At 33.7% G+C, this 218,294-nt stretch overlaps 2 protein-coding genes and 1 long non-coding RNA gene across 27 annotated transcripts; 2 read left to right on the top strand and 1 right to left on the bottom strand.

Moving 5' to 3' along the window:
* Positions 1 to 904: 904 nt before the first annotated feature.
* LOC123541437 (potassium voltage-gated channel protein Shaw-like) lies at positions 905 to 160,554 on the bottom strand. 25 transcript variants are annotated; one of them, XR_008367955.1, is made up of 14 exons: positions 160,389 to 160,554; positions 59,810 to 59,864; positions 51,290 to 53,122; positions 35,350 to 36,271; positions 31,154 to 31,180; positions 24,603 to 24,635; positions 21,108 to 21,284; positions 18,969 to 19,016; positions 17,588 to 17,638; positions 16,227 to 16,262; positions 13,105 to 13,227; positions 12,089 to 12,118; positions 2,077 to 8,657; positions 905 to 2,025 (listed from the first exon to the last, which is right to left on the bottom strand). XR_008367955.1 is itself a non-coding variant. In XM_045326907.2 (13 exons), the coding sequence occupies exons 3-13, from the start codon at positions 51,806 to 51,808 to the stop codon at positions 8,512 to 8,514; spliced, it is 2,112 nt and encodes a 703-aa protein (XP_045182842.1). In that variant the 5' UTR covers positions 51,809 to 53,122; positions 59,810 to 59,864; positions 160,389 to 160,554; the 3' UTR covers positions 905 to 8,511. The 25 variants fall into 25 exon arrangements, 24 of the variants coding, with proteins under 24 accessions (XP_045182842.1, XP_045182840.1, XP_045182843.1 ...); XM_045326907.2 differs by having other exon boundaries at positions 905 to 8,657; XM_045326905.2 differs by lacking the exon at positions 160,389 to 160,554 and adding an exon at positions 91,258 to 91,818 and having other exon boundaries at positions 905 to 8,657.
* LOC128549794 (uncharacterized) lies at positions 92,670 to 99,254 on the top strand. Its single transcript, XR_008367956.1, has 2 exons — positions 92,670 to 93,699; positions 98,868 to 99,254. It is a non-coding gene; the product is annotated as an uncharacterized LOC128549794 (long non-coding RNA).
* A 2,782-nt stretch (positions 160,555 to 163,336) lies between the features above and the next one.
* On the top strand, positions 163,337 to 166,104 carry LOC128549396 (uncharacterized). The gene is made up of 3 exons (XM_053526031.1): positions 163,337 to 163,721; positions 165,060 to 165,165; positions 165,900 to 166,104. The coding sequence occupies exons 1-3, from the start codon at positions 163,337 to 163,339 to the stop codon at positions 166,102 to 166,104; spliced, it is 696 nt and encodes a 231-aa protein (XP_053382006.1).
* Positions 166,105 to 218,294: the final 52,190 nt, after the last annotated feature.

The following is a 218,294-nucleotide window of genomic DNA, read 5'->3' as shown; positions in this document are numbered from 1 at the left end:
CAAGGGACCTACAAATTGAAAACCATTTCCATATAGATGACGTAGATGATCGCTATTGCATTTCAATCGCTTAGCTTACCATCAGGGTCACTTTCACTTTGACTCCTTCCCTCTATTGACTTCTTGCTTATGACTATGCTGTCGAGGGAGACATGTGTTTTTCTACAAAAGCATCTTCTAGTTTTATTTATGTTTTATAATAAACCTTATCGGTAATTGACAACACTAACTAAAGTCTGTCTCACCTAATTTTGAACCTCCGATAATTGATTTATATTGTATGTGAAATTGTCAAAAATAGCATCGTTGATACAATAAGGTTAATATCTCTAGGCATGTTTTTCTTCATTTTTTAAAACTTAAGATTTTGTGATATTCCCATAGACTTACATTGTAAAATGACGTGACGTCCATTCAAAGATGGCGACATCCATACAAACGTGGTTTGGGAGTTTACCCACAGTTGGTGACGTCTGAACTACTTATTTTTGAATAACAGACATGAAAAAATAAAACACCTTCGTGTAAAAATTACAGGATTACTTGAACGGTAGGCCCCGAAGTTACAATATCCTCTGTAGTACTGACAATATTCATATATGTTTGGCATATTTTCAGCTGTGAACAGTGGGGAAAGCCTTTAAGTTTTAATCGGTCATTATTTCAGGCAAAGTAGAAACCATCATCTAAGCAAAAGGCGACTTATCATCATCTAAGCAAAAGACAATTTTGCGGCTTTTCACATGAACAAGTTCGACTTCTTGTGAGTTTCAAGGTGCGTTGTTGCAGGACAATTTGGTTCAAATTCAGCAGTCGGAACCATCTCCTGTCAAGGAAGTATTGTTGGCAGCCTTTAGGTAAGGATTAAATGCATATTTTGAGTGAAGGCACAACAACAAAGTACTTGAAAATGAACTATTTTATTATCCAGACATATCGTGTGATCAGCTGTGAATGTATTACTACGCGAGTGAAAAAATGACAAAATAGTTCCAGAAGTCAAATATAAAGCATATTATAACATATCAACAATCAAAAGTACAAACTGAATAATTTAAAACATGATCGAACAGTCTCTCATGGTTACATATACTCTGTCAGATGTCAAAAGTCTAATACAAAAACATGATAAAAAACATGTTTTCTTGGTTAATACAAATGATTCATAAACAATATACTCGTAACTGGCCATTTCTCGTGGAATAACGTATCCTTGTGATCAATGTATCAAACGGCTAGACGCTTGTTAAGTAAAGAGCAAAGAAAGCGTCTTTCTAGAAAACGAGATTTCATTTAGTTGTTACGATTTAAGGATATTTCGCTGTATGGTTTTAGACCTTTGGTTTATACAAATTTACTACGTTCTGACATTAATTGATTTCGGTGAACGGTTTCGTCAAGCGACTAGAGATATTGCAATCGTATGATATACTTTTGTCCAAAAACGTTAGAAATTATACAATCGGCTCGACGTATTTACAAAAACCTGTGAATTTGCGGGGTGTGTGTGTTCGTGGGGGGGGGGGGGGGTGTTTGTTATTTATTCCATTGGCATTGGTGCATAAAGCTTCCTGAAATGTATTCCCTGTTTACGTAAGTGTCAGTTATAGGAATATTGTGATAAACATAACAAGTTTAATCCAATAGCAGTTTCTCATTTATAGCTAATATGTGACTTTAAACTATAATGGATGTCTTAACATTATCTAATAAATTTCATACGAAAAATGTATGAACTGTTTAAGCGGCCTATGAGATACTTTATTTGTTTCAAATTGTTCAGATGTTTAACGAAAATAGATATATTTCCATGACAAGTACTTTGAGTAATTAATTTATTTTCGTTGTTTTTCACCATCTTGACTAAATTCTATCTTTGTAATTATGCAGACAAATCTGTGTTAAAGTCGCTTAAGAACACTTAACTATAAATATCAGTTAGATATATCCTGGACTTTACTGATAAAGAACACCTAACTATAAATATCAGTTAGATATATCCTGGACTTAACTGATAAACAACACCTAACTATAATTATAGTTAGATATATCCTGGACTTTACTGATAAAGAACACCTAACTATAAATATCAGTTAGATATATCCTGGACTTTACTGATAAAGAACACCTAACTATAAATATCAGTTAAATATATCCTGGACTGTTCTCATAACGAGTTCAACTATTCTCATTGCCTCATACACATGTATCATTCAGTTAAAGAGGCATATCTCAAGATAATGTAAATTTGTTTAATTTAAAAAACAATTTTTCATTTGTAAGTACAATTTAAATAATAGGTAAAGATAAAGTTAGTGTTCTAGGCAGTATATATGTACAAACTACTCATCTAGTCTGTAAAATGTATATAGTTATCTCTATAGCGTTGTCCACAGAGCAGAAATGTCATGTAAAGAGAAACAATTGATATCACATTCATAAAATATCAGCATATAAAATAACAGTTCAATAATTCATTGATTGCTTTCATTTGGTATTGTGATGTGCACCTTGAGGTATATCCAGCTAAATACTTTAAAGTATACAGTGTACATAAATAGCCTTAAGAGTCGGCTATGATATAACATACCGAATGTCTGCATTACAATATCAGCTTACCTGGCGCTGTATTAGTGTTTGGTCAGTGTTAACTGAGTTTCTAATAGTGTAACATGACAAGAAGTTGAAAATTGTCATACAAGTGTATCTTTTTGTTCATTATATTTAATCACTACATAAAATGTTTTGTCATTTCGTGAAATCGTAACATATTTAGACGCGAAGGGAAAAAGCCAAATCTTAACAAAGTTGATAACATAATTTTGACGTGAGTGCCATGTTCACCTTTGCAAAGTAATATTATAATTGGAATGGTATCTACATGTGGTTTTGGCCATTGGCGAAAATTGGCACCTGAAGGACTCGTTTTTATTTATCTTGCAATAATTTACCACTGTTAGAAGTGTTATCGGAATATTCATTGCCGAAATTCATGGATATCTTACGTCACTACTCCAGTGTAATGACATGTAGAGTAGTGACGTAATATGTCAGTAGGTTTCCAAAACTTAATCCGAATTTGTTACTATCATTAAAAATTTTAGACTGAGATCAAAGAAACGCATAATGTGTTAATTCTGAAAAATTATTTCTGAAACAGAACTTATCGTATAAGCAAACAAGTCAACGCATGCCACTCGTTTGAACAAGTTCAAGGACGAGACAGGTCTGAAGTTAAACGTGATAATATCAGTATGTCCGTCCTGAAATACACATCATAAATATTAACGTTATATGAATATGCCGTGAAACTTTAACAGCTCAGACAAAACAGCTGGTACGAATTGTACTTTGACATGCGTTATGAAACGTAAAATATATTTGATTGAGTATTGGCCGTGAAAAACGTCCATCATAAGCACGACAATGAAATGCAGAAATTTATTTTCAATTTTAATGGAATTCAAAAAAATAACTGACTTGACCAACATCTGAGTTTGCATTACTTTAGGCAACATTAACCTTACAGAATGAACACCAACCCTTCCGCTGTTTCTTTAAAAAAGTAATCGCTAATGACATTGCCATTCAATTAACAGACCCGTAATCAGACTCGGCAATTTCCGTACGAGTACGTACTTTCGCTGTGCAATTCGGCTTTGTCCGGATGCAATCGTAGCCGAATGTGCACGTGACTTTCCGTAATACCGAAAAGTGTCGAAATCACATAAGAAGAATATGTAAATGACCAATTTAAACCATGGATTACCTACCTCCCTTTAAGTCTATCTCTTCATTTTTGTATGTAATATTACTTAATTAAATATAATATAATTAAAGATTGATAAATTAAATAATATCAAGATTGATATGGTAGCATGTTAGGAGACTATAAGCATGTAAAATTAGAAATTCTACACTCTTATTTTTAGAATTAAACGAATCCCTTTATAACAGAACATTTTACAAATGACATGTTGAGAAAATGATTTCATGCAACTTGGACCATCGCAAAAACAGTATACCTATATAAGGATTATTAAATTGTCATGAGTTATTATGAAAGACATAACATATTGAATATCTCCATGCAGTTGAAACATATAATGCAAATTATCCTCGTGTTTAAAAGGACTGGGCTTTCCCTGGTACAAATTATAATCTCAACTACGTGAAACAGAATAACGAAATATGGGTCAATGTAGTTCATTGTCATTGAAATCGTCAGTGTTTAAATCAACATTTATCTAAAGTTTACAGTTACACGTGCGTCCAATACGGTAATATATTGTACGGCCACGTGATGCAAATAAACGTTCGCGATTGGATAAACAAAATAGATATAGAATAAGATACTGAATTGGACACAGCGCTGAATAATTAGACACTATACGTCTTTCATGTCAATTTTATTATTGTACAAAACAATATTACCATTTAATAAACATTGAACACTTAATGGGCTGTACAATGTATATTTTGTATGTTTTGAGATTGTTGACAACTAACATTTTCTTACACATTGTATACTAACAAGACAGTTTAAATAAGAATCATTATATAACTAGCAAATGATGAGAGGATAAATGCTATTGGAGTCAGTAGATATTGGTCGATACAATACAGGGCTTGCAGATTTCAAATTTTCCACGTTGTCATCGGAACTATTTTTACTATTTCCGCGTGACCAGCGAATGAATATTTGCTCTTGGTAAAATAGCGCGAGGACATTGTCGTATTTAGTGACAATTTAAATTATTAGATTTTTTCCTCAATCTTATTTACAAAATTAATATTGAATTTTGTTTTGATTTTTAATGTTTTTAGCATTGCACAGACAGTAAATTATTACGAACTAGAAATGCCATTTGTTAAATTTGGGCATTCTAATAAATTTTACTTTTATTACAGACAAATTTGAAAATAACACCCTCGTGGAAAATGATAACGCTAGTTTACTGACTAGGACTGTTTGTCCTGTGCTAGTACCTGAAGGAATCTCTGCTCTGTGTTTGGATGTTATGCATGGTATACCCATATAAATTGAAAATGCTTTGTTTTCGTGTAATTGAGAATTAAGTATGAGGACAAAACATATATTGTAATACCTTTTTACATTATATAATTATGCTATAATGAGAAAATCACACAGATTCTTCTGTAATTTCTACAAACATTTTGTATTATATAATATGCTAGTAAGTAAGGAATTATAAAAGATCCTACGTACTTCTACCATCCTTATGCATTTTGTGTAAAATCACTTAGATAGCATTGGACTGTCTGTCTGTATTAGCAGATGCAAACAAATAAAAAAGTTTTACAGCAATGTTTACAAATGCAGTATAATCACATTGTCGGCGTTCCATATATCACGTTTAAACAAGATGCAATATAATGGCAATTATCAAAAAAAAGAAAACATTTCGTAAAATTTGAAATAAAATTCAAATACTGCTAATATAGAAACAATGCATTTTAATAATTACATCCAATTTATGAATTAACTTTAAAATCTATAGATAGATTAAATGACTTGACAGTTTAATTAACTGGCAATGTGCGTTACATCACATATAGTACTGATACCCATAGTTTCAAAACACCCTCCTCAATTATTATGAGACATGCTTCCAGATTTACGTCGCATTTCTCGGTATTTGACGTTAGTTATTGTACATGAAATGTAAAACATAGAGCGAGTATGCTCAGTATATTCTTAAATAAAGAAAAGTTGTCTAAAGCGTTCGCCACACAGTAAAAAGAAAAGCCGTCTACAGCGCTCGCCGCACAGTAGAAATATGACGTCTACTTTACATGACACTCCTAATATATCGACTTTAACATTGATAATTTATGACTTAATTATACACATCATATTCGTAATTATCTATCAAAAATGAAAATTTAATATCTGGACGAATGCTCTTTGAAATTAGAACAGGAAAATTAAATATTCCATTTAGTAATGATTTTTGTATGTAGATCTAACAGTAATATTTTAACATCACTGTCTTGAACAAAAGGTGGGACTACAGAAAAGGAGCAGCTACTTGACAGTTGTACGTAATATAAGTTGTTGTAAAGGTAGTAAACATTTACAAGACTTACACAGCAAAACCTAATAAGTATGTGTGTGTTCAGGTTTAACGTCTTTTCCCATAATTTTTCTGTCATATAAACGACGATGTCTACTTGTAGCAGTGAGCACAATGTCCAACTTTATAGTACTGCCTCACTGGAATGTCACGCTGTAGACACGTGGCGTGATACCCAACCCAGTCACATTATACTGACACCTAGTAAGTAAAATTTCAAACATGTATGCTTTTAGATATGGATTTCATTATAAAATGAAAGTACTGAAAGAACAGAAAGGCTGGCTACTACAGAACACAATGAAAATTGCGCGAGAAATCAGTGCTATCGAAGTTTATGGGTATGATATCACTTACAGTTACATTTATCTGTTAACATCGATTTCTTATTGACTGTGTGCTTAGCACAGTAAATGCTTAATTCTACAAAAACATACATGTTTTCATAAATTGGTATTGTGTAGAACTCGATGAATCTGCTTGCAGTTACTGGCAAATGAAAATACGACCTAAATTTCGAACGGTGACATAAATCTGGACGCTTGCCTCTTTTAAATCAGTACCTTATCGATAACTTGCAAACGATTATACCTTTTTATGAACCCTTCTGTAGTTGTACAAAGTCTCAGGTAACAGAATCCAACTATTTCATACATTTTATCACAGTTGACACACCTTCACACTTGTAACGGTTATCACACATCACCAAGACGTGATATTTATCCATGATGGTAAATTTCGTTAACTATTACTGCTTTGACCTAACTCAGGTCCGACTCTTTCATTGTATCCAACTTTCCTCATACGCATATTGTATCCATATCTTACTGATATCCTCCATATTGTATCCTTATATTGACCTAGAAGCGTCCTCATATTATCAAAATTACACCAGTACACTGCTGTTACTGTTTTATATTATCCATGTTGTATCCCTATATTGTCCAATAGTGTCCTTACACTATCAAAATTTTATCCTTATATTGTCCAAACAGTGTCCTTACATTATCAAAATTTTATCCTCATATTGTCCTAACAGTGTCCTTATATTACCAAAATTTTATCCTTATATTGTCCATATAGTATCCTTACATTATCAAAATTTTATCCTTATGTCCATATAGTATCCTTACATTATCAAAATTTTATCCTTACATTATGTTGTGATATAATTATATTACCTTATATATCAAACTGACAACTGTATCACGCCTTGCTGGTGCCATAATACCCTTTGTGCAAAGCACATGTCGAATGTGATTTATGGAATCATTACGAGTCGGCTGAGTGTTCTTTAAAACAAATAATAAAATTTAAACAATTAACAAATAACATGTTTAAAATGTACATTCAAAACGGTTATGAAAAACATCGTTTAAGCTGAATTGCATTCGGAAATATCATAGGTTAAATAAGTTATTTGGTCAACTCCTTCAACAAACTATACACCTATTTCACAAGAGTTATTGGCTCCTTATTTTGCAGTTCGTTCCTGTCTTTTTTTAACATTTACTGCAGTCCTATAAGCAGTTTTTTGATTTGCGTCTTGTTCTCACTCTAGATAGCTTACTATGTGTTACTTTTCTCTACAACAATGCCAGCGAAACGTTGATCTTCGGCATATTATCATTTTTCTCTTGCCTCCAATATACTAACAAACAACGTGTTTATAAAATGTAAATATTTTTCAGAGAATCCATTTGATTTATATACATATTTAAACTCTGTTGGACCGGTGGTAAAACGCTGTCGAATAAGAGAGTTTTCACTTTGTAGATATCATGAAATGCAGCTGAAACTGCACCCTTAATTACTTCAAATAAAGAGCCTATTCTCTTCGTACACATAACACTACTTAAACAATCTTGAAACATTTTGACCGACCATTCTTTCATACAAACATTTTTAACATCCCTCTTCAGGTTTTTTTTCTCAGTTTCTATTCCGTTTTGCTAACGTTGCTTTTGTGTCTACCCCTTAACATTATATATCAATCTTCATATTACACATATAAGCAGTTGGAAAGGATGATGAAAGTACGACTAAAGTATTGACACACTCTCCCCTAACGCTGGACACAGTTTATAAAATATTTCAACAATGAAAGGGAAGAATTCGATGACTGATTATTTACCGTCAACATCTATCTTCTATCATAATTACTCCCAATAAATAATTATGGCATAATTATTCTGCAAGTCATATCTCATTCTCTCTCTTGACAAAATGTTACATCCGGACCTACTTCTGCGCATGCCCAGACGGATTTTCAACATTGAACAGCCTCGTTTCTACTCCTTTAGCTGGTGTATTTCATAAAGCCTCGTTTTCAAACAGAATTCTTACAATCTACTGACACTTCACTATAAACACACTTCAGTCCATCATAATGGTTAATAAATTAATTTCAGTGCTACGTGTTTACAGCAACTAAATTATTCGAAGCATGGGGACTATTGTTAGGCGACTGATTTGCTGATCGTTGTTCAGTACTGACCGAATTAGCAGATTTTACTGAGCTGGCGTCCCGAACTATAACATCTGTCGTTTTCACAATATCTGAAATGGAATAAAACGTATGTTGTATTCAGGACACCAAATGGAAATACAAGCGAAAAAGTAACTATACATGTCATGCGTGTATTTAGGAAACAAAATGTCCTAATTGGAAAATAAATCATTAAATAAACATCTTTATCTAAATATTACTTTTTATTTTTTTTTCCGTTTTTGTTCTCTTGTTGCTGCCTGATTTAGAATATAGAGAACCGTTTAATTCGTTAGCTTAGAGGGAAAGTTACTTATTTCATATTTCTATGTTTAATTAATTGATTAAATACACATGTCATTTGCTTTCCAGATGTGTTTGTCTTGTTTACTGGAACACACACATGCAACGTAAAACAGCTGTATTATTGTTCTCAACTATTTTCTTTGCAACAATTTACGGCAGTTATGGATTAGCACAAGGAATGTGTCGTAATCGAAGGTTATTTTCTGAACTTGCGTTTTACATTGATCACATTAAGACGACTTGTATATTTCACTTGTAAATGGGTAACATGGCGTTCTTATGGTAACATGGCGTTCTTATGGCCTATGCTGATTACTTGTGTCAAAAAATGTCAATAGAATGCATCGCAATGTCAAACAAACGACCTAAGTGCATACCGTTTCTTTGTGCGCATTATACAAATAATGTCAGATTTTATTTTTTATTAAAAGAAGTACACGTGATATTATTAGTATTTTAACTTTCAATCAATGAACTCTTACTGACCAGAATTATTACAAAGCGATATTGCAGTTTTCGATTCGCCTTTGCAAAACTGTGTAAACTGTTGTCAAACTGGTTCCATATAGTTCATAAATTTATATTTCATAATTGTTATTAAAGACATGCTATAGCCATCTTATATATTTTATCAGTACACATTTAATTGAAATATAGACTATCCTAATCAGGCTCCGCGTTCACAAAACATTTTTACGTCTCAGCTGAGTTTGAGTTTGAAATTTTAATATCAGTTTTACTAAAACTTCAAGGTTAAATTCCAACTGAGACTGACCATCATTACTGAATAGTCACTTGAAAATTATTATTAACTTAAACTTTTGTTTTAATCATGCCTTTTAGATATAAATGACAAAGTTTCATTATCAAACTCAGCTGAGACTGAAAATGTTTTGTGAACACGGGGCAAGATGTCCTTTTCTTGGGTAAATATATAAGCTAAGTCATTTTGTAAAAGTCTGTCAGTTGTTTTAGTGGAAACACAAATTTCATACTGTGTTTAGTTACAATAATTAAGCTTGTACAAATTAAGCCTAGCGTACTGTTTACATAAATCCAATGTAGTAATTGTCCGGGTTTTCTTTAACCCTTATCATGCTGGACACGAATGATTCTGCCTTTGCGACCAGTAAAGTGTTCTGTCCAAATTGAAAGATGGTCAAGTTCATTATAGAAATTTAGCATGGTAACGGTTAATATGAAAGTTGGGCATAGTATAGCTATGGAATTTGCAGTTGTGCAATATTATGAGATCTGTACCAGAGAACAACGCCTCGGTCAATAATTGGTGCATATCATAATGCACTGCATGCAAATCTGAAAAGTCAATAGCTGTCAGAGTTGCAGTATGAGCAATAACTAGACTGGATCTATTTAACCTTTACCCTGCTAAATTTCTAAAATGGACAAGTCCATTATTCAATTTCGACAATATCATTTATTATTCGAAGGGGTGTTCTCTGAAAACTCACTGACTGAATAGCGAACAGTGCAAACAATCATCGGCCTGCTGGCAGAGTCACTTGCAGCCAGCAGGCAGAGTCACTTGCAGCCAGCAGGCTAAGGGTTAAACAGGTGCGTGTATCTTTCACCAGGTATAGTGTTAATAAGTTGTAGTCTTGATAAGATCATGTAAAATAAGGCATATGACATGTGAATATACATTTCGGTTGTAGTGATAGTATTAGATACATTGTAAGCATTTATGTATTGTGAAATATGTTTTATATATATATTAAAAACCCGGTTTCCTTCATTCTATAAACGTTTCTTTACAAAATGAAATATTACAGTTAGGAAACTGGTACTTCTAAGCTTTCTTGAAATATATCAGGTTACATCTGATAACAGAACTGACGTAACGCTGTAACATTACCGTAAAAACCTAAAATGTAGTAATCATGTTTGAAATATGTCGTTTTGAGAAAACCGCAATACTGAAACGTAAATAACACCAGAGTGAAATGAAGAGGATTTTTTCCCAATTACTATCCCTTTTGATAACAACAATCAATAATATATACATGTAGCTGATAATTCATTCTTAAGCAGAATTGTAACGTCTCAGTCAAGCTCAAATTTCAATGGAGAGCAATGAAATTAGAAGTGCTTGCTTATATGAATACATGTGAAATGATGTCCTACCATCAAAGCATTTTGTTGATCCGTGCTGTAATTGAACAATATACTAAAGATGTAAATGTATCCACCATTCGGTTTCACATTCCTTTTGTGTACAATTAGACAACGACCATCAGGCGAAACTTTTTTTTAATCTATACCAATGCCTTTAACCTTAATTGCGAAGAAATCTGATCTTCACGGAGAAATCTGATCTTCAATCATTTTAAGTCAAGAACGAAAACTACTTTCGTAAAACGAGATTGAACGGTTGTATTTCAAGACTTTTTCTGATATATATGGATATATTTATACCAACATTTCTCGCAAAAGTTGTTTAAAAACGAGTATATGATCATGATCATAGACTCTTTTCGAAGTAGCTCCAACAGGCAGCAAAGGCAATTAAACAGACTGATGCGTACACATGCGCTCTCATTCTAGTCTGCCAACGGTGTTATGGTGTGCGCTGTACAGTGCGACTGCTAGTTAAAAGGGACAGCGGTTGGGAATTATCCAATCTGACTAAAGTACTTGATCTTCTAAACGAAGATCTGAGAACGACCCATTCACATTCGTCTTCTGTATATTTTGGATTTCCAAGATTGCTATTTTTATTTTCGCAAATCTATTTTTGTTTGAACCAATCAGACAACTTGTTCGAAAGTCAAAGAGTAAGAAAAATTTGCAGTTAAACCAGGGCTCGAACCCGGGACCTCTCGCTTACAGAGCAAGAGCGCTACCGACAGAGCTAACCGGCTATCTGACAATTTTCTACATAAAAATAGTTAATATCAAATACCAAGGCTTTTTAAAGCTTGCAGAATGTTGTAAGTTGACTTTTAATTGGCTAGCGGAAGGGTTGTCAGAACGAGGCCATCAATAGCTCGTTATCAGATCCTATGCGTAGCGTAATAGGAGATGTACTTTAGTCAGATTGGGAATTATCAACAGCAAAGGCGTATATTAAAAGCGACACAGAACACTACCATTAGTATTATTTATTCATATAACGGCTAAATTAGAAAGTTTTTGTCATTGTTAATTAAGGTACGATCTAAATTCCATACGTTACCTGAATTAGTATTTGCATTTGTGTGAATTGCTGAAATACATCGTTTTACTATACTTAAATAAAGTTTTCTTCCAATTGGGAGAAATTTGCAGACTCTGTTATACTTTTATTAAGGTAAATTTCAATTTATTTAAATGAAACAGAATTATGTTTGACTTTACTGAAGGACTCAATAATTGCACTGGTGTGGACAATCTAGTTCTGATACTTTATGAATACGTGAGGATGAGTGTAGGTTGGATTAATGATATACACGGTAAGCAGGTATCCTTTTGCTCGGCAACTGGAATGTCCCATCACCACCATACTTTAACATTAAACGTAGAGCTCATTCGTTTAGAAATCTGCCTCGCGTATACATTTTGTAAAAGTCAAAATAAAATGATCATCAAGTTTAAGAAAATATATTTCCCTTGTACCCTAAAATTTTAGTGAGAACTTTTGATGAATCCAACATAACGTCAAAAACTAATGGAAGGACTATCCAAGACTAATGCCAATTATCCTTTACCATTACTTAACCCACAAACCACCAGCTCTCTTTATTTATGTACCTAATTGCTGATATATCCATACGTTACGTAAATGTCACTTTGTGATTGTTCCAGTTTCAGGAACTAATTTTAAGACCTTAGTCTGGCCTGCATCTGACGATCATGAGAGTGGAAAGCTATGCAGTGTTTCCTTTATATTTCGGCAGACTTTCCCGGCATGTGAATAATGAAGTTTCAGCCAATGCCTCAATTATTGGAACAGAGATATGAATTGCACTTTTGATACATATTTTATCATTGTTTTTAAAAATGAACGGTAGGCCTCATAAATGTTTATAATTGTCATACATTAAAATGCTTATATAAATAGTGATGCTTTCCTCAACACATTAAGTATATATAAATGGTTACTAAAAAGGATTGAAAAGAGAAAAATACATTTAAGTCTTGGAATTCTGAGTTGAGATGTCGGAACAATAGATTAATAAATATAATAAAAAATGCCTTGTTAAAATACCTTACCTGAATGAGAGTTTGCGTTGGTTTGCGTTGCGGGAACGGTAGAGTTAGGCTTGGAATTCAGCCCTGTGTTTGAGTTGCCCGCTGGCTGCTTCATTATACTGGCTAGTGCATTGGAAGAGGCATCTAGAAACAATATAAAAATAATATGAAAATGTTATTTCAGTAATTCTAAAGCGCTTCTAAACAATAAATTGTTAGCTAACTAATTTCAAATTTCATACATAATTTTTGTTGATCTTTACATATCTTTTTATAACATTAAACACGTAAATTGAACACTTTCCTTATCCAAAATACTAAAAAACGACAGTTAAAGAACGTTATGCATATCAAATTACTGCTAAGTGTCTTCTATATTAAGATATGGAATAAAGAATTCTATATTATTAAAATGATAAATATATTATCTGCAAAGGTTTGTGTTTTATCTAATATTTTAGAACAAAATGAAGTCGAACCTGAAAAAAATAGTTGCGATTCTGCAATGAAAACATTTTGTTGTTGTAATATATAACATAAACATGAGGAGGCCAACGCATAGCACAGCACCAGTTGCAAGCATACATATACTTGTAAGTAACATCGAATCATTATAAAACTGTTAAGTATTACTCATTTTTAACAATAAAACAAATACGAAAGATGTAATCGTATAATGATATACTGTGAAATCATTTAATATCGTGTCCATGAAAGTTCGTGATTTGGTCCAAATAACTATTTCGTGGGGATATGAAGTCGTCAATATTTGAAGACAGAATGAATAAAAGTTTAATAGTTCGTTGGGAATTAGTTTCGCGAAATCCACGAAAAAATATTGCCGCGCTTATTTTAATGATTTCACAGTATCTAAAGATCTGAAAATAGATTTAGATATTTAGAAAGTAAGGAATAAAAAGCAAAGTGTCTAAGAAGTTACAATAAAATATGATGAAACACACTTGAAGATATAGCGTGTAAATACTGATAAAAGTTACATATTTTCTATCGAACGCAAAGAAGGGAGAAAATCTACAACCAATTGCTTCGATGGTGAAAAAACATTTTCTCCCACCACCAGACACGGGGAAAGAAATATGAGAAAGGTGTTTTGCTATTTGTGAAGGGTACTGAAAAATAACACAAGAGAGTAAAAATGGTCTTAGGTGGCGCTCCGTCAACAGACTGTCAGATGGATAGAGACATAATTGATGTTATCATTATTTACTGATTTTATTAGGACAAAAGTTTAGGTCATATGAAGACTGAGGAGGAATAGCACAGGTAGCCCTCCGCGCATTCTACAGCTACAGACAGGTAACTGGGTAAAACCACCGACTTTCGTAAGCCAGCATCCGCACATGAAAATATTCTACACACCTAAGCGAGGTTTTAAAACCACAGAGGTGTGTGGAAAGCGAGTCGAAGTTGGCGACCTCTAAAATCTAGAAGAAGATGCTTAGGATGCTTACAACGCAAGCAGGCAAATAAATAGAATACTCGGTCTGAGTTTGTTCAGGAGAGGTAATGGAATGTGCGACAGCCCTCAAGCACTTTAGCACCAGCTTAAGTTGAATTTGAGTTTACAAATACATTGAACTCCATGATCCAAAAGCTTGTAGAATGACTAAATGAGTGTTTGTTTTACCAATAAATCAAAGAAATGGTGTGAACAGTCACGTGTTCATTTATCACAGCCTTTGTTAAATTGTTGCTATTTTATTTCGCAAAACATTGTACACCTTAGACCATTCTCATATTAAATCATGAATATTTATTGGTAAAGTGTACATCATTACTGGTCAATAAAGTTTAGCTCTTGGTGTGGTGTGAACATTTGTAAGTTATAAACAAAATGCGAATATCTGTATTTTTTTCAGGTAAGGAAAGCAAAAAGATTTGCTACCTCAAATGGTATATTGAGTGTACCATTATAAGAAAGATAATAAATATCTTTGTATAGTATCACTGTTGTATAAAGAAATCATTCGTTATATTGCCTCGGAAATGGGCAGGATACGCATTTTTCGAAATATGACGGAGTATACTATTGAGTTAATGCAGCCGTATTTGATGATATCATACTTTATTATGAACTTTAAGCTTTAAATGTCTCAGATAGTTTTGCACTGTTGAACAAAACCATGAAAGATGTCAACGGGAACGCCATTCACTCAGAGCTAGAACTTTAAAAGATAAAGAAGAAAACAGTGACTTGGGCATATCGATGATTGAACACAATACTGTCTCAGTTCACATCAAACAGATAACGAGTTACGTCAGTATTGCCTTCAACTCTCGTGTTGTAAAAATATTAAGTGAAAGTGTTACAACATAGAACTAAACATACAAATACAATTTATCCAAAGAAAAGTTTAACTTCTAGGAAAATGTTTTTAATTTAATCATACTTGTTGCTATTGTTTTATTTTTCTGCACCAACAAAAGTGAGTTTAGGTTTCATCTAAGCTTTCAATAATGTAAAATCAATTATCGCAAAACATATCATTCCCCATATTTTATCATAGCATGTGCTACCTGGATAACCCGAATCGAAGGTAGCAAGTAAAATTCCCTTTCGTCTGTCTGGACAAAGCCTCTATTTCGTTTATTTGTGCACACACTGCCAAACATTATATCAAATAAAAAATTTATCTGTAACTATATATTATTCGTAAATTTTAGTTGACAAGCAAAAATGGTTCGTCTATGCGCTTGATGCAATCATGACGTAGAGAAGTATAACAACATTTATTTCATTACCATAGTTACTGAACGGCAACGAAATGGTAATGTTATTTTTTCCTGCTGATGGTCTTCTTAAATTATCAAAGGCAGTCAAAGAATTTCTAGAATTTTACAATGCAGTATCTTTTTCAAAAGTTATCAAATCAAAGGTCATCTATCAATGCTATGAATGTATGGCAATAACTTTCGTATAAAATCATTTTAGTTAGACATTCCTTCCCTTTATTACATCAAAACTATGATTTTTATTTTCTGATTCATAACATATTTTTTTCTTTGGTTTTTACAGCTTAAACACTCATATATGTCTTTTGTTTAGAATAGAAAAAAAGCACTAGAAGGATAAATACACAAAGATAATTGTGAAATAACTGACAAACACTGTGAAAAGTTACCTTGGCATAATAGAGGTCTATTTGATGGGATGAAATCTAAATGGGAAACACATACAACAGTTCAGCCATGTGTATAAATTGTACTGAATATAATTTGTTTCTGTTTGAATAACTATTTTGTATACATATAAAGCAGTTAAATACATATGTGAAAATCAATTATACGTTATACTACTTTAGACATCTAGTATTCAGATAACACATTCGTACACTTTCGATAAAGCTAGATTTCTCTGTAGAAATAGCACGTATCACATAGCACAGTTGGTACTAGAAGCCAAATTAAAAGCAACCTGCTTCTTTATTTATAATATCCTGTTATTTAATATTTTGTCTTGTAAAATCTCGTTTAACCTGTTATAAATTATTTTAATACTAGTATTTCTAAAAAAGCTACTTTCTACTGCATATCTCTGTCACCTAACCTGTTGTCTTGCATAATCTTGTATAACCCGCACTTCAGAAAGTGGGCCAGCAATGACATATATAACCTATTGTCTTGCATAATCTTGTATAACCCGCACTTTAGGTAGTGGGCCAGTATAACCCGCACTTAAGATAGTGGGCCAGTATAACGCGCACTTTAGGTAGTGGGCCAGTATAACCCGCACTTAAGATAGTGGGCCAGTATAACGCGCACTAAAGGTAGTGGGGCCAATATAACACGCACTTAAGTTGTGGGTCAGTATAACCCGCACTTCAGGTAGTGGACCCGCAATAACAATCAGCAATTACCGCACGATTGTAAAGTTTGGCTGTCCCCGGCTGTTGCGAAAATAACTTGTATACGTTTACCGAAAAATGCAGAAATAACGTATGAGATTATGCAGTAATAACGTATGAAATTATGTAATCGCACGAACATCGCCATCTGTCATTACGGGTCTACAGTTTAAAGACCCACCACAACCTAGTTACCCACATGAACTTCGTACAAGTCATACAAGACGACAGCTGGAAAACTTGGGCCCTGCCTGAATAAATGTGTTTTCATAACTTCATCTGCAAACTTATTCAGTTATTTCTTTTCAGTACAGTTTTAAAAACAAATAACTACATTACACTAAAGTATAATCTAAACTCACTCTAATCTTTCAGAAATGTTCATATTACTACATTAATTTAATAATAAATTTTGACATTAAACACATTGTCTTGGCTTTATATATGTCGCTGTCAATTTGTATTTCTCAATGTTTTCATGCATACCGTGTACAAGTACTATCATGGAAATACGAAAGAATACAGTTATTTTGTGGCGCGTCTTTAAATTAGATGTGTTCGTTTAGCTAGATCACATACGAAGGTACAAAGCAAGGAGAAGTGAGCTACTGCACAACAGCTATACGCCAGTTAGATACCTTGATTTGGGAACGACTTCCGTCCCGACTGAGTGAACGGTTTTCCGTCGGCTAATATAAGCAAAAAGAACACACAGATACAATGTAATACATGGAATATGTGCTTTTATTGTAACAATTGTATTATATTTTAAGACAAACAACATTCCGTTATAGTATGTTTTTCGCCCTTCTATATTTAATTATGTACAACTATATGTCTTTTTCTTGTTAACGCACTATGCAAAATAAAATTTAGAACGAAATTTTAAACGAAATGAAACTAAAAACATCTTGCAATCTACTAAAACAGTTCATCTAAAATTGTGAAAGAAACAAAAAACAAACATAAAACAAATGAAATGAATAAACAAATTTCGTTTCACAATATCATTTCGGAATAAGGTTTAGTAATAATGTGTTACTTTTATTTTGTCCTATATCTGTTCGTTATGCTAGCTAGTTGGTGTTTTTTTTTTCTTCAGAATATTTCATTCTTGTTATTGACATGATACTATGTCACATGGCGGAATGCTTATATGGAAAATGGAGCTCATAGCGACAAATTCACCTCGGTATTGAAGAAAAAAAAATCATATGAACTTTAACAAATAACATAGAATTCCTAATAAAGTAGAAATTGAAAATAACTGAACTAATGCCTGAAAAGTTTAATTCTGCATATATGTCATTCGGGTATTAAGGCATTGCCCTTCTGATAAGCTCTAATGACATAGCAGCCAAATATCTTATTAAACACTAATTTGATTCCATTTAATTGGATTTAATTTCCGAAAATATGGTATTACTGAAGAAAATATTTAAAAGAAAAGAACCTATACAGTGTGATAATGGTTGAAATCGGAGGGAACTTCATACTCTAATAGATATTATACAGTTTACTCGCGTAGTACGTTTTGTCTAACCTCTTTTTTTCAGTTTTATTTTTCATAAACAGTTACAGAAAACACATTGTCCGCTGATGGTTATTTTTAAATATATAAACCGCATTGACATCTAACTCAAAGATGACCGTAGTTATTGAAAATTGATAGGTAATGCAATGTGTAAAGAAGCTGTTTTTCAACGAATAGTGTTCTCGTGTGATTATGCTTATACCATTGCCTGTTCGTGTTAACTGTTAAAGATGTAACTGATTTTGTTGTAGGGGTATATCAATACAAGAAAAATGGAAAGCTGAAAATCAAAAACTAAAATATTCAAAAGTAACAGTTGTTAAGACAGTGTTTGGAATGTTGAAAAGTACATAAATTGAAATTAGAGTGAAGTAAACACCGAGAGAACAGCCTGTTAAAATGTGCAAGAATATGTGTCAAAACTAAATGTGCACGAATTGTACGTGAAGGATTTGTGTACGGGGGTATAACGATTTAATATATACCTGGGATGTTTGGATTACTTTTAGACAGCACTGGTTTTTCTTCCTTGTCTGAAGTTGATTGCAACGTTATTGAAGATTAAGTACAGTTTGCTTCGTAAAGCTTTTAATTCATAAATACCTTTATATTTCTCATTTTATATAATATCATTTTATAAGACATCTAACATAACATCATAACAAATCGTGGTTTATGAAACTATTTCAGAATACTTTGTTGTTGTAGCGATCATTTGATATATTTGTTTGTCAAACATGTATTTGCCGTTTTTTGACAAATTCTGAAAGAACGGTATGTAAACAACTGTAATGTAATATTTTGATATGAGGTACTGAGAACCAAATAAAAAGTACAGTTAAGTAAACTGGTTGTTGAGTAGAAGGTATTCTGAAAAGGCCTCCATTTATAAGGTGTGCTTGCGTATAATTTGTACTTGGCATACAGACGCATATTAGCTAAATAATTATGCAAAAATAAATAATACGTGTTATATACACACGTATACATACGACAAATAGACAGCTTTATTTCATTAAAAACAAAATTCTGTGTTACAATATATAAGATGATATATTACCGGGTTTCACGTTTGAACAAGAGCTACGATTACGTGTTGTAATGCGTTAAATGGGTCCGCGAAAGAATACTTGAACAAAGGAAAAAGAAACATCATTGAACTCTATTGAGCACGTTTGACTTGAATACACAAATGTTATCATAAAAACAACTGAGAGACATACCTTTCTTTAAGCTTAGCAATACTTCGATACATTTCATTAAAAATGTTTCAAAAATTTGTTGTAGTGCTATGGACACCTTTCTTTTAGCTTAGCAATACTTCGATACATTTCATTAAAAGTGTTTCAAAAATTTGTTGTAATACTTTGGACTTCCATTTTGAATTGGTTAATAATCTTCCACCGAATGAGTCGCGAGAAAAAAAACACATCAAATATCTTTATTAAGATGTGTACGTAAGCAAATGGATGATAAACAAAACAAAGGAATGGACGTATTACAGCAGAGGATTTTAAGCAAAACAAAAAAAAAAAAAAGCTGTCAGCAAGAAGTAACCTAACATTTGATAAAGATGCCCAAAGCGAATACGATTTCTACAAGCAATGATCCTATATCAAACGTTATTTAGTCAAGTTAATTGATGACTTAGATTGACGAAAATGAAACTGATTGAAAGTAAACGGGTAAGCTGTATGTAAATAACAAAATATCAATTATGTTGAATAAAATATTTATGCATATACAATTGTGATTGAATTTTGTAGTTGAAGGTTCTAATAAGTCAGCAGAATGTTTCTGCACTGAGTGCGACATAAAAATAACTGTTTTCTGGCTTCATATAAACCATACCGCTTCAATTATTAACTATTTAAAATTTTAAATTTTACCTTATACCAAATATGCCACTTTCGAATATATATTTATCCCGTATTAAATTTGATTGCACAATTGTTTGGTGTAAAGGAGTGGTAAAGCTATGACAAGAGTCTTTCCTACCTCCCAGTGCAGTAATAGACGTGTAAGTGAATAAACTCACACTGTGTAAGTTTATTCCTAACTAAGTTTAAGTTGAATGTATGTACAGATTACAGGAAAATAAACATGTTTAGGATAGATAGTATGAACGAGAACACAGGAAATAGTAGATTGACAGGATACCAGATATTTGAGCCGCGCCATGAGAAAATCCGCGCAGTCTGGTCAGGATCTATGCTGTTTGCTTTCAAAGCCTATTGTAATTAGAGAAACCGTTAGCGAACAGCATGGATCCTGACCAGACTGCGCGGATGCGCAGGCTGGTCTGGATCCATGCTGGTTGCAAAGCCACTATGTTGGTTTTCTCATGGCACGGCTCATTTTATTTCACTAATTATATATTTGTTCAATATAGTTCAAACTGAGGTAGTCAAACGAAAAGGTGAGAACCTTCAACCAGGTGTAAAACACCCACAACATCTAGCACAATATACATACCAACGCTTACCACAGAGTTGTTGAACTTCCGGTAAATACAAGGAACAACAACTCTGCTGCAGACATTATATACACACACTCCAACATTAAAGGATTTAAAGTCTCACTACACCATGACCGTGAAAGGGATTGTGTGCATAAATACTAACCAGATATCTCAGTGACTTTAAGGGGAGTGCCGGGATTAGATGTAATTTCTACAAGTCTTGGTGTGTTCTTCACTTCGGATGCATTGGGTCGGGATCGGGGTGGCATGCCAGGAGTCGAATCTTCCTTATCTGTATGGTTCATCATTAACATAGGTATGCTCTCCTCACCATTTCGGCCTAACATGAAACATGAATATTATTTGCACGTTCTGTAATGCCATTTCCATAAGATAGCGTTTGCTTACATCATCAATGTAAAAAAGTTTTTGTTTTTTGCATTATTTGTAAGAGTGGCATTGATGACGTTTCATTTCTCAATATTTCATTACTTTCTTCTGAGTTTTTATGCAAAGAACAATGTTTACCTGTTCTTGGTACGTGTAAGGGACTAAGGATCAAATTAAAAAATCTTCATCTATTCTTTTACTCATTATACATAACGATGTTGAAATATATTTTTCTTCCATAACTATAAATATGGAATAACACTTTCCATGACGATTTATTTACTATTAATAACGCTATTTTATTTGAACTTCATAGTCTGTAAATTATTTAATTAAAAATAAAGTGCCTATGTTTGGAGAATAGAAGCATTTTACAGATGTGTATGTGTCATATCGCCGTACTATGCCGTCCAAAAAATGGGTTTGAGAAATATGTACAACAACAAAATAGTGTGCTTTATGCGCTTGATAAAACAAATTGAAATACCCGTATCTTGTTATACCCGAATCATATATCGTCCAACGTGTGAGTGAATTATATTATGAATACTCGTTAAATTTCTACAAAGAATATCAGTTTTTATTTTAGCATCAAATTATTTTTTCTGGTATTCATTTATGTGTAAAACCTGCCGAATGACGCACACATTAAAAAAAGCCCCAAATGAGCTGTATGTTAAATGTCGGGTTTAAATGCAGAGTTTACACATGTATGAACACAAGAAAAAAGATTTTTTAATCTTTATAATTCCAAGTTCATGTGATTCCGCACCGATTTTTCAATTTTTAGTGATTTTTCTCTCCCATGGTAACTTTCAAAGAACACTTTTTATCGAATTTTGAATTGAAATCGTGATCATCCGACAGGATATGATCTATTTAAGGAAATAAGTACCCGCATTTAAACGTTTCGTTCAGAAAAAAGATAGATTGCCCTTTTCTAATATTACCGATGCCAATTTCGGATCTGACGTAACGCTGAAATATCTGATTGAATACAAAAATATTACGCTTGAATTAATAGATACTGGAATTATAAACATTCATTGAGGGATAAAATTGAGAAAGTTTAGAATAATATTTATTTTGTAGCAACAAATAAAAGCGTTTAAATATATTATAGTTCCCATAAAAGTCCATGATGCTGTAAAACAAGATGAAAAAAGGAGGAATGTACAAAAAAAGCATTTACATTAAGTAGAGCTTCCGAAATTATTGCTGCTCAATTTTTACATGTAACTGATAAGTTAAGCATACATAAACTGAAACTTATTGAAATCAAAGAATCAAAGAAATATAAAACTGAATGAAAAATGCAAAATAAAGAAATCTCTTTTAAAACGTTTGGGCCATTTTCTTAATACAATTCATCCGCACCTTACATTTTTCTGCACGCATAATAAACCTATACCGCAACTTATATCACAACTTGACAAATTACATTAAATACATATGTAGTCCAGGGCTTGTCCAAAAGTGTAATGGAATCTAGTCCAACTGACCTATCCTGCTTAAGTTGAAACTGTCAAAACATGCCTCATGAAACAGACCAGATGCTCCTTACGGCTAAGCTTACGAAACTACACAATAAACTAGAAAAAGTCCTCCAATTCAACTTGGTAACACAGGCAACTCTTCAATTCATTATCAGTTTTCCACCTAAAATGTCTTAATAATGTCCATGCTTAAAAGTGAAGATTTATTGATAAAAAGTGGCAAAAGAAGTAATCTGCTGTATAGGACCATCAGAAGTGATTTGTACAAATATTTAATAATACGAGAAAAACACGAAGAATATAATATTATTTCTCGAATTTTATTTTATTACGCTTAAACCCATGCTGTGAGTATTGTACCTGTAGCGATAACACTTTATTGTATCGAAACAATACCCATTACAACTTTGTAAGAACAAAGAAGTAACAACTTTGTAAGAACAAAGAAGTAACTGATTGTCCTATACGTATTATAGTGACCGTAAAAATACAACAGTAATAGCATAGTTAAAGACCCATATATGATATATTAAATAGTGTGTGATCGAAACGTATAATACTGTAATATTTGTCTTATACGTTACATTCAGTGATTGTATTTCTGCAAACTTTTAAGACATACAAAATAAGTTTCATTGTTCGAAAACGATTATCCACTATTTTCGCAAAATTGAGAATTTGCTTGTAAATCTTAAAAGGTTCTGGAAGATGAATTAAACAAGTGTATGTCTCTATATTCGATGCTTCTGTGCCAAGACACTAAGTAGACAAGCAACTAAGCTACTCCTTTCATTGAAAACCAGAATGCAGTACTTTTTGTCAAACGGACACGCTATTATTTTCCTGTTTCTTCACGGATGTAACTATTTAAAATTTGTAGTTTAAATACAATATTATATAGTATTCACATTGCGGTTTTACTAACGAAACATCAATGTATAGAACAAAATATTACTGGTAGTATTACTAATAATTCACAAGCATCATTCCAGAAATACTTTTGTCAGAATTCTTTAGTCTTCTGTCTGCAGAAACACAACTGTACTGCACGAACTTTGGACTTAATAAAACAGTTTGCCATTAACAGAAATATACAACTGTCCAGTTTTACTCACGGAATTTAAATGAGGTAAAATGTTAAAGGATATTTCATTATACCTTCATATATCCACAACTGATTCAATTTACAAACTCACTGCTTATGCATTTTTGCGAAAGTACACGTGTCTGAGTATTAACATTATGGTACTTCATTCTTCTTATAGACTTTATAAAATATCACGATAGCAGTATTCAAGTGCCGTCAGCCGGTTATTAAATGTTTCCTGTATTTGGACTTAGTGATGTTATATTTTCTGCTCCTTTCGGGTCATAATTTCTTTTCAGTGATTTAGTAAAGCAGTTGTTGCTAATGGTCGTGAGTGGTCTTGTGCACTTTTTTACCTCTCATTATCAGCGTCGTTTTTAATTTGCTTGGTTGCATTCAACTTGATAGCATTCAAATAGGTTGCATTCTATGTTTCCATAGGACCGCCTTACGGATTTTATTCGTTAAAAATCAAAGAAGTTTAAGCGAAATGGATTTTGCAGCAGCCAGTTTTATATGTAATACTTAAGTGTCGATGAATTGTTTTGTTAAATGTTCTTTCACTGATGATATACACAGTTTTAACTAAAATATGGCTGGTGTTCAAAGGCCAAAGTTCGTGCAGTTTGTTTTTAAATTTTGAAAATTCCGCATGCCCCTCCTTTCTTGCATTGCAAAGGCCTACCTACTGGATCGCTATAGTAATAATATCTTGGACCTGTTTGAAATAAACATATAATTAGTATCATAAAGAAGCAAATCAACTTTCGATGTGTATAATCTGCAGTGATTAAAAGGACTAAATTAATAAGATAGTTGGATTAAACTTAAAAATAGCTGTGGCTGGGGTTAGATGTGTAAAGGAAAGAACAATTAAGGTTATGTATGATGATTTACCACGAGGAAATAACATGACGTGAAATTAAAATCTTTTTAAAAGTAAGTAGATATTTACAGACTATTTTTTTTGTTATCAAATTACTTTTTTTACCTGTCCTTTACATAGTCATTACATTCCTAAACAGTTGCTAACATATTAAAATAGAATTACTAGTAAATATTGAATAGAATTACAGTGTACGATATTAAACATTCAGATCCAAATCGCGGAAAGCAAATAACAAGGGGTAGTCATTATGTTCCCGGACCGTGTAAAGAAATCTTTATGCTTTGAAATATAATATCATGTTTAAATTCGGGGTATCTCTGTATAAATTGCATAGCTGTAATGGCGATTAAGGTAAATAAGAACAGTGAGACATGAACGGAGCACTTCAAGGTTCAAAGTAATGACGTGACGTTTTCAAAGTATTCTCGAGCTATCTAAATACACTTATATGGTATTCGACAACATTTATCATGACGTATCTGTACCATATCGAGTATTGTTCGTTCGTTTTACTATCTAATCTTGATTCTGAGCAGATCACCGTTAAGTCCTAAAAGTATATCAAAATCCATAGGACCAACGCCTGGACTATAAGAATAATGATTAAGTCCCTCAAGTCCTAAGATATCGAGTTTCATCCAAATAACTTCATGCATTATCAATTCTATAAGTTTGGAGAAACCCGGACATTCCTACCTGAAAACAGAACATAAGAACGGTACACCGTTGCGTGGCAACGTCGGCGTATTCTGAATAAGTTGCTGTTTCAATGCATCGCGTGAAATTTCTGTTAGACGTCATGCGTATACGCACTTTTACGTAGTTAGAAACATTTTGACGTTTTTACCTCAAATGAAGAAAATAACGGCTCTCGAAATTAAAAGGTAAAAACGAATTACATGTATTTTCTAAAGTGCTCCGTGACGGTCCAGCGGCGTTGACAAAGTAACAAATTTCAATACAAGAGATAAGGTACGGTAGTTTCTCAAACGATGCTAGGTTTACATGTCAAGAGTCTTATTGTGTGCTTAACGATTTTGTTTTGTAAGTCAACAGTCTGGGAACATTATGATTGCCTCTCGTACGCTATTCTTTGTAACTTCCCAACTGTGATAAAACAAATAGTACTTATAACTTTTAAATAAAACAACATGGAAAACAGTTTGGCAAAATGATGCTTCAGTAAGATTTCATTTAAAATAACGTAGTAATGCATTCAAAGTTGAAAGTGTGTTGTGTCCAGTTCCGAAATAACTTAGAGCTATGGAATGAACTTATAAAAGAGTTCTTTAAGGAATACTATCACGGTAATACGATACCGTGTTTTGACAAGTTTATATACTTTATCTACCACAATGATACTCTTTTCACCAAAGAGAATGTACGTAAAATACCAAGAATCAGAACCAGATATTTCCTACAGTAACTATGTTAATATCAATGTAATTAACAATGTTTTAAGTGTTTGTTTTTTAATTTCCTTGTAACCTGTCAAATCGCATGACCTAAGAGTTGTCAAACAGGAGGATAATGATGATGTTGGACGTTCGACTTCGATTATATGTCATGACAGTCTCTTCCGTGAAAGGTAACATCAAGCGGTTCATAAAAATAAAGCATCTGAAGCTTTACTCCATTCTTAGCTGCGATGATCCCTAAGCGGGGTCAAGTGAGAATCATTTTGGAAACTTTAAGCCAGTCAATACATGAATACCAACTTTATGCAAGATACATTGAGCGGCTCTTCGAAGGATTTTCTATTCTTAGCTCCGATAACCTTTAAATGCATTCCAGAGAGGTCCATACAAAAATGCAGCAGGTCAGGTTTGGTGAAGAAAAATTAAGCGATTTATGTGAAGGGAACAGGTTATCTAAAGCTTTCTTTCCCTTCTGTTCTAATATCTGAGGTCTATACAAGGATGCCACGAACCAGGCGTAAAGATCCACCCATTGGTTCAGGAGAAGAAGCCATTTAAAGGTTGTTTTTATGTTTAGACCTGGAAGTCCTGGAAGGCCTCAGACTGAGAGGGAAATATTTAAACAGGTATGAAAGAGGTCTATAGATCACTTTAGGCTAAATAACGTCAGGTAAAAAGATTGGCAAGAAGGTACGAGAGATGTTCGAAATGAATTGCTTACTTCTATCTGGAGACTTCAAATTTCAAGTTAGCCCAAAAGGGCTCATTTCATGCCCTCGAAGTACTCCCCGTGGCTAGAAATGCAAAGTTTCAGCCGATGTATCCACTTCTTGAAGGCGTCACGGTACGCTGATTTGGGCAAAGTAATAAGGTACTGATGAATGACAGATCCAAGTGCCTGTCGGGACTGGTATTTCCGCCCAGCAAGGAATGATTTCAATTTCGGAAACAAAAAGAAATCACATGGGACAAGGTCTGGGGAATACGGGGGGTGAGGCAAAACAGTTACTTTTTCTTTCTTCAAAAACGCCGTAACTATTGCGGAGGTATGAGCGGGGGCATTGTCATGTAGAGGACGGACATGTTTAAAACCAGTGGCAGGGCGTCGTTTCTGATAATACTTTTTTCAGTTTCTTCAGTACTACGTCTTTGTAGTACTTTCCGGTGATGCTTTTGCCCTTTTTCACCGGCACTTTTATTGCGACTCCTTCACCAGAGAAGAAGATTGCATACAAAACCTTCTTTGCACTCAAAGAACGTTTGGCATTTATTGGGCGTTTGCTGTGTTTAGTGGCCCAGATCTTATTGCTAACCTTTCTGACGGGCTCAAAATAATGGACCCAGGTTTCATCACCTGTGACGACATTGGCAAACTGCTTTTTGTCATATTTTGGAAACATTTGAAGCAGCTTTTTGGCCACTTTAACCCGTTGCCTCTTTTGCTCATCAGTCAACAGATGTGGCACCCATCTAGCAGAAATCTTTCTGACTTTCAAATGCTTCTTCAAAATAAGGTGAACCGTTGATAGTGATATGCCTATCTTTCGTGCAATATCACGAACTGTAAATCTGGCATCTTCTTCAATGATTTCCTTTATTTTGGAAACGATTTCTTTACGAGATGCAGATTTTGGCCTACCTGATTTCGGTGCATTTTTGATGGACTCTACACCAGACTCAAATTTCTTTTTTCCAACGCCGAACTGTGTCATAAGACACACAAGAAGGTCCATAAGCAGTAGAAAGTTCAGTCATCAGCTGCTTCAATGAACAACCAAGTTTTGAGCGAGCTTTGATGTAAGCCCGTATTTCATCTTTCTTATCGACGCTTCTACCAACCATTTTTACTACAGTGGTCAATGATTGCGTGTATTCAAATGGCAAATTTTATGTCTTACACTTAGTCTAACATGTACATTTATACACCGTTGTGTAGGTATTGAATATCCCTATACAGGTAGGTATTGGTTTTTATCGTGCCCCAGCTAGAGGACAATAAGCAATTCATATCGAACACTCCTCGTATATGAAACAAATATAAAATCCTAGAAACCGTGATGAAAGGGCAATAGCGGTGCCATTTTCCGACACTTTAAAAATCGAACCGAATAATCATTTATGGCAATTAATCAGCTCTGATGTTAACTATAAAGATTAAAAAAAAACATTCAACAGTGTCACATAGAGAAATGTTGTTGAAAGTAAAGAAATCTGTGCATATTCATAAGTCATCATTTTCTGTACATCTTGTTGAAATTTTTGTTTGTATCAAACTGACGAGGTTCAGATCTCGATATATAAGTTTAATATATATATATATATATATATATATATATATATATATATATATATATATATATATATATATATATATATATATATATATATATATATATATATATATATATATTTAAAAGATATTATTAAATTATTATCAAAAGACGATACTGGTTATTGGGTCCTCTTTCTATGATATCTTTACCCTAAGAAAATACTGCAAATATCCCCATTAATGACAGTATACACAGTAAAGAAAAGAAGAAAAAAAATAAAAAATAAAAAATTATAATTAAGATGTGAAAGAAACATTTTTTGCTGTATTGTCTGATATTGATCTAACTAAATCGGCAAATTGGAAAACTAATAAGAAAGATTTTGAAAAAAAAAACAAAAAAAAAACAATGATGTCATCAAATCAGGCTTAGGAAGTTGTAGAACCCCGGTATACCGAAAACGGACAAAGTAATGATTTTGAGATCCCCACATCTGAATGAAGTGATGACAATTTTGAAAATATGGTTCCAAACATCACAAACTGGAAATGTGGTACAAATTATAACTTTTTCACCTGAGTTAAAAAAAAAACAATAACATTTTAAAATTACTGTTATCTCGTAGTACTTTGTTTTTTTTCCAAAAGCTCATATACCACAGAGAAGTAATCTACTTATCTAAATACTTTTGACAAAGTAGTTCGTCCTTTTTTGCAGAACTGAAGCAGTGTGGGGACACCACTTACATGACAGGTGATACATGACGGACATAAAAGGCGATTCATAGTATGTGATGAATTCACAGTATGTGATGAATGTTTTTGTGACTAAAGCTTCACAGCACATTTGCGATGCTTGAATGATGACATGAAGATAATTGAGCCGCACCATGAGAAAACCAACTTAGTGAATTTGCGACCAGCATGGATCCAGACCAGTCTACGCATCCGCGCAGTCTGGTCAGGACCCATGTTGTTCGCTAACGGTCTCTCTAATTGCAATAGGCTTTGAAAGCGAACAGCATGGATCCTTATCAGACTGCGCGGATGAGCAAGCTGGTCTGGATCCATGCTGGTCGCAAATGCACTGCACTATGTTGGTATTCTCATGGTGCGGCTCATTAACGTCAGTTGTATACTTCACTTCCTAGGAAAACGAAGAATGACGTCCAAAAATAATATTCCAGTAGCAAAGTCGCGAAAACAGTGAACAGAAGCTATTTGTATATACGAGGGGTGTTCAATAAATACGTAGACTGCCACTACATCTTTTATCCCGCTATGTACAATTTAGTATTCATTTATTTATTTGGGTTTTATGGCGCCAAACAGGACTACAAATTTTGGTTCCACATTTCATTTACATCGAAAATATAACTGGTAACATAGTAACATAGTAACCAATAATATTTCCCGCCAGCAACTGCACTTACGTGAGCAGAGTTTGATATCTTGTTGAAAATCAATATTCGTGCTCTTCAAATGGTAAAATGATTTTAATGGAAGAGCCGTTCAGTATATTTTTAAAAATTAAGTGATTACGAAAAATATCGTGAACAAAGACGTCACTGATGTGGGCCGTGAAGCGCACCCCTGAATTTAACAAGTGACCAATAAATTTCACGCAAGGTAAAAATTTCAGATTTGGATCATTTGTAGCGGATGCATTATTTTTCAAAATAATATCAATTTAAATAAATCGTCTTTGCCGGCTAGGTTTGAAGTTCTGGCATCAGCCTACGTATTTTTGAACGAACCTCGAGTGTCCTATTTTTTTTAAATATATTCACAGATAAGAAACAGAACGACGTCCAAATTTAAACAACCCAATTGTAAATTCGCCCGAACAGTGAAAAGAAGTTTCAATTTTGTAAATAATTTTCACTTAAGAAATAAAATGACGTTCACAAATTAACATTTCAATAGCAAATTTTCTTGAACAGTGAAAAGGAAATAACGGGTATACATATTCTACTGCGAACATCAGTTTCAAGTAAGAAATACAGTGACGTCCAAAAATTACCATCCCAATAATAAATTTACTCTTACATCGTAAAAGAAGATAAATGGATCTAATTTTCTAATTCATTTCCAAGTAAAAAAAAAACAATGGCATCCAAAATAATTAACCCAGAGGAATAGTAAGTGATTGGTTTATAACGGTGTTACTCCAAAGTTGTTGAATGTTTTAGCCAAGTGACATAATTGTTTATCACTTATTTAAGGAATGATGTAAAATACAACTTCTGTATTACAAGAGAGTTTAACAACTCGTTAAAGATTTCTATGAACGTCTGACTTGAAAAATCTCATACATGTAGGCCTACTGAAAAGTGAGGGGAAAAACGTACTGAAAATTGTGTACTTTTCAACAGTTGTTTTGAACTGTCTAAAATACTGTATGTATTGCAATGGCAAATGTACAATGTATAGTCCCGTTCAAGTGTTTAGTACTATTGCCCCAAAATGCTCAAACAACTCTATACTATGACTCTATAGCATATAACTTTTGGACGTCAAAATATATTTATAGTGAAAAGTGCCGAAGAAATCTCAAAATCGTCTCAAATGTGCATGAAACAACATCTACTAATCCCGTAACCAGTGAAAGCAAAAAGCGATTTAAAACTCAACTCCGCGTGTGAAAAAGAACATACCGACGCCTGTCCCATAATGGTACGGACCTGGTGGAAGAGAAGTAACTTTATATTAGAAGTCTATGAGTTTTTCCATAGTAGTGCCCCTTTGCTAGCGAAAACAAAAAAAATGCGCAGCGCGACGCTTGCAATAAGGGTAATTTGACATCGATTTTTGCAAAGGATAAGGCTTTTGTTGACATTTCTCTTCTTGTTTATAGTTATGTTTACTTTTATTTACTCTAAAGGTATTTAAGTCTTTGCATCTGGACCAAGTTTTTTCACTATTGATTTCTAACCTGATATCCAAGTTGTTCTACCAATATGTCTTTAGCGCTCATTTAATATTTCTGGTCGGTACAAATACCGTATAGATGAAACGTGATATTTTTATTGGGACCATAAGTGACTGGCAGTTTGTACTACTTTCAAAATGAAATATAAACAATTTTTTTAACAACTTTATATACTTTATGGTTCAATGAACAGAACTTTAGTATTATTTTGTGAGTTATCGACTCCTACATGTTGCAAAAAACTCTAGTCTACTGTGTACGTGCTATAACGAGACAAATAACAAGATATATGTATTGATTATTGTAGTATACACCAGTTCTAAATTAGGTATATAGAATATATATATATATATATAGCCATCTTTACATGTATACATAATGTATAATACCATCATGATGCTTAATTTGACCTTATAACTTGGGGGTTCTCCGCATAAATATTTTGAGATGGTCCCCAAAACAATAACGCATGCGCTGGAGCTGAACATTTTGGTCAGTGCAGACCGGAAACTACATATATATATTCATGAATAAATGACTTTAGCATGGAAATCACACCACCACTACTGCTACGAACATGCATATACAGTTACAATTAGATTAATGTTCATAAAACGACTTTTTTTCGCAAAGACTTACATATATTTCCTACATTTTCGTAAGAACACAACAGCAATTAATATATTTCACCAGGATTCACAGCTATACGCATTAACTATATATATTTTTTTATGAGACAAATACAAAAACAAATTTTGAAATTAATTTCTGCCGTTCATTCGGCCTCAAGGTTAAACTGATGCTAATTTTGTAAGCATACATTGCTTTTAATGTTTCTTAGCATTATTGGTCTGATCATGTAAGAGTTATCATTTCGGTAAATTAATATAAAACTTGATATATATTTGATATGAGAGAACCAATAAGCTGGCATAATAAAACTTACATTTTGATTAAAAGTAACAAATAAATTGTAGAAGTTACAATGCCAGCTCATTAATTCTGCCGTATCAAATACATGTATATACCTTTGTCTGTTCAACTGAATGTATATAATTTCCAGAAATAGATATCACAATACTGTAAAATGTGATTGTCTTATAAATAACAACAGGAAATGCATGTAAGTTTATGGGGAAACTGTTTTAAGAACTTTATTTTGACCGTAACTGTATTGTATCCATAGAGTATAATTAACACGTGGTATCATACAACGCAATACAAATCACACGTACACTGAAATATACAAAGCGCACTTTGAACTTGTCAGTTTAACGTATTTTTTTCAAGGAAAACCATGCCTTATGTGTTTAGAAAATATATGCCATCTTTTTTGTTTCGCGCTGAAATATGTATAATATATATAATGTAACATTTGTAATACAATTGCTTTTAGTTAGTAGCAGTAGTAGTAGTATTTATGTAAATGTTATCATGATTGTAGCTAAAATAAAGAAAACATGAATAAAACTTCAAAAAAAGTTTTTAGATTGCACCTTGGAAATATGCGAAAAGAAAACTACTTTCATCTGGTATCAAGATATATCTTTCAAACGTTATATATGATAAATTGAGATATCTAGATAAACTTGCTGATAATATATTAAACTGATGTAATCTTACATTCAAAGACTACCTGTAGTGCAATCATTAATAATGTAAAATATATTTTTCTACCTGCTATGTTCGAAAACTTTGCATAAAAACACACTCTTGGTTATGTATCCATGGCAAACACAGCTCGCTTGCTACAGGTGAATATGTTTCTCTTCGTTAGAAATTCATACATTTTGAAACATTTCTTACTGACCATCTCATCAATGAGCAGAAACAAATGTGTCAGTCTGAACAGACACTGTCATGTTTGATATTCAAAGCTTTTTAACCCTTATCATGCTGAACACGACTGCTTCTGCCTTTGCCACCAGTGCAGATCACGATCAGACTGCACGGCTCTAAAGTTTAGAGATAAACTTAAAAAATTGAATTTTCTTTTTCCTCTGTCATTATTAGATCAACGCCGATTGCAAAAGGAAACTTTGCATAATTGTGCATTGTTAAGAGTGACAAATATTCAAATTACCATAATTTTGGTTTTTTTTGTTTTCTTTTGGAAAACTGATACTGATGAAATTGTAGCGCAGAATGCACAGTTATGCGAAGTCTCCTTGCAATCTGCGCCAATCTAACAATGAAAGAGGAAAAATAAAACTGACTGTTTTTGAAGTGTTAGTCTAAATAATTAAAACCCAACCTTAACCCTATTCCCATTGAAGCAATCTTAACTTTTTTTTTATTTTAGCGGCACATTCACTTGAAGCAAGCACACGTCGAGCCGTTTACAAATGTCAACAAATTGATTAAATGTCTCGGCAAACCCATGCGTTTCAAACAGCATGAAAACACCACTAACAGTATTAAATATGTCTCAAAAATAGTAAGGAAAATACTACAGATAGCTTTTCTTCGGGCAGGTATACTTATATGCAGTCATACATATAATACCCCTGACCCTGCCTAAGATATGCAGATTAGATGCTATTTTGCAGTTTTTACGCTCATAAACATCAAAAATATAATCGAGTCCTCATAATTCGGGTAAAATATTGACACATCAGCGCAAAAGTCGGTAACGGCTCTCACATATCAAAGAACCACTGCCTGCGTTGAGGTGACGAACTTTAATATACGAAACATGGCTGGACCATTCTGATACTGTTTACAGGCACAAGCAGCAAAAAATAAATTCAAGTTAGCAGAAAAAAAATATGTTTCGTAACTGAATGTAACAGTTCCTTGAATGGTATTTAAATTATTTGACTTTCTTTACAACCTGCAGTAACTTCTTACAATGATATGCATAAAAATGACAAAGTGAGTTTAACCTAAATAACCTGAAGGTTAAAACGGTTACAGTCCGTAAATTAAGCAATTGTTCTGTTAATCTATTAAAATTTTTGCTTTGAATAATACAAATACGATCTTTGAAATAAATCAACTTTTTAGTTGTTGTTGTTAATCTATGAAACAACGAATTCCATTGTTTTGCTTGAAATGAAAATATCACGGTCCTTGAAAAAAGGGTTTATTTATTCATTTATTTGTTATGGCGTATTATTACAAACTTTGATCGAACCGGAAGTGATACAGACGCAACAGACCGGAAGTGATGTTTTCATGCTAACACTCTGCGTTCTGAACGAACTTACTACAAAATGGTAACATATTCTCCAGAGCTCCTCCCATAGCTAATATTTATAAAAACATAAAAAGCATTAACTAAGAAACCATCTGAATTTCTTTCCTAGAGTTTAAAAGACAGTTAATGAATCTACATTTTTGATGCAATTTTTTAAAAACTGAAACATATTATTTACTATTAATACAATGAAACTATGCAATTTCTGAGCGAAACTCCAGGATGGTAATATTCCTGTTGATAAGAAAAGGAAATATACTAGACTTTAGATTCTAATTACATATAAAATAAGCTATATGAATTTTGAGTAATTAAATGTGTTTTACGGCATACTGAGGTGAAATGAAGACTTGTGAGAAGAATATAATAATAATAAAAGCGGTGCTACACGATAGAAGCAATATTACGGATATTAATAGTAATGTTGTTATAATATAATTTTAAGAGCAAAGTGTACTATCATTTTATGTAATAACTGTCTGATGAATCGATATCAGTAATAAAGTATAATTATATACAATTCATTCTACTATACAAAACACATTTGCTTTGTTCTTTATAAGTACTCCGTTTTTAATCTTCCGGAATCGAAAAGCATTTTCTACTACAAAGCCGTTATTTACTTACATGTATGTCGAAAATATAAAATAGATAATGAAAGAAATCATTAATTCTGTATCTATGAATGTTAGTTTCGCTATATAAGAAAAATATATTCTTACCCATTCTCCCCATCTTGACGTCCAAAGCGCCCGGATGGGAATGTTTTATTGCGTTCATCCGTCTGTTCTGTGGTCCCCCGCCCCCGGGCCCGCCTCCGCCCACGCCTTTGGGGCCCTTAGGCCCTCTTGGAGCCTCTACTGGTAAAACTCTTCTTCGCTTTTTCGGTAATTTCGATCTTGCTTGAGTATGAGAGTAGAATAGTGCGAAGTTACTGACTATAACCGGAACCGGAAGTGCAATGGTTAATACACCAGTGAGCGCGCACAACGAACCAACAAACATGCCCACATAAGTTTTTGGGACCATATCACCGTAGCCAACTGTTGTCATGGTGACAATAGCCCACCAGAGTCCAACTGGAATACTTTCGAAGTCATTGGTTGGGTTATATTGTATTCTCTCAGCATAGAATATCAGAGCGGCGAAAACCACAATACCTAACACTAGGAAAAATATCAGTAGAACTAACTCCTTTGCGCTAGCTTTAAAAGTGTGTATCAAAATTTTGAGACCGGCAAAATGACGGGTTAGCTTGTATAAACGCATTATACGTATTATACTGAAAAACTCCAAGATGTCGCTCTCTTGCTTTAATTTGGTTAAAAGGAAGTCTAGATAGAAGGAGAGTGTTGCTACGATATCGATAATGTTTACAGGTGCCTTTAAAAAGTCTAACTTAATAGGTGCTACCACAAAACGTATAATAATTTCGAACGTAAACCAAGCATTGCTCACACACTCTATATAAAAGAACGCTTCGTGCGGTTCCGTTCTTTGTTTTTCTAATCTCCATGAAATGTTCTTGTCAGAAATGTTGGTTGTAGCATTACTAAGAACAGGTACTCGCATCTCAGGGTGAGTCTTTAAACAGAATGAAAGGATTGAGACGATGATGAAAAACACGGACACAACGGCGATGATCTGAAATATAGAAACAGAATTGTTAGAAGGGGTGTTCTCAACATTGCAAAATAAACACAATGGTACTGATCTTAAACATGAGAGGTGTGTCACCAATACTGCAAATTGCAGCCACATCGTTTGAGAGAATGTCTCGAACACTCGGACAGAACGGCGGTGCTTAAATATAACATTTTCGACACTGCATGATGATATGAAATACAGAAACAAGACATTACATATTTCAAGTCACACTGAACATAATTTCTAAGTATCCCGATTATCAACGACAATTTAAAGCACTTCCAATCAAGAAAATAAAATACAACATACCTCAACCAAGGAAATATTGTTTTAAGAAATAACTAGAATGTGTCTGTGGGACACAGGGTGTGCCCCCACCCCCTCCGGTACTTTAAAAATAGGAGGTGAAGCCCAGCTAAAAAATAAGAGGTTTGCAAGTTTATATCATGATGAAGACCTATGCAAGTTTTCAACCATTTATATTAAATACTTTAATGAGCTAGGTGCGTTACAGGGTGAAAATGTGCATTTTTGACTATTTCAGGGGCCATAACTCTAGAAATAGGGGGCGGACCCAAATGAAAAATAAGAGGTGCGCAAGTTCATATCAGGATTAAGACTCATGCACGTTTAATCATAATGAAATACTTTTGAGTAGCGGTCACAGGTGAAAATGTGCATTTTGACTATTTCAGGGCCATAACTCTATAAATAGGGGGCGGACCAATGAAAATAGAGGTGCGCAGTTCATTTGATAAGACTCATGCACGGTTATGAATTATATAATCTTTTGAGTAGGCGTGTCACAAGGTGAAAATGTGCATTTTTGACTATTTCAGGGGCCATAACTCTGAAAATAGGGGGCGGAGCCAGACGAAAAATAGGAGGTGCGCAAGTTCATATCATGATAAAGACTCATGCAAGGTTTAATCAATTTATATGAAATACTTTTTGAGTTAGGCGCGTCACAAGGTGAAAATGTGCATTTTTGACTATTTCAGGGGCCATAACTCTAGAAATAGGGGGCGGACCCAAATGAAAAATAAGAGGTGCGCAAGTTCATATCATGATTAAGACTCATGCACGGTTTCATGAATCTATATCAAATACTTTTTTTGAGCTAGGCGTGTCACAAGGTGAAAATGTGCATTTTTGACTATTTCAGGGGCCATAACTCTGAAAATAGGGGGCGGAGCCAGACGAAAAATAGCAGGTGCGCACGTTCATATCATGATAAAGACTCATGCAAGGTTTAATCAATTTATATGAAATACTTTTTGAGTTAGGCGCGTCACAAGGTGAAAATGTGCATTTTTGACTATTTCAGGGGCCATAACTCTGAAAATAGGGGACGGACCCAAATGAAATATAAGATGTGCGCAAGTTCATATCATGATTAAGACTCATGCAAGGTTTCATGAATCTATATCAAATACTTTTTGAGCTAGGCGTGTCACAAGGTGAAAATGTGCATTTTTGACTATTTCAGGGACCATAACTCTGAAAATAGGGGGCAGAGCCAGACGAAAAATAGGAGGTGTGCAAGTTCATATCATGATTAAGACTTATGCAAGGTTTAATCAATTTCTATTAAATACTTTTTGAGCTAGGCGCGTCACGAACTTTGGACGAACGCACGGACAAGACCAAATCTATATGCCCCCACCACTCATTGGCGAGGGGGGCGGGGGGGGGGCACAAAAAGTAAGTAAAAGAAGAAATTTGTTTGAAATATTACTTCTTACAAAATGTAAAAAAAATGTAGTCTTTAGTCCGTTAAAGGTTTATATCTCACATGAAGGCTTGGCGTATGTTAACAAACTTGGCCAATCCAGCTTTGTGGCCATTTTTTTCCCCTGACAACTGAAATAAAATTGCTGTATATCTAATAAAACATGTTCATTTTTATTGATTCACATACTTCTAATTTGGATGTCGGGTTTTGTCACGAATTAATTAGATTAGATACGTCAGTCTCAAATATTACGCGAAAAAGTGCTAAAAGAACACTGTAAGAAGAATATAAAGCCTTTTTTTTCGGTGTACTTTGGGGTTTATCGTATCCAATGTATATACGAAGAATGCAGTTGCTGAATTCATAAATGGTTTTGTTTCATTTGCAGACAACTGTTATGAGCAGTGAATACTTAATCAAGGAAAATAAATTCGCATGCGTTTAAACAATCTTTACATGAGTCGAAAATAGAATATGAATAATTATTTTTACCACTGGGTAACTAATTTAAATGCACATATTACATCGTATAGTTCATATAGTCAGATAAGGTTTAAAAGTTCTTATTCGGCACTTTCCGTGTTTTTTTTCCATACATGCACAATCTTTGCATAAAACTGCAGCAGACCTTTATTTCAAGAAAAAAAATCTGAGAATCTCAGTCTCTCCCTCAAAACCCAGCAAGATTAGGTCATCTCTCTACATTGTGAGGCAAACTATTCATTATTCTGTCAGGAACAAACACACGTGCGTATCTATAAACGTCACTTTTCTATACTTCTCCTCTATCGTGTCTATTTAAAGCCGTTTTGATTGAACTCAGAAAATGTATATTTGTAACCATTCACTAGAATGAAGAACTCGTGTCTTATACGGGAAAATCGACGTTTCCATGGTAACCAGGCATAAAATGGTTAACAACAGTTCGTCAGTCTAAATGTCGCTTGCCACGGCAAGGAGACATTGGCAGTTATGTAGAAATTTCTGATAAAAGAGCAAACTTCGCCATGCCTTTGAGCGACAGCACACAGTACAAAGTAATAGCTAGCCAGACATATCTCAATAGACTGTAAATATTGGCTGACTTTTTAGGAACTATATTGTTGTTGTATATTGACCGTTGATGAGAAACAAGTCCAACTGTTCAAGTGTTGATTTCAAACGGAGTCGGCTTTAAATAAGCATGATATCTTTATAATTTCATTCTTTATTCTAAATTTCATGCATGAAATACATGTATATAGAAACATGTAAATACATTTTGGTTTAACAATACACACTATAATATCTTTTCATGTTTATTTTCGTTTTTACACTAAGCAAGCAGTTGATTTACACAAACTATATATGCAATATTTAGATCCTTTTCAGAAAGGAAAAATGCCAAAAATGTAAATATGTCCTTAAAATACGCAAAATGTCCTTTAAATATTTTGAAATGCTTTTAAATTCAACATGTCTTAATGGCAACTATTAGCACAATGGAATTTTAGTACTAAAGAAACTTGATCAGATTTGGAAATGTTCTGTGGTAAAAATTACACCGTACCATCATTTTGTTCTGTTACTACGGACGCTTAACAATAACTGATCCGGTGTATTGTCGTGGTGGTGATTTTTAGAATACTTCTTAGATCCACTAATAGCTAGGCACCTATCTTTAATGTAATAAAAATATCTATAGATTACCGACGTCATCTTGAATAAAGCTTAGTCTTTTGTGACGTCATCTTGAAGTAAGCTTAGTCTTTTGTGACGTCATCTTGAAGAAAGCTTAGTCTTTTGTTTAGTTTCAGCTATCTAGCCGAAGACGCCAAAAATGTGCGGGTTCAAACTTCAACATTTGACAAAACTTCGTTTTTACATTGCATTTTAGGTATTATTCACAACGTTTGATCTATTCAAAATCATTCTATTTGAATTCTAATGACATTTTCCAAAAAAAATCATGAAGCGTTAAAGAAACTGATAATTACTTCTATCATAACTCGACACAACCTTGACATCCACGAGAATAAGTTCCAAACGAATATTTCTGTTTGATCGGTATACTCAACATCACTAATCTCGCGTTATCACTAATTCCGCGGTATTTGAGTTGCGCCACCTACGTGGTGTTTACCGGGGAAGTTCGTGACCTATTTTACTCATGTTGGCGAAAAATATTCCTACCTGCAGTTACATTGCTAAATATCTGTCAATATTTATTAAAATCGTATTTTTCACATATCTATTGCAAAAATCCATGAATTAAGCAAATATTTGCAATGTTTATAAGTTCGTCTACCAGCTGATCGGCATTTGTCCTCATTAATTATGCAAATTAATCCCGCCTATAGGTTAGAGGACACAAAATTTTACGTAACATCCCCAGCTACACAAAAATGAATAAAATATCGGTATCAGGCGAAACATCAAAACGTCTTAACTCGACGGATTTTAAGTGGGAGGAAGGGATGGGGACCCCTGACCATCTCCTCAAAATACAACCATGATACTGAGCAGTGAATTTTAACATGTTAGATAACTATCAAATAGAAAATATTAAGTAATAGTACGATTCTTAGGCTCCGCTACATTATGACCACGCCCGCGGCCTTGTGATTTACTTGCAAAATATCTGGTGTGTCCGCTGCCCAGAGGAGAATATTTTCGATAGTGCCAATGTAAACAGATAATATAAAACGTTTAAATTGGCGTTTAATGACTTTTGAGTGTTCCTGTTAGTTTGACTTAGATAGCTTTTCAATGTTTGAATTATATTTAGTATTTTTTAACCTATGATAGTTTGATTGACACAGCTGTTGACCTATACCGCGACATTAGTGATGTGACGTCACATAATAACAATGGCTGACTATTGTTGTTCGAAGTACACATGGATGTTTCTTGAATGATATCTTATTCATTTTCACACGGTTATTGATGCATATGACATGAAATATTGTGGTAAAGACAAGAAATACACTGTTGTGTTGTTTCGTGTTTAATGTCGTTACGTCGAATGTCAAGTACCGCGACATTACAGATGAACGGTATATCACATTTTTTTTTGTATGCAGACGGTAAATAAACGCAATTGTCATCAAATGTTGACTCGGTGTGCCCCGGACATTGTCCTCAGACACGAAAGGTCACAACAAGTTATATCTTAATTAAAGAAGAAAATACCTTTAATTATGAAATATTGATAACGTGATACTTGTTTATTAGTATCTATTGTAAATTTTGTTATGATCTGTGTTAAGAGGGCACGTATTCGTATGTTGTTTGTACGGATCTTAAGAAATGATTTCATTTGTCAGTACCTGTATTATTATCATCTGTTTTAACATGCTAACGTCTTTGCAATCAGAACTAAAATTGAGCATTATCTTGTTTACAAAGATGCAACGAATAGATCTTTCTTCATATGAATACGAAATGTTTTGTTGTTGTTGTTTGGGGGTTTTTTTGCCAAAAAATTCGCAATATGTCTATTTTGTCATTTTATACCGCAAACTTAACTACTAGTATGAGCATTGAAAGACACAGGTTAATTCATGTATCACAGGATATATCTGACTCCAGGTTTACAGGCCTGGATTCGAGGAGTATGTCCGGGACCCGTGCCCTCGCCTCAAATCATCGGAGCATTTACTGATCTATACTGTCCCATGCACGCCCCACCGATGAGACTTTCACTCTCATTTTGTGTCACCAATAACATATTTCTGGGTCTCGATGCACGTAAAAACTGATAAATTGCTACGCAAATATATTGACATGGAATACCTGGGATTTTACCATACCGGTATATCACGGCTTTATAAGGGAAGTAACCGTAAAACTTGTACAATGAAAATGCATTACATAACCGGATTTTATTTTTGTCTATTACTTTCTGCATTACATGATTATTTACGTCAAACTCTGAGTTTAACTTTATTCAATTTTCCTTCCATCTGTCATACGCCGACTGTACAGGTCCATAGTGGCCAATACACATTCCAGATGTAGGAAAATTTTGAATTTATTTCCTGATACGGAGCGATAATTAAATACTTCCACGCTAAAAGACTCTCAAATCAGGCTATAGACAACAATGATTTGATTAAAGTGACACTTCTTCCGTGATAATATTTGTATTTTCACTGGAAAGAAAATACAAAAGTAACATAACAAAATAAAGATACTTTCGGAAAACATCTAGAGAAAGAACTAAGATGATAATCCATGTTTAATTGAGCCGCGCCATGAGAAAACCAACATAGTGGGTATGCGACCAGCATGGATCCAGACCAGCCTGCGCATCCGCGCAGTCTGGTCAGGCTCCATGCTGTTCGCTTTTAAAGCTATTGGAATTGGAGAAACTGTTAGCGAACAGCATGGATCCTGACCAGACTGCGCGGATGCGCAGGCTGGTCTGGATCCATGCTGGTCGCATACCCACTATGTTGGTTTTCCCATGGCATGGCTCAATTAATATCGAATCTTGATTTCTTTAATAATTTATAATTATTTCATATTCAGCAGTTTCTAACAGTACATTTTATTTTTCTGAATTTTGAGTTTTGCAGATTATATTCAGATTTTGAATATATGTATATAGCATGTGAATAAAACAAGGAAGATACTAATATATGAAGGAAGATGTGAACATCGAAGACAAGAATATAACAAATAAGACATGAATATGAAAATAAGTATAAAACAGTGAAATAATACTCTATTTTTATTGCCCATAAAATAGCACGTTGTTTTAAACAACCAGCGGGATGGAAACCCCCTTATTCTGTTCCACTGATCTGTCTAGCAATACAGTTAATATCATAAATATGTAGTATAAACGCGTGGAAGTCTAGAAGCCCTTTCGTTTTGATCCGGTTTAACGATTTAAAGGTACATGCATCCAAATATACTGTACATCAAAAACATAGACATTTTCATATGTTAGTCTACATCTGTATATATGCCACTTTATCTCACCGACAGCACGACCCATCTTTTTCTTTTTTAATGTGCATCAATAAATATTCCACTGACGTTTTAAGTTTTAAGACTCTTAAATCCAAACAAACACCCACGTGTCTGTTCTCTCTCAGTCTCATACATTTTAACCTTTTCTGACATTATCGGTACAAAATTTGAATTATCAAAATGCCCCTATTCTTATGATGATGATTTCCAGAGTTTTGTTAAACACTGTTTTTCTACGATCAAAAGTAAGTACAAAATTTACTAAGCACCAATTGTTTCGCTGATACGATAGGAATTATTGTACCATGCAATTATTTTACCAATAAATATCATTTGTTACAGTCACAGTTATGCACCTTCAATATTTGCCGCCCGGGGAGCGCGGCATACACGGACTTTAGACGAAGACATCCCACAGCGGAAATTTGACGACTTGATGTACACAGGTTCTAGTGGGCTTTAGACAAAAGGTTGTCTCGGGGGGATTTAGACAACAAATTTTGAAAGTCAATTCCTGGTCAGCCCGCGCCCGACGGCAAATATGACAGGTGCATTATCTTAAAGGACCGGTTGTTTAGAGAATAAAGAGAAGTAAGAATATCTCAAATCAAAGACTTTGGGAGTCTGATTGGGGCGGGATTTTTGATTGTTTGTTTCGTTTTATGGTGACTATTGTGTACCTTAATGTTATTCGTTAACAGCTAGGATAAAGTAACGAATTGTCTATAAAATAGCATGTTACCTTACAAAATAATAACTCTTTTAAAAACAATAACAACAAACAGTTTGCATGCAAATAAAAAACAGTGAAATAATTTACATTCACCATAATCTTTACGTTAAAAATATCTCACTTCTGCATTGCGCTATTAATAATGTAGTAAAGTAAGTAAAATATTTTATAATAATATACTTACTTCTGATCTATTTGTAATGTGTGAATGCAGACAGGCGTGATTCGTAATGCTTGATCATTGATAATTCATCCGTGATGTTCATGAAAAGTTTACTTTGTGTAGCGCATGAACATCTTTTTTATGTGATTAGGAATGAAACAATTCTATTATTGTAAGAAGTACACTTATAACTTTGGAAGCGGGTAAATCCATCCCCATAATCGGCTGTTAGATCTTTGACAGAGAGATAAACTCTGTGTTCGATACAATAAAAGCTTTATAGTTCAAATGGAAGTCAAAATGTATGACTTCATAGCTCTTCCTGAGATCTGAGTTTTTCAAACATTTCTTAAAGGAATGGAAGCACAAAAAACGTTTCAACTTCGAATGGAGTGTCCATATACCCATATCTGTAAGAAGTGTTTATAAATTGTTATGAATAATCTAGTATATACATTACGAAGAACTGAAGTATACCTTTTTTCAGGTATAAAATTTAGCATGAAAATTTACACAAGGGACAACAAATTTACCTTAAAATGATATTTGATAGCCATGTCTGATGCTTTACTTAACCGTCTCTGGATTAAGTACTGAGTTACCATTAGCTAAGCCCACGGATTTATAACGATTTGTAAAATAGATTATTTCCATTTGTTCAACTTTTTAATGCACAATGTGACGTTGCGTTGACTTGAATCCGAGGTCCTCAATCATTTCTGACACTGTCGAATTATTCCATATAGTTAGTCTGCCCGTGTACTTATTTTCCTACGAGAATTAAACAAAATACCGTACTTAACCGAAGATTTGTCCAATTTTCAAAACTAACATTTATTTCAATTTTAGTTGTTTCGGTAAGAGGTGTGGATGATATTGCCTAGAGTCCATACATACAACATACATACAACATTATATGTATATATGTATTATGTTTAATGGTTTATAGATGACTGATTATAGATGATGATGTGGAGGATAATAAATAAATAAATAATAATAATAATGATTAATGGTACACATATATTAATGATATAATATATTTTCTGGTTTGAAAATAATTTTTCCGACCCAAACCTCAAGTGTGAAAATGACTTATAACTGGCCTTGGTATAGGAGAGATCGCCATGACGTCACGCATTTAAAACACCTGTTTATCTGGTGGTTGGCAAAACAAATGTTTTTACATCGTTTGTGTATGGGATCGGAATTTTTAATTTTTAATAACTTTTTCGCTCATTTATGGATTTTAAAAATTCAAAAAGTTTTGAAATGCTTACGATTTTCATATTTTCTCGTTTAAATATCTTTTTAAAATGAATGACCGTTTTAAATGACATATGATTTTAATAGCGGCGTAGCGATGCTCCAAACTTTTAGAAAAAACAGTTAAGCGTTCATAATAAATCCATTTTGTTTCGAAATGATAATTAAAAGTAATCAATAAATTGCTTGTTTTATATCCTTTCCATTGATCAAAAAATTATTGATATCATTTGTGTTTTAAGAAAGTTTAAGCCGTTAGAAAAACATCACTGTTTACAAAAAAACATGGACGCTCGGTATCTGCCCACCCGATCTTTGTCTTATCAGTTCTAAAAGTAGAAAATACAAGGGATTTGTATACAAACACGATGTCTCCTATATCCTCAATCTATATGTCATTATTATTATTATTATTGTTGTTGTTGTAATCATCATCATACCACATTTATAAAGCACTCTTTTCATGCACATGTACCCGTTCAAAACAAAACAAGACACATATACTAGTAAACATATTTAAAAAAATCAGGTGACCCTTGCTTTGTTGTTTACTGCCTTAGTCTTAGCCGTTTCTCCTTGTAGATATGGTACATGAAAATACTATTGAACAACAGGAAGCGACATGTCGGCCTGTTTTTATTTAGCTAATATTGATTTGCAAGGCTCTGTCACGTGACCTTACTTTATTTCACTACTAGCAGAAAAGCCGGTTTGGTGTATGAAAACAACAATCGGAATAAAACTGTCTTTTTCAGACAAAGTATTCTATTTTTAATCTGCAATCACTGTCTGTTCCAATATATATGGCAGTAAACAACCACGCCAGGAAACATCTCCCAATCGCGGTTTGACATGAAGCAATTTACACCAGCAATTTGACAGATAACTGTGAGCTATGTGTTGATTTAACTTTTTTATCTATTGAAATTCATTTGCAATGCTATAAGCGTAAATGTCAAGTGACGTCTAGTCTACAAAATAGAGCAAATGGTATTGGTAAAAACTTAGTATATTCTTTGCCTTTCTAAGTATAATAATTATACAACGCTGTACAATATGGGCGGCAAATACTTCTGCAATAAGTGCACGAGTGCACAAGTATAAGTGCACGAGTGCACAAGTACTAAAACAGCATCTGTAGACACAAATGAACTATTATTAGTCTAGAGTTAGACAGACAATTGCGGATTGCATACAATGAACTTGTGAAAAGGCAGGCCTATAGGTTCGGTAAAATTTAATCATTTGAATCCTTACATTGGACACTGACTGAATGATCTGCCGGTAAATAGTCAAAACTATTGCATCACATCAGAACAAAAATCATATCTGTCTCACCGTGTTTTTGAAAAAAAAAATCATATCTGTCTCACCGTGTTTTTAAAATAAATCATTCTGTCTCACCGTGTTTTTGAAAAAAATCATATCTGTCTCACCGTGTTTTAATTTTAGCCAAGGAAAATTTATTGTTCAGCCGCAGATCGGTTTATAGCATTAATATAATAATTAGTTTAGTTTATACTAATTTGTTTTAGCTCGATTGTGATGAAAGCTTCAAGCTTACTGGAACCACTCTCGAGTCCGCTTCCTGGAAAAACCAGTACAGGTGTCATATGAGAAGTCATGGTCGTGACCCCAGTGGGGCTGGATTGAGCGACCGACACCTTATCCACTAGACCACCGCTCCCCTCAATATAATAATTAATACAATTATAACGACATTGTCAGTTTTTACAAAGTTTATTGTTGTTTTACCTCCAACAAGATTCTAACATTTTCATTGGATTTAAGGTGGTCACGTGGCGAAACACTACATCTGTGGAAGGTCATTAGATTTTCAGAAAGAAGTAATCAACAAAACAAATTATTCAGTTGGTTTGTTAGTGACTCTCTAACCCCTCGCCCAAGTTATCGTACTGACCCGGCATATGTCCGTGCAGGGTCACTTACAAACTGACTAATTTACAAACATTTCCAAACAAAATACATATTTTCATTTCATGTTTTTCAGCGGTTCATTGCAATATAACAGCGGATTTCAATGTTTCAAACAGTGGGATTTTCATTTTATAATCAAAGTTTCACTGTTTCGGATCTATTCTTGAACACGACAGAATATATAGTACAAATACAACAATAATATTCATTAGAGATAAAGAAATGTAGAAATATCTAAAAATCATAAAGATGTACGTTCGTCCATGTTACATTTAAGTGCAGAGAAACACGCTGTAAGTCTATTTTATCAAATCGTCGCTTTTCTAGGGTTTTGAAAATAATAAGATATATACATCGCGGAATTCGTCCCAGACAGACCTATCTATTGATGTCCTTGAAATGGAGATGGCAAGCCCCGTTAAAGATTTTTTTGTCACATCTTGAGCTATCGCAAATTTCACAGACTGCGGTATATCCGGGAGTTATCACAGTATAATGATAAATTAATATATTCTACATATATATTCTAACTCTTTGCTCCATCATATACAGAACTAACTCCTTTTTTATTTCATTACACAGTGGTTTAACTCCTTTTTAATTAAAACATTAGAATAATCTATGCCAAAACACATTGTATTGAACAAGTGGTACTTACAGCTCACTGTACATGAGAAAAAACACCCAGATTTTTCCCATCTTTTACCTGTCTCCAAAATAAAAATGTAATTGCGTACAAACTTTCAATACAACTGCCCAGTATTCAAAATATCTAGAAATAATTATCAGCATCTTCAACCTGATTTTTATTTTTTCAAAAAGGCTATGACCGAAATAATTGATGTTGAGACATTGAGACTGGAAAAGGGAAAATTATAAGTCACTTACATTGTGACGTCATGATTTGACATTGCTTAGGTGAAACTGGTATAATTTGGTAAAAGCTTTTGAAACAATTTTACATGTAAAATCGAAACACCTTTCACTCGTGGCATCAGATTTTAAATTTTCACCCCTGGCTGCGCCATCCGCCAAAATATGGTTCTGGTGTTCACTCCGTGAAAGATAGTTCGATCGTACACGAAAACAAATAATCACTGTATTACATGTGGACTGCACTTACATTTTTTGGCTTGGAGCTACCTATATATTGTTTTCGGTTATTTTGTCTCCCCAAATGTAGTCGTGTCTACTATAAGAAGCCGGATGTAAGGAGTCTACCGATTGGTCATAAATTCGACGGAGTTTTACGAACAATAATATGATAACAAAATGTAAATCAATTACATATATTAAGATTTTACTGAAAATACTGATCGTTTCATTTCTGACTTTATAATTTCAGTTATTTTAGTTACTATTGTAAAGAATTTACGGACATTTATACCTGTCAAAGTAAGCACACCCCTGAAATAATGTAATCTGCCAAACTGGTATCTAAGAGGAAAATCTGCCGCCAGTTTCTGCGCTTAAGTTATGGCCGAATCCATTAGTGTTTAAAGGGGTATCTGGTTTTAGACTGCTTCTGTGCACGTCGACAGAGAAGTCGATTTCTTCCGGTTTCGTCGTATTTAAATAGTAACAAAGAAAAACCCTCATTTGGACTATAAATAGAACAAGCGGACGATATAAGGGTGTTTACACAATGTTTTCGGTTCTATGCGAACTGTTTTTGTTTTGGCCATAAGCTGCTTTACTTGCAGTTTTTGATATAGTTCCTAGATTGCAAAACCAGGCAAGTCTTTCCTTTTAAAAGGAAACTTTATTTTCGCACTATTTTCAAAAAAAAAAATCTCTTCACCGAATTTGCTTACAACTTTTTTCGAAAATGTCAATTGAATCATACCATAACAACAAATACTATAAAACAAAACAACATTCAATGTTAACACCAGTGATCAAATCATTTTTTGTTGTGTTCATTTTCATTCAGATATATTGTATAAGGGGAAAGCCAATTAATGGTTGTGTTAGTTTTTATCAATATTATATGAGATAAGGGAAAGTCTCTTACCCAGCCAGCATGACTGTATCGGCCCGATATAGGTATAATGTCGGAATGTCGGCAAAATGTGCCGATGTAGGGCCGACGTCGGGTCGTTGTAGTGCCACAAAATATTGAAATCGGTGGATCGACATCAATCAGTGTAACTATTTCGCACGTCGGATTGACATCTAATATAACTACATTTTTCAAAATATTATTGATAAACGTGAAAAAGTAATCTAATTGTTTATATGCGCTAATTTATTAAGCAAATATGATGTATGCAAGAATTAATCAAACTAGGTTCCAAACAAAATTTGTAGACGGTATTTATCAAAATTTTATATGTAATAAAGGGAGGTAATAATTAAGATGCATTTTAATTTTTATGTAAAATGCCGCCATAGAAATATTTATATTTTCAAAAAATTGAAAATGTAAATATGTTTAAAATTCTAATTGAACAATTTTAATAATGGTTAAATTTTAAAAAGCAATGGAGTATATTATGAATAAATCTGCTGAAACAACGTCTTTTCTCAGTAACTTCTACTGAGTAAGCATAGAAAGATCATAAAGTGATCTATGCACTGCTCCCACCATTTATCGTAGTCTCCATTTAAACTCTACAATGAATGTTCATGTAGCATTTTTTTCGGAAATGTCATGTTGAAATGCTAGATTAAATCTTTCACAGACGTCATTCTATTGTAGTGACCGTTGGTTCCTTTTCACGAATTGATTTACAAATGTTTTTGTTATCACATTGTACAATACGCCGCACCCTGTGTTCGAACTCGGAAACCACCAATTCACAGTCTTTAGTTTAACTTACCGCGTTAATAGGGCGGTTACTGAAATCATGACCAAAATATTTTATATTGAATTTAATCCTTATCATGCCGGACACGACTGATTCTGCCTTTGCGACCAGTGTAGACCATGATCAGCCTGCACATTCGTGCAGCCAAGATCTGCACTGATCGCCATTCAGTCAATTCCTTTTTGGTAAACACCCCTTTTAACAGTTAATGGTACTGTCCAAATTGAAAGATGGACAAGTTCATTATTGAAAATTAAGCAGGGTAAGGGTTAATATATTTATGGTATAAATGCAATGCGGTAACTTAGTATATACACCTCTTACAGCGAATGAACAATTAAGCTTCTTTTAAAAACAAATGAAATTTTGAAGAGACTCTTTAAGTAATGTAATAAAGTGACGGGCTCATTCACTTTTATACAATCATTTTGTAATCTATACATTATATAATGCTCTAATATGGCTTCTGTAAAGTCTCTTCATCTTTCTTCTTTTATAGAGATATTTGTTATATTCCAGTTTATGCAATTATAATTAATTCCCATTTTTTAATATTAAGGGAGCATGTATAACTTCTAGTATGAGATTAAACTTCTAGGATGATCAGTAAAACTCTAGAATACGAGATGAGTAAACTCTAGGATGAGATATAATACTCTGGGGATAGAGATAACTCTAGTATGAGATAACTTAGAGATAAACTCGAGGACTGATGATAAACTCTAGGATGAGATAACTCTAGTATGAGATAACTCGAGGATGAGATAACTCTAGTATGAGATAACTCTAGTATGAGATAACTCTAGGATGAGATAACTCTAGTATGAGATAACTCTAGGATGAGTAAACTCTAGGATCAGATAACTCTAGATAATGAGATAACTCTAGTATGAGATAACTCTAGTAACTCTAGTATGAGGTAACTGAGAAAACCTCCCTACCGTACTTACGACTGCATTACTAGATTTTATATTATATAGACGTAACATCACATTTTCACGCGAAAGCAAATTATTTCGCCGAGTTTTATGTTATGAATCAGTTGACACAGAGTGGATTTCCAATGATCAAATTCAATAGATCATGTTTAAGAAATGAATGATTTTGTATGAGTCAGTGTTTAAAACAAGGACCTATTTTTCTTTTATTAAAGTTATTTTTTGTTTACGAAACCAAACAAAATTAAGTAAATGGTTTAAGTCAGAGAAATGACGAGTAAGTGTGGATTCGGAGAAATATAATGCACGCTAACATTCTGTTCTTGTCTCGGGCATTTCTTTTGGAGAATCCACGGTTACTCATTGTTCCTCCTTTACAGAACTGTTTACCATGTTTTTAATAAATGCTGTTCATACAGCTTCATTGATGTTGTAAGATTTACTTTATGGCAACATTAAAAAAATATACTTACTTTTGCGGAAGTTGAGGAATATGGTTCATCAAAGAGCGCCCAGATTTTTGGTTGTATGCGTTGCCAGAAATTCAGTTCTCCGGCCCTATGTTGTTCTTCCCAGCCGAACTTTTTCATAATATCATCTTCGGTGGGTTTATCAGTGTCTAAATCTAACCTGTCTAATATCCCAAGCACATCTTGAGTGTCTCTATGCGTTGTGTAGGTCATCCAACAACACGGCTCCACTTGGTTTGAATCTAAGCCCCAGAACTCTAGTTCTTCCTCGAACAGTGGGCCACAGACGTCTGTTGGATAATGGAGCTTCCCTGATCGATAGTAGTTTAATATCTGGGCAAAAACGCCCGGGTGGCGATCAAAGAAGTACTCATTGAGTACAGGATCATAGTTTGCCAAAGCTTCCGTCAAGCGAGAAAGCCTAGTGGCGGGAATTTTCTTTAATGTGGCTTTATACGTCTCGTGCCGTATACCACCTACATTCATAATAACGCGGTTGTCCGCGTCCTGCTGGTTCGTCATAATCTACCTTTAACATCAATATATTTTTTTCTAGCGGAAATGGTATTTTTTACATATTTGCAAACTTTTATTCAAATAATTTGTTCAAATAACACCCAGTCTGCTGTATCCAGTCTGCTGTATCTACATTAATTGCTAAACGGAGTTCTTTAAGCTAAAAGACTACATTATTTTGCTTTCAACAGCATATTAAAAACTGAAATCAATATATGACCTTTGAACCCGAGTAAACTAGCTGCAAGCAGAAACAGCTGCTGTAATTTTCTCTCCCAAGATGTAAACTTTCTTTCATACACGTTTTCGAACAGAAGTTATAATTCCAAGTATCTAAGGATGGAACACCTAAGTTTTGTATAAGAATCAGTCCAACAGATAAATTTTCACAGGTAGTGTCGATAACACGGTACTCCGAGCCTTTTCTTCTATATTTTCTGACTAATTCAGCCTATATTACCAATCACCAATTTAACCAGCCTTATTAAATAATACCCTTTCCGATATGCACATCATTACCTTATAACCACACATTATCTTCGAAACAGGCTTGTAAAATCACACTTTTAGTGATGAGATACCGTTTCCATATAATACCTTCATTTAAAATTATCACAGATTATTAGCATGATTTACAAGATAAATCAATATGGCAGCCGTCTCTTTTGTCACAGAATTTTAAAGCAACTTTAGTATTTTCCATTTGCACAGTATTTTCCTTGGTAATTATATTTTTAACCAATGAACAATAGCGTCCGTTGAAAATCCAATCCACTCCTTGCCGGTGTAAATAATATTCTCTTGTGGTAATAATCACTAAAAAGTATTGTATTCCAAATTAATCTATATATAGCATTATGCAAATTTACTTTATGTCATTTTCAGGATCACAGTTTTATTTACACTCCGATACAACGATCCGAATCTCGCAATTATACAGAGCTTCTGTGCTTTGGATATTTACATTTGATATTGTAATCATAACACTTTCATATCACGAATTAATTCAATATCCCAGCATGCTTTTGTATTCAACTTGCCGGCTGTATAATGCCAGCAGCGACATCAATTCAATTAATTAACACCGTGGCCATTATATTCCATGACCTGACCAAAACATCCTCTGTAACCATACATTTATTGAACATCGAAGATTGAAGAGTACACAACCGGAAACTGATAGTGCATCCGTTCTGGAGAATGAGAAACAGGAAACGGAAGTTATATTCACTCTGTCATATGCCCTTACATGGATAAGAGGTTCCTAAATCTAACTAGGTTAAGATTTACTTTCGTCCTTCGTCATGGTCTTACAAAAATCTGAAAAAGGATACAGAAAATGTAAATTTCACATTACTCGTATGATGATTGTAAACAATAAAATGTCTACATCGCAGACATTTATAAGCGTCTTCAAACGGTTACTTGTACTATACTGAGACTTGCATAGACACTGCTGTGTATATTGACAGAAAACAATATCTGTGTAGCTTTACAGAGATAAAAAGGTACTTTCTGCAATTAATTCCAGCAGTGTAGAGACTTTCTAAAAGTATCCCCATAGGTTTTTACTTTGGATAAGTACCTTTACAGCATCATGTTCCACAATTGTTAAAATAAGTATAGCACACTCTATATAATATCAAAGCCCATAAACCAGCATTATTTTAGCTAATATTTTATGTGTATGATTATATCACTGCTGATTATATTCTATGTTGCATAAACTTTGCACTGCGTGACTAACGAGGTAGATAGCTTTTATGTATATTTTACAGATAACACAAGTAAAACTATAGATTAAAAAACTGAATTATTTCCGGTTAACTTATTCGTTTATAATCACTTAAATTAGCACTTAGCATTGTTTTTAAATTTCATATAAATCACAGATATAAGTTTTTAATTTCAATCAATCATTCAGCCGTCAGAATAAAAAGAAAAGAGAGACGTCCCGAGAAAACGCTTAACACATCTGCATTCTTAATTCACAGGTGGGCTTTGCACAGCTTGGAATGTAAAATATGTTTTATACGTATATTTCATTTTCATTCTTCACATAACAGTTGTGATGAAGCTGTTTTCAGCTTTTCATCAGAAAAAAATAAACACAAAAACCCATAACTGTATGTACAAATGTACTAAGATTGTACAAATTCAGCCAAAATGCACTTCCTGCAATTAAAGCAAACTGTATCAACAGCGCTGGAATACGATCTGATATTCTACATGTTGTTTGTAAGGCCATATGCCGGAGTGACATGTTAGATAAAATATCAATAGTGAAAAATATAGAAACTCCTCAAGGTACATCCATATGGTTAACAAGTCAATGTTTGGCCTCCTTTTTACTCCAATTTATCTAACTGCTCCTATTAAGCGAAAGTTGCCTGTCGTATATAGTTTCAATGAAAAGTCCCTTATATCCTAAGTTTGTAAACGTAATACCCCTTATTTTGTAACTTTGATTTAAAGACAAGTATCCACCTCACTTCAATAATCATGCTTTGCATGCCAGTTCACGTAATAATATTATGTACTGTGAATTCAGGACAAAGGTGACACATTAGGTACTCTTTTTTTTTCTTCTTTTTTTTGAGGCCTGCATAGAGATGTTTCTCACCATGAATATTTGTAAGTTAGAAGACGTCACGTGGAGACAGGATATATTCCATATCCTGCTAGTATATTTCAGATATGAATTTTGAAAACAAAATGGCTGCCACACTGCTGGCGTAATTGAATCAAGTCAAATTATTTATTAGCTCCAACGAGAGTATCGTTTCCGAGAGTAAATTTAGTGTTTTCTTGCCGATTTCATTCTATATCTAAGTTGAGGCTCATGAAGTTTGACAAAATTAGCCGTAAAAGCGGAATAACTCTGTATGGGATAACGGACGTTGAAATCTTGTTTTGGAAGTTAAATAGTCAAATCATCGTGAAATTAAGGAATTGACATATTTGTTACTCAGCAGTTTGTTGTAGCATCATTTAATCTACGTGCAAGATAAATGATTTAACAGGAAACGGGATGAAAGCCGAAGTATCAAGACATTTATGACATCGTGATATCCGGTAACTTTTTTAGTGTTTCTAATCTAAACCAGTTCATAACCTGTGTAAATGAGCTTTTGTGTTTTGTGATTTAACCAAAACACAGGTCATTTTGCATTTATGGCTGGTGTAAATCAACTAGTGATGACCCAACAAATGATTTATAGGATTCCAGTCTGCACTGTAAGTAGCTTTGTTAATTTACAAAATGTGTTGATTATAGCATGGAAGTAAAGGGTAGTCGGCAAGATAAAATCGTTACACTGCTTGTTGGTGACAGGATACGGGATATACGCTGTCTCGAGCGAAGCTCGAGCCTGATATGGATTTTCGAGACAGCGTATATCCCGTATCCTGTCACCAACAAGCAGTGTAACTAACAATACAGTTTTATTAACAAAAAATAGATATCCAGTACCATATTGTTTTCATGCAAAAATTGCATAACCAATGAATGAAGAATAAAAATATGCTGCATGTATGAAGTGTCATTTTATCCCATGCCAACCAATAAAATCACTACACTAATGAAAAGCATCTAAGTTACTAGGGGTATAATTTGAATAGGCTTGATAAATATTTTTAACATTTCTGTATCCAATACAAGGTATATTTATATCCGAAACGTATTACACTTTGTGTACGCGAGTTATCCTAAATTTACTTCGTTATGTGTGTATTGTACATAACTGATTTTCACTTTTGTTGATACCTGCTTTCTAACCTTTCAGTTTAATTACGAAGGATGCCAAGTGTTATTTATTATAAGATTTTTTCACTGGTTGTAGGTGCAGATGGGAATATCCGGCCTCGAGGGTAACTGTTTAGGCGGTAACGAGGCTCCCTGCCTCGTTACTGCCTAAACAGTTACCCGAGAGCCGGATATTTCTATCTGCACCTATAACCAGTGACATAATTCTTTTTCTTGACCACGAGAACTAATGCTTGCTGTTATTGGTTAGATCTATTTAATTTTCATATTTCAAAAAATATTTATATCTTAAATTCACATTGCGAGTAATGATAGCTCCCATTATTTCGTGTATCTGCATTCAATTACAAAGCATAATTATATCTACGAGATAAGAATTATCATCTTGTCATTTTGCACGTGCCTTTTGTTGTTGTTTTTTTATTTTATGTTAAAGTAACATCATTTATTTCAAGCATATGTTTTAGAGTGAACTCTATAAAATTCCGTTTGATGTGTTTTACAATATTTACATTCAAAAACAATTCTTTGATGAACATTTTTTACGATGATTGTAGTTCAGTTAACGACAGATCATGTCGACCTTTTATACACAATGGCCTACTTCGATTGGACGCGAACTGTCATGCTGATTGACCGTTGTAGCAATAAAAGTGCACGTATTGACCTGCTGACTAAAGTGTTTGTTTTTTTTTTTCGTCTTTACATAAACTGGTATTTGCATCGATGAATGTTATTATCTGATTAATTACACGAAAGAATCGCCAAATTCAACTACAGCATCCACGGACGATCACGACGGTCAGAATTAATTCCTATGTTTAATCGAGATGGTTTGAATGCATCGTTACGCGTATTGTAAAAAAAGTACGAACTTACGATTCAATTAAACCTCCGCTCCAATTCTTTCCTGTTTGTCACTATTCACCAGATACAAAATTACTTGGCAAAAATTGTTACATTAATGTGTTTCTCACCACAGACTTAGACAAAACAAAAGAATCATTGGTGGCCTTGGGGAAAATAAGTAATGGCCTACTATTCCATGCTTAATGGGGAGACTTTGAATTTAGTTTCCCTCTCGCATGATTTTTTTTTTGAAATGTTAGCCGTATCTGAAAAACCACAGTTCAAAAAAAATTAAAATAAATAAATATTCAAACAATTGACCAACATGGAGGTAATCTGGACTCTTATTCTTTTAATTGATATTTAATGTTGTTACTTATGTGATTTTATTTGGACTGTGGTACCATTGCTTGGAAACTGTCAAAATTGTCTTCATAATGTCTTAAATGGCGATTCCAAATCTAAATGACAGAGCCGTTTAAAATGCCACTTGTAACGTTTGTAATCTTGCATTTTTTTTCTTCAAAAATGGAAAGTCTTCTGTTAATTATGGTGATATTGGAGTTATTTTACCAGATCAAGCAATGTGCGTGCAAAATTTAGAGCTCAGCCTTCTGAATAATACATTGTACGTATAATCGATGTTCTTATACTTGCTGTAACGCGGATTCGATCGATGAAAGCACAATTTTTCCATTCTGTCCAACCGTTGCACAGTGTCCGAGAATTTTTGTAACTGTTGCTTTATGAGATTTATGCATGTACGGATTGTCTACAAATTCTTTTAATCCATGTTATTCTAATAATTTTGCCTAACAACACCTACAACAGACTTTATACATACTCACAGAAATCCCTCTACATAGAATACCTTTTGGTGTAGACTTGATCGGACTAATGGAAGTCAATTTTGTTGGTAAACGAGAAATTAGTTCGCTTTTATTTAAACGCGTTGTATTTTGTTAACATAAACGTGTTCCTTAGATGTACCTTTTCATTTCAATTTGATTGTGGTTATTAAAATACTGCTGGGTCTGCTTCTTGGTAGGAAATCAATACTGGTGCCACTTAAGGAGGTAAGTGGGCTTCCAGCTCACGACCAGCCAGCTGGGCGATCGACACAGTTTCCATTAGACAATTGATGTCACTCTTACTTAAGATATTAAGCATGTTCTAATTTTTAAGGTATCTGGTAAATATACCGGTAAGTAATTCACTTTTGTATTTCTTACGCGTATGTGTGTCTTAGAATAGTTATACATTAATCAAGTTAAAGTACACTTTGAAAATTTTCTAAAACACAATTCGTTTTGCAGTTCAACGCCATGCTCATTTCTTTTTTTAATAAGCCAATTAAATTCTTAAAACAAAATTAGCAGATACACGATTTCCGTACTCGTACTGTAATCTCAATGTTTCTATTATTTCACCCGGACACTGTGGAAATATCGGACATTGTGTAATTTCTCAATTTCCCATTGATGTGTCTCTGTGTTTTGTCGCGTATTGATTCCTTTTTTCTCTCTCCCTCTCTGACACAATGTAAAGTTGCATCGCCTGATCAATGGCTTAAATATGCGTTATATGATTTTGTGCAAAACGAACCAAAAATGACAAGTTGAATTAATCAGGGATGAAGAAGGTTGGTCTATCAGTCAGGGTATTGTGAGTTCGTTCTCGAAGTATCGGAGATATAAGCCATGACAGTTGGCCATCTACATCACATATGATAGCATTCTGCTTTAAGTGGAGAAGTTGTTCAGTTACCTGAGGAGAAAGCCTATTACCCAAAACCTGTTTACAGTGGAGAAATTGTCCGGTTACCCGAGGAGAAAGCCTATTACCAAAATCCTGTTTACAGTGGAGAAATTGTCCGGTTACCCGAGGAGAAAGCATATTACCCAAACCCTGTTTACAGTGGAGAAATTGTCCGGTAACTTGCAGAGAATCACTCAATCCCTGTTTAGAGCGCAAAATTACAAAATTACCCAGTTTTTTTTTTTTGGAGACACGCTCTTAGCCTGTTTAAAAGGGAAAAGTTTTCCAGTTACTTGCGGAGAAACATTATTAATCAACCCAAGTTTAGAGAGAGGAGAGGTTATCCAGTTACTTTACTTATCACTCAACCTCTGCCGTGGGTGGGTTGGAGAGGGGGCGGGGGCGGGGGCGGGAGCGGGAGGGGGTCTGAATTTGCCCTAATGGGAGTAGTTATATACGAAATGCACAATGTATGTAAGTGAACTCTCGGCCGTTTAACAGGGATGTAACGAGTGCGTTCCGTCTCATATAACCCCAGTACCTTTTTTGGGGGGTGGGGGGGGGGGCGTGCGGAGACTGGGCAGAATTGGTATGGTAGGGTAAGCTTTCTTTACAATCTAAATTAGATAAATTAGCATTAGCTTGACATATTTTAAAGACCTTTCTTCACATTCGTGCTTTCATTTAATAAAATCTTCGTTCAATCGATGTAAAATAGCTACTTTTAAGATTAAACCGAGTCTGTTAAAGCGATCGATAGCACTCCTGCCTGAAAATCTTGCGTGATAGAATTATCGTATGGTCTTAAATTGTTTATTGCCTAAACGAGATGATTAAAATTAATTATTGACCATGAGAGATCAATGTATGAAAGCACATAATTTTCCTGATTACATCGATAGAAAATTGTCCTGTTTAATATTGGATTAGGTATATATACGGACCATCTACCGCAGCTGTTCTACTACAGATTCTAAGATACGTTTCCTCGTCAAGAAAAAATCTATTTGTAAACTCATACTCCCTTACCTACGCCATAGCTGTCGGAGTCAAATGAAATTAGCAAAATGTGATCTGACCATGACGTGAAAATGGATGTTGTGGTTTTATTTTTGTTTAAGTTTAACGCCACTTACATCGACACAACTTTAGGTAATGTGGAGAATTTCCAGCTTTTTGATGGTGGAGGAAGACACCAGGTGCCCCCTACGACCGTTATGTCAGGCAGTAGCGGGCACCTTGATAGAAACCACGACCTTCTGTTAGACTGATGAAGGGCGGCCTAAAATGAAAAAATACTACACCGAAAGTTAGGTTTCGAGTTCGGAGTGGCAAGGGGCAAGTGATTCGAAGACAGCGTTCATGGAGGTCTCTTAAATGAATTCCGAAAGAACTGTTAATATGGTTGAAAAATTATAGTACTAGAAGTCGAGTAGTTGACTCATGCTGGTTCGAAACTGTCTCAATTCACAAGCGTGGTCAGACCTGTGTTTGTTTGTTTCCAGTCAAATGTGAGAACATGGAAACCACTGGAACTGAAATTGTCCACAACATTTTTTTATTGTTTTTAAGCCATTACTGAATAACACAACGTCTTGGTGATGGAAAAAAACAACATAATTATGTATACTCACGAGTTGCAACTTTTGAGGTGCTGTCTAAAATGTGAAAACCAGCCCATTGTTTGACCTGAAAGTGTAAAAATATTTTTCTCTAAGGCTATATATAGATATATCAACCACTAGCCATCTAAAAATACTGTCTAAATTTTATACATACAGAGGATTATTGTTTGTTTCAGTTTAAGTTCGAAGTATCTTTCACTGAGTAAACACAGGATGCAATATTTCCACGAGTGGTGAAAATGTATGATATTTTGGTCATGACTAATTTTGATCTTCCAGTAAAACAAACAAATTTCTATTTTATTCCTTGTTTTGATAGCTAAATTTTACAAAAGTTTGTTGTTCATAGCACTGAAAAATATACGTGATATTTTTCATTGCGAAAATACCAGATGTATTTCACTATAATAATCCTAGATAATCCACTATTATTACTATTATTATTATTATTATTATTATATCATTATACCAGATTTATATAGCGCCCTTTTCATGATAAACACGTTCAAAGGCGCTTTACATATAGCAAACGCAGTCACACTATAAACATGTGATAAATGATTCTGCGAATGCCTGTGCATACGACACACTTCGTATAAAATATCTGGTTTTTTAAGTCATTCAAAACTTCAACATACGTTTTCTTGCAAGAATATGGACATGGCTTAACCTTTAGCCTGCTAAATTAAAATGGACTGGTCCGTCATTCAGTTTGGTCAGTACCATTTATTATTCAAAGAGGTGTTCAATAAAAATTAAATGAGAGAATAGCGAACAGTGCAGACCATGATCTTTGTCTGCATTGGTCGCAAAGGCGGAATCCCTCGCCAGAAGGCTGAAGGTCAACCACTAAAATATTTTTCGGAAATACGTGGGTCGGTAAGGTATACTGTATCTACCTATATTCACACTGGACAATCGACTGTCTCGTTGCCCGGTAGGGAAAAATATCGATGGAAACGAAACATCGTCGGCATCAGTAGATTTTACCCATTTATTTTTAGTGTTAAAAAATGTTTTGCAAATAAACTTCACAAATATTTTAGACATGGTCACGGCTTCCAAGTACAATTTCCTGTCCGAAGGCTTCGCCAGGAAATTCCTGGACAATTGCTACAGTATTTAAAATCAAACAAAAAAGCCGAAGTTTCATATTAATTCCTTCGTTTATGAAATAGTTTACTCATCTGGTTTATCAATTTTAAAAGGATTTCATGTACATCACTTCTCTTTACACTGGGTGTGGGGATAGCCGGTTATCCAGTGTGTTATGTTTTCTGTATTGAAAGATGCGAAGCAGATGTGACTGTTATCTTGTAACTAAATTACGTAATAGTCATGCACTTCAGCAACCACTTAATATCATTGAAAGTAATAACATAGACTGCAATAAAAATCTTACTTTACTACCGAAATTCCATTAGTACTAATTACAAATGTCATTACAAACAAATGTCATTATAAACAGATGTCATTATAAAAATAATATCATGATAAAAATATATAGGGAATTATGTCATTCTGGGATTTGCCAAATGGACTGTGAAAGTGTGTATAACCAATTATTATTTCTTACGATAAATCCTATGCTCAAGTTGTACCGTCAGGGGAATATTATCTTTAAGAGTAATTACAAATAAAATGTACATGAAATACTTAATACAACGATAAATACTGTTGTGTTGTAAGTGTATAAAAAGCTATGTACTAAATTTTCAGACAAAACGCTTGCAGAACTAGAGACTAGTTGTAAGAAGTTCACTATAATTGACAGTTTCGTATGTCATGATCAGGTAAGAACAAACTTCTATCGTTCGTACCACCCTGTATTTATTATGTTACACGTTGTATATGTGTTCAAACCCAGTCCGTGTTGTATACTGTTACACGTTGTATATGTGTTCAAACCCAGTCCGTGTTGTATACTGTTACACGTTGTACGTTGTATATGTGTTAAACCCCAGTCCGTGACGTATATAGACACAGTTTGCAGTTTGCGCGATGTTTAGTATCGAACAGAAATGAAAAAATGCAGACATTTTTTTCATGGATCTCATGTATGTTTCATTTTTCAGTTTATGAAAAAGGCTATGTAAGGTTAAAAATAAAAATATACGTTCTGAACTATTGTAAAATATGCATAAGCATACGTCAAAGGACATAGAAACTCTTAACCATTTGTAAAACATTGGCAGGATTACTGGAATCTTAATATACCGACTATACGTCCATCACAACTAACTACCGATCCTAAACTCCCGACCGTGTGTCCTTCACAACCAACTACCGATCATGAACAATCGACTATCTGTCCTTCACAACCAACTACCGATTATGAACAATCTACTATCTGTCCTTCACAACCAACTACCGATCATGAACAATCGACTATCTGTCCTTCACAACTAACTACCGACCACGAACAATCGACTGTTTGTTCTTCACAACCAACTACCGATCATGAACAATCTTCACAACCAACTACCGATCATGAACAATCGACTATTTGTTCTTCACAACCAACTACCGATCATGAACAATCGACTATTTATCCTTCACAACCAACTGCCGATCATGAACAACCGACTGTCTGTCCTTCACAACCAGCTACCCATCCTAAACTACCGACTACGTGTCCTTCACAATCAATTTTCCCTTATAAGCTCAAGACCATCTGTCCTTCACAACCAACTAGCAATGCTGAACAATCATGACATATCAACTATATGTCCTTCACAGAGAACTACCAACCGTGGACTACCGAATATATGCCCTTAACTACCAGTTAATTATCCTAAATTGCAAACTACCGATCTTAAACTACTGGACAAACGTTTCAAAAGAGAATCACGTTCAGAAAAAAATGCAGCTTGAAAATTGATTGAAAATTCTGCACATCTGTTAAAATGATTAATTCGTATTCTGGGTGAAAACTGAAATCTAAATACGATATAAATAAATTTAGTTTATGTGACTTCTGGTATTAATCAACACCTTTCAAAGAGTTGATGAAAAATATTCATCAATGTTATTAATGTTCCAATATGTAAACACTTAAATAGTGAACACAGTCAAGCATTTTTCATGATTCCCAACATATCTTTATATTCAGTTTTCACGTGTTGTTTCTCTTTGTTCAAATATATATGAGAAATCAACATTATACTAATTATGCTTACTTTAGCAATTAACCTTTAGCCTGCTGGCGCCAAGTTATTCTGCCATTGCGAAAAGTACAGACCAAGATAAGCCTGCACATCCATGGTCTGCACAGTTCGCTAATACATTTTCAGTGAACACCCCTTCGAATAATAAATGGTATTGCCCAAATTGAATGATGGACCAGTCCGTTATAGAAATGTTAAATATGTACTGGTAACAGTAATTATAACATGCCAGATAAAGTCTGAGATAGCCTCATTCAAGTGGCTTCGGAAATTCTTAGCAAATAAACTCTTAAAACATAATTCTAATTTCCTGTTTGGTGCTGGATGTAAGTTTATGATAAAGAAATCTCCAAACGACAAGCGTCCAAAAAGTTGAATGTATACATGGACTATCTTATGTAAATTTTGGGTAAAGGACTCTAGGTTATCATTGCCATTAAATACATATACTAAGTATTTAAATATAGTATACCCTCTGTTGCTGCGCATGCGCTTTCCCTACAAATACAGAAACATTGTATTTTCTTTCCCAATTGTACAACATAAGAATTTTTTTTTCTCTTCAGATTAATTGACTCTTACAGCAAACAATTTTTGGCTTTTGAATAGTTCTTGCTCTAGAGATTACACTGTATTTACAATAATTCTTTCCTCACCAACAACTGTATGCACACTGAACTTGAGAACAAATAAGCAAATTTACAAAACTATGTGTAGTTTGGTTTAGGTAATGAATAGATTCTGCTCTTCTAATTACTTCTTTGAAAGAACAATCATCCTTTTGGCAGATAGCATCCAAGGATGAGCCCGATTCAAGTAGCTTCGGTAATTTTAAACACATAAACTCTCAGAAAATAACACGTTTCCTAGACAGAATATACATTCACAAGTTGAATATAATGGTTTAATTACAACCAGGTCTATAAAATAAATAAGCTTTCGGGTTTTCTTCTATTAATTCTTATACAAATTCTACTCTTCCCTACAACAAGAACGTTACAGGGAAACAGTTGCAGGTGATGAAATGCCAGGGACTTCCATATTGAACATTTATGAAATGGTTTGCCGGTGAATATTCAATAGTTTTGACTATTGTCAGGCAAGCCATTCAAAAAGAGTTTTATTACATGACATCAGAAATAAATTTTCAAATTTTTGTAATGAAGTTTTGACTTTAGCGCGCAAACTACCGACCGGTAAATAGTACAATCTATTGACCTGTGATTTATATAAGGAATCGTGAAATGAGTACCGTTAGTGTTTGTAATAATAAGGAAGGTGATGAGGGTTATCAAGAAAACAACTTAATACAATCCAATTAACTTAATCTAGAAGCATTTTAAGAGACTGACCAAAATTGATGAAGACTATCCTATTCTTTTAAATTTTATAATATATCCTTATCAAACCTAATGGTAAACAAACCACATCAAAATGATATAGAAAATTGAGAACAAACACTTTGTACAAGTCTTAGACTAATGTTACGCCAACTAGGAAAAATACTGAATTGAATTACATGCGTTACTTTTCGTCATGCAGTGTAATTAAGATATAAGAACCACTTGTTCATTGGTATTCAACTTCCTGCATATCGATGACTCAGCATAATCTTGAACAGAGGTTTAAATACCAATCTTCATTCAATACAAATTTTGATGTGTGGTCGACTTAAGTACAAATTTTGATGTGTGGTCGACTTAAGTTTCAACAGTGTATAATGCCAGAAATAGTATTCCTTGTGAAATGAAACAAAAACAAGTTGTATGATTAAACCATGTTTGGTAAGGAAATCATTTCGGATAGAAAACAATTACACATAATTAAGAAACAAAATCACAAGAATGTTTATTGCAGACTGAGTAACCACTGTGATGCTAGGACATTTATTTATTTTATTTTGTAGGGTTTATAATAAATTTACATGCCAAACTAATCATATAACAATTATATGATAGTCTATCAAAATCCCATTAAAATTATCTATTACATATTAAAAAAGCATTCATATAAACCATACTCTACAAGTGATACGTATTTATTGTCACAGTTGGTACTAAGAACCATACTAATAGACACAAGATAAATTTGTGAAGCTGGCATTAATCCAGACTGGTTCATGTCTAAAAAAGATGTACTAAGAAAGTTTACATAGGCTATGAAAACTAAAAATAAAAGAATGGCACACAAGTGCATTAAAACTATTTAAGAGAACAGGTAATACTTCAGATCAGATCCGAAGCCAACTTCCGAAAGAAATTTACCATCATGGCATTTCAGAAAGTGATTAAAACTAATCAAATGTTGTAAAAAGTCTAAAATTCTATGTAAGATTATTTACACAAATACAATTTGCGACGGTCTTAAGTTTTGCAACAGGTTTTTGCAACAGATCTTATTAACATTGGGTTTGTAAATAGGTATTTCAGTTATTCATGTTCTGACAAATTCTTGAAATTTTAACTACTTAACTGAAAAGAGACTCCCTTAAATCATTATACATGGAACATTTCTAAATAACATGTTTCTCATCTTCCACAATATTTGGGCAGAATGGGCAAATTCTATTTTCAACTTGTAAATTTTAATATCTACCACTTTCTATACGTATTGGTGCAACGCCGCACCGAAATTTACATAAGGCAGACATATGTTTTCTTGGCAAAATAATTTTACAATATTCCTCAACAATAAATTCATATTTAAATGTACAGTATGTCATTAATTTATTGTTGCCTTTACCACTATTACTAGTTAATCTATTGATACCGCTAAACCAATCTTGAACATATTTTTCCATAATACATTTTTCAATGTTACCAACAACGTTTGACTTGGACATATAACTCTGTATATTTACGTCGCAACTACACAATTATAGGTCATATGGCGACTTTCCCGCTTTGCTGGTGGAGGAAGACCCCAGGTGCCCCTCCGTGCATTATTCCATCGCGAACGGGCACCTAGGTAGAACCACCGACCTTCCGTAAGCCAGCTGGATGGCTTCCTCACATGAAGAATTCAACACCCAGATTGTGGCTCGAACCCACATCGGTGGTGAGGGGCAAGTGATTTGAAGTAAGCGACCTTAACCACTCGGCCACGGAGGCCCCGATGGTAGGACAAGATGGACTCAATTCAATATTATTTGATTATACTATATGCTGTAGGAGAAACACGCCTAGAATGGCAATAAGGCCAGACTTATTATCCCCCAGTTTTCGTTTGGAGTGAAGGTAAAGGTTTGCCTCTGTCCGTCCGTCTGTCCGAGAAAATTTGCGCTGTATATATTTCCAAAAGTATTTGGGCTACTCACGTGACACTGTGATTGGAGAGATAGGATCGTGAAAACTTACGTGGAATAAGCTACAATATAGAAGAGCCTCTAGAAGGCAGAAATAGCAGCAGGCTTTTGATTAAGCCACGAGTCATTAATGATAAAGGAACTGATTGTTAACTTACTGTCATTTTCTCTATCCAAGTTCTGGAAGAATTCCTATCGTTAACAGCGTTGAAATAACACAAAAAGATCCCTTATTTTCACGTATGTGGATTCATCTAACGAGCACATATGTATAATTAATAAACTTTAAATATCTATAATGCTAAAATATCTCAACCGTGACGTGCTCTTAACTTGACTATTTGAAAACAATAAAATGGTTGAATTCAAAATCATATATCTGTTATAATATGGTTTCATGCATTACTCTTACGCGTAATGCTCAGTTTAACAACGAATGTATTTGTGTGACGAAACAGTCGTATTTTAAGGAATATAAAATCTTATTCCGGAAATTTATAGAGGATTCAAATCAAGTTTTACTTTCCCTCGCTGTGGGGAGCACAGATATCGTCCCGGCAAGTACGCAGAATTTCATCTCAAATCTCGTTTTATGTGTGGAAATTTTCGGCTATTTTAGATTTGAAGTGAGAGAGCTTACATAATACATTTTCATTTTTTTTGTAATCTTTATATAAACAACTTTGCATACGGACATAATCTAAAAGTAAAACAATTGTAAAATATTAAGCCATGCTATAAAATTTACTTTTTATTATAAGGACCGACTAGATACTTAATTTGTTTCATTTATAATGAACCATCAAGAGCTAAATATTCATCCCAACAGAAAAATTGAAATACAGCAAAACATATGTTTCTATTTCAAGATGAATGTGTGAAAAAGCAATTAGCTTACTATAATTTCTTCAACGAACTGCATCTACAAGAATATCTTTGACTTGTGAGAACCGAGAAATAAACAAAGGTAATTGTTTTGTCTTGTTTATTTCAAATTTATGAGCAGAGCGTTGTAAATGTACAATCCAATTTTCGTTTTCAATTCCATACAAAACAACATAAAGAGGATAAAAGTATTTATGAACAATCGACACGAACAATGTAGCATGTCATTTACATAACGTAGCACGAACATCACGTGTTGTAACAACTCGTGAAAAAAAGCCTTTTATTGTATGCAAAATAAAATCTAAAGGGAGAAAAGATGTCAATATCGTACAGAACCAGTAAGCAGATAAAAATATATTTCCATGTTCGTGTTTGCATTCGGTTTTGATTATTGACTTGTATATATTTCCTTGTCTACTCAATACTTATGTTACATTAACAATAACACGGTTAAATTCACTACGTACACATTTTCTGGTCTTTTCAAAAATACATAAATTAAAATAGAAATATTATTTTGAAAGGGTGAACACTGATACAAATTACACAAGAAATCCCCTCTTTATTATATGTCTTTTTAATGGTATGACTTTAATTTTATCCATTTTACTCAACATCGTGACATCAAAAACTTCATACCGGCAAGGTAATAGATTTTGATAAACATTTTTGATATGATCTTACACATCTTTCCATTGTGGTGTAAGAAATTATGTATATCTAAGTCTTTCTTTAAATTTATTTGACAGAAGTGTTGATCTTCTCATTGACAAACGTGAGTTTATCGTGTTATAATCTCTCGTAATGGTTAGATTTCAATAAACCACGGTAAAGCAGAGATAAGATCAGAGATAATATTTATATCTCTCCGAGATAATATCTCTTTCGATCTTCGCCAAGTATCGTCTTTTCTTTCCGATTTATTGCTTGGAACTGTAGGGAGATTTGCAGATAACTGAATTACGAAACCCACAAGATCTTATCCTTATGTAATTTTTTTTATAATTACGGATTAATCATATATCCGCAATATTATCAGATATAGTTCTAACTGCATTAAACATCATCTCTTACACACAAGTTAAAATGAGCTCCCCGATTTTCACTACAGATCCAGTTATCATTTTGTGCATGCTCCATTTAAAACAATGGCGGCTGTAATGCTGTGGTTTATTCGAAATTCCATGGAATTCTTAATTTCTTTATACACGGTCAGACAGACGGGCATCTATGTCAAAAAAGGGACGTATTAAAATTCCGTTCAAAAAACAGAAACATCGAGTGTTTAATGAAACTATGAATAATGCCGCCGTTTCCTGGTAATGCATGACCCCAATCTACTGCAAATAAACTTTGAACCTGAGTCAATCACGGACAATCAAATTAACGCCGATTGAAATAGAATTATAGAAAGCAGACAATATACTAAATACAAGAAGAAGAACGTTTTAATTTTGTATTTAACTCCTCAAAGGGTCCATGGCAAAGCATCAGTATAATAGTAATATAAAAGCACTGCAACGCATGACAAAATGTTATCATAGCATGGTGGAACGATCTACCTAGCTATCTGAAAGACATTCAGTCTGTAGTCAGCTTTAGATCAAAACTGAAAACACATTTGTTTAGTCAGTTTCCTGAACAAAAATGAATGTACTCTTGTAAAAGTACAAAATATCAGTAGCGGTATAAAATAGTATTTATATATGTCTAAATCTAAGTTCTAGAATCCTGTTCATATTTTGAATGTGTATGTTTTAAATGTGTGTTATGTAATTGTAAAGCGCAATAGAATATTTTATAATTTTTGCGCTATATAAATACCATGTATTTGTATTTGTTTGCGCAAGTCATGCTTCTTGCGTTTGCGTTTCTTTCCGCTTTCCCCTCACTGCCCCTTTTACTCCTTTCGCCCAATCCCATCCCTTTCCCTTGCATTTACGCTTCTTTGCATTTGCTTCCTCTCTCCTTTTACTATGAGTAGGTTATCGTGCCCTCCATAATTTTGTCCAACGGTCGTCCTTAGGCGCTACCCGACTGCTGTTTTTTCCTGCTTCTGTGTGTGCGTATATGTATCTGTGCGTGTTTGTCATGGGCGGTGTCCCACAGTAATTTTACCATGAGTATGTTATCGTGTCTACCACATTTTTGTCTGCCGGCCGTCCTTAGGCGGTGCCCCACTGTTGTTGTTTTTTTGCTTATGTGTGTGTATGTGTATCTATGCGTGTATGTCATGGGCGGTGCCCCGCAGTGATGTTTTTTCTTACTTTGCGGTGCAAGGCTCTATGGCTGTGTTTTGGGTGTTCTGTGCTTCCGGGAAATCTACCCTTACCTTTTATCTTTTTTCAGTAGGATTTATGATTTTATTCTAGCTGGTGGTTGATATTACTTATAGATTATTCACCGAACTCAGGCAACATACATACACAGATATATTGATTATACAATGTTATAATTATCGACAGTTTTGTTGCGTTTACTTGAATTAGAAGGCTGTTCTAAAACTTAATATTTGCCTTTTTTTTCTAAAAAAAAACCGAAATGTCCTTCTACTGTGGAAAACGCACGGTTTTCACGGAGTAATCAAGCAATCAATATTTACAGACGTACTTTTGCTGTAAACAAAAATAGACTAAAACCAAATTTTTTGTAAACATGGACGGATCCAAATGGAAGGGAAAGAAGAATTTTATAGAAATATTTCGATGGCAAAATACAATATATCCGTAGCCCTGACCAACCTATAAACCGGGCCAGTCCATTTTATAAGTACAACAACACGGTTGACCCATTTAAACGAGTTGTACATCTTAATTTTATTGATCATTTCACATAAACAACTTTTCAGTTTCACTGTCAGTGCGTTAAAATGCTGAGTAATGTTAACTATGTGTTAATGTGAATCTTGCTAGAATTTCATGATGAAGAAAGCCATAAACTGCGCCTTAAAATGTAATAAGTAGTTCATTCAACTCGAGTTCCCAAAACTGGCGTCGCGGGAGTTTAACACAATTTATTTCATTATTCTCATTACGAGGCCATGCTCTTTAAGAAATAATGTATAGAAAACCGTGTTTTAATTAAAGTTAAAACATGAACGTAATAGTGCTACTAAATTTAGCTGTTCAAAAAGTGTGATTTACTGTTTTCAAGAAAAAATTGTCAGCTGAGAATTGTTATTAACTTATACTCTGACTGCGGAAAACATTAAAGAAAAGACTTAAGATACTTTAATTACAATTCTATTCACGGGAAATGAAAGAGGGACATGTTGTTTTTCGTTCGTCCGTCCGTCCGTCCGTTCGTTCATAGGCATATATGAACGTGCCATTGAACGTGAGTTGAACTCTTCACTATTTATGATGCATGATGTCCAGCAATATGTCTGTTTCATTAAATTCTCTTACTATTGTCCATTACTCACAATAAAATATGAAAAAAGTTTACAAGGTTGATAAATCATTAACTATTCAAGCTATTGCTGTGGAAATTGTTTTCTCTGGTATGTCAAGTTAGAAATGTTACAGTTTGAAGGCGAAACAAAAATCCGTCTATTAAGAATCTGGGCTTGATCAGGAGGACACAAATATAATTGAAGAACAGACAGACGGATGTATTGACGGACTAACAAATATTCATCAATCACCATATCTGCGCAGACAGGGAGAGTAGTAATATCCCACACAAACAATCAAACGTCTCCTGGTGTCACGTGACCCCGATACATTACAAAATCATTGAACGTGAGTACATTTCGGACAATCAAATTAACGCTGATTGAAACAGAATTACAGAAATGCTACAAACAGAAATCTATGCGATGGGTCATGGGTGAGACATATTGATTTCCTTTCATTAAGTTATACAACTTATATATAAAAGAAGGACGAGTTTTCAGTATTCACTAGAGTTTGAAGGTCGTATGAAAACCAGTAAAGCAATTATCTTTCGGAAATCAAAGCGTTTCTTGTAATGGCACATTTCTGAACTGATAAAAGGGGTCATCGTTTTGGGAACAGTACAAAGATGATGGCCAAGACTTTTATGATAATTCAAATGAGAATTTAAACGGACCATAAGTCCCGTTCTTAAGTCAAAAGAAACCGAGTGCCATTGGAAAATTCAGAAATCTTTAGGCTTTCGGTTTGTACCTTATATTACTAAACTTTATCTAAATGACCATCGTTTTACGAAGTTTATGAACTTAGTAAAATAATTATGTAAAACCATTGATAATATAATCAGGGCTATTATTATTATTATTATTATTATTATTATTATTATTATTATACCACATTTATATAGCACTCTTTTCATACAAAATATGTTCGTTCGAAAGTGCTTTACAAAAACATAAAGAACACATACAGTCAAACTCGCTTTATACGAACTCTTCGGGAACTGGGAAATGTGTTCGTATCAAACGAAATTCGTATTAACGAATGTATGACTCCCGGATAATTTGCCCGAGCAGGTTGGGCAGTATCGCCGGTGAATAACTTCCGATAAATTAAAATACAGCAGTGAGTAGATGTTCATTGGTAGTTTTAAACTGACTAAGTGAGTGTATTCAGGTTACAATAAAATTACTCAACAAAATTCATACTTAAACACGTAAAAATGTATGAAAATAAAATTTAATGTACAAATCTATTGAATCATCAAGTGTTTATAGCACATATAGACCTAGCACATATAGATACATAGGAATACGTTAATGCATTTTTGCAACAGGTACTTTACACATTGTATTTCAATATTTTACTTGAAAAAAAAAGGTAATTTTTGGTTGATTTTTACTATTATTTAGTTCCTGATTCCCAAATTCCTCTACTTCTTAACAATGTTTGAAAGAATTGCTTTTCTTTTTATGCCAGACTTTTTTGATACTAAAAGTACACAACATGGCCCTAAAACATACAATGAAATTATATTTTCATGGACAAGTGTATAAATGAAAGTGATTATCGCTCAATTGCTAAAGACATTATTAATATTTGGACTCGATTGTAATTAATCAAATAACTGCATACATAGTGTTAATCTCTTTATTATGTATTTATAGATTACAGGTGATAATCACTTCGATTAAATAATTATATCAGCATTGTACAGATTCAAACTGTTAAAAAAATCAAGCGTAGCAAAAATAATGGCCGCCGACTTCTAACATAAGTTCGTATCAAATAATGGAATTTTATAACATTTTAGCTCATTGGGTCTTCCAAAATGTGTTCGTTTCTCCCGAAAATTCGTATGAAGCGAGTTCGCTATTACCGAAATAATTTTACAAAGAAACAGAAGCACTCAGCCGGGAAATCCGGATTTTGTTCGTTATAGCCAAAAATTCGTATAAAGCGAGTTCGTATTAAGTGGACTCGACTGTACATACATTCATAAATATACATGTAAATACATTGGTAAACGATTAAAAGGAACAGTAATTAAAACAAGATCATCCATTAATTATGTTCAACGTTAAATTACATTACATACACTATTAAAGGAGAGCAATCCCTTTCTCAACACGGAACAAACCTGTCATGATTTTGTTATTTTTGTTTGTTTGTTTTGGGTTTAACGCCATTTACAACTGTACTTCAGATTTTGTTATTTTATATAACATGTGTGAAAGAGACGTGTTTTCAAAGATATTTTTAAATGCGGACAGTGAGCTGGAATCTCTGATGCTTGCTGGGAGGGCATTCCAAACTTTGGAGATGCGTGCTTGAAACTTCTATCACCATACTTTACTGTTCGACTCCTCGGTACAACCAAAGACACCGGGCCATTTGCCGACCTTAAATCTCTACGAGGTCTGTACATGTCCAGCATATCGACAATGTACTTGGGAGATTCATAGTGCATGGCTTTGTATGTAAGTGTCGAGATTTTGAACTCAATTCGGTGCTGAACCGGAAGCCAATGCAACTCCTTCAAGACCGGCGTGATGTAATCATATCATGGAGTCTTGGTTATGATGCGGGCCGCTGTGTTTTATACACATTGGAGTTTTGCAGTGTATCTTTGGACATTCCATACAGCAGCGAGTTACAGTAGTCTACTTTCAATGTAACCAGAGTGTTCACAAGAGACTTGGTAGCATCAGCTGTGATGTACTGCCTAATGTGGCCTATTTGCCGAAGTTGTGCATAACTAGCCATGTTTGAATCCATTCTAGCACCGAGATTCTTCAACAAATTGATGGTTTAATCCGAGAGGGTCCTACTTTCACGCAGATATCTTCGGGTATTTTTGTCTAATTTGTGTGGAACAAAATGACCTCAGTTTTGTCAGTATTGAGCATCGGCATGTTCTGATGCATCCAAGAGACTGATCTCAATTCGAGGTAGGGCTTTATGTTAGTAGGAAATATTTTTTGGCTTAAACGACAAGTATAGTTGTGAGTCATCAGCATAAAATTGATGATTTAGTCCATGGCTTCTGCAAATTGAACCAACTGGTTTTGTGTATATGATGTAGTTTTTCGGTCCTAGGACAGATCCTTGTGGTACACTGTATTTCATGTGGACTGGAGTAGACAGTTCGCCATTTACTGAGACTCTTTGGTAGCGGTCATTCAGATAAGAAGTCATCCATTACCAAAACTGTGATTTCGTTTTGATCCAGGGATTGAAGGATGTCATTTTGAACTTTGAGAAGTGCAGTTTCTGTCGAGTGATACTTTATGTATGCAGACTAGTGCTGTTCATGTAGGTTCTTCGAAGTCAGGTGGCACTCAATGCGTTTATTTACTACATGTAATTTTTCCAGCACGAGCCAAGTTGGTATTGTGTCTAATTCACACGACTTACATGGAGACGCCTGAATAATATTCTTCACTTCTTCTGGTGTAGCTGGAGTAAAACTGTTTAGGCAGTCCTCCATTGGTGGTTGTGTTTCAGTGTCGTCAGAAATGTCAGATACAAAACATTATGGGGCTATGAACACAATCTGAACACTATCTTTTATTTATGTCGATGTCGGGGAAACGGAAGAAAACAAGAGTCAAAGGTCAGTTAATATTTATGTTGCTTTAGATGAATATTTTACAAGAAATTTTGTTGAAATAAATTTACCATTTAAATGCTTGACATGTCTTCTAGCTGATACATGTTAGTTTTACAGATATCGCTGTCTAAAAGTGTTCTTATTATTGGACTAGCACAGCGGCCATGTATTGTCAATTAAATCAAGCCGTAGCAATTTCCGGGACGACAACACTTGCTTTTTCGCTGGGTTACAAACGTCACGTCATCACTTGAGATAAGAGCATTTTAACGGACGTTTTGACGCAACTTGAGAACGTTTGCCGTTCCAGCCGTAACAGGTTTTGTAACTCGCTGTATAAATTAAAACAGAAAGAGAAAAAAAAATATTTAAAAAATATTAATGAAATATCTAGATTTCCGCGAGGCGCACATTCATGAAATTAGTGCGAAATGAAAACTATCGCGATTTGTCCTCTGAATAAATATTTAAAATCTTCAAGCAATGCAAATTAATTAAAGGCATAAACCGTTTGAATAAACAGTATGAAATACGCTCTTTCTTTTCCCAGGTTGGGTAGCCTGATTATGTCAATAGCAGGCGTAATTGAATGAATACGAAGCAAGACCACACTGTAAGTTATGACGTCAAACCCCGGTTTTCTTTGGAACCAGAGCTCTCTTAAAACACCTAGTCGTAAAATTTGCACCGATGAATTTCAAGTAACCCCTATAATAACTAAACACATTTGAGTTAAAAAATTAGTCATAACGTCTTTGTAAATGTTTACTTTTCATTATTCTTACGGCTATGAACGTCAGCGGAATGAAATGATTTAGAAATGATTAAACACTTAGAACAAAATGCACGTGTCTCTGTGTTGCTTTAAATGGCAGGTGTCAGTTAGGTCATAATTCCGTGACGTAAACAGAGATTTTAAGCATCAAAGATATGTCTTCCACAAAAGTTCGTTTACACAGTGGACTCAAAAAAATGCAAAACTTTGTTTGTTAATCAGTCTCGGCATGATTATCACCTATATCAGTACTGATAGTCTGTGATACGAAACGAAGCAAGTTCTCAGATAATCGACCTCATAGACTACTCAACAATTACTACTTTGGACCAAGATGATAATGGAATAAATGTTATGAATCAGTGAAAATTATGGACTTGGGTTATAGTCAATGAAAGTCATGGACTGAATGTTACGCACCAATGAAAATCATGGACTGGGTGGGAACACTGGGGTACACTGAAATGATTCGTATCGAGCTACAGACTAAACAGTAGGATCAGTGGTATCTAATTAAGTTTATGGCAAGCCAACCTCGCAGTTACCCTAAATTCAATCATTTAAACTAAAGTTAAAGTACGTTTATACAAGAACTGCATTACGATTGTACGGAAGGAAAGCGATCTCATCTAAAATTTGTTTGTAGATGGTTTTTATTGAAACATCAACTAGAACCCAGGCAAAATAAATCATCGACGCTATCTTGTTTCGACCACTATCAAATACAAAAAATATTTTATAAACATTCTGTCTTCCCTATGACTACTATATTGATACAGATAGTCTTTAAGTCCGAGAGAAAAAGCATCAGAAACATCATCGGATACTGGCCAATCTATTTTATTGCGTTTTTCTGTCTAATATTGACAGTAAGAAAATAAGAAAGACATACTAAAGTGAAAAGGAACACAGCTTATTTAGATAGGATGCCTTGTTAAATAACTTGGCTACCGATATTCGCGAAAAGCAATAAACAACCGTCCTATAACTATGTGCAAGGAAATGAGTAATGATAGGCACATAATATACTTTACAAAGAAAGAAAATTACTTTTAACAATAACGCGGATGGTAACAGACAATGCTTTCTCGGTGCCTTCGCTTCCAGTGCGCATTTACGTGACGAAAGGCCTGAAGTAGGAGTTTTAAACACGTTTTGCAAGTTTAATTGTTTTTATCATTATTTCTGTATTCAGGAATTCTGAAAACAACGTAAAACCAAATAGTATCCAAAACTGTCCTCTTGCCGTGGAAGTTTCATGTCGAATTCTGGGAATACCCGTATTACAAACATAATCAGATCATACAATGATGCAACCATAAAATATCATTGCCGTAACGGACTTATTTCAAGATGAATCGTGAATGTTCTGGATCTTATATATACATAATGAATACAATGTAGATTGAAATATTCTTCAGCTTGCATAAACATCATTTGTTATGAAACAAGTTATGCTGTTATTATAATTATTATAATTGTTATTATTATTATTATTATTATTTCTTTTCTATTATCATATGCAGTTTCGAATTACATATCATTCCTGCACAACACGAATGGTAAACTGGAACTTATTTTCTGTTAAAGTCTACGGGTTAATGACATTGGTGCAGATTTCTAGATATATTTCTGTAATAGTTATATAATATTATGCATTACAAAAAGAAAACTACAGTTATTTGCACGAGAATTTCATGGTTAAACACCTGCAAACCATCTTATACACACACTAGTTATAAGACATCTTAAAAGACATTTTAATTGGTTTGTGTACAGCAAATACAGGCATCAAGTTATTTACCTGGAAGGATAAAATCACCAGATATAAAAGTTGGCATTTTGCATGCTTTTCCATTGAAGTCTGTTAGAAAAATGTAGGTGTAACAAATATCATGAATTAAATACAATTGAACATTGTTCATATGTTTATTGATGAGCATTTTACAATTAGAATTTTATAAATTATGATCTTATGTCTAAACACGTTTGAATTAAACTAGAAAAAATAGATTATTTCTCTTTGAACTCAGTTATTATACAAACGTGTCTTGTTTTCTCTCTCTCCATTCAAAGTTTATGTAAACCAAATTTACAAGAAATATATTTAATTCTGATCTGATGGCTGTACAATGTTTACATTTCTTTATGATATAATGATTAGCTGATTGTTTGTTGTACACAATAAAACAATGGGGTTTAATGTCGGAATGAAACGCAGCTAAGTGCATTTACATGACAGCAAATTGCAGACTGGATTAATATCACAGCATGGCAGATAAAAAAATGTTTTTCTTTATAATGATTGACAGATGCTTAGGCTTTAATACCTGTACTAAATAACCGGAATGATACTCCCTTTACATAAGTTGTATTTTCATTTTCATTTTATTTTTTCTACCTTGGTATCTCAGTTAAGGTGTATATTTTGTCTGATATCAGACGGCTCCTTGTAATTGAACATGTGGCATATTTTCAACTTGTTCGAAGAAGATGTAACACAATAATAACCTGAAGAAATTCTAAGCTTATATAGGCTGTCCTGGGTAGGACTTACCGTTTTAAGTTACGTTTGATACGCTCTATTTGATGACGATAAAAATGTTGATTTTTGTTTTAGCAGTTGTACATTTTTAATGATTTGATCGCATCGTTACAACAGGAACACACATTTTTATTTTCTGACAGCGATGCCAACAGCATATCATCTGTCATGTTTATTAGTTGAGATCCGAATTTCTTTGAACATGTAACACAGTGTATTAAGCTGTACCTTGATAACATGTGGATGGCAGGTAGCACTTGTAAAAGGGGGTAAGAAAGAGTGCCAGTTTCGAAATAGAGTAGTTTGTTTCTTGTGTGCGTGCGCGCGTGCGTTTTCTTGGTTTTAGCTTTAAACTTAATTTTATTTTTTACTGTTTTACTTTTAAGATACAGTTAACGTTAAATTACTGAACCGACTTAGGTTTCGCAGGTTTTTATTTCTGGACTGATTGTTTTTTCTGGGATTATGTGTAGAATCACATGCAAATTGAATAAGCTCTTTTCGTGGAATTTACATGTTAATTTGCAAATTTTACATCATGCGTTATGGCCAGAAAAGCCAACCCACGGCAATTAAACCCCGCCACAAAATATGATACGTCAACACAGTCACCATATTGTCAACGTCCCTTGGCGTCCAGTTTGAAATCCAATAGCGCCCAACTACCTTGGTAGTTTATGTCTTTTGTAAATAAAAATATCAGAGAATTTATGAAACTTGGTGAAAAAACTCTGGCATTAAAAAATTGTTAAAATAATGAATTTTTTTAAATGTTGCATGTTTAGGAGAAATTAGTAGAAAAAGCGCACAAAACGAATAGTCTATTTTAAGATCGGTAACCAGCTGGTTTGTCTCAAATTGTAACAGGACATTTGCATGTGTTTAATGTGTACATGATGCAAAGACGGCAGCAATGTTCTTTTTCTAATTACACGAAAGACAAAATGTAATATTTTAGGCGTTGTTTTCTTATAACTTACTGAAAGAGAACCAACGCGAAGCTTTCATTAATCACACCAAAGTGTTTGGTTCAATTTGGAGGGTAAACCCTGTCAAGATAAATCATTAAACAAACAAGCAGACCTGCTTCTAGTTCACAGGGATGCACTTGATTAGCGCTGCAAGATATATCCCGTTCATATCGACGATAAAGGTACCGGGATAATTGATTCGGAAGATAAATACAGACAAATTTATCGTAAAAGAAAATAATTCGTTTGATAAATACTTCAGACAATGTTTAACAAGAATTGCTGAAATTGGCCAGATCCTTTATCAACCTTATTTATGGATCATGAAAGATGCGTTGCGATCAACGGAAATGAAAATAATGCTGGATTTAGAAGTTGGTTACTCTGGTGCAGAGAGGTACGTACCCGCTCATTTCTGAAGGTCTAATGTTGCTAAATTCGAACCAGTGCAGTCAAATGCTTTTATCAGAATTTTTGTGAAGAGTAGTTGAAAAAGTGAACGAATGTAACTCATGACTTGAGACCTGAAAAGATGTAGACCTATTGTGCATTGCGTTTTTCAAGAGCATGGACTTTGTAAAAAAGAACATTTGACAACATTGTCAAATACTAAAATGTAACCGTATAGATAATCATACAGAAATAATCTTATAAAGATCTAATCAAGAAAAAAAGTGTTCTCACTTATATATTTTGTTCCGAAATAAGGAACTTATCGTTGTTGTTGTTGTTTTTTTTTTTTTTTCGAATATTAAAGTTGTGACGCAACACTGAAATGCTAAAACGTTCATCGATGTGTGAACGTCTGAACTAAATACAATAAAACTGCTTGAATTAAGATTTAGGAGTATATCACCAAAACACAGAAATATTTTATAAACGAATAACATCGTTACCAATATTTTACTTAACCATTACATGTTCTGCCGTACTGTCCCGTACTGAAAATATTCTGAAAAAGTTGTCCCCCTTTGAAAATGAATGCCATTTGTAAAGAATTAAAAATGAACAATTGCTGAAAACTGTGTTCCACTTAATTATGTAAAATTTCAACACTCGCATGTGTATGTGTTTGCAAATGAATCAAAACTAACATGTGTAACAGTTCTTTGAAAATGGTGAGTTTTTGAACGCGTTTGACTGCCCGGAAGTGGGTCTCATTTAGGAAGTCTTTTTTTTCGGAATTCAATGTTTATTTTAGTATATTGACACTTGTTTTGTTGTTTTTGTAATGATAGCGTGTATATTACTTATATTACTCTACAAAACAAGTTTCAGTATACTGATATAAGCATTGAATTCCGAAAAAAAGAACTATTTAAACAGGCCCCACTTCCAGACAGTCAAGCGCTTTTAAAAACTCACCATTTTCAAGGAACTGTTACACATGTTTGTTTTGATGCATTTGTAATTGAGTGCGAGTGTTGAAATTTCACATAACTAAGTGGAACACAGTTTTCAGCGATTGTTTATTTTTATTTCTTTACAAATGGCATTCATTTTCAAAGTGGGACAACTTTTTCAGAATATTTTTAGTACGGGACAGTACGGCAGAACATGTAATGGTCAGGTAAAATATTGGTAACGGTGTTGTTCGTTCATAAAATATTTCTGTGTTTTGGTGATATACTCCTAAACCTTAATAGACATTTTAATTATATGCAAGCAATCATTTTCTAACCAATCAGTATATCAAGCAAATTCTAGCAATTCCATAGACAAGTTTGTTTTTGCTGTGGACCTTTCTGTTTATAGGTCCGACACTTGGGACCGTTTTCGGTCTAGCTATGCTTAGCCTCGTGAGTGAAAATATTTCTATCTGCTACCTGTCAAGGTGTGACGGATTGTTCTTAGAGAAAAACAGGTGAAATATCGGACAAAAATCGAATTCTGATAATTACAAAAACAGTTTTTATCTTTGAATGATAGGCACATAATTATCAGTTTTACTTGGCTGGTGTGTGTACGTGGTTCTCCTGAATTTACTAACTTTACTTGTTACTTGAAGACATCATGGGAAAGTCGACAAAACAAAAATAAAAAAGTTGATTTTACATTTGTACCGAATTTACCATCAACTAAGCAAATTAGTCTATATTCCATTGTGTGGGAATTTCGATTTGTCACATGTTTTCGCGACAGCGCTTCCTGTTACATACCGGCTCTCGAAGAAATACACTTAGATAAAACTCCTTTTTTGTTAATTTTAATCTGCTATATAAAATGATTTATATATAGCATAACTCTATTTTATTATCTTTTTAGCGTGTGTGAGTTTTAACCTAAAATATATGTAATATAAGTAATTACGGCCTGTTCAAATAAACACCAATCCTTAACATAGAGCGTGATCGTTAAATATGTACATTTGATGAATAAGAAACTAAAATCGATCTTGACTGCAAGCATGTTTTTATCTTGTATAGACTTATTTCCGAAAACATTTGTTCCTGATTCATGCCAGAATCATTCATCATGAAATAAGAAAATGAATGAAATAAATGCGATTCGTGAATAAATTGATCCTCGCAATTACACAGGAATATAAAAGTGATTTATCAAAGAGGAGCTATTAGCACTAATATCTGGAGAAATGTAGAATAATTCCGTCAGTATTTGTTATTGATAGACGTAAAAAATTGTTGCAATGACTGTATCGTAAGTCAACACAGCCAAAAAGTGGTACGGTATTACCGTTCGAAGCTCCACCTGACGGACAGAATTTTTACCATAAAATTACTTTGACAAAGGGACAGACTACTAAATATTTTACATATATTGTCATTTTCAAAAGAAAGTGATCATAATCTAATTTCAATACTCTCACAAATAGGTTCAAACTGATATGACAAATCGACTAGACAAAACAGTTTTGAAACGAGAAAGAGCTTCCAGAAGCGAGGATGTTCACCAGGGAAAACTCTCAAAAGTACGACCTTTCACAAGTCAAGAAACTTTTTTTTACTGTAATAGAACCCTTGAAAATGCATAACTCTTTACATAATAGGTATATCATTTTTTTTTTTTTTTTGCTCTTGCTAAAACTGTTTTGTAGAAGAAGTGCTAGAAAGTCGTAAAAATCGAGAAAATTGATAATTATATGAGCATTGTGTAAGGACATTCCACCGTAAAAATAAATTACAAGCCAAGTCGTTTAGCTAGAAGTGGCTTATACTTTCCAAAGAGAAAGTTTCTGTAAACTATGAATAACAGTTTATGTAACTTATGTAACATTTTCAAAAAAAAAAAAACCTTCGAATATTTACCCGATTTTAACATAAGGTGGTGCCGCGCTAAAATAAAGAGTCAAATATCTCCTATAATGATAGTGGACCTGTAAATGACAATCGGCAGTGTGTTTTCCACGTGTTCGTATGAGCGACTCTAATGACCGAAGATAGCTGAAATAAAACACGAACGGAAATTGCCGACTATCTTAGCTCCACAACCTCAAATTACGACCCACCCCCGCCGAAAAAAAAACCCACAAGAAACAGTTGTCTTTCTTCACCACAATTTTTTTTCTTGCATATAAACATTATCTAAATCTGACATTGGACATGGATCTAGTGAACGTGATCGCTACAGACTATTTTTCATTTTCAATGGTGATCAAACAGATCCCCTGTTAATCAGATTTTGTTAGCGAGGCAAGTACACGAGAATAACGAGCATTTTATCAGCACACAAAATAGTAATATATGTCTAACTCTATTTAAGTCTGTATAAAAGAAACATGAATACTCTCGTAAAGATCGAAATCTCGCGCTATGGCACGAGAACTTGGTATTCTTACATTGGCTTCTCTGCCTCTTTCCATATTGCAAGCATTCATTCATTCAGAAGAACAAGATGTTTCGCAGATAGTTATACATGTGTGTAGGTCTACGGGAGAATTATCACAATATGTAAAATTTTACAACACCAACATTTTTAAAACAAACAAAACAAAACAAAAACATTACTCATGAAGCTTAACTTATACATTTAATCATATTTTAAGAACATATGTTCAGACTGCAAGACTGTCACAAAATACTACATAAATGTTTGGAGTACAGGTCAAGTATTATGACTATGAATTCCACGTCAATAACGTATATTTATATTCCGAGTCGGATAATTAGTTTTGTCCAATTTGCATTCCATAAATGAGTTTTTAAGGTCAGAACTTTGACGGTCATTTAAGTTATTTTGTACTCCTTCATTTTAGTTCTATGATAATGAAAAGGTTCAAACTCATCTGAATCTCTCTCTAGTCCACTTTTTTTGGAAACCAGTCTCTGGTGTTATATGAGGCGTGGTCGTAACCCAATTACAGTCAACAAGGTCTTAGATGTATTCAATGTATTCTAATCAGGAAGTATTGTCAAATTTAGATAACTTACAAAATTTACATTTGCCATTTATAGCTTTAACTACCTTTAACTTTCCATTATTCTTTATAGAGGGTGGGTGCAATGTTTCACTAAATTTTCGGAGGTTTACATTTTTGTCGTTATATGAAGACAATATATAAACATAAACATTTGTAGGTATATATACTGTCTTCATATAACGACAAAAACGTTAACCTCCGAAAATTTAGTTAAAGCTATAAATGGCAAGTGCCTCTCCAAAGGACGATGCACAATATCTTTTTTGTGTCCACCGATATTAAAGCATTTACACGTAAAAAAAGACCAATGACTGTGTTATGGTCGTTGGATATTGCATAAAGCCAAATGTCAGTCATAAAATCGACGGACAATGAAAAGTATCAGTCGGGGGACTTTAAAATGAGAGGAAAAATGGCGGCAAATTGGAAGCTGAATGAATCCATAGATTAAATTCCACTCTCAAAACGTCTGTCAACGACGCACAGCAGGAATTCAAATATAAATACCATTTCAAGTGGATAAACATCTGATCTGCAATATGCATCACTTTTATCGACCAGTGCAGGGAAAATATGAATTCTGATCTAGACCATCTGTTGCTTATGAAATGATAGAAGTATTTGACATTTATAGTTCATGCATCATATAATATTGCCAAGTTAATCGATTTACTATTCTAGCATGTAGGTTTTAATTAACTTTAACTGTATATCATTTCGTAGAATGTGTTATAACTGTTTTCAGTCTGTTTTAAGAAATTTCATCAAGGGAACACCAGACGCCACAATTTTATGTCTGGCTTAGCTACATGTCTGGTGTGCAGAAAAGACATTTTCTTACATGTAAAAACAATCATTTTCTTTTTTGTTCATTTCTTGTCCTTCTAGTGTCTTCTCAAAATTGAACAAAGTTTTGCCCGCGCTACGTGATAACACCACAATTTGTGTGTCGAATAAGATAACTCTATTAAATCAAGGGATTTTAGGCATTGTAGTAGAATGGGGCGTAAATGTGCATGTTCTTGTAAAACAAAAAGTATGTATGTAGGTCTTTATTGAAAATTATTTTGTATCAAAGCAAACATGTTATAAATATATTAATGGCAAAAAAGAGAAGAACGTAAGTTTTGAAAACGCTTTTTGTATTGTCAGACTGATCAATGGCCTATGCTTGTATATTTCACTTACACACACCTGCCAGTCAGTATGGCCCATGCTTGTATAATTCACTTACACACACGTGCCACTCAGTATGGCCTATGCTTGTATATTTCACTTCCACACACCTGCCAAGCAGTATGGCCTATGCTTGTATATTTCACTTCCACACACCTGCCAGTCGGTATGGCCTATGCTTGTATATTTCACTTCCACACCTGCCAGTCGGTATGGCCTATGCTTGTATACTTCACTTACACACACCTGCCAGTCGGTATGGCCTATGCTTGTATATTTCACTTCCACACACCTGCCAGTCAGTATGGCCTATGCTTGTATATTTCACTTCCACACACCTGCCAGTCAGTATGGCCTATGCTTGTATATTTTACTTACACACCTGCCAGTCAGTATGGCCTATGCTTGTATATTTCACTTACACACACCTGCCAGTCAGTATGGCCTATGCTTGTATATTTCACTTACACACCTGCCAGTCAGTAAGGCCTATGCTTGTATATTTCACTTAGACACACCTGCCAGTCAGTATGGCCTATGCTTGTATATTTCACTTACACACCTGCCAGTCAGTATGGCCCATGCTTGTATATTTCACTTACACACCTGCCAGTCAGTATGGCCATGCTTGTATATTTCACTTACACACTGCCAGTCAGTTAGCCATGCTTGTATTTCACTTACACACCTGCCAGTCAGTATGGCCTATGCTTGTATATTTCACTTACACACCTGCCAGTCAGTAAGGCCTATGCTTGTATATTTCACTTAGACACACCTGCCAGTCAGTATGGCCTATGCTTGTATATTTCACTTACACACCTGCCAGTCAGTATGGCCCATGCTTGTATATTTCACTTACACACCTGCCAGTCAGTATGGCCCATGCTTGTATATTTCACTTACACACCTGCCAGTCAGTATGGCCCATGCTTGTATATTTCACTTACACACCTGCCAGTCAGTATGGCCTATGCTTGTATATTTCACTTACACACCTGCCAGTCAGTAAGGCCTATGCTTGTATATTTCACTTAGACACACCTGCCAGTCAGTATGGCCTATGCTTGTATATTTCACTTACACACCTGCCAGTCAGTATGGCCCATGCTTGTATATTTCACTTACACACCTGCCAGTCAGTATGGCCTATGCTTGTATATTTCACTTACACACACCTGCCACTCAGTATGGCCCATGCTTGTATAATTCACTTACACACACGTGCCACTCAGTATGGCCTATGCTTGTATATTTCACTTCCACACACCTGCCAGGCGGTATGGCCTATGCTTGTATATTTCACTTCCACACCTGCCAGTCGGTATGGCCTATGCTTGTATATTTCACTTCCACACCTGCCAGTCGGTATGGCCTATGCTTGTATACTTCACTTACACACACCTGCCAGTCGGTATGGCCTATGCTTGTATACTTCACTTACACACACCTGCCAGTCAGTATGGCCTATGCTTGTATATTTCACTTCCACACACCTGCCAGTCAGTATGGCCTATGCTTGTATATTTCACTTAGACACCTGCCAGTCAGTATGGCCTATGCTTGTATATTTCACTTACACACACCTGCCAGTCAGTATGGCCTATGCTTGTATATTTCACTTACACACCTGCCAGTCAGTATGGCCTGTGCTTGTATATTTCACTTACACACACCTGCCAGTCAGTAAGGCCTGTGCTTGTATATTTCACTTAGACACACCTGCCAGTCAGTATGGCCTGTGCTTGTATATTTCACTTAGACACACCTGCCAGTCAGTAAGGCCTGTGCTTGTATATTTCACTTAGACACACCTGCCAGTCAGTATGGCCCATGCTTGTATATTTCACTTACACACCTGCCAGTCAGTATGGCCCATGCTTGTATATTTCACTTACACACCTGCCAGTCAGTATGGCCCATGCTTGTATATTTCACTTACACACCTGCCAGTCAGTATGGCCCATGCTTGTATATTTCACTTACACACCTGCCAGTCAGTATGGCCCATGCTTGTATATTTCACTTACACACACCTGCCAGTCAGTATGGCCCATGCTTGTATATTTCACTTACACACACCTGCCAGTCAGTATGGCCCATGCTTGTATATTTCACTTACACACCTGCCAGTCAGTATGGCCCATGCTTGTATATTTCACTTACACACACCTGCCAGTCAGTATGGCCCATGCTTGTATATTTCACTTACACACACCTGCCAGTCAGTATGGCCCATGCTTGTATATTTCACTTACACACCTGCCAGTCAGTACAGTGGTTAATATTTCATAAGGACACACATACATTTAGAAGTGTCGTTATATATTTCAATAATCCTGTGTTGTCAGAACTAACAGAATGAACAAAACACATTTTAGACGAAAAACTTAAAGAAACACTTGTAAAACATAATTTTGTCATTCACGTGTACTGACACAATCGATTAAATTTAAGAACAAGTTTAGGAGATTCTTGTATACGTCTATATTTGAAGACTTATTACGCTGACGTTAAAACATACACGTGTTGAAATCTAAACTTTATTAGAATGTTATTAACAATTAGCAAGAGGGAGAAACGTTATCACATTTTGTTTGAATTCAACATATTCAGTAGCAGAGAAAACATCAGATGTCCCCCACCCAAGTCTGATGTGCATACGAAAAGTTTCATATATTGTATTGTCTCAAAAGGATTGATGCAAAAACGTTGACTTGTTTATGCATATTTTGTATTGGCGCTTTCGAATGGAAATGACGGCACATTTTAACCTGTCTGGTTTTATGCACATAGGTAAGAAAGCACAAACAAATTGCCCATGCTGGACATAAACTTCTTTCATAACGTAGGTCTTAGTAAGTAACTAATACAGGCTTACCTACAGAATTTCTTTAGCCATGACCATTTATCACGTGACAGTTCTGTCTGCATTGTGTTCAATGTGAAACAACTGCAAGTATCAAATAAACAGTTTTCCCTTTTCCTACAAATATACCTTGGTGATTTCGAATATTCAATGGAACATATGGTTACATTTCACATATAAATGTCGTACGCCTGAAGACAATTATACATAGAAGCTCTACTTTTATCTTTTGCTTTGATGGTTTTCGTCTTCCATCATATGTATTTGAGAGTGCATAGAATTTACTTCACGAAATTTATAAAATTATGCTTTGCAAAAAATGTAGAATTTGTATGAAAACGCATTTGGCAGGGAAGCTGTTTGTGTACGTTAATATACTGCATCTGTCTGACACGATAACATGTTTATTTATTTCAACAAGAATATAAAATGACTGGTAACATATTGCGTTTGAATTGCCCGATCTTGTTATTTATATTATGATCGATTGAAGTTAAGCACCGTTCTGGTTTATCATATGGATCGATATTTGATATATACTTGATCTTTTATGTTCCACATTTAAGTATATCTTATTATAGAGGTAAAGTCATTCTGTCAGATATTGTGAAAAGCAAGCCCTCTTACACATTGTAAGGTACACCGTTAGCATGGATCTATCGTGAACCAATTAACTCATAAAGAAATGCAATTAGCTGATCATGATACATGTGTTTACCTTTATGAAATTATGAGGTAAATAAGAATTAGAAATCAACAGGTAATTTCAAGATATGGTCCATTTTTTTTTATTGAAATGTTGATTCCCAGCAAATTTAGTGTTGACGTCTTCAACTGGAAATTACGGTATGAAAGTATTGCTTTATTTCCTGAAAAAAAACTATATCTTTTATATTTTAGTAAGTTTTGATGACCTAAAGAAAACGAGTTGTCAAGCTAACATTCTATAACGTATGTCTAAGTAAACTCAATTGATATTTGAACTCGCATTGTAGAACTTTTCCATATGCTATCCGGAGTGCACCTTTCAAAAACGAAGCAAAAATATATCAAATCTGAAGTCGACTGGCTAAATTTCTTTGTTAAAAACTGTAGGCATAAAACTTAATTGATACCAGATATTCTAAGAAGAATGTGAAGCCAGTATGTTCTAAATACAGCACCTGTGATCTAGTTTTTAATTTAAATATTGAGTTTTACTGCACAAGGAAAATTGTTCTTTATGTATTCGTTTTTTTTATTTGCTATACACTTCTTTTAAAGACAGGTCATCTAATAAAAGTCTGTTCAACAAAGTATTATTATTGTTGCTTAAAAATAAAGTGAAATTCATAGAGAATCTCATAGCAATTTTCAGGGTAATATTCTAACCTTGAATACATAGGTCAGGTTACAGGCTGGTCATATTAGATCGTAACGTTTGTAAACGCGTGTAATATGGTTAGAAATAGTCGGTTTGTCTTTTCCTGCCAAATAATTGTGAAAAAATGTCGTTTTATAAAGATTTCAAGTTTCCTGTATTGACTATTCGACCCTTCGTTAAAATTTAGAACAAAACGGGTTGTCTGTCTTTATGCGTGTTATTTCATACCTTTTCATCGACTTGTCTAGGTATGAACAGAAAATAAAATGTTTTAATTCGGAGAGAAAGAGAAAGTGTATTATGTCTACACTATTAATTTTCCATAAAATGCTTTACAAGAGACAATAATGTATTGCCAACCGTGAGACACTAAGCCCTTGCCAGTCAGTACAAGTACAAACAATTCCAGGTAAATAGATAGTTATTCAGATAAAAGGCATTCCGCATTCATTCTTTACTCAATATCTTTCCGTAACATTTGTCTAAGCACGCTGTTGATGAAATTAAGAAACTGCCGTAAGATTGCAAGTGTATTTGCATAAGATATAAGCTACAATGCATAACATGCTAATTGAATCAAAACGAATCAACGAATGTGTCATTTATTAATGCAATCGAGGGATTTGATTGCAGTTGTTTACAGTTTGTCTACTGTCAAGTACGTTTGAGGAAGATACAGGCATTTTATGATTTCATAATATCAGGCTTATAAGATTTGCCAACAAAGGTTGAATGAAGCAGTCGGCCGTCTTGTAAACACCTTTCAAATAAGTCAGTATCTGCATCAACCACGTAGAAACTAACGTCATATGTAGAAACACATGCTCAAATTGTCTGTTCGAGAAAAAAGTCAGATACATAAAAATATGAAAGGTGGTAACATCTGAGCTATGATAATTTGTAGATTTGATAGACTTCAAAAAGCAAATATTTTGAAGACATGCTGTAATAGGGATTTTGTCTCAATATTTGATTTTCAGAAATTTGTCGTAATATTTGGTTTTACAGAACATTTTCAGGATAACTGGTTTTGCAGAAAAACAAGCGAGTTTTTATGTAATAAAAGGTGTCATGTGGCTATGGATAGATCAAAAGGTAATATAGACAAGTCTGTGCCAATTTGTGATAAGCATAACGATCTGTACCAAATCGTGGTAAGCTTAATGAAAATATTGACATTTCCGTACCAGTTCTTGATAACACTGACATATTCGTACCGGTTCATGATAACGCAAGTGAATCCTGACCAGTTAGAACATCATTGACAATTTTATGCTAGTTCATGATAACATTGTCACTTTCGTATCATTGACATTGCTATACAAGTTCATGATAACATTGTCACTTTCGTATCACTGACATTGCTATACAAGTGCATGATACCATTGACACTTTCGTATCATTGACATTGCTATACAAGTTCATGATAACATTGTCACTTTCGTATCATTGACATTGCTATACAAGTTCATGATAACATTGAGACTTTCGTATCATTGACATTGCTATACAAGTTCATGATTCCATTGAGACTTTCGTATCATTGACATTGCTATACAAGTTCATGATAACATTGACACTTTCGTATCAATTCATGTCTTCATTGACATTGCTATACAAGTTCATGGTAACATTGACACTTTCGTATCATTGACATTGCTATACAAGTTCATGATTCCATTGACACTTTCGTATCAATTCATGGCTTCACTGACATTGCTATACCAGTTCATGATAACATTGACATTACCGTACCAAGTCAGGCTAAAACGCTGACGCAATATTTGTTATAATTAAATAATACATATATATATACATTGTGACTACTACGTAAATTAATTATCTAGATAAAAGTAATAGAAAACAAAAATTGTTGACATATGTAAATTTCCACCGTCTTGTAACCCGATTGAACGACTTTTGCTTAGATAAAGGTGTCATTTGAAAATGACGTCGATTTTCAGTAAAAATGCAAACGGTCAATGTTATATGTATATTAGTATCAGTTGAATATTTCACACATACATGAATTACGTCATCACTTTTTGTGGTCATTAATTTTGTCGGCCTTCAATTAAAACTGAACTAGTATCGACCTTAACTCTTCTAATATGTTCCTGTGAAGTTTATGTCGGTGTTTTATAACTCTCGTTAAAGCACATGCTTCCATTCATTAGCAGTGGATGAATAATGATACAATTGCGTGTTACAGTTTATACTTTATTTATGAGGTGCGTTACTCCCCCAAGGTAAAGCTAATATTTTCTCTTAAAGGAACGTAGTAACATACTAAAATTATTGACATAAAAAGGGCATTAAGTTCTAGAACGTTATGAATATTTAAAACATAATAATTAGCTTTCCTAATTAATAAATCAAAGGTTGATAAGTATAAGGTCCAGACAGAAACTGTTGATGTATATAATATAAGAATGAATGGTAACAAAGTGTATAAGTACAAAGTTTTCAAAGAAATCTTTTTTAATATTTGTATTACAATAAAAGTGCATTATTTAAGATATACCACAGTACATATAACTATTTGCATTGTTCTAAAATAAATTTAATTTTCTTATCAAATTGTAAAATTATTGAAAATTAATCTCTGAAAGACGATAATAATACAGTGTTGGAGGGAACCAGACTATATTTACGGAAATCGACCCGAAATGCCATTCGGCAATTTTCGTGTGTTTACGTATTCTCGTTATGCCGTCTGATCGGAAGTAAATATATATCTCAACGTGCATATGACTTTCCGTAAAATCCGGAAATTGCCGAAACCGTACACGGAGAATATGTAATTTGAAATTGTCACCACGGAACCACTACTTTTAACTACATTGTTTATTTGCGACCAAGCAAAACTGTGTCCAGAGTCAAGATTTCAAAAAAAATCAATTTTAACAAAATTTACATACAAACGTTTAACAATTGTAAATCAAATACCGCGTATATTACAATGTACGTGTAATTCATTCTCATATCTAATAATTTAAGAAAACCCTACCTGAACACTATTTAATATCATCCCTTATCCAATATATTACATATATAACAATTTATTTCCGTGACCTACAATTAGGTTTTATATCCAAAATAATATACATGATTTTTTTTTACTTGTATTCCAAATTTGTTCATCTCATATACAACATATTATTACATCTGATATCCGGAAACCAACTAAGTTTCATTGTAATTTTGTAATCCAAATTTGTCCATCTAATAAACAGTTCATTATTACCTATAAATAATTCATACTTTTGTTGAACAAGAGTAACATATTCAGTCACATTCACATATTGTTTCTCATTCCATACAAAATTCTTACAACCAATTGTCCGTATAATTTACTACTATATGATTAGACTGGTTGTCTGTGTTAACAGAATAGACGTCCAGGTGCCAGTCTGTTAACGTATGAAATAAGCAGTTGTAATTCGTATAGCAGATCAGTAGCGCGATAATCGTCTAACGTCGAACAAAATATAAACACATCGGTGAAATATAAACATTACTAGATTGATCCGTTGGTTACAAATTGATTCTACAAAACAGCAAGTCACAGGTATGTAATGGCAATATGATTGTAATTTGCAACAGGCTATAGCATTATCGTAATTCTATGCACAGCTTTGAGAAACGTTTACCTGCTAATTGATCATTTTGACCGACTGTTCTTTTTTGCGAATGAACAATATGATGTGGTATTTTATACAATGAATGGGGTTTTAGCCGACAAAATTCATTCAATTATAGTTATTATATACAAATACTGTTGAACTAGGAAATATTGAAGTTACTTCAATTTCAACCACTGTTCAACATTATCTGATTACCGCCTTACATGTAGCGAAGAGTAGTACAAGAATCAGTAATTTGCATCGATGGATTTCAGTGGCTAATATACATACAGCAACAATTGATTAAGCATTTTTAAATACTTTTCCCTAAGTTTGACTACTATTCTCCATTACATTCATGGGTTGACGAAAAAATCATCATTACATGTGTGTATCACGTGATGCACATTTTTTCAACTGTATGCTCTTATAAGAGAAATTTTTTGTTTGATTTTTCCATGAATTTGCATTCATTCTCAAGGTACACCTATTTCACGATGATTCTGCTTTGTTTTGGTGCAAAATATTGAGAAAATGTAGAGAAATGACAATTCATTACAGGTCACCCCCATCCCCAAAATATGCAAAATTTAGCCCTGTGCAAGCAATATTTCAATAAATTTTACCTTATTCGTGGAATTTACACTTAACATCCATTTAATCGTTACGATGTTTGTCATTTTCATTCAGAAACATGCTAATTTCAATATTATTTAGACAACTGAAATGCTAAAATGCGAGAAAAGACATTTACTAGGTCCTAAAACGAACCAAAATAGTGCCACCTGGTCGAAAATTCGATCAAAATTCCAAAAACACAAGAAATTTAAGCGTTTTCAGCCATTTGTTACCGTTTTACATCATAAAGAATAGATTAATGGCATTTCCATTCATTTTCGAGGGGTTTCAGAAAATAACATGTATTGCCCCTTATAGGCTGAACACCACTAAATCCAGCTGTTCTTTATTTCATATAAAATCCACTCACTTCATAACGGTGTTTCGATATTTTCTAGCATATCAGATTTTCAGAGACTTATATTCCCATAAAGAACTAGATCGCTACTTTAGAAAAACAAAAAGAATACTGAGTTTAATCGCTAAAGATTAAACTGTTTATCTAGCACAAAAGAATTATTAGCTAATTGGTTTTTAATATGATGACGTAATATAAGGAGAAGATTAGCACGCGCTTACAGCGCCCTCTATAATGAGCAGATCAGCACGCGCTGGGAGCGTCCTCTTTCTCGCTGACTTCCAACGAAGGTAGACGTGCTTTTAGTGCTCTGTCAAACTATTTCAATTTAAGTCTCTAAAGAAATATTTATAAGTTTATATTTTGTGATGTATTGATGTAAACACTATCTAAATGTGTTAAGAATATATTTTTTAAGTAATTTGGTTGCACGTTTGAAATAAATTAAATTAGTTTTTACAATTATATTTCGTGGCACCACGACTTCATTGATACGGGATAAAAATTGCATCATAATTTGTGATTTATGATAAATAATAAGAGTAAAATAACTGTGCAGTTATTTAACAATTTGAATAATAATAATAATAAAACAGCAACAAAATAAAAACAGTAAACATACAAATAGATTCTATATATTTTTTTTCTCTTTTACATATATCTACACCATGCCGAAATCCAAACGTAATAGATCCTGACCTTGGCGGACCAGGTACAAAAAGAAGGCACGCACAAACCAGTGCCGGCTGATAACGACGACGTCGGGCTGATAAAAACTCAGCCACCGGCTTCAGCTAGTATTTTGTTACAGACGTTAAATGCCGCATGAGCAGTACCGGATACATACCAGGTGATATGATCATAATTCATAATTTGTTTAAATAGTATGATTGGTGCTCATGTCAGTCTTTAAAATGAAAAAGAAACTGATTTGTTTATTGATTTACAGAACTTGTTACATATTAAAACCGAAGAACTTTCCAAGAAAAAATTCAATTGTCAATGATATGAGTGTGAGAAGTGGACCAACGCTTTTATCATTTTCATTTTCATTTCCATTTATGTGACCAAGTGTCCTGAAGAATATCTTAATCTATCGCAAATAAAATAATAATGCTTGCTGCATCTAAGCATCCTGGCTGGCAATAGATCTCTGTGATTCTAGTTACCTCCCCTAACTGTCCGTCCACAAAGTCACAAGCAGCTATTATTTAAAATCGGCGTAATTTAGGTACTTCAGTCTTTCAGACATGAATGCAAGCATAATGATGATAAATGGATCTATCAAATTTGTACTTGTGCTTGTCTTGTGAAATACACGATATGAGCTGTCCTGAGCACTTCGTAGTACCTGTAGAAAGTCAGTCATTGACCTAAATTATCGATTTGTTTTGCCATTTGTGTCGTCACGTATTTATTACGTCACTTGGTGCATTTCATTTATAGTCATGTACCGTACAGGATGAGCACAACGTCTCAGGCTGATTCTAAATGTATAAGCGCAATATTATTTGTACATTTACTACAATTAAAAGTTGAATTATAGAACTTTTTGACAAAACAAATATTAAAAAAAAAAAAAAAAAAAAAAAAAAAAAAATTATTCACATATTATATTCTCATGTGCGTGTTCCTTCACGAACACCTGGAATAAACATTGGTGAACAAATAGAGTACAACTTCACACTGTGCTAAATGCTGTACGTTCATGCATATATTTGATAGCAGTTTTTCTATAGTTTTTTTATGAAGAGCATGTCAAATAGCGTTTCTGTTCACGAGATAAATGTATTACTAACGGCAAATTAAATATTTCTTTCGTTTTTCATAATTTATTTAATAATTAATATATTTATTTACGACCCTCATAATTTATGTCCATATTTGAATACCTAATGATAACGCCTGTGTTTGGACGTGTCTGAGTTGGACGTAAAATCAGACTGTAATGAAATGAAAGTGATAATTAGTCACGAGTTGGACTAGCAATTATATGACAATTCCGGTTACAATGTTCAACATTGACACTGAGTTGTGGATGCTATCTATGTTTCCATTACAACAGTCGTGTAGAAAAATCCGCAACCAACATATTGGATCTATATAGATCTCTCTCTCTCTATATATAACAAGAAATATTTTTAAAGATGGTCGGCGAATTGTAGTAATGCAAGAAGTTATGAGGTTTTCAAATCATTTGTGTTATTCTATCATCTGTCTAACATTTTGCAATTTTTATAGCAAATCTAAACACTATACTTTAACACTTTTAAATGCTTTCCACAAAGGTTTTGTAGGTGTGCTATTTTGGTTCGTTTATTCTACGACGAATAATAACAGCAGTCGGCTAATCACACCCTTATTCATGTGATACGCAGACCGTATTCAGTTACTCTTTTTTTTTGTATTTGACAAGGTATTATTATATTTATTAAATTTACTTACCATTTTTAGATATATCAATATTCTTGCTAAATATACGGAGCGGAATATAGCTTTAAAACTGTAAACAGCATCAATAAGGATTTACGCTTTGTCTGAAATTTCACTCAGTGTAACTGCTTGCATTATGTAGTCTGATTTGCAAACGTAAGTCACATGGCATGGGTCGGTCCAGTCACGAAATAGTTCTTTGCACGGCATTTGCCAAAAAAAAAAAAAATGCTGAAAGAGTTTGATAATATTTTAAACAGCTCATTGTCCATATGCCAATGCATGCCTAAAAGCGGTTGTAATCACACAACTTGTCTTTAGTGTAACAATTATAGACCCTCAGTATATAGTCATGTTAAGCATTCTTAAATTGGTAATGCGGTAAAGATGGTACAAGAAATGGGAAATCTGAACTTCTTGCAAAAGCTGACATATCATCCGCATTTAATTATCAATGTCTCATTTGGCCGGGAGACTTCGATCTGTTAGGTATTAAATCATGTGAAGGCTAATGGGACCCAGAAAATGGTACCACAAGGGGTGTTTTGCTCTTGCTTCATATCCGAAAAAGTATTAATATTGGTTTGTAAATTTTGATATTTTTATGGTTAATTCATATGACCTAAGGCAAAAAGCAGCATCATTTCATTCGGGTAAAAATGGACTAAGATCTGACAATCTTGCGCAGGTAGATCTTTGAATAAAAGATCCGCTAAAAATAAGTTATGATACTCACGACATTAAATGGTACTCATGATTCTTGAGAAAAATATTCAGTTTTAAGCAATACTTGTAAGCGGAAAAAGAATGTGATTTGTGTCACTGTTAGTCTCGACTCATTCAGGCAAAGCCTTCAAAAATACTTGGAAAAGTATAATACAGCGATAAATTATTATGAACATTTTTGTAAACAAGTAGGAGAGAGCGCTGGCCACCAAGTCTCGAATCTCAGCTATAATGAACAAAATAAACAACTTCCTTGACAACACAAAGGAGGGAGCCGATATTTTTGCAGTAACGCGATCCTAAAGATCTGGGTCTGCAGATCATAATTTTATATCATTCACGGCTTCCTTTTGCTTGGCTTCGAATCGGAGTTTCCTATTTCACACAAACGTTCAGACAGCTAATACGACTTTATTTCAAAACCTCTAAAACCGACAAAAGGAGGACCGGTTCTGTTGGTGATATTGCGATTAATTTACAAAACAGGATTTGTATAGATAATGTACAAACGTATTTGAAATACCGATCTAAAGCAAATGGTCCTCTTTTTGTCACTCTAGGCTAACCACTTACCAATTTATTGCTGTCAAAAAGGCCTTGAATTTTTCTGGATTAGAAGAGCGTAATTTGAAATCGCATATATTTAAGACTGGGGAAGTCACCACTATGTTTAAAGATCGCTATGGGATGAATGATGTCAGTCGGAAGATAGAGGTCTAATGCCTAAAGGTCCTACATCCGTTAAGGTGCGAGTCCGTTAATGGTTCGTACATCTTAAAATAATTTAAGTGATGAGCGGCAGCCAGACCCTATTCCAATGTTAATCCTATATTTTCTATGTAATACTGAGTCCTATATATCAACACATATAACATAGTAGCCTATGAAATACGGATACGGGTGTATATATTTTTATGTATATAAGGATAAGGATATAAATATAAGGATAAGGATGTATATATAGGAATAAACATATATATAAGGATATATGTATAAGGATAAGAATGTATATAAGGATAAGGATATATTATGTAAGGATAAAGATATATTATATGGATTCATATAAGGATATATACATAAGAATATATATATATATATATAAGGATAAGGATGTATATATAAGGATAAGGACATATATATAAGGATAAGGATGTATATATAAGGATAAGGATAAAAAAGAAGAAAATTATAAATATATATAGCCCAAAATTTTCAAAATTATAAGGATAAGGTGATAAAAGGATCTGCCATATTGCCATTAATATACTTTGATGTATAGGCCCGGCGATCCGCATTTGGCAAAGTAATATGTCCATGTTACCCCACGCTCTGTTACCGGTGCCGGAACAGAGCGTAAATTCCAATAAATCCAATACCCCCCCCCCCCCTCAACCCTCACCTAAATATGTTTATTCATATAATTGACAATCTATATATATGGTACATGACATACATGACACCTGCTCTGATACAGTTGCCGGATCATAGCAACACGTATTTTGATTACATCCACTTTAAATATTAAAGCGATATTTTGCAGATTTTATGTTTTAATTGTTTACTAAGTAGCTACATAAACCCCACTTCAAGCCTTTAATACAAATCGTTTAATTTCGAATTTGCTTCACAGAACTATCTAAGTTTTTAATCAAAACGTTATTTTTCTAATACTTGTTAGCGATATTTCAGGCTATATAGTTGGATAGAAGGGTCTACACTAATACAGTATGTGCCATACAGGGCTTTCCAATCGACTAAAATTGAGAATCTTGGCCTTATGTCCATATGTGGGACAGTTTGTTTGCGGAAGGCTTAATGGTATGAAATGGGAGAATGTGCAGAAACAGCCCAGCACATTTTGAATTTTAAAGATCCTCCAGAAATTTCGATTTTGCATTACACAAAACCTACAATAGAAATAATTTAGGAACTGAAAAAGTTGTTCTAGACACCGGAACTTGAAGCTACAGCTTACGCAAGCTTTTACCTACCCCGTCCATTGCACGAAGAACATGGCGCTACATTCAGTTTAATTCCGTTGCAATAATAAGACAGCGGGTCAATAATTGTAGTTCCTATGTAAAGATAAAATGATAATAATAAAATGATAATAATAAATGTAGGTGCATACATTAGATATATCAGAAGACAGCCCAGCGATTATTATGATATGATATTATGCTGAATACAATTTCAAATGCAATTTCTTTACTAGTTACAACGGAAACATGAATACCCCTCGAAGTCATAGTGTTATTTGGTTACAGGCCATGGCTGTTGGCTTCATTTTTATGCTTTCCCGCTTTGGCGGAAGGTCCACTTACAATGCTCGTTTTTTGTAAGTGTACCTTATGGCGTTTTTAACGCATAAAAATCCGCTCTGCTACCGTTTCCGGAGCAGAATTTTAGGTACAAAGACTTCTAGATTATCATCATTGCATTTATTCATAAAGTTATTCAAAATTATATATTCACAGCCATGGCCAATATATGCCACTATCTAAGAATAAATTTCATCAAACTTTATTTGTATTCTGTTTCTTTTGTTGCTGGATAATACTGAGTTTAATCGCTAAAGATTAAACTGTTTATCTAGCACAAAAGAATTATTAGCTAATTGGTTTTTAATATGATGACGTAATATAAGGAGAAGATTAGCACGCGCTTACAGCGCCCTCTATAATGAGCAGATCAGCACGCGCTGGGAGCGTCCTCTTTCTCGCTGACTTCCAACGAAGGTAGACGTGCTTTTAGTGCTCTGTCAAACTATTTCAATTTAAGTCTCTAAAGAAATACCACCCACCCTCCCCCTACTTTGTTTCAATAGTTTGTTGTCCTTTTTTCTTTTGTATATTTCAGCTCCAACTCCACTTTGTCATGGCTGGATGCGTCATAGAAATGCATACTTTCTAAAAAGATATATTGATCTACTTATGGAAGAACAGAAAACAATATATACAGACTATACACTATATAGTTTAAAAGTTTTGCTTCCGTTGCCGGAGCAAAAAAGTGTGGAATAATCTAGTGAATTAACAAAAAAAAATTAGCTGCAAGATTTATGACATTTGTTGGCGTTTTTAACGCATAAAAATCCGCTCTGCTACCGTTTCCGGAGCAGAATTTTAGGTACAAAGACTTCTAGATTATCATCATTGCATTTATTCATAAAGTTATTCAAAATTATATATTCACAGCCATGGCCAATATATGCCACTATCTAAGAATAAATTTCATCAAACTTTATTTGTATTCTGTTTCTTTTGTTGCTGGATAAAGGGGGGTGTTAACTTTTATATAAGAAAACTACAGTTCGTTAAATACAACCCGCTGAATTTACTACTTTTCGCTTCTTTCAGTTTCTCTTTTCGTGACATTAAATTCTTACGCCGCCATTTTTATCTAGCATGCGGTAGGAACATGCCGATTTCATTAGAATGCAAAGTGATACATACTGAAACGCGGTAGGGTAAAAGTAAGCACGTTGCTGCCGAGAAAATGCACTAGGAAAGGAAAAAAGATTAGTACTATTTATATTTGGACTACTTGTGACTAGACCTGCGGAGGCTTACATTCTATTTGGTAGTGATCAGCCTCAATGATTACTATAACCCTAAACTTTAAATCTTTGAAATGTCCTCTTAACATATTGATGCAACGGGTGTATGCCATTTATGAAACAACAGATTGCCGAATATTAAGGATACTAATGATAACATATACGAGGTATAAGTACATATGCCATAAGCTATCGCCATTTTAAAAGTAAAATAAAAGTCTAGTGCATGAAGCCCTTTTCAACAGATCCTGATCAAAGGCTTTATGGCGTTAATTTATTACCACCGCTGTTTTATATCAGTTACTTTCACAAAGAGCAATGCAATATAACTAATTTGAAATCGCATATATTTAAGACTGGGGAAGTCACCACTATGTTTAAAGATCGCTATGGGATGAATGATGTCAGTCGGAAGATAGAGGTCTAATGCCTAAAGGTCCTACATCCGTTAAGGTGCGAGTCCGTTAATGGTTCGTACATCTTAAAATAATTTAAGTGATGAGCGGCAGCCAGACCCTATTCCAATGTTAATCCTATATTTTCTATGTAATACTGAGTCCTATATATCAACACATATAACATAGTAGCCTATGAAATACGGATACGGGTGTATATATTTTTATGTATATAAGGATAAGGATATAAATATAAGGATAAGGATGTATATATAGGAATAAACATATATATAAGGATATATGTATAAGGATAAGAATGTATATAAGGATAAGGATATATTATGTAAGGATAAAGATATATTATATGGATTCATATATGATTCAATATAACTACTTAGTCAGCTACCACAAATTTATTAACGCCATTATACTTAAAAAAACCGTAATACTCTGTATCAACATTTTACAGAATTCCTGATGACTCCGTGGCTCTAATGACCTTTTGGTAGAAATATAAATGATACTGGTATTACGTCATCTTATATAATATGAATGATAACTTTAAAAAAGTGTTACTGACTCAGCTTACAACAGTTTGAAATGTCATTGTGATACTTCTCTTATTAATTTGTAGACAAAATATAATAACCTAGGGTATTATCAAATGATACAGAATCCCCATACACCCGAATATCGCCCGAGAAAATGGGAATATTATCTATGATATATTACATAAATTAATATCAATATGGGTATTGTTAATTGAACCTGACTCCACTACAATCAGACAATGACGGTCGGGAAATAAAATTAATTTTGCTGTAATGCTATATCATGAGTTGTCGCGTTGTAACAGCAACTCAATCATCAATAAATAGAAGACTTTTGTATTATTTTATTCAACCCGTAAAATAAATTCAGTATAAAATGCACAAGTGTAATATTCTTCTAATTGCGTGATAGTCCTTCCTATTGCAACATCAAAAAATCTTTTTTTCGTTAACTATTACACGAAAGGTGTTCAAAAATACCCGGAAAATGCTCTAATATCTTTATTTCTGGTGCTATTTTGCTAAAACTGAAAATATGATAGATAAGGACATATTAAATGTGAATATCTTAATAACAGATTTCAAAACAGGCACATTATTTATTTATCGTCTCTATGGCAACGTCACTACCTCTGAAGTGGCCCAACGTCATTATGACGCTGTCATGTTACACAAATTATTTCAGTACCACTCATGGTTACAAGCGGTTAATTATTTCTTGCCATAAAATGCATTTCCTACACCTTCTTACGAACACATAAGTACTGATTATATAATATTACCATAGTACTGGTGAAATGGGACATTGAACCGTGATGCAGCGATCTGTATCAAGGACTTCTTAAATTTTCAAAACGTAATCTCGAACGTTATTGTCTTTTGACGTCTGAATCGTAAGCCGTCAGCTGTATTTTAAACCCCACGTGTCACTAATAAATGTTGTATTATTCATGGCGTTTACTTTTAGATCATATAGCTTTTGTATTTGTCTCCATATTGTTTTATCCAAAATACAAGATGTTACCCCATGTCTTCGTTCAACACTGATTTTAAAGCCATGCCCAATGAAATATGCCTGCCAAAAATTTCAATGATATCACATTTAAAATTTAATGTTTATAGCGTAATGCTTACATTTCACGTTAATGTTCGCCCGATTTATGAAAAGGTAGCTTGAAAAATAAGTAAATGGCAAGTAATGTTTTAGCGAATGCAAAATAGATTAAGACATAAAATTTAGCCGGATGACGTTACATGACGTTGCCATGGGGACTGGCATTTTCTTATTAATTGTCCACATAAAATATGACTTTGACATTTCAACTTAGTATTCCCTAATCCATATTTTGTAACTTTTGTAACAGTTTCATTGATTTTTAATGACACATGAAGAAATTACAGCACTTTTTCAGGTATTTATTGAACACCCCTCGTAGATGACGTCATTTCGATCAATGGAAAGACGTAATGTCAACCTGATAAAATACTAGCGTTACATCAAAATTATAACAAGACCATTTAACAGTTGTCCAGCTTGTTCTATTAATCTAACACCAGCTTACAATAAGACGTGTAGCAATGTTAAATTTGAAAAGGGGGCATTATTTTGCCACTATGTAAGCCACAGTTATGAAACTTGCAATGTAAAGCCATCTCACGTTGCCAAGGATGTGTGGAGAACCTGAAAAGATTTCGTCAATAATGACCAGAGAAACATGCTTAAATGCAAAACTGTCACAAAATGTCTATGTGAAACAGGGCATCTAGAATTATGTGACTTGCCCTGTGAGGTCATCGCATGATGCCTTATAGATATGTGAGGTTTGAAAGAATTTAGTTTTATAGCTTTTGAGAAACATTCTTACTTGCAAAATTTTACCAAAAATTTTAAAGTTACAAAGGGGCATAATAAAAGATTAGAAGTTAAAATGGACACCATGTATGACAAAATGTTATAATTACGTAATCGGTCCTGTGAGGTAATCCCATGATGCCAACTGCGCATGTGTAGACTTTACATTAAATGTTAACTTCAAAAGATAACGTTTCTATATTTTCTAACAATTGCAGAAGAAAGACTTCTAGAACCATCCGGATCATTATATTTTCACCCTTTTCTGACATTTACTAAAAATGGTGATACTTTCGACATTATTGTGGTTAAATGCCCCAACACAAAACACTTAACATTTATCTAAACTTTTGTGGTTGTAGATTATTACCTAAGACACACGATGTAAATTATAAACACCACTCAAGAATTGAATCAGAACACTAAAGAATGTTCTGTTTTTTATTCTAGCCTAAATCAAATTTTCATAAAACCTAAGATAGCGACCTATGGGAAAGGCCGTTTAGGTTTATTTTTACGACATGCAAAACTAGCATGTAATAAATCCATTTAAATTTTGGTTTTGCCGCGCACGAACACAGTACATAATATATATGGCGCTAAAACGGGACTAAAAATGTTCCATATCTCCTTTTCATCGAAATAAAAATCTGGGGTATGAATCAAAGCCTTTGTACCTGCTTGAATCACAAAGATACACAAACCCGAGTGTTCAGACCCCGATTGTCGCCTCTAGCGAGCATACAAGGGTAAACTACTTTCATATATAAATTGTAAAACAATATGATCAATATTGTGAAATAAATATCTTCTGTGTATTTACATTAAGATAACGCTGCATAAGTGTGAATCATTTTACATTCATCCATTTAAGTACATTGTTCTTAACATAAAGATTTCCGTATTGTGGTAGAGAAGATGTTCTTTATAATGTATACAATATACAGAGATAGTGTTTGCCATACTAGTATTTGCTTCCGAGATTATGGTCCACAGAGAAAGTTTTTGCTATGTATACTTCCACGGCTTAGTAGTCATTGTCTTCAAAGATAGTACTCTGCCATATATTCTCCCGTAGCCGAGTGGTAATGGTCAACAATTTTCTTTTACAATCATTTTGGATCATGAAGTCCATTAAATTTTATTATAATAAAATTTCGTTTTAAGCCGAACCCAAGGGGCGTAAGAGTTGTTGCACATGTCGGAACCTTTCAGGACCAGACTAAGTCAAACCGAGGGGTCTGCTTTTATGCTTAGTTGAGTTCTATGCTTCCGCAGGATCATTTACAGATTTCATTGTCCTAAAATAGAAAAAGTGGAAACTCCACAGGTCGCTCAACACGACAAAAAATAAAAATGTTGCAGGCTCGGTTTGACTCAGCCTGTTCATGGTCGAGGAAACCATCAAAATGAATTGCGAAAGACCGATGGGTCTGTCCATTTGTCCGCCCGTGCGCTACCGCAATGACAAGAGGGATAACAACAAAAATGTTAACTCATTTCTGAATAATTATTTATGTTGAATTAACAATGCAACGTCTGAAGGAGAGATGAGTGGGAAGTAATAATTTGTTTTCACAGATGCTAACATCTTTCTTTTTGTTCCTTAGTATCCGCGTATCCGCTTTATAAATACAAACATCTGTTGATCACCGCTTTAATTACCGGCTGTCTAAATAAATATATGGAATAAAAAAGGCCACATCGATCTTGTCCACAGCCATTATAAAAATCGTTTGAGTTAGCAATAGCCAAATAAAACCTTTAACCGCCAACAAAGTAGTGCATCGATTATCCCTTTCTCAGAGATACCCCGTGCTATATCCGCCAACATGAAGCACTCATCTGTTAGGAAAACATTTGTTAACAAATTGTATTGCTGAATCAGATCTAATACCAGAGAAATGATACCTCGTATTCATGCGTCTAACTTCTTCAGAGTTTAGAGCTTTTAGTATTTGGTTTAAATCCACCCGTCATCATATGTCATATACTGGAGAAGATGACCTTTGGTAACCTTTCAGGAAAGGAACAGTTTCAGAAATAACTTTGCCTTGGTCAATTTTAAAGCAGAGCTCAGAATTCATGAACAGTTTTGACACTGATCTTCGAACCTCTCATCCTGGGAGGAACCAATGATCTCCGAACCTCCCATCCTGGGTAGAACTTTTGATCTTCTGCGCGTCAGCAAGATGCGTCCTTGCTTATTATGAAAAGATTCGACAACATCACAGGGAAAGTGAAAATTTGATTCCTTGTACAGACATTTTTGTTGGAGCGGTCAATTAACCAAATAAAAGGTATAAGAAATATTGCCTTAGTAGGGAGTTTTTCTTTACTCTGCAGAGGCGACCTCTTTAACAAAGGGCTAACTGCAAAAGTAAGCAACTGAGGCTAGAAAAATGGAAAGGAAGCCTAACCATCACAAAACTTAACCTAACACAGCTTTTACCAATTTTTCTGTCAGATGGAACTAACATGTTTGCGTGAAATGGTAATTTTCAGGTATTTTCAATTAACTCTGAATTTACCTTCATTATCATTGTAATTCATTACCAGCAGAGGTATCTTTGAGCTCAGAAAATAACTAAAATAATGATGATAATAATAAGTATTTCTTTAGCTGTTTAAAAATGCATAAAATATTATATTCTGAACGTGGATATAACCCAACCGTGTAAATGGATTAGGAAATTTTCCGTGCCAATGCCGCGAGTGAATTGTACGGAATAACTTGAAATAAATTAAGATGCAGTTATATTTGTTCTCTCCTTCATTTAAGTAATTTGGAATATTTATTCACTATCAATTTACATAAGCTTTTGAAAAGAGTGAACGTTTTATTGAATAATTTAATATGTACTCAAAGGACCCCTGTACTGATGTTGCGATGTTTAAATGCGTAAAGCAGCTTCCGCCCGACGCACCAATCTGACAAAGGCTTGTACTGACGATGGTACGGTTTAACAAATACAAAATGCATGCATTTATTTGAATATATCTGTAATATATAATAAGCAACAAACATAATTCTTACCTTCTCAACATTTAATATCGTTTTAATTTCCCATTAATCATATATAATATGTACATTCGCCACGACTAATATAACTTACTGCTGCAACGTTATTATCTAATACCAATACATCATTACATTTAATATCTGATCTAATAAAGCAACAACATAATTCACTTCAAATTTTCGAGGTTTCAATATATAACATCTAATTTTCTTAATCCAAATGTGTAATTTCAAACACAAGACACGTGATTTTTAAACTTTAAATGTGTCCATCATTTCATGTACAATTCATTATTACATAAATCCTATAAAACTCGTACAAAAATATATATTCAACAACAATGCACCTCTAGCGCCTTATTCCATACAGAATTCTTAGAACCAATTATCCGAATAATTTTCAGTTTCATTAATAGACTGGTTGTCTGTGCTAACTGAAATAGACGTCCAGGTGCCAGTCTGGTAACGTATGAAATAAGAAATAAGCAGATCTGTAACGCAATAATTGTATAACGTCGAACAAAATATAAACACATCGGTGAAATATAAACATGGCTAGATTGATTCGTTGGTATCAAATTAACAAGCATGCTGTTAGAAGTAATAGTCTGCAAAACCAACCTGTCATAGCGTACAATGGCAATATGATGAGATAATGACTGTTGCAATACGGAACTTTTATGAAAAGTTTTCAGTGACGTTCAACGTCATATATGAGCCAGCCTGGCTGGCTATTTTTAGTAACTGTGCTATAGTTAGCGGCACTTTGTGCAATGATTGTGTTTCTTGCCCGTCAGAATTAATTTATTGTTTGTCCTCATAATTGAATAAATGCTATAATCCAGCGCGTGGTACCATACATGTTATTCTTCGTTTATTCAATCTTTCCAGTTCATCATATCTGTGGTGAAGTCATCATCATCTGTTAGTGTATCATTTATTACCATCTTTTATATACGGTACTCTATCTCTGAATAGTCTTTTAAAAAAAAAAAATAATAATGATGCATTTGTGCAGGGTCTTTCAAAAAAAAAAGTCATTTTGAGTGACCCTGATTTGTGTATGCAAGATACTTTGACACGCATGCATGCAAATGACAGAAACAATAGATTGCTGAAAATGTATAAACTAATAAAATATACTCGAGGATTACACATACCAACAGCAATTGCCATTATTTTAAGAATTTAATCTTTAACAGAAAACAAAATCCCTTTCAACACCTCATGATCAAAGACTGCATGGGATTAATTTATCACCACTACTGCTTATATCAATTATACTGCAAAAAACCCTGCTATACTCCCATACTGCATATTAACGTTTTATAGAATTACTGATAAATACACGACTCATAACCTTTCAGCATCAATATGTATAACAAGGATATTATTTCACCAAATTTATAGCATGGCTGTTCACTGTCATCGTGATACATGTACATGTACTTCCTTTATTATTCCCTTTGTAGACAAAATAATCGTATATAACCTAGGATAATATCAAACGATATAGAATACCAGTACATCCAAAATCCGCTCGGGAAAATTGGAATAATATCTGTGATGTACTATATAAAATCAATATCAACGAGTATTGTTATATCTAGCGGACTTCAGTACAGTCATACAATTATCGGTAAGTAAATGGCAGAATATTGTTGGCTGTAATGCTCTATCTTCATAAGAATTTTATTGTTCGGAGGAGTTGTCGTGTTGTAACAGCAACATATTCATTAATAATAGACAATACAAATATTGTTATCATTCTCTTTGGTGGAATGACCTATAAATAGTACATGTACCTCAGTATAATTCCTCCAGGTCTACATTTTCATATTATAAAACTTGTAGAAAGGAAATACTTACATTGTTAACAACAAGTTATAAAATTCTTAAATCAATATGAGCCACCCCATGAGAAAACCAACATAGTGGGTTTGCGACCAGCATGGATCCAGACCAGCTTGCGCATCCGCGCAGTCTGGTCAGGATCCATGCTGTTCGCTAACAGTTTCTCTAATTCCAATAGGCTTTGAAAGCGAACAGCATGGATCCTGACAAGACTGCGCGGATGCGCAGGCTGGTCTGGATCCATACTGGTCGCCAACCCACTATGTTGGTTTTTGCACGGCTCATATTATTTCGGGTATGTTTTGTCATATTTTCGCGAAATTACATATTGTCAAATGATGGAGTACTTTAGTAAGTAAGTAAGTAAGTAAGCAAATTCTTTATTTATCGAATGTTGCCAGCAATGGCTATAAAATAAGACTATGAATCATTAGTATATATTCATAAACCTTATCAATTTCATAGAATTGCTTAGGGCATGACACACAACGTATATAATAATTTCCCCGCGAGATTTAAATCAAATTGAAAATCCAAGAATTTCGCATGATTTCTTTCTTTATATTCTATATTAGTTCAATGATTATTAAAATCATATCATAAAATCTAAGCTAACGATCTTTGGGAAAAGTTTTACCACCGTAGTTTACTCGAACTACATGCAAAAATGGCGTGTAATCAATCCATTAAAGATTTAACAAAATATATGTATGCAATCTATAAAATCTTCTTTAAACACAAGAGGAATGTTTTCAACATGGTCGATATTTTGTTTTAAAAATGGAAAAATATTTCATATAATTGAAGTTCGCCGAAAAATATGATTCTAACAGAATTTTTGTTAGTGCTTAATTCTCCCATTTAAATGCATTAAACCTTCTAAAACGATTTGCGCACTGTTGCACAAACATGCACTTCTGAATTTAAAAATCTTATAGAAATAAAAAATAAAAAACAAATAGGATAGTTATTTTTTGGCAGTTACAGTTACGTGAGTAAGTGGTTGCGATTGGTGACTTCAAACCATTTACTTTAAACTGCAGTAACCTGACTGTGGTGGTCGAATTGAGGAACAAATCCGGCTATGTTGAAGACTGGTGGCTCTTCCCATCTGCGAAAAATCTGTAGAGTTGTTAATGCAGGAATGCCACAGTTAAGCTACAACTGTGTCTGTGGTACTTAAAAAGTCAAGCAACACAAATGATTCAGTCGTCGTTCAGTTATTTTACAGACGTTGAATAAATAAGACAACGTCAAACATAAGGTCGGTATGGGAGTAATAAACTTTATTTTATAGTTGTTTACATCTTTGTTTTTGTTCCTGACAAAATACAGACATCTGTCGATCAGCGCTATAACTACGGGCTATCCAAATAAATATATGAAATAAATGAGGCCACATCGATCAGCCTTGTCGACCACCTCTATAAAAATCGTTTGAATTAGCAATAACCAAATAAGACCTTTAACCACCGACAAAGTAGTGCATCGATTATCTCTTTCTCTGATACATCCCATGATATATCCACAAACAGTCATTTGCTTGGAAAACATTTGTGAGCAAATTTTATTGACGAAACTTATCTGAATCACGAGCTATAATGTTTATTAATCCTATTTCTCCACGGTTCATGTTTTTTTTGCATTGGATTTAAATCCAAGCCGTCAAACCAGATGTGGACAAGACAGTCTGGGTGTGAAACCATGTCATAAGTGTGGACAAGATGGCCTGGTCCGAAACCAAGTCATAAGTGTAGACAAGATGGTCTGGGTCCGAAACCAAGTCATAAGTGTAGACATGATGGACTGGATGCGAAACCAGGTCATAAGTGTGGACAAGATGGCCTGGGTCCGAAACCAGGTCATAAGTGTGGACAAGATGGACTGGGTCCGAAACCAGGTCATAAGTGTGGACAAGATGACCTGGGTCCGAAACCAAGTCATATGTGTAGACAAGATGGCCTGGGTCCGAAACCAAGTTATAAGTGTAGACAAGATGGCCCGGGTCCGAAACCAAGTCATAAGTGTAGACAAGATGGCGGGTCCGAAACCAAGTCATAAGTGTGGACAAGATGGCCTGGGTCCGAAACCAGGTCATAAGTCCGGACAAGATGGCCTGGGTCCGAAACTAAGTCATAAATGTAGACAAGATGGCCTGGGTCCGAAACCAGGTAATAAGTGTAGACAAGATGACCTGGGTCCGAAACCAATGTGTAGAAAAAATGACCTGGGTCCGAAACTAAGATTAAAAACCAATCTTAGAATGCAACTCTGCCATTCATTTTTTTCAATAATGAGCTCAGAATCAACAAAGCAGAGGTTTAATTTTGAGTTTGGTCACCAAACCATTGGCCCTGGGTTCAACCATTGTTCTACCTATAAGAAGCATAGCTTACCGATTTTACCGTTGCAGATTTTTCGTTGGTGATAGAAGTAACATTATTCGCATGAACTTGTGATGTTGAGGTATTTTCAATTAACTGTGAATTTACCTTCATTATCAATGTACTGGTAAGTTATCACATGCAGAGATCTCATTGAATCCAGAAAACAAATAGAAAATAAACAGCAATAATTTCTCTCTTGCTATTAGAATATATGAAAATATAATTTTCTGAACTTGGATTAAACCCAACCGCAAAAATGGATAAGGAAACCTTCCGTGCCAATACCGCGAGTGAATTGCACGAAATAACTTGAAATAAATTAAGATGCAGATACATTCGTATTCTTTCTCTTCCAAATACCTTCTTCATTTAAATGATTTCGCAACATTATTCAGTATCAATTTACATAAGGTACAGAAAAGAGTGAATGTTAATTTGCATATTTGAATATTTGAATATGAACTCGAGGGATCCTTTTGTCAATATCTTATAATGCTGTAAAGATGACTACACCGTAAAGTATGTTCGCATCGGCGCATCACTAAAGTGTACAATCTGAGGAGGTGCGACATTGATGTTTAATCATATATCTATATATCTGACACAAGATTTTATTTAAATATATCTCTAATTTGTAATAACGGACAATTTACAAAACGAATTCTTACTTTCTCATCGTTAGTATCATTTGTCAGATATAAATTATAAATTATAATGTAATATAAGACAGACATATTTTTATAAACGCTACATTACATTCTATGTCCGTATCATAACCAAGTTCTGTAATACATATTTGTCCGTCCCACGTACAATGTATTACTACAATAAAAATATTTCGTTCCAAAAATAATTTAAATTTTGCATGTATTTTTTTGTAATCCAAATTTGTCCATTTTACACCTAGTAACTCAATGGTAGTCGAACTAATCCGACGCATACAGTTTGTTTTTATATTGTGACAGGTCAAAAGGTGGCTGCAAATATCAGAAGTTAAATAGCAGCCACTCAGCGACAGTGACCTTATCTAATTCAATGGTGGTTAACAGGCAGCAAAAAGAAGATTCATAAAAGAAGATTCATAGGGGATGAAAATCCCCGAGACGGTAACGTCCGTATATAGTTATTCGTCTTTGTTGTCTGCATATACTGAGGCAATTTTTTCGATGTTTTCCGGTTCCGGTTTATGTACACACCGCAGACTGGTTGTCTGCATGAACATCCGAGCACCCCGAATCAGTCACAGAAATTCGTAAACCGCGCCAACATGAGTATTTTACTTCTTTTTTTGTAATGAAAAAAAAACTGTACATGCAACTGAAACACTTTTAAAACAGTAAGGAAATGTAAAGGCCGTCAAGTTTCTGCGTGGAGTGCAAACAAACAAAAAAAAAATCCTAAAGTCAGTGCGAGAACGCGGTGAATGACGTCACCGTCACGGCTTCTCGTAAATTTTGCGAAGTAGGCCTATGATATTTGCTGTAAGAGGTATGATGACACTAAATGTAAACTTGACTGTTTAGAGCGAAGTTTAACTTTCTTTTGAGTGTTAATATTTTTCTTTGTAAGTGAATATATATATAAAAATATATAAAAGATAAATCCCCGTGCTAGGCGGTGCCTTAGTGCATATTATTCAATTACAGTCACGTCTAGTTTCACATTCCATACAAAATTCTTAGAACCAATTATCTGTATAATTTACTACTATATGATTAGACTGGTTGTCTGTGTTAAAAGAATAGACGTGCAGGTGCCAGTCTGGTAACGTATGAAATAAGAAGTTGTAATTCGTATAGCAGAACAGTACCGCGATAATCGTCTAAGATCGAATAAAATATAAACCCATCGGTGAAATATAAACATAACTAGATGGATCCGTTGGAAACAGATTAACTAGCATACACTGTTATAATAATGGTCTACACAACACCTCATCGCTTGCATACAATGACAAAACAATGTAATATGCACTAGGTCATGTATGCAATACCGTAATTTTGAGTATTGGTAAATGACTTATATTTGTATATGAATTTGACTGGCTATTTTCAGTAACTGTGCAATATCATGGATGGGGTGTGTTGCTAATGCATCATCAATAGTTCATGTAATAATTGATTATATTAATAACAGTTATCGTATAATAGGTCACAGTCTATTGTTCTTGTCAATTCATAACTGACGGTGACATCATCGTTATCTGTGTGTAAATGACATGTATTTGTATTTGTATATTTGAACCATGTAAAACACACTTTTCTAAATGTCAGGATTCACAATTCCATGGTTAAACGCAGTAAGGCAGTGGTAATGTGGGAACTTATTCCTCTGTTTGATGGTGAGTGTTGATGTTTTGAATGAAAGACATGCATAGAATGTCGGTTATGCATAACCTGCCTTTTGGTAATGCCACCTTTGCTTGTGTGCGGTGTGCGGCAATTGTTAGATTTTAGAGACTTTTCTTCACACGCGTGAGATTTGGCCCAAGATGATGAAGAAAAGACCGGTCCACCCAATATCTATTGTGACTGGAGATTTTCTTCTTAAATATTTCTGTTAAGTGCAGATGGTTTTTTAGAATGCAGGCAAACTTGCAATATTGTACAGTGTCTATACAGAACATATTTTAAAATAACTGTGTTCTACAGTCAGGACCATTGTAAGCGGCATTGGGTTGCCTTCTGAAATACTGAGATATCGATGTATGTGATATAATTCGACAGATAAAATTTACACGAGGTCTGAATACATATGCCAACAGGTATTACCATTTGTATCAAAATTCAGTTCTTCTGTATCAGAATATGAAGCCCATTTCACTGCATCATGACCAAAAACTGTGCGTACGTATTATAATACTATCGATTTATTTCGACGAATCAGCGAAATGCAACCGTTTTATCAGTTTCCATGATTTTCATTAATGAAATTACACTGCAAAATACTATCGTACTCAATATCAGCATTTCATAGAATTCTGAAGTTCATGGCTCTAATAGCCTTTTAGTATCGATATAAATTATATGAGTATTATGTCATAACTGATACGCAATATATTAGCTGCTTCATACAAGGTTTTGAAATGTCATCGTAATACTGAATTTGTAGACAAATATATAACCTAGGATATGATCAAATAATAATAATACTGAGTCCAAATACACCCAAATATCGCCCGTGAAAATGAGAATAATATCTGTAATGTATTACATTAAGTTACTATCAACATGGGTATTGTTAAATGAAGTGGACAACAATACATTCGGAAAATGACGGTCGGGAAACATAATTAATTTTTCTGTAATGCTATATCATAATTTGTTGACTTGTCGCATTTTAACAGCAACGCAATCATTAATAAAAGACAATACAAATGTTGTTATATTCACTGGCGGAATCTGGCGGAATGATCTATGGATACGTGGCTCGTTCCTGCGTGGCAATGCTTATCTAAGTCAGTAGGGACAGTGTGGGGCGTGGCAATGCCTATCTAAGTCAGTAGGGACAGTGTGGGGACGTGGCAATGCGCTTTAGCACGTTAATACCAATGCCGTCCAGAATGCTTGGAAAACAACTGTCATTCAAAGGTAAACCTGTACAAATATTTGTCCATGCCTAACACTCTATCATAGACCGAGATATCAAATCAAGTTGGGTATTTCTCGGCATTGTGTTTAAAGTTCATGATGAAATTATGTATAGTCAGTCCTATAGTGACGTCACTCCAGTGCAAGCTACTTTCCAGGAGGTTAACTATATAGGTGAAGATTATAACTCTTTCAATAAATTACACGTACGGAAGCTATAAAATCTTTTTTCTAAGCATAAGGGGAATATTTTCAACATGATCGATATTGTGTTTAAATATAGTAAACAATTGTTTTCTGCACAATTATGTACATTCAAAGTACTTGAAGTTTTTGTTATAGCCTTTAGCGTGCCGGCGGCTAGTGTTTTTGCTTTTGCGACCAGTGCAGACCACGATCAGCCGTGCAGGCTGATCATGGTCTACACTGTTCGCTATTCAGTCAGTAAATTTCAGTGAAAACCCATTTGAATAATAAGTAAACTGCCCAAAATGAATAAAACTGCATCTGCTTCTTTCTGTTTCTCAATGTCCCCTTCAGAAAAACAAACATCTGTTGGACACTGTTATGATTTTGGGCTATCCAAATAAATATGTAGGATAATGAAGCACTATTGGTCCGCTTTGTCGACCGCCTCTATAAAAATCGTTTGAATTAGCACCTTTAACCGCCAACAAAATAGTACATCGATTTTCCCTTTCTCAGAGATACCCCCTTGCTATATCCGCCTACATGAAGTAGTCATCTGTTATGAAAACATTTGTTAGCAAATTTTATTGACGAATCTGATCTGACAAAAAATAATATTTATACATACGATTTCTCCAGGGTTAACTAGTGGATGTTGTTTTTTGTATTTTGTATTTAAATCTACCTCAACAACTCATCAAGTAAAGAAATCGTTCAGGTTGAAGCACCTGGGTCTGAAGTTTGGCCGGGAAACCGTTCATAGACTGAAACTTTTTTTTTTTCACTGCATTTCAAACCTAAGCTTAGAATCAACCATTCGACCCAAGAGCGGAAACATTGATATTCCACACGTGAGCAAGAATTCGACTCGTGTATCAGGTACAAACGAAACACGGTGCGGGGTGTTTCCGAGAAACGATGAACAGGGCACCAATCACTGTACACAACAAAGAAGATTAAAACCTGGTACATGTTCTGGATATGTAAAGCTACTAAGAATGTGATTTACTTGTAAAGAAACTATTTTACTTCATAGGGAGGTCTTCCTCGCTTGGCGCTAAGCATTAAGAGGATACTGCTAGGACTGGTCAGCCCGGTGTCAGTAAAATGTGACTGGATGGGATATCATGTCACGTGTCTACGGCGTGATATTCCAGAGAGGCAGCAGAATAAAGTTGGGCATTGTGCTGACTGCTACAAGTAGATACCGTCGTTTGATTATTGAAAAAGACGTTAAACCCGAACACACACACTCTCATAGGGAGGTATTTGTTTTGCAGTGATGTCGTTAACAGACGTAAGACTGTACCGTATATGGATAAGGAAGGTAACATAGTTCATGTAATCTCAGCACTCTATAACCAAACATATTTTACTGATTTTTCTCTCACAGATTTCTCTCAGAACTCAGAACTATCATTGTTACTTTCAGGTATTTTCAATTATCCTGTTATCATTGTAAATAATGAACTACAATGGTCTCATTAAATCAGCAAAAGAAATGAACAACAATAACTTCTCCCTATTTCAAAAATATCGTTTTCTGTACTTGGACTAGAACCAACCGTAAAAATGGACAAGGGAAATGTTCGTGCCAATAATATGCATGCGTGAATAGTACGGAAAAACTTTAAATAATTGAAGATGTCTTCCCTTCCATTTCTATCACATACCTTCTTCATTTAAACGAATTGGGAGCATCATTCAGTATCAATTAAAACAAACTATCGACACGAGCATGACGAGTGAAAGCTAATTGAATATTTGGAAATTAATTTTACTGACTATATTGTAAATGATTTCAATGCTACTGCAATGTCGAAATATGTAAAATAAAACAAATTCGCCTAAATAGTACTGGAGGGAAATCAACTATATGTCTTTTTAACAAAATTCGCGCATTTTATACAAGCATATTTGTTTTGTATATTCTGTGTATTAGTCTAGACAAATTACCTTTAAATAGCAAATAAATTTGATAATGCGCATGATCCTGTGCATGCTCGAGATTGCACTTCTATTACAAAAATGTGATCAAAGATTTACTTTCTTCAAGGCCAGTTTATGTTTGGGTGTGTATTTCTACGGCTTGTCATGCGTTCTGTATTAGTTGGCAAGCGTAAGAACATGAATGAAGAAAACGTGGTAATGACGCACAAAAGGTACGTTTCACCATACAAATCAGACAAAAGGCTTTGAAAATATTTTTACATCTCCCCAGAAATACACTTAGGTATGTGTAAACATGTAGTCTAAAGGTTAAGGAAACATCAAAGATGTTGAAAGGTAATGTAAAGACATGTTAAAGAAAAGAGAAAGCAATGCAGCCGTTAATTTCGATGCATCTGTTTTTATATAAAGACATTTTCATATCTTTTGTTTCAGCGTACTTTTATTATTTGTGCTGGTGTAAAAAGTTTGGTCAAGCTTTTATGTGATACAGCTCTTTTAATATAAGATAAAGTCACAGATATTATTCATCATTCTAAAAATGATGAACAATATATTTTTTAAATACCTTGATTAGTTTTTAATCTGTCTTCAAAAATAACTTCGATGGGATTATTTTCCATCGTAATTTCCAGCCACTTTCAAAACAATTCTTTTTGTAAAGTCAGTTTTAACAGACAGACAGACAGACAGATAATTTTATTCACGTAAACTATACAGTTTTTTTGTGATACATGTATACATATAAATATTTGTCAACAAAAAGTCATGTAATGCGGACAGTTTTAACAATAAATAAATAGATGGAGGGTGAACAAATGACATAATGTTTATAAGACATATATTCTACAAAATGTTTCTGAGTAAACAATAATACATTAAGAATGTATGGTGTCAAGTATTACAATAAACTTGATCTTAAGGATGATGCATAGTAAATAAACTTTGCTAAGTTAGCATTATTCTATTCTTATCACATTTAAGGAGATCAACGTATTTTTGAACACTTGGTCTACGGTAATAATAAGGTTTGATATAAATATGCCTAAGGTTATTGTACACTGGACATACTAATACAAAATGATACTCATCCTCAATATCTCTACTATGGCATAATGTACAAAGGCGCTCTTCTCTAACAATTCCAGTACGACGTCCAGTTTCTATAGCTAATGCATGTGATGATAACCTTAATTTTGATACAACATATCTATATTTACGGGGCAAAACATCAAGATATCTTTCTAATCCAAAATTGTCTTTTGCATGTCTATAAATAGATAATGTTCTACACCAATACATATTTTGGTACCACGTTTGCTTAAACACATCCAATAAGCGTTCTTTAAATTCTAAATGAAACTTATCTAAATTTCATCCAAATTGATTATCCCAAATAAAAGAAAAACCTAGTTATCTAAGAGTGATTTAACATTATTGTAAAAAGACACTTATAAAACTTCCAGGAGAACTTTGTTAGCATAAACGCAACATTTCCATACAAAAAGTGAGATTTTACAATAGGAAACACACATTCTTCGCCATTAAATTGATATTATCAAAGATGTTTTGAAATTTCCAAAAACATAAGAACCTACTGGTACGTACCACAACCTTTGGATGCACAGTTTGCGAAAAGCCTTATTACGGATTACGTAAATTAGCCGTTAGTTTTCGGATTAGAAGGCAGGCAAAAACAAGTGTCAAACATTGGATTCTGATGCAGAAAAAAGCGAACTACGATTTATGTTTATGAAAAAGAATAAAAAACAACAATTTCAAAACATCTATTTATTGTAAGTGAACACCCTTTCCTGAATGCAAAGAAATGTTAGCATTTCTATCAGTTTGAATATGTAAATAATGCAGTACGACATTAAGTACAAATGTTATAAAAAGAATCATAAATTATTCAACATTACATCCTTCAATTTTATCGATCATTTCTTGATGGATTCACACAAAATGGAAGTTCAATAAAATATTTATGCATTATTCAAAACTTATTTAAAATCAAATTACATGTAACTCGAAATTTTTTTACTGAAATATCTTAAACCACCAAGCCACAGATCGACAGGGAAACGTCGGATGGCCCAGAAAGGATTTCGAGATTTTTAACTGTATTTCTGCATATATCAACAGTAAATTCAGTTGATGCAAGTTTTTTATCTTAATTAACAACACTTTTATCAGCTTTAGACAAAATACATTAACACCCAATTTAGAAGGGAAAAGCTTGTATTGGTATTGTGTTGTGTATCTAGAGACATGCTTCGCAAAGGACAAGGGGATAATATTATAAACAGCAAAACGTTGAAAATGTTTGTCCGTGTGTTCTCAAATGTAGCCAAAAACAATAAGCTTTCTTTCAGCCGTTTCAAAATCATCTTGAATTAATAAATATACTAGTAGTAGAACAGAAGATACAATACTATTCTTTTCGTTTTACTGTAAAAGCACATATTTTTGTTGGGTCAAAATTTCGCGAATTTTAAATTTTGAGTATGTTCGCGAGGTTTAATATTGTTAAAATGCTATCCTACTTTAATTTGAATTATACTTATGGTAAATATTTACGCGAGGATTAATTTTCGTCAGCTATGGGCCTCGCGAATATAGCAAAAACTAAACCCTCGCAAAAATTACTGCTTTTACAGTATTCATTTTGTTATATGCCGTTCAACCTTAGTAAAGCAACACCAAACAATGAATAAGATTTTTAGGAAAAATAGTTATATATACACGGGCTGGCCAAATAAATCGCACTCTTTTAATGAATGATTTTCATTGGGGTCCGATGGCATTTATTTACATACAGGTATACCCTGTATTTTGTCTATTTCAAAACACTATAAATCATTTTTATCTAACAATACATTTTTAATTTGAAAAACTACCGTCTTGAGTAATTTTTTCATATATTCTTGAGGAAATGAGGAAGATGCAACATGTTGAGAGGCATCAGAACGTTTAGATGACATTATATTTTGGCAGTGATATCGCAGAATTTCTATGAGACATACAGAAATTGTCACCCAAGCGACTGAAAAGCGGCTTTGATAACAATATGCGACAGTGCAAGACGTCGTAAATGCTGACCATGGGAAAATGTGAGAAAAGGCTAAAATTTCAGGATGCTGAAGCTGTACAACTGTACAGCCACTTCAGTTATACCAATGATATATAAATGTCACGTGTTTTATGATGAGGTCCTCGGCCATTAAAAGTATATTGAACATGCGGAAGATTATTTTCAGAAGGGGTGCACATTACGCTACATGTGGTTGACGGTAATGACGTTAGTGATGACGTAATGACGTTATAATATGTAGGCCTACCGCTCGCCGTTCTGTATTTACTTTAACTTCACGTAGAATTATAATTTTGAAACACATTTTATTGTTATTTTCTGAGTGTATTTCTAAATGTCGTTTTAAATTACTGTGACTGATGTGAATTATTTTCCATTTGTTCTCAATATCTTTGATTTAATGGGAACAGCCGTAGTATATATCCGAATATTGAACCGTCCGAAAAGTAGTTCATTGATTCTGATAATAACACTTAGCCGGTCCCTATGTTTACAGCAGACACATTTACAGCCTCCGTGCCATATAGGGTGTAACTTTCAATAGATTCTAAGGCATGTGAAATGTATGGTGTATCCGATTTAATTATTACACTTCGACCATATAAGCCGTAATATTACTTGACTTTGTTAAATCTACAATTTACATTAAACAGCATGAAATAGTCGGACATTGTTTCTAACGATAGGGTTATTGCATATTTATAAACCTTATTTAATATGCTAACTTTGAAGTGGTTTAGTTTATTATCTAGGAATTTCCCTCAACTCCAGAAACGTGCACTGTTTCCCGTTTCAGAATACCGTAATAGATTGACTACGCTGGTTGATTGTATTGTCTTTTGATCAAGGTCATAATATGTTTGCGTAAAATAGGCGTTAATAAAAAAATAAAACAGTTTCAGTTTCAAGGTCAGTTTCAAGGCCGAGGGTTATAAAAGGCCAGTCTTGTGTCTGGTTATTTCTGAACAAAATAATTGACCAATGGCAATGATTCCTTCAGAGACTAGTCTCAAGATACAGAGCTCTGCATAACCTCAATGGAGCAGTAAACAAAATGAGACTCATTGCATAGTGATGCTCTACAAATGCTGCACTGTATAAAACGAAATTCAACGTAAAAATAATGTTGCATGTTGGGTTAGTGGAATAATTATTGTTGTTTTGTATCGCTAGTTTCTTTTTCGTAATTGATCTAGTGTACTGAGGTGGCGATTCTCTATATGTATATACTTAAGATAATTTGGCAACTGCTGCAACACAGATTTCGTATGAGATTTCGGCATCCTCCAATTATTACGAGAAATGGCCGAAGGATTCCGAAATCCCATACGTATTAAATAATAAATAAATACTAAATGTTGAAGTGTTTTTCTTTTTTTTTTAATATTTGTTGAATAAAACATTGTTTAAACCAAGAAATAAAAACAGGAAAATAGCAGTACTTTATAACATGGAAACATGTCTATCTGTTTACAAAAAAATCTAAATATCTATGCGTAGAGTCAAGCTGCTATAAAGCTTGAAAACAGAACCGGAGAGAAAAATGAGTAATTGCATAATTATTTCCATTGATTTCCACTTAATCTGAAAATAATTTCCAGATTGGAACAAAAATTCATTTTCTAACTCGAAAATGATGGAAAAGCAGAAATGCACCGTAAAATATTCATAGCCTTTGCCAAATTGCTGCAAAACATACGTACCTATTATCAAATGGAGTTCTGCCTAAGAGCGCAGCTACTTAGTGTAACGTATTTCCATAGCTTTAGAGAGAATACAAGAAATAGAGCGTCTAGAAATTTGACACATATCATCAAAGTTCTTATTATAATATTAATTACACTTAGTTCTGTTTAAGAAAGCATTGATTTAGTGTATGGTATTTTCGTAGCCAGACGGTCTTTTAGAGAAGCTTCAAGACAAAGGGCGTCTAGGAATTTGACCCATATCATCATCCAAGTTCTTATTATTACGTTTAGGCTTCGACTCAAATATGAAAATAAGCAGAACCAAATCCTGAAAAGAAAACGGTGTTTTATATACAAATTGAACGGCAGATAAAACATGTATATCATGCTACTAAAGAAATCTGGAAAAGGACTTCCGGGAGGAAACACGCTTCTTTAGTTCCATAACTGTAAAAGTGTACAGTTTTATGTATTTGAAAGTCTGAGTCTAAAAACAAAATAAATAAATAAGTTGATTTAATCATTTTTCTGTAAGTCCACAATATGCAATATTTGATAGGTTGCAATTTGCAATTAATCTAAGGGAAACGATTCTTGAAATTAAATCAATATGATTTTCATGAATTCGACATATCATCTAAATCATAAAATGAACTTTTCTTAGCTGTCTATCATAGCATTCCGTACTGTTCCGAAATAATGAACACAAAAACTATTCATAAAAGGGTGTCCCCCTTTTTAAAATTGCTTTTTGTAAAGAAATGAAAATAAACAATTTCAAAAATGTTAAAACTAGTCAGGTGAACTTTCAGCACCGGAACATTATTACAAATGCACCAAAACGAAAACGCGTAATGGTGTTTTAAAAGGCGTTGCACTAACCGGAAGTGTGGTCCCTTCTTGTAGTCTTCGTTCGGAAATTCAAGACATATAGAAGTTAATTGGCAATTAATATACATATTTTTATATGCTGTTCAATATTCGTCTACAACAATTTTTCTTTTATACGATTTAGTTCGAAATTCACTACCTAACGTACGTGCAACTGGAAGGTCTGCAGATAGAGAATACATGGAATAGGGGGTCCGGAAATTTGACCAACATCATTTAATTTTTTATTGTAAAATTAATTGAAATTGTGTATTGTTCGGTTTCCATCTAAGAACGATTTTTAAAGCGAATGCAAAACATAAAGAGCGTCTAGGAATTTAATTGACAGATATTTTTTGCTTCTGATGCTCTATCGTTTAAGATCCACCACTGGCCATTAGACGTTAAAATTGATTTGATTTTAAAACTGTTTTAGTTTGAGGTTTTTAAAACAAACTGCAAAAAAGGCATAAAAAATACGCTTTGAAATCATTGATATATTACGAGTGGACATATTTTATGTATGCTAAAACATGGGACTTTTCATATTCTTCTTAAGCAGTCTCAATCAATGCGAAGCTTTAAATAATACTGGAAGTTTATTATTATTATTATTATTATTATACCAGATTTATATAGCGCCCTTTTCATGATCAATTTCACGTTCAAAGGGGCTTTGCATAGTTCAAATGCAGCCACACAGGGCGCATAATTCATCCTCTACTAGTATTAAAATGTTTTATAAATTATTCAGTATTATATTCTTCAGTTCCGTCGATCATTTCTTGGTGAATTTACACCAAAAGGAATCTTAATGAAATATTCATGTATAATTCAAAAATCGTTTAATTCAAATGACATGTAACTTGAAAGAAATTTATAAATCATCCACCACCGATCAATACGGAAACCCCCGGTTGGCCAATAAGGTTTTGACTTGGCCACTGACTTTATAAGGTGACACAATATTGGAACCTTTTCTTTTCTTTTCTTTTTAACACCTGTGACACCGGCTATAGTTATGCATGTACGTATGTTTAATGTTAAACCAAATTATGCATTTTCCACCATAGTTCTACCTGGCCATTTTGAAATTATTGAAAAGGACCCCTTTCCGCGGAAAGTACCGAAACGGTCACTTTCAACGAAAATGATTTTAAAATGATAAAGAAAGCCTAATGTTATATCATCAACAGTCTACATTTAAATCATAATAAAATAACATTTAATGATATTCGAACATAATCAACATAATATTACTGATTTACGAATCTGATAGAGGGTAATACACTTGGGAATGTGACGTGCATAGAAAAAAAAACAAAATTTGTCAATGTGATCTCAAATGTAAAAGAAAGAATAATTTGGGCAAAAACTGCACCTGCAAAATAATGAATGAAGTTTTTTAAAGAGAAATAGTTATATTTATCTGAGTACTGAACCATCCAACCTCTAGTTCATTGACTCTGTTAATCGCCCCTAGCCAGTCCCTATCTTTTACTGCAGACAAATTTACAGCATTCACGCTATATAAGGTGTGACTTACGCTCAGGCATGTGAAGTTTATCGTGTGTGTCCCATTTGATTAGTTCACCGGGCGTGTTTTTTGCCGTTATATTACTTACATTAGCTAGATCCGCAGTGCATTAAATAGACAGACATTGTTTTAGCGATTAAGATATTGCATATTTATACCACATTTAATTTGCTTTATTTTATTATCAAGGATTTCCTAAATTTCAGTCTCGTGCGTTATATTCCTGTTGTAGAATACTGGATTATCTTCGCTTGGCGATTGTTATGTTTTGTAACCATGAACTTGATTAGAAAGTCCAACATATGACTATAAGTTTTAAATTGACCAAGTGTCTTAATTATGATCGTCGTCGAGGGTTATTAACCCTTATAACCCTTATCATGCTGGATACGATTGATTCTGCCTTTCATACGACAACAGAAAAAGAGAAAATTTTAAGACATTAGATAATTATTACTGTATTTCTTAAGAAGACATTGAAACTTACTTACTGACATGTTATAAATTATGGAAACACATGATTACTTTTCCATTCAAAATTGAAAAGCGCTTGTAACGGGGTACCGACAGGAAAATGTCTTTATTATAAAGATTCCTATAAACGGTCGTTAAGTACGAATTTGTGTTAAAACAAAAGTGTGTAATATATACAAATGGATATAACTTATATTTTATGACATGGAGACATGTCTATGATGACCGGTCGGAAAATATCCGGACTTTTTGCTTTTCAATATTTTTCAAAAATCACTCTTCCTACCTACGTCTATACACTTTTGCAATCTTCGTGGGAGATTTTGTATTCCCTCTGCACACCATGAAGTAGACCTACTGCTAAGGTACCGATTTTCAGCTGGAATCAAAGCCTCACTGATCCCATATTTGCTTCCAGCGAGACTTTTTACAGTTCTGGAAACAAAAGTCACAGGGGGCAAGGTCTGGGTTGTACGGAAGGTGGAAAAACAATTTCCACTTGAAGGAGTCGATAAGTTCTACTGTAGATGAGGCAGTATGAAAGGGGACATTGTAATGCAAAAGAAGGACATTTTTTTCTGGGCTAGCGTGGGACGCACCTGTTCCGTTTTGCTTCGAGATTTTTTTTCAAAATTATTTCTGAATAGTATCTAGCATTCACATTTTGACCTTTTGGCATAAAATGAGCCAGTATTATTCCACGTGAATCCCAAAAAGCAACCAGCATAACCTTGCCAGCAGATGGAGACAGCTTAAACTTCTTGGGAGGTAGGTAACCAGTTCGTTTCCACTGCTTTTACAGAGCTTTGTTTCAGGTTCAGCATAATGGAAAACAAGGACAAATATCCTACAGGGAAAGCCACGTTCCAAAAACGCAGCCTCCCCCAACTTTAACCCAGCACGCATACAAGCACACGACAAACGCACACACACTCTCACACAAAGCAAACACATCAACACGCTCTCAAGAACAAATAAAGGAACAGTGGGGCACCGCCTTAGAACGGTCAATGGCAAAACCACCAAGGATAAATATCAAACAGGAAATGCCACGTTCCAAAAACGCAGCCTCCCCAAAACCGATTTATGGTGCACCTAACCTCACTCTTACCCCCACCATGTTCCGAAGTCGCGGTTAAAATGCCCATAATAATTAGTTGCTATGGTCTTCCTGGATGTCTTTTGGTATTCTGTCAGCTTTTCCAGTAACACCTTGCACATACATAATTTTGTGTGTAAAATATGATATGCCAACGCACCGATCCTGCTGATTAGCTACCTCCTCCAATGTCACTCTGCGATCTTTGTTGACAAAAACCTAAACATTCGCCAGCATTGTAGCCAATTTGCAGGGGTCACTGCCTCAGCGGGTATCCCTGGTCTACGCTTGTCTCTCACACTTGTCCTGCCCTACATAAACCGTAAATCCCAACTATAAAAGGTTGAACGGGATATGCAGGCTTTCGAAAAACCTCTGCAGCCTTTGAAAAATGTGACAAGGCTTTTCACTCTCTAAAAGCAGGAATTTTATTACAGATCTCCGTTCCTCCAGCTTTGAGTCCATGGTACCTTGTTTAAATGCTCAAAACTTCGTGTACACACACTTCCCACTGAATGTAAACTAAATGAATCATAGGCGATACAATGTAGCATTCACTTATGTATAATATGTGTAAGTAGCTGCATGCGGAAAGATAGGAGCATGAAAAGTCCGGATATTTTCCGACCACCCTTCGTATCTGTTTATAAAGAACAAGATATTTATAGGCTGCTTTAAAGTTTGAAAACAGAACCGGAGAAAAATGAGAAATTGCTTAATTATTTCCATTTATTTCTATTTAATCTGAAAATAATTTCCAGATTGGAACAAAAATTCATTTTCTCACTCTTGAATGATGGAAAAGCAGAAATATAGCGTAAAATATTCATAGCGTTTGCCAAATTGCTGCAAAACATACCTCCCTATTATCAAATAGAGTTCCGCCTAAAAACGCTGTTATTTAGTGTAACGTGTTTCCCCAGTTAGACGATATTTTTAGAGAAAATACAAGAAATAGGGCGTCTAGGTATCTGACCAATATAATCATCAAAATTCTAATTATCTTAGTTAGACTTAGTTCTGTATAAGAAAGCATCTATTGGGTGTATTGTGTTTACGTAGGTAAGCTGTCTGTTTAGGCAGAATGCATAAGAATTTGACCTATATCATCAACGTTCTTGTTATAACGTTAATTAGATGTAGTTCCGTCAACAAACGCAACGTGTTGTCGCACAGGTATTTTAAGAATCAATAGCGAAGGATAGGGTGTACAACAGAAACTCGATATTTCGAATTCTAAGGGACAGAAAGCTTTACTTCGAGATCAACAAAATTCTACTTAAAATGATATTATGTGCACAGTGTTTTCGGGACAGAGCTGTGTTCTTGATATCAGCGAGTTTGAGATATCAAGTTATTTTTTTTGTACTGGGCCATTTCCTACACGTTCATGCATTCTGTCTAAAAGACCATACAGCCTGAATACTATATATATATATATGTGTGTGTGTGTGTGCGTGTGCGTGTGCGTGTGCGTGTGCGTGTGCGTTGGTGTCTGCGTGCGTATGCGTGTGTGTGTGTGTGTGTGTGTGTGTGGTAAATGGCCCAATATCATCAAAAAATTTATTTTACAATGAAATAATATTAGAAATAGTTGAAATTTGTATTAAGGTCATACCAGCAATTTCGTTTCTGAAAGGTAAAGCTCTTGCAATGCATTCCAGCTCAGATGGTTTCATTTCCTAAACTATTTGTTAGTTTTGAATCTGCTTGCACTCAACATATTGGTAGCTTTGTACCAGCAAGTATTAACGAATACTGATTAAACGACTATAGACGACTACAGACTATAATACTATGACTGTATCGTTATGGTAATTATTAAGGAGAGCTTTTATTGTTTTCATTGTTTTCTAAAATTGAAATCATATTCATTTTCTTTAAGATAGCTCGACTATAGTAAAGGCGAGACTAATTTAAGGGTCAGCAAGTTTAGATAAAGCATGACAAGTTCCACCGTGGTATCTATTCGGCGTGCAGATATCTATCCTTATTATAAGATGTTATTGGATTGCTTTCCTTAAATATACCTTGTTAGAATATATTGTATACTAATTCCACTAAGGTGGCATGAGAAATGGTCAGCAGTTGACACATCATCTTTTACGGTTTTGCTATATAACTCTGGTCTCCTCGACAGACTGCAGAGCGCCTCAGCTTTCGAACAGAGCTGTAAGATGATGGGTGTCTCTCAGTTTTGGCATTTAAGATTCTAAATTATAATTATTTTATTAAACTTATTTAATTTCAAAGGACTATTTTGGAACTATGGATAAATTAATTTAAGAAAGATAGAATCATTTATTTTAAATGTGCATCTAGTGAGAGAGTTTTTTATGTATTAATTAATTCAGGATAATTTCGGGATTTGGAATGAATAAATCATATTTAAAGAACTTTGTACCTCATGTTTTTATGTACTAAATAAAATCCACTACACGATCGACTAACGAACTATATATAAAACGGCTGATAGGGGTACAAGACCGAATCTTATTAAGTTGGAAAAATTTAGCAATTCTCGCAAGAAAATAAAGTTTTGATTTCAAGCCAGACTTCCTTTATGTTACAGGAAGTTTTACGTAACAATTCAACACATTCTAGTAATTTGTTAAGCATTTGGCTCTGGTACGAAGTAATTTAGGTACTACTGTCTACGGGTTCTATTTTCCAAATCGTTACCCCCTTCTGACAGAAACATTTTTGTAGCTGCTTTCCATCTCGAAATAACCTTTCTCTGTGGAAAGTTAAATTTAGTTTCGTATGTATATCAGAAATTACGTGCTTTGCCTTGAATTTCGACCCTAGTACTTATTAATTCAGCTACATTGTCCGCAAACGCTTTTTCTCCAATAAATTATAAGGAAACGAAAACCCGGTTCCAATTTATTTTCATCACGACACAACTCGAAGAAAATTTTGTTTCTCAATCGCTTTGTACAAAAAATGTTTTTTTTTCCACCTCCTATAACTACTTGAAGGTAGAATTTTCACCTTTGTGTGCGTCTATATTCCAGCCAACATTCAAAGGTACAAGATTTATGGGAGTAAGATGATTGTAAATTCCAGTAGGTTGCTCCATTATTCATTAACATCGCAAAGAATAGCACCGCATGTCAGTCAAAAGTGTTACATACTCACAGGGAATGATAACAGATGCTAACAAAACTGTGTTCTGGGTTCAAAAAAAGTCCCGAGGGCGGAGTAATTTATCATTTTCTGGAAAAAATACTCATCATGAACTCGTGCTAACCGGGTATAAGAAGGGATGGTTTTTGTTTAAACAAATGTGATGTGTTTCATGCGTGAGAGTGAGAAAATAATGAAGATTGACCAATATTCCACGTGTTCCCAAACCGCTTTTCAGTGAAAGGATGAGCATGAGTTTCTCGCAATTTGGAATGAATACGAATTCCTTTTGTCAGAGCAGACTGAGTAAATGACAAGCATACATATATATATACTTGTGGCGGAAATGTAAATACATGAAGAATTTCATTTATAAAATCCATATCGTTTTTCAGGTTTTATTCAGAATCTGTAAAACTGATACTCAAAAGTACACTGAAGTCGTTCATTTAAGTTCTAGTACTTTTCCATCTATTTACTGAGTTATATCGACGATTACATTTAAATATCACACATTGAAATTGACGTGTGCTCGGCGTTGCTTTATCCGTTACATTTGTTTTTCAATTGTGTAACGGCGATAAGCTAACATAATCTGTATTCCCAATGTCCCCATTTGCGCTAACTCTATTGTTCTACACTGACAACTCTTCCACATAAATTAGCTGTCAATGAGAACATTACACCTCTTAACTAGAGTAGATTGTACGCTCATCCGAGTGGGCATTTATGTTTTTAATCAAATATCGTAAAATTATTTTGTTTGATTGACCATACATTTTTGAGAAGAAAAATTGTATATTGTTGAAAGTTTGTTGTGCTGACCTTCTAAAAAGGTTTTGATATAATACTAATTTGTTCTTGGTCAATGTGAAACATGTGCAATATTTTATATTTTATCACTCTCCGTGGTATGTCACAAGAAAGTCAGTTTCCTTTGTAACACTGAGGTCCAAGCAAGGGAGCTACTGGTCCCAATTTTTCACGTCTTTGGTGACAGAAATTAATCTTCGTATTCTGCGGGCGCTCCGCCTCTAGGCTAGTGTGAATATAATAGTAAGCAGATAGAATTTTAGCATGAATGACTAGAACACACTTAAATGAAATATGCAGTGTCATTGCAAGGGTTACTAAAACTTTAAAAAGTACCTACCTATATTCCGTATGTTTGACAAATTACTTGTACATGAACCGCGCTATGTTTTGCATCATGTATTTCAAGATTGACTGGGTAAGGTCTGTAACATGTGCTCAATGTCGAATGCACTCTTTAAAAACGTTCATGACTGTTTCATTAGCAACTGTTCAATATTCTGATTCAGAAGTTTGAAAGCATTGCAAAGGCCAAACCTTCAACAAATGAGTAAGAACGCACACCGCCAAAGAAACACACCCCAGTGAAACAAACATATATTATAAGCTTTATTTATTATTATTTAAATAAGATGCGATGCTTTTAAAGTTTAATTGGTTCGAACGATTGAAAGTGTTGAAAATGCAAACTTAAAATCAGTAAGTGTGCTCAGCCACATAAAAGCTCCAACCACTGAACTATACCTCTTAAGCTTAGCTGATGCACATGTTCAATTAACGCCAAGCTTTAATTGGCTTTTTTATTAATTGAAATGAATACAGACTTAGATCAAACGACTGTTGTATCTTTCACAAACAATATAAAAGTGTTTATTGTCTACAGATGCTATTTATTTCGTAGACTCCTCTGTGAAATGTGCCAGCACAATGTAATACAATTACTGACTCTGAAAATTGCTTCTTCTGTGTAACAGAAATTTTGAATAACTATCCCAGGTCTCACTCATTAGTGTGGTGAATCAGAAGTAAAAACTACAGGGCAAAACCGGATATATCAAATTTATTGCGCACTTTTATAATCTCTACGTCTCGATTTCGGGTAACACCCGCTGATGATATATGCTCATGCAGTCAAAAGCTTTGGAAACGAAATATTAGAAAGTACGAAAGTTTATCGAAGTACCGAGTGATTTTGCCAAAAAATACGCCAACGTTTACAAACCGACAAACTCTCTTATCCGACATAATATATCTGGTAGAGGTCAGTGTCAAATAAGAGAAATTTTACTTTACGAAGGTTTGCGGCGAACCGCCAAAAAGCGACCAAATCCGCTTAGTTGTCACATGCAATTTGAAATGTAGGAAACTGTGTAGGTAGGAAGATTGGTAATTTTCCGAATTAAATCTGAGGTGTAGGATTCAGAGTTTAGGTGATCATAGCATAGTTTATGGTATTTTTTATGATTTGTTTAAGAATATAAAATTATTCATATTCTGTACACATTTATATATCTCTAAACTCTATTAATTAGTTTTAGAAGCAAAGTATAATCTTCTGTTCCAAATCGAAGCAGATACAAACATTCAAAAAAGTCTAGAATTTTGTACAATTATGTGTTCAATTTTTCAAATGGAAATGGTACCCGGTTTGCAATTTTGTAAACTATAGCAAGCCTTTGAAACTAGCGTAAGTATGACAAATTTAGAAAAACGTATACATGTATATCGAAGATTATAAATATCTTGAAAATGCAGATTTGCTAAAATAGAAAAGTTTCCGATTGAACTTTATTGTATGAACGAATGACAATCTGCTACTTTAAATAGTGATCTGCAATATACAGAAGCTTCGCCCCAGAACTATTTTTGCTATATACAGTTCCCTTTTAAATCCCTTTATTTTCTTAAACACTACAATTAATTTAACTTTCGCATCCAATATGGGTTAGTTATACTGTTTTTAAGCATTTTATGCTTAAATTTCAACTCATTTCTGAGAGATATATACCTTAACAGGTGGTTTCATAGATTGCGTCTAAGAATTTCAGGATAGACTGCGCTTAGAAATTCGCTCAAAGATGCAGGCATGCGAAAATCGCTGAATGAGAAATTTCTGCAAAATAAAAACGCCATTAAAGTTGAGAATTCACTAGAAATCGTAGCGCTTACACCTACCGCGATATAATTGCTTTTATAACAACATTCTTACATCCTGTGGTGAAACTGAGAAACGTTTAAAGAGGAAATTGTGTTTGTGAATAACAACAAAGATGTTGTTTGTGGTTCTGAAAAATGTTATGGCCGTATGTTTATGGGCTTTAATGAGGAAACCTAAAATATTGGAAAAAAAGGTTAAATGTTCTTCGCTTGCTTTCTTAACAAAACATTTACTTCCGTGTTTTATAAGTTTAGTGTAAAGTCACATATTGTAGCTATAGCAAGCACCTGGGCAGAACCAATGACTTCCCGCTAAATCGAACCCCTTGATGTTGAGTTCAGTTGTATTAAAACGTATCACTATTTTCCTGTGAAATTTATTACATACTCTTAAAGGAAGTAAAAACGCAACAAAGATAAGAAACTCATGAACCACCATTTCTTCAAAATCGCAAAACTTAAAAACATAACGTACTCTATTCAAATCGTTACCGACTTTTAACATATTGGGACTTTTACGCTATCCAAAATAGGCGGTGTTAAGAAATATCTTGTTGAAGCGTTGTTACGCCACAAGACCAAATAACTTTCAGTCATTTTGGAACGGTGGAGTTTGGCCTGGTTTGACATCTAAACGTCAACGTTTTAGTAACATCAACGTCACATTTGAAAGCGTTTTGTAACGTAAAAACAACTCTTACATTTTATAATTGAACACTTTGGTAAGGTTATTCATTGAACGGTGTCGGGACATTTACCCTTTATCTGTATTCTGTACCGACGATCAAGTTTTTTCATATCAAAATAGAAATAATAGGAATATAAGTTTCACGGGCGTTAAGTGTATGAACTGCAACACGAGCTCCACTCGCACATGTGACAATGGTCATGCATCCAGTATTACAAAAGCTTACGTTGCGTGTTATTTTATTGTTCTTTAGTGCACGACCTGTACATAGCCATTTTTTCAACCCGATATAGAATAAACAAATACATTGTATGTTATATTAGGAAAAAAAACAGGGCAATGTGCTTTTGCAACATGTTATTGAAAACTAAAGTTTAGCTACTTAGATTCTGGTTTAAGTTTACGTGCACTTTTAAAACACATACACTATTTGAAGAAGCATTTAACAGGGAAAATATTTTACTAATAGGCTTTTACTTTTGAATCATATTTTGTGTTCCCGGCTTTTTTCAGATTATTTCCATGAGCTTCTATATTTTACACGTACGATGTTTTTGTTTTTCTTTGATATTTATAATTAAACAAATCCGTGGTAAAACTGATATACATGACGGAACTATTTCATTATAATATACTTAACGTTAAAAACGTATTCAATTAAATTTGATACTGTGACTATGTTACAATACATGTACATAAGAAAATAATTTTCAAATACAAATTTTCCTTGAACATGCTTCATTTCATATATAACCCTCGCTGAAAGAACAACTATCGAGTTAGCAGAACAAGCATGAAGTAAAGCCTCATTAGTGAATACCTGTAATGATCATAGACCTCTAGAAAAAGTTTGAATAATACAAGATTAACCTGTCAGAAAAAAAAAGAAAAGAAAGAAAAGCGAAAAAAATAACCTCACTACAAAATCAGTAAAACCTCCTTTTCGTAAGCATGTCAGAACAAAGCATCTCTACAAAACTGGAATTGAAATTTTCACTTTTAACAGGTGACAGGAAACAAACACTTTTTCGGCCTCGTTTATGAATCACCCAGAAAATGATGTAATGAAACAGATACTTGTTTGTCGGAAACAATTAAGTATAAGCCTTTCAACAATCCGCACGATAAGTAGGTAAAAGAATAATTCGGTAGACGAGATGCTTTTCTCTCACAGAACAACCTGTTGAAAGTTCGAACCGATCATTACTATCTATTTTGGGGATTAAGAAAGCATGTGGGTGTTCTGATACAACACGGCGTGCATCTGTTCACTGGAAGAATTAATTTGGTACATATATAAGCTTATCAGTACATTAAGCAATACGTTGCATTGTTACAGGAGTGTACAATAGTTTTGCTTAAAAGTTATTCTCTTCACTGGAATGATAAAGAAAATTAATTTTTGATTAAAAGTGTTTTATACCAGTATCTGGAGATTTTCTCAAAGACATGATACTAAATTGAGCCGCGCCATGAGAAAACCAACATAGTGCATTTGCGACCAGCATGGATCCTGACCAGCCTGCGCTAACGGTTTCTCTAATTGCAGTAGGCTTTGAAAGCGAACAGCATGGATCCTGACCAGGCTGGTCTGAATCCATGCTGGTCGCAAATGCAATTATATATTGGTTTTCTCATGGCGCGGCTCAATTATCAAATGATGTAAATGGATGGTTGCTTCTGATTGGTTGAAAAAGGTGTGTGGGAAACCTGTAACATTCATACATGCATTAGCTGATTAGTTTAAAAAAAAGGTTTGCCTAATGGATCACACATCATTTGCAAAATCATACAAATAAAATGTTCTTCGTGGAAATTGGAACATTTATGTAAATGTTTTAGAACTAATTATGTCTCACTGAATAAAAAATGCAAACAAACATTGGCTTTGTTCATTTTGGCGTATGGAAAACTATTGATCTAAATACAAATTTGATTTCATTTACCAGCTTACCCTAATAAATTTCTATAATGAACGTTTCCATCTTTCAAATCAGACAGTACCATTAACTGTTAAAACGGGCGATTACCAAAAAGATACTGACTGAATGGCGAACAGTGCAGATCGTGATCAGACTGCAGGCTGATCATGATCTACACTGGTCGCAAAGGAAGAATCAGTCGTGTCCAGCATGATAAGGGTTAAAGCGATAATTATAAATTATGTTAAATGACTAAATGTCAAAGTTTATAAAAATTGTAAAATTCATTGCAGTAGTTTATTACAAACAACGTATCGGTTATGTTTACAAGTTTCGTTAAAAATCAATTAAGAAATGCCAGTACTGATCGATCCCAGGTGTTCCAAATGATAAATATTAGTTTCTCTGTATGAAATTTGTAGAAGGTATTAGCACGAATTTGGGAAACGAATATTTACATCACGTAGGCGTAAAGTTTATTTTTACAGAATTTTTGAATGACCCGGAAGACATTCTTTTACTATTATATTGTGTGTACTTTCAGCATTTTCAGACTCTCCGCGACGGTTACATACCACTAAATATACTACAACGCATAGTTTCTTAGAAACATTCTGATAAACAACTTAAAGGCTGAAACTTCTTAAAAAAATACATGGCGATCACGCTGAAATTACAAAGATAAAATAGTACTTCCCATACGATTTGTGGCTGTTTGTACTTATTCTCTGTAAGAACGTTTTTCCAAGACAAAACAGACTCCAGCAGTATAAAATCTCCTCCCCTCCATATAATACAATTATATACGATCTTAATAACAGGAAAATGTGAAAATTAGTTCAGATTCCTTTCACTGTCAATAATTATTTTAGCCTAAGAGTATGCATCGATAAAAAAATCTGCACTGTAGAGTAGATTGGAGCATTATTTTCAGGTAAGTTTCATTGCAAACAGATGTGAATGAGAATTATACTCGTTTATAGTGCCGAAAATAGTATCTCAACTGTGTAGGAATTTAGTATTCTCTATTAGATATGTTTAGACTCGCGACCGCCCTTTGTCGCAAAGCACTATAATTATGTCTCTTAACTGTAAATCTTTTTTTACATGCCGGCAACGTTTTAGTAATATTAACTAGGAATTTACTTATGTAGTTTTTCTCAAATGTTGTAACTTTCGTAAAAGGTTTTCACAAAGGTCAAAAAAGATTGAATATGCAGGTGGTCCGGCTCCCAATTATTGCAGACACAAAGGGAAAAAAACGAACAATACAAGCTCTCATGGAGGTCTGCGGCTTTTGCTGTTATATTCCATGGAACAAGTGTGTATAGGTTAAAACAAGGATGAATATTCAACAAGGAAAGCCACGTTCTAAAACCACAGCTTCCCTAAACGTAAACCCAGCACGCGGATGCGGGCACGACCAACACACACACTCACACAGTAACCGCACCAGGAAAAACGAACAAAGAAAGGAACACAGTGGGGCACCGCCTTGGAACGGTCAGTGGCAAAACCACAACTGGGGATCTTAAACCAACCATATTCCTTTTTCGAATACAGATATTGACTTTTTGCACAACAGTAAAATTTTCCGTATCGACTATCGATTATCTCGAGGTACCATGAGGTATCAAACGAAGATCAAAATTACATGCCTTATGCAAAGAAATTTCATTTTTGATTTTTTTCTAGTTATAAATGCTCAAAGCAATGTCAATGACCTACCTAAAGCTTATCTAAAACATTGAATAGTTCTGCGAAAATGTTTGTGGTTAACATAAGGGGAGACCATTGCGTGGTGGATTTCTCTGTACCTTTCCTGCCAAGACTCGAACATCGAAACTATCTCAGAAGATTGTACACAGACTAACTCATTAGTTTGAGGCTTAGCATAGACCACAACGCCAAATGATTATTAGTCAACTGCCTTTTAGAAAAATATCTGATTTAAATTGAAACCACCGGCATTGAGTTACAAACCGTTTAAATCAGCCAAGAGAAAATACGTGCTATTTCTAGGACGAGTTTTACCTGTATTATTATTAACATATTGATGATTGACTGTACTTAACACGGCAAACTTGTTTACCATAGGGTTCACAATGTGAAGATACGCATGAACAATGAAATCTAAGATGAAAGAATACAGAGGTAACAGAACAAGTTTACCATGAAACCTTACCTTGCGGTATCTTGTTCAACTGAGAAATTAGGAATTGTTACATTCATTTTTTTTTGGAAAAGAAAATTTTACAGAACTTCTGTGTTTTTTAGGGTATTTTGTCCGCATATGGTTCCATGCAGGAGCTTCCTTGCAGATTATTATATATTAGCAAATATCTTAGAGAGGGTTATGGGACCCTAAATGCATGGAAACTTACGGTCAATTGCCTCCAAAAGGTTTGGCAAATCGAGAGCCACTGTATAGTAGAAGCATGTGAGATTCGATAGCATTTCAATATTTCAATAGCGTCACGAATTTTATGTTTGCAGTTGAAGCTAGGATAGTCACAGATGATCAAGCACAAACAGATTTTGAGGTATATACGCAAGGGAACGGCAACATTAACAATTGATATTAACAATTGATATTTTTCTGCACGAGAATGTCGCTTAAACTGAAAAAAATATCCGGAGCCTGGGAAAAGTACCCGGTCAACCTATTATTTACTAAAGCTGTAAGATTTCTTACTACACAATTTCTAAGTGCAGATAATTGATTTTTGAAAATGTCAATATTGCAAGTCTATATAGAGCATTCAAAAAACATAACTGTGGTCTGTGACCATTTCAACTGACACTAGTTATTTATTTTCAATGATCTGTTAAGATCAATAATTCTGCCTTCAGGTACGCTTTAATATATTTTTCTATTCAATGACCATTGACCATAAACGAAATGGTCCCACATGAGTAAAATACGAGAATAGCAATTTAACGATCTGAAAATTCATTCATGGGCTTGTCCAAATTGACTTGAAGTACAATTCCTTATACTGATGGAATAAATTATATGACATTGTTATAGAAATGTTAGTTTGATATTTGCTCATAAAAAGGCGAAAAATAGATTCAAACATACAACGGTTATCAAAACAAGTATTAAAATATCTCATATTGACGGAAACATAACAAAAACGTAGTTTTAAGCACGACCTAGATTGTTAAGTTTTACTGCAAAGTTTTGTTTAAATAATCACCCAGTGTTTGATCATCACCCTGTGTTTCATTTGCCGGGACAAACAACGGTGTACTACCCATGTGGTCTGATTTTCTTACGAAATGGGCTATATGCTTTGCAATGAATACAAGACCCGAGAAGCTGACTCTTTGCACTCTTTCCCAGTCCGTTTGGTCTGTTCAGGTATGTGTATTTGTTCAAGTCTATAGAATTCAATAGAGAAAAACAAATTTTGGAGATCAGTGTAAACAGGTTAAGATAGGTATCGGCTTGACAGAGTATATAGATAATATGGTGCAGACTTTCTGTATATAATTTAGACTGCTAATAAGTAGATATCTGATGAAGAGGACCGCGGGCAATGAGCGTTTTCCTACAATGATTTTCAGATAAAATATAAACAAACATTTCAGGGAAACTGATTAAAAAGCACGAAAGTGCATGTTTCTCGTCTGCGTATCAACAAGGCGCGTGCTCAGCACGTGCTCTGCGAAATAACTTAGAAAGAAATAATTAGATCCAGACGAAACCTGCAAATTAGGTTTATGCTACAATATCATGGTTCTCTTACTCTACAGAGAAACGCTGATTACCTTTGACCCAAAGTAAAACGATAAAGATAAATGCTATAATCACTTCCGCTTATCAGGTAAGGAGCTATTCGTGTGTTGTAGATAGTCCGCCTGAAATACAAGCCTTTACGGCACAGTAATTTGGCTCTTGTATTGCTGTGGCACCTTATTTTGACTTGTATTGCTGTGGCACCGTATTTTGGATTGTTTTGCTTTGGCACCGTATTTTGATTGTATTCCTGTGGCGCCTTATTTTGACTTGTATTGCTGTGGCACCGTATTTTAACTTGTTTTGCTTCGGCACCGTATTTTGACTTGTTTCGCTTTGGCACCGTAATTTGGCTCTTGTATTGCTGTGGCACCTTATTTTGACTTGTATTGCTGTGGCACCGTATTTTTGCTTGTTTTGCTGTGGCACCGTATTTTGACTTGTATTGCTGTGGCACCGTATTTTGGCTTGTTTTGCTGTGGCACCATATTTTGGCTTGTTTTGCTTTGGTACCGTATTTTTGCTTGTTTTGCTGTGGCACCGTATTTTGACTTGTATTGTTGTGGCACCTTATTTCGGCTTGAATTGCTATTGCACCATATTTTGGCTTGTTTTGCTTTACGGCACCGTAATTTGGCTCTTGTATTACTGTGGCACCTTATTTTGACTTGTATTGCTGTGGCACCTTATTTTGACTTGTATTGCTGTGGCACCGTATTTTGGCTTGTATTGCTATTGCACCATATTTTGGCTTGTTTTGCTTTACGGCACCGTAATTTGGCTCTTGTATTACTGTGGCACCTTATTTTGACTTGTATTGCTGTGGCACCGTATTTTAACTTGTTTTGCTTCGGCACCGTATTTTGACTTGTTTCGCTTTGGCACCGTAATTTGGCTCTTGTATTGCTGTGGCACCTTATTTTGACTTGTATTGCTGTGGCACCGTATTTTTGCTTGTTTTGCTGTGGCACCGTATTTTGACTTGTATTGCTGTGGCACCGTATTTTGGCTTGTTTTGCTGTGGCACCATATTTTGGCTTGTTTTGCTTTGGTACCGTATTTTTGCTTGTTTTGCTGTGGCACCGTATTTTGACTTGTATTGTTGTGGCACCTTATTTCGGCTTGAATTGCTATTGCACCATATTTTGGCTTGTTTTGCTTTACGGCACCGTAATTTGGCTCTTGTATTACTGTGGCACCTTATTTTGACTTGTATTGCTGTGGCACCTTATTTTGACTTGTATTGCTGTGGCACCGTATTTTGGCTTGTATTGCTATTGCACCATATTTTGGCTTGTTTTGCTTTACGGCACCGTAATTTGGCTCTTGTATTACTGTGGCACCTTATTTTGACTTGTATTGCTGTGGCACCATATTTTGGCTTGTTTTGCTGTGGCACCGTATTTTGACTTGTATTGCCGTGGCACCGTAATTTGGCTTGTTTTGCTTTACGGCACCGTAATTTGGCTCTTGTATTACTGTGGCACCTCATTTTGACTTGTATTGCTGTGGCACCATATTTTGGCTTGTTTTGCTGTGGCACCGTATTTTGACTTGTATTGCTGTGGCACCGTATTTTGGCTTGTTTTGCTGTGGCACCGTATTTTGACTTGTTTTGTTGCGGCACCTTATTTTGACTTGTATTGCCGTGGCACCGTAATTTGGCTTGTTTACTTTGGCACCGTATTTTGGCTTGTTTTGCTTTGGCACCGTATTTTGGCTTTTTTTACTTTGGCACCGTATTTTGGCTTGTTTTGCTGTGGCACCGTATTTTGGCTTGTTTTGCTGTATATTCTTTACGTTTGCGTTTTAAGGCAAATGCCTTCAAATGGCTTCATGTTTCAGCTGCAAGTACACATAAAGACACTTTTAATGTGTCTTTAGTTTACTTATATCTGAAAATTTTATAAGCACATTGTAAAAATCGTAAGAAGAAAGGAGTACTCCTTTGCACAAGACAAATATTGATAATCAAGCAAACTTACAATAAAGGGAAATTCATCCTCGAACTACACAGTATCTTGTATTTGTATATGTTAATCCAGGACTCCTAATATCAATCACTAGTCCTTAGTTTGTGCTCTAAGACCGGTCTAGTTTCAACACACCGTAAAATGGGCCATCAAGTCAAAAATGAAAACACAAAACTGTGAAAATATATTTCTGATGTCATTCTGTACCAGTGCTGACTTGTCCTCCGTCAGCAACTGACAATTTTCAGGCCCCCACATGAAGCATATGCAAAGTACGACATCATCAAAATCAAACCAGTCTCCGTGAACAGGCTCAATCAAACCAAGCCTGCAACATTTTCGTTTTTGTCGTGTTGAGCGACCTGTGGAGTTTTCCACTTTTTTTTCTATTTGATTCATAGTCCTGAGCAAATCGGGCAGACGATTGGACACAGGTAGCTTATATATTACTAGTTATTTCGTCTAACTTTAGGTAATGGCGCCCTTTCTTTTAATCCTACTTCAAAGAAACTACCAACCTGTCAGTTTTTTTCTTTTGATTTATATGTTTTTTAAATTATACAAAATAGGTCGGCTTTTTTCCATAGACAAAATGTTCGTTGGCTTCTTTTCCGGGAAATTTAACGCTAATTTACGGGAAAACATCCAGAAAAAAACGTGTTGTTGAATGTTTATAAAACTAAGGAAAAACATCAATAGAACGTGTCTAGCATACTGAAATTTGTAAATATATAACATTGTTTCCTGAAGAGACTTTTAAACAGCAGCATGCATGTTTATATTTAGTTCAGTGTACTTAAATGTCCTTTCATTCTTATTGATCAGAGGTTCATTATTTGTAAATATGTCGTTCATACAAGAATCAAGCATAGCAACGTATAGACTATTAAAACACTTGAAAAAAAAATGTTTTCGCAAGACATGGTATTTCATTTTCTATTTTAGTATTAATTGGTGTTAATTGCTCTCAGCTGAGGTGGGTATAAAGACGGAAGAATCTTCTTTATTACAATAATTAACTAAAAAATATGTTTTAATCTGCTAGCGATATAGAAACTCGGCGATAGAAAAAGCGAAATCAGATTTTCAGGTGTTTTTTTGTCTAGATGCAAGTTCATAGAAAAAGCGAAATCAGATTTTCAGGTGTTTTTTTTTGTCTAGATGCAAGTTCATTGCGTCTTTTCCCTCAAAGCATTCAACATATTTTACAGGACAGGTGGCATCATAAAAAATATTTACAGGAGAAAAAACGTGTAATAAGCGAAATAATCTTGTATTGCAGTCTTGCTAACTAATCAAAATGTCGGATAGAGTAAAGATAAACAATGAAATAACAATGGTGCAAGGTAATGTACGGTTTACATGGGGTCTGTTTGTATTTGTTGAATATATGATAAGAATGCTTAATTTGAAAAAAGTACATTAGTAGGCTATTGTTTTTACACTTTTGGTGTCAAATATACCAAAATCATTAGATCTACCGAAACTGCAACGTTGCTCCCAGCAACAATGAAATGAAGTGTTACAGGTTAAGGGGAGGGAGCAAGAAATATGCCCTATCATTAGGGCACTTTCGGTCTGGTCAATACATACGTAGATCTAATCGAAAATGGACTTAAATCTTAGTAAATTGTTCTATAAAACGGCGTCTTGTAAGTTGAAAATATCGTCACAAAACAAATATTACAATTATATTTACCGCACTCGTTTATACAAAAGTAGATCTAGCTCTAACCTTATTTCCAATTTTAACTTGATTTAATTTGTCGTTCGGTTTAAAATAAAAAGGAGGAAAACCAAAGTCATAAAATTTGCATTCTAACATGACTGGATTTGTTTGTCAGTAAAACAAAGAAAGAGTTCAAGCGTTGTGTATCGTGCGATAAAAAAAACGGTCGACGCGCGGACCACTGAGAAACATTATCACGTCAATTATGAGGTCAATCATGGCGTCAATTGCTGCGTGGCGTCCGGTTCCTTACTACTCGGATAATGAAATCCAGCATAGATCTAGATTCTAATTTCTATAGATAAATTTCAACGAGCATGTTAGATCGTTCAAATCTATAGATATTCGTTTCCTGCAAACCGTGATAAATCAGACATTCTAATATGCTTGTCACTGTTAAAACACGCTTACGCTAGATTGTCGTCACGTTAACGAGCGGTGACGTCAAAGTTTTTGTTGCGACCAAGAAAGAGCGCTAGATCTACTATATTTTATCTACTATTTTAGATTAATAGGCATATTAGAATTGAAATAATATATAGCAAAAGTGTGTTTTAACACTATTTATACACTCGGACGGTAATACGTCGTACAAATAATATCACTCGGGCTGTGCTCTTGTGAAATTAATACGCCCGACGTATAACCGCCCATCGTACATAAATAGTGTTAAAACACTCTTTTGCTATAAATCATTTCTTAAATGCTTAAATGAACCACGCAAAAGGCTTGACCATTTGATAAATAAATAGTTTATTATTAAATTCTCAGTATGTACATAATGTAACATAAACATGAGATTCACATTTCAATAATAATAATAATAAAAACACGTGATCAGTAGAGGACAACTTTTATTTAAAAAGGTGAAGGAATCGGCATTTAAGTTTCAACTTGTTCAGAATCTATTCATGATTTTAGTGCATCGTAACCTAGTCTATAATTAGAAAATTTTATTACCTCACTCAGTATCTAAGATTTTGATTGGTTAGGATATTTGCACGTGCTTCTGTGTAGAATTATAATGACCGTAAATATGTTACTAGGTCAGACATATAAGTTAATGTGTCATAATCATTGACCGTGTGATTTTTGAGAAAAAGCATGCTTAACTTTTAATGTCCCTCGCACGTGGTCTACCAGTAAAACAGTGTTCCGTGATTAAGAGGGGCCAAATTCAGTGTCACAAAATGGTGTTAATGTGGATAGAGATATTAATAAATAGAATTCTCAGCAATTGTGTCATTTTGTGGAGTTTAAATTTAAAATCTTTGAAAAGGACAACAATCTCAATTTCGCAGTTGGAATTTTGCCGTCAGCTTGCGATTTAGGCTAACTATCAAGAAAGGGTAAGTGACGTATTTTATCTAAGTCAAGTTGGCAGTTGCATGCTAGTAAAAAAATATAGAAAATCTATCTATTCTGATGTCAAGTACAGATGATCTACCATTGACCGAAAACGAAACCACAAGGGCAAATCTGACTTGATTTTCGTAGATACCAGATGTTTCTAATTGAAGAATTCAAATATTTATAGTTGTAAACTAACAATCAGTAGCAATAGTCAATAGATTTATAAGTAGGGAAAGAGGTCTTTTTGGGAAATAACTTTTAGCTAAATAGTAAAATTCAGAGTTGGAATCTACTGTACTTCCTTCAGATTTTCTAAATAACTGTTGTCCTGTTTAAAACAAGTACAGTATACATATATGACATAGGAGTAGACACTGTTGTGTTAACAAACTATTCATGTTAACTTAAAAATAAATGTGTAACGTTAAATTAACATGTTATTATTGTAACAAGTATTTTTAAATAGACAAATAAATATTTCATTTTGGTAAGGTACCTTTTTGAAATAAATTCTATGGAGTACATATATACCATATTCACAAATTGTTCATGAATATGAGAAAAGAAAAAAAGCACAATCAGTCGTTAAATTATTAAGGGTGTATGGTTACTAAAGCTGTGACTAATGCATACCAAAAAGCATATCAAAATTATAGACATTTATATTGTATAAAACATGTACCTATTATTGTGTAAACATTCATATAATTGTTCAAACATATACATAGATCTACATGTTTTAAATAACCATTTTATAATTGTACACAGTTTAAAAACCAAGTATTAATTTCTCTGTCATATCTTTAAGTCAAAATAGCAATATGATCCAGTAGCATTACTGTAGGTAATACTTACCAAATTTAGATAAGTGACTGTCAGGTAATAGGCTTTTCATACAAACTGGAGTCTTTAGATGACTGACTTTTAGGTTTTAGAAATTTCTTATTTCAGATAATAGATGCCCGCTAATAGATGTTACACAAAAAGCATAAAATAAAGTTTCTTTCTCCATAAGAATGACTATCTATTAATTTGACTAATTATTAATATTGTACATACTAACTTAATTGTATTTTTTAAAACATCTAAATTATTCAAAATCTGTTCATTCTGTTTTGTAAACATATATATAATTGTATAAACATAAACATACACATTTAGAGTTTCCTTTCTCCATCTGTACATTTGTATGACTATCTTTTTAACTATGACTAATTAAAATGTACATGCTAAATTGTAGACATTTATATATTTTCCAAAACTATACATCTACTGATTTCTAAACATACATATTTTTGTTTCAACATATATGTACATACTGGTACACATTTTAATCAAACATTTTGTAATTGTACATTAAATATTATTTTTAACCAAGTATTTCTTTCTCTGTCATAACTTTTAGTCAAAACATTATATAGTGTTATACATAATTCTTGCAAAATTTAGATGACTGACTTTCATGTTATTAAGATATTTAAGTAGGAAAAAACTAAATAAATAGAACAGATACACAAACACATTACAGGTATCTTTGTCCCTTAATATTACTGATGCAAAGATAACTCCCGTTATTAAATTTGGCTAGCCTGCCTGACAGTTTTTATGATCAAGTCTATAAAATTACACAATTTTAACAATTCATTTTTATTTTCAGTGTTAAATAGTGCCTTGAACTTAAGTACATTTGGATGACTAAAGTAATACTTTTTAAGCTTTTTCTGTCTTTCTGCATGAAAATTACAAAATTTTTAAGCGCAGCAGCATTATAAGATCAGTTATAACAATTATGACAGTTAGATCTGTAAGATTCTGCTATGATAAATGAACTTTGGTTATTTGATAAACATGACGTACAGATGCAACATAAAAAGTATTTGCAAATCACTCTACTGGGTAATACATCAAATGGATAAATAGTATTTTATGAAGCCGGCTGTACAGCCTACGTCAAAACCCCGACTAGACGGAATCACCGGTAATAGGAATGCATGCAATTGCAATGATTTGGCGAGCAGCCATTAATCCAAGAATTTCTTCCAATATTTTGAATATAAGATTGACTGAAAAAAAACAACAATGTTAGATTATTGTGTGAGAAATTAAGTCTTAGCCTGAAAATTTTGCCAACCACTTAGTTAAGTATTTTTGCGTAAAAATGTGCTAGATGTAGCAGTAAATATATGGTAGCAGCGGTTTCAGGATTCAAATAAACATGTGTAATATTTCCGGTGTTTTTTATGCAATCATTAGTCTCAGTTTATGTCTGGAATAGTGCGTTCTTAGTTGTAAGATGTTCTATATGGCGACTAAAACTCTGAGTGCGGGGTAAGTTGCCACCAGTTATCCATAGGGACCACTCCTTTAGAAGACTGTTAGTAATTACATTTGGAGAATAATGGAAGATACAGGAGACGACCAGTTTCTGAAGGTTTCCGCCTGGTGTAAAACACCAGTACGCTAGACTCTAATTTTGGATGTTAGTAATTTTAGTTGTCGGCACTGGGACTCGAACTCATGACACCCGAGATAACGTAGTCATCACAACTGCGTCCTTTAATTTGGGGTCCATTTTAATTGATCGTCTGACTGGAATAAAAATGCATATCGCAACATACCGGAAATACGTCAGTCTTTATGCCTCGGAGTATTTTTTTTTCCAGACTGATTTACTTGCAATGTTAAAGTATTTGTAAAATTTAGGTGCAGTTAGGTGCAGTTTTCTATCATACTGGCTTATGTGCATTTTTAAAAAGAAATACTTGACAGGTTCTCCACAACTATACATACATTTAACAGAACGGACAAATGGTTTGTAGTATAACTATCATTTTGAATTCCTCTCTAGCTCAGTGGCTTGTACACTGTGCCTGCAAGCGGAAAACCGGATGTTCAAATCCAACCGTAGCAACAAATTGTATTTGTGACTTAATGCTTTGCACCTTGTACGTTAACGAGTAAACCGTCTCCATTTTCAGCAATTTCTGTATCTTTCACAATCCTATAAACCTCATTGACTAACATTATCAGAACAGAACAGAACAGAACAGAACAGAAGTTTATTTACAGAAAGACTTGAACATTAAACGTTCATCGTCATATATATACATTACAAACATGCATGATTATAGCGGAAGGTTAAAATATATATTTTATGGAAATAATATGAACACAAATATACACATACAATAAATCTGAATACTAATATGTTTTATGTAATTTATTCATTTACTGATATTTTGTTAATTAATTCTATTAATTAAGATGTTTTTTGTATAATTTCGTGTAACAGTTCATTCTTAAAAAATTACTTATAATTTAACTCAACATATAATAGGATCTGTTAATAAAAACATGAGAGGTGAAAAATCATTCTTAAATCCTATATGATGAGATTAGTCATACATAGTGACTTCAATTTTATTTTATCTTTGTCAAGCAATCACCGGTGCATAACACATATCAGCAATGAGATTTTCCATAATACATTATTATAGGTCGATATCTTTCAACTTGCTCACCCCCTTGACCCTGAATTTTCATTTGATTAGTTCAGACCTATCGATAGGTAATTTTTTAACGGTAATTTTAATGCACGTGCTTTTCCTGAAATTAAGCAGCATAAAATATGAGATTTTCAGCATAATTATACTTTAATACGTTAAGTATGAAGAAATTTTGATCAACGCGTCTTTTCAAAATAACTGTAATCATAGTTTGAAAATGTTCAACATATCAAAAATTCCCTTTTATCAAAATAGGACGGTCCGTATAACACAGGTCAACGGGGTCAAGTGCACAAGTTGAAAGTAACCTGCCCATACATTACTAGGTTAAACAATAAATGCATACTTAAGCGCTGAAAGGACGCAAAAATCGACAAGATGGTGCGTTGTTCTCTTTTTGATTTCATATTTATTTTATATATGGACAATATGTTGGTTGCTCTGATTTCATTTTTCATATTCGCCTTACCAGAGTTGAAATGCAATTATAAATGACTTAATGCAGTTAAATAGTAACTGTAATCGTAATTTCAGTAATGAGAGGCTTGAGTAATTCTTACCGAAATGAAAGGGCAAGAATTACTACCGACCATCAACATGGAGACACGTAAAATAAACTCCCACATATGACAAACCTTACCGAAACGAAATTCAAGGTTTGTCATAGGCTTAAGTATTAACATATTTAGCTTCTGATTATCCTGGTAGGCAACTGGTTGCGATTATATATAAAATCAGATACAAACAAAAGGTGTCACCGTTGTAAAATAGCTAGCGGTGGGCAGGTTAAACACCTTCACACAATGATATCGCAACATGTCTTTCAATGATATTTGGACTTCAAACTGGGGATATATTACCCTTGTTTGTATTAAACAATTGAGGACATACCCATTCGTCAGTTCTACCGGATTTCGAACATGATTTCTACCTCTAAGAGTAAAACTGTGCAGGAAGACCGTGTTTTGGCCCCATTGTGACTCTATGTCACCATCTGTGTCACAATCATCTTGTTTATTTCTTTCGTTTATTGTGACGAGCCTGTACATCAGTAACTGCAAACTCCATGTTTTCTTCTTTGGCGTCCAAATAATCTTTGTTATAGAATGCTAGTTATATAGATTTTATAGATTACCGAAAGCCAGAAATTGGTTATTGTCCCTGACTGACATTATAATTATGTTCCATTATGCGTATTTTATGAACAGTCTGGTAAGACAGGCCAAAAAGTAAAATGCTGGCTTTATAATGAGTTTACAAAGTTGGCGCATAACAATTCTAAGGGGAATTCGGGGACTTCTTCATGAAATTGATACATGCTTCAGTTGTAATTTTACTGAGTTAATTAAACGAAGCAAAATGACATAAACCTTGCCATTAATTAAAATACACGAGATTGCGAAAACACGCCGCAAATTGGCAAATAATAATCATTGATGATACCATAATGTTTGAGGTATAAGTTACAGAATTTATCGTGGTTTTCCTTATAGACTGAGCTTTCTTTGTAGCAAAAGTTATTGAAATTATACAAACTATGTTCTCAGAATGAGGCTGAAGTACGTTTTATTTTTTTTTTAATTTTTGAAACTGTAACCGTAAATTAGAAAACGAAGGAAATGTATATGTTTGTGCTGTCAATGCAATACTGTCATTAAAACAGGATGCACAAACTTAACATACTGCAAACGAAATTATATACCCCTTGAGAAAGAGTCAGACAAAACATTTTCCAATGATACATTTTCTCAGAATTATATACAAAGCCTTTTGACCTTTAAGTTCTCCAAGCATTTTGCATCATCTGTTTACGTTCTGGCCTCTAAATACAGTAAAACGCATTCGCGTGATCAACAAAGTTTCGAACTCATTACTTGTCCATAAAACTGTTTCATCCCATGGCGGCAATTTAACATTTATTCGCAACATGTTTCACGGAGGACATAAAAACGAATATTCAAGTTTTATATGCCACTGAGGGGGAAATCGATCGCTAGTTTATTGCCGTTGTTGCAGAGCCGATCGATACAAAACTCTTAGAAATCTGTAGTATGTTGTAGGAGCTTGAAGATTTCTATCCAAAGCAAGTAATTACGGGCGGCTATATCAAACAATGCGGTTCGCTTTGATCCGTAATAGCCATACAATACATACAAACCGATAGTCTTACGTGGAAAATTGTTTTCTGTCTGTGTATGTAAGGTTATCGTATAAGGTTACAAATAGCGGAAAAATCGTTCGTTGGGCTTGGTTTAGATAAATACAAGCAACGATAAAAAATTAGGCACTGGTTTGTTATACAGTATCAAGTTTAAGGTAAAAAACCTATTGCTTTAATATAGCTATGCAAAGTGGTATGCGACTTCTATGCTTTTTTGTTTGGAGAATAGTGAGATACACATTGGTACCAGTATAGGGGACCAATCAACCATCCGCATGTCCATGGAAACATGTTTGATTACAGTTAGTATTAGGGCTAGTTGTAAACGTCCTTGTTCTGCTAATGAGTTCAAATAAAATGCATTCCGCACGCCAGGTGAGCGGCTTCCAGACATAAAACGAATTTAATCCTTTCGACCAGGTTTGATCTCTCATTGATGAAAGCTTGCAAATTTAGAAATCCAAACTGGTGTTAGTTGGCTATGTTACCACCTTGGGAACATGGCAAAATAAGAGGTCAGCGAATTAAAAAACAATCGCGTTTATAAAAACGGACGATTTAATTTACGGCTACATGTATGTGACGATTGAATTCCGGTTACAATAGTCACACGAATATGTAATCATGCTTATACACTGAACTCAACAGCTCGACATTCAAACATAAATAAGCGACCTTTCAAGTGATCATAGTTATTCAGTTCAAAATTCATGCTGCAAAGCCTAAAAGGCATTGTAACGGGTATGTATCATGGCGACATCAACATTTCGAAAAGCAACTTTCATGTGAGTAAAATGGCTTCGGCTACATGATGTCTTGCTTTGGAGGATATTAAACCGATTTTCTCAATCTATAACTGTAAAGAGACTTTAAACACCAATTTGCATATGTAGTTCTTACATAACATCTCGTTCTTTTTGCTAAGCTTAAACAAAACCGCTGGGCTAGCACAATAGTTTAATCAAAATGCTGCAAATAATAAGGTCTTAGATTTGAATCCCGGTTGAGGCGTATGACCTCCGTGGTAATATTCTGAAAACAAGATGTCCTCAACCTCTGATTCAGTTCTGAATAATCAATATTAATCAATGGCAAAACTGACTGGTATAATTTAAGAATCAACGTATATATCGGAATGATAAATCGCCGGCAAAATTGTTTACTGATCGCCGTGTATAACTGAATAATCAGTGTATATAACTGAATCATCATTCAAGGCAAAATTGTTTACTGATCGCCATATATAACTGTATAATCAAATTGTTTACTGATCGCCGTATATAACTGAATAATAAGTGTGTATAACTGAAAATTGTTTGCTGACCACCGTATATAATTGAATAATCATTCAAGGCAAAATTGTTTGCTGATCGCCGTTTATAAATGAATAATCAATCAAGGGAAAATGGTTTTCTGAAGCCGTGTACAACTGCATAATTACATAAGGCAAAACTGTTTACTGAACCACACTGATTTAGACGCACGCGATAGTTCTTCTTTTGACAGAACAAATACTTTTCTTGACAGCAGTAATAAATGAAGTGGCAGAAAAGTAATGAATATAATCAAATTATAAAGAGCTGCAAAATAATGAAACCTCCATATTAAGTACGCACTTCATTACTTATTTATCTTTTTTATTTACTTTTTTTATAGAGCAATGCGTCGTTTTAGTTTCACCTATATATAAAGGATACATTTGCATGACAGTGTCATACTTACGATTTGATGCAAACTTTACCATTTTAATTGTACAGTGGTTCATTTCTATTTCTCTATCTTGTTCCTGAATTTGTCTATAAAGAATTACAAAACATTCTGTTACAGATACCAGAGAAATATCCACATCATTGCCACCAGGGTTCAAGGAAGGTCAACCTAACCTGATAATATTTTTTATTGTTAATCATACTTTTCAACCCTATAGCATATTTGATCTCCAGAAAGCATACTAACACTCTGTACCTCACAATAACATTTTTTACGACACCAGTTCCTCATCACTTGGGTCAACTACCAGAATTTTGCTTATCAACTCTGTCAACCTCATACATTTTGATCTCCAGAAATGCATACTAACATCCTGTACCTCACATTTTATATCTCCAGCAAATCTTACTGATACCCTGTTCCTCACACTTTTTATCTCCAGCAATCTTGCTAGCACTCTGTACCTCACACATTTTATCTCCAGAAATCATACTAACGCCCTTTACCTCACATTTTATATATCCAGAAATCATACTAACGCCTTTTACCTCACATTTTATATCTTCAGAACTCATACTAACGCCCTGTACCTCACACTTTTTATCTCCAGAAATCATACGTTATTTAACCGCCCTGTACCTCACATTTTTTATCTCCAGCAATCTTACTAGCACTCTTTACCTCACACTTTTTATCTCCAAAAATATTACTAACACCCTGTACCTCACACTTTATATCTCCAGAAATCTTACTAACGCCCTGTACCTCACAGCACTTTTATATTCCTATCAGTAGCTGTTAATAAAAATTCTTTGACAAAAACAATTAACACTGATAACATCTATTAGTGACTGGGAAATGGACCATACTTAATCGATTTGATGAAACCTAATCCAAGCACGTGACACAAAAATCAATGGTCATTCTGTGTTATTCAATCAGTCATTGGCGGTCATATTGAAGGCTTTTAGGCGGTGTGTACAGCTAGAAAGACAGAAAGGTATGCTAATGTCACAGGGTGAGAAAAATGTGCAACCAGACTGGGACACATACCCGGGGCCTCGGAATACCATTCCGATGCTCTATCGACAGAGCCACCCGGTCGCCTATACATTTTCTCCCCGTTTTAATATTCAAGTCCTATACCTTGACATATTTCCCCACCATTTTTGAAATTCGTCCTCGAATTTTAGCGGGAACTTTATATATAAACAATTACAGCCGTCGGAGAATAACCAGTATACTGCCGCCATGGTCCCAAGCTACACATTTTCTCCCCGTTTTAATATTCAAGTCCTATACCGTGGCACTAGTGTTGTACAACACAATGTAAATGTCAAGAATACGTGTATAAATAAACACGTGTTTTAATTTCGGCTTATTGATAGGTACTGACACGAACCAATACGACATATCGAGGTCTAGTATTACATTCATGAGTATTTAAAAAAAAACGCATTTGTCATTGAAAATTTTATAACATTATCACATTTGAATATTTTAAATAAAATACCAAAATATTCTCATTTGCATGGAGAAAAGCTTTCATGTTTAATAAGTTTATTTTCACCTCATTGGAAAATTTATATGTATGTGACGACAACACTGATAGGTCAGATATTGTTATTGAAACGCTACTTTGGATTGGTTGAAAAAAGGTGTAGGGAAAGAGTCAATGAGGCCTAAGCTGATTGGATGAGAAGGTAATGTTTATAATCATAAAATTTGTGTACAATGATTTCTGCGAAATGAAAACTGGAATGTCTTACAAGTGTGTGTATGAATGCGTGATGTTTTAATTGTCTTTTTAAAATAGTAGGAGACAGTGGGCATTTTGCCAACAAAATGGGTAGATTTCTTTGAAGAAAAAGCTGTAAAAAGTTTGATTGGATAAGCCGATATAAAATAACTATTTGTTTGTTGTTTTTTGTGGTTTTGTTTTTTGTATTTGTGTTTTTCTTTTCTTTTGGTCTGCAATACAATGTTACTGACAGAAGAACATTTTTGGTCATCTCTCGGTTTTGAGCTATGTGACAGGGTCATTTCTTATAATGGTAACTCGTGGGAAAGACAACAGCAGTGCCTGACCTAAAACACAATGTAACGATGAAAATGTAAACGGCACCGTAGCTAATACGTCTTGAGAAAAATAATGTACTTGACCGGATACTTAGTTTCGACCTACAGTAAACAAAAGTTTTCAAATTGGTATATCCTTTTAGTGAAATCGAAGAAACATAGCCATTTTACTATTTTGTGCACGTACGTAACCTCTTGGGAAATACTGAAGGCTCTGCATAATTCTTTGTCGAATGTTTCAAGCCTAAAAACATGTAATTATTTACTTGTAATATATAATGAAATAAAATGGCCAAGTTGAAAGCTGGTGCAGATCACAGCTTATATAGAAGACAAGAGAAATGTCAATCGTTAGTGCTCTATTTTATAACTGACCTTTATAAATGATGAATAATACAAGTCATCCGCACGGTTATGTACGTCATGCAACTTCACTTGTCATAAAACATGTCAGAAGGTTCATATTTACTTGTGTTTTCAGTTCAATATCGTTAATAGTCCATAGAAAATGTAAATTGTAGAAATTTAAGCTGTAAATCGTTAAAATGTGGCGCCAGACGAACTCGGAACATAACCCGCCATTATAACCAGTCTCTACAGACTGCTCTCAATATTAATTAGGAAATATGACGAAATTTAATATAAATTTTGAAAACCAGTCAATAGAAATGAATGTCTCTTGAGACGCTTATCGCCTGATCACCATCTCTGGAGCGCTTATTGAGCATAGTTTCTAATGAGGAGTACGACGAGTGGTATTACAATTGGCGCTGAGACTTCGCGGGAAATCCGACAAAAATCGATGGAATATGTTTGACAAATAATTCATCCGCGCAATAACGTTGATTAGAAAAGTGGATCTCCATCGATTCTAAAATTCCTACAAATAAGATTACTATAGAAGCAGAGGATCTCCTGAATAACCAGAAACTTGCTTTGGCGTTGATTAGATTTCTGTTTGGTTTTACGTAAATAGACTAATCAGAATAATGCGTTTGGTGTCAGTACATGCCTGTGACCTCTATGTGCAGACCATATATGTAGGAACAAAGAATGTCGCCGGTCCTTTTTTAGATTATCAATTTCTAGAAGGATGAGTTTTCGATTTAATGTATATGTCTACATGCAATGGAATTCTTATGTATTTTTGGCACGGCAGGAGAATAATGCGGAGGAAGTAATTGATAAATGTACGTGTACGCGTACTTGTAGTAGATTTTTGTATATACTGCATGTAAATGTAAAAGGCTTTGGACGGCAAAACTAGGTTTATGGACGTCTTTGTCTAGTCTGGCTACCAATTAGATTTTTTCACTAATTATTCTTATATATTTAGACCGATTTCTGAACATAATTATACATTATTTTCTCATATGTCTCTTTATTACATTCTCAAATATGTAAAAAAATAACTTTTTTCTTATGATTGTATTTATGCAATACTTTTTCATAGAATTTGTTCAGGAAAACCGTTCACTCTCATTAACTTGGCCCCTTAAAGCGAGTTTATATATTACGTGTTGGAAAATATCGCTGCCGTAACAAAACAACAGACGAAGGAAATTGATAAATTAAGCCAAGACGTTGTCCTCTGACCGTTTATAAGCTGTCACATTATCATGAAGTTGTTTCAAATTTCAAACCCCTCCACACACTGTGCTCACTACAATTATAGACGGACTTACAACGCTATTTGTTGCCATGATGTTTTACCGGCCGTTGGCGTGCCAGAAGCTATATTTAATACGAAAAGTGAGTTAAGACCAGGTCGCGCAGACAGCCCTTTCGGGGCTGAAATCAAAATCAACCAATAAAGATAAAGTGGCAGAGGTTATAAAATCTCCGGATGCATAATTACCATTTTCCATTTTCGAAACTGATCTCAGAATTAACCTGCTAGAAGTTATGTATTGAATATAGACAAAACCAATAAACAAAAGCAATACAAAACACTCATACCCTGCGGAAGAAGAACATATTTCCAAGTGTATGTCCATATATAAAAAATCTTGTTCTTTGCTCACGTGTTAATGGATGCAGAAATGCAACACATAACCACATAATCAGAACAAAAAGCAATCTATTTATGGTGTAAAGTTTCTTTTTTTTTCTTTTCTCGTCCATCATTCAGTCCCGCAAAAGCTTGCTTGCGTTAATTCCCTTAATTGATAGCCAATTCATTTAAAAGCATGACCAGAAATTACAGTTTCTGCAAAATCCCTCATTATTATCTGCCTTCTTAAACCAAGTAGACACGAGAACACGGTTCACCACTTACTCCAATAATTGATTCTGGCACTATACTTAACATCAAAGAAAACGCGACAGATTTATACAATAGCAAATAATTGTTTGACAACAAATAAGTAGTAAATATATTTAGTGTACGCAATTGGACGTGTACCTGTATTATAAATACATACGTTGATTCTATATAACTATTATTGAAAAGGAGTGTAGTAACTTCGCGTAATGATGAGTAAAGTAGACAATAGAACTTGAATATATGGTAATTTTTAAGATTTTTAGAAATTCTAAATGAACAATAAAGTAATATGCATGACCCTTGTGATACTTGCATGTAAACCTAAATGTGATTGTCATGATTAAATACAGTACCCTAATCACACCTTTTAATTTTACAATGAAATAACCGGTATGAATAATCAGCCGAAGGTCAACCATCGCGGTCAAGTTGCGACTACTATATATATTTTAGAGTACAAATGCAATTTGCGTACGTGTACACGTATTATATAAATAATATACGTTTATTTTATATAACATTCGATTGTGGAAAAGTTTGAGATTTAGTGTCTTCGTCCCCGTAAATGATTAGACAGTAAAGTAAGACAGATAGATACATTTGAAATCCAGTATGGTTACGAGTTCTTGTAAGATTTTAGTAAATACTAAAGTAAGAGACACATAAAACAGTAATATTCCGCTCAGACCATGGTGTGATAACTTATAGACATTTTTTTTTTTTTACGTACGCGTAAAATGTGATATGTCAACATGATTTTTAAAATCAGTACTCCTTAATATGTAACACAACGAGAGAAAAATAGAATATTTAACATTTACTTTAATGCTAACCTATCGTTACGTATAGATCTTATACACAGAACGGTTTTACTCGATTGGAAATCAGGAAGAAATGTGATGCGAATGGAATTGGGTGAATTTCTTTGCCAAAACAAAACAGAAATGGCTGTTTGGCACGGAAGAAAGAGAGGCCAGATCTTGGGGGAAACAAGTTCAAAGTAGCATAATATAAGTATGCACAGCACGATTATTTGACTAATCATCAGGAACGTTTGCAATTACATGGTTTTGCTGTTGTATGTTCCGGTAATCATTTGGAAAACTTTGTGGCAGAGAATATAGAGTCCAATTCAGTGTAATTTCCAGCACGCCAATGGAGTACACCCAATGTCTTCAGGGAGGAATATACAATTTCACGAACTTTTCGTCTGAAGTTTCTGGTTAAATTCACGCTTAATAACAACTGACATTTCTTACAAATATTGTAACCCTTAATAAATGTTTCTTGACATTTATGTCAAACTAATGCGAGAATTTGGGCAAATACTCTCCTCCTTATGTTTCAACGTTTGTTTTTTTCTTAGAAATTCCTTAGAGACCAAGTCAGATACCTGCATTTTCCATGTTTTTTTGTTTCTCACTTAAGCGCAAAATACTGTTATAAATCTAAGTTATTCTACAAAGCTGCAATAGATATTTATTATAAACTGTTGATTGTAATTGTCTGAAAATGATTGATTGTAATTGTCTGAAATTGAATCATTCCCGGATGAATGGGTAAGTCATTGCAATGAAAGGTGCGTTGTATGTTATTGTAAAGGCAACACTAACATCTGTTTAAATCATATTTAGATACGCATTATCTTTCAAGACAATAACTTTAAGAACCTAAGGAGAGTACCAGAGCATAAAAAGGCATTTTATGTCAAATATACCTATTGTAAATACTTATTCTAATGGAATCGAACAACACGATTTCGTCTAAAAATTCCTGGAACTATTGGAAGAATGGTTAATCTCTTTCAAGTTTTAATCTGTGTTTTATTGGTAACAATAAATATTTTCAGTATCACTATCACACTACTGTAGTTTTTATATTTCTACAGTTATTTACTTTAGTGTTTAAACATGAACATATATTGCGAAATTAATGGCTAGAGCATGAAAAAACACTCGGATCACTAATGCAAGGTGCGCGTTACGTCATATCCATGTTTTTACCCACAAAATTGAATGGGACGGAAATTATTAAATTATCTTTATCAAATTTGAACATGAACAACAAACAAACAGTGCCTCAATTTATCGTAACACATAAAAAAACAAAACTGGAGTTTCATAAACAGTCTTAACATGGTCGAAAATTCTGAAGTAAACGATCTGAGTATATATGAAATTAACGAATGCAAAACTCGGTATTTGGTTTAACGTCTTTCGATGGAGTTTTGTTTTACAATAAAATTTTCTTACAAAAGCTGTGTGATATTTTGCTATATTTTACAAATCTGAATTAAGTAACATCTTACCTATGGACGACCGGTGCGCCTCGCTAATTACCAGATGCTAAAGGCTAAATAGTTGGTAAAAAGGCTAATTGCCACATGCCTAATGTCAAATATACTTTTAGTTTTAATGGACAACAGTTAGAAATTGTTAATGAATATAAATATTTAGGTATTTTATTCAGCAGAAGTGGTTCTTTTTTCAATGCAAAAAAGTTAATTGCTAAACAAGGAACAAAGGCAATGTATAGTCTCATTAAGAAGGCAAAGTCTCTCTACCTACCTATTGACATGCAAATAGATCTTTTTAACAAAACTGCCAAACCCATTTTATTATATGGCTGTGAAATTTGGGGATTTGGTAATATTGAGGTAATTGAGAGAGTTCAGTTGAAATTTTTGAAATATATTCTTGGACTTAAGTCATCAACACCAAGTTCTATGGTCTATGGTGAGACAGGTGTTAAACCGCTTAGTATAGATATTGAATCTAGAATTATTACATACTGGGCTTATTTGGTTAAACCTGTTTATCCAAAACTATCTAGTTTGTCTTACAATATTATGTTAAGTCATTTTAGGTACACAAATCCTGTTCCAATACGCATGTTTGAATGGATTAAAAATGTTAGAAATATTTTTATAAAATGCGGATTATACAATATATGGGACACTCATGATTTTGTAAACTACACCTGGTTATCAGCCACCATTAAGCAAAAATTGTCAGATTTATTTTTAAACAAGTGGTATTCCGATGTAGATAGCTCAAGTAAATGTAAAATTTACAAATTATTTAAAACTGATTTTAAATTTGAAGACTATTTGTTAAAAACACCATCAAAATTACTGAAGTTTATGATAAAATTTAGAACTAGAAATCATAAGATGCCAGTTGAAACTGGAAGCTGGAATGCAGTTGATTATAATTTGAGAATATGTAATTTATGTAACACCAGTATAGGAGATGAGTTCCATTATTTATTTGAATGTCAGTTTTTTAGGTTAAGAAGAAGACATTTTCTTAAATCGGAATACTATACACGACCAAATGTAAACAAGATCAATAGATTAATGAATATTGCAAGTATAAATGTGTCTGAATACAATAAGCTATGCAACTTTGTAAAGGAAATTATTGCTAAATTTATGTAGATGTCACACTGAGAATATTAATGCCATATCTATTTATTTTATAGGCTACTTATAAGTTAGGCTAAGAAAAAAAAACGTTGTTCTCTCCCGATAATCATATATTAACTATATATTATTAATCATGTTTTCTATTTTCTACTATTGTATATGTTTACGATTATTTGTTTCTATGCCTTTTTGTTGCCTCACATGTTTAAGTAATATTATGTATACCTCATGTTGTCATGTATTGTGACCTGAGAGAAATAAAATGAATTGAATTGAATTGAATATTGGCTATCAAACGGCAGTTGTCAAATTATTACTTGCGATATGTGAAATGTTTTTTGCTAAGTTCTTACAGAAATAAATAGCTAAATATGTCACTGGATGAATGCATCCTTTAAAAGTCATTGGCCTTCGTTATGTAACCTTGTCTCTGTTATAACATTTTGGATGAACCTTTTCAATCCAATGTTTCTAACAACTGTAGAAGACTGTGCCAATTCAGATTGGTAAAACATTCTATGTTTTGAAATAATTAGTTACATTCATTAATTTAAGAGATAAAAGTAATTAACTCGTAAAGATATATAATTGGAAGATTAGCCTTTATTATTTGGTAATAAGCATAAGCTTTTTTACATTGTGCATTAAATATATGACGTGTAGCATTTACCATTAAGTATTTGGCATTTAGCAATAAGTAATTGGTATTTAGCATTAACTATTTGTCATTTAGCATGACGCACCAGCCTTTCACCAGCTGCTTTAACCTATGTTGAGTTTGACAGCAATTACTGGCAAAATGTTTTAAGATGGTATCGAAATTTTCACGCCTAACAGTAACAAAACGGCCACTTGCGAAGCGGATTTCAAACATTTGGCCATCAATATACAAACATTCAATCAATTGTCTGTCAAAATATGTCTCATTACTATTCAATTATAACAAACCCTCGCATTACAATACTCGTATGTACAATTTTGTGTAACCGGCAAGTGGGCCGACCGGGGTTCAATTATCAGTTATGTATAATTCAAGTATACATGTTAAAAAGTAACATATTAAAACTTGTGTAGATAAATTTATCAGCGTTTAATTGGTGGAAGGGTTTTATATGTGTGTATGTTCGGGTTTAACGTCTTTTTCAACAATTTTTCAGTCATATAAACGACGGTGTCAACTTGTAGCAGTGAGCACAATGCCCAACTTTATAGTGCTGCCTCACTGGAATATCACGCCGTAGACACGTGACATGATACCCCACCCAGTCACATTATACTGACACTGGGCTGTCAAATGTCAAAGGAATATAATTGATATTTATATGTTGACGATGTCTTTTCTTTTGTTCCTATCGTATACGAGTTCATTGACGTCACAGGTAAATGTGTGTTTCAGCCTGAATAAAATCGATTGATCAGTCAGTCAGTCGGTCAGTTAAAAGCAAAATGGCGACAGTCATTGTCGTTATCCTCATGCTGATTCAATGATTTTAAAATAGCAGTACAAAATTCGTTGAGTACATTTGTTGTTGCTATTTTCATTACATACTGGTATTTACACTCCATGCTATGACAAAAACAGACAAAAACAACTTCATTTTTATGTAAATGTAAAATAATTATGATACATCATGAAATATACCAATCATTCAGGATAAACTGACAGTTGTTAGGATTGATATAAACGCAGTTATTTTTTGATACCTGATCTGGGAGGACATGTCTATTGTTCTAATAATGATCGGTCAGTAAACAGAATGTCAATATTTTCTTGATTTTAGTAACTGCTTTCATTCATATTAAGTAATACGCGTGTTTTTATCGATTTACTCAACTGGCACATTATCCTAGATGATCAGTACATGTTTCCAGGTTGAATGACAGTAAATGTATCAGCACGAATGTTTCCAGGTTGTATGATAGTAAATTGTATCGAACGAATGTTTCCAGGTTGAATGACAGTAAATGTATCAGCACGAATGTTTCAAGGTTGTATGACAGTAAATGTATCAGCACGAATGTTTCAAGGTTGTATGATAGTAAATGTATCAGCGCGAATGTTTCCAGGTTGAATGATAGTAAATGTATCAGCACGAATATTTCAAGGTTGTATGACAGTAAATGTATAAGCACGAATGTTTCCAGGTTGTATGATAATAAATGTATCAACACCAATGTTTCCAGGTTGTATGATAGTAAATTCGTGCTTTGCTAATTGCAAATTATCACGAACAGGCTTTGCAGTAGTGTGTCTGAGTTTTGTTAATTGAAAACAAAATACAATTTGTAGCTGCGATAAGTTCTAGTTTTTTAAAGTGTAGCTTTGTTCAAGAAATCTCGCTCATTTTCATGTTAAGTAACCTAAATCATACTCAGTATATCTATTCAATTTAAAATGTACTTTTCCTGTCAACAACAAAAAAAAAAAAAAACAAAAAAAAAAAAAAAAAACACTTAAACATAGACTGTTATTTCTATTTAAAATAATGACATTGAAATCTACTTTCTCAAAATATTTCATCCTGACTCATTATTTTTAGGAGAATGTCAAAAAAGAATTTAACTAAAAATAAAGTTGGAACAAAACGTATCCCAAACAGATACTTGTACTTCTATGGCCATAACCGACTAGATCAAATGGTTCCCGCACTGGTTTCTTTAGGAAATAAGTGTATACTCAGGAGGATTGTGCTTTTATCAAAACAGGCAATTTAAACTGTTTTGATTGGCAAGACAGACAAAGTAAATGTACTGCTGAGGCAAAATTTACAAAGTAAATAGAATACACGCTGGTATTAGTTTCCAAGCAAATCAATAGTCAAGCCAGTTCCTGCGAGTTGATTGACCGTAGAATGAGAATCTAATACTTGTTTATACCGGTAATTAACATGAATCTTCCTATTGAAACTGACCTTTTTCTTTCCGTATATGATAATATGTTACTAGGCTGTTTTCTTCAGTTCAGTAAAACAAACAAGAATAACAGAACGAACGGTGTTTCTCAGTTAAGTTAAAACCCTTGCGCATATATATAACACAGTTAAACAATTTATTAACTGGCTAGTGCTCAACCGACACTTGTCGGCCAGCTTCGTTGGAATTTCAATACCTAAACGAACAGGAATGTTAAATAAAGTTTCAACATGTCAAATATCTTAGAAATGTGCAGTTTATTACAAATATGAATATATGTACATATCTGACGTTTGTTTCATCTCACGGTAAAGTGTTTTACAGACATTGTCTGCAGCCGAGAATCTTAACTGATCAAAATTTGTGTATTTTTCTGACTTCACATATTAAAACATTCGTACTGAACAAACAAGATAATCGGTAGTATCTGTCTGACTAAATCGAAAGCCATATTTCTTATCTACAGATTGCATTTCAATGTTAAAGTAATTACCCAGAAACTGCGAAAGAAACTGTAAGTGTATGGTACAGCTTTTTGCAACAGTAGACAACGCTAGCAAAAGGACTTCCTCTCCGAATCACATTAATTTTCAAGCACCGAACACGCATAATTTATCGATAAATATAAATTTCTAGTAGAGCAATCTGCGACAGATATCTCTCACCAAACGACAGCTAAAATATCCAAAAAGCCCTACCTTACTGTTGTTTTATATTTCCAAATATATAAAATGGTATTTCCCTAAGTGTCAGTGTATGTAGAATCACTTTATAAGAAAAACACACAAAGATCATTTTTGGAATCGTTGAAAATTTGCTAACACGAGATTTCTAGAATAAAATATCAGGATTCTCTCTGCCAGCAGCAACGCGCTCGCGATCAATAACGCCGATATTGGTCTGGTCGATTATTCTTTAGAAGGGGTGTCTGTGGAGCTTTTTTCCGTTGGCTTGTCAATATTTGCTTATGAATAAATAACAAATAAAACTCGATATAAGATCGCATGTAATAATATCTATAAACGATATCAGTTAGCAGCCATTTGTTCAGAAAATAAACCAATGCGGGGGTAATATATATTGGGTTGATGAAAATAACACTCGTGACAAATAATATTGACAGATAAGACATCCGCCATATAAAATATTTCATATTGACCGATGCTTACAAGAAATGATGTACTTGATTCTTTCAATTGATCAAGTAAAGATACGCTAAGACGAAATGTAGCACACATTTAATCGAATTAAGGCCTATTTTACACGAACTAACTGGAAGTTCAATGCATGCATCTCTGCGATTGCGCATTGAGCTATTTCATGTTCCCGTTACATATTTTTGTTGAAGAGGTAAGAAAGTCATCAAGAGTTATGAAAAAAAATGTTTATATCAGTCTCAAGTACTCTCATAAAAAAACGGATGGTCGAGTCGTCCACATGACTTAGAAAAAACACACTTTCATGTAGCAAGTCCAGGCATTTATGCTTTTAACTATTAATAGTTACATGACTGTGATCTCTCAAATTTACGACACTGTTAATCAGCCTTCCTAATTTGTATGAATGCATCATATAAAATAGATGTAGTTAAGACCACACCAAATTGAAAAGTTGTTCTTCGGATTTTTTTTTTTTGAAAACATGGAGGCGGCGAGCGAAAAAAAATTAAACATATATTTTTTTTTTGAGAAAATCAGGAGCGAGCAAAAAGCGAAGAACTATATTTGTCTTGTTTTGGCTCAGGATTAACTAATGAAACCCTTAGAATAGAACGTATAGCCCTTTTGTATTAAAATAATTCGCCAGGGATCGAGAAAACATCGGTACATTTTGGTTTGGGTACGTTTTGACCTGCAGGCGCACAACAGAGCTAACTCGTGAAAAAAGGTAATAACATTGGCATACAGTACAGTGTAATCAAATAATGTGTGTGTTTGAAAATGCTGTTAGAAAATATGTAATATACAACAATGCATAACCTTAAACCATAATCATGACATAGATATGTGACTTGAATATTTACTGCTATGAAAAAAGTAGCGTTTTTAGCTCGACTTTTCAAAGAAAAAGTAGAGCTATTGCACTCAGCCCGGCGTCGGCGTCGCTTTAGCCGTGTTTTTGATAAAGTCAAATATCTCTGTTACTATTTAAGCTATTGATTTGAAACTTACAATAGTTATTCATTATCGAAGTCTACAACAGGAGAAACAATCTCCAGAACTGCTTTGAATTTTGACAGAGTTATGCCCCTTTTTAACTTAGGTCTTTTTGGGTGAAGTTTTATATAATGTCCAATATCTCTATTACTTTCAAAAACTGTAGTGCCCGCGTACGGTCTGGGACGGCTTACGGGGCGATAGCCTGAACACGAACACAACAAGAGTGATTTCCCTTGGAGCGTGCAGCGCGGAAAGACATTGCTGATGTTGCCAAACAAAATAATTAGCTATGGTCCCGAATTGCAAGTAGTAGAGACTGATTCCACCATGTAAGTTTAATTGGTAAGTATTTCTGGGCTATTCTAATTATCCACCAAGTACAACAAAGCTATTGACTATTAAGCCCCTTTTACTGGCAAATCTCTAATTCAGAGTCATGCACTGAAAAATGTTTAGTCGAGCGTCTTACGGACAGCTCTTGTTCGAACTTTAATCTTTCTTAACGGATTATATTTGTTGAAACAAAGTCTCAATTAGGGTCTAAAATGGAGATTAACGCGCATTAACATTATTCTACTCGGGGATTAGAAAATTTGAAGATCTAAATTGGTCTGAACACAACTCATAATGTAAATTCCTTACCCCACCCACTTTCGTATACAAATGCAGGAAAAACAGAGAACAGGAAAGTGACATACATCAATACGTATTTACTCTCACCAAAATAATGTAGATCGATGTTATCAAATAGATTAGTATGGGTTTTTTTCATCCAATTTTCAATGAAATAAATCCGATTTTTGTAGCATCCCAGTCACAGGTAGCAGTATCGTAAACCTAAAAAAAAAACCATCCAACACCATCAAAATTTTTTTTCTATAATTTACTATTTCCTCTACAAGGTTTTTTTCCTATCTCAGGACGCGGAACATCACTGAGGTAACTTTTGGTTTTTATTTATTCCATCGATTCTGGCGTATAAATTCACCATTACGCAAGCAATATACCATTTAAACATATAATCGATTAATATATAAGCTTTGGTATTGAAAGCAATTACTTTTGTGACATTTATAACATATTATTATTTGTTCCACCTTGTTTTCACTTAAACGGTCGCTAAAAATTGTCTCTTGTCCGCCATGTTCTTTTTCCGAAAGGTCGATGACATTCGAAATGTTCCGAGTCAATTTTGTAACGGCGGTTTTCATTGGCTGTAGTTAATGCACTAGATACTGACCCCTGACCTTATATTTAATTGCGCGTGTAAAATGTAAACAAAGTCACGCCGTTTATTATCCTTTCAATTGAGTGATTTTTCAGTTTATTTAGCGACTTCTGTTACGAATTTCACAAAGAGACAGTTGATATTGAACCTGGTATTTTTTCATAACCCCTGTTTTCTTCCGAAATGTGCGATGATTTATTTTTGGTACCATATATCACTGTATATTGTGCATGTAAACAGTAAAATTTGATCTGCAAAAATGCTAAACAAACTGCAGGAAGAGGCAGTTAATCTGGCAATAACAGGCCACAATCTGTTCATAAATGGGCCAGCAGGTACAGGCAAAACCTATACTATTAAAGAAGTTTATCATCGACTAACTGCGTTGGGTAAATCTGTTGCCATTACCTGCACAACTGGCATAGCATGTACCAACTTTGATAATGCCTGCACCTTACACAGGTGGAGCGGCATTAATGATGGGCGCTACAGTTCTAGTGAAATTGTGAATATACTGTTGTCAAATGAAGGCGCATTGCATCGCATCAGATCAACAGACGTGCTTATAATTGATGAAGTATCTATGTTAAGCAAGAAACTGTTTGAGCAACTTGTATCTATAGTTACTCAGTTAAGAGATGTTAGTAAGTTTTTAGGTGGGCTACAGTTAATTGTTTCTGGAGATTTTTTTCAGCTTTCACCAGTGCCCAATAAAATGTATAATGACAATAAAGAATATTGTTTTTTTAGCCCAACTTTTATGAAACTGCATAAACTAACTTTAGTGGAAGTTGTTCGTCAAAAGATCCAGTCATAATAAGTGCAATTCAAAAAGTGTCAGTTGGGGAAACATTGACAAGAAAACAATTGATTACATAAAAAGTCTAAAGGCCTCTCAAAAATTCACAGGACAGTACAAAGTTGTATTCAACAAATGATTTGGTGAACAGTTATAATAGGTCAAGGATTGAACAACAATCAGGGACATTAGAGGAATATTTGTCAGTGGACACTGGAGAAAGCAAATATCTCCATGAGATGACGGCACCAAAAAAATTATGGCTGAAAGAAAACTGTCCAGTTGTTCTTATAAGAAACCTTTCAGATAAGTTGTTTAATGGACTTCAAGGTTATGTTACTAGCTTTTCTGCAGAGGGACCACAAGTTTACTTTCCAACTCTGAAAAGCACATCCACAATTGGAAAGGTAACTTTTTCAGGTATGATAACCTTTTTTCTGTTACACTCTTAATTGGCTGTACAATGTACAATGTAATATCACATTGTACGATGTAATATCACATATATCACCAGTACACACATCAAACATAATATAGTTTTAATAACAATGTAATACAAATGTATCTACAGTAATACATATATATATTTCATATGTAACATTGCATATATTAACTAACAGTACAAAAAATCTACCTTCCTATATTCATTTTTGATAGAAATGCAAATATACTCTTTTCTATCAAATATTAATTAGGAGAGTGAGGGAATGAACTGAAGTTTATCAGGGCTTGTTTTACTGGAGATTGAAGCAGGATCCACAGACATGTAGTGAGCCATGTTAACCATGAGACTGTTGAGCCAAGTAAAATACCATAAATAAAAAGCAGACTAATTGTTCATAATTATTGACAACTCCTGTCTAGTTTTATAAATCTTAGTTTAATTCAATATTTAAATGGCTGACTGACATTAGATATTTTGTCAGTGTAGAAGAAACAGAATAATTAGCCTTGCTTGTCTTTCCTCTTTTTGCATTGGCAGATCCAGCAGAGAGGGATGGGCCCTATACTTTTATACTTTATAATTTTCAAGTTATATGGCAAATCTCAGAAAATCTCACTGAGCATGAATGTGTATATCTTGACACCTCCCCCCGCCTTTGGGATCCACCCTTGTTTTATACTAAAGGTTTTAATAATATGTGACGTTAAAAGAATGCTGTATTTGTTTTGTTTTTTTCAGTATTCAGCCCAACACAGAACAGGGTGCTAGCCAAAAGGGAACAAGTTCCGTTGTTGTTGGCGTATGCACTAACAGTTCATAAAGCCCAAGGAATGACTTTAGACAGGTTTGTAGTTTTAGAAACTTTTGATATGTTTTTAATGCTTGAAATGGCTTTTACACCTGTCTCCTGGGCAGCCTTGTAAATTGTACACAGGGAATATAAACTTGTGTCACATCTGTTGACAGCAGACTTTGTACATGCTATAAAATAGGAAATAGGTGGTAGACTGTTACTTTAAACTTGGAGACCAAATACAATATTATATGAGCCATGCCATGGGAAAACCAACATAGTGGGTGTGTGACCAGCATGGATCCAGACCAATATTATATGAGCCATGCCATGGGAAAACCAACATAGTGGGTGTGTGACCAGCATGGATCCAGACCAGCCTGCGCATCCGCGCAGTCTGGTCAGGATCCATGCTGTTCGCTTTCAAAACCTATAGTTAATAGAGAAGCTATTAGCGAACAGCATGGATCCTGACCAGACTGCGTGGATGCACAGGCTGGTCTGGATCCATGCTGGTCGCAAAGCCACTATGTTGGTTTTCACATGGCATGGCTCAATTATATAAATATCGTATATACTCACCCATAAGTTGAAAACTCATTTCGAGGACCACTAAATCTTGTAACCTACACTCAGAATAATTAAGTGTTAAATCTTTGTTCAATGTCTGTGTATCCTTATGAGGTCCATGCAGGTCTTTTTAGAACCTACAGTTGAAGCACATTATCATGTGTTTGAAAATGTAAGTTGCTTACCATTGTTTGTTGCTGTCGTTATTTAGTCAGGGTTGAAGTAAACTGCCAGCAGATGTACAGACCAGGGCAACTTGGTGTTGCAATGGGAAGAGTTCGAAGCAGTGATGGATTGCGTGTGATTAATTTTACACCAAAAGTGTGCATTCCTCAACCAGATGAAATTAAGGGCTACTTGACAATGCCATATGTAGAACCTGCTGATGATTTCAACTGTTGTACAAACATATCAGGGTGAGTTGCAATAAACTGTTAGGTAAACTAATAACCTGAATTACATTCTGATAACCTTTAAACGAGTATATTCCTTAGAGCTTGATGAATCTGGCAGTGGGCGTTTAACTCTGGCATTACATGTAGATGTGAATGATAACTGAGGTGATTTTATTGTCATATTACCAGCATTGCTTTTTTGTGACACAAGATTTTGACCTAGAATAATAGAGTTTAAGTTTCTTCTATACTGCAAAGCTGTGGGATTTGCATTTGCTCCATTGAATGTAGCCCGATGCTGACAAAAGTGATTTTCAATAATGTCAGAATTTATCATAGCAGGAATAATCCTGGTGTCTTTTCTTAACAACAGTAGTTTACAAAGTTCACAAAAACCAATAAGGCAGGACTTAATATCCTCAAGACACTGGCTTGAAAGCAGCATTTTGTTTTTCTCTTTTTCATTTTTAACACAATCCGACCAGTTATCAAACCATTCACTTATTTCTAATAGGTCCTTTAATCTATTGTCATCTGCTGAAAGCACAGGCGACTTGTCCTGGAAGATTGCTATTATCTTGGAAGTTCTTTTCAGTATCTCAATGTCCCCGTCTAAAGCACTAGAGTTTGACAGAGTGCCTCTATAAATCAACATTAAATTTAACATTTCAGAGTTTAACACATCTTCAGCCAACTTATTTCGCATTTTGGATTGTGAGCTTGGAAACAGATGCTCATTTGTTAGCTTGTTGTGAATCTGAAGTGCATTAGACCTGTCCCGCTGGAAGGCATTTATCCACATTTGCCACTGTATCATGGAACCATCAGGGAGAGTCAGAAGTCTTGTAGAAGATTTAGTTATTCCACTTTTTAATATGTTTTTTCTCACTTTTTTTATAACATGAGAAGGATCCATAATAAACACTAAGCTTGGATCGTATAGAGATGGATTTTCACATATCATGGAAGATGGGTTTTTGCCTAGGTTCATGTTCATAAATGTTCTGTTTGTTTGTGCCCCATCGAGACTAACATATCTTGCTGCGAAGCCATACATTTTAAGCCAGCTGACTGCCTCCCAGAAAAGCCTGTGTAAGTCATATGCTTGTACATTTGGCGATACAAAGTGAGCAAATGGAAATCTAAAACCAGATATTCCCAAAAAAATGAACTGTAAAATATGAGTACCAAGTGAATTTTCTTGATGTCCCTTTCTCAGTGTAGCACACATGTTCCCTTCCTCTCCCACATCCTCAAACCCTACTAATTCTATAATGTCCCCATTGTTTGCCACTTCTATATTTTGCTGGATTGCCATCTCATCGATGACAATCCCACCCACCATTGCTTGTTCTGGCAACTCAAGATGCCGTGCTTCTGCATGCATCCACCTGAAATTACAAATGCTTACATTAACCTTTAGACTGCTAGCGGCAAGTGATGCTGCCTTTGCGACCAGTGCAGACCAAGATCAGCCTGCACATCCATGCAGGCTGATCATGATCTACACTGTTTGCTATTCAGTCAGAAAATTTTCAGTGAACACCCCTTCAAATAATAAATGGTACTGCCCAAATTGAATGACGGATCAGTCCATTTTAGAAATTTAGCAGGCTAAAGGTTAAGCAAAACAGATTATGAAAATGAAAATGCACTGATTTTTTTTTCTCTTATTCAGTACTTTTTTGTAATGTTTTTTTTTTCTTTTTAAACTTCACAGGCACATTAGTGTTAATGGATAGATGACCTATTCATCTGGGTTCACTAGGTTAAAGGTCATAGTCATCAAACCAACTAGAGATTGCTTTTAATAAAAGCATAAGTCTCCCCATACCATTTCTTTTGTATGAAATGCTGAATGGATAAGCATTATCTGGGCAAAGTACAAAGAGGTGACTTGTTAATTGAAAAGAATTTTTGCAGGCAAAAAATTTTTGCAGTGAAAATTTGTTTTTATGGAAAGTGAATGGGAACGAAACAAAATCAATATAATTGAGCCGTGCCATGAGAAAACCAACATAGTGGGTTTGCGACCAGCATGGATCCAGAACAGCCTGCACATCCGCGCATCTGGTCAGGATCCATGCTGTTCGCTTTCAAAGACAATTGTTATTAGAGAAACCATTAGCGACCAGCACGGATCCTGACCAGACTGCGCGGATGCGCAGGCTGGTCTGGATCCATGCTGGTCGCAAACCCACTATGTTGGTTTTCTCATGGCATGGCTCATATCTCCCGGCATATGGAGATACATACTGAATAACATAGTAAAATTAGGAATTTAGCACAGGAGCCTGAAATTCTATTTAGAATGCTCCAAAATGGCTAAATATAAAACTGACCTCAGTTTCATATTTAGCCATTTTGGAGCATTATAGATAGAATTTCAGGCTCCTGTGTATTCAGTTAAATCAGACGCACATAACTAAAGCCCTATTCTCTGATTATAGTAATATAATTACCTGAAAATCTCATCATGAAAGCCAACATTGTGTTTCACTTTGTTTTTGTATGTAAGTAAAAATGAAGGTGATGGCAGTACTAGCAGCTTGCTGTTTCTTATTTGCCTGTAAACTACTGGGCTCCTTGTGTAGATTTGTAAACAAGAATTCATGACTTCCTTGCTCCACCGGCGTCCTTTTGGATGAACTCCAACATTGTGGAATTGGCTCAATAATAACTCTATTAGGTTGTCTGGTGCATTCGGAATTAATTGTTTAATATTAGTCTTTGTAATTAAGGATTTCTGTCCTTGATCTTGCTTGCCAGAACTAGTACAGTTTTCTTTATTAGCTTCAGAGGTTTTCAATTTATTTGTCATCCGTTGACATGTGAGGCATGTCTGAGAAACAGCATTAAATTTCACAACACGTGAACACATTACAGATCTCAGGCACCTAGAACTAATTCCAGTAGTCTTGTCACTAAATTGTTCAAGAATGTGAAATCTAGTGCAGACAGTATTTGTAGTAACAGGTACCCCAATGCATAGTCGGATCTTTACAACACATTTAAATGTACAAGAAAAACCATCCTTTGTGCTAGGAAATGTATTGTCAATTCCAGTTGACTGTAAATCCACAGTTTTATTGGCTATGCTAACACTGAAGGTATTATCACAGTTAAGCTGTATTGTTTTTACTACACCATTGCCATTTGATAAATAGTTTGTTTCAAGCTTACAGCACACCGAGTCATTATTAAGCTTTTCAGTTAAACAGTCAGTAGGCAAAAGTTCCATTAATGTTTCTAAATCAAGTGGAAGTTCCCGCTTGATGCTCAGGTGGTTCAGAGGTTTAATGTTAATGCCATCATATATTGTGGATACAGTCTTATCCTTACACTTAACTTTCCGTCTAGTGATATGAGGGAATAAAACCTGGATTGTTTCTGTGAATTCTCTTAGTGTGCAACAAGGATCCAGCCCCTTATCTTTTGTCTCCAGAGTGTAAGATGTGTAAAGACTATTATTGTTGATGCAGCCACTTAAATCAACTCTGGACATTAACCTGTAAAAAGAAATAAGAACATTTTAAGATATCTTGCCAAAATTTAAAAAACAAATACATGAAACAGGGTTGTTAATCATTACTTGCAAAAATAATGCATTAATTTAGCATCACTTAAGGGAAAAATTGGCATTAAGTTAGCCTTAGGATTACACATAATTTTCAAAATAATGCATTAACCCTTAGCCTTCTGGCGGCAAGTGTTCTGCCTTTGCGACCAGTGCAGACCAAGATCAGCCTGCACATCTGTGCAGTCTGATCATGGTCTGCACTGTTCGCTATTCAGTCAGTAAATTTTCAGTGAACACCCCTTCAAATGATAAATGGCATTGCCCAAATTGAATGAAAGACCAGTCCATTTTAGAAATTTAGCAGGCTAAGGGTTAAATTAGCATTACATAGGGGTGCATTAGCATTATAGAGGCGTTAAAGATAACAATAGATCATGTTTCATATTTCTGTTAATATAACAAATTATGTCAAACTATATTCAACCACTTAATGCATATTATTTGTAAGCTTGCAGCTGGCCCAGGCTTCAGTATCTATTTTTGTTACAGAAGTTGTGCAAATATTTTAAATAGTGTTTCCCAGTTAAATTGCCCATATGAATGTTTACCAAGAAGAAAACAACTTTCATATTTACACTGAACATAATTGGCTATTATACACTTAGACTGGTTCATAAAATTTATAATAGAATATTAATCTATTAGAAACTGCTTTAGCCCTCTACAGACGGTAGGTTTTTGTTGTACAGCACTAATTATCTCAAAGATGTACAATTTTGAAATTGTACATTTTTCACATACAGACACATTCCATTCCCATATAAATAACAGAGATTTACCTAGTAAACATAGTGCATCAAGACTTTACTGAAAAGCATGTAACCATTTATAATAAAAAATAATATTCACCTTTTTATGTCCCATGAATTTGATTACGCATGACACAAATGAGCCACGCCATGAGAAAACCAACATAGTGGCTTTGCGACCAGCATGGATGCAGACCAGCCTGTGCATCCGCGCAGTCTGGTCAGGATCAATGATGTTTGCTTTCAAAGTCTATTGCAATTAGAGAAACCGTTAGCGAACATCATGGACCAGACTGTGCGGATACTGGTCGGAAACGCACTATGTTGGTTTTCTCATGACGCGGCTCAAATCATTTAACTTTTCAGTGTCATCCTTCTTCCATTATGCTTCTATTTACAACAAAAACCTACCGTCTGTAGAGGGCTTTACCAGTACAAATAACAGTGTTTTTTTTCTCCAGTGATTGAGAAAATAATGCCCCAGTAATGCTAAGCATTAGCGTTAGCATTACCAACCTTGGCATTAAATTAGCATTATTTTTAATGCTAAACTTGTGGCATTAATCATTACTTAGTTGAGTTACTACTAATTTATTTTAGCTTGATTGTGAAGAAAGCTTGAAGCTTATTGAGTCGCTTTCAAGTCAACTTCCTGGAAAACTAGTACTGGTGTCTTATGAGAAGTTATGCTTGTGACCCAAGTGGGATTTGAACCAGCAACTTCTGAATTGAGCGGGCGACACCTTATCCCCTACATCACCGCACTCCTTACTTGGCATTATTGAAAAAATAATATGCATTAGCATTAGCGTTACCACAACATGACAAGAAATGGCAAAAGCTACCGTAATTACTCGGCCATAAGTCGAAATATCATTTTAAAGGTTTGTTAAATATTATAAATTTATATGTGCTTTTTATGTAAAATCCATGGCAAATTTTGAAAAAGATATAAAATAATAAATGTAGCTGAAAAGAGTAGTCGACTTATGGCCAAGTATTTACCGTAATAACCTAATCAATAAGTGATGTGAAACATATTAAAGAAATATGAGTTACTGACATATTTCAGACATCCTGATGAGACAGTTGAGACATTCTGGTTTGGTGATGAAATGGAGTATGATGTGCCAGTAACTGAGGAGGATTTGGAAGATGATTTCAATGATGTAATTGCATCTCTGAATTTTGTTGATGCTGATGAACAGCAGCAACTGCCTGAGGGCTTTGAGATTGAGAACATTCTTAAAGAATGTCTCACAGAAATACCAGTGACCACAGTCCAAGAACAGGTCAATTTCATTACAAGAGACCTTTTATCAAACAATTTGCGGTACTGTAAAACATTTTGTTTGACACTGTTTGAAGCAATATCAAATATTATGAATGACCTAGAAGCTACACCAGGTACTGAAATTAAAGTAGATAAGTTAACAGGGATTTACACTGAAATTCACAAATATCAGCTCGGTGACAGTTATAGAGTTTCATGTTTACTCATGTTTGAAAAGTACCCCAATTTTTTCAGGAGCTCATTCATACATATGTACAAAATTAACTGATGGTGTGAGGAAATTTCTTTTACATGAAAAAACAAAGCTATATGGGGACAAGGACAAACAAATTCATGAAAGAGTCATAACTGATGCATCAAAAGCCAGGATAAGGTATTTGGCTGGGTTTCTGTGTAAGCACATTAAATAAGCACTACACTGCAAGTTACAGGTCGAACATGTTTTCTTCAAGTGCTACCGGCCAACAGAATTACTTTGATTCAAAAGAGAAGATTTCAATTTTGAACTCAATGAAGGAAGAGGAGCAATATTTGAAAATGTTTTCCAGTGATAAAGATTCTTTGGCAGATATTGACAGAAGGCAGTATATGACAAGGGGACTAGTTAATGTGTCAGATGAGATGTTTGAATTTTCCTTGAAATTGTGCAGTAAATGTTTAGAATTGCTAGTTGACAAAAATTTGAATGTTCATGGTCAGTTTATTTTTAGATATTGCCATGACAGACTTCTGAAGTCTGAACAATTATTAGCAGATTTTGTCAGTGTTGTAACAAAGAATTTGTTAACAGATGATTTGGGGACTGTTCTTGATTGTGAAGATGAAGTATTAGTAAGGGAAGTTCTCCGTTCAACAGTGAACAAAGTTCATAATATCCACTCAGTCTTCAGTGATCTCACTAACAAGTTTTTAATGGTAATGTTCAACCAGTTCAGAAAAGATTTATTGCACTCCTTCTCTGTAGCCAAGACCATGGCACATAGAAAACAAATTATGATAAGACAGCAAAAACAGCAAACCACTGAAAAGTCTCTATCTTTCAAGAAAATAGTGGAGGATAAAACTGAAAGGAAGGAACTGTCACATTCACTTCTCAGAGATTGATAATGAGTAATGTGAATGTTTTAAAACAGATGAAAAGGAAAGAGATTGAAAAACTTGGAAAAGCATATGGGATAAGTGGTAAGCAAAATACCAAGAAATCTGCCCTCATTGAAATTGTCAAAAAGGCCATAATTGACTCCAGTCATATGCCACACTTCCAAGTATTTGAAGAAGTGCCATCAACTTCACAGAAAACTTCATCAAAGAAAGATTCCTCTTCTGACCCTCAGCAGTCAACATCTCCTGCTGTAGAATGCATCTCAGAGGAGCCACAACCATCAACTTCATCAGCTGAACTCTTCTTACCAGATGAAGGTCTTGGGCCTTTAACACCATCAGTATCCACCCAGTTCAATCGCCTTCACAAAGAAAGTGTTTCATCTCAGATGATGATGTATGTGGTCATTGTCAAAAGATGGGTAAAGGAGGAATTCAGTGGATTCAGTGCAGTGCATGTTTAGTGTGGTACCACAGGAATTGTGCAGGGCTTCGTTCCAAGAAACAGTGGGATAAATACCAAGATGAAAGTGTTGATTTCTATTGCAAACAGTGTATATAAATGCATACAAATGAAAGCATTTTGCTGCTTTCATAAAATATTTGTGCCTTAGACTCAGTTTTCACAATGTCTGTTTGATATATCTTGAAGTTAGCAGTACAGTAGTCAGTTGTATGATGGTGTTTTTTTTTTAGGTCTACTATACTGCTACCTGTGGTTTCCACAGGGGGAAGAACACATTATTGAATAGTGAACACATTATTGAATAGTGAACGTCATTATCGAAAGTGCTTACAGTACTTTGATACCGTGGCCATATAACTTTTAATAAACTTTTATTATTCACAAAGATCATTATTTACCAAGTAACAAGTGCCATTTTAAAGTATTTTTGATTGAGTTTCAGAAGGCTGTGTGCTTTATTCTTCCGATTCTTCTAATTTGGCAAAGGTATCAAAAACTGCGCCTTGTAAACGGTTTTTGAAACTGCCGCCATTGTAAACATGTAATGGTTCCCACTTACCGTACTTGAACGCCAACTGGAAGTCGGGCACCATGACAGTGTACATGCTCAGCCAATGAAATCATTTGACACAAAATAATATTTCGATACGTCATTCGGTTCTCATTCGGAACATCGGAAACAATCATGGCGAACTGCATGTAAAAATAAAGAGACTGGAATAATATTTCTGAGTGAAGCATATACATGCAATTAACTTACCAGCTTTCTTCCACGTAATATTAATTATTTACTATTGACCTTTGATAGTTGCGCTTCTGAATGTTCCGACACTGACAGAAACTCATCAGATATGTGTTTATTTTACTCGCTCGCCAGTCACCTCGGTGATGTCCCCGCGCACTGACTTTATATTTTATGGTATAATTCGTAAATAAACAGACCAAATTTGATGGGAATTTGCAGATTTGTTATTTTACCAGTATATTTTATGATAAAAATAACTTCATATAGATGTCGCAGGGCATTTGTTGATTGTGACCCATTGAAAAATCGACCCTGAGATAGGAAAAAAACCTTGTAGAGGAAATAGTAAATTATAGAAAAAATTTTTGATGGTGTTGGATGTTGTTTTTTTTTTAGGTCTACGATACTGCTACCTGTGATCCCAGTTGGTAAATCATTCGAAGAAAACGGCGTAACTGTATAAGGGGAAATAACTTTAATGCAACTTAATATAAGTATCCACGATGTGTGTAGTACTGTGTATGTACTATGCATTTATTGTCATTAAAATCCATTGTAGTCCAATCTGGGACTGGAATTATAAGCATTTGTACACTGTTACGTCCGTAAAAAGTAGCGCACTAACGATCTTGGCTTAATTTTTTCAACGGAAAATAGAATCTACTAGAAAAATATTTTTTGTGTGTTTCTGAAAATATACGAGCAGCAAATTTGATGAACAACTTTTTAATTTGGTGAGGCCTAAGCGCTTAAATATTCATTAAAGATGTACTATGTTCATATTTCGATAAAGTATATTATCATATGATATTAATTTATGACGAACCCCCGCAGACAGAATGAAGAACCCCCGCAGACAATACTGTCTGCACATACAAAGATGTTGATTCTGTGTGTAAATGCACAGATGTTTGTATTGTTTGTATATACAAAGTACCATTCTCATCAACCAGGGGTGCATGATAGTCCCGTTATAGATAGTTCTACATAATAGATTTAGGCCATTGTATAATTTTACAGCCACATCCCATTTTTAAAAAGTGTAACTTGTGTTGAATTTTCAAAACAGGAAAACAAATCATAAAGCGTATAATAACACTATTGTTTTGTCGAAGCTAAAAACACATTTTGAGCAAAGTTCATAGAAAAAAAGTATCTAGACATGTGTCCAGATTCGCTAAGTTTAAGCTTCGTGATCTGCACTATTTGCTATTCGGCCAGTATCTTTTTTGGTAATATAAGCACCATTTTAACAGTTAATGGTACTGTCCATATTGTTAAATGGACAAGTGCATTATAGAAATGTAGCAGAGTAAGCAGGTAAGGGTTAGAAGAATTTTAGGTGTGGATACTGATTTTCTTCAAATAGGAAAAGTAGGTATGATATGAAACATCAGTTTCTATCGCTGGTGTTTCTCTATACAAAATCATACAAAATTAAACCTAAACCGCATTGGATTGATAATTATATAGAAGCTGGAAAAAGTACAACTCTCGAAATCGTGAAAATTATTTTACCCTTACCCTCCTAATTTTCTATAATGAACTCGTCCATCTTTCAATTTGGACAGTACCATTAACTGTTAAAAGGGTACACACCAAAAAGCTACTGACTGAATGGCGAACAGTGCAGGTCATGACCAGATTGCACGGATTTGCAGGCTCATTATGACCTGCACCGGCCGCAAAGGCAAAATCAGTCGTGTCCAGCATGATAAGGGTTAGGCTATAGTACTGTCAGGAATAAAGTTACTTTGTGTAAGGTTTGCTAGAAACAAGAGCTGTTACTGCAAAACACATACGCACCAATGATGGCCTGTCAAAGGAAAGTGGGCATGCAGTTTATATACTGTGGTCTTGACTTTTGACCAAATGACAAAACAGAGGGCATCTACTTACTATAAGCAAAGATCCGATGAAGACTGACAGCATAAACGTTCTTTAATTATAGAGCGGAAACCGCTTTCAGTATAGAGGTCATTTTGACATTTGCCTTTGACCTACTGACCCTCAAAACAAGAGCGATCATCTAAAGGCCACAGACATTCGTCTGTTGAAGTTTCACAAATCTAGGCCAAAGATTTCTTTACCTATTGAGCAGAAACAGTTTATTCTCAAAATTACTGTGAAGATGACTTGATCATCCTATGGCAACAATTGATTATCCTATAAATTTGGAAGTCTGCAGGCCGAAGCATTATTTCGTTGCTGAGTAGAAACCGTTGTAAGTCTCGAGGTCTCTATAACTTTGACCACAAAAACTATAAGGGCATCTACTGACCACAACCAATCATCCTATAAAGGTTTAATGTTTATTATTATAAATGTTTATTAAACATTATACAATGTGGACCTGTAACGAAGTTTGTAAGTCCTATCCTTTTTATTGAACAGCATTTACATCAGGTTTGGGAATGCAGTTTTTAGACAAATAGTTGGTATTCCCATGGGAATAGTGGTGTGATACCTAAATGAGCACATGCGAATTGAATTTGCTCCGCAGAATTTTAAGTTTTATATGTGTTTGAGAGACTTTTGGCAGATGTTTTATGGTTCTTTATAAACATAAAGGTTGTCTACAGATTGCAAAGGAAGAGATTTGTGAGAAAATTTCGTTTTCTGCACGTTACAGACGATATACTTTCTGCCGCGCTCAGAGGCGATAGAGATTTGTATGTTTACACCGGTTAGTAAAAAGTGGAACCCGTTTTCGCGACAGCAAATCTGGGCTTAAAGTTTGAGACAAGGCGATATTTGAGTATTCTGTCAGTCGCAAAGAAAACGTGACTTAGTGGACACAATTTATATGACTGTATGTGAATGATTCTACCTGGATAATTCGCTATGTGGACACTATTTAGACATCTTCTGAGGTGACACTTCGATTTTTGGTGATTGCTAACTTTCTTTTGTACTTGATACCCGATACTAGTGATAGTTGTTACAATATACTGATATACAATAACATAGATATAACCAAAAGACTTCTGTGATATGTCTTGGATCAGTATGGCGAGTAATTTGAATAAAGTAACTTCTGTTTTAATGGAGATGCTGCTGCTGAGTATGTGGAATCTGTAATGTCATCCCAACGAATTTCGCGGGCAGATACACCGGTAAACTCTAGTCGAAAGTGCCATCATTCAGAGACTTCGTTGGACTCTACAGTAAAGAAACCTAGGGTTACTGCTAAAGCAAAGCGTAACCTATATTCTGAACCTGATAGTGTTAGCCCTGGCTCGTCCAGCAGTGTAGTGGTGACTACAGCAGGTATCCATGTTAATGGCAAACCTTCTGTAGAACATTTGATATCTAAGTTACACTCTGACATGTATATGTTATTTAGCTCTCTTAATGAGAGGGTTGAAAAACTTGAAAGTAGTCTTGAGCAGAAGATTGCTAACAAAGTCGTGCAGGTGCTAGATAAACGTATTAGCAAAGAAATGAACAAGATCTGTGAAGATGTTGATAGTAGAATAGTTGACACGGAGGTGAGTATCCGCAAAGAAATCAAATCGGACCTCGGCACGGTGAATGCGAAAATTGAATCACTTGTCTCGGAAGACAACACCAGCAGTCGGACCAAGGATGTGAAACTAAATATTGTCATAAGAGATTTGCCTGAATCCGCGAATGAAAATATTCTGAATAAAGTCAATAAAATGTTCAAAGCTTGTTTAAAAGTGCATGATGTTATTTGTGAACGGAAGAACGCAAAATGTCAAAACCAGAAGCTAAATCGGGTATAGTGATTGTCAAGTTTGTAAAGCCCTTTCCTTTTTATTGAACAACATTTACATCAGGTTTGGGAATGCAGTTTTTAGACAAATAGTTGGTATTCCCATGGGAACAAATTGTGCACCCCTTGTCGCAGATTTGTTTATATATTTTTATGAAAGAGACTTTATGTTGAACCTTTCTCCAGATACGCAGGCAGATATTATAACTGTATTTAATAATACATCAGCTATCTGGATGATATTCTTAATATGGATAATCCGTTTTTGGTCAATTGGTGGGTACTACTTATCCTAGGGAGCTTCAGTTGATTAAAACTAACAATTCGGATACTGATGCGTCATTTTTAGATTTACATCTCTCTATTTATGACAATATTATACATACCAAAATTTATGACTAGAGGGATGATTTTAATTTTAGTATTGTAAATTTGCCCCATTTGGATGGGGATGTACCTCATGCTACATCTTATGGGGTATATATTTCTCAGTTAATTCGGTTTGCCAGAGCGTGTAGTCATGTCAAGGATTTCAATGAATGTAATCAATATATTACAAGTAAACTTCTTCAGCAAGGCTACCGTTATTAAAAATTGCGTAAATATTTTGCTAAATTTTACTATCGTAATTCTGATTTGGTTTTAAAATTCAATAGTAATTTAAAGACACTTCTGCGAGAAGGTATTTCTATACCCGTTTTTTATGGGGATGTGGTTTACAAACTTCGTAAGATCTTGGGTCATGGTAATTTTCCAATTGTATTTGGTAAAATTATAAAACGTTTTATTAAAAGAGGTTACGACCCAACTGTTTTGAGACATACCGCATGTTTAGAGTTCAACCCGTTTACAGTTGGACACAACGCTTCCCTCTTTGATTGTGTCTGACGGAAGAGGGGGGGGGGGGACTCTATGATAAGAAGTTTTTAAATCCTACCAGGACTGAACTGTTTTGATATCTGTCTTCTGGTCTGTTTCGTCGGGCCCTTAAGGGTGTTTCTCTTGTTGTTCTGTCTTCTGAAAAGGCATTGAGTACATACGTTTTTGGTTCTTTAGGTTTGCTTTTTATATATTTATACACGAGCATTTTTGTGTTTTGTGCCATGCCTTTTTGTTTCCATTACGTGTGTTAGAGATTCACCTGGAGGGGATTACTTTTATTTATACTGTCCCGTATCTTTGGAACATGGTGGGGGTAAGAGTGGGGTTGGGTGCGCACCATAAACCGGTTTAAGCTCCCCAGTGGTGTTTTTACCATTGACTGTCCCAAGGCGGTGCCCCACTGTGTTCCTTTGTTTGAACGTTTTGTCCTGTGTGCAAGTTTGCGCCTGTGTGTGCGTGTGTGTGTGTATGTGTGTGTTGTACACGTCTGCGTGCTGTGCGTTTCGATTTGGGGAGGCTGCGTTTTTGGTACGTGGCATTTCCTGTTTGATATTTGTCTTTGATTTTACGACTATATAATAGGTCAAATCGTTCTTAAGTTATTTTTTGGAAAATAATTTTAGTGTAGACGTCACTGTGTCTTTTACCTTTCCACCTACTGACTTCTAAAAAAGCAGCCATCTGCTTACCACAGACAATTACATATGAGGTATGTAAGCCAAAAAGTTCCTTAGTTATTAAGTGGAAATTGTTTGCACTATCGGGGGTCACCGGTCTTAATCTCTGACACCCAAAATAATAGCAGACATCTAGTGACCGTATAAAATCCCCTCATGAAGTTTGACGACTGAAGATTAAAGCGGTCTTTAGTTATTAAGCGGAAACCGTTTTCATAATGAAACTTTAACAATGTTTAATTGTATTGTTAATTATCCAACAAGAATAGTAGATTTCACAGTCTGTTAACCTTCGTGATCTTATTTGAAATGTTTATGTTTCATACATTCGAAGCATTGAGGATTGATATAAGCTAAGTCTTACTCCTCTGACTCAGTTCAACATATTGGGATGTCTTAAATATTCCAAATGATTGGGATTGGAAATCTGTCCACCGGCTGTTTAGTATAACACAATTATAATTTCACGTATTTACAACTTTAACACGATTTGATTCATTTTCCTAGATTCATTTAATAAAGAAGAAAATTGTGTGTTTAAAATAATTCAATTTCTGACGTCACAATTATTACGTCATAGCGTCAAACGGCATAGCGGCGCGCTGGAAAATAAATCAACAAAAAAAGGCAAATTTTTATGGATGTCCTCGAGGATGTAATTAAAATCCTTAGTAACGTGTTAGAATTTGCTCTTGAATAAAATAATTGTTTGTCGTTCAGATGTGTATTATTATATCACTTGGGCTGCGCCCTCGTGATATAATTCCTTTGCCGTCCATTCTACAGATAGAGGAGCAACTCCAATTTAAACATGTCGGCGCAGTTCAACTTTTTATAATTTTTGGTAGTATCACTATTTAGCTCTCAAAATTAAGGAGGCATGTTTTATACTGTCTAAAATCGCAGTGAAATGCCCACTAGAGATAACTAATTTTCGAAATCAGACGTTTAACACATGCTTATGAACATGAAATCAAAAATCAGTGTCGGCGATCTAGGGTTAAATTAAATTGCATGGTACTCAAATTTAAATATCAAGACAATTACTAAACTGTTGTGCTCGAATGATTAGTTAATTATATACATCTTGAACAAAACATCGCCTTTTTCAATATGCGTCAATCATTTGTATATTGACCACGTACCTTTTGTGTCGGCAACTTGGACAACAAATACGTTACAACACCTGTTCACTTCAAATACAAGGCCCGGATACAGAGCCGGGCCGAGGGGGCCCGTGTCCCCCACCCCCACCGCCACCCCACAGTTGGCTGGGAAGTGACCTATACTAATCAAAGATGCACCCTACTATTTTGGCAAAGGAATAATTTTTTCTCAAAATTTAGACCCAGAAACGCACCACAGGCCACCATTTCATACCTGTTTTTTTTTTTAATTTTCCAGGGGGAGAGCCCATCAAGAGGGGAGTAACACCTGCATTTCCTCAAAAATTAGATCTAACAGTGCACCCGAGGCTACCATTTCATACATGTATTTCCAAATTTTCCAGGGGGAGAGCCCCTTTACACCCCAATTAAGAGGGGAGTAACCCCTCCCTTTTCTCAAAATTTAGACCTAAAAATGCACCAGAGGCCACCATTTCATGTCGTATTTAAAATCTTTCAAGGGAGAGAGTCTCCTGACTCCCCTAAAATGAGGGAAGTACACCCACCAATAAATGCACCAGAGGACACCATTTCATACATGTATTTCAAAAAACAATTCCAGGGAAGTCCACCCAACCCCCACCCCTAACACGGGCAAAGGCATCTCCTCCAGTACCTCGCTATGCGCCTCGGCGGTGACGTCTTCGTTCTAGACTGGTGCTGGATCCGGGCCTGAATACTCAGGTGCGTAATGCATGTTCCAGAACGACTGTTGACAGTTTGAATGTTTAATGATATGATTATCAAAATAATATTTGTCTATTAACGAAATAAACATATTGTAGAAAATAAAATAAGATGATGTTCAAATGCCACCGTATTTCATTTTTTTAACAGATACATTTTACTAATCGTTTCATTCAGCATACATTTATATTGCAGAAAATATATTAAAAACAGATACGTTACAAACAACAGATACGTTATACGACTGTGCTATAAATGTGTAAAAATGTTTGAATTGTTTGAATAATCATCACCTTAACTTAAAGTTTTAGAAAAAAAAAGTTGATGACGGTTTTATTATTGATATCTGAAGTTAATAAGACTTCATAAATATTGAATAAAACAGATACGTTACAATTTCTATTTTTATGTTAGATGTTCAAATTAAAGTTTTTCTATACAAAACATAAACATTTTGTGTTATATTTCTTTATTTTCAAATAGAATCATATCAAACTGTATGAAATATAAAGCAAATGTAACGCCAATTAATCAATTTAAAAATGCGACAGATACGTTTATACGAAATGGGTAGACAATTTTCACCAAAAAGACTGTATTTTGGATATATCTACAAAACAACAGTTATATTGTTCATATAGTATGTTTTCCTCCTCAAGGTAAGTAATCTACATGATGATATAGATCGTATTTCATAATCCAATATGAAGTGCGTTTTATGACAATTGATATTTGTGTAAATTACGTTATTGTTCCATACAATTTAATTTATTTTGTTAAACATAATATATAAATAACTTCATTTCTTATTAAACTATAAAAAGTATTTAGTTTGAACAGGTAAATAACGGACACAAATATTGTTATGTGTTATATTAAAATATTTCAGGGTAACGTATCTGTCGCTGATTAACAGCTATCTTTGCAAAATCAATGAAATAATGAAAACTCGTCGATAGTTTACTAAAATATTTAATTGGTGTACTCCAAAGGCATGAAACAACTAAATAAATACAAATCTGATTATATTTGGGAACATCAGATGTGGGCGCACTTTTGCTGTCCAAGTTGTTCCTCTATGTGTAGAATGGACGTTGCATCTGAACTCCAAACAATGATTTCATCCAACGAAAATTCACTAATAATAATGTGATAACAGATCTATATTATTTCTTAAACAGAAATTCTAATATACTTGTCTCTGTTAAAACACTCTTACGCTAGAATGACGTCACGTTTACGTGCGGTGACGTCAAATTTTTTGTTGCGACCAAGAAAGAGCGCTTCTATATTTCATCTAGTGTTTTAGATTAAGGGCATATTAGAATCGAAATAATTTATAGCACAAGCGTGCTTTAACACTATTTATACACTCGGGTGGTAATACGTCGTTCAAATAATTTCACTCGGGCTGCGCCCTCGTGAAATTATTGCGCCCGACGTATAACCACCCATCGTGCATAAATACTGTTAAAGCACACTTTTGCTATAAACTATTTCTTAAATAGAATCAACTATCGTTGATGTCTCAATTACTTAGATAAAATGAATATGGATATAGATCTATTTCTTTTATTTTTTTAAGATAAAAGGTTATTCAACTTGTTTTTGTGCAGTTAATATATGTCATCAAATACCTACAGTTACGTTAACATATTAATATACCGCCGTGATATTTCGAAAAAAAGGTTGTTTAGATCTACCTCGACAATATCTATGACCACAGCGCCAAAAAGAGTAAATGTAGAAATGTACAAAATGATTTGATCTTTAAATAGCCTTACAAGAAAAACGTATTGATTACCTTTTTCTAAAATATAACGAGTGTTTATTTGGCAGAAAGGCCAGTCAAAAATGTTTTGGAAACCTGAAATAAAACGAAATTTCAACTTTACATTCCTGTTGACTGGCCTTTCTGCCAAATAAACACTATTTATATTCTAATAAAAAGGTAATCAGTACGTTTTTCTTGTAAGCTATTGTATGATTAATTCATTTTACACATTTACTTTTTGGCAATGTGGTGTTAACCCCCATAGAATATTGTCGTGGTTCGCAACTTGTTTCGAAATGTTACGGCGGTATATCAATATGTTAACGTAACTGTAGGTATAGATTAACTGCACAGAAATGAGTTGAATGGCCTTTTATCTTTAGTATTTCTGTGATGACTGTATGGAAATACATGTTTTAACCAAATAGAAATTGACAATCCTGTAAATGATCTGCTAGCAATAAAGTTAAATCTAGTCTAAAAGCTGTTTATATTTCATCATCAGCAGTGCCAGCTGATAAGGATGCATCCTAGAGATCATGAAGAAACTGCAATTAGTATAGCATTAATGATTTCCTGTCACTATTTAGTTCAACAAATCCATTTGTGAAGGAATACAATTGCTCAACGTTTCTGGTATAAGTTCACAAAGATTTACACTGCTATAGGTGTTATTTTCTTGGGTATAAAGAAAGCTGTTGTGCTGGAAATTTTATTTTGAACTTCAAAAATCTGGGCATATTTGGTAATAGTTATGTCAAAGACAAAATCTGGGCATATTTGGTAATATGTCAAAAACATTTCCTGAAAAGGTTCTATGGACAGATTTTTTTCGCGACTTTACATATTCGTGTCACCAGTTTTGTCCATATGGTATATGGACAAGACAAAGGGATGACTTATTTGAAACTGGTATTCAAATATAAGAACCAAGAACTGATGCAATCTGTGAATTAAATTTCATGACAAATGACTTCTATATAATAATTGATACAAATATCGAAACATGTTGTTTTTTTTTGTTTTTTTCGTTTCTGAGAAATTTTTTCGGATATATACTTAAATGTAACGAAAATTGAACATTTTCATTAAACGCATTTTTACAAACATTGCTCATTTCTGGACCAAATATTTAAAAAAAACAACATTTTATCATTTCTGACAGCCTGTGTCGTTAAAAAATGACTTCCTTCACAATTGCCAACAGCATAAATAAACTACCATTATAACATGTTTATATCGTGTATAAAAGTAAACTATAAAATTATACATTACATTTTCTTTACTTTCAGTCTTCTAACTTGTTAACGTGTATTACTGTTTTAATTGCATTTGCCTTTACTTTAGCTAGTAACCATCATTTTCGTTTTTTACTAATACACCTAGTTTTTTAAAGTAACAAGAAGTGCCCGATACCACCAGCGCCTTTTCAACATTGCATTTTACCCTTAATTAAAAGGAATGAGAAAGTAGCAGACAGACAACAGCGTTAAAGGTACCCAGTGAAAACTCCCTAAAAGGCTGAACTTCGATTAGCATCTTTCAAAAAGACAAAAAACATCGTGTTATTTTACATGTACGACAAACGTTATTCAATAGGTGTTCCACGAGGATCTGTCCTTGCTACTTTGTTATTAAACAAAACTTGTAGATAGAGTAAAATCGCACTGCAAATTATTTGCTGACGATTCTAAGCTTTACATTTATTTACTGAATCTGGAGGATTTTGAGACAATTCAAAATGATTTCGGTAAACTCTGTGGATGGACATTATCTTAATAGTAACGCGTATAAAGTTATGTACAGTGAAAAAGATAACCCCCCTGCTTTGATTATAAAATGACAAAGAAGGCAATCTTAGAAACGTAGTTGTTATTGATAGTGAAAAGTACTTAGGAATCCATCTTGAAGTTGATTTGAAATTTTAAAAACACGTTAGCCCTACTGTTGATTTTTCAAATAGGATTGTAGGGCTCATTACACGATTCTTTTTATCTAATCAAAGAATCATTGTTAATTCTGTACTAGACATCTATTAGACCCTGCGGCCTAGCGGTAACACGCTTGACTGTCCATCCAGAGGTCCGGGGTCCGAATCCCGGTCCAGGCACTGGAAATTTCTGAGATGCTCTTAAGTGTTTCCCACCTAACTAAGAGGCCAGTACTGATTCTTACCAGGAAAGACCGCTTCGCATTTATCGGTGCTATACACCGGATACTTTAAAGACCCAGACTGTCTATTTGCAAAGAGCCAGACTAAGTTAGCCGGACAGGCCTGTATCTCTCCGTTCTAGGGGCTTTGTCTCACTCTGTCCCTCTGTTCAGATCGCTCTGTGTCTGTACTAGCGTAGGATGAATTTGGCGCCCTGAGTGGCTGCCTTTGCGCTATGTAAAGCGCCTTTGAACGTGTTTTCACGAAAAGGGCGCTATATAAATTTGGTATGATGATATTAGACACATGTCGGATATTGAAACACTGTGCGGTACTCTACACTAAAAAATGAATTTTAAAATAACTGAAAATAATCAGGGTTATTACCAGAACAATACAATCTTTGTCATGAAGACCGATTAAAGGATTTGAAAATGTTCTATATAATTATTGTATAGATGAAATCGGATGGATTTATTACAAGTTTTTTATGAAAATTAAAAATTTTGATGATTATACAATGACTTATATGGTTAAATTTGCTGACAGTCAAATCGTGTGTCGTAAGAAAAAGTTGAGAAACCCCTGAGCTTAAAATTGTTTCGTATTAAAATCTTTCCATGTTGGAATATTTGACAAGTGCACCAAATGTCACTAAGAAGATCCCAGGGGCCCCTCCGTACATGGATGATTATGTACTAAGTTCAAAATATTGTAGGATACATATCCTACTGATACTGCATTTGATACTGTAAATATATACGTCTATAAATCAGCCATTGTTATCTGACAGTAATAGCAAAACTTTACTAAACACAGGAAGTGTAACCTAACAAGCAAAAAATCACAGTTTGATGTAGAAGACCAGCTTTCAAGAACTCAAGAAGACTCAACTTAACTAATATAAGTTCCTGTGCAGGTATTATGCCTAAATAGACGAGTCGGCGAAGATATATTAGCATATTTATAGCATACACCAGTTGTTGACCCCAAGAAACTGCATCTATGAATAATTTAGTATTATGTCATACAGCACGCGACAGCCTGATAGCTCTTACTATTGGATTAATTGTCAGTGCGATTCGTAATAAAAAAGCAATAATTTACCCACATCTGTTTCGGCAAGTTCTCAACACGTGTATCATTGAAGGTTCCATGTTCACCGCCGTTTGAATACATCTGCAGATGATTCTAAATTATTGCTTTTTGTACTTTTAGCATGTGTAAATGTTGAGTTCTGCTCAACCCGCGGCTAGAGGGCGTGGAAGGTAGCATGCATTTCCACTACCGTCCATGAACATGCACAATCAAACCGAGCCTGCAACATTTTCGTTTTTGTCGTGTTGAGCGACCTGTGAAGTTTCCACTTTTCTCTTTTTATTGCATCTAATGTTGCGGTTATGATTATACCTGATCAGGTACAAATAGTACATTAAAAATAACCCATAACCGATAATAAGGACTGCCTTAGTTTTACCCGAAATAGAGATAAAAGCGTCTAAGTGCCAGTAGGTTACACTTTACATGTCACAAATCAAAATAAATTTATCCTATCTGTTGTTATTGTTGTTGGGTTTAACGTCGCACCGACACAGTTATAGGTAATATGGCGACTTTCCAGCTTTAATGGTGGAGAAAGAACCCAGGGGCACCTCCGTGCATTATTTCATCACGAGCGAGCACCTGGGTAAAACCATCAACGTCCTATCTGTTATAACAGAAATGTAGTCTCATGTCTGTATGAGACAACATGTATTTTTTCGTTCACTTTTCTGTCAGAAGCGTGTATTTTATATGATGTTCGATATAATTAATTTTTAGAATTTTATTCTCGTGACGCTCAAAAACTTAAAACTGTAGCCAAGTGGTACAGAGAACGTGAATATGCAATGACAATGGAGTTAATTTAAACTGTGCATACAACTAAATAGAAACCGGACGATATGAGAATGTTACACGAGAAAACAGACTTTGTACAAATGCAATTTAAATGTAGTAGAAAACGAATTCCACTTTTTGTTGGTTTGCACGAAGTATTACAATCTACGTCGCAAATATTTAAAACCATATTACTGTCGTTGACCTAAAGTACATAAGTTTGAAAATTTAATGTCTGCATCAAATACTCAGATATTGAACAATTTGTCAAAATTTTTGTATTTTGCATTTAAAGAACGAAACAGCAATGATTAATAGCATCTTTTAAGCTTATCATTTAAATCATTTTACGTACATACTTTCTCTGTAGAACATTATCACTCAGTAAGCTGTGAGACATATGTTCTTACATTACATGATTGTTGAAATTGTATTGGCTAGCTATAAATGTGTATTTGTCATTTTATACCAAATAAAGTATATGTTATGTTATGTTATGTTATGTTAATTTAGAGACATCCGCAAATGTATTCATGTATTGTAAAGACTATCGAAAGGGAAAGGGAGAAAAGGTAATAAATCGTTGGAAGGACAGGGACAAACGATATGACGAAAAGACCTATTGCAAAGACTGCTGGAAACATTACTGTAACGGCTTGTATCACTTGTTAACAATAGGTTGGATGAATTATGCTTTTTGGATGTTTGCGGTTTGGTGTTAACTTAAAACATTAAAAAGTTCTATTTTTGGGTACTGTGTTTGTTTCTGAGCCAGCTATTAAAAGTTACCTGAAAATAGCGTTTATTTTTTCCAGCAAATCAAGCAAGGATTGCTATAATGTATCTGCTTATAAACGAGAGTTGCAATCATTTATTAAAAAAGCAGATGTTTTTAGGATTTGATCTTTGTTTGTATCGATGACACATTTTTCATTTCAGAGCAAGTGATGGAACCATTTTCGTAATATCACTACCAGTTGGGTGCAATTGTTGAAGAGTGTACTCATATGTCCATCCAGATGACATTTGGTTGAACATGCGTCTCACAGAGATCTTTTTGCTTCAGATTTTAGTGATTTCTGTGGCCGGTTTTAGTAACATGCAAAATGAGCTTAAATATTTGACATCTAACGATTACCTTGACATCTGAGGTTGAGTTTTTGGGCCTTACACGGGGCACATTGTCATACTATAGTAAATGATTGAATCAAATTATTTGAATAACCATCCAGGTATAAGACAATATGACCTTATATTTATTACTTTAAATGTGATATGGACCTAGGGCTACGGGCCTTGGTCGTGCATACGACATATTGTCTTGTTTTGGGAAGCATTTGTGCCAAATTATTGAGCATGCATGATAGAATTCTTGGCCGATCTAGTTTTTTCTGAACACATATACATATGGATGTACGCATGAATGTACGCTTAATGTACATATGTAACAACAGGAATAACATTGCACCCTCTTCCCCTGGTGGCAAAGCATAACGAGAATTCTTCAACATAATCAAGAATAATGAATGTTTATTTACCATATTTCAATGTAAACGGCTTTGAGTAACTACAAACACTCACAGCAAATATCAACTCATTGTATTAACCATTTCACAGAGGTGGCACCGGATAGACAAAGTTCAGGGGCAACAACACTGAGAAAACATGCAGGAAACCACTATAACGTTTACACATACCAGCAAAAATGGTTAATGGCCAGTAGCTGTTGTCATATTAAGCTGATATTCAGAATATTTGCAGGGTAGTAGCTACGAGTCAATACAATTACTCACAACGATTATCTAAGCAATGTGGCGGGGATTACTTTTATTCACACTGTCCCTTGACTTTGGAACACTGTGGGGGTAAGAGTGAGGTTGGATGCGCACCATAAACCGGTTTAAGCTCCCCAGTGGTGGTTTTGCCACTGACCGTTCAAAGGCGGTGCCCAACTGTGTTCCTTCATTTGTTCATTTTGTCATCTTGTGTTTGTGTGTGTGTTTGTAGTGTGCACATCTGCGTGCTGTGAGTTTCATTTTGGGGAGGCTGCGTTTTTGGAATGGGGCATTCCCTGTCTGATATTTATCCTTGTTTTTAACGGCTATGACAATATGGCTTCGAAAGGGTTAGATGGATAGATCGAAGGACAAGATGATAGTTGATGATGGCAGAGTACACTAACAACACTAAAACTGTATCTGTTTGCCGGGAATAAAAATACAAAACAAAAACATAGCATGCAAACATATTTTCGGTAATGCACTGGTAATGTGTTTCTTACTACTTTAAATATGTAACAATATTTATTCAACAAAATGAAATATTGTAATTTTCAAGAAAAATATAATGTAAATTTGTAGGATTTCTTTTAAGAGATAACATGGCCGTGACTTCTAGCATATAATTTAGGTGAGAGACTTAATTATTATTTACAAAAAACAAGTAAATGTAGAGGATATACATATACTCGTATTTGCCCGGTGAGGGTCCCAAACAGTGTGCTAAAATATGACAAGACAGAGCGTAGTCTCGTTGAACGGACACTAGTATTTTGAAATAGTTTTGCCTAATTCCTTGCATGCTATTGACGACTAACAAGTTTCCAGGGTAATATTAAGATCTTGACACCTAAACAGATTATAAAGAAAGAAACTGGCAAAGTAAAAACTTGGTAAAAATGCTGTTCAGAGTTAGAATAGGGTGATGTTTCTAAATATTATTTAAACGCTTTAAAAATAAATGGTCAGCTGTTACTTAATATAGTTCCTGAGACGCAAATAGATCACATGGCTCGTTTACTTCTTTTAATAGGTGCTAAATATAATTCGGTGAAGGTTGCCTGAGTGATTAAAGTAAAACATTTTCCAAGAAACAAAGAAAGACGCACACAAATGTGTTGTTGTTTTTTTTTCTTCAGAAAATTGACAAAATATGTCATGACTGGCAGCGTATACATGTACTATGTAATTTTAAAAAAAATCTACTATTCAATGAAAGAACAGGTTGAAGATATATGAAGTTTATTCACCAGCATAGTGTGAAATAAGATTTTGATCTCTGTATTGAAGATTACGAAAACAGTGAGGGCAGAGTATAGAACCCCGAAGAACATCTGATTTAATTGTAAGTATATCCGATTTCACTGTAATGTCCAATTTGAATACAGTGTTTCTTGTTATAAAGATATCATCTTCAAAGACGCATTTTGTATTTCCGGAGAAAATGTGTTATTTTAACAAGTAATATTTCATGATCAGCAAGTTCAAATGGTTTTCTGGGAACAGGGAAAACTGTTTCATTACTTTCCCACTATCAATATCTTTGATCCTACTGTCAATTAATTTAATTAATGCGATATTGAAAGAATAATTACATTTGATAGTTAGATTTCTTAAACCAGCTGCGTGGCAATATGGCGCATGCATAATTTGGAAAAGGGTATGCAGAATTGAAATCGGACAATGATGGCAGCTTGTTCTCTTCACTTATCATTTTTAGTTTGTCCGGGAAATGACCAGTATACATATTATAATTCATCGTAAAGAGTATAATGTAAAGAATCATTTCATCCATACTGTAGTTCGATGTCTTTGGCCAAATCCCGTCTAAACATATAGATTTATTTGTTTTTAATTTATATATGCATTTTGTACTTTATTTCTTATGAGATATTAAAAATCGAAATAAATAACAGTGTGTTTTCTTGGTTACTTCTTGGTTATGCAAATAATAAAATTCATGCAAAATAATTAAAATCCATAATAGATATAACAGAAACATGTTTTATTGCTCGCCCTTTAATACATTCGTTCTTTTTACAGTTATTGTGTTCAATGGTTGCACCTTTTTTCCTATTTGTTTCAGAAATTTTGGTTACCTAATACTACAAAGAAGTAGATAATATAAGTGCATAGACAAACACCAAATTACGAAATTTATGATGAAGTAGGAATGTTCCCACTTTCTGTTATTGCTAGAAAGAGAACAATTGAATTTGGTTAAAGATTACAAACTTTTAGTGCACACGTAATTTATATGAATACCACTGCAACAATGTTAACAGTTCTTGTAGACCGAGTCAATTACGTTCTTTGATTCACCACAATAGTTTTCAAATAAATTGTCTATTTTACACAAGTATAAAATACTTTCAACTTACAAAAATAGCACTATATCTGATCAGTTTATTCAGCGAAGGAATCCATCGTTAAATAATATATCAAAGCTAGATTCCTCCGTAGAATTCAAAGCAAAATTAGGCTGTCAATCATATCTGTATAAGATTACCAGTGTAAAAAACAATTTACATGTTTCAGACTTTGTCCACACAATTTTTAAGTATGATTGCTATTACCAAAGTTTGTTTAAGGATTAGAAATACCCTTAAAATTCTAACTATTTCATGAACTGTCAACATATATATTTACAAAGTATGCCTTTGACATACCTGACGTGTATACTTTGTACAATGGGAAATTGTTTTGCTGACTACACCAATATACTTGAAATTTATTAAATCATTATGTGACATTGTTGATGATTGTAGTTTGATGATGAATGTTGACGGTGGACTATTCGTTATAATACAGTCTTTTTGTTTGTTTCTTTCGTTTTACTTTAATGATTGTTTTCGTTGCTTAGAAGTGTTGACTAAGTTATGTTGTAAACCATACGTAAAATGAATATATTGGGAGTAGTAAAGTAATTGTTTGTGCGAAGTCAGTCTAACCCCATTTGACCTTTTAACCCTTGGTCCGAACCGACCAATGCCGGACAATTTAAAATCCACAGGTTTTAAACCCAATAAAAACCTCTGATTTAACTAAAGATGATTTAATTAAAGATGATTTAAAATGAAGAAAACATATGTCTTTATTTAAAAATAGTTTCCACTTAAAAACTTTAAACACTACACCGAGATACAAAATGTAGAATAAGTTTGGCCTAATATAACATACAGGAAGTAAAATATAATGTGGTTGAATTTAGACCACATTTATTTTCTGTTTAAATAACTCTTTTACTTCCTTGTTTTGTAATCCTTCTACATAGATAAAACAACTGTTAAAGACATTAGAAATGACACAAAATGTACACAATACCAATAAATACATTAATAATTATCCATGAAACAAGAAAATTTCAAACTAAAAATAACACAGACCGGGAAACAATGCTAAATATAACAACTAAAATAACACAGACCGGGAAACCAAATGCAAAATATAACAAATATAATAAGTTGGTTGTAGTCAAATCTATCCCTCTTTATTAAAAAACAAGTAAATCTCCCTTTGATAATTGAAATTTCAGATTTGAAGAATTATTGTAATTAATATTGAAGAATAAAATTACTTTAGGAGTTTTATTAGTTAGAAACAAAAAGTAATTGAAAATAAATTATAACACATAAAAATTAAAATTATGATATTTCAAACCATAACAACTATTTTAATAAAGAATATACACTATATATAACCGTTTCAACTTTTATATCATTGAGACCGAGTTCTGTTATGCTTAGATCCGGAAGTCAATCTGACGTTTCCTTGTCCTGTTTAAAGTAGCTTGCAGTATGGTTGGTGTACTGGATCGCCTTGTCTGTTAACGGTACAGCCGGCTGTTATGACATTAACTGGTGTGCACATAAAGAATTCTTCGTCAATGTTGTAATAGCACTGAATTGCTTACTTTCGTTCTTGTCTCTAGTTTCGAAGGTTTCGGGAGGCACAAGAACAATGGGTGGAAGTGATTCGGCTGCAGAAACCGGGCCAGTTTTATGATTTAGGAAAAACCAGCTGTATGATGACCTACAGGATAGGGTCTCTTAGAAAGACTAATGGTTCACCCCGCGTCGTGTGCACGGAATAAATCTACCTGGCGTCGGGGTTAAAATAAATGTACAACACGGCTTGTGCATTTTTTAACAACTATTAAACAAATATTACAAGATTTAAGTACAAACAACTGAATTACTCAACCGTTTGAGTATACCATAGCATATCAGGATTGAATTATTTATTAATGTTTACATTGTTTACTCTCAGTGTTTTATACAATAAATCATGAAATGTTTATAACCATTTTGTAACTTTTTAAATGAAAAGAAACAATAATAACCAAAAATGGTGTTTGTTTTAGTCTTGATATTGTATGTTATTATACTTAACCCCAGTATATAGAGCATTCAACTGTCCTTTTGGTTCAACCGATATATAGAATTTGATGTAACATCCGCCAAAAGCGAAAATGTTACTTCTGTCTAAATCCGAAATCGCATGAGGATGAATATCAATCACTGTCCCTTGTTTTAATAAATTTAATTTTTTGTCTTATACATAGATATTAACTGATCAGTGTCAAAGTCCCAGCTGTTATATTTAAATTATCCAAATACATCAGATATACCAAGATTGTATGATAGTCAGCATCCAAACCACCTAAATATAAAATGTCTGAATTGGGCTTTTAATCGGTTTATTTTGTTCACCTAGGGGCCTGGCCCCTGTTAATAAAATCTTAATAATCAATTATATACATTCCGGATTTTTAACTTTAAAACACACCACTCAAAACCACATCTGTGCAAATAATTTATATCTTGTTGTGTTTATAAAATCTTTAGAAATCCTACAATAAATTCTAGGTTTTTTAATTTTAAATGCGATTTAAATAGTTCAGACCAGTCATATTTTCATATTTGAATATATCCAGCAACCACGACGGTTAAAATACTTTTCATTTTACGTAAGCATAAAGATGGTATTAAAGTAATTCAAAGAGAAACACTTCATGTCCCCTTCCTCTAGCCTTTCTCTAGTTTACCTGTCTTTTTTTAAGTTGAAGAATTTTTTCAGCTAAATCATCAAGTCGTTTTGTTGTGGCAACGTTCAGAAGCAGATAGATTGTCAACAGTATTCTTTGTTCTAAGCTAATTGTGTTCTTGTTTTAAGAAAAACATTTTTTACTTTTGTAATTTCCTTGGATAGGGTAATTTCTCCGACATATCGTTATTGCTTTAGTATTAAAGCAGTAATTACTTGTGTAATGACATGGGATTGATTCCTCCTTGTTTAGCGAATATTCAAACTACGGATCCAAATCATTTATTATTTTTTTAATTTTATCATTAAATTTTATCATTAAATGTATCTTAAATTCATTATACTTTTTGTAATAAACCCTTTAAGTTTACTTAACTCTATCGTACTTTATATTGTATGTCAACGACATTATTAATCATGTTTTACAAGTTGTTTTCTCAAATTTCTAGCTGATTAATGAATTATGTTAATTGCCTTTCAAGTATTAGGATCGCAGTAATTAACTCTCCTTGTTTAACTGATTTTTTCAACTAACAAAGTCCAGTTTCATTTTTAATGTCTTCAACTTTGCATTAAATTCATTAATATCATCTTGTAATTTTTTGTAATATTAACTTAAGTCTGCATACTTAAATTATGTCGGTTGTCAACAATACTAATCCAATTCGAATTTGTTTTTTAAAAAAAGTCATCTCTTTTAGAATAACATTTTTATATTTTATTGTTTTCTTTTTAAGTTATCTCATGCTGTGTCATGATCATCACCTCTTTGTGAAGCGCCTTTTCCAAATCAGAAATATAATCTGCAAGTTTAATTGAAATTAATTCTAATAAAACTTAATGCTTTATTTTCAGTATCAGTATTTAGTTTATTTATTTCTGTTCTGATTTCTAACTGATCCATAATTTTTTGTACCTTTTTCTCAGCTCAATAATCTTGTCTTTTAGTTCTTCATGTAAAATCATACTATCTTTAATTCTTGAATATTGGGGAATAAAATGTTTACATTAACTCGAAAAACTTCTTTTAGGTGATGTCATCTGACAATCAGATTCTCTTCAAGTTCTTTAATAGAATCAACCAAAGCTTTCATTTCTCTTTCAATTTTACCTTTGTAATTGATTAGTTTAATAATGAAATTCTTTTTAAAATCTTTTGTTATTTCTTTCATTATTCTTTACTTCTATCTTCTTTTGTTTGTTTTATACTTATTGATGTCTTCAAGTTTATAGTCATCTATTACCACTTAGAATTTTTTTATACACAAACCGTCTTGAACTGCAATCGTTGGTTTATTCTGGATTTCCTAGTTGATTATTTCATTACCTCCCCTAATCTAATGCTCAATTCATTGTGTTATCAAGTTCCTTATTTCTGTGAAATAACGATTCCGTTTCTTTAGAAGCTTTTTGAAGTGCTTTTTTAGTTTTAAAAAAAGCATAATCCTTAAATCAATATCAAATTTAACTTTACTGATACGTGTCAGTTCACTTATTTGTTTACGTTCACATTAAAAACTCCCATTATATAATTATATAATATTACCAGTAAAGTTTTTTTTAAAAAACTTCTTGGTTTGTCCAATTATAAGAAATCAGATTTTTGATTTGTTGCATTAGCAAAAAGTATCACTATCTAATTTTGTGTCATCACAAATCCTATTATTTCCATTTTACCCGGACTTATCAAATAAAATATAATGTGAACAGTTAATCCGAAATATCCTTTGTGTTTATAGTAAGACTGACTTAAATTAAATAACACAACAGTTTTTTGTGGCGTCCTTGAAATAAAGTAGTTTGTTTATTTCATTTGAACTTTTTATCTTCACATACAAAATCATACAATATTAACTACTTTTTGTTTTTCTGATTCAAGGTTCTCACAAGGTTCAATTGGTCGGGATCAGCTGAATATACAAGTATTTCATTGATCTAATTAATCTTTTGCACATTGGTTTTAAGAGTTGTTAATTAAATCTTGATATTTAGATTGTTCTAGGTTTTTAGCATATAAGTATAATTTATCATAATAATAAGAGTTTTCGAAGTTATAACATAATGTATTTGTTTTTTCCAGATCCTGGAGGGGGGGGGGGGGGGGGGGTGCGATCACCTATTAACATTCTAAAAACATGAACTGGCATAAAAAGGATAAAATTGTTTTTAAAGTTATTGGGATTTATCATTTTTGTATCATAATTTGAATTTCCATTTATATAATATTACATTATTTTACAATATCTTACATTATCTTTACATTATTTTACTTATCTTACATTATTATATAAAAGCAATCAAACTTAATGAAATGAAAGAAGAAAAAAATTAGTTGGGCAAAAGATGAGAAATCTTAGAGAAAATAAAAGAGAGAAAAAAATAAGAAAAGCTACAAAACCGGATATGTATACTGAAATAAATAAACCAATTACTGAAAAAATCGAAAGTCCAAAAAGAACATACAAGTCAGGTAAAAGCATTACCTGGAATAAAACAACAATTAGCGTTTCTTCGGTGATGAAATGAAAGACATACAAACATACCAGGGTTGACCACAGCTAATTCCCAAGAACAATACCAATTACAGAGTCTCCTGAAATGAAGACCTTTGAGGAATTTTGAAAAAATGAAAGGAAAAATACATGAAATTAGATGGAAATGCTGGTTTGGATACCTGGATGTTTTAAAAGAAATATGGATATTCCCAAACCGTCTGAAAATGGGATTGACTTTTTTTACTGCAGATGAATCTCATCTAGATAAAATATATTGAAGACACAGTCCATCCAAAATATACAACAGTAATGTTACTACGAATATTGTGAAGCTAACACGGTCTGAAATAGCTAGCAATCAAGATCAAAAGATCCATATAAACGAGAAATACAAAAAGAATTAAAAAATAAACAAAACGAACTGGTAAAGTAACAAAAAACGGTTGATAAATACTTTTTAATTTAGCTCCTATATTTAGATGACACGGAATAAAACATCATAACCCATATAAAGTTTCACCAAATGGACAATATGGTAATTTAATTATTAACTTAAATAAACTTTATGGTCTAAACAAATTAATTGCTAAGGATAGAATAACTGGAAAAGAAGTAATTAACACTAAAGTAGAATGATGATTTAATTAGATTTGATTAATAAAAGATATAACAATAAGAAAAAGCATTCAATTCATTCAATAAAAATATTAAAGAATTAACAAAAAGTCAGGATTACCTATCAATAAAAGATCAATGAAAATTTACAAAAGTAATTAGGGGACAAGGTTATGACGTTGTCCATGGTAAATCCAAAAAAAGAATTGGTTAATGACTTGGAGTTATTTGTGGTTTAAAAAAAAAAAACAATTAATGCTGGAAATAATAATGAAGAACTAAAAAAATGAAGGTATTAGAATAATTGATGAACGATTAAAAATGAAATTCTCTTTTACCAGAACACATGAAATTTATATAAAAATTATTTTTCTTGAAATTTAATTTTAATTAAAAAGATATGGTTTTGATAATAAATATAAATGGAGAACAAAAAATAGTATTAAGTTCTGAAACAGTTAAAGATAATAAAAAAAAACCGATGGGGATGTGGACAATCAGATTTAGTCGTTCTTTAATTTTTAGATAAAAATCAAACTTATGTTGTTGGTTTTGGAGATAGTATTAACACTATGACGTACTCTTGGCATAATATTAGTGAGGAATAATGACAATAAAAGAATTCGTTATCATAATGGTAAAGAAATGAAAGAATATAATATTTACAAATGGTTCTTACATTACACAGATATTAATAATTATAATTAGGAACATTAATAAATTATGGTGATTATGGATTTGATAAATCAGAAATTGCTTCCAATAATTTGAATATGATTTAAGTAGTTTTAAGATATTGATTTCAATTACCAGATAAATTTTAAGTTGGATTTGGAAATATCAATTTTCATAAATTGCTTGGATTTGAGAAAAAAAATAGACAAAACTGAATGGGGAACTAAAAACACCAAATATAACTAACTCTGGATACAATTTACATTCATTGTGATCTATTGATAATTACTTTGTTGATGGTTAATTTCAGTGATATTAATCTATGCTTTAAGTACAGCAATTTAACAAGAGCTTATCCTTTACCAATATACCACAAAAGAGTTGATATTCTAAATTAATAAATAATTTAAATCATTAGAATCTATATTACAGTTTATGTGGTAGAATAATTAATGTTAATGATTGAAACAAGTTTTTAACACTAATTTTAAAAAAAGAAATTAATTAAATCTTTAGTTTGAAACTTTTATAAAATTTATTTTTATACAATGTACAAAAAAGTTTTATGATAAAAATAAAGAATATTTATTTATGTTGATGCTCCACACAGGAGAAGAAATCATGCACGGTAACAGGTATCTTTGACACTTTAACGAAATTGCTTCAAGCGGAGTTGCATCTGATCTTCAGTAGCACAGCTGGAAAAAAAGCTTTGAAACAGCAGGAAAAGCTGCACTTGAAGTAACAAAAAAGGTTGGAACAGAAGTTGGAAATTTAACTGCAGCTAAAATTGTTGAAAAACTAAAAAGAAACCTGCATCCAGCAGTTGAAATTTAATTGCAAGGAATTGACAAGAAAAGAATAATAATAAAAATAATAATGAGAGGATATTCATATGAGAATAAATCGAATATGTCAGGATCTGGGGACTTTACTCGTGCTGAACTTCAGCTCAACAAAACTTATTAACAGATTCATTTATAAAAAATAAAATAAAACTAAAATAAAAACTAGAATAAAAAATAAAATAATATATAATTATACAGTTTAAACAAAAGAATATGCCACAGATATGAATTAACTCCTTTCAATTAGATACAGCTTTATATCTGTCCTGGAAATAATGTTAAACAACAAAAAAACGGATATCACTTTACAATTAATGATAGAAGTTCATATTTTGAATTGTTTAATGATGCTTATTTGAAGTAAGTTTTAAAGTGAAATTAAACTTGCTAATGGTAATAATTATGGTGCTGGTGGAGATGATAATCAATTGCTTTAATTAAAATGCAGCTTCATTAATTGATCATTAGTGGTTAAACAAAAATGGAAAAATATGTTTATGATGTAATAATTTATACAAATAATAAATGTAAAGATTCTGGTTGACTATATGAGATTATGCAAAATCAACTGGAACAAATGAGTTTATTTATTAGAGACTACGGCTGTTGAGCTGAAAGTAGGAAATGACAAGCGGATATAATAGTGTTTCGCTATTAGAAAGACATTAATCCCAAGATAAGAAAGGATAAAAGCGAAGATTCCATTAAATAATTATTCCCATTTTTTCAGGGTTTAGAAACTAATATTTTACCTCCCAAGTCAAATCAAATAAAACACTGCAGCTGACAGATGAAGATGAATTAATTTGTTAGAGCTAATGCTATCTGATGCTGGTAAGTAATTGTAACAACATTAATTCATGGGTTCCACGTTAATTTCAATGATTTGGGTTTGATCTAAGTACTACAGAAAGATAAAAAAGCAAGATGGTCATACCATAGGGAAATGCTGATGCAATCAAGTGATACACGAACAAATAATATAACCTTTAGAATAACAGCTGGTGTAACAAACCACAACATGTATTTTTGTTTTATTACAACGAACGGACAAAAGTAAATCACAACAACATAAACCCGCATTTTATTAGATACATTTAAAGTTAATGCAGCAAATGAAAATTGCACTTTGAGCTCCTGTCGTCTTGAGTTGGTAATGGTGTGGGGATGAACTAAAACAGAATACACAAGTAATATCAAAGAGAATATATGATGATGTAATTAATTATATTATAAAAACAAAATAACAAAACTACTGGAAGTCTCTTAAATAGAAATCAAATTTTATGAATATTTTGGATTTATTCATTTTAACTTTGGAATATAAAAAGGAAGTAACTACAGAATGACCCTAAACACATTACATTAACACCTAAATTAAATATTCCACAGCAGCTAATATTTCGTGTTTTACGCAATTGTATTATATGAGGAAACAATGAAATAAATACTATTGGAAAATGAACTTGTTATTGTTTAAAATAAAATAAATATAATATATATATAATGAACATCAAAATTATATTGAATATAAAAGTAACCCTTACAGATGGACAAAAGAAAAATTTAGCACAAGCTTATAAAAATAGAATTCCGCATACTTTCAGATTAAAACATGAACAATTACATGGAAACTCCCTTTACTTTTACAAACCCACAAATTAATCAATTAAAAAAGCTGTAGCAAATAAGAGGGATTAGAAATTACAATTTCAAAAAAACAACTGTTCCATCAAGGTCAAAATGGTGGATTTTTAGCAGCTTTAGCGGGTTTGTTAGTAAAAACAATTCTTCCAATGCAGCAAAAATTAGCTCCAATAATATTAGCCCCCTGTTAGGCATTGGTGCTTTGTTCCCGGCTACCAGTACTGGTGTTAGTAAAATACTTGAAATGGTATGATTTCAGTACTAATGATAAGAGAAAATGATATCACCATATCTTACACCTAATCAAAGAAAGCAACTAGAAGGATCTGGAGTGATAAATTCAAGTAACAACAAAAACAAAAACAAGACGGTGGTTATAGGTATGTTGGCTGCTATCTAGGAATACCTTTGATTACATCTGTGTTAAGTGGGAAAGGCTACAGATTGAGTCTCAACGGAGACCTTACAGACGATTCTATTAGTAAAAAAAAAAATAAAATTGTATAACAAACCATATCTAACTTTGAATGGAACAATGGTAAACCATTAAAAATTAAAAACTTTAGGGGTGTATTTTAGTAGAAATAATTTATTAAAATTAAAAGAAAAGGTGAATGTGGAAATTATAAAATTTGACGACTCTGTTGGTCGGAACACATTGGTTTGTTACATAAATAATATATACTTGATCTGTTTGGACCTCCTCCACCAAAAGAAGTAAATTAAGTATATACCAAATGTAAACGATACAACAATGTTCAATAGCAAGACAAAACAAGTATGCTTTGTGGATATTATTTGTTTTATTTTTGCAGGAAATGTTACAAGATAAAGTACCGTTGTATGATTTATGTATAAATACTAAAACATAATTCATAACAAAGAGTAAATGAACAAACTAGTTATAAATTATTTTAAATAAAAAAGGACATTTATTTAAACTGGAAAAAAAAATTTAACTGAATAATTAATATCATGAAATAAATCAATAATATAAAGAAAAAGTAAATAAAAATAGAAAACAAATAGTAAGGCAATTAATAAGAAAACCTCCATTGTTTTAACAAGTTTACCCAAGATACTGATGGTGGATTATTTCAATGGAAAACTGAAATGCTAGTCCTGTTTAGTTCAAAAAGGTAATAATGTAACAATTTAATTTTAAGTGTCATCTTAATTATTCTTGTTGATGCAAATTTAAATTAGATAAAGGAGAGCCAAATTACAAATAAAAAATAAAGAAAGTGTTATTCTTCAAGTTATCATGTAAAAAATAATTAGAAAAAATGAATCTCTTCTAATTAATTAGCAAATGCATTTAAAATGATGATGTTTTTTTATATTAATTCTTAAACGTTACGAATATTCATTTAACAATTTATGGATCTATAATTTAAGAGTCAGCTAATGTAGCAATACCATTATCAAGAATAATCTTTTATGTCATAACATGAGAAAAGAGGATTATATTTATAACATAACTGGAAAGATTATGCTTATCAGAACGAATAAACTTTAAAGGGTGTGATTAGTTGGTTGAATAAACAAAGTATCTTTGTAATTTTTTAGAACTATTGTTTTTCTAACAACAATTTTTTTAATTCCCCTTTACATTATAATATTAACTTCGTTTTCAAATAAATATTGAATACATTTTACTTCTTAATCCGACAAAATTCAACATGGGAATGCCCCGGCAGCGTCATCTTTCAATTTTCCAATTACTTTTTTAGTTTGTCGAAATAAAACTTTTGAATTACTATCATAATCACTATTATCAAAGAAAATCTTTGTCCTTATAAAAAACCATCATAAGCATCGTGTTTAATGTCATAACATAATGAATCAGTGTCAGTGAATAATATTTACAATTACCCTCGTACTTTTCCTTTAAGTAATATAAATCAAAAATCATACATTTAAATATTTTATGAAATCTAAAAGCACATTCCAACATAACAAGTCTGTTTAATAACAAACTTCTTTTATTCTATGAATACAAACAAATTCTTGTTAAACATCGTTGAACTAACAAATGAAGGTTTTTGCTATATATTTTAATAAAGGTTTTTTCATCAGATTAAATTTAATATTAATCCTCTTGCGTGAATTCTCCATCGTCTTAACCGAATACAGAATTGTTTCATTTAACTTAAAAACGTCCTTTTCAAATGATTTTTGTGTCGCTTAATCTTTTTTGATATTAAAATCAATATACTTTTTTTAACCACGGACTTTCGTCCAAAAGTATATTTGTGTATTTTTGTTACTTTTTAATCCTAATTGTGGATATATTCAAAGATTTTATAATGAACTACATAATTTTGTTATTTCATTAAGTTGGACCAACTTCTTTACATTACTTTTTTTCCTATTGTCAATTCTGTTTAATATTTTTTTACTATAATCAGAAAGCCATTGATCTGTATTTTAATTTTTTCAGGAGCTAAAGGATAATCATTGTGGTTTTATTGTAATTCTTATTTTTGGATATTCAAGATCACATTCAACATAAAGTTAGTTTTACCTTTGCAATTAATTTCCTTTAAATGTTTTTTTCGGATATAAATTTAAAGTTTCCAGAGGTAAAAGGTTGACACATGCCCAGCCGTAAAGGTTATTGGCGTCGAAGGTACATAATGTATTCGCTTTTCTTCTTTTAATTATAATCCTTTTCATATATTTATTGTTTGCTTTACTGTATCTGTTGAAATCTAAACTTATTCCCCTCCTCTCAGTCCCTTTTTCAATAAAAAGATACATATCAATATCAGTTATTAAATCAAACTTAATTCAGTCATTTTGAAAAAATTGCATCCCCCAGCTAAACCAGACGTACTAAAAAATAATACAAGGATCTAATTTGTAGTACTCTAAACATAGTTTTCTAAAATTTTCGAATACATCGCTAAAAAAGTAATACGGCAGTTTTTAAATATTAGATCATGATATTCTCCCATTGTTTTAATTTAAATTTATTCCAAACATTTTTTAGCCATGTTCATATTTCAATATCAGAAAATATTAGTTTTCATTTAAAATTGAATAAACCCTTCTTAGAAGGTAATTTTGTTTCTTTGAATTTTTTAATTAATCCAGTAATCATATGATAAACACCTTTTGTTTTTAATAACTTAATGCTTTACAATCAAATCTTGAGATAAATATTTAAATTCTGGAAATATTTTTTTTACTAGGTTATCCAATGATTGAGACATAAACTGAAAGAAATCAATAAAGACCAAGTCAGAAATCATAAATGCCATATATCTTCTGACAATCCATATTGTTAGGAAATTACATTTAATTCTTTGTGTTAAATTTTTCCTATTTGTTGCATAATAAAATACCGTCATAACCTCCTCAAATTATGAAAAAATAACAGTATTTTATGTGTTAGTTTAAAATGAAAATTACATTCTGATTGTCACTTCCTCTGAATTTTCCTGTGTATATGACAATGATCACGTAATGGACACTTCACCTTCTAGATATTCTTTGTTCACAGATATGACAATATATGGGGGGGGGGGTTGGGATAGGGGCATCTTTTTGAGAAATTCTCAAATCTTTGTTAAAAGTTTCTTTAAATATTTCTTTACAATAGTCCCTCTTCCTCAAAAAAAGCAATTTTTTCAACTAAACTTAAAAACTGCATTAGGACCTCTTAAAGCTGGGTTGGGTTAGTATATTTATCGTCATAAAAACATACAACTTTATAGCCGTAACCACAATCTATAGATTTTGTTAGGTTCAGTAAATGAAGATTCAGTTTGAAGGTAATGCAGTAAAACTTTTTTAGTTATTGATTCAAAAATCAGCAGAAAATTACAAAAGGTACTGCTAAACCTTATGAGAATTTTTCAAAGGGGGGGGGGGGGGGGTAGGGTCTCCCTCTTTTGGCATTTTTACACCTTGGATACCATTAATAGCTAAACAATTTTGGAATATGTTTCAGGTAATACTTTCGTGATAAAATGTTGCATGGCAAGATCTACAAAAAAGGTTTCTTGTTGTATTTTTTGTTTTGTTACTTCATTAATCTATTAAAAGTCTTTTATCCAAACATAATGTTGGGACGACAGTTTCTTTAGGGTTTACAGTCATCACATTATTTGATCAAGTTTATTTTATCATTTATTTATCCATTAGTAATTGCAACATGTCACAGTGTTCATCGTATTGATATTTTGATATGTCAATGGATAAATACTATTTTCTTCAAATCCAAATATATTAAATGATATTTCATTTAAAACTTCTAATTATTAGTATTTGATTTAATGTAAACAGAAATTTAATTCCAGTATAATCAAAGATCGTTTTATATGTTTTTATAATTTGAAACTCGTTCAGAATGCTTTGTTACAGGATATTTGTAAGCTAAATGACAACCATCTTAAACTACAATATCATCATTCCTTTATATTATAATCTTTCATTGCATTTGTAATGGTTTTTGGTAATTCTAAATAACTTGAAGCAGCCTATGGACTATACTTATATCTATTTATAAATGAGCAATCAACTGACTCTATTCTCCAGCACGTCCTTCAGAAATCCAATTACAATTCTATTTATTTATTTCATTCATCAAAAGCTTGATGTAACGTTTTTTTTTATATTCGTTTTGTTTAATAATTCTAAAGCCTTGGATTGGAAAATAAGCTGATTTATAGATTGTAGCAGTTTTTTCCATTTTTGCAGAAATTATTTTTAAAAACAACATTTATTTTTAATACCTTTAAAGTTTTAAGTTCAGATTTAAGTATTTCCATAAGAGTCGTTTATATAGTTAATATTATTGATTTTTGTGGATTCTTGTCTATATGTTATTTTAATTCAAATTTCTTATAATATTGTTGTTTGAGATCTCTCGATTTTCCATCTATATATTATATTTAGAAAAAAAAAACTTCAAGCAAAAAAGGATTAAAAAAATAATTAAAAAAATAATAAAATAAATAAAGTTTTAAATTATCTTTAAGGAAGAAAATAAAATATTTAAAGTTATATCTTTTTCCATAACTTGGGGGATGAGTCCAACATTTTAACTCGGTTGTTCCTTCACACACATTTTATTAACCACATTAAATACAAATTTCTTTAGATGCTTTGTAAGTGCTTCTATATATTTTTTTCTCAGTAGTACACAGTCGGTTACAATAACTTTTTTTAGGATTGTTTCGATATTAATTTGTCTGGGACATCACATAATCTTTCATCATTTCTTCTTCAGTTAATAGACAACCACAGTCCATTCAAATAAATTATTTTTTTAAAAGATAGGATCTATAACATTTTGTAATTATCAATGACATGACTTTTTATATTCATCGCTAACTATTTGATCAAGTTTGATTCAATAACTTCTCTTTAAAGGAAAATTTTCTATATGAATTTTTTGTCTGGATTCAATTATTTCTTCCCTAAAGTGCTAGAATAATTTGTGACATAATCATTCTATCACCTTCTATTAACCACCTATATATAAGATACTTATAAAAAAAATCTTTAAAACGCACCTAATGAAATTATAATGATTTGAGAATGTGTTTATATTAATCTATAATTCATTTGAATAAGATTTTCTAAAGTCAGGTTTTCTAAATTGTTAGCAACTGTATTATTTTAATACCTTCTTGAAACATTCTGTTTAATCATTCTTCGTGAATTTGTGTAGTTTTTTCTCAATATCCTAAACCAACTTTGTTTTCTTCCGTTCTGTTTTTTTTTGAAGTCTTTTAAAAACTTATTTCGGTCGGTTTTTTAACATAAACAAATCCATCAATTGGTTTTTCCATATGGTTTATAATATGATCAGTTAAGAAAAGATTGTATACTGCCCACATTTTTTTCGGGTCAATTTATAACACCGTTGTCGTGATGTTTGTTTTGTAAAAACGTACTGTTAGTTAAATAACACGTTCAAGACAGAAACACCATCAAACTGTTTAGCAGAAGAATAACCATTTTTATATGACTGTTTAAGTTTGTTAACCTGAAAAGGTAAATAAATATTTGGAAGTTCTTGACACAGTTCAAAAAGGTTATAATGAATTATAACTTGCGAAGCTGGAACCCTTCGTTGCAAACGTGGATCCATAACATTTTGCACATTCGTGAATTGTTTGCTGGAATGATATAAAATTAGGATTATATTCTTAATAAATCTAAAATCGTACTTTTTCCTGATGCAATATTACCTTCAAACTGATATAATTTTTCTCATTTATATAAAATACTTATAGAAAAAATCTTAAGTAAAGTAATACAACACTTCTTCTTTTTTACTTTATATCCGTTAAGTTTAAATTCCTTCATGTGCATTTTCAAGAGGTGTTGAATAATTTTTTTCTTTCTGCATTTCTAATAGTATTGTTAAAAATACCCTGAATAACATTATTTGGATCTCTTTATTTACTTTTCCAGTCCGTGCTTTTGTTATAAGTTGTTTTATTTTGGTATGATGTGTTGTTAAAATAAATTTCTTGATCGGTCAAGTTAGTCTGTTAGAAAATAGGTAATTACTGATGAACAGCAACCAGCAACTGTCTACAAAAAAAAAAAAAAAAAAATTACAGGAATAGCTTGGAACAAGTGCTAATGCAGCTGAGCAACCAAAGACACCGCGTAATATATACCCATACATACCTCACCACAAAATTTTAATAACTTTTTTCTGTAAGCACACTAGTTTAGTTAAGTGAATAATTAATTGATCTATTTGTTTCAATCCCATTATTATTTAGAAATAGATGTGTTTATTGCTCATTTATATAATACACTTTTTATTTTCTAATTAAATTGGTTCAAGATCGCTAAATGGTACCCAACTATTAAATTTATCACTATAACCTTTCCTTTTACTAAAACTTGTTTTTTCTTATAGTATCGACTAATAACTTTTTTCTATCTAAAAACTTTCTTGTGTAGATAGGTCACAGTTCTTTCTTGTTCATAAAATGAACCTTGAAATTATAGCATCATTTAAATCATTTAATAGTGTATTGTTCTGGATTTGTATATTAATATTATAAATTATAAATATTTCCTCTTCCAATTTGTGTATATCCTGTTTTCAAAATTTCCTTTTAGTTTGCTTAAACGAACTCGATCACCAATTTAAATTTGCTTTTGCTCTTTGATTCTTTAAATCACCATATAAATTTAAGTAAACCGACCTTTATTTAAGTTTTTTACTGGCTTCGTTGGTCATTTTTATACTAGAATGTTTTGTTTAGTTATATTTATCGACCATATCCTGCAAATATCTAAATAAGTATAAGTATGATTTACTGTAAAATATTTCCACATTATTCTTTGAAACTTCAATAAATCTTCTATTACTACAGCCTTATTCCTTCATTAAATGTATGATACAATATTAATTTTATTTTTATTCAAAAATATTACAACTTTTTATTAGAAAATTCTTTTCCTTCACTACCTCCATAAATTTTACTGTAATCGTCCTTCTAAAATATTTTTTTCAAATTGCTTCAGTAAACAGATTCCTCCAGTTTTATTCGTTTAATGGAATAACCCAAGCATATTTACTAAATATATCATAACGGTTAACAATACTTTACTCCTTTATTTATATTTTGAAAAAGCTTGCATGTCCGACTAAATCACTGACCACGTATCGATCAATATCATTAACTATCACGCTTCGTTTCCTAAATTTTCTTTTAATTGGTTTGTGTAATTCTTCTGCTAATTCATCGCTCCATGTGATTCCGGGGGTATACTCTACCCCCTTTTCCCGTTTTTTGACTTTTGTTTTTGTCCGAGACCAAGTGTGTATTTCGTTTTAATTATAGGTTTCACAACTAAATGTTTTGCAATCTTTTCTCCAAATGTTTTTGATTTAGTTTTATTTAAATTGGAAAGCATTTGCTTATCACATGTACCCTTTTTTACATCACTGTCATAGCATAAATCATGGTCCATACATACTGCATCCAGTTCATTGACAGGGGGTCCATTATCTAGGGGATTTCCTGGCCCACAATAATTATATCCTGGAAGTGTTAAACCTTTCTTAGGTAATAAAGGTAACATTGCTTTGTGAATATCTAAATTACCCCCTGTACTTTTAACAAACTTTGATTTCATCTTTCCACAAGATGAACAGGTAGCTTTTATCATTTTTCTCCCATTTTTTGTTATAACATAATGGGGGTTTATATTATCAGTAAATCTTCTTTCTTTCAAACAATATATTTTATTCTGTAAACTCATCTATATCATATGTATTTAAATTTAACTTTAAAAACTTTTAATTGGGTTTAAAACCTGTGGATTTTAAATTGGCCGGCATTGGTCGGTTCGGACCAAGGGTTAAAAGGTCAAATGGGGTTAGATTGACTTCGCACAAACAATTACTTTACTACTATTGGGTCAGTATTTATCATATTATAGACATTTTCCACTTTTAATGAGAGAAATACTTGTGAACTAAATATCTAAACAGTATGTGCATGGCAATAAGGGTATTCGTAAAATTAAAATCCATAGTAATAACACAAGTAAAACAAAGATTTTGTTTTTCAGTAGAACTTAAAAAATTGCGAAAACTATAAACCCGGTAAACCCATTGTTTTAACTGGGGATCAAACGCCGCTTTTCATGGAATTACACGCTAGTGAATCATTGAAAGTTCCATGAGCACCGCCGTATGAACACGTCTGCGGATGTCTCTAAATTGGTTTTCGTACATGTAGCATGTGTAAATGAGCATGTTCATAGTTAATGAAACGTTTTTGTGTTACAAAATGTTTCTTTATTTAATTAAAATTGCTTTCATTCCAATATTTTTTTCATTACCTAAAGCTGTTGACTTAGCAATGTTTAAGCTATGCGTAAAATAACATAGTATTTATAAAGCATCTGATCAACAGCTTAGAAATGTCCTGGTCTGTAATATAAATAGCCAGTGCATACAAATGGGGAATAAAAATGCATGATTAACAGCCATATTATATTGGGGAAATTAAAACAAACAAGAAATATCTTTAAAAATGATAGTCGGCGAATTGTTATAAGGAAAGAAGTTTATGAATTTTTCATCTAACATTCATCTTTCATGTAACATTTTTCAAATTGCAAAACTAAACACCGAACTTTAACAATTTAAATGGTTCTCTTTTAATTTTTCGCAGATATTTCGTAGGGTTGCAATTTTGTTTCGTTTATCCTTAGACGAATAATTACAGCAGTAGTTTGATGAAGATTCATGAAGCGGTTCATGAGAAGAGGTCATTAAACGTGTTTACATTTTTAGCTTAATCGGTCCCTATCCCCATTTGTAACAAAATAGCAGGAGACCTTACGATATTGTTACACATCAAGTTTGATACCAATCCATTACATTTTAGTGGTTAATGCGAAGAAAGGCATATCTACTTTTAGCTATAGTGGTCCCTAATAGGGCCCAAGTTCCTATATAAATGAGCCGTGCCATGGGAAAACCAACATAGTGGCTTTGCGACCAGCATGGATCCAGACCAGCCTGCGCATCCGCGCAGTCTGGTCAGGATCCATGCTGTTCGCTAACGGTTTCTCTAATTGCAATAGGCTTTGAAAGCGAACAACATGGATCCTGACCAGACTGCTCGGATGCGCAGGCTGGTCTGGATCCATGCTGGTCGCAAAGCCACTATGTTGGTTTTTTCTCATGGCATGGCTCAAATAAATTTGGAAGAGGACCTTATAATGATGCTCCAGACCAAGTATGACAAAGGTCCACCAAGCTGTTCATGAGACGCTGTATAAAAGCATTTCTAGTTTTAGCTCTAGCAGCCCCTAAAATGTCAAATTTTAAGGGGTCAAATGTCCCAGCTGAACAAAGTTGGCCGCGAGCCTAATAAAGATGCTACAAATCAAGTTTGATTAGAATACATGAGAAAAAATCAATTAAAGGATTTTTTATTTATTATTTTTATTTATTTCTAAAATAGGCCAACTGATCCCGCTTTAACAAATGCATATTCGCTATTCATGAATGTTTGGATAATGACGTCACACCTATAAAAAGTGAAGGCCAAGCAAAACATACATTTGTAATTATTTCAATATTTCTGTTTCATAAGCAAAGTTTGACCGTAGTCATATCACATAAATAAACTGTATGTAGCGTACCTTCATTTCAGTGTAATGAGATTCAGTCATTATATAGCATATATATAATGAAACAGATTTCAACTGAGTTCAGTATTTGCATACCATACTAAAGAAAACTATATTCATATATTATAAATCAGTTAAATAATTTATAACAAATATATCAAAGCAAACAAGTACTCATTTTAATGTGCAATCTGAATACGTCACAAAAGCAAGAAACCTTTTCATATACAGACGACAATTGTAACAAGGAAAATCTTTTAAAAAGCACTTCTCTACATAAAAGAATCTTATTACAACCTTATTCATGTGATACGCAGACCGTATTCAGCTCTTTCTTTAATTTGATATGTTTGTATTTGAACAGGTTTTTATCATTTTTATTAAACTTACTTATCATTTTGAGATATATCAATATTATTGCTAAATATACTGAGCCAAATTTAGCTTTAAAACTGTGAACATCGTCGTTTAGGATAAACGCTTTGTCTACATTTCACTCAGCGTAGCACAATCAACAGTGTGAAAGAAATTGACACTCTCATCCAATCAGGCAGAGTGTTGCATAAATCTTCCATTTTGATAAATTATCTATAATGCGTTATCAAGTAGTTTGATTTGCAAACTGAAGTCACGTGGCATAGGTAACGAAAACGAATTTAGACGGCGTCGCCGAAAAACAGCTTTATAAATTTCTTTTAGCTTCAACGTAGGCTATAAATTTAACTGGCCGCCCTTTTATAAAATAATTATCATAACACATTTGTTTGAATTTTTGCGATAATGTTGCTTAACGTATTAAAAAAATAAAATCTGTAAAAAAGATCCTTTGGAAGCAAAGAATGCAACCAAGAAGAATAATAGCAGACTCAGTTTGATTGAGTCTGTTCATGAGAAGTAATGAAATGTGCAACACCTCTCACGCCCCACTAGCACCGGCTTAAACGGAATTCTATTACACATATGTTGAATGGACTCCATGATCCCAAAGGACCAGAAAATACAACAACACCGAATCCAAGTACGGGGATATAGATTGCTGTTGTGATAGTTAATAATATCTGTAAAACGATCCTTTGGAAGCCATAGTTAATAGCTAGGACCATTCTTTTTTTTTTTTTTTTTTTTTTTTTTTTCTTTTTTTTTTTTTTTCGTTTTTGAATAATGTATGATAAGAAACAAAATGAGTATAACATTACGTTAATGGCCTATACAAAGGAACCATGGTGCTATTATAAAGTGAAACATTTGATGTAAACAGCTGTTAATGGTAGATACCATCATCATACCTTATAATTCTGAAAATAAAGAATGTCCTAAGCGGTAGTTGTGACCATGAGATGGGTACTAATGTGTCCAATATCAAAATTCATACCTTTATCTTTTATTCAAAACATCATCACTTTTCAAAAAGCCCAAAGCTTGTAATAGTGTAATTCAAAATTGGTCAAAATAATCACATAAAAATTATTCCAGTTGCTTAGAATATATTTGAAATGAACATTTTAATGAGTTTCTTCAAAAGTTGTGAGTTTATACTTATACACTTTTTGCGCTTGGGCATCCATCTGTTTCCGACAGGTCAGCATCGGAAGGGAGAGGGCAAATGTTTAGAAACAGCTCTATTCAACAGGTTTTACCTAGCGAGAGATGCAAGAAGCGCCAATCCGTCAGTAACAGGGTTGTTACGCATACGGTAACATGCTTGTTACTTAAGTACTAAGTAACGAAAAAACAGTAGCTATTAAGACATTGCTGGCTATTAAAGACATGCTGAGCTCCTTACATGAATAGACGCGTTGCATTACGACGCACAGTATTTCGCACGAATCAGCGTGTTCAAATTCCAATTAGGTATAACCTTAATTAGAACTTCTCCATGTCCATGTCCCCAACAACACCACGCGCGCGCGCACGCACTCAAGCACGCGCGAACATGAGTTTTAAATGTGTAAAACACATTCATAAGTTATTTTTGTGTATAACTATTTTAAGTTAATGTTGCCAGAGTAGTTTATGCGTTATGCCAATGCAGTAATTTCTTATCTGTTTCCGACAGGTCAGCATCGGAAGGGAGAGGGCAAATATGTTTTAGAAACAGCTCTTATTCAAACAGGTATTTACGCCTAGGCGAGAGATTGCAAAGAAAGCGGCCCAATTCCGTCAGTAACAGGGTGTTGTTACGCATAACGGTAACAATTGCTTGTTTCTTAAAGTACTAAAAGTAACAGGAAAAAAAACCAGTAGCTATTAATAATAACAAAATTTATTTTAAAAAGTAACATTTCCAATACCTGGAAAATATTTACAAGCTGTAAAGTCCAGTTCTAATATTAAAGAATACTGCAAATCCTGTCCTAATCAAATTTAAGTTCAGTCAGTATTAATTCCAAATTCCATCCAAATAATTTAAATCCTCTCTTTAAAGATATTTTCAATCCGCGATGTTAATGCATATCCGTGAAACTTTTAATGTCCGAACTCGTAATAATTTGCTATTCGGAAAGACTGGGAAGTTTTTCAGTAAAATCTTAATTAGGGTCTGCCCTGTCCTCAAACATTTTAAAGCGTCATGGAAGGTTGCAGCACTTTCATGTATCACCAAGAATAAAAGTAAATTCTGGAAAATCCAGAATAACCCAGACATTAAAATGATGCAAACACCCTGTTTTATCAGTATTTATGTTGGAACCTTCTGGACAACCATAGAATTTAAATAACTTATTGACATACATGATGATTCAAAACTAAGACAGGCTTTACAGTAAACTATGAGTCATCAATATAAAACAAAAAATAATAAAATGGACATAATAGGGAATGACATTTGCATAACAGTGTGTATGCGGTATCTCGGCATAAGGAAACTCCCTCTTGGCGACATTGCTGAGCTTCCTTACAATGAATAGAACGCGTCTGCATTACAGACCGGCACAGTATTTTCGCACGAATCAGCGGGTTCAAAATTCCAATTAGGTATAACCTTAATTAGACACTTCTCCATGTCCCATGTCCCAACACACACGCGCGCGCGCGCGTACGCACTCAAGCACGCGCGAACATGAGATTTAAAATGTGTACAAACACATTCATAAGTTACTTTTCTGTGGTATAAACTATTTTAAGTATACTGTTGCCAGAAGTAGTTTTATGCGTTATGCCAATGCAGTAATTTCTTTTTAAATTGGTTTACCTATCTTTCTTTTATGAATAAAATTTGTCAAAATAATACATTTGATAAAAGATGCATTTTCTCTCTTACTCCACTCTCTCAAAGTTATTTCATTAACAGCGTTTCAGTTCAAGAACATCCATTGGGATTTATTATAGAATAAGCACAAAAACACATGAGGCATTCTTGCAGCGTAGGCTTTGACGAAAGTAATAATGATAATAATAATAATAATAATAATAATACCATTTATTTGGAAACATGTCTGTGAAATTTCTTGCTTGAATACATATACTCCACTTCGAAATATTTAAATACATGTTTTTTTAAATGCCGCACACTTACATAACAGGCAGTGGAACTAAAAATACAAACTTCAAGTAGGCACAACCTAAATAGATATATGTGAAGCTAACTGCATAAAGTACACAGTCTGAAAAAAAAATTAAAATAGGATTTTCTGAAAAAGAGTTATTTGAGCTCTTGTTTATGAAACTACATTTTATCGCCTAGAAATCGGTCAGTTTAGTTTCAATGGTAAGTGTGTATACACGAAGTTTTGAGCATTTAAATAATGTAGAAGTAAGGGCTACCATGGACGCTAAGCTGGAGGAACAGAGATCTGTAATGAAACCCAAGCTTTTAGAGGGTGAAAAAAACCTGCCCCATTTTTCAAAGGTTGCATAAAAGTTTTTTCTAAAGCCTGCATACCCGATCAACCTCTTATAGCTGGGTTTCACAGTTAAGGGAGGGCAGGACAAACGTTAGGGACAGGTCTAGACCAGGGAGTCCTGCTGAGGCAGTGGCCCCAATAATGGTTTCGAATGTTTGGGGGCTTTGTCTATGTAAAGCGCCTTTGAACGTGTTTATCATGAAAAGGGCGCTATATAAATCTGGTATAATAATAAAAATAATAACAGTAATTGTCAACAGAGATCGCAGAGTGATAATACAGGTATCATCTAATCAGTTTAGGATCCGTAAAGCGTCGGCATCCAGAGTGATCATAGCAAAAGAACATTTGGGGCGTTTTAACTATAATGAAAACAAGTTTTGAACTGTATGGTCACTATAAATGAAATATGGGTTCATTATGCTGAAACTGAACCAAAAGCTCAGTCAAAGCAGTGGAATAGAGTTGGTTCCCCACCTCCAAAGAAGTTTAAGCTGTCTCCTTCTGCTGACAAGGTTATGCTGGTTGCTTTTTAGGGGGATTCACGTGGAATAATACTGGTTCATTTCAAAGAAAAATTGAAAAAATTGCCTCCCATGCTAGCCCAGAAAAGGGTCCTTTTTGCATGACAATGCCCCCTCTAATACTGCCTCATCTACAGTGGAACTTATCAATTCCTTCAAGTGGCAATTGTTGTCCAGCCCTCCGTACAGCTCAGACCTTGCCCCCTGCGACTTTTATTTGTTTCCAGAACTGAAAAAAGGCTCGCTGGAAACACATATTATTATTATTATTATACCAGATTTATATAGCGCCCTTTTCATGATCAATTTCACGTTCAAAGGCGCTTTACATAGTTCAAATGCAGCCACACAGGGCGCATAATTCATCCTCTACTAGTACAGACACAGAGCGATCTGACCAGAGGGACAGAGTGAGACAAAGCCCCCACGACAGAGAGATCAGAAATCAGATACAGGCTTGTCCGGCTAACGTAGCCTAGCTCGTTTCGAATAGACAGCCTGGTTCCTTAACGTGCCCAGTGTATAGCACTGATACACGCAAGGATTGCCTGGGTTCCTGACCAGTACACCTATAGTTGGGTGGGAAACACTGAAAAGCGTTTCTGAAAATTCCCGAGTAGCTGCCGGGTATCGAACCCCCGACCTCAGGATTGGAAGGCCAGTGTGCAAACCACTGAGCTATCCGTCCACATATAAAATCAGGGCGACTTTGATTTCAGCTGTAAATTGGTACCTCAATGGTAGGTCTACTTTATGGTTTGCAGGGGGAATACAAAAGCTCCTACGAAGATGGCAAAAGTGAATAGAAGTAGGTGGGGACTACTTTGAAAAAGAATTTAAAAAAAGAGAGAATAATATTACACGGTTATTTTAGTAAGAGCAAAAAGTGCGGATACTTTCCGACCGCCCCTTGTAGTAATAATGAACAGACGCTGTTTTAAACGGTTTTATGAATGTCATTTAAAGATATCCATTGTCCATCTTTCACTACTATATTAAGTTATTTAAATGTAGAAAATCTTCATCAGAGTTAATTAACTTCACACAATACAATTGAGTATATACAGCTACATTTACAATTAACTGTCTGTCAGTAATAGTCTTTTTTTTTCTAAATAAAACTTCCATTTTTTATGGTATTACACATTTATAATGTGTTTTGTGATATTACACATTTATAATGTGTTTATCAATAAATGTATTGATTAGATGCGTTCTATTTTGATTCTAATACATAATACTCTTCATACATATTAACATCTTAATCTAATTGTTAATATTTTCAGTTATGAAATTTGTGTCTAGTATACATTTAATGTGATATATAGGACATGTGTACATGTCTGTCTCTGCTGAAACGTTGAAAAAGAAATCCAGAATAAAAATGAACAGTCTAAAAACGCAACATTTCTGATTTAATTTTTTGTAGGCCTACACACATTTTTTGATCAATAGAGAAAACATCCCTCTATTTTAACATTGTAGGGTTGAATGTGTTGTAAATTTGTCTGTCTGGAACTCTTCAAGCAGATTAAATTATTAGGTCAGCGTGGGATATTTTAACACTTAATTTTCTCATATTTCTACATGTTTAACACTTAACATGATATCTGCTTTTATTGTATGGTCTCACTATCTACTGGAAACGTTAACAAACTGCAGTAGTGTTTAAATAGTTTCTATTCACTAATTATGACACGCACTCCTGCCCATAACACTCGAAAGAGGGTGTGACAGTAACAGTAGATAGGAAGAAATTATGTCAGCTGAAATCATCAAATTATAAAATTTAATATCAGGATACACAACATTTGATAATTGTTACTGTGAATTGCCAATCTGCAAAGAAGAAAAAATTTGGAATTTTATCTATGCTAGCTACAGTAAAATCTGGTGTAGTGCTAGGCATGAATCTTGGTTAAAGCCAAAAATTAAAAAATTCTGAATTCCCCACCCCACCCCCCTCACTCCGACACACGCCTCTGATTATGCAGTTTACATGAAATGACAGGAAAGGAAGGCCAGGGGTTAGTAATTATATTTTAGTGTTTAAAAAATTCAGAAGTGTTACACCTTCTGAACTAAAGTCTGACTCGAAAATAATACAGGTAAATATAGAACAGAATGGTAAAAAAGAGTCGCTTGCTTGTAGTGCGTACAGGCCTGACAATTACTTCAGATGCATAAATTAGAAGTACAATTAGACTTAAAGATCAACTATACGGCACAACTATCATAGGCGGGGACCTGAATCGTAGCGATATATACTTAAAATATTTTTAACACAGGTACCCTCCACCCTGAAGTATGTAACATACTTTAAGATTTTGCTGATTCCTATTGTTTCACTCAGATGATAACTGAACCTACCACAGTAACTGATACTAGTAATTTAATTTCATTGTACTCTTGTCAAATCCTACTTAGACGAAAACTGTAAAAGTGATCCCTGGTTTCAGTGATCATTATAAAATTTATATTCCTTTTGTTGACATTCTTTCATCAGCTAGAATCAATCCAAAAACAAAACACGATGTTTTATTGGTTGATCAGGCAAACTGGTCCGAATTTAAAAGACACTTAATAAATTTAGCCATTTAAAATCGTATGCAAACTTTGAATGTCCAAAATTTATTGAGCTCCTTATAAAATAAATTAGAAGAATCACTTTCAAGTCATATACCGAGTAAAAGTGTTTCTGGTAAACAACACCTTCCATGGCTAAATTTTGAAGTTAAAAAGCTAATGAAGAAACGTGACAGAATATATATTAAAGTTAAAAAAAGTAAAATAAAACTCACTCTTTTATCTAAATTTAAAAAAAAAATGAAATCTTCGACATATTCTTGAAAATTTAAATCCTTACAGCTGGTCCAAATCTGCTTAATCCTAGAAATTTAAAAGAATGCGCGAATGAAATGGTTCTATTCTTTACTCTCTTATACCTTCAGATTGGTCTGAGGCTTATGTAACGCCTATTTTAAAAAGGGCTTCAAATTATGGGCCAGTTTCCTTAACCTGTATAGCTTGCAAGACCTTAGACCATATAGTAGTTAGTAATATTATTGATCATGTAGATTTTAATATTCTAGTGGACAATCAGTACAGTTTTGTGCCCGGCGGTCTTGCGAAGCCCAGTGGGTTTTATTCACAGCTTAGCTAAGTCAGTTTAGCGAAGCAAGGTTGATGTTACCATCATGGGTGTCTCCAAAGCCTTTGATGTAGTCCACCATTTTTGCAGATAGTTTATAGGACCAATAATTCGACAGACGACTTCAACACAGCTGCAAAAAGATCTTGACAGTTTTTCATTATGGGAGTAGAAATGAGAGGTCTTAAAATGTAAGCAAATGTCACATATAACATGTCACTAGGTCCAGAAAACTTATAAATACAGCTTACACATTACACAATCAGACTCTGTCTGTTGTCAGTCAAGCTACCTATTTAGGCGTTGAAGTAACATCAAATTTATCGTCGTCTTCACATGTAAATGAAATTTCTAGTAAAGCTAGTCAGAGCGTAGGTTTCATAAAACTTAACATACATTCTTCTAAAAGTCCCACCAATGCAGCTTATAATACTATTGTAGATAAACTTTAGAATACTGTTCCAGCGTATTGGATCCTTACCATCTGAAGGATATAGATAAACTAGAAAACATTCAAAAACAGGCTGCAAGTTTTGTAATGTTGCCAGTGTTCAAACAATTATAGCAAGC

The sequence above is a fragment of the Mercenaria mercenaria genome, chromosome 16 (genome assembly GCF_021730395.1).
Source record: "Mercenaria mercenaria strain notata chromosome 16, MADL_Memer_1, whole genome shotgun sequence".
NCBI lineage: Eukaryota > Metazoa > Mollusca > Bivalvia > Venerida > Veneridae > Mercenaria > Mercenaria mercenaria.
This window is presented reverse-complemented; position numbering and strand designations above follow the sequence as displayed.

What these genes read in the sequence shown, in the direction of transcription:
- LOC123541437 (XM_045326907.2), bottom strand. Translation starts at nt 51,808, where the DNA reads ATGACGAACCAGCAGGACGCGGACAACCGCGTTATTATGAATGTAGGT. An exon ending in CCATTATGGGACAGGCGTCG is followed by an intron (nt 24,636 to 31,153) that starts GTATGTTCTTTT and finishes TATTTCAAACAG; the next exon opens with GTCCAAGATATTATTACTAT. An exon ending in CAACGCAAACTCTCATTCAG is followed by an intron (nt 12,119 to 13,104) that starts GTAAGGTATTTT and finishes GATGTATTTCAG; the next exon opens with CAATTCACACAAATGCAAAT.
- LOC128549396 (XM_053526031.1), top strand. Translation starts at nt 163,337, where the DNA reads ATGCTAAACAAACTGCAGGAAGAGGCAGTTAATCTGGCAATAACAGGC. An exon ending in TACTCAGTTAAGAGATGTTA is followed by an intron (nt 163,722 to 165,059) that starts GTAAGTTTTTAG and finishes TGTTTTTTTCAG; the next exon opens with TATTCAGCCCAACACAGAAC. An exon ending in CAAGGAATGACTTTAGACAG is followed by an intron (nt 165,166 to 165,899) that starts GTTTGTAGTTTT and finishes TTATTTAGTCAG; the next exon opens with GGTTGAAGTAAACTGCCAGC.